At 50.7% G+C, this 283,648-nt stretch overlaps 6 protein-coding genes, 1 long non-coding RNA gene, 1 other non-coding gene and 1 pseudogene across 13 annotated transcripts in view; 2 read left to right on the forward strand and 7 right to left on the reverse strand.

Annotated features, from left to right (window-relative positions):
* The window catches only part of GALNT9 (polypeptide N-acetylgalactosaminyltransferase 9), a 124,440-nt gene extending 73,540 nt beyond the window's left edge, over positions 1-50,900 (forward strand). Inside the window, exons 6-11 of the mRNA XM_040251568.1 lie at positions 1,230-1,347; positions 38,010-38,195; positions 40,079-40,216; positions 41,697-41,792; positions 48,682-48,849; positions 50,001-50,900. Of these exons, the coding sequence (XP_040107502.1) occupies positions 1,230-1,347; positions 38,010-38,195; positions 40,079-40,216; positions 41,697-41,792; positions 48,682-48,849; positions 50,001-50,147 (853 nt within the window). The 3' untranslated portion in view covers positions 50,148-50,900. The remainder of the gene's footprint in view (positions 1-1,229; positions 1,348-38,009; positions 38,196-40,078; positions 40,217-41,696; positions 41,793-48,681; positions 48,850-50,000) is intronic.
* A 41,504-nt stretch (positions 50,901-92,404) lies between these two features.
* Positions 92,405-95,701, reverse strand: LOC120871542. Its single transcript, XR_005723048.1, has 4 exons — positions 95,511-95,701; positions 95,040-95,181; positions 94,268-94,435; positions 92,405-93,521 (listed from the first exon to the last, which is right to left on the reverse strand). It is a non-coding gene; the product is annotated as an uncharacterized LOC120871542 (long non-coding RNA).
* Positions 95,702-95,860: 159 nt separating this feature from the next.
* On the reverse strand, positions 95,861-101,595 carry NOC4L (nucleolar complex associated 4 homolog). Of its 2 annotated transcripts, none has more exons than XR_005723049.1 (15): positions 101,432-101,595; positions 100,969-101,089; positions 100,364-100,470; positions 99,987-100,094; positions 99,682-99,831; positions 99,499-99,598; positions 99,385-99,419; positions 99,031-99,081; positions 98,829-98,940; positions 98,532-98,592; positions 98,028-98,138; positions 97,715-97,875; positions 97,546-97,628; positions 97,139-97,409; positions 95,861-97,039 (listed from the first exon to the last, which is right to left on the reverse strand). XR_005723049.1 is itself a non-coding variant. In XM_040251569.1 (15 exons), exons 1-15 carry the CDS (start codon positions 101,546-101,548, stop codon positions 96,920-96,922), a joined length of 1,551 nt encoding a protein of 516 aa, XP_040107503.1. In that variant the 5' UTR covers positions 101,549-101,587; the 3' UTR covers positions 95,861-96,919. The 2 variants fall into 2 exon arrangements, 1 of the variants encoding a protein (XP_040107503.1); XM_040251569.1 differs by having other exon boundaries at positions 97,139-97,252; positions 101,432-101,587.
* A 61-nt stretch (positions 101,596-101,656) lies between these two features.
* Positions 101,657-108,228, forward strand: DDX51 (DEAD-box helicase 51). Of its 3 annotated transcripts, none has more exons than XM_040251570.1 (15): positions 101,657-101,974; positions 102,060-102,211; positions 104,069-104,219; positions 104,529-104,674; positions 104,760-104,831; positions 104,925-105,031; positions 105,198-105,306; positions 105,377-105,522; positions 105,658-105,856; positions 105,934-106,049; positions 106,139-106,255; positions 106,453-106,554; positions 106,670-106,733; positions 106,837-106,971; positions 107,158-108,228. In XM_040251570.1, the coding sequence occupies exons 1-15, from the start codon at positions 101,671-101,673 to the stop codon at positions 107,182-107,184; spliced, it is 1,947 nt and encodes a 648-aa protein (XP_040107504.1). In that variant the 5' UTR covers positions 101,657-101,670; the 3' UTR covers positions 107,185-108,228. The 3 variants fall into 3 exon arrangements, 2 of the variants coding, with proteins under 2 accessions (XP_040107504.1, XP_040107505.1); XR_005723050.1 differs by having other exon boundaries at positions 101,660-101,974; positions 105,658-105,824; XM_040251571.1 differs by lacking the exons at positions 106,453-106,554; positions 106,670-106,733; positions 106,837-106,971; positions 107,158-108,228 and adding an exon at positions 106,346-106,437 and having other exon boundaries at positions 101,660-101,974; positions 105,658-105,824.
* A 1,431-nt stretch (positions 108,229-109,659) lies between these two features.
* LOC120871545 lies at positions 109,660-123,000 on the reverse strand (annotated as a pseudogene).
* Positions 123,001-124,538: 1,538 nt separating this feature from the next.
* On the reverse strand, positions 124,539-235,815 carry EP400 (E1A binding protein p400). Its single transcript, XM_040251573.1, has 54 exons — positions 235,725-235,815; positions 209,770-211,127; positions 208,173-208,283; positions 196,918-197,008; positions 195,451-195,558; positions 194,558-194,943; positions 192,292-192,588; positions 191,625-191,810; positions 190,367-190,507; positions 189,252-189,330; positions 188,524-188,573; positions 188,047-188,104; positions 187,140-187,229; positions 182,514-182,621; positions 181,383-181,573; positions 180,958-181,135; positions 177,920-178,056; positions 176,731-176,900; positions 176,248-176,422; positions 176,029-176,165; positions 175,297-175,483; positions 172,575-172,741; positions 170,916-171,085; positions 169,840-170,082; positions 167,859-168,023; positions 166,434-166,589; positions 165,099-165,193; positions 164,243-164,514; positions 160,890-161,092; positions 160,631-160,800; positions 157,763-157,959; positions 155,710-155,821; positions 155,423-155,566; positions 151,428-151,571; positions 151,135-151,218; positions 150,697-150,831; positions 150,392-150,436; positions 150,136-150,289; positions 149,774-150,015; positions 149,466-149,639; positions 147,544-147,680; positions 147,366-147,422; positions 145,731-145,809; positions 145,386-145,637; positions 144,389-144,434; positions 144,197-144,306; positions 141,760-141,967; positions 141,444-141,646; positions 139,595-139,813; positions 137,608-137,803; positions 137,118-137,242; positions 135,472-135,618; positions 129,880-129,957; positions 124,539-127,528 (listed from the first exon to the last, which is right to left on the reverse strand). The coding sequence occupies exons 2-54, from the start codon at positions 211,090-211,092 to the stop codon at positions 127,256-127,258; spliced, it is 9,405 nt and encodes a 3,134-aa protein (XP_040107507.1). The 5' UTR covers positions 211,093-211,127; positions 235,725-235,815; the 3' UTR covers positions 124,539-127,255.
* On the reverse strand, positions 158,204-158,333 carry LOC120871691. The gene has a single exon (XR_005723111.1). It is a non-coding gene; the product is annotated as a small nucleolar RNA SNORA49 (small nucleolar RNA).
* A 9,143-nt stretch (positions 235,816-244,958) lies between the features above and the next one.
* On the reverse strand, positions 244,959-255,152 carry PUS1 (pseudouridine synthase 1). 2 transcript variants are annotated; one of them, XM_040251575.1, is made up of 6 exons: positions 255,064-255,152; positions 254,042-254,273; positions 251,109-251,246; positions 250,144-250,246; positions 246,828-247,519; positions 244,959-245,273 (listed from the first exon to the last, which is right to left on the reverse strand). In XM_040251575.1, exons 2-6 carry the CDS (start codon positions 254,261-254,263, stop codon positions 245,226-245,228), a joined length of 1,203 nt encoding a protein of 400 aa, XP_040107509.1. In that variant the 5' UTR covers positions 254,264-254,273; positions 255,064-255,152; the 3' UTR covers positions 244,959-245,225. The 2 variants fall into 2 exon arrangements, with proteins under 2 accessions (XP_040107509.1, XP_040107508.1); XM_040251574.1 differs by having other exon boundaries at positions 254,580-255,069.
* Positions 255,153-258,780: 3,628 nt separating this feature from the next.
* On the reverse strand, positions 258,781-281,633 carry ULK1 (unc-51 like autophagy activating kinase 1). 2 transcript variants are annotated; one of them, XM_040251576.1, is made up of 28 exons: positions 281,296-281,633; positions 280,864-280,956; positions 280,740-280,781; positions 272,957-272,989; positions 272,616-272,652; positions 271,745-271,918; positions 271,595-271,668; positions 271,189-271,290; positions 270,088-270,146; positions 269,916-269,998; positions 269,415-269,465; positions 269,026-269,114; positions 268,032-268,185; positions 267,283-267,343; positions 266,987-267,076; positions 266,350-266,475; positions 265,811-265,959; positions 265,596-265,682; positions 264,538-264,806; positions 263,677-263,870; positions 263,284-263,393; positions 263,052-263,195; positions 262,503-262,696; positions 262,233-262,405; positions 262,034-262,152; positions 261,534-261,691; positions 260,564-260,699; positions 258,781-260,478 (listed from the first exon to the last, which is right to left on the reverse strand). In XM_040251576.1, exons 1-28 carry the CDS (start codon positions 281,404-281,406, stop codon positions 260,423-260,425), a joined length of 3,168 nt encoding a protein of 1,055 aa, XP_040107510.1. In that variant the 5' UTR covers positions 281,407-281,633; the 3' UTR covers positions 258,781-260,422. The 2 variants fall into 2 exon arrangements, 1 of the variants encoding a protein (XP_040107510.1); XR_005723051.1 differs by having other exon boundaries at positions 259,914-260,478; positions 260,564-261,691.
* Between the last annotated feature and the right edge of the window lie 2,015 nt (positions 281,634-283,648).

Here is a 283,648-nt window from a genome sequence, read left to right on the forward strand (position 1 = left end):
CCCACTCTCTGCAACTAGAGAGTGGCCCCCACTCTCTGCAACTAGAGAAAAAGCCTGTGCAGCAATGAAGACCCAGCACAGACAAAAATAAAAGTAAATACATTTTTTAAAAAAGCTAGGAAGGGCCTGCTTTCTTACAAAACAGAGATTGTGCCTATTGCTAGAAAGATATTTTTCCTTTATGTGTTTTTTTCTCCTCCAACTAATAGGTTCTCAGTATACCCTGAGTTTATGATGTGAGTGTATCAGGAATGAATGAATGAGTCAGCGAGTGTGCAGGTCCACTCACAGTGAGACTGCCCATTTTTCTCTGCCACGCTGTCCGTTCACGACCTGCTTTGATCACCACTGCTCCATGAATCCAGTGGAGGTCTCAACATTGATAAATTGCTAATACATCTTAGAAGAAAATATAACTAGCAATTGACACGTGATTTTACAGATACAATTGTTTGGGGCAAGGCAAGATTTACTGACATTTTTAAAGTGTGTAGATGTAAATAGAAGTATTGAGCTTCCCTGCTGGCTCAGATGGTAAAGCATCTGCCTACAATGCTGGAGACCCAGGTTCAATCCCTGGGTCAGGAAGATCTCCTGGAGAAGGAAATGGCACCCCACTCCAGTATTCTTGCATAGAAAATCCAATGGACGGAGGAACCTGATAGGCTACAGTCCATGGGGTCACAAAGAGTCGGACACGACTGAACGACTTCACTCACTTCACTAAATAAAATTATTACAGGAATATAGTACAGCTGGCAGCCTGTTGCATACAGCTGCAGAGGTTGTACACTGTACAATTTCAAGGAGTGTCATTCAGAGAGAGCCTGATATTGAGGGGGTTCCATAGAGTTGAGCAGTGTGCAAGCTGTGTGACTGCCAGTTGCAGCCCTGATTCCTGATACACAGATAAAATAATGGAGGAGGTAGGTAAGTGACTGAGGCTTAGGAGATTATGATCAGGGCAACTAAATAACTCACTGGGTAATCAGATTTTCAAATTTTTAAAATCTACACTAAGTTGCCTGAATTGAATGCTGGTTTTTTTGTCATCTCTGATGGGTGCAAAGACAAGCCTGAGGCAAGCCCTGGGCACAGTGACCAGGTGAAGACAAGGAGCTCAGGGATGATGTGTGAGGACATGGAGAGAGGGTGGTGGGGCCCCCCAGGCTGCCAGGGTCCGCGCCACACACTGATGACCTGCTCAGCCCCTGTCTGCTTCTCCCCAGGACCCCGGCCATGATTGGCTGCTCCTTCATTGTGGACCGGGAGTACTTCGGGGACATTGGTCTGCTGGACCCAGGCATGGAAGTGTACGGTGGGGAGAACATAGAGCTGGGCATGAGGGTAAGTGTCGCTCAGCCGCTGGGGCCACTTCACAGGGATGGTGTGCCCAGCAGACCTGTCGAAAGTTGTGCCTGGCTGGTCTGTGAGCTGCTTGTTATGGGTCAGGAGGAGGTAAAAGCCCCCAAACTTAGGTCAATCTAAGAAACCTCAGTGGCAAGGGGACTGGGAAGCATTATGAATGTGGTAATAAGAGACTGTATTTCAGATCTTACTTTATTTCTCAAGCCACTCATTCTGTTGCTTGACATTGAAGTCAGGGCTGGTGGAGAGCTTGGAAACTAAGAGCTGGTAGAGCTGGTCCTGTGCACTGCGAGTTTGTGCATCAGTGGTGAGGAGACCCAAGAAGATTGTGGGCTTGTCTTGGTGGAGGTGAAAGGCAGAGTGCACATGGGCACTGTGGGCATCGGAAACCCCCATGGCTTCTCCAGGGGGCCAGTGTGTAGGGAAGACTCCAGGCAGGATGTTTTCTTCTAGTTATTTTCTTTTTGAGTTCACTTTATTTTTGTTTTTTAGTTGGAGGATAATTGCTTTAGAATGTTGTGTTGGTTTCTGCCATACAACAGTGCGAATCAGCCACATATCTCCACCTCCTTGGACCTCCCTCCCTGCCCATTCACCCCCGAGGTCGTCACAGAGCACTGAGCTGAACTCCCTGTGCTATACAGTAACTTCTCACTGGCTCTCTATTTCACACACGGTAGTATGTATCAAGGCTACTCTCTCCATTCGTCCCACCCCCTCCTTCCCCTGCTGTGGCCACAAGACAGTCCTCTACATCTGTGTCTTCTAGGAATGTAACGGTTCCCGGTCTTATGCTCAAATCTTTAGTTCATTTTGAGTTAACTTTTGTGCATGACAGTGTAAGATAGTGGTCCAGCTTGCTGTTTTGTATATAGCTGTTCAGTTTTCCCTGGACTGTCCGGCACAGTTTATTGAGGAGACTATCTTTACCCTGTTATATATTCTTGGCTCCTTGGTCATAACTTCACTGGCAATGTGTGCCTGGGTTTATTTCAGGGCTCTCTATTCTGTCCCATTGATCCATGTGTCTGTTTGTATGCCTATGCCATATGTTTTGATTATCGTAGCCTTGTAATATAGTTTGAAATCAAGGCATGTGATGCCTCCAGCTTTGTTCTTCTTTCTCAAGATTGCTTTGGAGTCTTTTGTGATTCCACAGAAATTATAGGAATTATTTGTTTTATTTCTGAGGGAAAATATCATTGGCATTTTGATAGGGATGCACTGAATCTATGGATAGCTGTGGGTAGTACAGTCATTTTAGCAACATTTTTCCAATCCATGAGCAAGGATACTTTTCCATTTATTAGTGTCTTCTTCAGTTTCTTTCATTGCTGTCTTGTAGTTTTCAGTGTGTTGGTCTTTCACCTCTTTGGTTCAGTGTACTCCTAGGATAAAATGGGATTGGGTTCTGAGCCAATGTCCTGTTGAAGGCTGGTACTCTGGGCTCCATTCTCAGCTCAATGGGACGGTCACAGCATGATTGACACGACGTGACACAACCTATCCAGAGAGGGCTGGGCAGGGCTTTCAAGGGCTGTGGACCTGGGGTGCCATAAGACCCTGCTTCCAGGAGAGTGTGGGTTTGAACCCTCAGCCCCTGATCGTGGGTCACCAAGTCCTTGCCTCACTCCTGCATTAGCGGGACAATGGCACCCCACTCCAGTACTCTTGCCTGGAAAATCCTACGGACAGAGGAGCCTGGTAGGCTGCAGTCCATGAGGTCGCAAAGAGTCGGACATGACTGAGAGGCTTCACTTTCACTTTTCACTTTCATGCATTGGAGAAGGAAATGGCAGCCCACTCCAGTGTTCTTGCCTGGATGGGGTCACACAGAGTCGGGCACGACTGAAGCGACTTAGCAGCAATACTCCTTCCTTTCCTGTTGCAACTGCAGTCCAGTGACCCTGCTCTACCCAGAGTGCACAGAGGCCCGGGATGGGGAAGCAGCTTAGCCAGGTGTACCCAGAGCTGGAAAGCAGACTCACAGTAGCTCAAGGCTAACTAACCAGTGGTTAGCTGTCTCTACCCAGTGGCAACACTGGAGCTCCCAAATCAAAACATTTTTGACACGGGATCTATTAGCCTTGACAGAGCACCATCATTGGGAGGCTTAAACCCAGAGACCAATCTGAAGACCCAGCATGGCTGGGGGTTGCTGGGGAGGATCCCTCCTGCCTCTCCCAGCTCCTGGTATCTGCTGTCAACCCTGATCTGATGCAGTGACTGGTCAATGAGGACAGAACAGCAGGCAAGATGCCAACAACTTCTTTTTACATTTTTAAATTTATTTTTGGCTGTGCTGGGTCTTTGTGGCTGTGAGCGGGCTACCTCTAGCTGCAGTGAGTAGGGGCTGCTCTCTGGTTGCAGGATGCAGGCTTCTCATTGTAGTGGCTTCTCTTGGTGCAGAGCACTGGCTCTAGGGCTCATGGGTTTCAGTAGTTGTGGCACGTGGGCTCAGGCGTTAGCGGCATACGGGCTCTCTAGTTGTGGTACACGGGCTTAGCTGCCCCAAGGTGTGTGGGATCTTAGTTCCCTGATCAGGGATCAAACCCATGCCCCTCCAGTGGAAGCATGGAGTCTTATTAACCACTGGACCACCAGGGAAGTCCCCTCTGGCCACACTTGCCCAAGAATCCTCCAGCTATTCTTAATTATCAGGGTTGCCCCATCCAAGGACAGAGTAACTTGGAGAGCTATGGATGATCCCGGTTGGTGACGCCCTCTCTTAGGGGAAGCTGAATGAGCTTGGTCATGGATCCAAACTGTGGACCCATGGATCCAAACAGGCAGCTCCCACGGCCTGTAAGTGACAGTTGGCCCACAGGCTCTGGCTGTGTGGGAGCAAGGCTGCCAGGGGCAGGATAGCCAGAGCCTGACAGGCATGTGAACCCACATTGCCACCTCTGACCTCACTCCCGTGCCCTCCTTCCTGCCCCTCTTCAAAGAGGCCAAGACTCAGGGTTTGGGGACAGCCAGTGAACTGACCAAGTCCCGCAGCAGTGGATGGGCCGGCCATGAGTCTCTCACCCACCAGCAACCGAGCCTGAGGTTCAGAGCTGTTTTTTATTTAAATAAGAGGAAGCCAGCATGGGCACTGACTTCCAATTTTTAGGACATTATTTGGGATGAGATTCATCATTAGCTGTGATGCTGCGTCCTGGTGATCCAACCAGGGTTCTCTGCCTCCCTAATCAATAGAAATTAATCAGAGGACAAACAAAAAATTTAGGCAAAGCTTTATTGGGGATTCTGTGGCTACAGAAGGCAGTGAAAACAAGCGACAGTCTCCCTAGCCTGCTCCCAGAGGTGGAGCTCCCGGAGGCGAGGTGAGCTGGTTCCCTATATGCGTGAGGGTAGGGGTGTGTCCAGGGTTCAGGCTGGAGAAGTGGCTTAGGTGGTCTGTCCACCCCGTAGATGGTGCTGTGTGCAGGGGGGCATGCACAGTACCCTGCTTTTGCTCCTGGCTCTTCAGAAGTGACAATTGCGTTTTAGTCTTTTTGTATCTTTTGTCCAGAATTTGCCCCAACTGCACATGCTCACAGTTATTTTTAGTCCCTTAGAGTTTCTTTGTGTTTTGTTGCCCAAGGAGACCTTTGTCCAAGTACAAGCACTGCAGCAAAGGGTCCCAGGTTCCAGCTGGTCTCACCGAGGCCCCAGGATGCTGTGGCAGCTGCTCCACCACTCAGAGTGCTGAGCAGAGCAGGTTCGCAGGCAGATTGGGAGGGACTGGGAGACCCACCACGAGGATGCGGCAGGTCCCTCAGCCTGGTTCTGACTCCAGCAGCATCAGAATCACCTAGAGGCACCTTACAAATAGATCACTGCGCTCCACCCCAGAGATGTGGATTCAGTATGGCAGGGTGGAGCCCAGGAATCTTCATTTCCAACAAATTCCCAGGGGCCACTGACTCCACTGGAACCCATTTTGAGAACCAGCTGCCCACCCCACCCCGCCGACTGCCACTCTGGGGGCCGTGAGCCAGCCAGGCTCGCATGCTGCTTGCTCTGCACAGGGCCTGGCACGTTACTGAGCTCACTCCATAAACACGGACAGAGGGGAAGGGGCCAGAGGCCAGGCCTCAGGGTCTCCTGCGGCCAGGCTGTGCTGAGGTGGGGCTGAGCTCTGATTGATTTGGGGTCCTTGGGCTTTTATGTTTTGTTTCTGGGGTTTCACTTGGGTTTTTATTTGTCTGCGGAGACTTTATTCACAGGAAAGTTTATTTAAGATTTATTTTTTAAATTTTATATATAGTTTATTGAAGTTACACTTTTCCAAACTTGTTTTAAGGTTTTAAAGTGAAACCTAGAGATCATATTTTTATGGCTATAAATATAATAAAAGAACACTCAACTTCCCCTTTTCTTTGATTAATGTTTGATTAACTCAGATTGAATATATTAAACACTATTAAACAATAATCAGTTCCATTTCTGCCTAGTTAAATTCCCTTGAACCTTTTAAAATGACACTTATAAATGTGGCATATTTTCTTTTCTCTTTAAGAACTTCGAAGGCCTGATATCCCTGCAGAAGCTCCCCTAAGTACTTACAAAATTCTCCTGTGTCTAGTATATCAAACTTATACCACATCTCAAATTCTCTGAAGCATTTCAGGATTGTTTGCAAATGTTTTAATTCTCTGACAAGGTCCAATTTTAAACCACGAATTTAGAATCAACCCTCAACTATACATGTTAAAACGGAATCAGAGGATTAATCTGGTAGTCTTCAATATGCTGACTTTTCCCAACTGGTTTCATCATTAAAGACCAAACCTTTGCAAATGATTCTTGAACCTGGCAGGAAGTGCCAGTTCTCCGTATTTGGTCTATTCGTCCTTCTCTGCATTGGATTCCAGTCCTTCCCGGAGTTAGATGATGTCAGCTCAGGGAGCAGAGTCAGAGTCCCGAGGAAGCTGCAGTGGTCCTGGAGGATGGGGGAGCCCAGCTGCTGCCCCCTGGTGCTCGAACTGGGTGGGGGAAACACGATGCTCAGCAGACAGGCACCTGGGCAGAGGGACCCCACCCTGGGAAGGATGAGCCACCGTTAGAGACGCAAGGCATGCATGCAGGGGTGGGCAGAGGAGAAGCACCGCCACGACCTTTCACTTCCTGTCTCCTTCCAAACCAAACTCAGCTGGCAGCTAAGGGCAGCTGGGGTCGACTTGCCAACCAAGTCAGGTGGGACCAACCAGGGGTTGTGGGCCATGAGAGACAGGAGGAGGAATTTGAGGGCAGGGACTCCGGGGGCACTTTGCAGTGGCTCAAGTCAGGGGCAGGCAGTGCAGGGACAGGCAGAAGTCAGCCTAGGGGAGCCGACAAGGGAGGGAGACACGGGGGACCTGGTCCAGGCGAGCAGGCACCAGGTGTCTGGGAGCCGGATGAGGGCGACAACTGTATCCTGCAACCCCAGGGGAGAGAGAAGTCAGGCTGGATGCCACCGCCTGAATCTAGGAAGCAGGCCATGTAGGGAGTAAGGTAGGGTCGGGGTCTGTCTAAGGCCCCTGAACTGTCCAAATGAGAACTGGATATGGGGGGTGGGGGAGGTGCTGCCCTGGGTGTTGCCATGTGGGCACCTGGGAGAGGGCGATGGAGAGATGGGCACGTCTCCATGTCCGGTGGTGCCTGGAGCACCAGGAAGACTGGTGGGAATATCCTCCTAGAGAATGGGAAAGGAGGTGAGCCTCCACGAGAGGGGGGTGGGGGCATCTCCTGAGGAGAGGCAGGAGCTGGAGGCTGGGGTACCTAACTATGGGCACCAGACACCCTGCTGGGAAGAGAGGGCACCCTGCACAGGGCTGGGGAGACAGAGGGGTCAGGCAGGGAATGACCCGTACATAACACGAGCAGTGCCCAGGCATACCACATGCAGTGTGTCTCCCACAGTAAGGGGGCTCCCAGAGGTGGGGTAGCTGCCCAGGACTCCTGGGGGACAGCTGAGCCTGTGTGGGGGACCCGGGGTGCTGACAGGCTCAAGGGGAGGGCAGAGCTGGGGAGCCCCCTGGTCCTGGCTGGTGAGGCAGGAGGGGGTCCAGATGTGGACCCTCCCCTGCACCCACCATGCTTCGTGAACACACAGTGTCGCTGCAGGTTTGGCCATTAGACAGCAGGGGGAGGGCCAGGACGATGCTCACAGGGGCAGCTTCTGGCAGGTGGTTACAGGGGCAAGGGAGCGGAGGCCCGGGGTTATGTTTGCAGAAAGGTAGGAACCTTCGGAGATATTGAAGAAGGGGCATCCAGCAAAAGGGGACCAGCACCAGGCTCTGTCTGTCCCTGGTGATTTGACCACAGCCCCAACACCCCTGACCTGGGTCTCCACTGTGTCAATGGGGCTCTGGGCTCTGCACTGGGCAGGTCCTCGCTGTGGAGGAGGGGCTGGGGTTGGTGCTGCCAGTGGGACACCAGGGGCCAGTTCACTAACTTAGGTGAGGCAAGTGTAGGTGTAGGCATGGATTCAGTGTGGAGGTGAGTGTGGACTCGCATGTAAATAAGGATGTAGCTATAGATATGTGCCGGGGTCCAGCCCCCCCAGGATCCAGGGAAACCCGAAGAAGAAACGGCGTCGGCGATTGTGATTAATTTAGAGAGAGAGAGATAGTTAAGAATGTTGTAGATAAGAAGATAGAGGAGAGAAGAAAAGAGGCTGGTGTTCCTTGGTTTATACAGAAAATCAATAAAGTCTCAAGACAAGAGACTTGCACCGTCTATGTGAGGCCATAGGTGCCCTCCCGGTCTCCCGAGGGAGTGAAGGTGCAGGGCGCCTTCCCATTCAGGTCTTAGAAACCCAGGCAAATAAGCAGACACGGCGGATCTCTGTACTCCAGATGGGAACTAGCCTGAAAGAGAGAGTAAGAGGAGGAAAATGATTGACACGAGGAGATCAAGCTGCTTTGATGAGCAAGATCCATAGCTTTATTTTTATACGATACTTATATACTTTTTTGTACATAGAGGGTAATGAAAGATGCACGGTCATACAGAGTCAGCCCAACATTCCAGCAGTATTGCCCTTATCGAAACCATGATTTTTCTGCATACCTTTTCCACAAAAGATGTTGTGTGCAGTATCTTCTGGCCTTGGAGGCCTGTGAACATTTTATGACCCTCTTTTGATAAAGGCTGCTCAACCAGAAAACTTATTTTCCCTCAAAGTGTTTTTTCTTTATATTTCTAATCTATGTTAGTCTCAGAAAATGCCAAACAGAGTCACATTTTTCACAGAGCAAAGGTGCAGCAAGTTACAAGAAAGAACTAATTAGCTCAAAAGTCTGATATGGTTAAATTCAAGGCTACATGTGTTTTTCTTGCATTCTCACTATGTTAACTAATGCATTCCCAGGTGCACAGTGGATAAGAGATATGGGAACTTAGCAACAAGCATTGGCCCAATAATGAAATCCTACACCAGCACTAGCACTACTCTAATAACTTTTAACTCTTTCAAAGGCTCTATGTTTTAGGCTTTCCGTGCTTCTCACAGTTGGAAGGCTGTAAATAATTGTATGCATAGCTGCAAGAGTGGATATACCTGCCAAGCAAGCTAGAATGCTAACAGAGGGGGTTTTATTTGAAATATTCCTCTCATGTCCAGGAGACTTATTAGCTATAGCCCTAAGGTGATTTTCTCCAGAGAAAGGTGGTCAGGGTTAGCCCCCTGTAAATGTCAGAGGAGCTGGGGAAAGTCATGAAACAGTAAAACAGACAGATTCTGGTTTTGGGGTAGATGCTCGAGAAAGCCTAGGGAGCCCCTTGAGTTCTGAAGCCTTGCTTAACGGTTTTCTTCCACATGACCTTGTCATGGGTGGGATCTCCTGTGGCGGCTCCCGGCAGATATGGGTGTAGGTATTCCATCCCATTCAGATATAGATCTGAATATAGATAGACCAGCATGCAGATACAAACATAGATGACAGAGCTAGACATACATATACAATATTTGTCTTTGTTGTTGTTTAGTTGCTAAGTTGTGACCAACTCTTTTGCGACCCCATGGGCTGTAGCCCTCCAGGCTCCTCTGTCCATGGGATTTCCCAGGCAAGAATACTGGAGTGGATTGCCATTTCCTTCTCCAGGGGATCTTCCCCACCCAGGGATCGAAACTGCATCTCCTGCATTAGCAGACAGATTCTTTTACCACTGGCGGGTGGATTTTTTACCATTTATGTAAAGTAATATGGTATGCTGTGCTTAATCACTCAGTCATGTCCAACTCTTTGCGACCCCATGGACTGTAGCCCACCAGGCTCCTCTGTCCATGGGGATTCTCCAGGCAAGAATACTGTAATGGGTTGCCAAGCCTTCCTCCAGGGGATTTTCCCAACCCAGGGATCGAACCCAGGTCTCCTGCGTTGCAGGTTGATTTCTTTCCCATCTGAGCCACCAGGAAAGCCCACAAGAAATTTAAAACCCTCTGATTAAAATCTGTCTGTACCCTCCCTCTGGGCTTCCTTGGTGACTCATGAGTGCATCCTAAGTTGTTTCAGTCGTGTCTGACTCTTCACAACCCCATGGACTGTAGCCTGCCAAGCTCCTCTGTCCATAGGATTCTCAGGCAAGAATATTGGAGTGGGTTGCCATTCTTTTCTCCAGGGGATCTTCCCTGGGATCAAACCCAGGTCTCCTGCATTGCAGGCAGATTCTTTATCGTCTGAGACACTAGGGAAACCCATGAATACTGGAATGGGTAGCCTATCCCTTCTTCAGGGAATCTTCCTGACCCAGGAATCAAACCAGGGTCTCCTGCATTGCAGGTAGATTCTTTCCCAGCTGAGCTATCATACAATATTACTTTACATAAATCACACACACTTGTGTATATTGTGTCCAGATGTGTGCATGTATGCATATATATATATTTAACATTTTGAGTTACAGGTATATATATTCTTTTTTATATTTTTTCCATTATGCTTTATCCCAGGACATTAAATATAGTTCCTTGTGCTCTATAGTAGGTCATTGTTATTTATCCAGTCTTTATTTAATAGTTTCCCTCTGTTAATCCCAAACTCCCAACCCATCCTTCTCCTCTCCCCGCCCCTGGCAACCACAAGTCTTTTCTCTATGTCTATGAGTCTGTTTCTGCTTTGTCGATGTGTTTATTTGTATTGTATTGTATTTTTTATTTAAATTTATTTATTTTAATTGGAGGCTAATTACTTTACAATATTGTATTGGTTTTGCCACACATCAACATGAATCCTCCACAGATGTACATGTGTTCCTCATCCTGACCCCTCCTCCCTCCTCCCTCCCCATACCATCCCTCTGGGTCATCCCAGTGGACCAGCCCCAAGCATCCTGTATCCTGCATCGAACCTGGACTGGCGATTCATTTCATATATGATATTATACATGGTTCAATGCCATTCTCCCCAATCATCCCACCCTCTCCCTCTCCCACAGAGTCCAAAAGACTGTTCTATACATCTGTGTCTCTTTTGCTGTCTTGCATACAGAGTTATCGTTACCATCTTTCTAAATTCCGTATATATGCATTAGTATACTGTATTGGTGTTTTTCTCTCTGGCTTACTTCACTCTGTATAATAGGCTCCAGTTTCATCCACCTCAGTAGAACTGATTCAAATGTATTCTTTTTAATGGCTGAGTAATACTCCATTGTGTATATGTACCACAGCTTTCTTATCCATTCGTCTGCTGATGGACATCTAGGTTGCTTCAGTGTCCTGGCTATTATAAACAGTGCTGCGATGAACATTGGGGTACACGTGTCTCTTTAAATTCTAGTTTCCTTGGTGTGTATGCCCAGCAGTGGGATTGCTGGGTCATAAGGCAGTTCTATTTCCAGTTTTTAAAGGAATCGCCACACTGTTCTCCATAGTGGCTGTACTAGTTTGCATTCCCACCAAAAGTGTAAGAGGGTTCCCTTTTCTCCACACCCTCTCCGGCATTTATTGCTTGTAGACTTTTGGATGACAGCCACTCTGACTGATGTGAAATGGTACCTCATTGTGGTTTTGATTTGCATTTCTCTGATAATGAGTGATGTTGAGCATCTCTTCATGTGTTTGTTAGCCATCTGTATGTCTTCTTTGGAGAAATGTCTATTTAGTTCTTTGGCCCATTTTTTGTTTGGGTCGTTTATTTTTCTGGAATTGAGCTGCAAGAGTTGCTTGTATATTTTTGAGATTAGTTGTTTATCAGTTGCTTCATTTGCTATTATTTTCTCCCATTCTGAAGGCTGTCTTTTCACCTTACTTATAGTTTCCTTTGTTGTGCAGAAGCTTTTAATTTTAATTAGGTCCCATTTGTTTATTTTTGCTTTTATTTCCAGTATTCTGGGAGGTGGGTCATAGAGGATCCTGCTGTGATTTATGTCAGAGAGTGTTTTGCCTATGTTCTCCTCTAGGAGTTTTATAGTTTCTGGTCTTACGTTTAGATCTTTAGTCCATTTTGAGTTTATTTTTGTGTATGGTGTTAGAAAGTGTTCTAGTTTCATTCTTTTACAAGTGGTTGACCAGTTTTCCCAGCACCACTTGTTAAAGAGATTGTCTTTTCTCTATTGTATATTCTTGCCTCCTTTGTTGAAGATAAGGTGTCCATAGGTGTGTGGATTTATCTCTGGGCTTTCTATTTTGTTCCATTGATCTATAAGTCTGTCTTTGTGCCAGTACCATACTGTCTTGATGACTGTGGCTTTGTAGTAGAGCCTGAAGTCAGGCAGGTTGATTGTATTTTAGATTCCACATATGTGTTTGTGCTCAGTCGTGTCTGACTCTTTGCAACCCCATGGACTGTAGCCCACCACGCTTCTCTGTACATGGGATTCTCCAGGCAAGAATACAGGAGTGGGTTTCCATTTCCTTCTCCAGGGGATCTTCCTGACCTAGGGATTGAACCGGAGTCTCTTGACTCTCCTGCCTCAGCAGGCAAATTCTTTACCACTAAGCCACCTGGGAAGCCAGATTCCACATATAAGTGATATTATATGGTATTTGTCTTTTTCTGATTTACTTCACTTAGTGTAATAATCTCCAGTTCCATCCGTGTTGTTGCAAATGGCATTACTTCATTCTGTTTATGACTGAGTAATATTCCACTGTATATATATGCCACATCTTCTTTCTCCATTCATCTATCAATGGATATTTAAGTTGTTTCCATGTCTTGGCTATTATGAATGGTGCTGCTATGAACACAGGGGTGCATGTATCTTTTTGAATTATAGTTTTGTCCGGCTATATGCCCAGGAGTGGGATTGCTGGATCATATGGTAGTTCTATTTTTATAAAGTTTTATTATTGACCAGATTTAAGGTAGCTTGCCAGGAAACAGAAAAATCCCAGCAAGATAAAGTGAATTATAAATAGCAAGAAGAAGAAAGAAAAAAATCAGGCGGAGACATGAAAGAGAGGCTGGACCTCCAGGGGCGAGCCTGGCGGCCGGGATCAAGGACCCCAGGACAGTGACTCACCCCAGTCCAGGAGGAGCAGGCTGTCCTCACAGCGGATGGAGCCTGGGGGTGGGGAGGGCCAGCAAGAGGCCTGAGGGACGCCTGCCCTGCGGTTTGCAGGCTGCCCTGTGCTGTTAACAGCCAGCGGCAGGATACCCGTGGGCCCGAGGGCAGCAGCTCCACTGTCTGTCTCCCACCCTGTCCGGAGTGTCTGTCCTGTCCGGACTGTCACCAGGACTGTCCAGCCCAGTCCTGAGTTTAGGGCAGGGTCTCTCTACAAGCCCAGCAGCCCATGGACCATGGCAGGCTGCAGAGGAGTGAAGGGCAAGCCCAGGCCTTGGGGGCATCAGAATGAACAGGCGTGCCTCCCCGACCTCCTGTTTAGGGCAGAGATCAGACTCATTTCAAGTGGCCTTCCCTGAGTGCCATTCTCTGGAGCCACTGTGGCCCATGAGACCATCACACAGCAATGTGGCCCCATGGCCATCGCTGGCCGGAAGCACTGGAGCAGTTCCACACACCGCCACTAGGGGGCGGGGTGGGCCCCCTCGGTCCTCAGTCCCCAGTCTGGGGGCGGTGCCCGCCGGGTCCCCTGCAGGCTGCTCGCCCAGCTCCTGGAGAGGCTCTGGCAAGGCCGGGCTGCACATGCCTCCCCCTTCCCTGGGGCTTCAGTTCCTGCCCTCACAGACCTTCCGTGCTTCCAGAGGCTTCTGGGGAGAGGCCTGTGCCCTGTGCACCCCATCCCCCACACAGCTCGGTTCTTTTACTGGTGGCTGGCCGCCTCCTGAGCATTGTCCTCCTCGCAGCCCAGCCCACTGGTGACCCTTCGGGTGTCACACCCCTGTTTGAAATGACTAGAGCAGTTTCTGTTCTGGTGGGAGCGCCTCACAGCCCTGGGCATCAACCTCCCAGAAAAGCTGTGTCCCTGGAAGACGGGGGCCTGGGTAGAAGGCTCCCACCTCACAAGACACGAAGAGGTGCAGGAAGCGAACGGAACACTGCCCAAAGCTCAGGAAGGAGGCTGGACTGAGAATCCACCCTGAGGGACGCCAGCATGGGAGTCAGGTCAGGGAAAGCGGCTGGTTCCTGTGTTTTCTCTTCCCTCTGCCGCCCCTGCCAGCTCAAGTCTGCAGCTCAGAGGCTTTGTCAAAAGTAAGCCCTGGTGCACCCTCTCCCACATAGATACATAAATTATCTGCCACCCCAAAGTGCCCCCTCTCTCTCTTAACTTGATTATTTCAAGTGGAAAATCTCAGATTGAATTCTAGGCTCCATCTCCCTTATAAGTAGATCCAGGGCCCCTCCCTGGAGAAAGAAATGGCAACCCATTCCAGTACTCTTGCCTGGAAAATCCCATGGACAGAGGAGCCTGGTAGGCTGCAGTCCATGGGGTCGTGAAGAGTCAGACACGACTGAGCGACTTAGCAGCAGCAGCAGCAGCAGCAGGGGCCCTCCCACTGGACACCAGCCCCTCACCTCCCCCAGGGCCCACCTTGATGCCTCCACCTTGGTCTTGGCTAACTCATCTGAAATCCTGCTGAGTCAGGAAAGCTGAGGTCAATACAACAGAGCCCAGGGAGGCTGACCTTGACCTCCAAATGAGAGGACCCAATTGGCCCTGATATATAATATGCATAGAAAGCCCCATATAATATACATTGAGCCAATATTTAGAGACTGTGGGTCAAAGAGGCATTTGCTTGCAGTCTCCTGGGCTGTGAAGTGTCCCATCCAGCACCGTGAGTGCTCAGCTGTGTGGTAAGGCCCTGGGGTGAAGGGTATGGGCAGTTGGATGAGTTCAGGGCTCCCCCAGGAGAACACAAAGATGGGTGGGTACACGCTAATGAAGCTCTTTCTATGCCTGTCAACCTGGGAAACGAACACAGGACACACAGACATGGGTCCCTGCTGGGGTCCAGCCCCCGCAGGATCCAGGGGAACCTGAAGGAAAAACGGCGTCGGCGGATGATTTAGAGAGAGATAAGGAAAGAATATTGTAGATAAGAAAATAGAGGAGAGAAAGAGGCTGATATTCCTTGGTTTACATAGAAAGCCAAATAAAACTTCGAGACAAGAAGTTTACCCTGTTCACGGAGGCCACAGGTGCCTTCCCGGTCTCCCGAGGGAGTGAAGACGCAGAACGTCTTCCCGTTTAGGTCTTAGAAACCTGGGCAGATAAGTGAACGCAGGGAGCCTCTATGCTCCAAGGGATCAGCCTGAAAAAGAAAGTAAGAGAAAAAAAGAGAAAAAAGAAAAACACGGGGTGACCAAGCTTCTTCAAGCGAGGCCCATTGTTTTTATTTTTAGAAGGGTCTTTTATACCTTTACTTGTACATAGAGGGAAATGAAAGATGCAAAGTCATACAGAGTCAGCCCAAACATTACATCTGTTTTGTCTTTATCGAAACCAGGATTTTTCTGCAAACCTTTCCCATAAACAATATTGTGTACATTATCTTCTGTCCTTGGAGGCCTGTGAACATTTTATGACCCTCTTTTGATAAAGGCTTCTCAACCAGAAAACTTATTTTCCCTTGAAATGTTTTTTCTTATATTTCTAATCTATGTCAGCCTCAAAAAGTATTAAGTTACATTTCTCATGGAGTAAAGGTGCAGTGAGTTACAAGAAAGAACCAAGTAGCTCAAAAGTCTGATGTGGTTAATTTCAAGGCTACACTTGTTTTTCTTCCTTTCTAACTATGTTAACTAATGCACTCCCAGGTGCCCAGTGGATAAGAGATATGGGAACTTAGCAACAAGCATTTGGCCAAATAATGGAATCCTACATTAACACTACTCTAATAACTTTTAACTCTTTGAAAGGCTCTATGTTTTAGGCTTTCCATGCCTCTCACAGTTGGGAGGATGTAAATAATCATATGCGTAGCTGCAAGGGTCTGAATATACCTGCCAAGCAAGCTAGAATGCTAACAGAGGGGGTTTGATTGGAAATATTCCCCTCATGTCCAGGAGACTTATTAGCTATAGCCCTAAGTTAATTTTCTCCAGAGAAAGATGATCAGGTTTAGCCCCCTGTTAATGTCAGAGGAGCTGGTGAAAGTCATGAAGTAGTAAAACAGACAGATTCTGGTTTGGGGGGTAGATGCTCGAGAAAGCCTAGGGAGCCCGTTGAGTTCTGAAGCCTTGCTTAACAGTTCTCTTCCACATGACCTTGTCATGGGTGGTATCTCCCGTGGTGGCCGCTGGCAGGTCCCCAGCTACAGCTAGTCTGTGTACCAGTTACTCTTGCCGTGTAACAAATATTCCTCAATCTAGACGTTTAAAATTACCCTCTTATTTTGCTCACAAGTTGGTGGGTCAGGAGTTTGGGAAGGGCTCAGCTTATGGTTTTTCACCTGGATGCTGTCAGAAGGTGGCTGGGTTGCACTCATCCAAAAGCCCAGCAGGACATGACATCCGAGGTAGACACTGTCTGTCTTAGAGTTCAGCTGGGGCCATAAGTGACAGTGCCTCCCTGTGGCCTTGCCGTGGCTGAGCCTCCTCACACGTGGTGGCCCCAGGCCCCAGCATCCATGTACCAGCAGACAAGGCAGACACTGTGATTCTCTTTCACATCCCAGTCTCGGAAGTGGTGGAAGCACACACAAGCCAGAGCAGATCCAAGGCTCAGGAGAGGGACTCAGGTCAGCGGGACAGTCCAAGGATTTTGCACTCTTCTTTAACTTTCAGTGTCATGGTCTCCTATTTGCTTGTTCAATACAGCGTGGCTCTTCACACACACACACCCCACCACCACCTCTACTAGCTGTGACCTTGGGCACTTTTCTCCTCTGCTTCAATTCACTCATCCAAAAGTGTGGCTTTGAGACAGGATGGGGCCTGGGACGCTGCACCTGGACAATAGAATACAAAGAAACTATAAGGAACTAAAAATAACTGCACCCATGTTCACTTGGGTCAAATTGTGAAGATACAAAAAGGCCACAAACCAAATGCCATTTATGAGGCTGGGGCAGCAAAAGCAGGGTCCTGCCCATGATACCTGCACATAGCATCACCAAGGGGGTGGGCAGACCACCTAAGCCATCCCTCCAGCCCCACCCACCAATCAATCCACCCCCACCGTCACCCTATCTAGGGGAACAGCAAGGGCCTGTCACTGGTTTTCACTCCCTGGTGCCACAGCACGAGTCCTAACAAAGCCTTGCCTGAATTTCTCATCTGGCCTCTTATCAATGTCTGATGATTTAAAGAGTTGGAGGATCCAGGTCGGTATCAAGTCCACCTGGAGTTGGGCTCCTCCGCAGCCCCTACCCTTCTTGTTCACGCTACGCAGAACCCAAGAGAGGGGGCTCTTTCATCATCGCCCTGAGAATCCCAAACTTCCTCTACGGTGTGTGACGCTCCCCATCCCATTCCCTGTGTGTCCCAGTGCCCACCCTCTTACCACCCGCACCACCCTCGTGCCTCCACCCTCCCTGGTTCAGGCCCGAGCCTTCTCTTACTCCCCGCAGAGAGCCCCACCCCGCTTCGTTGCCCCGCCCCGCCTTGCCCCGCTTTGCCCCGCCCCACCCCGCTTCGCCCCGCCCACCAAAGCTAATCCTTGTCTTCTCACTCCTTGGCTCTATGTGGCTCTATCCATCACTGTCTCGTCTAGTTTATTAGCTTACGTTTTACTGCAGGTCTCCTCCCCTCCCTCACAGGTTGGGATGTAAGTCATGTGCTCTGGGCTGGGTCCCATTCACTGCTGAATGCGACCGGCCTTCAGTTTTTGGTTTCAGTTCAGTTCAGTCGCTCAGTCCTGTCCGATTCTTTGCGACCCTACGAATGGCAGCACGCCAGGCCCCCCTGTCCATCACCATCTCCTGGAGTTCACTCAGACTCATGTCCATCGAGTCAGTGATGCCATCCAGTCATCTCATCCTCTGTTGTCCCCTTCTCTTCCTGCCCCCAATCCCTCCCAGCATCAGAGTCTTTTCCAATGAGTCAACTCTTCACATGAGGTGGCCAAAGTACTGGAGTTTCAGCTTTAGCGTCATTCCTTCCAAAGAAATCCCAGGGCTGATCTCCTTCAGAATGGACTGGTTGGATCTCCTTGCAGTGTTTGGTTTACTTATAGAATAAAAATGAATCATCTGTTCTAAGTGCTGGGTTCTGGGGCATCAAAGGGAAGCGAGGTGTTCATTGGCTGAACAATCGCCTGTTGAGGAATAGAGAGAGTGTCGCCGCCGTCCTAGGCACTGGGGATTCAGCAGGGCACACGCGTCCATTCCCTTCGTTCCCAGTGCAGTGATATCTGGGATCATGGAGGCTGTCATTTTAAATGGGATGATCGGGGAAGGGGGTACTGAGATGCTGATATCTTAGCAGATGTGAAGGAGGAGGGGAAGAAGTTATGCAATGCTAGGGAAGTGTTCCCGGAGGAGGAGGAAACCGCAAGTGCAAAGGCCCTGCAGCAGGAGTGTGGCACCCCCTCCCCCGCCGGCTGACACTCTGAGTGGCCCCAGGCTGTGTACTCCTCCCGCCTTCTCAGGACCCCTGCTCCCACTCAGACAGGCCTGGCAGCCACCACACTTTCTGATCCGCCTTTAACACAAGTGGCCACACAGCCCTTATGATCGATTCAGTCCAATTAGAGGAGTAATTCTGTGGTCTCGGGGCCAATTTACATTTCTGTGATTGTAAAACTGCCAACTGCTCAGCCCCTAATGAGGAAAGTCCTAGAGCCAATTAGGTGGAAATGAATCCATTGCGTCCATTAGGTTTAATAAAGGTCAGGACAGAATCAAACGGAGAGCGCCTGCTCAGGAAAGCTCTGCTGCGCAGAAATTGGAAATCATTTGTTCCCAGTCACTGCCTCCCCCACAGTGTTACAGGCAAACCTCGAGGCACTGAAGGTAACTGCTGCGCCTTCAGCTCCAACCCTTTGAGGGGCTGCATTAGCGCTACACCATCTGGGGCCGGGTGGTGGTTTACCTGTTCTCCAGGAGTGGACCCAGAGCAGGGAAGTAGCCTGGTTACTGGTGGAGGGAGACTCCAAGGCGGGGGAGGTGGGGGGCATGGGCAGCCCTCAGGCTGGTCCCTGATCTTTTTCAGTGAGGACGGTGAACAGACTGTGAAGGCCCATTGCAGTTCTGCTTCAGGAAAGGCTTGTTCTAGTCATGAGTAGGTCTGTCTGCCTGCTAGATGAGGATGAATGCATGCAGGGGAGGGAAAGTCTCCACCCACTGAATGTCCTGGGAGAAAACCCTGGACGACATGGGGTCTTCAAAAGGGCCCTTGAGACTTGCATTTGGAGGCTATCTCTGCCTGTTAGGCACCTGGGCCACCTCTGAACCTCGGTTCCCACTTTCATCCCTCAGGGGCACACAAGACGTGACTCCTGGGGCCGTCTGGGGATTAAATGAAATGTAACCAGCATGGGATAGTAGTGCTCATTGTTTGCGCAAGGATTTCTGCAGTACTATTTTCTCCCCTTCATAAGAGCGACTTTCATTAGAAAATACAAGGTCAGCTAATGGGAACAAAATTAAGTCACCCAGGATTCTGTCTCTGCCTTTGCTGGAGTGGACATCTCCCCAGAGGTCCCTTGTGTGTATCTAAACAGTCTCCCCATGTGCACAGGTATACACGCACATGGTGTGCACTGAAAGCTTGCGTATGTTTTCTATGTGTACATTTCTTGACAGCCCAACGCCATGTGTGTCCTTTGTTCACCTGCTGCAGCAGTTACTTGATATTGGGGCTCTGTGATGGGGCAGCCCCTACACCGCATGCAGCCCTGAAATCGTGTTCTCTTGTCTGGATCTTTCTTCAGGTTTCAGTATCTCCTCGGGATAAAATTTCTAGAAGTAGAATTGCTAGGTCACCTGAAACACGTGTTTTTATGGTCTTTGATACAATTTGCCAAATCCCCCTCTTTGCATGTGTGTATACATGTCTGTGTGTGGTGTATGGGGGTCTATGTCTGTGTATGTGGTGTGTGTGTGACGTGTGGTATGTGTGCGGTGTGTGGCATGTGTCTGTATATCTACGTGTCTGTGACGTGTAGGTCTGAGTGGTGTGTGTCTATGTATGTGGGTTGTATGTGTGGTGTGTATGTGTGTGATTTGTGGTGTGTACGTGGTGTGAGCAGGTGTGTGAGCACTCAGTCCCGTCTGACTTTTTGCCACCCCATGGACTGCAGCACACCAGGCTCCTCTGTCCATGGAATTTTCCAGGCAAGAACACTGGAGTGGGCTACCATCTCCTCCTCCAGAGGTGGTGTGTGTGTGTTCTCAAATGGTACATGATGAGATAGTTTTCTGGGCATATAACACACACGTGTGTGTGTGCTAAGTCGCTCCAGTTGTCGCTGACTCTTTGTGACTCTAGGGACCATAGAGTCCATAAGTTCCTGAGGCTCCTCTGTCCGCCTGATTCTCCAGGCAAGGATACTGGAGCCTTGATTAAATATTTGTTGTTGTTCACTTGTTAAGTCATGTCTGACTCTGTGACCCAATAGACTGTAGCATGCCAGGCTTCCCTGTCCTTCACTATCTCCCGGAGTTTGCTCAAATTCATGTCCACTGAGGTGGTGATACTGTCTAACTGTCTCATCCTCTGCTGCCCTCTTCTCTGATTAAATATAATCATCCTTTTTTCACATATGGAAGACACACAGGGAATGTTTTGTTGGTTAACTTGCATTTCTTCAATTACTAATGAGCTTGAACATTTTGGGACATTTGTTAACCGTATGCTTTTCTTTCTTTGCTAATATTTTCTTGTGGCATCTCGTGGTAGATTTTAAGAGCACTTTATACAGTAGGGATATTGATGCTTTATTGTGTGAGACAAATGCTTTCCTTGTTCTTAATTTTATGATGTTGACTTTTCATATAGATAATTTTTAATGTAAATACGTACTTTTTTAAATGACATGCATTTGCTCTGCTTCTTGGAAAGGTCTATTTGAAAGACTATTTGACCACATCTCCTTCTGACACTTTATAGTTCCTTTTTTACATTAAAAGCTTTAATCCATTTGGAATATGTTCATTATATAAGTAAGATTGTGATCTGCCTTTATATTGTTTTTAAATGGAAGACAACTCTTTTCGTATTATCCATTAAATAGTCCACCCCTTCCCACTGATGGGAAAGGTGCTCTTTATCGTATTCTAAGTGCTTCTAGAAGTGTTTGTGTCTATTTTAAACTTTTTACTCTTTAGCCTGCTGCTTTATAAAATATGCTAATGTCTACTAATTGAATGCATCCTCATTGTTATTTATTTTATTATTATTTTTGGCTGTGCTGGGTCTTCGTAGCTGCGCGTGGGCTTTCTCTGGTTGCAGAGAGCAGGGGCTACTCTCTTGTTGCGGAGCACAGGCTTTAGCGCGTGTGGGCCTCAGTAGTTGCAGTACGTGGGCTCAACAGTTGTGGCTCGCAAGCTGTAGAGCACAGGCACAGTAGTTGTGGCACTTGAGCTAAGTTGTTCTGAGGCATGTGGGATCTTTCCAGACCAGGGATCAAACCCATGTTCCCTGCACTGTCAGGCGGATTCTTATCCACTGTGTGTGCGTTCAGTTGCCAAGTCATGTCTGACTCTGAGACCACCATGGACTGCAGCACACCAGGCCTCCCTATCCTTCACCATCTCCCAGAGTTTGTCCAAGTTCATGTCCATTGAATCCATTGATACCATCCAGCCATCTCATCCTCTGTCACCCTCTTCTGCCTTCTATCTTTCCCAACATCAGGGTCTTTTCCAGTGGGTCAGCTTATCCACTGTACCACCAGGGGAGTCCATGTATCTTCATTTTTATTTTAGAATCTTTCTGGCTGCTCTCTTGTTTTTCCTCTTTTGTATGAACTTTAGAAACATTTGATCAAACTCTGGTCCTCCTGTACATCAGTTGAGTTTAGTATCACACAGAAATGGATGGGAAGATAGTCCTGGGCCCTGAATCCCTTGTGTACTGTGACCCTTTGCCTTGTATTCTTCTTGAGTCCTGGTTTAGGTCATCAACCTGAGGCTTAGCTTACAGATCTAGAAAGTGCTCGGGTTCTTGTATGTGGCCTCAACTCATCTGGAAATCCTGTTGGATACCTGGGGGGACTACTCATCAACCCTCCAGATCTCCCCAGATCTCAACCATTTTACTATATCTTCCTCATCCTGCCTTGTGTTCTGGGTAATTTCCTCAGCTCCATATTCCAATGAATAAATTCTACCTTTAGCCATGTCCAGGTGACTATTTAAGCCACCTCTTTAGCTTTGGATTTTTATTTCAATTAACATACTTTATGACATCTTTCATTAGTGCTTTTCATATCTGGTTGTTCTTTTTTATAACTGCCTGTTTTGATTCCTAACCTCTTGTTCTTTATTGATGAATGCTTTCCCCTCACTCCTTCATCTCTGAAAATCTTAATAGTCTACTTAAGACCTTTTTAGTCACTCTTTCTCTCTCTTTCCTTCAGTTTAAATTTACCCATCTTTGGATTTGTTGGTAACTCTCCTAGAGTTGGATTTCCTCGTGTGCCTTGCAAGTTTTTGACAGCTCATCTTTCATGGCAGTTGTATTTTCACACCACACTCACTCGTTCTTGGAAGTTTCAGGTTATCTTGTCCGAGCACTCCCCAGATCAGAATTTAGTGGCTTAGGTTTTCTTTTTTCTTTTTATTGAACTCTAATGTTCACCCTGAGATCTCCTGTTTCATTTCTTATTCAGAGAACCAACCTGATTCCAAGGTGTTGTGTACACCTCTGCTTCCTCTCTCAGTTGATTGTTTATGGCTGAAAACCAGGGAGCAGTCAGAGCTGATTTGAGCTTCTACTCATAATCAGGGAGCCTAGTCTCAGCCCTGGTTTCCTGCAAGGATCCTGTCTCCTCATTCAGCCCCTGTCTCCTCATAAAGCTTAGATGACTGTGCCTTAGAGCTTCAGCCTCACTACACCATCATGTTTTTGCTTTTTCTGAGCTAATGGGAATTCCATCTTGTTTTCTAATATGTACTTTTAACTTTTAAAATCATTTTGTCTGTCATTCCTATATGTTTGTGGGGGCAGGTGGGAAAGATTTCCATATCCATGATACTAACTTGCTGTTGTTTAGTCACTAAGTCATGTTTGATTCTTTTGCAACCCCATGGACTAGGACCCCGGCCAGGCTCCTCTGTCCATGGGATTTCCCAGGGAAGAAGACTGGAGTGGGTTGCCATTTCTTTCTCCACGGGATCTTTCCAACCCAGGTATCAAACCTGTGTCTCCTGCATTTTAGGCAGATTCTTTACTACTGAGCCACCTGGGAAGCCCCATATTAACTAAATATCTCCTTTGTCATTCTTCCAACTACAGTGGGCTTGGGAATCATGACCTAAAAAGTACAGCCTCACTTATGTTTGAGGAGAGAAAACTCAAGAAGATGTGGTCTCACCTTCAATTAGTGTTCAAGAGACAGAGCTACTGAAATAGACGATTATGCCAAGTGCTCGAAGCACTAATGAGAGTGGGTAGGGGAGGGGTGAGAAGACTCAGCATTTAGCACATCTGTTCTCAAACCAGCAAACCTCTGAACTCCCCAAAGGGCTTGTTAAAACACTTGCAGAGTTTCTTCTTTTTTTAAATAATTTTATTTATTTATCGACTGTGTTGATCTGCGTTGCTGCCCTGGCTTTTCTCTAGTTTCGGCACATGGGGACTACGCTCTAGTTGTGGCGTGCAGGTTTCTCATGGTGGTGGCTTCTCTTGTTGCAGAGCACAGGCTTTAGGGCTTGTGGGTTTTCAGCACATGGGCTCAGTAGTTGCAGCTCCCAGGCTCCAGAGCACAGGCTCAATAGTTATAGTGCATGGGCTTAGTTGCTTGAAGGCTTATGGGATCTTCCCAGATCAGGGATCAAACCCGTGTCCCTGCATTGGTAGGTGGATTCTTTACCATTATGCCACCAGGGAAGCCCCACTTACAGAGCTTCTGATTCAGCCGGTCTGAAGGCCAACCTGAGAATCTGCGTTTCTAAGGAGTGCTGGGTGATGCTGATACTTGTGGTTCAAGGACCACACTTTTTTTTTTTTTTTTTGGCTGCCTTATCCAACTAGGGATTGAACCTGGGCCCTGACAGTGAGAATGCTAAGTCCTAACCACTGGACCACCAGGAAATTCCTCCAGGATCACACTTTGAAAACCACTTGTTTAGAAGGAAGGAAACTAGTTTTTTCTTTTCTTTTGTTTGAGATATTCAAAGTGTTCAGTGAAACAAGTGGGAGGAATTTGAAATGAAAACTCAGCTCGAAAGTTTCTGTGTGTCTGGCATAAGAATAGAACACAGAAGCAGCTGTTTTCTATAGCATATTTGTGTGTATATATATATGGCTTGAGATAGTCCAGGAAGAGATGTTTTCTTGTCAAAAATTTATGAATTGAGCCCAACTGAGTCCAGGGAGCTGCGACTTGCTTTTCCAAAGCTAAATTCAGTCAAATTCTGCCCCTGGAGATGAATCAGTCCTGCAGAGTGAGGAGTTTGTGTGACAAGAGGGAGGCATTGCCTTGGCTGCGCTCTAGGAATTATTTCCTGAAATAACTGGGCCCCGGGCAAAGAGTGTGTTGGGGTGGGGCGGCGGGCAGTTGAACAGATTGTAAATAATTTCAAAAAATTAGGTTCAGATGTGAAATCTCTAAAAAAATCATGCCCATGGTTTTCTCCAGAGTGGATATGAAGCCCAGTTTTTTTGTTAAAGGGAGGAATTCTGTACTGCCAAAAGGAAGATGATGGCTGGTACCTTTTGGGTGTGTGCCAGGTGAGACAGTGTGAGGCAGGATATCTAGGTTCTTTTCAGCTTCAGCCTATGTTATAGCCAACCTTTTCCCTAGAGGTTTGGGCTAGAAACACTGAGCTTGCTTCACCTCTCAATTTGTTCTTAATACAGCTTTGCACAGTGCCTAGAGTCATGTTGATTGAAGGACTAATATAGATGAATGGGTGGGTGGGTGGGTGTGTGGGTGGGTGGATTAATGTATGAATGAATATATGAATGGATGGATGAGTGGGTGAGTGGATGGGTAGACAGATGGATGGATGGTTGGATGGATGGCTAGGTGGATGCATAGATGAGTGGGTGGTGGATAGGTGTTTAATAAGTGGTGGATGGGTGTGAAAGGTTGTTGTTGAATTACGACGCCAGGATTCTTGGCCCCCGGAGGAGAAGAATTCAATCCGGGGCCAGAGACAGGCTTGATTGCTCAGAGCTTTTGTGTAACAAAGTTTTATTACAGTATAAAGGAGATAGAGAAAGCTTCTGACATAGGCATCTGAAGGGGGCAGAAACAGTACCCCCTTGCTAGTGTTAACAATGGAGTTATATACTCTCCAGTAAATCCAAAGAATGTCTGGAGGTTGTAAAGACCTCATCAGACCTACTCCCATATTTTAAGATAACAGAATTAGCCAGAAGGCTTAATCCAGAGACTGTCCTCAGGCAGAATACATTGTTGTTATATAATCCTAAGGAATGTAGAGAAGGAAAAAAATTTGTCCTTTCTTCCTCCTTGAGAATTCCAGACCCCTCTCTCCTTGGGGACCCCTAGACTTCTTATCAACCTGCCTAGGAAATGACTCTCTCAGGTGGATGAATGGGTTTATTAATGAGTAAGTAGGTGGATGGATGGACAGTTTGACTGGTTTTGGATCCATGGATTATTACAAAGGCAAAAAGAAAGAGAGAGAGAGAGAAAGAGAAAGAAGCCAATGTGAGTAGATGTTGGCCATAGCTTGACAGGCAAAGTCCCATCCTCAGTATTTTCAAGGTGAAACTCAACTCATCATGCTTAATGGATTCCAACACCCAGAAGGAAACATACACAGTTCATCACAGGTAAACCTAGGAGTCAAGAAAAAACTAAATTAGGCCCAAGTTTTCCTCACCATGTATAAGCGCAGGCTACTCTGAGGAAGACAAGCTGAGAAACTCAGGAATATGCTCCTTATAGCTGGCCTGGACAAAGCCGGCTTTAACCTCAGAATAACACTCAGTAACACTCGGCCCCTAGGGCTCTCTCTGGCCCTGCAGTGAGTTCCCTGCTCTTAGGTCCAAAGAGAAAGCATTTTCCCCTCACAGAGTGGAGCCGCTTCCCAGAGTGGTGATGAGGGCTCACGGATCGCACGCAGGAGGAAGATGGCCAGTGAAGGCCTGGGACACATCGGAGGGAAGCCAGGGGACCCACCGACATCTGCCAGGAGCCTCCCTCTGCCAGAGAAAATGCCATTCATGGCCGAAAGATGGGACAGTGACAAGACGCCAAGCCGGGCTCCCACACCCCACCTCTGGCTGCTCCACCCTGCCTGTTACCCTGCTGCAGTGCCTCTTGTGTGGATCCAAGTAATAAACAAGCCCACTCGGACAAGCCCTCCCCGGAGAAGCCTGGGAATGCTGGCCCCTCGCCCCGCTCCGGCACAGCTGCCACCTTCAAAGAGACGTGGGCCGCCAGGGGCTTCTCATTTGCTCCTCCAGCCTTCATTCAGCGGCTGCCTCTTCTTTTCCACCTGGCAGAGCCCGCGCACTCAGGCCGGATGGTCCCGATCCCTTTTGTTTCTCTCCCGTCTCTTTCCTCCTCGCCCCCTAACCTCCCCTCCCCTCCCCTCTCCTCCCCGCCCCTCCCCCTTCCCTCCCCCTCTTCTCTCCCCCCTCTTCTCCTCTCCTCCCTCCCACTCTGCTCCAGCAGGGCCACCTAGCCCTGCCTCCCTTCCCCGAAGCCTGACACTGCCCAGCCTTGTTGAGGGTGATCTCCCCCACCACCATCAGTTAACTCCCCGATGGGGCAATGCTGAGAGGCGGCAGCGTGTCTGAGCCGTGAGTTCTCCAACGCCACCCTCCACACCTGCGCTCCTTCTCCATCCACATCCACTGGGAGGGCGCGGAGCCGCAGGGAGGTGCTGGTGCGCCCTACCCCGGCCCCCTAAACCCCCAACTTTCTGTGTACACAGACAGCAGCCAGACGTGCACTCTTGCCCCATCCAGTGAAATCCGGTTGCTGATTAAAGTGATCCGTCAGTCCTGATACCGAAAAGGGTCGTTCTCGTCATCCTTAGGTCTCGGACCTCAAAGACTTAAATGGCCAGCTGGGGCCGTCGGGGTGGACTGGGCCGCGCCACCCTCTGCGTGGCCCCTCCGAGAACCCAGAGGACCTGAGCTCCCTGGGAAACGAGGGAGGATGGCTCTGGTGGATGAACTTGTGAAACAGCATCACCAGAAGCGAGGGCCTCACGCAGAAAACCCTTCCCACCTGGACTCACAGCAGAGTCCTGGGGATGGGTGGGGGCTCAGATGCCAGCCAGGAGTCATCTCCAGGCACATAATTTCATAATTGATGCAGCCTGCAGGAGGATGATACAGCTGCAGCCCCGTCACTGAAAGCGTCCCAGTGTCACTTGCAGATCATTTGAGAAAGACGAGGGTCCTGAGCAGGTCACCGGTGAAACTGATGACTTCTGTCAAAGTGGCTGGGGAGGCGCCACTGTGTCTGGGGTCTGCACCTCCAAGAGCCAGCGTTTCTGTATGCTTCCCTCCCAAGTGGGCTTCAAACAGGCTGGACCAGAGCAAGGTCATGAGGACGCTGGGACCAGCAGAAAGCTCTCCGAGGCCCTCATGTGAAAGTTAGCAGCTGCTGAACTCAAAGCAGGACACTCCGAGTTTGCCCAGCAGCTAAAATCCTCCTCCAATGCGGTCATAGGATAATAATAGGAACGGGGCCTGCATGGAGTGAGGTGTACCCTGCTCTGCAAGATGAAATCTGAGAGGGAATTGGGGTCTAAGACCCCTTGTCACCTGCTGTCCCAGCCCCCAGGTGGCTGCCAGCCCTGGCCAGCTGTTTCATTATTCACTTATGGGGAAGCCAGCTGGTCTGGAGATGATGGCCACTGACAGGAGGGGGTTACTGCCAGTTTCCAGGAGGAGGGACCACAGGGAGGTCAAGAGGCAGAGGATGGGGTACACCAGGGTCAGAGCCTTTACTGAGGTTCCCAGGGAAGGATGGGGGAGGCATGGGAGCCTAGCAGTGGCTGGTTGAGTAACTCCAAGGCTCTGGGACATGGGACTGGCCCTGCCCTCAGTGTGAGAGCTCCTAGAGAGGCTTGGGGTGGGGCTCAGGCTGGTTGGTTTGCAGGTAAAGGGGCCTCAGGTGAGCGGTTTACAGCCTCCAGGAATTAGGAACCTGGGAGAGGCAGTCCCTCTGGGTCAGTGAGGCCCCAGATGTCAAAGCAGCAGAGTAAAGACAAAAGACAAAGAATCAATATGCATATATGTATAAATGGATCACTGTACTGTACACTGGAAACTAACACAGCACTGTAGATAAACTTTACTCCAATAAAAATAAAAATTTAAAGTAAAAAGACAGTTAATACACAGGCCAGCCCTCCTCTCCCCTCTTCAGCCCTGACCTTCTGCAGAGCTCCCCTCTGGCCTCTCTTGAGTCCAGGCAGCTATGCCAGCCATCTCCTAGTGAGCCAGCTGTTACAGGTCATGGACGTGCATTGGGGCACAGGAGTCAATGGCTTCTTTTCCAGTGCTCTTTGGGGTAATCTTTTTGAATAATCCTGAAGGAGGTGATGTCCCCCGCCGGGGTCCAGCCCCCACAGGATCCAGGGAAACCCGAAGGAGAAAAGGCATCGGCGATTGATTTAGAGAGAGATAAGGAAAGAATGTTGTAGATAAGAAAATAGAGGAGAGAAAGAGGCTGATATTCCTTGGTTTACATAGAGAACCAATAAAACTCCGAGACAAGAAGTTTGCCCTGTTCACAGAGGCCACAGGTGCCCTCCCAGTCTCCCGAGGGAGTGAAGACGCAGAACGTCTTCCCGTTTAGGTCTTAGAAACCCGGGCAGATAAGTGAATGCAGGGAGCCTCTATGCTCCAAGGGATCAGCCTGAAAAAGAGAGGGAGAGGGAGAGAGAGAGAGAAAGATAGACAGAAGAAAAAACACGGGATGACCAAGCTGTTTCGATGAGCAAGGCCCAAAAGCTTTATTTTTCAAAAGGTAGTTTTATACCTTGCCTTATACATAGAGGGAAATGAAAGATGCAAGGTCATACAGAGTCAGCCCAAACATTCCAGCAGTTTTGCCCTTATTGAAACCAGGATTTTTCTGCATACCTTTCCCACAAATGATGTTGTGTACAGTATCTTCTGGCCTTGGAGGCCTGTGAACATTTTATGACCCTCTTTTGATAAAGGCTGCTCAACCAGAAAACTTATTTTCCCTCAAAGTTTTTTTTTTTTTCTTTATATTTCTAATCTATGTCAGCCTCAGAAAATGCCAAACAGAGTTACATTTCACAGAGTAAAGGTGCAGTGAGTTACAAGAAAGAGCCAATTAGCTCAAAGATCTAATGTGGTTAAATTCAAGGCTACACTTGTTTTTCTTACATTCTCACTATGTTAACTAATGCATTCCCAGGTGCACAGTGGATAAGAGATATGGGAACTTAGTAACAAGCATTGACCCAATAATGAAATCCTACGCCAGCACTAGCACTACTCTAATAACTTTTAACTCTTTCAAAGGCTCTATGTTTTAGGGTTTTCCGTGCCTCTCACAGTTGGAAGGCTGTAAATAATCACATGCGTAGCTGTAAGAGTCTGGATATACCTGCCGAGCAAGCTAGAATGCTAACAGAGGGGGTTTTATTTGAAATATTCCTCTCATGTCCAGGAGACTTATTAGCTATAGCTCTAAGTTGATTTTCTCCAGAGAAAGGTGGTCATGGTTCAGTTCAGTTCAGTTGCTCAGTCGTGTCCAACTCTTTGCGACCCCATGAATCACAGCACGCCAGGCCTCCCTGTTCATCACCGCCTCCCAGAGTTCACTCAGACTCACGTCCATCGAGTCCGTGATGCCATCCAGCCATCTCATCCTCGGTCGTCCCCTTCTCCTCCTGCCCCCGATCCCTCCCAGCATCAAAGATTTTCCCAGTGAGTCAACTCTTCACATGAGGTGGCCAAAGTACTGGAGTTTCAGCTTTAGCATCATTCCTTCCAAAGAAATCCCAGGGCTGATCTCCTCTAGAATGGACTGGTTGGATCTCCTTGCAGTCCAAGGGACTCTCAAGAGTCTTCTCCAACACCACAGTTCAAAAGCATCAATTCTTCAGCGCTCAGCCTTCTTCACAGTCCGACTCTCACATCCATACATGACCACTGGAAAAACCATAGCCTTGACTAGACGGACCTTAGTCAGCAAAGTAATGTCTCTGCTTTTGAATATACTATCTAGGTTGGTCATAACTTTTCTTCCAAGGAGTAAGCGTCTTTTAATTTCATGGCTGCAATCACCATCTGCAGTGATTTTGGAGCCCAAAAAAATAAAGTCTGACACTGTTTCCACTGTTTCCCCATCTATTTCCCATGAAGTGATGGGATCAGATGCCATGATCTTCGTTTTCTGACTGTTGAGCTTTAAGCCAACTTTTTCGCTCTCCTCTTTCACTTTCATCAAGAGGCTTTTTAGTTCCTCTTCACTTTCTGCCATAAGGGTGGTGTCATCTGCATATCTGATGTGACTGATATTTCTCCTGGCAATCTTGATTCCAGCTTGTGTTTCTTCCAGTCTGGCGTTTCTCATGATGTACTCTGCATATAAGTTAAATAAGCAGGGTGACAATATACAGCCTTGACGTACACCTTTTCCTATTTGGAACCAGTCTGTTATTCCATGTCCAGTTCTAACTGTTGCTTCCTGACCTGCATACAGATTTCTCAAGAGGCAGGTCAGGTGGTCTGGTATTCCCACCTCTTTCAGAATTTTCCACACTTTATTGTGATCCATACAGTCAAAGGCTTTGGCATAGTCAATAAAGCAGAAATAGATGTTTTTCTGGAACTCTCTTGCTTTTTTCATGATCCAGAGGATGTTGGCAATTTGATCTCTGGTTCCTCTGCCTTTTCTAAAACCAGTTTGACCGTCAGGGAGTTCATGGTTCACGTATTGCTGAAGCCTGGTTTGGAGAATTTTGAGCATTACTTTACTAGCATGTGAGATGAGTGCAATTGTGCAGTCGTTTGAGCATTCTTTGGCATTGCCTTTCTTTGGGATTGGAATGAAAACTGACCTTTTCCAGTCCTGTGGCCACTGCTGAGTTTTCCAAATTTGTTGGCATATTGAGTGCAGCACTTTCACAGCATCATCTTTCAGGATTTGAAACAGCTCAACTGGAATTCCATCACCTCCACTAGCTTTGTTCGTAGTGATGCTTTCTAAGGCCCACTTGACTTCACTTTCCAAGATGTCTGGCTCTAGATTAGTGATAACATCATTATGATTATCTGGGTCATGAAGATCTTTTTTGTACAGTTCTTCCATATATTCTTGCCACCTCTTCTTAATATCTTCTGCTTCTGTTAGGGCCATACCATTTCTGTCCTTTTTCAAGCCCATCTTTGCATGAAGTGTTCCCTTGGTATCTCTAATTTTCTTGAAGAGATCTCTAGTCTTTCCCATTAGCCCCCTGTTACTGTTAGAGGAGTTGGTGAAAGTCATGAAATAGTAAAACAGACAGATTCTGGTTTGGGGGTAGATACTCGAGAAAGCCTAGGGAGCCCCTTGAGTTCTGAAGCCTTGCTTAACAGTTTTCTTCCACATGACCTTGTCATGGGTGGGATTTCCCGTGGTGGCTCCCGGCAGTCCCCAGGTCCTCTGAAAGTGCAAGGAGGATGGACAGGCATTTGGGGAGGCTCTCATGGCTCAGACTGTGCCTGTTTCCAGGCTGGTGTTTTACGGCCAGCATCTGTTTGGACAGTCATTAACTGCCTGTGGGGAGATCGGATGCATAAAAAGGAGCTCAGCCATTGCAGTGGCACCTCCCTCCAGGTCTCCCAAAGACACTTCAGTTCTGATCAAGGAGGGCCAGCTGGGCCTGACTGTCCACACTGCTGACCGGCTCCCAGACCACTCCTAGGAGAAAGGAGTTGCAGTACCCTCGGCCTCTCCCCAGCCTTCACCCTGGGACCCCTGAGGCCTTCGGGATCAACCCTGAGTCAGGGGGGAGGAGGCGTCTGAACCTTGCTTCCTCTGCCATCCTGGGTGGCGACTGGGGCTGTGTCTGTGAAAATCACCAAGCCTGTGGGCTGGGCCGTCAGCTCTGAAGGACCTGAGACTCGCTGGGTCTCCGCTCTGGGCCTGATGTATCAGCACAGGCCTGCCTTCTGTCCCGGTGGCCGGGACGCCGGACCCTCGGACTCCACTGCTGCCGGGAGAGAGCAGAGGCCCTGGTGGGCTCCCAGGCAACCCTCCTGAGTGTCCCTGCCGTGGGGCGGGGGTAGCTCCATAGGACACTGCATATCCACAGGGCGAGCTGTCCCAGCGGTAACTGTGAGTTGGGCGCATGAGCAGGTCTCGCTGCAGGGCTGAACCTGCAGGCCTCGTCACTTCATTGCCTCTCTGGAGGGTCCCAGTTGGAAACCCTGGATGCAACAGCAGGGACCCCTGAGTTCAGCTTTATCCAAACAGAACTGCAGAGCTCGCTCCCTCCCCCTCCCAGGAGGCCTCAGGGACAGCACAGCCTTCTGCCTGAGTGCAGACTCCAGTCCCCAGGGAGCCCACCATCTGATCATCACCTCTGACGGGGGTGAGGCCCAGACCATAGGATTTTTAGCCGAACCAGGAGATCCTACTATGGAGCAGATTGGGGCACCCCTGTTTTGGCAGTGCTTGCAGGCCCCTCACTCCATCTGTGTTCCCCAGCCCAGGCTCAGCGCCCTGAAGACAGACTGGCTCACAGAGAAGCGGGGCCAGCAAGGGGCCGCATGCCACGCTCTTGGCTGTGGGGAGGCTGTGCGGTTAAAGAAATGAACTCAGAGTCCAAAGAAGCGTCTCCATAAAAATGATGTATAGACCCATCACCTCCCACCGCTACATGGATGAACGCCAAGGCCAAGCGGCCGGCACTGTTTTCCTTTTCTGCTCAGGCCACAGGAAGCACTGGCTTTTTGATAGCAGGGCTCTCCAGGAATGTTATTTTGATCATTGTGGTGCAAGAAGAAGATGGAGAAGAAACCACAAGAAATGGCAACTTGATTCATGATGAGCATCCTTAGAGGGAAGGCACCAAGCGCTGTCGCCCGCCCTGCCTTCCTCAGGCCACACTCAGCCCAGTCACCGTCCCAGGTCACCATCCCAGCCCCTTGGCTTCTACTGGGGCACAGATCAGGCTCGCGCTGGGGCAGGAGGATGAATAAGCTTTCTTTGGCATCCCTGCTGGCAGACCATTATTTCCAGACTTTTTAAGGAGAAGGGCTTATGTGTGAAAGCTGCAGCTCTGGAATTCCAGCCCTGAGGCTCCAGGAGCTGAGACCTGCTGGCTGAGGGACAGGGGTCCCTGCAGGCAGGGGGGTCCCTCAGATGAGGTGAGCAGATGCCCTGAGCCTCCTTCCAAGCAGCTTTCTGCAGGCCTGGCCCTTGGCCTTCTGCCTCATGTCTGCTATTCTGTTTGGGTGGCAGTTAACCACCTTGGTTGAGATATTAATAATTAGCGGTTGTGACACAGAGTGGGTGTGACCAGAACACTTATATCGTGTGGATCAGCCTTGTGACAGCTTTCACAGTCCTGGGTGAAGAGCAACTTCAGGGGATTCGTGCAACAGATCTGAGTCCCTGCCCCACCACGAACTAGCTGTGTGACGCTGGATGTGCTTCTTAACATCTCTGAGCCTCAGTTCTCATTTTCATCTGCACTGAAAACAGGTTAATCCCCCACCCATCCCACGTGGCATTGTTGAGGTTTATCTTCACCTCACTGCTATTTCCTGGTCCAGCTTTATCAGTTGGGAACATAGCAATGGAAAACCCCACTGACAAGGCTTACATTTTAGTGGGACAGACAGACAAAATTAAATGAGTAGTCCAATGGTGTCCCATGTGAGAAGGAGACAGAAGTTGCAGAGGTAAATAAAGCTGGTCAGGGGAATGAGGCAGGAGAGGCTGCAGTTTTAAATGGGGTGCTTGGGAGGGAATCACAGAGGAGGTGACATTTGAGGAGTTGAAGCTGGACAGGCAGCCAGACCGGAGGGCATTCCTGATGGAGACAGCAGCCAGTGCAGAGGCTGTGGCAGATTGTGGGGCAGGGTCTGAGACCAGCAGAGAGAGAGCAAGGGTGAGAGGTGGTGAGTCCTGGGAGGATCGGAGGACTGGACTGCTGGACATGGGTTTTGAAGAACCTCTAGCCTGAGGTGGGGACTGGGCAGGGGTGATGGACAGCAGGGAGGCCCCTCGGAAACGTCTGGTGACAATGGCCTCAGAAGATGGACAGATGCTTGCCCTGTAGGTCTACAGAGCTTCTTTTGTTTGTTTCCATGTTTGGCCTCCTGGAAGGTTCCTGGATCACCAAGTGTCCACCTGCGTTCCCAGGCTCGTGGGCACCTGGGCCTTGTGCTGGAATTAGATAGAAATGTGTGAGCCAAAGTCACGGCCAGGCTTCCTGGGTAGCTCAGCTGGTAAAGAATCCAGCTGCAATGCCGGAGATCCCGGTTCAATTCCTAGGTCCCGAAGTTTTCCTGAAGAAGGGATAGGCTACCCACTCCAATATTCTTGGGCTTCCCTGATGGCTCAGACAATAAAGAATCTGCCTGCAATGCAGGAGACCTGGGTTCAGTCCTTGGGTTGGGAAGATCCCCTGGAGGAGGGCATGGCAACCCACTCCAGTATTCTTGCCTGGAGAATCCCCATGGACAGAGGAGCCTGGCAGGCTACAGTCCATAGGTTCACAAGAGTCGGACATGACTGATTGACTAAGCATAGCACAGTGAGCCAAAGGGGTGGGCGTCACATGTGGGCCTGGCCTTTCAAAGCTTCCACAGTGACCTCCACCCTCCCCCTGCAACTCTCCAGGGTCAGGCCAGGATGGGCAGCAGTCCCTGCTCCAGTGATGTGGAAGCGAGACAATGCAGGCGTAAACCTCAGCTGGCATCTCAGACAGAGCAGGCAGGGTCCTCACCATCCAGCGAGGGAGGCAGATGCTGCCCTCTGCCCTCTGCAGGCTGCAGAGCAGTGGTCCCAAGTGGCCGTGAGCTGGGCCAGGGGACCTGGTGCTGGGTGCACGCTCAGTGAGCCATGAGGAGCAGGCAGCCTCCCCGACCCACGATGTCTGACTTGCTCAGATATGATTTGTTATCCTGGCTATGGGTGATGTGAGGAAGGGCCATTAACTGTTCACTGAGAGATTTTCCTGCCTTCTTCCTCTGTCTGGAGGCAGAGTGGGGACACAGGAGGAATAGGGCTAGGCTGTCCTCTTTCCTGAAATGAGAGCTTGGTGGCTATGGTGGGTGAGTGGCAACCCCAGAGATACATCCTCCTGGAATCTGTGAAGGGTCTAAAGATGGGATCCTCCTGGATTTAGGGTGTAGAGGGCTTCCTGGAGCCTGCTGGGCTACAGTCCATAAGATCGCAGAGCTGGACATGACTGAAGCGACTTAGCACAGCACAGCACAACAGGGCTTCCCTGGTGGCTCAGATGGTAAAGAATCTGTCTGCAACGCAGGCGACCCAGGTTTGATCCCTGGGGTCGGGAAGATCCCCTGGAAAAGGAGACGACAACCCACTCCAGTATTCTTGCCTGGGAAATCCCATGGACAGAGCAGCCTGGTGAGCTACAGTCCATGGGGTCGCAAGAGTTGGACACGACTTAGTGACTAAACCAAACTGCTGTAAATTTGACAGCTGATGTCCTTACCAGAAAGAGAAAGGAAGGCAAGACACAGACCCGGAGAGAAGGAGGCCATGCGGTGGGAGGGACGCGGCCACCGGAAGCTGGGAGAGGCAGGTGGGGTCCTCCGCTGTGGCCCCCGAGGGAGCAGGGCCTCTGGAGCTGTGGGAGCATAAGTGTCTGTTGTTTGAACCTGATCTGTGGTCCTTATTTATGGTGGTCCCAGGAAATGTGGGCAGCCTCAGACTGGTGTCAGGCTCAGCTTTGCACACCACTGCACAGGGGCCCCTGAGGTGGGCTCTGGATGCTCAAGCTGGAGCCTGGAGGCATCACAGCCACTCCTCACAGTCACTGTGAGTGAGAAATGGGCTTTGAGGAAGCTGGTGCCACTTAAACTGGGCATCAGGGAGAACTTCTAGGCTGAAGAAGGCCAAACAAGAGGCCAGAGGGACCCGCAGAATGAAACCCATGCTCAAGGCTGAGAGACACCCTATTGTACTTGTCATCAAGACTTTAGCTTAAAGCACCCATGCCTGCCAAGTTACAGTGAAGGTGTGTCCCAAGAAAGCATTTTTAATGTAGATTGCAGCATTGTTTTGAATAGTGAAGGAACTATTGAAGGAGGAAGATTTAAATGTCTAATAACTGGGCAACAGGAAATGAATTAAAACTCATCCTCACTGAGATGAGAAACTACAGCTCTTAGGTGTTTGGCTGAGTGGACAAATGTTTGTGAACTGATCTGTATCAGTTTCAACTATAAAAGATGACAGTTTCCAGGAGACAGTGTCTGTGTGTGGGAGGCGTGGGCAGCACAGCATTGACATTAAGAGGCTGTGGATCAATCAGGCCTGGTCATATCCCATGATCTCATGTGACTGGCTTAACCTCTCTGACCCTCAGTATCTTCTGTACAGTGGGGAGAATGTTGCCTGTGGTACCTGTCCTTCCTGGGTAATGGTCGGGGTGAGTGAGATGAAGTGAGTAAGGTGCTGAGCATGTGCCTGGCACCTCCAAAATGTCTAAATTAGAAGAGGCTTAGGGGTAACAATCTGATTGAAGAGAGCTTGGGCCAAGTTGATCAGACTGATTTGTTCATGGTGACATCAACTGGGTGGATGGTACTAGCATTTTTCAGTGGGATGGGGTGGGATGTGATATGGTAGGATATTAGTCTGGGTTCTTCAGAGATGATGAGGACTTGGCCCACACAGTGATGGAGGCTGAGAAGCACAGGACCCCCAGCGGGCAAGCTGGAGGCCCAGGAGAGCAGAGGGTATGTTTCCAACCCAAGACTGAAGGCAGGAGAAGACCAGCATCCCAGCTCGATGACCGTCAGGCAGAGAAAAAGAATTGTGCCTCTCTCAGCCTTTTTGTACACTCAGGCCTTCAATTGATTGGCTGGGACCCACCCACACTGAGGAGGGCAATCTGCTTTACTCAGCCCACTTACCTAAGTGTTCATCTCACCTGGAGACATGCTCCTGGACACACTCAGAGTAATGTTGAACCAAATATCCGGGCACCACCCAGCGCATAAAGTTAACCATTACATGGGAGCGGGGTTTGGGGGAGAATGGATCCATTTCTGTATTGGAAATGGATCCCTGGGCTGGGGTCGAACCCATGTCCCTTACCTCTCCTACGTTGGCAGGCGGGTTCTTTACCATTAGGGCCACCTGGGAAGCCCCAATACTGTATGAGTATGGCTGAGTCCCTTTGCTGTTCACCTGAAACTATCACAACATTGTTAATCAGCTGTACTTCAATACAAAATAAAAAACTCCCTCCAGAAAAATTTAACCAGCACAGGTAGGATGGGATAGAATAGAATAGACTAACACAGCCCATGTCTAGTAAGGCTGAGTTTTGTTGAGATGGAGCAGTACAAGAAGTAAGCAGGCATGAAAGGAGGTCATGATGCAGGTTGCATCAGTGAGGGACTTTGGGCAGCCCTATTTGCAGAGGAAGCAGTTGTTTCTTTAGAGTTTTCTTTAGACTGAGATTGTGTCTGGGGTGCTCGAAGCCATTGTTTGCATAGCAAGTGCACCCTTGGATTGAAGTTATCTGGAGTGGTTTGCGTGGCGTTTGCACAGGAAGCTGCTCTTTTAAAATTAGACTGTAGGTTGGTTTTTCCAGCTCAGAGGTGGTGGAGGCAGCTGCTGGTGCTAAGTAAGCCCTCTTGGGCCAGGCTCCGGGCCCGGAGCAAATGCTGAGTGGGGGCGAGGGCCACAGGAAAGGGATAATAATGAAAGGGTGTCAGGAAAAATCCCTCCATCGTTTAGATCATGGAATGTGCAAAAGAAATGAGATTTGGTAGGAAATCCAGAAGGGGAGGCAAACCTGTGCCCAGGCTTTGGTGAACCTAGCCCAAGGCCTTAGCTTCTCATTGGCCTCTTCCCCTGGAACAGCCCAGGCAGCCAGGCCTCCTTGTACTCTAGGGAGGGAAGACCTGTCGGAGGGACCGAGGGACCGTGGGCGGGGGATGCAGGGAGGGAGGGATGGTGCCCTTGGCCCCTGGCCCTGCTCCTTCCCGGTGGCTGTCGGAAGGAGCGGGTCCACTACCCAGGGCGCTCGGGTGCCCCACAGGTGTGGCAGTGTGGTGGCAGCATGGAGGTGCTGCCCTGCTCCCGCGTGGCCCACATCGAGCGCACCAAGAAGCCCTACAACAACGACATCGACTACTACGCCAAGCGCAACGCCCTGCGAGCGGCCGAGGTGTGGATGGATGGCTTCAAGTCCCACGTGTACATGGCCTGGAACATCCCCATGACCGTAAGCTGGCCAAGCTGGGCGGGGAGGGGCCGGGGGCAGGGGCAACACCTGGGGACGGCCTCAGGGTCATCCAAGGGCACAGCTGGACAGCTCCATCTCAGAAACATCAATCCTTTCACCGAGGAGAGCCTGTTTCCAACAGCTGTGACGCTCGTTGGCAGCCCCCTCCACTACCACAAGAGCTCCTTCACTAGATATTACGAGCCCCTGAGAGGGTGCAGCGGTGGCACTGAGGAGAGAGCTCCCCCAGGGCGACCACAGCCCCTCCTGGGACGCACAAGCATCCTCCTTGCCCTGCGGAAGCCTCTCGTGTCAGTTCTGCAGGAGTCCACAGTGATACGATGACCCCATGCCTTGCACACACGAGTGTGCACAGCTGATGAGTGGCAGAGTAGGCATGTAACTCGGTCCTCCACAGGACCCTGTCATGAGGGTCTCAGGGCCTGGGGATGGCAGCTTCTCTCATGTGTGCTGTCTGCAGCCAGATCTACCCATCCTGCGGGGAGTGGAGGCAGGGGGCCCACGCCAGGGGTCTGCCTGCTGCTGCTGGCCGGAAGCAGCAGCTGGGTGTGAGCCAGAGGGTCCTAGCCAGTGGCTGGGGGGCAGGGCAGCCTGAGAAGGGGGCTTGGGCATACGTGTGTGTGTACATGTGCATGCATGTACATACATGGGCATGCATGTACATACATGGGCATGTATGTATGTGCTGAGGACAGGCTCTCCTTGACCCCAACCCTGACCAGCTGCAGAACGAGGCTTCACACACAGGCTGCTTCCTTGGACACAGGAGAATTTGAGTCTCTGGGGGTAGACTTGTCCTGGGAACAGGTTTTTTTTTTTACATCCACCCACAGAAAGAGCTGGATCTTCTACTAGGATCCACACACACATATAGGCTCACATGTATGTGTGGATTTTTAGCTTAAAGATAGAGCTTCATGTGTATAACAAAAAGGTTAAGAAGCAACAATTATCTTCATTATGTGCAAAATGTCCTAGTATTTTAAACAACTTCACTGGAACCGTCTGAATTGAGTCAGATCACAGCCCAGCATCTGGTGACATCTCCCAGGGCCTCTCGCGCCCGAGTCCAGCCAGAGTCTGCCCTTCTCTCCAGGCCCGCAGGCAGTCCTTAGCTGGCATCAACGCCTTGGGGACCTGGGCTTAAGGAGTGGTCTTCCTCCAACCCACCCACATCCCCCACCTGTCACTGAGTGCCAGGGCCTCCAGGACCACCCTGAGCTTCAGTGTTTGGCTACAAGGACTCGGAACTCAGGAGAGCTGTCACATGGGGGTTGGGGTTTGTTATGATGAAAGAACAGACAGCGCTGAATTCTCCCAGCAGCAGCACATGTAGGGTGTCACCAACCAGGGAAGGTCACTGGTCAGTGTCTGGAGTTTATGGGGTTCATGTGCACGTGGCTGATCTCTGTGTGCCGACTTGGTCTCAGGTCCCTGCAGAGGTCAAGCTAATGCCCACAGCAACCCCCACAAATCATCCTGTAGTACAGACCCTCTGGCCCAGCCCAGGTAAACGGCAATACTCAGGATGTTCTAAGTTACATCCCAGGTGAGTATGCAGGGCATGACAAGCAAGCCAGACCCACACATGCCGCCAGTGGCTGACTGAAGGCCAGGCCGGCCTCCAGCGGGACCTGCTGCAAACAGGCCAGAGACGCCAGGCCTTTGCCATCAGCCCTGCTGCCCTGGACCTTGCAGGGTCCTGGGAGGGCAGGAGGCTCCCAGACAAGGAAGCCTGAGGGCGGGGACGCTCCTGGAGGGGTGCCTGTGGGTCCCACAGCTCCCCCACCCTGGGTCGTGGCCTGGGTTGTCAGGGCTTTGCACACCCCAGTGCCTGCCCTGCCTCACTTCCGGCCTCGCAGAACCCAGGCGTGGACTTCGGGGACGTGTCTGAGCGGCTGGCCCTGCGCCAGAGGCTGAAGTGCCGCAGCTTCAAGTGGTACCTGGACAACGTGTACCCGGAGATGAGGACGTACAACGACACCCTCACGTACGGAGAGGTACCGCCTCCGCGGATGGCTGGCACCCCGCACCCCACCTCCCAGATCCCTGGCCTGTCCCTGTGCGAACGTCCATGGACAGCAGCCGGCAGAGCACACAGGCACACTCACACACCAGTATAAGAGCTGCATGGACGCACACGCATGCCTGCCACCATGGGTCACAAAGTAGATTCAGAGACACGTGTGTGTGTTTGTGTACATGTGCCGCATACATGTGCTTATACGTGCCCACATGCACATGTGTGGATCCATGCAATTGCATATACATGTGTATGTCTGCAGGCTTCCCTGGTAGCTTAGCTGGTAAAGAATTCACCTGCAAGGCAGGAGACCCCAGTTTGATTCCTGGGTTGGGAAGATTCCCTGGGGAAAAGATAGGCTACCCATACCAATATTCTTGGGCTTCCCTGGTGACTCAGACGGTAAAGAATCTGCCTGCAATGTGGAAGATCTGGCTTCGATCCCTGGGTTGGGAAGATCCCCTGGAGGAGGACATGGCAACCCACTCCAGTATTCTTGCCTGGAGAATCCCCATGGACAGAGGAGCCTGGTGGGCTACATCCGTGTGGTTGCAAAGAGCCGAACATGACTGAGCGACTAAGCAAGCATGCACGTCTAAGTGTACACAGACACAAAAGTACACATTTGCACACAGTTTTGTTCACATACATACATACAGAAAGCTACCCCATACATCTTCCCCTATGTACACAGACCCCATCCATCAAGCCTGCTCTGCACGTTACAAATACTTGTTGCCAAGACAAAATAACATGTGAACATGAGCAGACACGTGCAAAGGCCTGCATATGGAGGTGGTCACATGCACCGCCTTGTTTGTGTGCCGCCAATGCCTGCATGTTGAGAGCACAACGGAAGGACCCAGAGACTCACCAGGAGAGGCACCAGCTGTGGGAAGACCCTCCTGTCTACCCCAGCCCCCACATGCATGGCCATACCCGCCTCTCCTTAAAGCCGGGAAGAGCGATGTGTTTCTGCCTTGGTCTGTGCTGGGGGACAGACCTCCTTTCCCCTGTCTGTTACCCCCAGCAGGGCAGCCCGGCTTGCTCTCAGGGTGGAGTCAGGGTTGGGCAGAGCTGGAGCTGCATGAGTCCCGAGGCTCAGAGCTTCACATAGGCATCTCTTGCATCTATCAGCCACGCAAGCCTCTAGGCAGGCCCAGACGGGGACTGTGGGAATAGAAACACCCACCCCTCACCAACCCTACCACTGTTAAGGGGAAGAGCTGCAGTCATACAGTCAAAGGCCTGAACTCGGGGAGGCCATTCACAGGAGCCAGACAGTCCTCAGCCAGCCCACTGGCCAGAGCGCCATGCTCCCCTCCCTCTTCCCCTCATCCTGGGAGGACTACTCCTTCCTGAGACCGCTGGCCCTGGGCAGGGGACGGGTGAGTAAAGCCCTTCTAGCCTCCTTTAGCCCCTTGTGATGGGGCTTCTCCTTTGGCTTCTGGTCGTAGGTGAGAAACAGCAAAGCCAGCGGCTACTGCTTAGACCAAGGAGCAGAGGACGATGACCGCGCCATCCTGTACCCCTGCCACGGGATGTCCTCCCAGGTAGGGAGGATGGTGATGTCTCTCAGGGACCACAGCCCAGACCACAGCCAGAAGTAGCACCCAGGGAACAGGGTCAGGCTGGCTGTGGTGTTCTGATGCCACAGTGGCTGAGTTCAGGCCCCAGATAAATTAAGAGCAAGAGCTTTGGTGCCAAACAGGCCTTGAGCAAATCACCTAACATCCATGCCTCAGTTTCCCCATCCATTGGATGGGATGATCATGGTACCTACTTCTCAGGCTGCTGTGTGGACTGAAGTGGAAAATGAGGGTAAAATAAACAGTGGCCACAGGGTAGACAAAACCCAGGAAGTATCACATTAACCACCAGTTCTTAGAGCTGAACACTTGCCAAACCATGCTGCAGCTCAGAGTCACCTGGAGGGCTTTAAAAACATCCATGCCAGTGTCCAGAACCCAGGCCAGTGGAGTTGGCGGGTACAGGTGTGCAGACTCCAGGCTGGTGGAATCAGTGGGTTCAGGGGTATGGGACAGCTTGTAGGAGAAATGCTTTTTCTCAGTGGGTGTTGAGTGTTCTTTAAAATTAACCCCCGAAATGACACTTGGCCCCCTCGAAGCTCTCTGAATCTGTGCTCTAGGACATCCATGGATGCTGATGTGTCCACGCAGCTGCCCAGGGGTGCTTTGCGGATGGGAGGGACCCCTGAGCCTATAATGACAACAGAGCACACCTCTCTTCCTCCCACCCTGCCACCTCCTCACAGGACCCCTGATGACCTATGGCCCATCGAGATGCTAATGTGGCCTCCAGAAAGAAATCCACTTTGCTGGGCCCATCAGACACGGGAGGAGAGTCCTCTGGCCGGCATAGACCCTAAGTGAGGGGCCAGGTCTTGTGGGGTGTCTTTGGACAGGCTCTGTTTGTCTGCTCGCTCGAGGGGAAGCAACACAAGGTGACAGGTGGACGTGGTCACTTCCCACTGAGCCCTGCTGTGGAGAGAAGCAGTGCAGGGCCGGCCTTGAGGTGTTTGGGGCAGGGACTCGCATGGCTGGGTGAGGGGTGGGTGTTCCAGCGACCCTGCTCAATTCCCCCGGGGAAGTCCGCTCCACATGGGGACCCTGGGGCAGCCAGCAGAAGGGGCCTCACTGCTGCTGGAAATGGAGTGGAGGTGGAGACAGGTGGATGGGGGAGGCCAGCCCACGTGGCCAAGCCCCACGGAGAGATCTGATGGACCTGTGTCCGCAGCCAAGCCAGACACACCTGCAGTGATTTCTCCTTTGCAAACTTGAGTCTGTCTGGTCTCCATGAAGCCTGTTAAAATATTAAGGGGGACAAGCTATGCCCCCAAACCCAAATCCCCAGCTGTGTTAGTGTCCTGGGGCTGCCGTGGTGAAGTACAGGCAACTGGGCACCGGCTTAAATGACACATGTTCATTATTCTGTCAGCTCTGAAGACCAGAAATCTGAAATTCAGGTATGAGCAGTGTTGTGCTCCCTCCTGAGGCTCTAGGGACATTCCCTCTGCCTCTGGTGGCCCTTGGAGTTCTTTTCTTGTGGCCGCTTCCCTCCAATCTCAGCCTTCATTGACACATGGGTTGTATGGCCTGTATCTTCATCTTCCCCCTCCTTTCTCCCATGTCTATGTCTTCTCTCCTTATCAGGACACCAGTCATGTTGGATTAGGGCCACCCTAACCCAGTATGGGGCTTCCCAGGTGGCTCAGTGGTTAAGAATCCACCTGCCAATGCAGCAGACCCAGGTTCGATCCCTGGGTCAGGAAGATCCCCTGGAGAAGGAAATAGCAACACAGTCCAGTATTCTTGCCTGGGAAATCCCATGGACAGAGGAGCCTGAAGGGCTATAGTACATGGGGTTGAAAAGAGTCAGACACCACCTAGCAACTAACCCACAACAACAAGCCCAGTGTGACCTCATCTTCCCTAGAGCGCTTCGGCAATGACCATGTTTCCAAATGAGGTCATATCCACAGGTACTGGGGGGTTAGGACTTCAACATGACTTTGGGGGGCCACAGTTCAGCCTATAACAATTGTTCAGTCACTCAGTCGTGTCCAACTCTTTTCGACCCCATGGATTGCAGCATGCCAGGCATCCCTGTCCTTCATCATCTCCCACAGCTTGCTCAAACTCATGTCCAGTGAGTTGGTGATACCATCCAACCATCTTGTCCTCTCTCGTCCCCTTCTCCTCCTGCCTTCAATGTGTCCCAGCATCAGGGTCTTTTCTAATGAGTTAGCTCTTTGCATCAGGTGGCCAAAGTATTGGAGCTTCAGCTTCAGTGTCAGTCCTTCTAATGAGTATTCAGGACTGGTCTCTTTTAGGATTGACTGATTTGATCTCCTTGTAGTCCAAGGGACTCTTGAGAGTCTTCTCCAACACCACACTTCAAAAGTATCAATCCTTCAGCACTCAGCCTTCCTTATGGTCCAACTCTCACATCCATACATGACTACTGGCAAAACCATAGCTTCGACTAGATGAACCTGCCGGCAAAGTAGTGTCTCTGCTTTTCTTTTCTTTTTTTAAATATTTATTTATTTGCCTGCATCAGGTCTTAGATGAGACGTGTGGGATCTAGTTCCATGACCAGGAATCGAACCCAGGCCCCCTGCATTGGGAGCTTGGAGTCTTAGCCACTGGACCATCAGGGAAGTCCTTCTCTCTGCTTTTCAATATGCTATCTGGGTTTGTCATAGCTTTTCTTTCACGGAGCAAGTGTCTTTTAATTTCATGGCTGTATTCACCATCTGCAGTGATCTTGTAACCCAAGAAAAATACAGTCTGTCACTGTTTCCATTCTTTCCCCATCTATTTGCCATGAAGTGATGGGACTGAAGCCATGATCTTCGTTTTTTGAATGTTGAGTTTAAGCCAGCTTTTTCATTCTCCTCTTTCACTTTCATCAAGAGGCTCTTTAGTTCCTCTTTGCTTTCTGCCATAAAGGTGGTGTCATCTGCATATCTGAGGTTATTGTATTTCTCCTGGAAACCTTGATTCCAGCTTGTGCTTCATCCAGCTTGGCATTTTGCATGATGTACTCAACTGGACATGGAACAACAGACTGGTTCCAAATAGGAAAAGGAGTATGTCAAGGCTGTATATTGTCACCCTGCTTATTTAACTTCTATGCAGAGTACATCATGAGAAACGCTGGACTGGAAGAAACACAAGCTGGAATCAAGATTGCTGGGAGAAATATCAATAACCTCAGATATGCAGATGACACCACCCTTATGGCAGAAAGTGAAGAGGAACTAAAAAGCCTCTTGATGAAAGTGAAAGAGGAGAGTGAAAAAGTTGGCTTAAAGCTCAACATTCAGAAAATGAAGATCATGGCATCTGGTCCCATCACTTCATGGGAAATAAATGGGGAAACAGTGGAAACAGTGTCAGACTTTATTTTTTTGGGTTCCAAAATAACTGCAGATGGTGACTGCAGCCATGAAATTAAAAGACGCTTACTCCTTGGAAGAAAAGTTATGACCAACCTAGATAGTATATTCAAAAGCAGAGACATTACTTTGCCAACAAAGGTCCGTCTAGTCAAGGCTATGGTTTTTCCAGTGGTCATGTATGGATGTGAGAGTTGGACTGTGAAGAAGGCTGAGCGCGGAAGAATTGATGCTTTTGAAGTGTGGTGTTGGAGAAGACTCTTGAGAGTCCCTTGGACTGCAAGGAGATCCAACCAGTCCATTCTGAGGGAGATCAGCCCTGGGATTTCTTTGGAAGGAATGATGCTGAAGCTGAAGCTCCAGTACTTTGGCCACCTCATGCAAAGAGTTGACTCATTGGAAAAGACTCTGATGCTGGGAGGGATTGGGGGCAGGAGGAGAAGGGGACGACCGAGGATGAGATGGCTGGATGGCATCATGGACTCAATGGACGTGAGTCTGAGTGAACTCCGGGAGTTGGTGATGGACAGGGAGGCCTGGCGTGCTGCGATTCATGGGGTCGCAAAGAGTCGGACACGACTGACTGAACTGAACTGAACTCTGCATATAAGTTAAATAAGCAGGATGACATGACCGTAAAGAAATCCAGTCTTGGACCAAAATCTTCACACCTGCAGATGGTTAGTCAACAGTCTTCAGCTAGTGGACACAGACGAATGCATGGACCCTTCATGGTAGGGCCCAGCCCTCTGTCCTCTGTCCACCGTACTGGTTTGACCAGTGTCCCTGAGAAGGACATAGGGCAGGTGTGTCCACCTCCATGTAGGCACGGGACCCCTCCCGGGCTGGACTCGATAGCCTGGGGGTCATTTAAAGGCCCTTCCTTTAACTCATAAGGTTTTATTCTGATAATTTTCAAACATCCAGAAAAGTAGAAAAGTCTTAAGATGACCAACCACACACTCATGGGATCAGCAAACAGCAGCCTGCCAGTCAAAGAATGGTTTTTAGCTTTTTAAAGGTTTATGGAGGGAAAAGAAGAAAAAGAACATGTGACAGTGTCCACAGAGCACGCTTGCTTGCTCCCTGCCCTTCACAGACACGGTTTTCCACCCCTGATCCAGATGCGATGGTGTTCAGACTGGGCTGTTTGTATCATCTACTTTTTCGGAGTCACTTTAAAGCACATTGCAGACGTTGAGGCCTTTCACCTCTGCATACATCAGGTGTGTGCTCAGTCACTCAGGTGTGTCCGATTCTTTGCAGTCCTGTGGACTGTCACCCACCAGGCTCCTCTGTCCGTACGATTTTCCAGGTGAGAATCCTGGAGTGGGTTGCTATTTCCTCCTCCAGGGGAATCTTCCTGACCCAGGGATCGAATCCATGTCTCCTGCATCTCATACACTGAGCCACCTGGGAAGCCCCTCTTCTCTTCTGAATCTACCCGTTTAGCAGCTAATTATCCTGCCCATTTTCATACAGTTTGTTTACTACTCTCCTTCCTGGAATAACATATCTTTCTGCTCCCTATTTTCCCTTTGACTTTATTTCTTCAGTGCTTTGTTTTATTATAGTGCAGGGTTTGTTTTTTGTTGTTGTTTGTTTTTGTAAGTTGCCTTCATCCCTCTGTGGACCAAGACAAGTGCCTGTGAACCTTTTGTTGTCCTGGGCTGGACTCTGAGCTTTTGGACTCCTGTCTGGCAACTTCAGTCACATTAGACCCAGCACCGTATTGAGCACACAGTAGGTGCCTAATTCTTGCCTGACTGGAAGTTTGATAAACATCACTTAACCCACTCCCAGCCAGTACTCAATGACTGGCCCATTCACACACAAGTCTGGATTATTGAAATCCTCTCCCTCATCCCTTCTACCAGGGCATTGTGACGACCAGCTCTCAGGAGAGTCCAAGTAGTCTGAGGGTGAGATCCCAGAGTTGATGCTTCCTAAGGATGCATCTCTAAAAAGTATGTGGCTTCCCCACAAGCCAGCAGCGATGCCCTACAGTCACCCATGCCCTTCTCAGCCCGGTTTGCTTCCCCAGCTGGGTGTCTGAGGCAGGGCCAGGGGAGCCGCTGGCCAGAGGCACAGGAGTGGGGACTCCTCCTTAGTGCAGAGCAGCCTCCTGACCAGACCCTCCGGCTGTCAAGTCCTCCATGGGCACAGGGATGGGCCATCAGCTTCACCCACTCTGCTGGCCCTCCTGAGCACTGACCATGCTGGGCTCTGCTGAGTCCTTACCTGCAAGGCTGAAGCTACAGGCAGCCCACCTGGAGCTCGTGCTGGACGTTTCATGGGCTGCAGGTCCTAGATTCAAACCTCTTCAGGGTCAGAAAGTTAACAGACAAGGGGCATGAGCGTATCTGTGATCACCTGTCCCCAGACAAAATGACCCGAAAGGACCACTTTGGTCATAAATCTGCAGTAGGGCCGGTCATCTGCACAGCATCGCCCAAGGAACCTGGCAGGCTGGCGGGGCCCCCTCTGAGCTGCGGTCGGCTGGCTGCTCTGGGGTCTCGGGCCCTCCCCACGTAGACTCCACCCCCACCCTGCCGGGCTGCCCCAGCCTTCTCACTGCAGAGCAGCCATCCCATCAGCAGGGTACATGGAGATGCGGGAGGTGTCCTGAGTGTTGACACCTTGCCCCAGAGTTAGTGGCACCATTTCTGCGATGTTCACACACACCCCGCCCCCGACCCCTCGCAGGAGGACTTGGGAGAAAACGTGGGCTTCACGCTTGACGGGGGTGTCAGAGTCGCCGGCCATGTGAAGGTGCCGGGGAGATGGTGTTCTATCAGATTGTACTGGAAAATACAGCAGTGTGTTTGTGTGTGTATGTGTGCGCCCACACGCTCTTGTGAAAGCAATCAAGAGAAAGGCGAGGAGAGAAGCACAGTGACTTCTGTGTGCTCGGCGCGCTCTGTGTGCGGTGCCCTAGGGCCCTCACGGTAGCCCTGCCAGGTAGGCACTGTCATTATCTGCTCACAAATGAGGAAACCGAGGCACAGAGAGGTGACGTGACTTGCCCAAAGCCACACAGCCCAGGCGCGGAGGAATCTGGAGCACTGGTTTCCTCATTAGCACACAGATGTTGCTTACCTGGTGTTTGGCAAATAACGTGACCTGGGATCGTAAACTTGGGGCTGCTTGTGGTTCAAGGGGAGACGGGTGGCCTGCGCAACCGTGGAACCCTCTTCCTCCGAGGCTGAAGGGCAGGCCCCACAGAGGGCGGGGTCTGCACGGAGCTCAGGGGAAGAGGTCCGAGGCGGTCCTCCTGGGGGGATTTGCAGAAGGAATGGGGCTGGGGGCGTGGGGCTGTCTCCCCCGCATCCCGGGGCTCAGGGCTCTCCTTGGAGGGCCAGCCCTTCCCCAGGAAGGTTGGCCCTGGTGACTGGGCTGACCCCGCCCACCACGCCCCGCCCACGATGCCCCGCCCACCCCCTTCCGGGCCTGGGGCCCACAGCCCTGCGCAGGGCCACCTTGTGCCCATGCACCCCGCTCTCATGGCCTCTCCCCAGCTGGTTCGGTACAGCGCCGAGGGCCTGCTGCAGCTCGGCCCCCTGGGCTCCACCGCTTTCCTGCCTGACTCCAAGTGCCTGGTGGATGATGGCAGGGGCCGCACACCCGCCCTGAAGAAGTGCGAAGATGTGGCCCGGCCCGCGCAGCGGCTGTGGGACTTCACCCAGGTCAGCGGGCCGCTGGGACCCCTGGGTCTCTGGGCCAGCCCGTGGGGGGAGCTGAGGGCAGTGGGGGCCGAACTTAAAGGCCCAGGGGGGCTGGATCAGCTGTTCCCACATGAACCCCCTCCACAGACGTTAGGGAATCTGCTGGCAGTTGTGGTCAGGGAAGGGCTGGGCTGGTCCCAGCGCCCTGGCTGCCTCCTCAGGGCCTCGCTGCCCCACACTGCCTACTCCTCCGGCTTCCTTGGGGGGTGAGGGGGAAGGGTTTCGGCAGAAGGGGTGGGTTCTGAGTGCCCCCGCTGCTGATTGAGTGGGACCAAACTGGACTTGCCCAGAGATTTGTTGAAGGCAAGCGTGCTAAGTTGCTTTAGTCCTATCGACTCTTTGCGACCCCATGGATTGTAGCCTGCCAGACTCCCCTATCCATGGGATTCTCCAGGCAAGAATACCAGAGTGAGTTGCTTTGCCCTCCTCCAGGGGATCTTCCCAACCCAGAGATCGAACCTGCTCCTGCTTCTCTTAAATCTCCTGCATTGGCAGGCGGGTTCGTTACCACTACTGCTGCCTGGGAAGCCCCAGAGATTTGTTGAGATTGACCCAACTCCTCCCAAGCAGGAGACCCTGGGACAGACATGTGCACTGTGCTCTCTGGGGGCTCCCCTTACAGCAGGAATGAGCTGTCACTGTGTCACGTAGAGTCAATGAAATCAGGGTCCCCAGGAGGCTGGGTTTGGGGCCAGGACACTGAGGTCCACAGTGCATGGAAAGGACCTCTCTGGAGAACAGAGAACGGAATACAAGCCTGGGATCCTCAGGTTTAGGCCAGAGCCCTTGATGTTGGAAGGACCAGAGGGCCTGCAGAGGTGGCCAATGGGCAAATCGGACCTGCCAGGGGTCAGGGGGGCATATTGGGGGGAACACCCATCCCAAGGGCCCTGGAGTCCATTGTTTTGATCATTCCTGGGATCCCAGGAGAAGAGAGGTGGCTACTGGCAGGCAGTGTTGGAGGGCAGATGGTCAGTGGGGACAGAGGGATGGGAGACAAGAGGGCTGGGAAGAGGCAGGGCCTGACCCTCAGGTGGCCTTGGCATCACCCCCACTTCCAGGAAGCTCTCGGGATGGGACCCGTGGGCTCACTGGGTCTCCCTCCCTCTCAGGGCGGCCCCATTGTGAGCAGAGACACGGGCCGGTGCCTGGAGGTGGAGATGTCCAAGGATGCCAACTTTGGGCTCCGCCTGGTGGTGCAGAGGTGCTCAGGACAGAAATGGACCATCAGAAACTGGATCAAGCCAGGGCGGCACTGACCCCCAGCCTCACCCTGCGCCCCCACCCCAATGAAGAGTCCGAGGATCTGGGGCAGGTGTGGAGCCCTCCCACTCAACCCACCACTCGAACCCAGAGGGCTTTGGTCCTGCCTGCACCACCTTGGGTACTGACTTCTCTGTGGCTGCTGGCAGGCCCTGTCACCTGAGACCTAGGGACCTCCCTGTGCTCTGGAGGCCGATGCCGGGACCAGCCCCCCTCCAGGAGCACGGACCCCCCTCAGCTGGCGGCTCTGCCTGAGTGCGTCAGCTGACAGCCAACTCCAGCTCCAAATCACGTGCCTTTTCTACGGTATTCCTGTCCAGCCGCCCACGGCCACTTCCTCTGCATGTGCTGAGCCCCTGTCCATCCCCCAGGCAGAAATAGCCCCCTGTGAACTCTGAGCTCCCGATGTCTCCAGCCCTGGGTGGGGCTGCCCCTGTGACTATCTCCACCTAAACCCTGGCTGGTGAGGGGAGCGGGGCAGCAGTAGCTGCGGTGACATCAAAGACAACCCCAAGGGCAGCGCTGGGTGAGGAGGCGGCTGTGACTGCTTTGGTCCAGGAAAGAGCAATTAAACATACACACCTGATGTCTCGTCCACAGGAGCTAGTCAGCAGTCCAGGGAGGGATCCCTGTTCTAGCGGCTAACCCAGGGTCAGGCGCCTTCTCGTGTTACTCTAAGGCAAGGGTCAGCAAATGATAACCCATGGCCCCTTGCCTATTTTTATAAATAAAGTTTCATTGGCACACGGCCACACCCCTCTGTTCATGTATTGTCCACGGTGGCTTTCATGCTCTAGGACCAGAGCTGAGAAGCAGCACACCTCCCACCAGGGCTGTCCTAAGACCTCCAAGACGCCCACTTGGGCAAGAGGATGCTTCATGATTGCACTTAGAATTGCAGGACCCTGGGAGGGAGACTGGAGAAAAAGTTCTGGCTGTCTCTTTCCCCATTCAGGCCCAGTGCCAAGCAACAGTCCAATCCTAGCTGCTAACCTCCTTCCCGATGATGGGAGTCTTCAGCTATGGCATCAGTGAAGGGCCCCAGGGCAGGCTGGGCTCACCCAGCCATGGAAATGAACAGCAGATGAGATGTCAAGCTGCTGAAAGCCAACCAACTGTCTCCTCCCACACAGAGGGTCTCCTGGGGATGGAAGTTGGGGGCACCATCAGTGACTTCCTAGTTTCTCCTCATTTTTTTCTTTTGTTTTTATTTATTCGTTTATTTTTGGCCATGCTGGGTCTTCACTGCTACATGAGCTTTTCTCTAGTTGCAGCGAGCAGGGGTTACTCTCTAGCTGTGGTGTGCCGGCTTCTTATTGCGGTGGCTTCTCTTGTTGCAGAGCATGGGCTCTAGAGGGCTTAGTTGCTCTGTGATGCATGGGGCTTAGTTGCTCCATGGCGTGTGGGATCTTCCTGGACCAGGGATCGAACCCGTGTCTCCTACATTAGCCTGCAAATTCTTTACCATTGAGCCACCATGGAAGCCCTCCTCCCCATTCTTAGAGAGTAACCTGGAAGACAGGGTGGCAGGGGTTCCAAACAACAGGGCTTTAAGCTGGGGGGAACTTGAAGATCTCTGTTCTCACCTTGCTGTAGCCAGGTAGTCTGTCCTCCCAGAAGTGGGAGAGTGGCCCTTCCCCCTTGCCTCCTGGGTTCCCCCGTCTTGCTCCCTGCCTCCCAGCACTGCCTCTTCCTAGGAGAGGAAAAGTCACTTCCGCTAGTGCCAGGGATCTCATATCCTGTGGGTGATGGGGGCAGTTCTTCCCAAAAATGAGCTTCCGAAAGAGATGTAAGCAGAAGTGTCACTGAAGCAAACTTGGGTCCACTCATCCACACACACAGTGAAGCCAATGTACTAACCGGGGTTTGTGGCGAAGGAAAGTGCAGGCGCCAAGCAAGGGGTCTGGGAAGTTCGTGCTCAAAAGACGCAAACTCCCAATGGCTTTCAGGGCAAGATTCTTAAAGATGGGGTGAGGGAGGGGGGTTGTGGGGTACGTGATGAGCTGGTGGACATTCTTCTGGTTGGTTGGTGGTGAGGTAATACAGTTAACTTCTCCCACCTAGTGGGGGTTTCAGTATCTGCAAAATAGCTCAAAGGAAACTTCCCTGGTAGTCTAGTGATTGAATTCACTGTCAAATGCAGAGAAAGAGGGTCTGATGCCTGTCTGGGGAACTAAGCCTGTGGACCACAGCTACTGAGCCCGTGTGTCACAACTAGAGAAAAGATCCCACATGGTTGAGAAAACAAAACATTAAAAAAAAAAAAAACAGAAACAATACTGTAACAAACTGAATAAAGACTTCAAAACAAAACAGTCACTGGCCAAGGACTGGTCTTCAATAATTCAGAAGATTCTGGCAAGTGAAGTTACAACAGTGTAACAGTGTAGCAGCCATTAGCATGCCAAATGTATTGCCTATGCTTTAAAATAGAAAACATCACAGGCTCGAACTTATAAACCTTGCTCATATTACAATTCATTAGGCAAATTGACAGTCCCGTCAAAGCTGGGTGGTTTGCAGCCCACACAGGATCCCACAGAAGCCTGACACCTGGAAAATTGCCTCTCAGCATCTTGACAAACCTCTCATCCTCTTGGGAGGTGCGGAGTTCCCGTGTTTTGAAAGCCTGCTCTCTCTGTCAGGGTCCTACCTGCCACCAGGACACATGAGGACAAAGGCATTGACTGGGCGGGAAGTAGCTGGGTCCACGGGCAACGGGACTAAATCAGGTCAGCCCACAACTGCCCAGTGCCATCGATGCTCTCATGCCAAGAGGCTGCTGTCTGTCAGAACCAAGATGGAATCTAGCATCCTTCTTCCTAACACACGGCCAGGCAGCACTCTTGTTTCTGTTGCCTCCAGGCCTTACCTGCCTCCTGAGCACATGAATCCCTCATGAGGTTGGCCCTTTTCCAGAAAAACTGCCATAGAATCCAGGGGGTAACTCCATGCTAAGAGCCCCTGCCCAAAGTCAGTTGGGAAGAGAGTTGAAGATGGACCATGATTCCCATGCTGCCATGTGGGGCCAGCCACGTGGTGGAGCCGCTGGGAACGGTCCCTGCAGTTTTGTGGTCGACACTTGGTCACGGCTGGTGGGACGTCCCTGCCAGTCGAGACTCTGCCTGCACTCCAGGCATACACTCGTCTGGGGCCAAGTTCACAGAGCTTTCTAATTCATGGTGACATGCACTTTCATCATCCCCCTCTGTAATCCTGGGTTCAGAATAGCCACTAATGTCATCCATGGACTGTACTGAAGCCAACCCAGCCCCCCTAAACCCTCTACCCCTTTTAACCACTGGTCCATAGTTGAGATCACCTCAGTGGTTACCAGCATGGATTGCGTCTGTCAAACAAAGGGAATTCAACACAAGGAGTTGATCACACAAGTTACAAAAGGGCTGAGGCATCTCAGGGACTCATCTTCCATGGGCTGAAGGGACCCAAGAGAGGGCAGTGTTACTGGAGCCAGGAGTCAGGGCCCCTTGTGAGGACTGGGACTCCAGAAAGAGGGATGGGAGAGACACGGCACTTCCAGAAACGCTCCTGAAACCAGAGTTGGGGACGGAAGCACCCTGGTTTCTCTCTACCCTCCAATTCTCTGTTTCCTTTTGGCTGAAACTATCTGGAGCTTAAGGACAAGAAATCACGGGATACAGAACTCTCCGTGCAGCAGAGTGGGGATGTAGGGGCGGGGGGCAGGGGGTCCGAGCACAGACTCGAAGGTGGTGGCCACAGGTCATCTCAACGGGACAGGATTCCTGACTCTGACAAGTGCAAGCTGGGCCAGAGGGTCGCCCTTCTTTCCAGAGGGCCCAGGACACCTCCCTCCCTATCACAGGACCAGGACTGGGCACCAGAGGCTCACAGAACAGCACCCTTGATGACATCAGGCGTGCTTTATCCCCTCCAGCTTCACCTGAAACTAGACCGCTGTAGCTGGCAAGAATCAATTCTGAAATTCTCAGAAATTTTGTGCACCAACTGGTAAATGTTGTTCAGTCGCTAAGTCATGTCCGACTCTGCGAGACCATGGACTGCAGCACATCAAGTTTCTGCGTCCTTCACTATCTCCCAGAGTTTGCTCACATTCACGTCCATTAAGTCGGTGATGCTATCTAACCATCTCATTCTCTGCCAACCCCTTCTCCTCCTGCCTGCAATCTTCCCAACATCAGGGTCTTTTCCAATGAGAGGACTCTTTGCATCAGGTAGCCAAAGTATTGGAACTTCAGCATCAGTCCTTCCAATGAATATTCAGGGCTGATTTCCTTTAGGATTCACTGGTTGGATCTCCTTGGAGTCCAAACATGGCTGTTACTAAAAATAAACTATTTACAACTCAATCAATTATAATAAAAGCAAAGGCAATAAATACTCAAAACTCAGCACTTCCTAGTGATTTACTCTATTTCATTATACTCTGTGCTTCTCAGATTATTGTGTCTATAAATCTGTGTGGTGGGGACGGTGGGGAGCTACCTCTTTTCAACTCCACGCTCCCAGAGGGCAGGTTGGTACCTGGAAATAGGCCCTGGTGGGGGATATTTGTAAATGGAAATTGGCCAGGCTGCAAACTAGGTCAGGTGTCCCAGGGCCTGCAGGTAGGCTTTGCCCAGCACACCCTTGCTGTGTTCTCCACGGGCCCCTGATGAGTCTTCTCGGTCTCATGACCAGGACTAGGACAGACAAGTGGAACAAAGAGGGCCTACTGCTGTGTGATCTCCCACCCTGTCTGCTTGGGGAAAGTGCTGGTGCCTATTCTCAGAAGATGGAAGAGGGGGAGGGAGGAGCAAGGGAGGGAGCAAGGGAGGGAGAAATATGTCTAAAATGCCCAATTTTAATCACACTTAGTTCTTTTCTTTTTAACAACCAATGTGTTGTTTGTTTGTTCATTTGAGGTTGCAGTGGGTCTTTGTTGCGGCACCAGGGCTCTTTGTTGGTGTGAGTGGGCTTTCTCTAGTTGTGGCCAGAGGGGGCTTCTCTTCACCGTGGTGCTCAGGCTTCTCACTGTGGTGGCCCACTTGTAGCAGAGTACCAGCTCTAGGCACATGAGCTTCAGTAGAGGCATGAGGGCTTAGTTGCCCTGTGGCCTGTGGAATCTTCCCGGACAATGGATTTAACCTGTGTTACCCGCACTGGCAGGCAGATTCTTAACCACTGGACCTCCAGGGAAGTCTCAACCCACTTAATTCTTGAAACAACCCCAAGTAGCCCTGAGAACATCTGTGCCCATTTCTCAGACGGGACAACAGAGGCCCAAGGAGTGAAGTGGCCTGGCACAAGTACACACTTTGCTGAAGCAGGTGGGGGGTCACACTGAGACCTGCTGACTCCAAGCCTCTGCTTCTTCCACTCTGCCCAGCTGCCTAGTGGATTTTTTTTCTTTTTAAACAACAGTCTTGTTTTAAATGGCAAAGATGCAACAAGCAGCATTTAATAAAACCTAATAGCAGGCCCACTTCTTTCATTAATTCAATTATTAATTGGCTCTGCAGCAAATTCAGAAAAATCCACATCATCTGTTTAAAACAGTTCATTTGTAACCCAACCTAATAAATGGGTTTCTGGGAAAGACCATTAATAAGCAGATGCTTCTGGTGGAAAACAGTGAACGTGCAGGGTTTTTTTTTTTTTTTTTTTTTCCCCTTTCCTCTGCTCTTGATAGAGATGATGTGTACCAGAATTTAATTTTGTCTAATAAAAATATTCATCACTCCTATGAATCTTCATTTGTGGCTCAGACTGAGTGAGTGACCCTGAGGGAGAGGACTGCAGTGGGATTGGGCCCAGGGGGTGGGGTGCCCAGAAGAGAGGCAGGGGAGCAGGCAGCCCGCAACGCCTGGGAGTAGGTGGGAACAGCAGCCCCCGGGGGGCAGGGATGCAGGCCTGGCAAGGGCTGGCCAGGGATCCAGCAGACACAAGGGATGGAGAGTCATCTGAGAACCCAAGAGAAGCATCTTGTCCTTGTTCATGAGCAAAATCTAGCTAAGAGGGAAGCAACATTGACAAGTAAACACAGGGGTGGTTCTGGGGTCTGTGGGACCTTTGGGAATCAGCCCTGTGTCCTAGGGGGGGAATGCCAGGAGCAGACACACCTGGATTCTATTTGCTGTGTGGTTTTGGTCAATTTCTTTCCCTGTCTGAACCTGAAAAGGAAAAGTAATACCTGCCCCAAACTTTGCCCTGAGGATTAGGAAAAAAACAAATAACTCTTATCCATGGTGGTTTTGATTTTTTATTTGCTTCTTATTCTTGTCTGTATGTATTTGTTTTTCTGCCAAGAAATGTGTCTGCTGTGAACGATAATCTACTCTTTCATTCATTAAGGTATTCAACACCTTCTGCACTCTGGGCACTGTCCCTGGTGCTGAGGACTCTGCAGGGAATGGAACAGAACAAAATCCTGCCCTGCCATGGAGCTGGGCCTCACCTTCACAGAGCCAGTAAAATGATGATAAGCAGTAGACAAAGTGCCTGTTGGAAGCTGGTAGGTGCTGAGAAAAAAATAAAGCACAACAGAAGAGGGAGAGGCTGGGGTGACATCGTTAAGGAGTCACTGGGGGAAACCTCATGGAGAAAAGAACAGATGGGACAGTCTGTGCAAAGGTCCCGGGGCAGGAGCAGCCAGAAGGAGAGTGCCATGGGGTGGGGCAGGTATGGGGAGAGGAGTGGAAACAGTCAGAGAGGGCAGCCCTGTAGATCCTTGGGGACTGCCTCCAGGTGGGACATGGGGTCATCTGAGGTCAGGCAGAGCAGCATCACTGTCTGTAGTGGCAGGGACCACCAGGATTGGACATGGGGGTGAAAGAAAGGAAGAGAACTCTTTCGAATCAGGTATCAGGGCTTAGAAGGGATGGTGGTGGTGGTGGTTTAGTCGCTAAGTTGTGTCCAACTCTTTGTGATCCCATGGACTGCAGCCCACCAGGCTCCTCTGTTCCTGAGATTTTCCAGGCAGGAATACTGGAGTGGGTTGCCATTTCCTCCTCCAGGGGATCTTCCCGACCCAAGTATCAAGCCAAGGTCTCCTGCATTACAGGCGGATTCTTTGCCATCTGAGCCACCAGAGACACCTTAGAAGGGATGGAGTTGCTGTCAACCAAGATGGGGGTCTGGGGACGGTGAAGGTAGGGGAAGGTTCACTGAGGATACCAATGGAGTCTGGGGTTGGGGGAGAGGTCTGGGCTGGGATCAGGGATGTATCAAGATGTCAGACAGGGTGAGAGCACTGAGGAGTGAGTGTCACCAGAAAGAGAAACCAGGAAGGGTTCATGGGTAAAGGTCTTAGAGACAAGGAGGCCCTGGAGAAGGAGAACAAGTGTGCTGGGGCTGCCAGATGAAATGCCATAGAGGGGGTGCCTTCAGCAACAGATAGATATGTCTCCCAGCTCTGCAGCCAGAATTCCAAGATAGAGGTGCCGGCAAGGCTGGCTCCTCCTGAGGCCGCGCAAGAGGGTCTATCCTTGCCCCTACCCCAGGTCCTGGTGGTCCACGGGCAGCACCCCTCTGTCTGTAGAAGCATCAGCCCGTCTCTGCCTCTGCTGCACGTGGCCTTCTCCCTGTGTGAGCGTCTGGGTCCAAATCTCCCCTTTTATAAGGACATCAGTCCTGTTGGATCAGGGCCCACATTAATGATCTCCCTTTAACCTAATCCCCTTTGTAAAGACCTCATCTCCAAGTAAGTTCACGGCCTGAGGTCCTCGGGGTTAGGGCTTCAGTGGGTGTTTTTCAAGGAGGGTGCAGTTCCACCCATAGCAGGACAGCACCAGGTACCAGTGAAGAAATCACTTCATGGGCCTCCCTGGTGGTCCAGTGGTTAAGAATCTGCTTGCCAATGCAGGGGACACAGGATCGATTCTAAGCCCGTGTACCACAACTTACTGAGGCCCTTGCGCCTAAATCAACAAAAGAAGCCGCCGCGATGAGAAGCGCATGCACCCCAACTAGAGAATAGCCCCTACTCATCACTACTAGAGAAAGCCCTCGAGCAGCAATGAAGATCCAGTACAGCCAAAAATAAATAAATAAGTAAATGTAAAAAAGAAAGTATATTATGGGGGAGAAACTGTGTGCCTGAGGATGGACTAAGAGGAAAGCTGAAATGACCATCAGATAGACAGTAAGAGTTGTATAAAGCACTGCCCGCCAATGTGTGGAGATAAGCACAGCACAGCCATTAATAGTCCTTATGATGCCCCGAGGGAGGGACTGGCCTGAAAGGGGAAACGGCATGAGGGAGCCTCCAGCACCCACCCTTTCCTTGGATCCCTGGGGTCCTCAGCCCAACTGTAGACATGGAGAGGGGCCAGTACTATGGTCTCACCCTCCAGGGCGTTCTCTCAAAGGTAGACCTTGCCCCCAAGTACACTCACTCAGAGTCAGCAGGGTGCCACCTGACGTCCCCACGGGGCCTCCCTTCCTGCTCACAGGGGCCTCGGCTTTATTTAATACTTATCCAAGTTCCTTAAACAGATTGAATAGGGAGTCTGGCAATTCGTGTGGTTGGTCCCCGACACGTCCACCGCACCCCAAAGCCTCTGCCAAGATGCCCTTTCAATGGTGACTAGAGGGAAATTCCACCTGCCTGAGCCATTTATTCATTTATTCACTTGCTCAGTTATTCAGTGAATGGGTTCTGAGCACCCTGGCTGAGAGTGGGTAGTCAGGGAGCAAACGCCACGGACTCAAAGGTACCAGGAACCCCCCAGCACATGACTGGGCCCCCCCACAGTTGGGGAGCAGGATGCAGGACTTCCCTGACAAGGTGAATTATGAGCGCTTTCTCAACCAAAGTCTACAAAGAACTTTATTCAGGACGAGGAGTCTGGAGCTCGCATGAGGTATGGGCCAAGCTTTTATTAACCCACAGCACATCTGGTGGCAGGAGGGGGGTCGGGTGGCCAGCTGGCAGGCACTGAATTAGCACATTCTGTGCACTGGCCTTTGGGGGATGCACAGCTAGTCTGTGGATCCTTGCATTCTAAGACCCAAGGTCTGCTATTTTCCAGAGTCATCAAAGTTCTCCAAAAGGAAACAAGAGATCCCCATTGGAGTGGCTTTACTGGGTGGCTCTCAGCCACCAGGTGACCAGGACACTGCCTCCATCACCCCCATCACGGCATCTGGAGGCCTTGCTGCCTACCTGGGAAGGGACCTTGAAGCACCCCTGAGGCTTGGAAAAGGAAACATCCTTCCCTTCCTAGATCCAGACCATCACAGACCCTTTTGCTTCAAAATAGTGCTGCTTTGAGCTGTAGTGCATGGATCTCTCACCTGCATTGCTTCAAGGGAGATGAATGACTGAGCAGAAAGAGCAAGAGAAAAATCGATCACTTGTCTTTGAAAAATGTCTCTTGTGTTTGGCAGCAGAGGACTAAAGATGAGGACATAAACTGTCCCAGGCTTGTGGGACTTCTGGCACAGGGTCCCAAACCCGCCCCTCCCGGGGCTCTGAGTAGACAAGGAAAGAAGACCCCCAGAGGCAGAGACAGCTCCTTCCACAGCTTTGAGAGAGCACAGGGACCTCCCACAGGGAGAGGTTACTCAGGGCCATGCGGCGGGTGCAAGGACCCCGGTTGCAGGGACAGGTCTCCTGGACAGTTTAGAATCCTGCTTCCTTGGCCCCTGGGAAGTGGACCCCAAGAGACGCCTTCCAGCCCCAAGGCCCAGAGGGGAGCGTAAAATGGGACCACACTGCTGGCTACCAATGCCCATCACCCCAAGGGGTGCCCAGGGCCCTCAGGAGGCACATCCCAGGTGCTCCTGGGGACCCTGCCTGCCTGACTGCCCCTCCCTTCAAGCCAGTGTCCCACTCTTGTGTCTGCCCCTCCCCCTCCTCCTGAGGACACACAGCCATGGATGAGACCCCCACCCCTACCTGCCCATTTTCCCCGGATGGCGTCTGCAAAGGCCCTATTTCCACATGAGGAAGCTGCCAGTGCAGATGCCAGGGACTGAATCTTGGGAGTGGGGGTCATAGTTCACATCACACACTGAGCTTTAACTTTCTTTTTTTTTGCTTTAACTTTCTTCTGGCAGCCAGGCACCCGCATGGGGGAGCGCAAAGTTCGGGGTGTTTGTGCTCAGAGATAAACTGTCCCGCAGAACTCAGATGGCAGACAAGGCCCCGAACCCCAAACCCCTCGGGTTCGCCCACCCTGATGCAGTCCTCCCCCGTGTGAGACACAGCTTTGACACTGCCCTGCTGTGGCCTCTTGCAGACGGACTGTCCTGGCAGAACTGGGAAGAAGGCTGGGATGCTGGCTGTTGATACTCACAGCACCATCAGCCCCAGGAGGCAAGACCCCAGGGAGAACAAGGAACAGAGGGGCCAGGGTGGGATCCACATCCCAGCACAGTGATGAGAAGCCAAGTTGGGTGGACAGATGCTGCAAGCCCGGCTCCCTGGGTGGGAGGGCAGAGCTCTGGGGGATTGCAGCAAGTGGTGGTGGGGAATGTGTAAAGTAGGACGTTGAGCTCTCAGACACCCCCGTGGACACCCATCCTGGAGCCTGGTTTCCCTCCCTTCTGCAAACTTCTCGCAAGCTGCAGGAAGTCATAGCCTGGCCAAAGGCAGAAACCATTCTTAGGGATGAGGACTTACTTCAACTTTCAGGCTTGGTCTTCCTTTGCCCAAGGTGTCCCAAGCCCATGATAGGTCCAGTCTCCAGCAGCAACCCACGTCCCCACCCCCCAGAGCAGTGGGTGGAGAGTGGAAGCCATCACAGTAGGGACAACATGGGGACAAAAGTGGGGACATGAGCCAATCCCCTGAGTTGAATTTGGCTCAGAAAACACAAGCTGCAGAAACATCAAAGGGGCATGGAGTAGGCAGGGAGGTGGCCTGAGCCAGCAGGAGCCCATAGGTGCAGCGGGAAGCACCACACAGCCAACTCGTTCTGGGCAATTTAGGTGGAAACGATGCCTATCTATGGGCTTTCTTGGTGGCTCAGTGGTAAAGAATCTGCCTGCAAGGCAGGAGCTACAGGAGACATGGGTTCTATCCCTGGGTCTGGAAGATCCCCTGGAGGAGGGCATGGCAACCCACGCCAGTGTTCTTGCCTAGAGAATCACATAGACAGAGGAGCCTGGGTGGGCTGCAGTCCATAGGGTTGCAAAGAGTTGGATACAACTGAAGCGACTTAGCAGGCAGGCAGGATGCCTTCCTATGACACAGTTGGGCCAGGGAGACAGTCACTTCCTGTGCTGGGATCAGCAGTGCTCCCAAGATGGGGTCCTCATGGAACCTCAAAAGGTGACCTTCTTTGGGACTAGGGTCTTTGCAGTGTAATTAGTTAAGATACAGTCAGCCAGGAGTCGATGGGCTCTGATCCCCTCGCAGCATCATTATAAGATTTGATGACACACAGACACACACAGAGAACACAGCCTCGCAGAGATGGAGGCAGAGCTGGAGCGCTATAGCCACACGCCCAGGGCATGGAGAGTGCTGGTGGCTCCAGGAGTGGGCGAGGGGCCTGGACCAGTTTCTTCCTCTGCCCCCAGGAGCAGCCAGCCCTGCCAACACTTGGGTCTCAGACTTCTGACCCCGGACTGTGATAAGAGAAACTCCTGCTGTTTTAAGCCAGCACGTTTGTGGTCACTTGGTAGAGCTGCCCCAGGACACTGATACACTCCATTAGAGGTAACCACATCTCAGAGATGCTTGAGGTGACATGCTCCCCTCCCACAGCACCCGAAGGACAGAGACAGTGCCCACAGCAACCCCGGAGCTCAGCTGACGTTTCTTGTATCACGGATGCCCCCACCCCTACCCCCAGCTCCTCCCCACTCCCTGCCAGCATCACAGTATCACATCACAACCCCAGCTCCTCCCCACTCCCTGCCTACTTCCTGGACCAGCACACAAGCACTGCCTCCAGGGGGTGCAGGGCAGAAGTCAGATCTCCCAGGCCTGGTGGCTGAGGGTGTCCACATGGTGACTGGATAAGAATGAGGTCCACCTGGGACATCGTCTCCACCTGGGAAGAGAGGAACCTCGGGGGAGATGCACAGCTACTTTGTACCAAAATCAAATAAAATACATAGCATTATAAAGGAAACCGATTCTACTGGAATCCAGCAAGTTATCAAAATATTAAAAACAAACACAGTGTGAGAGGTTAGACTATGCTGCTATATTCATGCTTCAGACATCAAGATGCAGCCACACATGTGAGAGCGGTGACCAGTGGCTGCCAAGATGCGATTCTTCAGCGGCGGCGATGATGCAGATTGAAACTCTGTGATTCCACTGACAACATCGCTGTCAATGTGCAGCTAGTAAAAGCGAGGTTTGCCACCATGCAGCCACCCACATCATGCACAGATTCTGTATTTGTGAATGCACCTGCTTGTTAAATCTATCTCTAACCCCAGCATCAGCAGGTGGGTGCCTCCATGGTCACCCAGAATGTGGCAGGGCAGGAGAGACGTGACTGGCCCCACACGTGTGCTCCTGGCGGGCGTGGAACCAGCTGACACAGCTGAGGGCAAGCACTGTGCCCTTTGTGTCTGTGTAGGGCTTTTTTTTTTTTTTGCGTATTTCTGTTTTATTGTTTTGCTGTTTAAAATGGCCCTAAGCTCAGAGCTCAAGCGCCATCCAGTGTCCTAAGGACAAGAAGGCTGTGACGTGCCACCGAGAAGACGCGTGTTAGACGGGCTTCGTCTCGGCATGATCACAGCGCTGTGGGCACTGTGAGTCAACAATGTAGATTAAATGAGGTATCTTTAAACAGAAACACATCAAATAAAGTTGTCTGTTGGTTGGCGGACAAAAATATGGTGTCCAGGGGCTCAGGCTTTCCCTGGAGCAGGTTTGGTGCCACTCATTTCAAGATCACATGACCTCATAGCGCGGGACCCCCAAAGAGGATGAGAACTAAGTGTGTTTGTAATTGAAGGAAACGCTGCTTTCCATTCAGAAGTAAGTGAAGAGGGAGATATGGTTTCTCCCTCGCACACTCACCGGCCCTGGGGACTGCTGCGAGGGCTCACTCTCATCTAGTTCCTGTCACACCCTTGCAGCCACAAGGGGCTTAGCCCAGGGGAGAGGTGTAGGGAGCCCCCTGCACTGGCTGAGATGCGCTTTTCTTGGGCTCCCCGTAGAACCATCCTCACGTGCACTGGGCTCCCGGAAGTAGGAGGGAGGGACCAGCCCCGGGGGCTCCGGGTGTGAGGCGGGAAGAAGAGCCCAGAAGAGCCCAGAAGAGCCAGACCCGCGCAAAGAGGCAGGACCCGGAGGGCTGGCTCGGCCATGCTGCCCCCTCCTCTTGAGGAGAACTGCCTCCCAGGCCAAAGCTAATTAAACCAACAGCCTTGGTAAGTCGTACAAGTAACTGCTCAGTGATAAATAAGATGAGAAGCCTGTTTATTTCTTCTTGCCCTTTTAGACACCCAATAGACATTTTAAAATTAAATGGCTTATCTGTGCTAACACAGATGGACGGGGTGATCTTCCTTCTGTAACAAGTGACGGCTGACAGAGTCCTCACCCTGCGGACATCCTCCTCTCAGCACAGCACAGCCTGGCCCGAGCTTCCTGAAAAGTGCTGACTTTCAAAACCAGCTTTGTATCCCTCCTGAAGGTCACAGTTGTGTGGCTTCCAAGGTTTGTCCTTTCTAGCCTCAGAACCCTTCTTCCTGTGTCCCGTGGGGCGTCTGGAAGCCACAGCAGTGGGATCGCTCCCAGTGTTCCCACAGAATCAGGAACATCCTCGTGATGTTCTCTGCAGGCTTGTGAAGCTGCTTCAGGAAAGACTGGGCGCTCACCATCAGGACCCTGCTGGGGCCCAGCTGCCTCACCACCTCCCCTCCTCCTGTGCCCGGCCTCATACAGCAACCCGTCCACGTGCTTCCACAAAAAAAGAAGGAAAAGGAGAAGGGAAGGAGAAGAAGAAGAAACGAGGGTATAGAGGATGAGAAAAGGGAGGGAAAGGCAGGCAGAAGACAGACAAATAGCATTCTAGAAAAAAACACCCCAAAATAGAAGAAAACTTTCTATAAGTACTTCTCACTTGAGAAGAAGTTGAGAAGCTAACTTTTCTTTTAAACTTAGAAAAAAATTGAATGATAGTTGATTTATAACTTTGTATTAATTTCTTCTGTGCAGTAAAGAAACTCAGTTATATGTATGTTTACATTCTTTTCCATTATGGTTTATCATAGGATATTGAATATAGTTTCCTGTGCTATATACTAGGTCCTTGTTGTCTGTTCATCCTGTATATAATAGTTTGCATTTCATAACGCCAAAACTCATACTCCTCCCTCCCTGTCCCGCCTGCACCCTGGCAAGTTTGTTCTCTATGTCCGTGGGTCTGTTCCTGTTTCGTAGATACGTTCATTTGTGTCCTATTTTAAATTCCACATATAGTGATATCATACAGTGTTTGTCTAAGAAGCTAAGATTTCAAAAGAAGAGCTTACAGATTAGACCACAAAACTAAGGAATGAGATGAAAACCACTGGTTTCAGAGTTAAAGAAACAAAATAAGGCTCAGAACAGCATAAGACAAAACTAAAGAGCAAATCAGACTATGGTTTTTCCAGTAGTCATGTATGGATGTGAGAGTTGGACTGTGAAGTAGGCTGAGCACCGAAGAATTGATGCATTTGAAATGTGGTGTTGGAGAAGACTCTTGAGAGTCTCTTGGACTGCAAGGAGATCCAACCAGCCCATTCTGAAGGAGATCAGCCCTGGGATTTCTTTGGAAGGAATGATGCTAAAGCTGAAACTCCAGTACTTTGGCCACCTCGTGAGAGGAGTTGACTCATTGGAAAAGACTCTGATGTTGGGAGGGTTTGAGGGCAGGAGGAGAAGGGGACGACAGAGGATGAGATGGCTGGATGGCATCACTGACTCGATGGATGCGAATCTGAGTGAACTCCGGGAGTTGGTGATGGACAGGGAGGCCTGGCGTGCTGCGATTCATGGGGTCGCAAAGAGTCGGACACGACTGAGAGACTGAATGGAACTGAAAGAGTAAATCAAACAAAGAAAACAGAAGCGTGACCTAGGATGAGACTGCTGATGCAGCAGAAAAACTCAAGGCACTCACACCGGTTAGAGACTAAAACAAACAAACAAAACAAACAAAAAGCCTTTGAGAAAAGCACTAGAGAAAAGATGATAAACACTGGGAATCCACACAAAGATGCATCAGCCCAAGGATGCCCGGTGTCCAGAGGAAGAAACTTCAACAGAAAAACCAGGAAAACTGGTCAAAGATGTAATGAAAGCAAAGTTGCCTGAGATGAAGGCGGATGAATGAGTTAAATGAATTGAGTTCATGTTGAACAAGTCCACAGTGCTTTGAGGACACGTGATACAGACTTTTTACTGACTGGCAACCCAGGCCGACACCTACAGGGCAGGGGCTGACCTCAGACACAGCAGCGCCAGCACTCAAGGTCAAAGAAGAGCCCAGTCACACTCGCCTCCAGCAAAACAAGCAGATACACTGTCTTCTATTCCTCTCACAGGTTCAGCCTAAAACTCAAGACATTCCAGAGAGAGTAAGGAGAGAGACTCTGGAAGGAGGAGAGAAGGGCAGGCTGGCTGATGGCCTCGGGCCTGAGGGGTAATGGGTGGGGCGTGTTGTCCAGACTCAGCGTCTGTTCACTGATGCTGAATAGAAATGCAGAGATGGTGTTTTGGGTGAAGTAGAAAAGAATCGCTTTATTGCTTTGCGAGGCAAAGGGGGCCATGGCAGACTAATGCCTGTAAGACTGTGTCCAGCACTGGAGAGGGTAGTGAGGAGTCTCATAGAGATGGTTCACAGAGGAGGGCGTGAGTAGCTCATGGACATCCTTCTGATGGGCTGGTGGTGAGGTAAGTGGGAGTCAGCATCATCAAGCTTCTGGTTAAAAGGCAAGCAGAGAACATGGGGGAAGTAGGGTTTCTCTATTCTGAGAAGGCCTCGTAGGGTCTTGCTTTGTTACAGGAGTGAATTTCTTCTTGCCTTGTCATCCTACACAGACTCGGAGCCAAAGAATCCAGCAACCCAGAAACCATGATAGGCCCAGCGGACAAAGCCTGCTGTCAGCCAAAGGACCAAAAACGCACAGATGCTAACTGTACTCCTCTACCCAAATGCTGAGGAAAGTCTGGACCCCTACACCCATGCATGCTGCCCCACCAGGAAGCACTGAAGCCCAGCCATGGAGTCAGTGGAAACCACCCAGGGAGCTAAGACCTCCACCCCCATCTGCAACACCAAGCCCTGCTTCTCCTGCCAGAGTCCTCTTCACAGAGACCGTCAGGGACTAGCAGCTCCCCACCCCAGATGGAAGTGGAAAACAATATCTCAGATGTGGGGGCATTTGGGATGTGCAGCCCCCAACCCTCATAGAAAAGAGGAATTTTTCAGATCCATCATCTAAGCGTCCAGGCCAAGAAACTGGGAAAGAGCAAAATGAACCCAGATCAAGTAGCAGAAAATAAAGGACAGAAATCAGAGACCCTGAAAACAGGAAAACAGTACAGATCATCAAAGTCCTGGTTCTGTGAAGAGATCAATAAAGTGGACAAATTTCTAATGAGAATGACAGAAAGAAAAGATGCAAGACAAATCACCAGGATCAAGAATGGAACCGAGACACCACTACCAACCCTACAGATGCCAAAAGAATGGGGGATGCTGTGGACAGTTTAAGGATACAGGCTCCCCTGGGGACCTGGCCCCATGACGTCCTGCTATGTCTGCATTCCACTGGCCAGGCTCCCAGTCAGTGCTGTAGGAGGATAGTCTTTGCATGAGGGGCCAGGAATTTCACCTGCCACCTGGAGTTCTCCATTCCTGACACCCTCAGCTGAAGGTCCACCCTCAGACAAGGACCCACTCTTGAGCAAGCACCAGATCCCTGGAGGCTCATGAGAACAGACACTGGACCATCCCCAGAGCTCCTGACTCAGCAGATCTGGGTGACCTGAGAATCTCTACTGCTGACATGCTCCTGGTAGATGCTGATGCTGTGGGTCCAGGGTCCCCACCTGCTCAACCTCTGCCTAGATGAAAGCTGGAAATAAATAGGGTGTAAGTTCAAGGAAGATGGAGTCACGTCTCCTAGATGCCTCTGTGGAAGACAGAAAGTTGCACACATGTGGGGAAGGGCAGCAAATAGCAGTGTGGCAATGGTCACAACTGTGGGCTCTTGCAGGGCACAGCACTCACTGCTCTCAGCACTCTCGTACTTCACTTCTCGAATCTTCACAAGGAGCCTGGGAGGAAAACGCCAGGACTGACCCTCATTTTGCAGAAGGGGAAACTGCAGCACAGAGAGGCTTGGTAACTTTCTTGAAGTCACACAGCCAGCAAGAAGTTGTATTTATTAGTCAGAGCTCCCCAAAGAAGTTGAACCAATATGGATGGTACATGGATGGAAGGATGGATGATAGATAGGTAGATGATAAATGGATCAATAGATAGAAGAGACTTGTGAAGGATTGGCTCATGTGGTTATGGAAGCTGAGAAATCGCACAGTCTGAAAGATCTGCAAGCTGGAGACTCAGGAAAACAGGTGTTGCTTAGTCCAAATTCAAAGGCTGAACTAACATCAGAGGTTGCTCACACCAATAAAGCCAATTTGCCTTTCTTCTCATTGTGCACTGTATCCAGGCCTCCAACAGATTGGATGATGCCACCCACATTGGAGAGGACGGTTCTTTTTATCTACTGATTCAAGGGAACGCCCTCACAGACCCACCCAGAAATAAAGTTTTACCAGCTCCCTGGGCATCCCTGTGGCCCAGCTGAATGGACTCGTAAAACTAGCCATCACAGTGGTCAAGGTGGGTTTCCTCAGAGGCCATACTTCCAGGGCCACGACAGACACATGCTGATCAGCGTTTGGACACCGATTCCCTGTTGAAGGTGGGCATGGAGGGCAGACGGAGGGAACCCCAGCCATGTGGTGGTATCTTCCTCAGAGCGCCGCAGCCCCCAGCCTCAGAGACGAGAGGGCTGCTCGAAGCACTGACAGCCCGGGGTGTCACTGAGCAGGTGGGTCCCAGAAGGAGCTGAGGGGTCTTGGCTGACACACACCTGCCCCAGAGCAGCCCCACCGTCTGGCTGATGAGGAGAGAGGAAGCTCATGGGGATGGAGAAATTAATTTTATGGAGAAACAAATGAGACACGCTGAGGGGATAAATCTCACAGCCCAGGGACATCTGCTGGGGACAGGTGTCTGTCCTCAGCTTCTGTGAGACTCCCAGGTCATCCGGCAAAGCCAGGCCCCCCAGACCCACAGAGTGCTCCTGAAGGTGAGGGCTGGGGGCCCTCTGCAAGCCCTCTGGATCTGCTGGGCTACCAAGAAGTGGCTCCCCAGCTCGAGTGGCACAGATTCTGCCTGGATGTAGCCCACCCCCTGCCTCCATTCCACAGTCAGGCCCCCCTGGATGGGAGGACCAGAGCTTGCATCAGGCTGCGGAGGAGTCCAGTGTAGAAGCCAGGCAGGAGTGGGCCTCCAGCTGCCTGTCCCAGGGGTCTGGCCCTGTGACCTAGGGTGAAGTGGACTCTAGGGAGCAGAGCCTGTCAGGACGGCTTACAGTACCTCCTAGATTGAATGTCAGCAGTTTGCCCAGCCCTGCACTGGGCCCTTTCTGCTGGAGCACTCCTCATTCTCCCCCCACACCCTTCCTCTGCCCTGGAGGCTGCTGCTGATGCTGCATTTGGGCTCCATGGGCTCCATGGCCTCAAAAGCAGGGGACCAAGGACTCCTCCCTGGAAACCAGGTCCCTTCTTTACTGCAGCACCCACTGGGTAGCCCCCACTCCAGGCTCTGGCCCTCTCCAAGGCCTGGAGACACAGCTGCCCCTCAAACATGGGTCCCAATGCCCCTACTCTTCCCAGTCTCCATGAGCCTCACCATCCCTTCACTAAGGACTTGTCACTGGTGAACCCTGGGTGACCTGGGAGGATCTGAGTCCATGCTGGCTGTGTGGATGGTTACTCCAAGGCGGCCCAGCCGCTTGGCAGCAGGGCCTGGCTGCAGACCATCTTAGTGGGCTTGGGCTGTGCCCACAAATATCATAGACATGAATTCCTCACAGTTCGGGAGGCAGGGGTCCCAGGGTTCCAGCGTGGTTGGGTTCTCGTGGGGACCCTCTTCCTGGCTGCGGATGGCGCCTTCTGGCTGTGAACTCATGTGGCAGAGGGGGAGGCAAGTGCCCTGGGGGTCTGTGCTCTGAGAACTCTATTCCCGCCCTCCTTGAGGACTAAAGCCAGGTCCTGGGGTGCTCTGGGAGATACAGGGTCTGTGTGATGTGCATGTCCAGGCAGCTCTCCAAACTGCACATTTAAAATGGTACATTTCTGAGGAGGCAGGCATTGTTCCTGGGGTTTTCTTGCCAGAAGTGGACAAGCTGGATTTAATCCCGGGAACTTTACACTCAGTGGAGGGAAAACTGGTCACTACAGCTCAGCTGGTAAAGAATCTACTTGCAAAACAGGAGACCCTGGTTCGATTCCTGGGTCAGGAAGACCCCCTGAGGAAGGGATCAGCTACCCACTCCAGTATTCTTGGGCTTTGCTGGTGGCTCAGAGGGTAAAGAATCTGCCTGCAATGCAGGAAACCCAGGGTTGAGAAGATCCCCTGAAGGAGGGCATGGCAACCCACTCCAGTATTCTGGACTGGAGAATCCCCACAGACAGAGGTGCCTGTTGGGCTACAGTTCATGGGGTTGCAAAGAGTCAGGCATGACTGAGTGACTAAACACAGCACTCTCCAGAAGGATAGGGATGCAGGGAAGCGGAGGACCAAGGGGCCAGCTGAGTTAAGGAGAGTGAGCCGCCCCAAGGATGCCCTGAGGATACTGGACGGTCCTGTTGCAGAACAAGGACACAGGGATGGGTCACTGCATTGCACCCCAGGGCCCCCAGCTTCTGACAGCAGGCTGATGTCAGGTGGGGAGCCGGAGGAAGGGCATTCGGGAATTCTTTGTTCTGTTTCTACCAGTCAAATCATTTCAAAGTGAAAAAGGAAAAACTAAGAAAAGACTTTTTAAAATGTACATTTTATTATATGCAAATTATACTTCAACAAAGAAAATTTTTGTTTAACAAGTGCATAAAATGGGCTTACCTGGTGGCTGAGTGGTAAAGAATCCACCTGCCAATGCAGGAGACATGGGTTTGATCTCTGGCTTGGGAAGATCCCTCAGGCTTCGGAGGATCAAAGCCTGTGTGCCACAATTACTGAGACTGGGCTCTAGAGCCTGAGAGCCACAGCTACTGAGCCCATGTGTCCCAGCTACTGAAGCCTCCACACCTAGAACCTGTTTTCCCCAACAAGAGAAGTCGTTGCAATGAGACGCCCATGCCACAACTAGAAAAAAGCCTATGCAGCAAGGAAGAGCTAACACAGCTGAAAATAAATAAAGAATTTTAAGTGCATAAATTATAATTCTGCTTAGCACATAACACGTTTAGGTAAGCATATGAAAATGTTTGGAAGCAAATATACCCTCAGCATCTGTGGTACCACTTATCCACAGGGGCTACCCCATGGACTTTAGGTTCCTTTGTTAGTAAAATTTTCAAAGCAAGAATACTGGAATGGGTTGCCATTTCCTGCTCCTGGGGATTGTAGTTATAATTAATATATAGAGAATTATATTAATAATTTTATTTAATTGTTAATACAAACAATAGAAATTATTTAAATAAATTAATGGCATAATTACATAGTTATTACTAAAACTATATGTGTGTGTTAAGTCACTTCAGTTGTGTCCAACTCTTTGTGACCCCACGGACTGTAGCCCACCAGGCTCCTCGGTCCTTGGCATTTCCCCTGCAAGAATGCTGGAGTGGGTTGCCCTTTCCTTCTCCAGGGGATCTTCCCAAGCCAAGGAGAGAACCCGTGTCTCTTGTGTCTCCTGCATTGGCAGGTGGATTTTTTACCACTGAGCCACCTGAGAAGACAAATCAACTATACTTCAATAAAATAAATTTTTAAAAAAGGAAGTGACTATTTCTTAAATCGGGGATGAGTCAAGTGAGGGCCCACAGGTCTCTGCTGGGCTGAAGGGACTGAAAAGGCCTCTTTGGGCCCTTTGGCAGCTGAGGGACGTGGCGGGGGGGGGGGGGGGCAGCTATGCATCACTGAGACCACCTGCTGGCCGGGGTCTGGGTAACGTAGCCTGACTGGTGACACCTGACTGATGCCCACCTGCGATTCCAAGCAGGGCGCATTTTGTCTTAGGAAAGCTCAGGCCTGTGAGGTTGAGTGGCAGCACCCTCTGGGAGTGAGGGGGGCCACCACCTCTGCAAGGGGAAGTGGGCAGCAGGAACCCCCAGACCTGAGACCCCACCTTGCTCCTCGAAGGCAGACCTAGGGTGCAGCTAGCAGATCCCTGGCCCTGTGCTCACAGCACGGCCACCTCCCTTCATCTCCAGCCAGATGTTTTCAATCATCCCCCTCCCCAGCCCCCTCGGGACACTCTCTTAATTCCAAGTCCGTTCCAGAAAATGAAGTGTAATGGCTTTAGGAAATGCTGTCCTACTTACAGTAAGACCAAGTCTACGTCTGCCCCATCCCAGCCATTAGGCAAAGTGGTGCCTCTTAATAAATTCTCCACTTCAGCTTCAGGGTCCATCCCAGACAGGCTCCATCAGCAGAGGCCCTCTGCCAGCATCACCCAATAGGCCCTCTGCCAGCCCAGGGCGGGAGGGCATTGAGTGTGTGGTGCCTTTAAACCAGTGCCGCTGGGCCTGGGGGCTTGTGTGAGCATGGGGGCCACCCCAGCTGTAGAGTTTTCGAGCCACATTGGGCCAGAATTTGCAGTTCTTGTCTTTGTTTTTAGGGCAAAAAGATATTTTAACACATATAACAAAGAACCACATCAAGTACACACATAAAGGACATCTACTGATCAAGAGAAAAGTCAAATAGAAAAATGGGCAGGATGCCTGACTGGACTTCTCAGCGCTAAAGACTTGCTGAGGTTTCTGTGTATCCAACACAGAAACACACAGAAGGCGTAGATCTCACAATGAGTTCTTACTACAATTTTTTAAAAAGTACTTCTAAAATAATATCAATAATTGCATTTTCTAACAAGCTCCCAGGTGCTGCTGCTGCTGCTCCAGGGACCCCACTTTGAGAACCAGGGGTGGGAAGCTGCCCCCTGCTCCCTGAGAAGCTCAGGAAGTCACTTCTCTTGTCACTGGGACCTCATGACCAGGAACGCAGAGGTGGCTTCTTCAGGTGTTCACTCTGAGGTGCGTCATCACCGTCTGCACCCCCCTTCCCATTTCCTTCCCCGCAGGTGCCTCTCCAGTGTGCCTGATACCTATCTTTAAAAAGGCCCAGAACTTCCTTGGTGGTCCAGTGGTTAGGACTCTCTGCCTTGCATTGCAGGGGGCACAGGTTTGATCCCTGGTTGGGGAACTAAGATCCCACTGGCCTCACAGTGTGGCCCAAAAGAAAAAGCACATATCCTTGCAAAATGTGTAGAATTGTTTTGTGTTTTCCAGTCACATCTCGATCTATTACCTCTGCTTTTCCCCCCATCAAACCCTACCTTTGACCATTTTTCCACATTTACTGTCTGTGTATCTGGTCCCTTGCGGCTGTGCCCCGCCGTCTGCACCTGCCACACTTTGCTCATCCATCTGTCGTTTTGAACACTCAGTTGGACCCCAGCTTTCTGTCCCTCAAACAACAACCAACAGACAACCTCATCTCTTTTTGAGCCTGTGAGAATTTACCCAGTGCCACAAAGCCCTGATGTCCGAAATTGTGTCCACGTGGCCCAAACTCCTCCCCTGCCTCCACATCCTTGGAGCAGCGCATCTGCCCTCGTGCTGGCCCAGAATGAAGAGACCCGGCTGCCAGCCCAGGACACCATGGGTGCCGGCAGCCCCAGAAGCTGGAGAGGCAGGGAGGCTTCCCCTCTTAGAGCCTCGGGGGAGCACGGCCCTGAGACACCTTTTGCTCAGATTCCTGGCCTCCTGCGCTGTGAGAGGACAAAGGTCTGCTGTTTTAATATGTCAAGTTCATGGTCACTTGTTACAGCAGCCCCCGGGGCTCTGATGCATGCAGTCCTGCCATTTGTGGGGTGGTGGGTCTCAAGGATCACCCTGCAGATGCCCTGCACTGGGCTCTGACCCCCACAGTCCCCTCCCTGTTCCGCTGAGCAGCTTCACTGCCATCCTGTATTTGTAAGCATCAGGGAGCCCCTGCTCCACAAACAAGCTGATGCTTTTCCTCTAAAGAAGTATAATAGTCTCCCTGGGGTGAATTCTGAACATAGCTCTTTTCCTAACATTTACATCAAACAACAGCAGGGTCTCCACTGACATCTTGCTTTCTTTTTTTTTTAATGCGCTCCTTTCACAGGGCATTTAATCCACCATCCTGTTTGAAGACACTAAAAAGGAAGCACACATCTACCAACTGAGCTGGGAGTCCTAATTAAACTCAGAGGAGAAGCAACTGCAAGACAGCAGATCAAGTTCCTTCAGCTTCTGCCTTCCTGGGTCAGACTTCCTTTTCCTAACAAATCCTTTTCATACAAAATTATACTTATCCTCTAGTTATTTGTTTATGATTCAGAAATCTGGTTCTATTTGTGGGAGCATGGAAGTGTCCTTGCCAAAGAAAGCAGAGACCCCTTTGTGAGTGGGGATAGATAAGGACCACATTCAGCTGCAAGAAATGGTAAACTTGAAAAAAACAGTACCTTAAACAGATTAGGAGCTTTATTTTTCTCATATATGTACTCTCCGGGGAAGCATTTCAAGAAAATCAGAACCAAATGCCTCTGATTCCCTTATCTTTTCCTAGTGATCTCAAGAGGGCTGCTGCAACTCCAGTCATTGCATATACATTCTAGGCAATAAGAAAGAGTAAAGGGGAGGAGGATAAAGCAGAAGTCTATATCAGAAAGACAAAGGCTTTTCCAGAAGTCCTCGGGAAACTACTTGTTGTCTCATGGGTAAATCTTCACACAGCTAACCCAGCTGCAAGAGAGTCTGATGATAAGTTTGTTGGTTTAATATTAACAGTTGAAGAAAGCCAGACAAAAGAGGGCTGGGTAAGTCTATCTACAGCATGGTCTCATACCAGTGGTTCCAAGGGGTCTGGGAGTAAACCCACGTGTTACAGCCCCTGCCTACTACCCTGGTGGTTTGTGGATTGTTGAAAGTGTACCCCAGGGAAGACAGGCCCCATTCCAAGAGTAGAGGGTGTGGGGGAGGACCCATGGACCCTCAACATAAGCAGAGGACATGGCCCCAGGCCCCCAAGGCAGCAGAAGACTCCTGTGCTGACATGTGTCCTGAGCAGGATTGGCCAGCTCTGCTGCAGCGCCCAGGAGACAAACGAATTTTTCCCTGGACATCCAAAGGGAGTCACAGCTGCTGGTACAAAAAGTGACGAGGGGCAACTGTCGTGCATGGCTGCTATTTCTCAATGGAACAGAGAGCTTTAAAAACTTCCAGAGGAGCTGGTCAGGCTGAGGTCCTCGTGAGTTTGCAGCCTCGCCCAGTGGCGGCCTGGCCAGGTCCAACATGCTCTCCACAGCAGCCTGTGTCCCTGGGGGTCTCTGCCTCACCCCTTGCACGCATCCCTTCCCACTGCCTGCCCACTTCCTCTCGCATCAGCACTCGCCCCCCCCCCCCCATGCAGGTTGCCCTGCCCCTTGCAAACACACAATGGCCCCAGAGGGCCGCAGGCAGGGCAGCTGCCTCTACCGCCTCATTCCCACCACAGCAGAGGTGGATGGTTCTGCTTCCTGCAGGCAGTGTCAGCTTACCTGCCTTCTTTCTGCAGTGGCACCTCCCCCAAAGGCAGAGGTTCTCCCCACAGCCACACTCTGACCAGAGCCAGGAGGGTGCTCAGGTTTACAGGTCCCTGTGGGAGCCTTACGTGGGGCCCTCCGATCACCCAGCATACCCTCCCCACCTCAAGGTCCTTCGCTTGATCCCATCGGCTGAGCCCTATGAGGTGACACATTCACAGGATCTGGGGTTTGGGACGTGGGCATCTTCGTGGGCTGTTGTCCCAGGATCCCCCACAAAAGAGGGTGTGCACACAAGCTCTGGTCTCATACGCATAGTAGGCTTCCCAAGTGGCGCTAGTGGTAAAGAACTTGCCTGCCAATGCAGGAGACTTAAGAGACTTGAGTTCGATCCCTGGACAGGGAAGATTCCCTTGGAGGAAGCCCCGGCAACCCACTCCAGAATTGCTGCCTGGAGAATCCCATGGACAGAGAAGCCTGGCAGGCTATGGTCCATAGGACCGCAAAGAGTCGGACACAACTGCTGCTTTTTGGAGAATCCAGACAGACGTTCCCCCTAAGCCCATCTACCTCTGGACTCATCAGTTGTATGAGGCCAAAAGTTCCCTTAAAGATTTAGGCCAGTCTGGGTTGAGGGGTGACTTGTAACCCAAAGTCACTCCCACATCAGTGCTCTTCTCCCAGTTGGTAGAGGGGGAGCTCTAGCTGTGGGGAGGACCTGGGAAGAGAGGCTGCTGAGGACCCCCAAGCGGGCATTTCGTACGGGGGTGTTTGTGGGAAAGCGGCAGGTGTGGTCGCTTTGCAGAGGCATCTGGCATCCAGTTCTTTGGGGCCACCGTCACTCAGTCACACTCAGGCGGCCTCCTCTGATGAGAATCTGGCCCAGGTATTGATGGTGATGAAAGAAACAAAATGTAACTCAAAATCAATTCCAGGGGGTGGGGGGCGGGGGATGGGCTTGCTGATGGAATCCATCCAGCTGTCTACTCAGTGACCGCCAAGCCTGTATGTAAGTTCTCCATCCAGGCCAGGGTGGATGCCAGATTGTCCTCTGCCCCCACCCCCCAGGGACTGACAGCCACCCCCCACTGGGCCTGGGGAAGGGTTCAAGCCTCAGAGACTCAGAGGCCCCTCTGCCTTTGCAATGATGCAGCTACAAGCCCAGGAAGGCCAGGCGCTCCTGGCCACACCGGAAGCTGGCAGGAGCCTTCTCAAATCTCAGGAGACTTGGTTTCTGACCTCTGACCTCCAGAGCCGCAAAAGATTACATTGCTTTTGTTCTGTTGTTTAGTCATCTGGCTTGCGGTAACTTGTTATGAAGCCCTAGGAAACTAACACTGGTTCCAAAGATGAGCAGAGAGGGGAGGCGGGCTGGGCAGGAGACAGAACAAAGCACAGAGAGAGAGAGGCTGTGACCTACCTGGGAGGCCTGCTGCACCCACTGCTGGGGCCCCGGGCCTGGGAGCAGAGCCCTACCATGAGGAGGAGCATCAGTCCCAGGGGGGAGACAGATGGTGGAGAGCCACCCCCAGCCCGGCCTGGAGTGACCACAGAGCATCCGCTTTCTCTGCGGCTTAAATCTGGCTGCAGTGTGTGGGGTCCTTGTATCAGCAGTGCCTGCACTCCTGTCCTGGAAGGCCAGGCTCTTTGCCTAGACATTCAGCCTGGGGGTTGCAGTGGGGACATCAGGGCAAGCTGACCAAGAGCAGAATCTGTCAGACCCAAGTGAGGAAGGACAGTCCAGGGAGGGACCCCTGACATCTCCTGGGGTTTTGCTCTAGGCAGGGCACCAGGATCTTTCCTGGTGTTGAACCGCATCCTCTGAACTTTCTTTGGAACTTTGAAGTTTATGCCTAGCAGAAAAGTTAGCAGCTTCCTACATTAAGTGAAATAAACTGGCCACAGAAGGACAAATCCTGTATGATTCCATCTAAATGAGGCCCTTAGAGCTGTCAGAGTCACAGAGACAGAAAGTGGAAGGATGGGCACCAGGGGCTGGGGAGTTAGTTTTAATGGGTACCAGGGGTTACTGTGCTGTGCTAAGTCACTTCAGTTGTGTCTGACTCTGAGACCCTATGGACTGTAACCCACCATGCTCCTCTGTTCATAGGATTCTCTAGGCAAGAATACTGGAGTGGGTTGCCATGCCCTCCTCCAGGGAATTTTCCTGACCCAGGGATTGAAACCCATGTCTCTTAAGTCTCCTGCATTGGCAGTCAGGCTCTTTATGACTGGTGCTACCTGGGAAGCCCTACTGAGGGTTAGGACTCAACATAAACTCCAGGGATGTCCTTCAACCCACCACAGGGCACTATGGGAGTGGGCAGTGCAGGTGCAAAGGCCCTGGGGTAGGGACCACCTGCATGTGTCTGAAGGACACAGAGACCAACGGGTCTGAGAAGCAGTGCAGCGGGAGGGGGTCGTGAGAGCAAGGTGTGAGGGTCATGCAGGGTCTGGGACTCAGAGTGAGGAGCTGGAATTTTGCTCAAGGGTGATAGGAGGCTGCTGGTGGGATTTGAGCAGCATGTGATATTAACGGCCTTTTGCAAAGGTGGCCCTGCTGCTCAGGGACCACTACTAGGGGCTGGAGGTCCCAAAGAGGAAGTAGGAGATCGAGGTGGCCTTTTATGCTCCATTAGGCCAGAGGGGGTGGGGGCTTGGAGGTGGGAAAAGGAGGATGGATTTGGGGTTTGCCTTCTCGGTCACTCAGTCATGTCCAACTCTCTGCAGTTCCATGAACTGTAGCCTGTTAGGTTCCTCTGTCCATGGAATTCTCCAGGCAAGAATACTGGAGTGGGTTGCCATTCCCTTCTCCAGGGGATCTTCCTGACCCAGGGATCGAACCTGAGTCTCCTGCATTGCAGGAACATTCTTTGCCATCTGAGCCACCAGGGAAGCCCGGATTTGGGGATTCAGTTCAATTCAATTCAGTCACTCAGTTGTGTCCAACTCTTTGTGACCCCATGGACTGCAGCACGCCAGGCCTCCCTGTCCATGGCCAGATCATGTTGGACATGAGTTCATGTCCATTGAGTCAGTGATGCTATCCAACCTTCTCATCCTCTGTCATCCCCTTCTCTTCCTGCCTTCAATCTTTCCCAGCATCAGGGTCTTTTCAAATGAGTCAGTTCTTCACATCAGGTGGCCAAAGTATTGGAGTTTCAGCTTCAGCATCAGTCCTTCTAATGAATATTCAGGACTGGTCTCCTTTAGGATTCACTGGTTGGATCTCCTCACAGTCCAAGGGACTCTCAAGAGTCTTCTCCAGCACCACAGCTCAAAAGCATCAATTCTTCTGCGCTCAGCTTTCTTTATGGTCCAACTCTCACATCCATACATGACCCCTGGAAAACCATAGCCTTGACTAGACGGACCTTTGTTAATAAAGTAACGTCTCTGCTTTTTAATATGCTGTCTAGATTGGTCGTAACTTTTTTTCCCAGGAGCAAGCGTCTTTTAATTTCATGGCTGCAGTCACCATCTGCAGTGATTTTGGAGCCCAAGAAAAATAAAGTCTGTCACTGTTTCCACTGTTTCCCCATCTATTTGCCATAAAGTGATGGGACCAGATGCCGTGATCTTAGTTTTCTTAATGTTGAGGATTGGGGAGGAGTAAACATCTGCCCACGGTTGGGATGTTGATGGTGGGAAAAGAAAGGAACTGGGAGAGACTTTTTGAACTCCCAGAAGAAGTGGGCACACTCTCCAAATATATTGCCAGAGTGGGTGTTACCTGGGTACAGTCAGTCATCAGAACTCTGAACTGAACATTTCTCTGTGTGTTTCCTAATAAGTAAATTATATCTCATTTTTAGAAAGGACTCAGGACCTTTTAAGGCAGAGAACTCTTCCATGTGGGACAGCGGCGGGTAGGTGGCATTGTGCGTTCAGAGAACCTGTGGATGTGTAGCACTGAGAGGTGAGAGGGTGCTGATGTGAATTCTGCTGATGTGAACAGCAGAATCCAGTTATTAACATGAGTCAGTGTTGCCTGCTCAGTTGTAACAGATTGTAACAGATATACCAATGACTGCAAGGGGTTAGCAATGGGAATTCATAGAAACTCTTTGTGCTTCCTTCTCAGTTTTTTCTATAAACCTTAAATCGCTCTTTAAAATAATCTATTAATTGAAAAGGAACAGTGAGGGCTTGTATTGGGGTTGGAGCCCCAGAGGGCAGAGGTGAGGGTCTGGTATCAGTCCATCTCAATGCTGTGTAACAAGTGTGCCCTTCTTTGGGGCCAGCCCAGCATCTAGCAAGCCCATCACATGATAATAAGTTAGTTTATGTTCAAAACACTTCAAGCTAGGCTTCAGCAATATGTGAACTGAGAACTTCCAGATGTAGAAGCTGGGTTAAAAAAAGGCAGAGGAACCAGAGAAACTGCCAATATTCGTTGGATCATAGAAAAAGCAAGGGAACCCCAGAAAAACATCTACTTCTGTTTCATTGATTATACTAAAGCCTGTCAGTGTCCATTAATAACCCAGACTTCTGGACAAGGAGAAAGTTTGGGAATGAAAGCTCATTAATCACCAGTGTGCCCGGGGGACCCGCCCCCCCAGGCTGCTTGATGGGAGAGGGATGGACACTCCTCCTGGCACTCACACCCTCTCCCCAGCTTCAGAGATGCCAGCCTGGATCCAGGCCCAAAGCTGGGATCCAGAGCCAGGTTCCCCCCCATCTGCTGTTGGTGCCATCTCCCACCGGGCACTGCAGGGTCTCTGAGAGTGCCCTGTGGCCCCTGTGACAAAGCACCCCAGGCTGGGGGCTCTAACCCTGAGCTGGGACTGTGAGGGGCACCCTGTCTCCTCCATCCAGGCTGTGTGGACAGGGCAGGCAATGACTCCAGGGCTGCAGGGAGTGAGGCAGGGCAGAGCGGGATGGGGGGTGGGGGTCCCTGTCTCTGTCAGGGCCTCAAAGCCCTGCCAGGGGACACCAATTTCTCCTGGGACTGGGGCCCCTCACCTTCCTCTGTTGAGGGACAGCCTGAGGCCTCTCTGCGGTGGAGGTTGCTGGGAGAGCCACCCCCTCACACACACTCCATCCCCACTGAGCCCTGGGTATAACCCCTGAGGGGGCAGGATGGGAACGGATTTGGAGGGGCAAACAGAGGCTCTGAAGCCTGTGAGATGGAGAAGGCAGGCTCCCCACCCCGAAGAGTGTTCTGGCAGCTCAGCTCAGAGGGTGGAGGAGCTGAGGGCCTGGAGGGCCCAGGGCGGGAAGGCAGGGCCACCTGCAGGGCAGCAACCAGCACCCAGAGCCTTTGGAACAGAAAGAACACCCAGCGCATCAGTGCTAAGCAAGTTCCCCAAATCCAGACCCACCTCTGCTGCTACAAAAGTGCATCGGGAGACATTCCACCCTCGTTCTCTCCTGCCGTGTCCCTTGACCTCTGCCATCACACAGGGTGACTGCAAGGCCTTGTCCCACTTCTGGTCCAGCCATGGGCTTTGCACAGGAGGCTGCTGGGTCCAGAGACAGTGAGAAGAACCTGAGATGAGAGCTTCCACCTAACCCCACCCCACACTGATGCAGGTGTAGAGTCCTACCCCAAGGCCACTGGTGCAAAGCCTTGTACCAAGGTCACAGAAGCGGGGCCCAGAACCAAGGTCATACCCAAAGCTGACTGAGCCCCATTGTGTGTGTATGCTAAGTCGCTTCAGTCATGTCCGAGTCTTTGCAAACCCACGGACTGTAGCCCACCAGGCTCCTCTGTCCATGGGATTCTCCAGGCAAGAATACTGGAGTGGGTTGCTGTGCCCTCCTCCAGGGGATCTTCCTGACCCAGGGATCAAACCCGTGTCTCTTATGTCTCCTGCATTGGCAGGTGGGGTCTTTACTGCTGAGCCACCAGGGAAGCTTCTGAGCCCCATTGTTACCATTACCTTATTGGCTAGCTCCCTGACCCCATGTCAGGCAAAAATACCCACCCCAGTATTCAACCTACAGTGCCCAAACCAATCACCTGATGTCACCCTTTCAGCAGGAGCTTTCTTTGTCCTGAGGTTATAAACAGTGTCTACTAACCCACAAAAGGGGACTTCCCAGGTGGCTCTGGTGGTAAAGAACCCGCCTGCCAGTGCAGGAGACCCAGAAGACACAGCTTTGATCCCTAGGTTGGAAAGATCCCCTGGAGAAGGAAATGGCCTCTTGCTCCAGTATTCTTGCCAGGGAAATCCCAAGGACAGAGGAGCCTGGCAGGCTACAGTCCACGGGGTCGCAGAGTCAGACACGACTGAGTGACTCAGCCCACACACAACCCACAAAAGGGGTTGGCTCTCCCTTGAGCTGGCCCACTATTCTAATAGTCGGCTCTGCTTGGCCTGTCAGGAGGTCAGCATTCTGTGCTCATAGTGACCACATTATCTCTGCTCTTTGTTCTTAATAAACTCACTCCCTTATGCAATACTCTGTGTCTGGAAATTCCATTTCAGCCTGTGCCCAGACAGCCATGATACCGCAGACCAGGGCTCAGCCTGAGAACAGAGGCCCCCACCTCTGCCTGTGCTGAGTTACCCCCCGGGGTGAAGCCCGGTTCTGTAGCTGAGAGCTGAGAACGCACAGGGACAGAGTCACTGACTTGGCTACTTGCTGGGGGAAAGCTGATCCCAGTGCACTGGCTTGAGAACTGCCCGAACCTCCCCAAGACCCTCCCCTCCTTTTCCCCCGAAACGGAGATCCCCCTGTGCTCCCAGTGGTCTCCCCACCTCATGTTCAGAGCTCCAACCCGCACCCCTACTTCCAGTCACTCCAGCCTCCAAGAGGTCCCTGCAATGGGAGTCCTCCCTGCTCCCTCACCCTGCCCCCCAGGCTCCAGGGCTCCGTCTTCACCTCCTGTCTCTGCCCCAGTGCTCTCTCCCTTCACTGCCTTCTGGAACACTGAACATTTAAAAAATTTTGTCTCATTTGCCATCTGTCCACCTTGATTAGAATACAAGCTCCAGGAGGGCAGGGACTTTGGGATGCAGCCTCATCTCTGCAATGCCTCAGACTCACGGTTGTGCCAGTAAGTCTTGAATGAAAGAATAATTGAATGTATGAATGAATGACGATAAAGGGAGAGACCCTAAGTGCAGGCCCAGAGGGCGTTCATCCCAGTTCCCACCAGTCTGCCCGCACCTCCATCCCCAGTCTCCATCCAGCCCCATGGCCATCCGTGGTCTTTGGGTTCCCAAATGCAAGTCCAGGCCCACACCACCAGGAGCCAGTTCTGACCATGCGGGGCCATCTTCCTTGAAGATTCACGCCTACCTCATCTGCACCCTGTGTCTGGACCCCCAGAAGGTGACCCCCTCTCTATCCAGCTGAACAAGCCTTTATCCGGGTCAGAGCCTCCTAACCGGCTCCTCTGACAGCCCTGCCTGCCAAGGGCGCCAGGTGTGTTTTATGAGAAAGTATTAAATTTTATTTTTCAACTCAGCAGCTGAATCAGTGGGAACATAATTTCCCCACCAGGGAAGAGTCTGAAGGTTGATCAGACAGGTCAGGCTGAAGCGCCAGCTGGACATACTTCAGCTGACAAGCTTACGAGCCTCCTGGGGGCCAGACCGTGGCCGAAGTCAAGGAGCGGGCATTGTCCTCCGCATGGAGAGAGGGCACTCTCCAAGTCTGGCTGGAAGGAGGAGGAGGAACCTCTGGGTGGGGACAGCCGAGGCCCAAGTTCCCATCCCATCTGTGGCGAGATCAGGTCTGTGACCACAGTCACCAGCCACCAGCTCCTGGGCTCAGGTGACAGGCAAGCTTTGCTGGCGGTTCCATGAGGTCAGACTAGGGTCTCTCCCAGCCCTGCACCCCTTGCCCTCAGCTGGTGAATCCTGCTCCCTGACTCCCGCTCCCAGAACACCCATGGCTTGAGGGCTGCCACCGAGCCTGTGGGCAGGGGCTGTTTCGGCTCTGGTTACTTGGCCTAGCCATCACACGATGAGTGGGAAGCCGAGGTTCCAGACCCACACCCCCACCTCATCATACCACCCCACCGCCTGCAGTCCAGGGAGAGCACAAAACCTCACAAAGACGCCTGAGCCTGCGGCAAGACTCCGAGGCATGGGACAGACAGGGGGGCAGTGGTTCAGTACTCACCAGCCCCACCATGGCCAGCCCAGCCCTGAGGATGGGTCAGCCCCTACATCCTGCCCACAATGACCATCCCTTCCCCAGAGCCCAGCCGACCCCAGCTTCTCAACAATGGCTCATGGGGCTGGGTGTGGTTGAGCCTCCACTGCCTGTGGGGTTCCTGACTGTGGGACCCCCAACATGGGACCCTTGCTAATCATGCAGTCTGGGTGGGAAGTATGACGGAGAACTTGTAGGCAGGTTTAGACCACACTTCCTCAGAAACTGCATAACTTTTGGCTCTAGGGACAAATTAATCAAGATAGAAAAGCTCTTCGCACCGATTCAAATGATAAAGGGAAAATTTGGCTCAGAAGTGAGGAAAAAAATATATGGTCCTGGCTTCAGGCATGGCTCGATCTAGGGGTTGGATAGATCCAGTGATGTGCCCAAGATTGTTGAGGGTGCGTGGCTGTGCACCTTTGCTCCAGTGTCTCAAGAAGATCCTGTGTAGTAAAAGACTAATTGTGCTCAAAGTGAGAGCTGGCCCTAGACCAGCTCCTAGGAAGTGACCTCAGGCCCTAGGTACTGTCCAATCAGTGTCTTTGTTTATTTGGGGGTCTAGGGCTGTGTGGTATCAGCTTGACCCCTGGGGGCAAAACACGTCAGCCCTGTGTGTAGTCATCTTAAGTGGCCAAGCTCCAGTAAAAATCCTGAACCCCAGGCTGGGGTGAGCCCCCTGGTTGGCCACACTTCACATGCTGTCACATGTCACTGTTAGGAGAGCTCAGCACTATCCACATGACCCCTGAGAGGGGATGGCGGGAGCTGGTGGCTGGTCTCTCCTGAGCTGGCCCCATGCACTTCTCTTCCTGTTGCCATTTGTAGTCTGGGCTTTTCATTGAAGTAAATCATGAGTCCTCTGGCTTCACTGAGCCATGCTGAGCCCTTCTCATGAATTGTTAAACCTGAGTGTAGTCTTGGGGTCCCCTAAGCTGCAGAACCAAAGCATTTTCACACGATTTCTTGGAGGGAGGTGTGAGTTCAGCTTCAGGTACAGTTGGATCCAGAAGCAAAAATGAAGGATCAGGTTTCCCCCCCAGCCCATGCACTGCCTCTGCTCGGCCCTGTCTCCCACCTGAGCCCTGTACACTGAAAAGGCTCCCTTTGCTTACAGTAGGTAGTACAGAGCCTTAGGGGTGGGGACAGGGACACCCCAGTCCTCACACATCTCCAACCCAGACTCTCTGCTAGGCCCTGTGGGGCAGAGATGGGCTTTGTGGTCCCCAGGAGGGTACAGTCCTGGGCTTAACATGCTGAGCAATGATCGAGGATGTCCTGGAGGCAGGGATCAGTCTCTGCAAGTCTCGGGGACCCCTCAAAGTGTTTGCCCTTGATGGGGTAGGTGCAGCCAGCCCCTGGCCATTTATCCATCAGAGATGGGACATAATCAAACTCCAGAGGTCTTGCTGCTTCTCGGCAACAAGTCTGCCAAGCAGACTCGGCAACAATTTTTGGCTCTGTGAGCAGTACTGCGACACCCTGAACCTTCAGCGTAGTATCTGCTGGGAGTGGCTGCCTGCTGTTCCTACCTGGCCAGGCACTGGCCGAGCTCAGAGACCAGCCTCTGTGGGTCAGTTCTGCACAGCACCCGTTTCTGTGAGTTAATTGCTGGCATTTAGACTCAGGGGACATCTCAAACGTGTGGAGGGAGATGAGATATGACAGTGGTGACTGCTCTAGAGCTCTGAGGTCTTCCTTCAGCACCCACCCACCTCCACCCAACTAGCAGAAAGCCCCCTTCCACCTGCCCAGAGCACCCTGCCATCATCGCCAGAGGGACCTGAGCCCATCAATGCCCCCATGTGAGTCAAGTGTGTCTTCAGGAAAAGGAAATTAAAAGGCATCAAAGTGCCTCCCACTTGCCAAGAGGTGAATTTGCAATCACACCATCCCTTAGAAGGCCCCTAGCTGGGTGGATGCAGCCAAGTGGGGTGTCAGAGGGAGGAGGGAGCAAGGAAGGGGGCACATAGCCGGGAGAACTTGTGGAGGGAAACAGATACAGAGAGAGACAGCAAGATTCTGGGAGCAGGAGAGAAAAGCACAGACAGAGCAGACGGAGCCAGAACCCTGCCCAGACGCCCCCTGGAGCCCTTGCGTTTGCAGCCAGAGCAAATGAATGAGGTCAGCTCTGTGGTCCAAACGAAATAAACTGCAAACTCAGATAGGATTCCCAGTCTTCTCTGAAATATTAATAAGCAATCCCATTGCCGGACAGTGAAGGAATCGGAGTACAGAGTTTCCCAGGAGCCACTCTGGAGACCATGACCCTCTAGCAGCCCACTGGGACCCTCACAGTTCTCATTCAGGAACAGGAGAAGTGGGGCAGTGGCCAGGGAGGGCGTGATAGAGCCCTGCCGGTCTCCTAACTCTGCATTTCCAGCCACCAAAGGCGATTACCACCACTGCCCGGGAAGACGGCCATGCCATTATTTAATTTTAAATGAAGCCAAAATTGACTGCAGAGGCAAGGGGAAATATTTCATAGCACAGTAATTTTTCCTCAGAGTGCTGTTGCTACAACCAATAAAAATGACCAGCTCTGGAATCAGGCAGTAGTGCAGAGCCAACCCAGAGGGCCCTGCTCCTAGTCCTGACCCAAGGTGCTGGCCAAGCCCGTCTATCTGCCCCATAGACCACCCCCCAACCAGACACCTCCTGGATCCTGTGTGTACCTGGCCACCTGGCCTCCGACCTTTTTCTTCCAGGACATCTCACGTGGCTCTCCTCTAGGCTGCCGAGCTTCCTTGCAGCCTGGCAGCTGGTGACCCAGGAGTGAGTGATGGAGAGAGGACCCTGAAGACTGAAGCTGTGGTCTTTCATGCTGAATCTTGGAAGTGACATGCCATCTCCTCTGAGGTGCTATTGGTGATGGTAGTACAGCTGTAACCTGCTCCTAGGCTGCACCGGCGTGAATGCAGGGCTCCTAGGAGCCACCGGGGAGGCTGGCCCCTCACCGGGAATCTGCCTTCCAATACAGGGGACTCAGGTTTGATCTCTGGTTGGGGAACTAAGATCCCACATGCAGCTGAGCCCACGTGCCACAACTAAGACCCGACATAGCCAAAATAAATAAATAAATATTTTAAATCACTTTACAGACAAGATTAAATTAAGGGTTTTGCAATATGGAGCTTGTCCTGGGTGATTGATGGGCCCAAGGTCAGTGCAAGAAAGCAGACCTGAGGATGAAAGCAGAGGTTGGAGTCATGAGCTCTGAGTTGGAGGAAGGAGCCGGGAGCCCGGGGACACAGGTGCCTCTAAAAGCCTGAGAACGCAGGGAGCGATTCTCCCCGGAGCCCCAGAGAGACCAACTGACCCACACCTTGATCTCATCCAGCAAGACTCTGTGGACTTCGGTCCTGCGGACTATAGGATAATATATCTGTGTCATCTCAAGCCTTTTATTTCCTATAGCAGCCACAGGAAACTCCAACATTGTCTTCCCAGTGATGTGGCCTCGGGCTCCTGTGGATACAAACTGGCCCAGGGTGCCCCTCACTTGCTTCCAGAGGGTCCCGCCTGGTTCAGAAAGTGGTCCCGCAGGCAGTGCTGAGTGGTCAGCCTGAGGCTCTCTGAGTCCAGGAAGGAGGTTGGCAGTAGGGTCCTACTGTCCCTTGCTGAAAAGCCACATGTCTAGGGACAAAGGAGCCAAGTTGTCACTATGCTAAGTCGCTTCAGTTCAGTTCAGTTCAGTTCAGTTCAGTCGCTCAGTCGCTTCAGTCATGTCCAACTCTTTATAACCCCATGGACTGTAGCCCACCAGGCTCCTCTGTCCATGGGATTCTCCAGGCAAGAATACTAGAGTGGGTTGCCGTGGCTTCCTCCAGGGGATCTTCGCTGGAGGAGTTGTCTCTAGCCCCGCTTCCAAACTGGAACTCAGAACACAAGCCTCTGAGGCCAGAAGCCCAGGGCACATGGAGACAGACATCGAAGGGCTGGACTGTGCAGCCATTTCCTGAGGTTTCCTTGATGGGGCCATGGAGACAGACAGACCAGGGACATGCTGGTCTGTCTGGAGGTGGGAGGGGCATGGAGGACAGAGGCCCTTCATGCCCGGGGACCCCGGTCCAAGGCTGCTGCCATCAGAGAATTGCTTACTGCAAAAGCAGCTTCTCCGAGGACTTCCCTGGTGGTCCAGTGGCTAAGACTCGAGCTCCCAATGCAGGAGACCCGGGTTCGATCCCTGGTCAGGGAACTAGATTCCCACATGTGTGGCAACTAAGAGATCTAGCATGCCACAGTGAAGATGGGAGATCCTGTGGGTTGCAGCCAGGACCCAGCACAGCCAAATAAATAAATAAATGCTTACAAAGCAGCTTCTGTGTCCCTCAAGCAAAAGCAGGAAAGTGGGGGTCACAGTGAAGAGTGAGGTTGGGTTGTGGGGAGGCTGGGGGCTGCCCTCACCCCTCCCAATGGCAGGTGCCACAGCCTATGCATGAGAAGGCCTGTGCTCATTGTCTCACACCAGAATCCCCACAGACCCCAGATGACGTGGAAGCTGGGCCCCTCTGCTCCCTGCCTTTTCCAGAAGGTGTGCATTGCCCTGGGCCGGCCGCCCCTTCCTCCACACTCAAAAGCACCTCCCTCCATCCTCTGCTAACCTCTCTTTTCCTCAGCATTCTAACTCCAGCCCTCCTCCTCTCAGAAGGACCCTTGTGATCCATGGGGCCCCTGGGCCATCCAGAGCAGACCCCTACCTCAACATCCTTAACTGAACCCCACTTGCCCCATGAGGTTCCAGGCTTAGGACATGGACACACCTGATGTGAAGAGCGGACTCACTGGAAAAGACCTTGACACTGGGAAAGATTGAGGGCAGGAGGAGAAGGGGGCAACAGAGGATGAGATGGTTGGATGGCATCACTGACTCGAAGGGTATGAGTTTGAGCAAGCTCTGGGAGATGGTGAAGGACAGGGAAGTCTGGAGTGCTGTAGTCCAAGGGGTCACAAAGACTCAGACACGACTGAGTGACTCAACAACATGAGCAGCAGCAGCTCTCTGGGGACACAGCTCTACCCACTGCAGGACGTGATAAATGGATCGAGCCCCTGTTAATGGTGGATGAGGGAGCCTTGTATCTTCCCTTCAAGGAAAATTTGCATCTGAGTAGCCAATCCTGTACCTTGCTGATGCCAACCACAGGCCAGGAGGACAACTTGGAAGACAGGTGATAGCAGTGTTTTAGTGCCCATCAAGGCACACCTTTGGGGGTGCCTGGCCTGGTCGCCCCCTTGGCCCATGCCAACCAGGCCTCTGGTGGCTACCTCCCTCAGTTATCCTAAACTGAGGCCAACTTTACCTCTGACCTGAAGTTAAAGCCCTGCTTGGTTCTGCTCTTGACTTATGGGCCCAAAGCAGAAGAGCTGTACTTGGCCTCCTGCCCCATCAGGTCCTCCTGCTGAAGTCAGGCCACCTTCCAGCAAGGCCCTGAGCTCCCTGCCACTGGAGCTGTCATCCCCTGGGGAAATCAAAACCCAGCCCCATGCCTCCCTCATCTATGGGGCCCCGGGCTCTCTTGCCACCTCTGCAGAGGGGCCCAAGCACCAGCTGAAATTTTAATCAACCTGCAGCCTGAGAACGCTGCGGTCCCTGGACAACACATGTCAGTTGGACACGACTTAGCAACTGAACAACAACAACATCATTTCTTGGGTATTTTTAAAGTGATATTTTAGGCATATGCGTGTATATGTTTTTTTAAAAGTAGATATGAGCATATGCAAGATCTCTTTTTAAAAATAACATTTATTTATAACTACACTGGGTCTTCAATGGTGGGCTTTCTCTAGCGGTGGTGCTCCGGCTTCTCATTGCAGTGGCTTCTTGCTTCTGAGCACAGGCTCTAGCACACAGGCTCAGTAGTTGCCCTGCAGTGTGTGGGATCTCCCCGGACCAGGGATCAAACCTGTGTCCCCTGCATTGGCAAGCGGGTTCTTATCCATCAGACCACCAGGAAAGTCCCCAACCAAATTTCTTAAGGGGCTAAAGTTGACCAGTCCCGGGATAGGAGAGGCCAGGCCCCAGCATCTGTTTACCCAGTATGACCATCTCTGGCCACCTCCACACAGTACTGATCCCTTGAGGTGGACACTGGTTACCATCGGGTGAGCACTGGCTGGGTCAGGGTCTCCTCAACACATTTTCACTGTAATGGGTTAAACAGAATCTCCCCACAATTCACATCCACTGAAACATCAGAAGGTGACCTTGTTTGGCAATAAGGCCTTTGCAGGTGTAGTTAAGATGAGGTGATATTGGAGTAGAGAGAGACCTGGATTCCATATAGGGAGTCCTTATAAGGTTAGGCACAGACACACAAGGAGAAGTCATGTGAAGACAGCACCCCTCCACCGAGACTGGGCAGGCAGGCAGGCTGCCACAGTCAAGGACTGTCGGCCAACCTAGAAGAGGCAGGAAGGGCCCTCCCCTAGAACCTCAGAGGGGTCATGGCCCCATGGCCTCTGGATCTTAGACCTTTGGCCCCTAGAACCACGAGAGAACAAATTCCTGTGGTTTTAAGCCTCAAAGTTTATGATGCTTGTTATGCGGCCCTTGGACATGAATTCCCCCACATTTCTTCATTTACCTCTCATGAGGGGCTTTCCTGATAGCTCAGTTGGTAAAGAATCTGCCTGCAATGCAGGAGACCTTGGTTTGATTCCTGAGTTGGGAAGATCCACTGGAGAAGGGATAGGATACCCACTCCAGTATTCTTGGGCTTCCCTTGTGGCTCAGCTGGTAAAGAATCCGCCCGCAATGCGGGAGACCTGGGTTCTATCCCTGGGTTGGGAAAATCCCTTGGAGAAGGGAAAGGCTACACACTCCAGTATTCTGGCCTGGAGAATTCCATGGACTCTACAGTCCATGGAGTTACAAAGAGTCGGACACAACTGAGTGACTTTCGCTTTCATCTCTCATGAGATCAGTGCTGTTCTTGTCCCCACTTTACAGATGGGGACACTGAGGCCCATCCAGGCAAGGTCACTTGCCCATGGCTCCCCCCATGCACAGCCCTCCTCCCTGTACTTGTAAGAGGAAGGACCTTCCCCTCCCCCAGCCCAAGGTCAGCAGAGGCTCCATGGTTTGACACCCTTCCAGTTCAGAGGTGAGGTTTGTGTCCTTCCCCCCTTGAGTCTGGGAGCATAGCCGGTGGCCCCAGAAGATTTCTGGAGGTGAGTTTTAAAAAGCCAAGCAGCATCCACATGTTCTCAGAGCCCCACCTGCCACGTGGAATTCATACTCCTGAGGCACCTGGAGCTGAGGAACCAGCCCTGGGAGTCTGGCTGCCTCCAAAAGACCAGGCCCCGCCATAGACTCCACCGTCTGCTGGGGCCCCAGATACCGTGGAGCTAAGTGGGCTGTCCAGGGGCCCCCGTCTAAATTCCTGAGCCAGAGGACTTGGGTGTGTGGGCTGTTTCATGCCACTGAGTTTGGGGGCAGTTTGTTGCACACTGACAGCAACCAGAGAGGTAGAAGCCCTGTGGGGAAGCACACACACCCTCCCAGGGGCTGCTGGGCTGCACCCTGCTAGAGGAGGCTCACGCAGCATAGCGTGGGACGGGCTTCAATACCCCAGCCAGGATTGCTGGGGAAGGGGCGCAGCACTGAATGGCTCTGCAGACAGCGAAAGGTCCCACGCGGTGGGGAGGGGGTACAAAGGAGACCCTTCTGCTAAGAAATTCGGATTTCCAGGGTGAAAACTCACCTCTCTGAACTCCACTTCCTGGGGGGTGAGGGCATCAAGGCAGAGGCCCCGCTACTCGGGACCATCCCTCCCCTCTGCCCCCTGCCCTGTGACGGTGTCATGGGCAGCTCCTTCCCAGGGCACGTGGGAGTTACTCTGGGTGTGGCAAGGATGCAGAGTGAGGGACACAGAAAGTGTCACAGAGCAGATAATGCCACCTCCTCCTGGCAGAACACCTGGTCACGAGTCTAATATTCAATCCACTTCCCAAGAATCTGTTGTGTCCAGGAATACTAGAAATTTGTCACAGCCTCTTGGAAATGCGAACAAATACTTTTCACAGGTCAAAAAAAGAACGGCGGTGGTGGCGGGGTGGGGGGGAGTCGGGGTAGAGGGACATCTCTGGCAGCCCAGTGGTTAAGATTCCACTGCAAGGGGCACAGTTTCGATCTCTGGTCAGGGAACTAAGATCCCACATGCTGCAGAGCACAGCCTAAAGAAGAAAAACAGAAGGAGAATCAATACTGCAATGACAGACATCCAATGAAAAGTCAATATATCACAACTCAGGGGACACTGGGGGCAGCCAGTCAGAGAGAGTGCTGTGTGCACGCGCTGTGCCTGTACATGGCCCAGGCAGAGGGGAGGCGAGGGCTCACGGGACTTACAATGTGACGCTGCCATTTTTAGTTAAAGGATCCTGAGGAGGAGACAGATGTGTATCGAGCTGGTAACCATGGTCAAGTCTGGGACTGACATCCCCGGGGACCGTTAATGGACAACTCCTATAAAAAGGGGAAAATATAACTCCCCTGCAGATACAAATGAGCCTCTGTCAGAGTCTATTTAACCAGTAATTAAGGAAGGGGCTGGAAAGACTTCAAACAGTTCCCAGGGAACCCAAGTGAAGGCCGATCGGGAGAACTGAAGCGAATCCCCCAAAATGATACCAAGCTGGCCCCTTCCACCTGCAGAAGACATATGACCGTCCCTCCTACAGACAAAGTTCATTCCGTGGACGAGAACTATGTCCCTGGTCATGTCCACTAATGAAGACCTGGACACAGATATAACCTAGGAAGGTTTCTAGATCAGGGGTGGACAAGCTGCAGCCTGCAGGCTGGATCTGACCCCCTGCTTTTGTAGAGAGTTTTCTATGTTGTTGTTCAGTTGCTCAGTCATATCCTATTCTTTGCAGCCTCATGGACTGCAGCACGCCAGGCTTCCCTGTCCTTCACCATCTCCCAGAGCTTGCTCAAACTCATGTCCATTAAGTCAGTGATGCCATCCAACCATCTCATCCTCTGTCGTCACCTTCTCCTCCTGCCTTCAATCCTTCCTAGCGTCAGGATCTTTTCCAGTGAGTTGGCTCTCTGCATCAGATGGCCAAAGTATTGGAGCTTCACCTTGAGCATCAGCCCTTCCAATGAATGTTCAGGACTGATTTCCTTTAGGATTGACTGGTTGGGTCTCCTTGCAGTCCAAGGGACTCTCAAGGGTTTTCTCAAACACCACAGTTCAAAAGCATCAATTCTTTGGTGCTCAGCCTTCTTTATGGTCCAACTCTCACATCCATACATGACTACTGGAAAAACCATAGCTTTGTCGGCAAAGAAATATCTCTGCTTTTTAATACAGTGTCTAGGTTTGTCATGGTTTTTCTTCCAAGGGGCAAGAGTCTTTTAATTTCGTGGCTGCAGTCACCATCTGCAGTGATTTTGGAGCCCAAGAAAACAGTTAGATTGGAATGAAAACTGGCTTTTCCCCCTGCTTTTGTAGAGAGTTTTCTGGCACACAGCATTCATGCCCACTGTGTCCTGGTGGCTTTCTACAGCAGAGGTGAGCTACTGCCACCAGCCAACCTCCAGGCCTTTGCAGAAGCTTTGCGGATGGTCCTACTGCGCAGTCCCCAGCCTCACAAAGACGTCTCCTGGGAAACTTCTTGATCATTCCAGAGTCTCACATGTTCTCTGTATGCGACTTTTCCCTTCCCAGCTATGTCTGCTTCTGTAATAACTGAAGTTCAGTGATGGGCATGGATGAATTGTGCAGTGAGAAACATTCTGCCCTATTGCAGCACATCTGCCTGGACACACCTCTAAGCCTGCGACAATGTCAGTGGTCCAGGCCTTGTATGACCTCTGATGGCCCTACACACGAGCTCAGTCACTCCAACTCTCACCCTAGAACACCCAAGGCCTCAGGAGAGCTCAACTTGAGGTTCCAGCCACCCCAACTCCTGCCAAGCCGAGCGGAGGCCAGCTGTCCCCCTGAAGCCCTGCCTAGGCTGCAGACTCAGGAGCGAAATCGATGTTGTACCACTGAGTTTTAGGGTGATTTCCTGAGCAGCTGAGGCTCCTGGAACCGCCCGCTTTGTGGATGCGACAACTGAGACCTGGATGGTGAGACCTGAGCGACTTTTCTGCACACAGAGCAGAGCCCGAGCTGGTGGGGGCCAGGTCATGACCTCACCCTCAGCTGCTAAGATGGGATTGAGGCCCCAGGGCAGGAGTGGTTTCTATTAACCGAGGATCCCCGTTGGAGAAGGGTGACTCAGTGCTGAGGGGACCCCCTACCTTGGCCCCTGGTCTAACGGGAAACCCTTGACTGGGGGGCAGCTGCATTCCCCCAGCTTGAAGCCCTGACTGATGTCTCAGGAGACACGCCTCTGACATCCAATTTTCTGCAGCTAATTTGCTAAATGCCAGTGAAATGCTTGAACGTTCCTTATCGCTAGAGAGCGTTCTCCATGTCTCGTCGGACTTCCTCATTACCTGCGTGACTATGACTTAATTGCCAGCCAGCCTCATTCATCTCCTAGAGGGAGACAGGGAGACAGACAGGGAGAGAGAGAGGGAGAGACTGAGAATCAGAAGGAGGGCAGCTCCGGAGACAGGACTGCCCTGCATGCTCAGGATGTACCAGCATACGGACTGTGTGCTGGGCACACAGTGGGCAGCATCCACCCCCTTCCCCGGCCCCAGTGACTGAGCACACTGCCCTCCCTCCAAGCTTTTCTGAAACTCTGGGCAGACTCTGGACCGAAGGCCCTGGAGCCCGACTCTGTGCAGAGGGGCAGTCAGTGGGGCGCCGCTCATGGATCCAGGAAGGGGACCCTGTGTCCCTGGCTTACTGGGTCTCAGTAAGTTAAGAGGCAGGACCATGGGACCTGCAAGAGACACTGCGTCCCTGTGTTTCTGCAGCGGGATGCAAATTCTATTTCAAGCTCCAACTCTGAGTGAGGCAGAAATGGGGTCTCTGTTGGCCAGGGTGCCCCCTTTCCCCGGTGGTGTCAGGATGGAGGTGTGTGTGCCAGGGTGAGGGCCGGTAGAGAGAAGCAGTGCCTGATCTGGGAGCAGCTCCAGTGACCAGAGCTGAAGAGCCAGCAGGGAGGGAGGTGGCCCTGAGATTGGAGCCACAGGAAGCTGTCACCCTGAGCAGGTGGCAGGGCGGGGGACCAAGATGGGTATGGGAGCCCCACCTCCCATGGGGCTGCCTATGAGGAGCCTGGACTCAGGTCACAGGGGAAGGACTTGGTGGTCCCTTGACACATGGGGTACTACCTGTCCTGGCTGGCACCCCAAGAGGCATGTCCTCCCCACCATCCTGTCCGGAGGCCACTGGTCCTCTCTTCCCCACCGTGAGGCTCCTGTCTGCCTTGCTGTCCCCGGCGATCCTGGATGCTCCATCCAAGGTTCTCCAACCTTCCTTCTCTGGAGGTGTCTCCTGCCCTGCTTGGATCACCCGGGGATCCTTATCAAGGTGGGGTCGGTTGGGGGGGGTGTCTCATCCCTCCTGGTGCTTGGTGGGGTAGCAGATGCAGGGATCCTCTTTCTCATGGGCCCTCCAATGTCATGCACACTCCCTTCCCCAAGAACATCCCCATCCTGACCCTGACTGCCAAGTCGGGGTCCTTGAAACTCCCTCATGATGGACAACCCCCTGGGAGGACTCCCCCAGGCACCCAAGGGCTCTGTTCTCACGATCCCAATTTACTGCTGGGAAATGTACAGCCCCTCTGGAGGGGGAGTGGACACCACTCAGTCCAAAGCCCCACTGGGGACACCGATGGACCCCAGCCCTATGGACAGCGATCCCAGGAGACAGGATGCCCAGGGCCTGGGTCCCTCCGGGAGCCAGACAAAGGCCAGCCCTCAATCTGGACCAAGTTAAATCATCCACCAGTCGCCAGACTCCCCGGGGTGGGCATGGCACCTCCTTCCTCCAGACCCCAGCGCAGGTGCCTCTGCCTGAGGGTGCGGGCCCCGCGTGTCCGCTCAGGATTGTTTTCTGCCTGAGGCCTGGGGCTGACCCAGCTCGTGGCGGCCACCCGACCTCAGAGGGAGAGGATGGCAGAGCCTCTGCCTTGTGGGTTTCTAGGTGGGGGCTTCTGGTTCTCAGATGCCTTCCAATGGGCTTCATCATGAAGCAGGAGGGGTCAAGATACACACCCGTGGGACGATGCAAAGTTCTAGAACTAGATACAGGCAGTGGTCACACACCCATGAATGCACAAATGCCACAGAGCCATGCATTTTAAAGTGCTTAATTTTATGCTTTGTGGACTTCAACTTTCAAAATTTAGTATACCTCAAATATCAGGTGGGCATACTTATACCAAAAATGTATTCATTGTGTATCTTATACCAAAAGCATATTCATTGTATATCTTACACCAAAAACGTATTCATTGTATATCTGAAATTTTTAAAAGCCGATTGTAAAAACTTTACCCAAGCTAGGAAATAACAACGTCCCCAGTGCCACAAATAACATGTATACATGGAGTGGGGGTGGGGGGCGTACCTGACCTCTCCTGGAGGGTGGGCAGCACACAGGATGTAGTCATTCTAGGAGTACAGTAACGGGGAAAGAAAAAAAGACCCCAGCAGGATACCCCACCGTCCCCTCTTCAACCCTGCTCAGTTCTCACCACCCACTCACTGCTCACCTACAGCCACTTAGCCAATGGCATGGCCCCTAGGAAGGGCACTCTCAGCCCCTTTCTCCAACAGGAAACGGGAACCTGCCCAAGGTCAACCATCGCAAAGTGAAGCTGCCTAGGGGTCAGAGTGGCTGTGGGCAGGCGACCCCGAGCTGCCAGAGTGAGGAACTGCGGGGAGCACAAGAGGCTGAACCCACGTAAGACCAAGAAAACGCGTTCACATTTCATAATTTATTTAAAATTTTTACATACTGCTATTTTTCAAGAAAAGCGAGAGGACTCAGGCCCGTCCAGCACTGCCCCCTGGTGTCCCTGATGAGGCCATGGCAGCCTCTCCCTCACTGAGCACTCCTGCTGCCAGGCTGTCTGGGACCCTGGAAACCACTCAGCACGAACGTGCACGAGGGGCCCCCGAGGCAGGCCCTGCGCCCCAGGGACAAGGCGATCTCCAGGTCGAGGAGGAGCATCCCTGGTTCTCTCAGGACAGTGGGGCCATGTCGTGTGCTGCTCCCAACGGGGTGCTGAGCACACACTAGGACCCTGGACCAGCAGTGAGGGTCCCTGGAGACCAAACTGGCTGAACTATTCCCTGCTGTGACTCCCAGGGTGTCTGCTGTGAGCTTCCGCCCTGCTCCTCTGAACAGGAGTGCAGGCGGAGGTGGGGAGGAGTATGCCCAGAACACGGTGGGGACAGGTGGCTGCTGGGGGCAGCGAGCATCTCTCCCTGCTGGGCCCCCTGCCCTGCCATGGCTCGCTCAGTCTCTGCCAAAAGTAAGCTAGCACCAGTTGTGTGCTTGAATAAACCAATTTCTTAAAGAAATGGGGTCACTGCTGTAGGTGGAGAACCAAGCACCCACGGTAAAACAGGAGACTTAAAAAAAAAAAAAAAAAAAACCATCCTGGAAACACAAGCAGCTGCTGGCCTGTGGCCAAGGTGCCTGCTCTGCTCAGGGAATGGAGGGGCTGGAAGGATGAACTAGCATGCTTGTAACTGCAGCCCTGGGGGCAGGGACTGCTCCTGTACCCCTCCACCCATAAACCCCCACCTGTGTCCCCACCAGGCTGAAGAGAATGGAGGGTCCCTGGGTAGCATGTTCCAGCGAGGCCAGCAACACACTGCAGTCGTGAGGGCACACTGCCAGCACTGATCCCAGCCCCACAAGCTAAGGAAGAGGGGGTGGGCTTCCCTAGACCCCCACCCACCAGTCCACCCGAACATCTCTCCTATGAAACCACTTATGGGGGGTGGTGGGGAGCCGGATGCACAGGGTCAGCTCAGCGTGAAGTGCTGAGCACAGAGGTCCTCCCGCCGGCCCAGCAGGCCCCGTGCTGGGATGAACTCCAGTGGCACCGACCCAGGCCCCTTCTTTTTCAGGTCCCGCTCAAAGATCTGCAAGGAAAGGATGGACAGTCAGTCTGCACTGTGCAGCCACCCCATCCCCCTGCCCCCTTCCACCCTCTCCACTGCAGCCCTGCCCCATGCCCTTACCTCGAAGGCGGTGACCTCCAGCAGCGGGGCGATGCTGACCTCGGGCACAGACAGCGCCTGGTTGATGGCGCTGGCGGCCTTGGACACCTCGGGGTGGTAATGCTGCTGGAGGGCCTGGAGGGATACGTGGGATTTCACCAGCCCTCCTCGGGCAGCACTGAGCAGTGGACATCCCAGCGCTTCAGCAGCCCGGGGAGGGGGACAGAGTGGAAACTCCAGACAGAGACAGAGACTCCCGTGGGAAGCCGAAGTGATGGGGCAAGATGGGATCCTGGAGGACAAAGGCCAGAGGAAGGAGCTGGGCAGAGACACACAGGCGGAGCTGGGCGGGTGGCCATGGGGAGCGCCCTGGGGAGGGTGGCTCCAGAAAGCTCAGGGTGTGATCTGGGCAGTCAGGGTGCCCTTACCTGCAGCTCCCACAGAGAGCTCTCCAGGGCTCGGCTCTGGGCTGGGTCCTCCTCTGCAGGGTCATAGGGGTCAGCGTCCAGCTCTAGGAACAAGATCCAGGGCTGATCTCCAGTCACCCCCACGTACTGGCCTCGCGGCCCGGCCTCCTCCACCTCCAGCCGCACTCACCAGGGCCCCGGGGCCGATGCATGAGGACCCGGCAGGCCGGGTGTCTGCGCAGCAGGTTGCAGATAAAGGGCAGGACCATGAGCAGGGCCTCGGGGGGTGCTGTCAGGGCCAGGCGGGCCAGGCGCTTGGCGAAGGCAGCCACCAGGTAGGCAGGCAGGTGCCTGGGCAGGGAAGTGGGTGTGAGACCTGCTGCCCCCTGCACTGGCCCCCAGCTCCCCTTCCTACCCTGCAGGACTCGGTGGGGCCCAGGTGGCCCCTGTCGCACTGAGCTAGGCCAGGTGTCCCCTAGTCCCATCCCCACCCCTGTACTCACGAGGATGACAGGAAGAGGTCGGCCAAGTGGAAGAAGCGGGCCCGGTACTTCACGTGGAAGATGGACGGATCGAGAAGGCCATACAGCTTCCGGTAGAAGTCAGGGTACTCCCTAGGGGGTGAGGTAAGTGAGGGGGGCACGTGTGGGGAAAAGCCACAGAGAAAATAGATCAGAACCCCGACCTGGGGGCCTCCCTGGTGGCTCAGTGGTTAAAAAAAATCCACTTGCCAATGCAGGAGACTAGGGTTCGATCCCTGGTTCAGGAAGATCTTGCATGCTATGAGGCAACTAAGCCCGTGTACCACGACTGTTGAGCCCGTGCTCTACAACAAGAGAAGTCACCGCAACTAGAGAGCACTCGCCTCAACGAGAGAAAAGTCCATGTGGCAACGGAGAGCCAGCACAGCCAGAAAAAGACAAATTAAGTTTTTAAAAAATGCCAGCTCAGGTCAAGGACCTTTTAGCAGAGCTAAAAGGCCCACAAACCCTCAGGCAGACACTCACAGGTTGTGTTTATGAATCAAGATGAAAAGTCCATTCAAGGCCAGCAGGCTGATGGCTCCACCTGCAGACAGACACAGCTGTGAAGCCCCAACCTAATAGCACCCCAACTCAGGGAACGAGATTCCAGCAAAGCCAGAGGCCATCCGCCAGATGGGAGGTAGGAAAAAACCTCCAGCACAAATACTGCTGACCAGCTGGGCCCCTGCTCTCAACCCTGCTGGATGCCAGCATCCAGGAATGCAAAGCACCACCCCATGCCCAGTCCCGCTCTGGGCCCGCCGGGCATCTCCTGCTCACCGATGTCATAGGCGCGGGTGAGGAAATCAATCATGAGGCTGGGCTGTGCCAGGTGGGGCAGGATGGAGTCGTGCATGATCACCAGCACCTTCTTGCAGACGCGGAGAGGCAGCTGTGGGAAGCAGCAGGTCAGGGTGCCGGCTTCCCCATCCTGAGAGCCCCACACTGGAGCCCTGCCCTGGGTCCCTCCCCTTCTTCCTACCTGGTGCTTGAGGAAGCGGAGCCACATCTGCTGGAAGGCCTTCCTGTGCTCCTGCAGGGAAGCGGCAGGGGTCGAGGTCCCCCATGTTCTCAATCCCACCCCACCCTCCTCCTGCCTCTGATAACAGGACAAGACCTAAAGAGTCGTGGCGAGAGAAAACCTCCTTTGGGACCACAGGGTCGGGGTTCATAGCCCACCATGGCAATAACATGACCTCCGGGGACCATGCCTGTGGGCATCCTCTCTCCCTCAGGTCCTCCTGTGACCCCACTGTCAAGGCTAGGAAGAAAGTGCTGGCCCAGGATCGGGTGGTTCCCAGGAAGGCCAACCACCCACCTGTCCCGGGAGTCTCACCTTCAGATGAACGACCTTCCACTTGTCTGACAGCTCTGCAAGGAACCCAAGGGGTCACCAGACATGCGACCCGGCCAGGCCCCTCCTGCCCGCTGTCCCACCCCCAACACTCACCTGTGTGCTTCACATAGAAGCTGGAGAGGGTGCCCTCTTGGCGGGGCAGGCTCACAGAGGACAGCAGCATGAAGGCATTGTTCCAGAAAGTGAGGGGCACCTGCCAGAGCCCAGGCTGAGCGCCTGGATGCTGCATGCCCACTGCCTCCTCCCTCCCTTCTCCCAGGGACCCAGGTGGCTCACCTCAGGGCGCCCATCAGTGGCCCTGGCCACGGTGTCGGAGGCGGCCTGCATCGTATGGTAGCGGATGTCGTCGTGTTCCAGATACTCCCGGAACTGGGAGAGGAGCAGGGAGTGGTCCTCCTCTGGAGACAGCAGGCCTCCCACCACCAACTGCATGTGGGGAGTGGGGCAGGGCACTGAGCATCTCTCCCACCCCCGGGACAGGCAGCCCAGGCGTGGAGCTCACAGAGCAGAGTCTAGGGGAGCTGCGAGAGTCCCCTCAACCCCACAACCCACAGATGGCCGGGGGAGACCCTGAGACTTACCATGAAGAGCTGGTGGGGGAACAGATAGTTGCCTTCCCACTTGGGCTTCTCCAGCGGGTGCTCACCCTCCAGCTGCACAAACTTCATAAGTGTGCTGAGGGCCAGCTCCTAGGAGGAGGGGTGGCAAAGAGACCACGCTGCATATCCACAACAGGTTACCCCCTGCAGACTGGTGCTTAGACCTGCATGCCGGCAAAACCACACTCCGGGCAGAGTCAGGAGACAGAATGAACCCACACCCTCAAAACCAGCCAAAGAAAGAGAGAACATCCTTACCTAGAGAGGGGTCTGCAGTCACAGCCCCAGACCCCTGCTGTGCAGAGAAGGTGGGGCAGGGGCCGTGCAGGTAAGAGGCAAAGCCAATCGCCCCAGCTCACCTTGACCTGAAAGGAAGGGTGAGCCAACAGCTCCCCCAGGCGGTTGCAGCAGCTGTGGTACCGGTGCCGCATCCACATCTTGTATTTGCGATTGGCCCCCCGGGACCCTGTAGGCGGGACCGGGTGGTCAGCCCACACTCTGACTGGTACCAACCCCAACCTCCCCCTGCCTTCTACTCTGGGCAACCAGGGAATGAGTGGAAACGAGTCACTGTGACTCCAGACCTGGGGTGGGACCAGCACGTTCCCACAGGCAGGCAGGGCAGGTCCTACTTGGGCTAGACCTTCTCTCATCACCCCAAGACCCAGACAACCCAAGGACCAGCCACATAAACCTAAATCTTCGTGGTACCAACAGCCAGCGCTCCAGAAGGTCAAATCACACAAGAGGAACGAGACACAGTCACGCCCCATCCATCCTTTACTTAAACTCGGCTTCAAAGTCTGTATTACTTTGAACCCCACCCCTTTCCCCAAATATAATCCCCTGATCCCACCCACCTGCATGGCCTGTGATGGAGTTTAGGGTGGGGTTGGGGGGCTCATTCCATGTCAGCGAAGTCCCTCTCCAACCCTGTCAAGACTAGGCCCTCCTGGACACTCACCTGTCAGGACCATCTCCTCAGAGGGCAGCTGGCCCACAAACAGTTCTCCTCGGGCCAGCAGGGCCCCGAAAAGTCGGCTGCATGCATGCACGGCTTCCTGGATCTCCTCCTGGTCCTCAGACTGTGGGGAGATGCCGGTGTTCGCAGGGTACCCCGTCAGGAACTGTGGCCCCTGATCCCTTTCTCGCCCAGGACCTCAACCCCATCCCCCTCCACCCCTGATCCCGGCATGACTCTCCCATCGCACCTCTGCCAAAGCTCCCCCCGCCCCGCCCCGGGGCCCTCCAATCTAGAGCCCTGCGAGGCTGGAGAAAACTTCCAGTATAGACCTGGACTCCACCTCACAATTATCTGCCCCCATCTGAGACCAAGTCCCACTTCGTCCGAGCCCGAGGAGACCCCCATTCTGGTCTCCAACCCGCGGACCCGGCCGCGACCCCCGCCACACCACACGTGCCCCCACCTGCAGAACGGCCAGGATGTCGAACACGGCGTTGGCCTCGCCGCGGCTGGCTAGCACCGCCTCCACTAGGTGGCCCAGGGCCCGCCGCGCGTCCCCGGGGCCGGCGTCCCCCTCCATGCCGCCACCCCACGCGGGACAGGCCAGACACGCCGCTCCGCCGCCTGGCGCGCCACTGACGTCACGCCCCGCCCCTGCCGTCATCGCTGCGCGCCGAGCAGGAGAGGCGCGGGCTGGCCGGCATGGCGCTCTTCCATGTCGCGCGGTATGCTGGCCCCGAGGCGGCCGGGTCGGAGGCCGAGGCAGACGGCCGGGCTCGCGCGCTGCTGGAGCGGCTGCAGTGCCGGGCCCGAGAGCGGCAGCTGCAGAAGCAGCCGCCGCAGCAAGCGCCCGAGGAGGCCGCGCAGAGCGCGCCGGCGGCGGGGAAACGGCGGCGGCGACCTCGCAGAACTCGGAGGCGCGAGGGCGGCAGGGAACCGGGGAGTACCCCCGCGCCCCCCAACAAGCGGCAGAAGACCGACGACAAGGACGAGGACGAGGGCGCAGGTGGGGCCTCGCGGGGCGGGGCGGGGTCCTGAACTCGGGGCCGCGTGGTGCTGACAGCAGCCCCGGCCCCGCTTCTGCCGCGCAGAGAGCAGTGAGGAGACGCCGGCGGAGAGCAGCGTGGGCGCCGAAGCGGCGGGATCGCCGGAGGGCCGGCGCGGACCGCCCCCCGAAGAGGCCTCTGGACCCCTAACCCACTCTCTGGTGCTCGGGGGCTTCGGGAGAAGCAAGGTGCCAAAGGTGAGAGGCCCGGGGGAGGCTGCAGAGCTGGGGTGACTGTCGTTAACGCGGCTCTTGTTCGTGGAACAGCTTGGAGGAAGGTGCCTGCACCTGGTGGGTGTCAGGTTTGTGTTCAGTGAATGAATTATTGAGTAGGCTGACTACTACGCCTCAGCTGTTTTGTCTGCGGTGGCTACTAATCGTTTGAGTTCTGTGCAAGCTCAGCGTTTCTACCTTCAATTGTAAAACTTGTCTTTTTTCATAATCTATGAGATCGACTTGGTTTCTGTGCTGCTGTCACAGAGATCTCTAAACAGCTTCACTTCCTTGGTGCACATTTAAGGAGGTTCTACTGTGCTCACTTGCTTACCAAACAAACAGGAGATTCTGCCTGGGAGTTGCAGGTTTATCTTAGCACAAGAGATTTCAGTGAACAAATACTGGAGCTAAAGCGTGTTTGGATGGTGACAGTCACTAGGAAAAATAAGAGAGGCTTGGCAGAGTCCGTGTGAAGAGATCCACTTTTTTTTTTCTTTTAGTTTTATCAGAGTATTGTTGATTTACAGCGTTTTGTTAATTTCTGCTATATAGCAAAGTGAGTCAGTTATATATTTGTTGTTCAGTTGCTCAGTTGTGTCTGACCCTTTGCCACCCCATGGACTGCAACACGCCAGGCTTCCCTGTCCTTCACCATCTCCCAGCGCTTGCTCAAACTCATGTCCATTAAGTCGGTGATGCCATCCAACCATCTTGTCCTGCCTTCAATCCTGCCTTCAATCTTTCCCAGCATCAGGGTCTTTTTTAATGAGTCAGCGCTTTGCATCAGGTGGCCAGAGTATTGGAGTTTCAGCTTTAGCATCAGTCCTTCCAATGAATATTCAGGACTGATTTCCTTTAGGATGGACTGGTTGGATCTCCTTGCAGTCCAAGGGACTCTCAGAAATCTTCTCCAACACCACAGTTCAAAAGCATCAGTTTTTTGGCGCTCAGCCTTCTTTATGGTCCAACTCTCACATCCATACATGACTACTGGAAAAACAATACCCTTGACTATATGGACCTTTGTTGGCAAAGTAATGTTTCTGCTTTTTAATACGCTGTCTAGATTTGTCATAGCTTGTCTTCCAAGGAGCAAGCATTTTATATCCATTCTCTTTTAGATTCTATTCCCATATAGCTTATTACAGAGTATGGAATAGAGTTTCCTGTGTTGTAGAGTAGGTTCTTATTGGGAGATCCACATTGAGTTGGGATCTGTCTTTCTCAAAGACAGAAATCAGCCTAGTTAAGATGGGGGAAGAGGGGCAGGGAAGTGTGTACCAGGCAGAAGGCCGGATTGGAGCAAAGGCCCTGAGGTAGTAATGAGCTTAGTGTATAAAAAGCATGGAGGGGTTTGTATACTTGGGGGGCAAGAAACTGCCAGGTCATGGGGCCCTGGAGCTGTGGCTCAGAGCACAGATATTTTTAGAGCATGGATGTTATCGTAGGTGTGAAGGTAAGTCCCTGGGTGGTTTGTTTGGCTCAGGGAGTGGCACATTTTGGATTGTATTTCTCAGTTCCTTTAAATGTCACCTGGAGAGTGAGTTGTAGGGGTCAAGGAAAAGCTGGGAAAAGCTGGGCCACTCCCTGATGGTCCAGTGATTAGGATTCCACACTTTCTCTGCCAAGGACCTGGGTTCGATCCCTGAGGGTTCAATCCCTGAACAACAACTCAGATCCCATAAGCCATGCAGGAAAAAAAGAGGTAGGAGAAGTTTGAAGCCTTGCCTGTTTCTACAGCCTCTTTAGCCTGAGTGTTTTGAGTTCTTGGCTTCCCAGGCCTTGCCCAGCTGGTTCTGGAGAATTCACCCGGTCTTTCTCTTCTGTCCTTTGTGATAGGTCCAGCCTTTCCTGCCAGTGTGGTTGGCTCAGCCAAGCTGTGTTGGAAAGAATGTAACTGAAGGCTTGGTGCCTATCGAAGACATCCCTGAAGTTCACCCAGACCTGCAGAAGAAGCTGCGGGCACAGGGCATCTCATCCTACTTTCCAGGTGCCCCAGCCCTGGGCAGGTGGACTGGGGATGGGGGTGGGTTTCCTTCTAGAGCATGTTCAGAGCCATGCAGGGCCTCACTAAGCAGCTGCCAACACAGGCAGCCCCTGTACACGTCCAGTGCCTGGTGTGGAGTTGGTCTCAGCACCTTTAGCCTCTTTGACACTCCTGGAGGCCCTGGTGCTGACCCTGAGGGAGCCCAGCCTAGAGGTCACAGATGGGGAAGACACTGTTTCTGGCCTCAGATCCTGTGCTAATCCTGGGTGTCCCTGCACAGACATGACCTGCCTCTTGCCCTTCTCTGTCCAGTGCAGGCTGCAGTGATTCCTGCTCTCCTAGAGAGCACAGCCAATGGGTTTCTGGTCAGCAGAGGCGGCTACCGGCCTAGCGACCTCTGTGTTTCTGCCCCAACGGGCAGTGGGAAGACCCTGGCCTTCGTCATCCCTGTGGTGCAGGTGAGCACAAGGACCCCTCACCCTCCGGTTGGGCGTGCAAGCAGGGAGCGACCCTGCTGACACGGGCGGTCGTCCTCCTCTGCAGGCCCTGCTACATCGAGCCGTGTGCCAGGTTCGTGCCCTGGTTGTGCTGCCAACCAAGGAGCTGGCCCAGCAGGTACGTGGACCCCATGGCTGGAGGTCAGATCCAGGATCTTTGTTGCTGCAGGGGGGCCTCAGATCACACTGGTGATGGCCACTCCTCTTCCAGGTGAGCAAAGTGTTCAATGTCTACACGGATGCCACTCCTCTTCGAGTGGCCCTGATAACCGGGCAGAAGTCTCTGGCTAAGGAGCAGGAGAGCCTCGTGCAGAAGATGTAGGTCCCGCTGGGCTGTGGACACCTCGGGGAGGCAGGCTCACTTTGTGCAGCTGAGCTGGAGCCTTCTGGCCCCAGGGGAATGGGAGCGACTGCCGTCCACAGGGTCCCCACATAGGAGGGGTCAGTGCCAGGGGACCTTGCTGAGCCACCCTCTGCTCCACAGAGCAGACGGCTTCCGCTGCCTGGCCGACATCATGGTGGCCACCCCTGGCCGCCTGGTGGACCACATCGACCAGACCCCAGGATTCAGCCTCCAGCACCTCCGCTTCCTGGTAGGTCACCTGCCTGGAGGGAGGCCCGGGCCTAGAGCTGCAGCTGCCCTTAGCTTCCTGTCTCCTGCAGATCATTGATGAGGCTGATCGCATGGTTGACAGCATGCACCAGTCCTGGCTGCCGCGGGTGGTGGCTGCTGCCTTTCCCAGTGAGGGCCCCAAGGATCCCTGTGCTCTGCTCCAGAGAACGCAGCCCCGGGTGGTGACTGCTGCCAGGTACCCAGCCCTGAGGTCGCTCTGCTCCCGGCCCCGTGGGGCTGCCCTGAGCTGGTCCCTCGAGCTGTCCGCGCTGGGCTGGAGGGGCTGCTGTTTGGGCTGTGGCTGCTTTTCCAGTACCCCATTCCCTTTCAGCATGTGCTGTCCCCAGATGCCCCTGCAGAAGCTACTCTTCTCAGCCACCCTGACCCAGAACCCTGAAAAGCTGCAGCAGCTCGGCCTTTACCAGCCCCGGCTCTTCTCAACGGGGTCAGCGCACAGGGCCTCCAGCGACCCTGGCATTGACGTGGACGGGGACTCAAGTGGGAAGTACACCTTCCCCGTAGGGCTCACGGTGAGCAGGGTACTGGGGGTGGGGAGGGGGCGCATCTAGGCACCCGGGCCTGGCCAACCCCATGCCGTCCCCCACAGCATCACTACGTGCCCTGCAGTCTCCGCTTCAAGCCATTGGTCGTCCTGCATCTGATTTTGGAAATGAACCTCTCACGGGTCCTCTGTTTCACCAACTCCCGCGAGAACTCACACAGGTGAGGCCTGACTGCCCAGGGCAGGGACAGGAGCAGAGGCAGAGGTGGTTCTGGCCCCAGCCCACTGGGCTCTGGCTTCTCCCTCCCAGGCTGTTCCTGCTGGTCCAGGCTTTCGGGGGTGTGACCGTGGCCGAGTTCTCCTCCCGCTATGGGCCTGGCCAGAGGAAGAGCATCTTGAAGCAGTTTGAGCAGGGAAAGATCCAGCTGTGAGTACCTGGCGAGACAGGCTGGGTCCTGCTCTGGGGAGGGGCGCTCACTTAGGGGTCAGCTGGGTTCCTGAAGGTCTCCTGGTGCAGGAAATGCGCCTCTGGACTTCATGGGAGTGTCCCGTGCAGACTGGGAGGGGAGGTGTGTCACTGCTCCTGGCCTCGGACAGGACCCACAGCCCCTTGTATCCTGGCAGTCTCATTAGCACTGACGCCACGGCCCGTGGCATCGACGTGCAGGGCGTGCAGCTGGTGGTCAACTACGATGCCCCCCAGTATCTGCGGACCTACGTGCACAGGTGCAGGCCTGACCCTGGGTCTGGGGGCAGGGGTGGCCTGGGGAGGAACCACAATTCCCTCAGATCCCTAAGGGGTTGGCGGCCAGCGCTCTGCAGTAGCTGTGCTTGCTTTCAGGGTTGGAAGAACTGCCCGTGCAGGAAAATCCGGACAGGCCTTCACGCTGCTCCTTAAAGTGCAGGTCAGTCTGTGTGGTCTCTGCAGGAGGCCAGGGCCAGGTTCTGCCCGGGGCCACACAGGGTGGGGCAGGGAGGAACCTCATTCCCTCGTGTTCTTCCCTCCAGGAGAGGAGGTTCCTCCGCATGCTCGAGGAAGGTGGGGTGCCCAGGCTGGAGCGGCATGACACCTCCAGCGAGCTCTTGCAGCCACTGGTTCCGCGGTATGAGGAGGCCTTGTCCCTGCTGGAGAAGGCTGTCAAGGTAAGGGGCCGACCGCAGGGGCTCGTCTCTCACGGAAAACTGAGGTGGAGGGTGGAGACGGGGCGGAGAGGCCCACGGCTGGGCTCACTTTCTGAGCAGGCTCGGGGCGTCTCGGGTTTGGAGGGGCAGGGCTGGCACAGGGATGAGGGAAGGTGGTGTGGGCCAACCCTGTCTCCCCTCCTGCAGGAGGAGCGGAAGCAGAAGGCAGCCTAGGCCAGGACTGGGGACACATCAGCGAGGGCGCCCTCCTTTCTGGAAAGATCCTGAGCAGTGGCTGCCAGACGCATGAGCAGGAGACAGGGATTCCTCAGTTGCAAGAGTCTTGGTCCCCAAGTACTCTGCTGCCTCAGACCAGGCCCAGGACACACACGAGGCTTGGCCCAGGCCCAAGACCGGCAAGGGGGCCCAACGTCAGGTCAGCTTCTTGTAGGTGGTCTTCCTGGAAACAAGGCTCCAATGAAGCTGTTCACACTCCCAGAACTGACGGGGTGATGTCTGCCTTCGTTTGGCTGTAAGTTGGGGGTCAGCCTTGAAGTGCCTTCAGGAATTCAGTTCTTCTAAGGACGTGAGCCACCACCCTGAGCGGGAGAGGTGGCCCTGGGTTCCTCACTGTTGGGGCAAAGCACTGGCCACTTGGTAGCCATTCCCTGAGAGGCATTGCAGAGACCAGAGGACACGCTATGTGGTCACCAATGCTTTACTTCATGATTATTCAGAGTGTGTGAGATGAACATCCAGAAAATGGCTTCAGGATGTGAGCAAGCCTCATTTCCAAGACTTATGTGCAGGTTAAATAAAGTGTTAAACCGGGGACGAACTGTGGCTTCTCATCTCTGCCTGGACACGTGTCACTTGTTTTGGCAGTGTAACAACCCAACCCACGAGTCCTGGCGTCCCGAGTGCTTGTTGTCACCGAATCAGGGAGGCAGTGGCGCTACCTGGAGCTGCACTGCTTTCTGCAAAAAGTCCCTGGGAGCACAGGGGCCTGCTGTCCGGCTGTGATCTGTGTGTTGGAGGGACACGATTACAGATGGCTTGGCTCACACCTTCCCGAGGAGCTGGAACCAGTCTGCTCGAGTGGCGGGGGCGAGGCAAGGCATAGGTGTAGCCGGTGGTGAAACAGAAGCCTCTGAGTCACTTGTCAGGAAACCTCATGTTGGATGCATCCAGTTTATTGAAAAACAGTGCACAAAATTACTGGAGTCTTGTTTCTGATAAATAAACAGCCCCTGCTGACTGGGTCTAGCTTTTGCTCAGTGAAGGTAAGGTTGACTGGAATCAGCTTCCAGGAGGTGGAACGAGGAATGCCATAGACCCTCTCCCTAACAAAACTACTGATAAGATCACAAAAACAGCTGCTTAGAGTCTAGAAATTATCCTAAGGGCAGATAGCAAATGGAGAAACATTTCTCTAAGAAAATCCAGACAAGGGCCAGCTGTGTTTGAGCTCCTGTGCCACCCCACCCCCCACCCCTGCCCAGCATGGCGGAGGCTCCCCTCCTGGCGGGTTTGGCCAACAAGCCATCAGAAGGTGCTTGGTGTCACTGATGACCCAGGAGGTGCGTACCAGACACAGGCCACCCCCGCAGCAGTGAGCCAGGAGAGTACAGGTGTGGCACTGACGTGCGGACGGCCCCACACGCTGGCACTGTTGGTGGGTGTGACCCCAGTCCCACACCTGGGCACATGCCTCAAAGAATGAACGTGTGTTCATGTAGGACACACTGTTCCTCCTAACAGCCAGGGCGTAGAAACATCCCAGGTGTTCCTCACCCGATGAATGGATGAGAACACGGTGTGCATGCACTGGAATAAAAGGAATAAAGTGCGGACGTGGGCTGGGGAGGGGTAGGCAAGGGCAGTGGCTGGGGGTGGGTGCGGTGCCCCGTGGTGATAGGATTATTGGAAATCCCAGCTTGCCCCTCAGCTTGCCCTTTTCTTTACATCCAGACATGCTTATATCAGAAGAAGGTGACTAAAGACAACAGCTGAGCCTGAAAGTTTTGTAATAAATGCAAGAGGACAAAAAACTGCAGTATCATGTTTACTGAGTACTGTGGGGTGGCCAGGCTAGCCCCACCCGCCACTGTCCCAGCAGGGCCCAGGGTATGCACAGTGGCCCCAAGCCTGTCCATGAGTTCTGGGAAGGGGTGTAAGTGGTGGGGAGGGTACATCTGCAGGGATACGAGTGGAGGCTCTGGGCCAGGTCAGCAGAGAGGGCGGGAGGCCAGGAGGCTTCAACCGGGGGCCAAGGGTGCCATGTGCCGAGGGCTTCATGTAACTGTGCCCCTGAGCAGTGGGAGAGTGGGGAGGGGGTCTGAGTCCAGACCTGCTGGCATCCTCACTTCCAAGGAAGTAGCCAAGTGACCACAAGGAAACTGGACATGGCTTGCCTTAGACTTTGCTCTGAACCTGAAGATAGAGTCGACCTGCAGCATCCCCTGCACCTGCTGGGCCCCCAGGGCCCTAGGTGTCTGGGAGACGGGAGGGAACAGTGTTTTCAGGAGGCCTGGAGGTACAGGTCACTTTTTGGTGCTGGGTTTCAACAGTGACCTGCTAGACATTTTATCTGGAATAAAAAAAAGACTTCAGGAAAGAGTGAAGTAGGAGGGATTAACCGTGTAGTAAACCAATTAAACAAACTCATAGAGAAAGACAGATCTGTCATTACCAGAAGCAGGGACTGGAGATGGTCAAAAGGTACAGACTTCCATTTATTAGGTAAATAAGTACCAGAATGTAATGTACAACATGACAAGTGTAACTAACACGCTGTGGGCTACATATGATACGTATGAAAGTTGCTGAGAGTGGATCATGGGCTTCCCTGGTGGGCCAGGGGCTAAGACTCCACACACTCAATGCAGGGGACCTGGATTCCATCCCTGGTCGGGGACTAGATCCCACATGCCGTAAGCGGTCCTGCGTGTTCTAACTAAATCCTGCACGCTGCAGTGAAGATCAAAGATCCTTTGTGCTGCAACTAACACCTGGCATGGCCAAATAACATTATTTTTAAAAGAGTAAATCCTAAATTCTCACCATAAGGAAATTTTTTTTTCTATTTAATGTTCTATCTACATGAGATGAACATTCACTAAACTTGGTGTGATAATCATTCCATGGTATGTACCAGATCATTATGCTGTAGTGCTGTAGGTCAACTACATCTCAATAAAACTGGGAAAAAAAGGAAAGAATGGAAGAGGGTGGGAACGTAGCCAACCAGCAGTGGCCTTGGGCCCACTGAGCAGCAGGGTGGGCTGGCGGGCACTGAGCTCACAAAGGATCTAGGGGGACCTGAGACCCTAGAACTGCATCCCCCGAGGTTCAGGAACTGATCATGTTTTAGGTGGCCCCCAGAGCAGGGGACATGGTGGGGACCCCCTAGTCCAGCAGCTGCGCTGGTCACATCCCTGGGCAGGCTGGTCTGCCCTCCTACGTGACCCCTGGGTCAGGCCAGAAGACAGCGTGGCCTCAGTGCAACCGCTCTGCTGCGCTCACCCACCTAGGGGTGCAGGGTAAGGATGGGGAGTGAGGCAGCTCTGCCAGGTTGGGGGAGGTACCATACCCTGGGGCAGCAAAGGCTCCCTCCTGCTAAAGAACAGTCTAGAATGTGCCCACAGGTGCTTCTGGGAGCTTTCTCTGGCAGGTGTGTGAAGAGGGTACCCTGGCCTGCCAGTTTCCTCTCCCCCAGCACATCGCCACCTTCTGATATAAGAGACAGAGGAGGATGGCAAGACTACGGCCACAGCTCTGAACACCTGTGTGTGAACCCGCATCTCCACTCAGAGCATCATGACAGAGTCAGGCATGAAAAGGCAAAAAAGGGGGCTGTCGGGTATCACCCAATACTCCATGACCGGACACTTGTCATCACCCTATAAAACTACGTGTGACCACACAACTCTTAAATAACCAAGGGTCCAGCTCATGCTCCCCTCTGTGAATCCCTATTCCCATCCCATTCCCCCCCAGATCTAATCCTAACATTTTTGGGAATTATTTTATAGACCCCAGATCCTGTGTCTCTGCAACAGAAATGTGCTCAAAAACTGAGCACAAGACTCTTAAGTATTCAAAAATAATCTTCTGGATTGATAAGCTGGTACAATTATTATTGGTATGACAAGTATACTATGATTATAGTAAATAACTACTAAATATAAAAAGTGAAATCTAACAGATGGAGGGGGCTATTCTATTCAATTAGTTCCTATATCCACAGGATTCAATGTCAACTCTATTGTTTTCCAATTTACAGATCAAAACACTGAAAAAAATCCCATTCCCAAAAATAAACTGATGGGATGAGAAAGAGCTTTGTTGTTGAAACGTTCCTCAATCCTTTGCTCCCTTTCCGAGCTCTCGGGTCTGTGGCCAAAAACTGCATCCAGACCAGTGCCCTCCCAGCCGGAAGGACGAGTCCTGCAGGTGGAGACAAAGCAGAAGCCACCACCTGGCTAGAAGCAGCTGCAGCCCAGCACCCAGCCCACTTGAGAGCATCTGTCCTCAGACCTGTGCCCACAGTGGGCAACTGTGGGCACAGCAGGCAGAGGGACAGATGAGGGGTGTGGGGGCTGCAGAGGCCACTCCCCTGAAGCCATCAGGGAGGTACTCCTTGGAGCCTCTGTTTATCCCAACACCAGAAAGAACTTTCTGGTTTCCAGACTTAGCTGAGAAGTTAGCCAGGTTTTCTCCACACTCCTCTCAGTCACTAATTTTCTAACAGACTGTTTACTCTCCCATGAAGGTTTCTAAAATCTGCAGTGGAATCTGCATCCAGTAAAAAATCACTGCCCCCACCTTTCTTTTCTGGGCAGCTTGTGGGATTTTAGTTCTCCAACCAGGCCTTCGGCAGTGAAAGCTTGGAGCCCTAACCACTGGACCTTCAGTGAAAGTGTCAGTCATGTTCGACTCTTTGCAACCCCATTGACTGTAGCTGTCAGACTCCTCTGCCCATGGAATTCTCCAGGCAAGAATCCTGGAGTGTGTTGCCATTTCCTTCTCCAGGAGCTCCTCCTCAACCCAGGGATCGAACCCGAGTCTCCTGCATTGCAGGTAGACCCTTTACCTACTGAGCCACCAGGGATCTGGTACTGGTCCGCCAGGGAAGTCCCACATTTTTTTGATGCATGGTATAGCGAGTGTTGAGAAACGCTATGAACAGGACATTTGCATCACCCCCAAATCTCCAATGGCCCTTCCTTTCCCCCACCGCCATCTCACCCCTAAAACTCCCAAGCTGTAGTCTGACTCGATAGTTTTTCCATCTCCAGGATGTCATATAGATGAAATCATACAGAATGCAGGGGCTTCCCTGGTGGCTCAACTGGTAAAGAACCTGCCTGCTAGGAAATGTAAGAGACATGGGTTTGATCCCTGGGTCGGGAAGATCCCCTAGAGAAGGAAATGGCAGCCCAATCCAGTATTCTTTTTTTTTTCCCCTTCAGTATTCTTGCCTGGAAATCTCACGGACAGAGGAGCCTGGGGGGCTACAGTCCATGGGGTTGCAAGAGTCAGGCATGACTAGCAACTAAACAACGAAGCAACCACCTGTATTCTGGGAGATGGAAACACTACATGACATAATAGCCCCTGGATCCACAGTGGGTTTTGAGCGACTGAGCATGCACACGCTTGCTCTTTGGATGATAGTGAATTGAGCTGTCTGGACCACTCCAGTATTCTTGTCTGGAAAATTCCATGGACAGAGGAGCCTGGCCGGCTACAGTCCATGGGGTCGCAAGAGTCAGACACGACTGAGCGTGCACACACAACTACAGAATGCAGCCTCTGGTGTCTGGCCTCCTCCTTTCTGCACAGTACACTTGAGATCCCCCTGCCGTTCCAGCACCGGCAGCCTGGTCCTGCTTCCCGAGTGCTGTGCCATCGTCTGGAGGGAACGCAGTTTGCTTCTCCGTCTGCCAGGTGAACGACTGGGTTGCTTCCAGTTTGCGGAGATTATAAACAAAGCTGCTCTAAATGTTTGCATACAGGTGATTATGTAAGTGCCTGTTTTCACCCGTCCTGTGGGAACAGTGAGAAGTAAGGCTGCTGGGTCAGAGAGTAAATGATGGTTTAAATAAAACAAGCTGCTTCCAAAGAGGCTTTACACTTTCAAGTGCCCACCAACAGAGCATGGGAACGGGCTGTCCTACATCCTCAGGAGCCAAGGTCTTCACTGTTGAGCCAGTCTAACATGTGTGTCCTTGTATCTCACTGCTGTTTTTTAAATATATGAACTTTTAAAACTCAATACATCTAATTATGACATCTTATTCAAAGTAGTGGCCAACGTGAACAACATTTTAAGATGCCCACAACTGTAACACAACACAAAAAAGTAACTGATCTGTAGTAGTGGGAAAGTTGCAGGCATTGCTTTTACTACCGTGATTTGCTGCCAGCATTCAGATTCCCTAGTAAAGCTAAAATTTCAGCTATATCCGTGAAAATAAAGATGTAATATTCTCTTCCATCAATTTCACAGATACTGCTGACTTCTACCAGGGTTTAGAAGTCCTGCTTTCAGAGTAAATTCTGGACACATTCAGGACACACAGCTGCAAAGATTTAGAGAAGAGGCAGGACCCTATTCAAGAATCCCCTCTGCAGTGCAGATGTACGTTCTGTGATGTTTCTGTCCTTGCTGTGTTTGTGGTGGTTGCTGGAGGTTCCCACTTGGAGCCTGTATGTTCAGGACTCACTGATGATGTATTTGAAAACAAGTTCACCTACTCAAGTTATGGTTTTCCTTGAAGAGCAAATAGCTTCCAAGTCCTTATCAAGCTGTCAGCTTAGTTAATGTGTTAAGGGGAACAACTCATTTCACTGTCTTCCACCTCAGAGGTCAGCAGGGTGTAACCTGTGGGGCAGCCAGGGATGGGGGCAATGTGGCCACTGTGCTGATGGGGTAGTCCTGGGGGCAGATCTTCTTGGTCAGCCGCCCCTTCTTCTTCAACGCTCAGGCCTCCTGGTATGATGGTGAGAGAGTAGGGGCTGAGTGGGTGGAGTCTACTTCTATTCTGAGCCATCTTCTAGGTCCTGTGGGTAACTGCAATCTGAATCATAGGCGCTCTGGACCCCACAGGTCACAAATGGCACAATGATGCGAGTGGGGCCATCTAATTGATTGAAATCTGGATCGTAAGAGTGGTCCAGTAGCGGCTTGGTCAGGTCGGGCAGGAAGCCCTCAGGAGGGTCATAACCCTTACAGACAGCAAAGGCCTCGATGCTGGCGTTCCGGCTGCTCCTGGGCTTGGCACAGATCACGCTGGAGAAGAAGACACGCAGCTGGCTGTAGACCAGTGTCACATCCCGGCCTCGGAAGATCTTGGCCACAAAGCAGCCCCCTGGCTTCAGGACGTGTGTAGCAATGTTCAGAGCAGCTAGGAGGAGCTGGGACTGCATATACTCATCGACGTCGTGGAGGCCGGTCACATCAGGGGCCCCATCGCACACCACTAGGTCCGCGGGGCAGCTCTCAAAGTGCTGGACGATCTCCTTGGCAGTGGACAGCTGGGTGATGTCCCCCTGGATCTGTACCACGCCCGGCAGTGGGGCCATAGCCTGCAGATCCACAGCCACCACATGGCCAGAGCCCTGGCCCCCAATCTTCTGACTCAGCACCTGGGTCCAACCACCTGGGGCTGCGCACAGGTCCACGGCCCGCATCACGCCTTGGAAGAGGTGGAATTCCTCATCCAGCTGCAGCAGCTTGAAGGCGCTGTGGGCACGCCAGCCATTCTCCTTGGCAAGGCGGTGATAGACATCCTGCTTGTCTTCTGACGTCCGGCCCATCTCACAGTTTGTCCAGGCACCTGCCAACAGTAAGCTCAAATTTTCGGTTGGGAGAAAAGGAAAGAAACAGGTCACCAGTCCAGGAGCAGTACAAGCCTCGGCGGGAGCGCAAACCAGTGAGAAGCTACAGGATTTCAGTTTGTGTTCTCAGTTGATCTGAGTATCTGTCGCAGATGCCTAAGGGCAAGTGGAGTGTGGTAAGCTTGTCATCAAGGAAAGCGGTGGTTCGTGCGAAGCTGAGACCAGACTTGAATGTACCACGTGAGTTTCAGTATCTTGTGCCTATGTGGCCAGTCTGGCGAACTCTCTGTTGTTCTGCAGGGGGCACAGGTTCAATCCGTGGTCAGGTCAGGAAACTAGGACCCTGTATACCACGTGGCATGGCCAAAAACGAAAGAAAAGAAAAAATGAATCATTTCTCAGTTTTCACAGTTCTTCACTGGGAAACGATAAGAAATATATAATATACTGGTCTCTGTCCCCAGCTCCTGACACAGAGCTCCTAGAACCCATGAAATCTGAGTGGCAAGGCTGCCAGGAGGGTCTTTTGATCTAACCAGGTGACTCTTGGTGGGCTCCTGGCCAGAGGATGGTCACCAGGAAGACTATATACTATGGTCAGAAGCTTGGAAGCTTCAGCCTTACTCTCCATCCTCTGCAGAGTAAAGGGCTAGACATTGAGTTAATAATCAGGACCAAGTAATGGGACCTCCACTGAATCCCAAAGGACAGGTCTAGGGAAGCTTCCTGGCTGGTGAATGCAGGAAGGTGTGGAGACTGGAGCCCAGCGAGGGCACAGGGGCTCCACACGCCTTCCCCACACTCTGCCCCATGAATCTCTTCCATCTGGCAGTTCCTGAGTTATACCCTTTAATCATAAACCAGTAACCTAGGAAGTAAACTTTTCCTGAGTTCTGTTCTAGCAAATGATTCAACCTGAGGATCGTGGAATCCTCCTGACTTATAGCTGGTGGGTCAAAAGGCCAGGTGACAACCTGCAACGTCTAACTGGCACCTGAACTGGGCCCGTCTGAGAGGCTCTGTGCTATTCTTGGGCTCTCAGTACCCAACTGAGCTCTGCCAGGACAGCTGGCCAATGTCACGGGGACCTGGAGGACTGCTTGGTGTGGGAAACCCCACGCATCTGGTGTTGGAAGTGTTGCGTGTACAGAAAATAGGTGTTTTATTATTATTTATATATTCTATGTACTTCATGTATGGATGTGAGAGTGGGACTGTGAAGAAAGCTGAGTGCCAAAGAATTTATGGTTTTGAACTGTGCTGTTGGAGAAGACTCTTGAGAGTCCCTTGGACTGCAAGGAGATCCAACCAGTCCATTCTAAGGGAGATCAGCCCTGGGTATTCTTTGAAAGGACTAAAGCTGAAACTCCAATACTTTGGCCACCTCACGTGAAGAGTTGACTCACTGGAAAAGACTCTGATGCTGGGAGGGATTGGGGGCAGAAGGGGACGACAGACAATGAGATGGCTGGATGGCATCACCCACTTGATGAACGTGAGTCTGAGTGAACTCCGGGAGTTGGTGATGGACAGGGAGGCCTGGTGTGCTGTGATTCATGGCGTCCCAGAGTCGGACACGACTGAGCCACTGAACTGAACTGATGTACTTCATACGTTGTGTCTTTTGCAAATGTTTTCTCCTAGTAACTCTTTTCATTCTCTCAACGTTTTTCATATAGCAAACGTTTTTAATTTAACTTCTACTTTTCTTTTATAGATTGTGCTTTTGGTGTTGTAGCCAAGAAATCTTATTAAAAACTTTTATTTTTGGCTGCACCAGGTCTTCATTGCTGCACATGGGCTTTCTCTAGTTGGGGCAGGTAGGGGCTACTGTATGTTGGGGTGCCCAAGCTTCTCATTGCAGTGGCTTCTCCTGTTGTGGAGCACAGGCTTTGGGCACCTGGGTTCAGTAGTTGTGGCACAAAGTCTTAGCTGCTCCCAAGATCAAGGATCGAACCCATGTCCCTTGCACTGGCAGGCAGATTCTTATCTACTGTACCACCAGGGAAGTCCCAAGAAATTTTATCCAAGGCGACAAAGATTTTTTTTCCCTGTATTTCAGAATTGAGTTTTACATTTCCAATTCATTTTGTGTCCATCCCCTATGTATGGTATGAGGTAGGGACTGATAAAGTTTTAAATTTCAGTTGTTTTAATTTCTAGATCTGGTTCATGTTTTCATCTGCTTGGTCTCTGATGACCCTGTCTCTTCTCCATGCTTATTTCCTCCTTTTGCTTCTTTCACCATATTAAATACATTTTCCACATCTTATTCTAGATCCAGCAATTCTAGCATCTAACTTATCTTCAGCTGTGAGTCTCTCACTCCTGAGGCCTCTGTGCTACGTATACTGTGGTTTTCTATTATGAACGTACATTCTGGGGGCGTCCGCTGGCCTGAGGCTTGGAGGTGAGGGTTCCTCCAGTGAGGCTAACATTTTCTGAAGTCAGTCCTCTGGGCTTAGACATGGTGCTAATGGCTTCCCAGCCCTCATGTAGTGATTACTCACGAGAACACCACCAGACCAAGCCCAGCATCATCCCATGTGACACAGAGGGAACTCAGGCTGAGAGGGGAGCCTCCCACATAGGACAAAATGCAGTTGGTATCTTCAGCCCCTCCACTCCTTCACAACTTGGGACTAAAGCCCAGGACACAGGTGATTCCCTATTTCCAAATGTGCTTGAATAAAGTACACGTATTGAAGACAAATACATTTTATAAGATATTGAGATCTCATTTCTTTCATCACATTACAAAATATAAATTCAGGGGAAACATTTGTAAGTTTTTCAGATCACATTATCTGATACAGAATTCCTTTTAAATATTTTTATGTGAACCATTAAAAAAGTCACAAAATTGCTTGTTTTGTTTTCGCTTTTTGGATGCATGGCATGTGGAATCTCAGCGCCCTGACCAGGGATCAAACCCACACCCCCTGCATTAGAAGAAGTCTTTTTTGTTTTTTAAATATTTATTTTTATTTATCCATTTATTTGGCTGTACCAAGTCTTAGTTACGACATGCAAACTCTTGCTTGTGGCATGTGGGATCTAGTTCCCCCAACAGACACTGAACCCAGCAGCCCTGCATTGGGAGTGCAGAATCTTAGCTACTGGACCACCAGGGAATTCCCTAGTAGGCGAAGTCTTAACCACTATCCAGGGAAATCCCTGATATAGAACTTCTATGCAGAAAAATTCTCAAACTCAATTTGAAGAAAAAAAATTTTAATTTTTCTGCATCTGGTCTTACTTGCAGCATTAAGTGATCTTCATTGCTGCCAGTGGGATCTTTAGTTGCGGCAAGTGGGAGCATGGCGTCTTAACTATTGGACCACCAGCTGCTGCTAAGTCGCTTCAATCGTGTCCGACCTTATGCAACCCCGTAGACGGCAGCCCACCAGGCTCCCCGTCCCTGGGATTCTCCAAGCAAGAACACTGGAGTGGGTTGCCATTTCCTTCTCCAATGCATGAAAGTGAAAAGGTAAAGTGAAGTCGCTCAGTGGTGTCGGACTATTCGAGACCCCATGGACTGCAGCCCACCAGGCTCCTCCGTCCATGGGACCACCAGGGAACTCCCCAAAACTTTTTCCTGTTGTTTTTCTTTAAATTTTATCAGTGTACAGTTGAAATGAAGTTTCTTAATTATATACAAAAAGAAACAGAGATGCCATAAAGGAAAAAACAACTATGTAAAAATGTTCTGTGGGTGTGTGTTGTTAGTCACTCAGTCGTGTCCAACTCTTTGCGACCCCACGAACTGTATAGCACACCAGGCTTCTCTGTCCATGGAACTCTCCAGGCAAGAATACCAGAGTGGACTGCCATTCCCTTCTCCAGAGGAACTTCCTGACCCAGGGATCCAACCCTGGTCTAGTGCATCACAGGCAGATTCTTTACCGTTTGAGCTACAGGCAAGTCCTATGTTCTAAACAAAGTAAAAATGTTCTAAACAAAGTAAAAAGATAAAAATAATCAAGGGGGAAATATATGCAATATTTTATTTATAGCTGCAAAGGGAAAATATCCCTAACATAAAAAGAGCCCCTATAAATTAGTAAGAAAACAACTTACTGGGGAAATGGGGAAGAGTATGAAGGGCATTTACAGACGAGATCATGACAGCGGGCAACAGCAGCTGAGAAAAAGTAAACATAGCTCAACAGCAGGATGCCCTTTCACTTCCTCAATTGGCAAACCTTCATGATGTAAAGGGTCCTCCCCTACATGGCATATAGGAATATAAGTTGCTATATTTGGGGAGAAATTCTGTCAATACCTGTTATAAGATTTTTATAATTTATTCATTTTTAAAACCAATCATTTATTAAACTTTTTATTTTATACTGGAGTATGGTTGATCACAATAAACTGTGGAAAATTCTGAAAGAGATGGAATACCAGACCACCTGACCTGCCTCTTGAGAAACCTATATGCAGGTCAGGAAGCAAGTTAGAACTGGTCATGGAACAACAGACTGGTTCCAAATTGGAAAGGAGTATGTCAAGTATATTGTCACCCTGCTTATTTAGCTTATATGCAGAGTACATCATGAGAAACGCTGGGCTGGAAGAAGCACAAGCTGGAATCAAGACTGCCGAGAGAAATATCAATAACTTCAGATATGCAGATGACGCTACCCTTATGGCAAAAAGTGAGGAGGAACTAAAAGGCTTCTTGATGAAAGTGAAAGAAGAGAGTGAAAAAGTTGGCTTAAAGCTCAACAGTCAGAAAATGAAGATCATGACATCTGGTCCCATCACTTCATGGGAAATAGATGGGGAAACAGTGGAAACAGTGTCAGACTTTATTTTTTTGGGCTCCAGAATCACTGCAGATGGTGACTGCAGCCATGAAATTAAAAGACACTTACTCCTTGGAAGAAAAGTTATGACCAATCTAGATAGCATATTCAAAAGCAGAGACATTACTTTGCCATCTAAGGTCCATCTAGTCAAGGCTATGGTTTTTCCAGTGGTCACGCATGGATGTGAGTTGGACTGTGAAGAAAGCTGAGTGCCGAAGAATTGATGCTTTTGAACTGTGGTGTTGGAGAAGACTCTTGAGAGTCCCTTGGACTGCAAGGAGATCCAACCAGTCCCTTCTAAAGGAGATCAGTCCTGGGTGTTCATTGGAAGGACTGATGCTGAAGCTGAAACTCAATACTTTGGCCACCTCATGTGAAGAGTTGACTCTCATTGGAAAAGACCCTGACGCTGGGAGGGATTGGGGGCAGGAGGAGAAGGGGACGACAGAGGATGAGACGGCTGGATGGGATCACCAACTCTAAGGACACGATTTTGAGTGAACTCTGGGAGCTGGTGATGGACAGGGAGGTTTGGCGTGCTGTGATTCATGGGGTCGCAAAGTCAGACACGACTGAGTGACTGAACTAAACTGATGGTTGATTAACAATGCTGTGATAGTTTCAGGTGGACAGCAAAGGGACTCAGTCATACATATACATGTATACATTCTCCCCCTAACTCCCCTCCCACCCAGGCTGCCACATAACACTGAACAGAGTTCTGTGCTATACAGTAGGATCCTTATTTTATGTATGTATATCTTTGACCTATTATCCTAATTTAGTTCCTACTAATGGGTATCTATAGAAACAAAGCAGAACGACCTACATTTTAAAATACTTACCTCAGCTTTCAATGACTAAAATCAAAGATCGCTCTTGGTATATGTCCCATTGCACTTGAAAATACGTGGGTTATTTTAAAATATCTTTTGACATTGATTTCTAACATAATTCCACAGTGATAAAAAGACTGTATGATTTAATACCTTTATACCATGAAATATGGGAACTTGAATAAAATTTTTATTCTGCTGTTAGGTGAAAACTATAAATCTTAATTATGTTGAATTGGTTCATAGCCTTTTTCAGGTCTACTATATCCTACATTTCTGTCTATTCAATTATTATTATTATTTTAATTATTTTTTATTTTTTTACTTTATAATACTGTATTGGTTTTTTATTTTTTTTCATTCTATTATTTTTGAGAGCTTGATACTGAAACCAAATCCAACTAAAAATCTTTATTTATCTATTTAAAAATAATTGTGATAGTGGATCTATATGTAACTTTGTTCTGTATTTTCCAAGTCTCCTGTAAATGTGTTATCATACTTTCATAATATAAAAAATTAAAAAAAAAAATTTTTTTTAAATACTTACCTTAGTACGACTCTGGAGTGGTAAAAGCTGGACTCCAAGTGAAAAACCCATCAATGGGGAATAGTGAAATAAATATAGTATATGCTCACTGTGGATTATTATCAGTCATAAAAAGAATTAAGTTGTTTATCTCTTGACTTGAATAGATGTTGGAGATCTAGTATGTGAGGAAAAAAAGTGGGGTAGGGTGGGGTAAATAGATCTAAGAAGGACAGAGAACAGAAAGGAATTCTTATTTTTCTATGTTGTTTGAATTTTTATGAGACTATGTTTTATAATATTTAAAAACTAACTGTAGGACTGTCCTCATGGCCCACTGGTTAAGATTCCATACTTCCAATGCAGGAAGGGCAGGTTCAATCCCTGGTCAGGGAAGTATGATTCCATATGCTGTGGTGTGGTCAAAAATAAATAAATCAAAATACAAAAATAAGCCAGGTGACTTTCCTGGTGGTCCAGTGGTTAAGAATCCACGTTCCAATGTAGGGGGCATGGGTTGGATTCCTGATCAGGGAACTAAGATTCCACATGCTGTGGGACAACTAAGCCTGCAATACCACAACTAAGACCTGATGCATCCAAATACAGAAGTAAATAAATAAGTAAGTACTTTAAAAAAGTCAGTCAGACACAAATATATAATCTCTGTGGCAGTTGGAATGAAACAAACACAGCAGAACAGCAAAGCGGGGTTTTCCTTCTTCTTAAGAGTACCTCAGCACCACAACTCCGCATCGAGCACAATCTTTCGCTACTCTCCTCCACATGGTCAGTGTCACCAAAACTGAGGGACCAAGAATCATTTTAGATCATTTTGTTCTAGTCAAAACGTGTAGTGCCCCATAGTTCTCAGGGTCATTCCTGAAAACCATATTCTTTTACCACCCAACAACTGACGATCCTCCCCAAACTTCCCCAAGGACCCCAACATTCCATTATCATCAACTTTCAAATATTAAAACTGCACTGCTTTTGGGCATCCATAAAGGAAATTAACTGTTATGATGATCATTGATATTTAATTATTAATATTATGAACCATCAGTACCAACAGGCCCAGGAGTACACAGAGTCACACTCAGAAGTACTCTGTATCACACTGTTCTCGTTAAACCTATTTTTCTTTGCAATCTCATCTGCTACATATTGTTAAAGGAAAAAGTTCTATTTATCTATTACCTCGACGTCAACATTAAGTAGACACTTTTATAAATAAACTAACAACATGCCCATTTGCTTGACTAAAGGTTAGAGAAATGTGTGTGCAATACCTGAGCAATCTGTAGGCGGTGGCCATCTCTACACAATACACAAAGCCCCTAGGAAGATTTTAAGATTCGACATCGCATCTGGAAAATAAACCTGGTTTTGAGAGACCCTCCACGCCCTCAGTCCTGCAGACGCTGAGACAGCACGCCTCATTCTCAGACCCCGGCCCCGTGAGGCAGGGGAACCGATAACCCAATCTGGCAGCCTGGGAGCCTAGAGCTTTTTCGCACGTGAACTGCGAGCTACGCGAAGCTAAACCAGGTTTCCGTGAGGAAGGAATCCTTATCAGCTTCGGGGACAGACTTCTGTCCCTGAAACTGCGCAAAGGTGTCCACAGTTCTCGCTGGGTCCTGGGGAAGGCCTCCGGAGAGAGGGGGTGGGGAAGCGCCTCTTTCGACTGACGCGCCCGGCGGAGCACCCGGGGGCGTCAACACCGAAGACAGCGCCCTCCAGGGGCCAGCTGGGGGCACCCGGGAGGAGAGTCACCAGGGCAAAGGTCACCGGGGGGGGGGGTGCGGAGGACTGAGGGTGAGGGTGAGGTGGGCCGGGGGAACCGCGGGGCCACGGGCGGGCGCGGGGGCTGAAAGCTGCGCCGCCATGAGCCGCCCTCCGCCCCCCGCCCGGGTGCGGACAAGCTTCTGCACTCACCGTGGCTGCCCGGCGACGCGACGGCGAGCGCCAGCGGGGCAAGAGCTGCGTCAGCCGAAAGGGTGACTGGACCCTTTCAGCTTACCAGCCGGCTGGCCTAGCCCAGTGCGCAGGCGCAGCGTCGGCTAAGCGGGGCGGGGCGGTGTAGGAACCGGAAGGAGAGGCGGGAAGCGGGGGGGGATCTGCGCGCCGGTGCTCGGTCAGCGCCTGCGCACTCCCCCGGCCTTGTTCTCCCGCGGTCACCAGGACTCAAGCCCTCGTTCTATCATTCCGTTTTGCATCCAACTCGTCCGTCCGCTCCTCCCCCGTCCGGCCCACCCCCTCACCACATACTTAATTACCTGTTAACGTTGACGAAGCACATCTCGTCCTTGCCCTGATAGAACCTGCAATCTAGGGAGGAGGGGACACACATCAACAAGTAAATAACCAATTAGAAAATAAGGCTAGGCCAGGCAGGCCGAACAGCTTGAGAAAGGGAGGTGGTGGTTGAGTGCCTATTTTCAGTTGGGGGAAGGGAGTCAGAAAATGCCTAATAGGCTAAGCTGGGATTTAAAGGTCCACAGGGATAATTTGTTTTCTCTTGTGACCAGGGAGATGGTCCAGTGTGTCTATCCCTGGTTTCACTCTTGCTGCCACTAAACACCATCTGCACTGCAGACAGGGTGAGCTTTCAAAATTGAAAATCAAGTCGCCTTCCAGGTTTCAACCTTCCCCATTTGCTTAGAATGAAATCCAGATTGCTTGTCATGACCTTGTCCCTGTTTCTGCATGGTACTTACACTTCTGAATTCTTCTATTATCTGTCTGGAGTAGGAGAATGTAACCTCCTTTTCTACTTTGCTCATAGATTTAGCTCCAGAGCCTTGAAAACAAATTGCCACATGGTATGCTCAATAAAGGGATTCCCTGGTGGTTCAGACAGTAAAGCCTCTCTCTACCTGCAATGTGGGAGACCTGGGTTCGATCCCTAGGTTGGGAAGATCCCCTGGAGAAAGAAATGGCAAACCACTCCAGTACTCTTGCCTAGAAAATTCCATGGATGGAGGAGCCTGGTGGGCTACAGTCCATGGGGTCACAAAGACACAACTGAGCGACTTCACTTCACATGCTCAATAAACATCAGCTGAATAAACCAATAATTTTCCATCTCTCTCATTAGCTTTGATTTTCTTAAAGAAATGAACCAAGTGTTGCTTTTTCAAAAACAATTTCCATCACCAGTGATAAAGCTGGCGTGTGATATGCTTCAATAAATATTTGCTAAAGAGGATAAAATAGGACCACAGCACAGCTGGGAAAACACTGCTACCTTGTACAAGGTAGTACTGGAGAACAAGAATATTATGAATAATAAAATACACCCAGATCTTTCTTCCCTGTGTGGCTTTGGAACACAGTGGCCAGGAACACATGGTCTCTGAGGAGAGAATTGGTGATTTCACTGAAAGACTCCATTCCTTCTAGTTCCTTCTACCCTGTGGGGGAGAGGCAAGGAGAAAAAAACTTCAGCTTCCAACACTACTTGGTTTCTCTGTATTTTGTTTCCACATGAATGAAATAAATACAACTAATATCTTATTTTAACTTGAACAGTAGTTTTCTATGAAAGACAAAACAAGCAAGCATATAAAAAGGTCAATTTATTATACCTTTTGTTTGGTGGGATATCAGTGCCCTTTAAAACCCTACTATTCAAGTACAAATGATTATGTTTACAAAGTATTTACAATTTCAGTCTTCTTTCTTTATATTTTAAAACACAACAGCTATCTGGACACAACAGTTAACAAAAAATCCTGAAGGTGGCAAAAAGGAAAGCCTCTGCCTGAAGAGGCTCACTTCAGTCTCCTGCTTCCCCCAGCCCTCTGACCACCGCCCAGCCCCTACTAGAGCAAATGCCTCTGAATCAACGAAAAACTGCGTGACTGATTTCCATGATGGCCAATTCCAGTTTGACAGTGTTTGGCTGCTGTCTTTATGTTTTATGTTCTGAAGATTTCTTTCAATCATTACCACCGCACTGTGGGGCGGGGGTGGGGACCCTGTTCTGCAAGGTAATATGGGATTCTGCCAACAGTATCAATCTGAGGAAACCTGGAAAACACCACCCTAAACTCACACTTAAATATGGAAAGTTTAACCTTTAAAACAGAAGGTCAAGAAAACAATACACTGGAACTTTTACCTACAAATGACACTACTGAAGACTATGAGGTCAGTGGCGACATCTAGATGTTACTAAATTGAGTGAGACCAATAAAACTATTTTCTCTCCCATATCTTGAGACAGGGAATTGTGAAAGAAACAACTTCTTTCACTCACATGGTAAGACAGGGCAGGAGTTCCACACTGCAAATATTCAGACTCCAGTTCTGTTCTCTTAGAAGGCTTTTGAGAGACTTTTCTATATTTCTCTTCTAGTGTTCTAGATTAATAGAGGACTTCTATTCAGGCAGCTATTTCTAGGATATTCTAAACACTCAACATTTCACCACCATCTACAAAGAGACCGTCAACACTCCATGAAAGATAAAAACAAAACCATCGGCTGCACAAATTAAAATAAGCTGAAAAGGAGAATTCCTTTTTAGTTCTGCACATTTGAGGATTTAAAAAAGTGCAGAAACTCTTCTCAGCACCCAGCTATGAATTATTTCTTGCACGCAGTACTCTCTCATCACAGCAGGTACCAAAGCACAATGAACAAGTCAGAAGTGTTCTGTTTGGTGTGTTTTGGTATTACAGTGTTCTGTTTTGGTTGTTCAATTTATTGAAATGTTAAATCCCTCCCACTTTCAACACCTGATTTTAACTTTTTTCCAAATTTCATGCCAAGAAGGCAAAAATGAGCTGCTTAATTGGCTTCACTAAGGTATCAATTGCCATATTACTGTCCACATAAATTGATGGGAAATAAGGAAAATTCAGGACAGAACACTTTACTTTTTGTCATAAAAAGTGATATAAAGGGGGAGGAAACAGATTGATTAAAATGAAAAATCTCTTGGTATGCTAGAACTGTTCCTTAGTACACAGAGACCTCACACAACCTGATCTCCAGGACCAAAACTGTAAAATATGCACAGAGACAGAGCAGAGAGGGTGTCATCAGACATGTGCCTTTTCCTTGGGTGGACACTTCCAGGTAAGCAGACATCATCACCCATCTCCACTGCAGTTGCCATAGTGGAAAAAAAAAAAACCTAAAAGCAGCAAACACAGGGCCACCTCTCTGCCCCTCAACCATGGGGCTGCCACCCCAAAGAGCTTGGACAGCTCCCTGCTTTAGGCAGAAACCCAAGCAGCCAATCTACTCACAGATGAGACATGACAAGTCTAGTATGAAGATGCCACCACATCCATTTCTGTAGATTATACTTGTAGGTGCATAAACACACCACCTGTACATAGAGACTTCTCACCTCCGCAGGTCATGCCTGGGCTGGGCATGAGAGCAAGGGGCGATGCAGGCTACCTGCCCTCAGTGGGCGTCTTGCCCCACCCTGCACTCAGCAGTGCACTCTGCAATGTGACAACCCTTGCACAGCACTCTGGGCCCTGAACCACTCCCAGATGGGAGCCTCACAAAATCTTCAGGAGCTGCCTCAATACTCTAAGTCCAATTACAAGTTTATCCAAAACCTGGGAAAATACTGTGGATGTACTAGGATGGGAACAGTCCCAAAGGTTCCGTTTACATAGAAACTGGTCACTCTAGGGGAAGCCACACCTGTGCTCTTTGGAATGAAAATTCAACCTCAGGTCACTTCCCTTCAACATGAGCTGGAGACACGTTATGAATGTGCTTCAATGTGTATCAGTACTAAGCCTCTCCTTTAAGGGTCCAAACAAGTCACATTTTAGGAGGGAGGGAAAAAAACCACACTGGTTTTCTCTGAGATGACCTACCTTAGATATTAGACAGTTTTTCTCCTCCCATACTGTGTTTTCAAATATGAATAAAGAACCAAACAGAGGCAGATGCTGTCAGACCACGTTTTAGCTTCATATGCTCTACTTTATGACTCACTGCACCTTCCAAATGGCTGCTTGCAATGTGCAAAACACTGTACACTAACAGAGAAATTCTAGCTGGCTTTCAAGACCCAGCACTATTGCTCTGGAGGAGAAACTAAAGGTCAAACATCCAGGAAAAACTGCCACTGTCACTTTTTCAACCAGTTACGTTAACACAGAAAGGGTGTTCGCTGAGGACTGCTGCTCCAGGTGCCGAACATCCCACAGGACCCAGTCCCAGGGTTCAGTAAATAGTCTATCCCATCTTGGTGGGACGGTGCGACACACAGGTAGCCCGCCTGGGGCTGCCCCTCTGTCCCAACTAGGGGCACGGAGGCTTGGTGGGCGTCTTTAACCTGACGGCAGGGACCCTCATCTGGAGCTTGGGCTGCTGGCTTGGGCTGTCGGAGGTGGCTGGCACCTGGGCAGGGGTGGGGACGCCAGGGGTCTGCAGCTGGGCGGCCGCTGTGGTCACCACCTGCTGCTGCATGAGCTTCTGCTGCACCACCTGTGCTGTCGCTGTCACCGCAGGGATCATCTGGACCTGCTGCCCAGCAGCTGTCGCCTGGGTGAGAGTCACAGTCTGTGGGGAAGCCTGAGCCAAAACAGAAACACACAGTGGAGAAAATGCACATCAGGTGACACACAATATTAAACATTCTTGGGTATGGGAAGGAGGGGTGTTTAGAAACTTAGCTAGCACAAATGCATCTGTGGAATGTAAAAACTACCCAACATATCAAAATAGGACCTCCAGTTTCTAACCAAACAAAAGTCCGAACACTGAACTATTGGTGCTTTCAGGCTAAAAGCGGATGCCTCTGGGGAAATGCACAAGTCAACGACTGGGGACTGACAGTGCTGGTGTTCAGATTCTAATACCATTTGGTTTCTTGAAATCCACATGCCAGTTTGATTTTGAACAAAATAAAATTATTTTAAAGCACTGCTTTTATACTTTTATATTTCTCAGCAGTAAATAAAATGGTAAGAACCCAAAAGCTAGGCTCTGTTAGGAAAGTGTTAGGTTGGTGCAAGAGTAATTGCAGTTTCGGATTGTGAATTTTAAATCATTGTACTAGGCTCAAACACATTTTTATTAGTCAAAACAGGAACCATTAAAATCAACACATTTTTGCCAATGGGAAGTAAGTTTGCTGATTCTTGTACCATAAAAATCTGTGCTTCTGGACTCAATGAATTCTTGAAAAGCATTTTCTGCATCCTGCTTGTGGTGAATGTGTTTTCCCTGCAAAAAGCTACTAAGAGGTCAGATGAATATGGTGGATAAGGCAAAACTTCGCAGCCCAATTTGTTCAATTTCTGAAGCACTGGTGGTGCGATGTGCAGTCAGGCGTTGTTGTGAAGAATTGGGCCCTTTCTATTGACCAATGCCAGCTGCAGGTACTGCAGTTTTCAGTGCACCTCATTGATGTGCTGAGCGTACTTCTCAGATGTAATGATTTTGCCAGGATTCAGAAAGAATTCAGAAAATCAGACTGCGAAGTTTTGCCTTTACCACCAAACAGTGACCATGCCTGTTTTTGGTGCAAGTTTGGCTTTGGCAAGTGCTTTGAAGCTTCTTCTTGGTCCAGCCACTGAGCTAGTTGTCGCTGCTTGTTGTAAAAATAATCCACCTTTCATAGCATGTCACAACCTGATCGAGAAATGGTTCATTGCTGTGTACAGTAAGAGAAGACAGCACTTCAAAACAACGATTTTTTTTTCATTTGCAGTCAGCTCATGAGGCATCACTTATTGAGCTTTTTCACCTTTCCAATTTGTTTCAAATGCCCAGGGACTGCAGAATGGTTGATGTTGAGTTCTTCAGCAATTTCTCAGGTAGTTCTAAGAGGATCAGCTTCTATGATAGCTCTCAATTGGTCATTGTCAACTTCCGATGGCTGGACACTATGCTCCTCATCTTCAAGGCTCTCGCCTCCTTTGCAAAACTTCTTGAACCACCAGTGCACTGTATGTTTGTTAGCAGTTTCTAGCCAAATGCAGAGAAGGCAATGGCACCCCACTCCAGTACTCTTGCCTGGAAAATCCCATGGACGGAGGAGCCTGGTAGGCTGTAGTCCATGGGGTCGCTAAGATTCGGGCACGACTGAGCAATTTCACTTTGACTTTTCACTTTCATGCACTGGAGAAGGGAATGGCAACCCACTCCAGTATTCTTGCCTGGAGAATCTCAGGGACGGGGGAGCCTAGTGGGCTGCTGTCTATGGGGTCACACAGAGTCGGACACAACTGAAGCGACTTAGCAACAGCAGCAGCAGCAGGCCAAATGCGTCATTGATATTGTGAGTTTTCTTCCCTACTTTACGACCCATTTTGAATTTGAATAAAAAAAAAAATCACTCAGATTTGCTTTTTGTCTAACATTTCCATAGTCTAAAATAAATCTAAAATAAACAGGAAGTAATAAGTCATTAGCAAAAAACATAAAGCGAGAACTGCACGTTAAAATGATGTATAACACAACCACATTTATTAAGAATGTATTCTGGTATTAAACAGCAAATTTCAATAATGCAGAAACTGCAATTACGTTTGCACCAACCTAATAAGTCCTGGTTGCTGCCTGTATTATTTCTACTTTTGAATGCAAGGTCAATACGAGCAGATTCTCTTTTCTTTGTTTCCCTAAAACTCATGTGTGGTGGCTTCAGCTGTCAGGATACACCTAAGATTACTGGCTGAAGGAAGAAGCCCAGAAATGAGCCCCTTCTCTGTACATGTGACACTGAGTCCAAACACATCTGTTCAGGCTTTTTCCTGCCAGATTAATGATATCAAATGTTTATCCCAAAGTTAATTGCTTTTTCTGTACTATGAAAATGACAAGCAGTGCTCTAGGAATTAAAATTCTGTTTCCTCAGGATGAAACCAAGATCTCTCTCTGTGAGTACCTCCTAGGTGGCTCTGGTCTCCGGACCCTACCTGTTGGGAAGCAGAGGCGACCTGCTGGATGCTGGCCACGGGTGTCTGCTGTTGGACGACTTGAGGGAGTTTTGCAACCTTGGACAAAAGGAAAAAAGCCAAACACAGAGGCCGAATCAATGTGTGCACAAAAAGAGATTTCTTACCCTTTCTCTCCTTCTCAGGTCTTAATGCAAAACAAAAACAAAAACAAAACAGCAGTCAGATGCCACAAAATAGCAACTCTCAAAGTGTGCTCACCTGGAACCCAGAAAATTGGTTATTGCACTTTTGCACTGAATAACAATTGTCTTCCTAATCTGTAATCATCTGTAATCTGAGGCTTTATCGGTCTCATATTTCAGACAGTCACATTTTTCTTTTACTAAAACTTCTGGAAGTTTATATGAGAGAATTAAATGGAAGATGGAACATTTGGGTGCCATCCCAGGAGTGTTTCCACTGTGAAGTGCCCTGGACCAACACCACGGTTCAGCCCTAGTCCAGAGATGTGCCAAAAAGTGGTTACTTCTTCATTTTTCTTCATCACAACTGAGATATTCCTCTTTATAAAACAAAATTTTCCACCTGATGGTCACTTTTTGTAAACCTGCATATCATGCTGTCTTGACACGATAAGACAATTCAGGCCATCTGTCTACTCAGGGCTTCAGGGGCACCGCCGGCTCACAGAAGCAGAAGGGGCTCCCGAGTGGGCAGCTGCTGGGAGCCATGGAAACCCTGCTCAGGCCTCTAACTGGTAGAACAGGGATAAAAGTAAGTCTTGCCCAAGATAATTCTAGAGAAAATGTGAAATTATATGATGTACTTGCAAATAACAAGCTCTGAGTAAATATGAATTCTCATTAAGAAATCAAAATTAGTCAAAAGACATTTACTAGTTTACTATAACTTAAATCAAAAACTCTGAATAGAATTCACTGAGATCAAAGCAACTCCTGACTAAACCCTGTGTGCTTCCTCTGACAGGAAAGATGGGCTGTCAGCTGCTATGGCACATGGGCCACAGCTCAGATGGGCAGACACTGAATATGCTGAAATGCTGTGGATAAAACTAAGGTGACTCCTGTTTTTTTTTATTTTACCCTAGCCCCTCTTTATTTTTTTAATTGGAGGATGACTGCTTTACAATGCTGTGTTGGTTTCTGCCATACAATAATACGAATCAGCCATAACCATGTAAATACCCCTGCCTCTTGAGCTCCCTCCCACCCCTCCCCTAAGGTGACATCTCAAATGCACCAATAAATCTGCAGATAGTCCAGAGCTCCCCGTTCCAGAGTCTAAGCAAAGAGGGGAGACCCCAAGCCATGACAAGGCCCCCAAGACCCTGTGCTGCAGGTGAAGCCTTAGACTGGGTGTTCACCATCCCCCGGGTGCGGCAGACAGGAGACACGTCCAAGCCCACTCTCAGAGGAGCTAATAGGACGGCCTCATGCTGCCCCCTACAGCTGCAATCCTGTCACTCAAAGGGTCTGTGAGGAAGTCACCTGTCTGAGGCCTCAGTGCTGGGCAGGGGAAGAGGAGACACAGGCTGAGAGGCCAAACCCTCAAGCCACAGGCTCATGTGGTCCTGACTGCACCCACAGAAGCCTAGCAGAAGGAAGAACCTACCTTCCACCCACAAAGCCTTCCCACAAACAAGCTTCAAGGGAAACTGGATCACAACAAGACAATTTCTATAAAGACAAAAACCCCACAGTTCCTGAAGCAAGAACAGTGGAAAAGAAATAAGTAAAATCAGATGAACTTTGACTTCAAATAGAGGAATTACCAGACATGGACAAAATAGTACGCTGCTCTGTGCAGCCTGTAAACACATATGTGAACAAGAAACTGCACAGACCACGCAGATCTGAGATAAAAACAAACAAAACTTCAAAGAATAAGAATAAAGTAAGTATCACCAAAATTAAAATTCAATGGGCAAACTTTTAACAGCAAATTAGACCTAACAAAAGGGAAAAGCATTGACGTGGGAGGCAGGTTAGAGGATGTTACTCAGAATATAGCACAAACAGACAATGAGAGGAAAACACAGAAGACTGAAGGTGCATGGAGGGTGGGAGATGGAGCAGCGGTGGCATCTACCGCAATAACGGCTGGCCAATGCCCAGGTTCCAGGGGATCAGACACCTAGCCAGGGCGTCATGGCATCAAACCCAAGACAAAGACAGGCACTTTCCAGGCAGTGCTAGTGGTAAAGAATCTGCCTGCAATGCAGGAGACAGAACAGACGTGGGTTTAATCCCTGGGTTGGGAAGATCCCCTGGAGAAGGAAGTGGCAACCCACTCCAGTACTTTTGATCGGGAAATCTCACGGACAGAGGAGCCTGGGAGGCTACAGTCCATGGGGTGACAAAGAGTCAGACATGACTGAGCAGGCACACACAGAGTTTCTTTATAGTTTGATGCTATAGGAAGTGTTTGTCCAGGTGCAAGTATTGCAGCAAAAGGCCCCAAGTCCCAGCCTGTCTCAAGACCACCAATATTTCTCAAGCAACAGTTATACACAAGACACTGGGCTAAATGCTGAGATTACAAAGATGGACAAAGAAAAGATCTCAAAAGAAAACAAGAAAAGACAAGTTACACAGAAGCAGTGACCTGCTAGACAGACATCTGACTTCTCATCAACAATAAGAGACCAGGAACAGGGATAGCTGTTAATGTGCTGAGAAAACAAACGTTCATCTAGAATTCCACACCAGGCAGAAGTACCTTTCAGGAACAAGAATGAAATACATGCATTTTCAAACACTACAGGAAACTCCAAAGAAGGGACTTCAAGCAGAAGACAAGTAGTTTTACACACAAGTGACACTGACACGGAGAGAACGGTGATCGCAGCACACGTGGGCACAGAGGCGAAAGTGACCGTGCGACAGGCCAGCGCCCAGAGCAGAGCTGGGATGGGCTTGCGCTGCTCTGTGAAGAGGCGACCTGCACGTGGACAACTGAGGATAACTGCTTCAGAGAACCCAGAGACAACAGGCGATTTTCAAACAAGTAGAGGAGAAAAAACAGAAAGACAAAAATAGATAGACAAATGGAAGAAGAGAAGACAAGTAAGGCAGAAATGAGAAAACAGAACAGCTGAAAACCCAAACAAAATGGAAGCTAAAGGCCACCCTTCCGAGTCTCGCCACAAAGGCGAGCAAATCTGTCACAGGTAGAGGACCAAAGCTGAGAGGCAGGACGAAGGCAGTGCAGCAGCACCCACCCGACCATTTCCATGACATGTGTGTAAAATGGAGAAAGGGCAAGAGGGAAACATGCACCAGAAACTTCTGACACAAAATGGGTGGAGTTCTCAGTTTGAGGCAGAGCAGGCTGCCAGACCAAAACAGGACTTCAAAGAAATAAAAAGTTTAATTTATGTGTAGCTAATAATAAAGAGCTTTCCAGGTGGTGCTAGTGGTAAAGAACTGGTCAGCCAATGCAGGAGACCAGGGTCCAATCCCTGGATCAGGAAGATCCCCTGGAAAAGAAAATTGCAATCCATTCCAGTATTCTTGACTGGAAAATTCCATGGACAGAAGAGACTGGCAGGCTACAGTTTATGGAGTCACAAAGAGTTGGACATGACTGAAGTGACTTAGCATATACACAATAATAAAAAACCTAATATAAAAAGCAAAAATAGAAAGGAATATAAGGAAAAATGGATAAATCCAAAATCAGAATCGGAGATTTTTTTTCTTCCAATTTTTGGACAGGCCATGCAGCATGTGGGATCTTAGTTCTCTGACCAAGGATTGAACTCATGCCCCCTGCATTGGAAGCATAGAGTCCCAACTACCGAAGCTCCAGGTAAGTCCCAGAATGGGAGCTTTTAATATACCTGCCTCATAATTGACAGAATAAACCTGACCTGGAGGTGACAAAGGGAGCCCACAGCCACACCCCGCACTACCACAAACCACGCCTCAGCATGCTTCCCTGCAAGATCAGCGCCGGGCCAGGGCTGGAGTGTGAAGAGCAGCAGAGGGTTTGGCCCAGGTAAGGCTGAAGGTCAGGACAGAACTGCTGTCCCGGGGCTGGAAGAGGAGTTGCAGTGCACAGGAGGGTCTCAGGTATTGGAGTGCACACCTCCAGGGAGCCATCCTCAGGCAGCTGGAATGAAAACTGTGCCCGGGGGTTGGGGGGACACGACTTCCCTGGTTGTCCAGTGGTTAAGAATCCACCTCCCGATGCAGGGGATGCAGGTTTGATCCCTGGTTGGGGACTAAGGTCCCACATGCCCCAGAGCAACTAAGCCCAAGCGTTAAAATGCAAGATTCCGAGTGCCAAAACGAAGACCTGCCGCAGTCAAGAAACATAATAAAAACAAATAACCCTGTGAGGAATGGCAACTGGCTACAGATATGAATCTGGACTCATCAGTAGAGATGGGCTCACAGCCTCAAGACTAGAGCGACCACAAGAAGAGCGGTGCAGACAGAGGGTTTTTTAAAAGACAAAACACCAAACAACCAAAGGAACAAAAACTTGTAGCCAACTAGATCAAGAAGGGAATTTTCTTATGTGCTAAAGGATGAGTTTAAAAACCCAACCCTGCAGAACGACCGTAAGGACAGTGATGTGGCCGAGCTTCCTGTCTGCGCCTGCCCTACAAGCCCTCGTGAGCAGGAAGAACAGCAAGGAGGAAGGGGAAGGAGTCGCAACCAGGACTCACAGGTGACAGTGTTAACACAAATGATAGAAGAACAGACTGAGGCTGCAGGATTCAAAAGTCAACACACACAGTGCCTTAGAGACACATAAAAGAGAGGGAACTTACAGTAGAGCAGCAGAAAATGCTATTATCAGGAATAAACCCAGGATGAGCAATAAGATCCTTATGGGAAAAAAAAACAAGAAACTTACTTGAAGGGCCTTAAAGAAGATTTAAACAGTAAAGCGTGTCTCACATTGGTGAATCTGAAGTCAAGGCTGTAGAGATGTCTACTCTCCCCCAAACTGATCTACAGGGTCAACGTAATTCTAACAAAAACCCCATCAGTTTGATTGTGATGTAAACACTTAATATGCTGACTCAAAATTCAGAACTTCTGTTCATAAAGTGAGTGAGAAGATAAGCTACAAGCTGGGAAAAGTGTGACATAGACCCGAAAGTGAACACCAGGATGTACAACTGCACCAGGAAGCCCCGAACAGGCTCGTCCCTTGAAAGGGGCCCCAACAATCAGCAGATTCACCAAGGACAGAATCACACGGCTGCTAAAGGACAGCAGGCCAGGCCGCCGTGGGTGGAGGCCAGGGGACCACACAGCGCCTCAGCGGGGTGTGTGCCCAAGTGCCACACTCCGTCCCAGACATCACATGTGGCGCTTACATGCAGGACCCACAGGATGTGTGACACTGGGCTGGGCAGCACTGGGAACAGCAGAGGGACAGAGCTCTCGAGTTCCTGAAGCACAGGGACGACCACGAGCCCTGGAGGAGCCTCACCAGCACAAAGGCCGCCACGGCGGCGGGCCCTCAGCACGGTCCCCAGGCCACACTGCGGGCCCCACAGTGCGCTTCATGGGGGTGCTGATCTGTGGTCCCCCAAGTCTGCTGTCGGTCCACAGGCTCCCTCCCGCTCACCTGGATCTGCGTCTGCACCTGCTGGGTCCCGGCCAGTTTCTGGGCCTGGGAGATGGGTGTGGTGAGAAACTGGGTTTTAAGGGCTGGCTGGGTGGCGTAGGTGACCTTCTGTGGTTGGCCCTGAGCAGCAATCTGCTGTGCTGTGATCTGAGGAAAGAGACCGCCCAGGGTTAGAGCTGCGTCCCCGTCTCAGAGCCACCAGGCCTCCTCCTGGGCCCTGCCTGCCCCCAGGTGCCCACAGCATTGACCACCCCAGCTCCCAGCCCTGCCTGCCCATTGCCCCCACCCCCGGCGCCCAGTCCTGGGTCATCGCTTCCTCTCCTGGGAGGTCCCCTCACAACCCAGGCTGGGCTTCAACTCTACATCCTCTTCAGAACCTGGGTCCACGTCAGCTCATCAGGTGAGTGAGTGAGTGAACTTGACAAGACAGGAGACAGACGAGCACAATTTCTCGAATCTAATTTTAAGAATTTGACATATACTCAAACACATTTAGGACAAATAGAAACAAACTATATGCACAATTTTTGCACCTTTAGTCTGATTTTAGCTTTCCCTGCCAGGAGAATTTAAATACTATTCAGAAAGCCATGCGTAATATACAGACCATATATTTGGTTACAAAGTCACCTCCACAAACAAACATTTTTAAGGTCTCAAAAGTTTTCTTTCAAGTCATATGAACATACAGACCAGTACATTCCTAAAGCCCTTCTTCTCTCTTTTAGATGTTGGCTAAGCCTCCATGCTGACCCAGCCCTGCCTGTCCAGCCACAGTACCTCCCTGTCCAGCACTCTCCACTCACAAGTCACTTCATTTCTTTACATGTCAGTTTCTGAGAATGGGTGCCAGTGCCCACAGAGCCCTCAGCACACAGAGGGAATGTTCCAGCTCTGGTTCAGAAAACACAGATGCAGCATGGAGTTCAGTATCAGCAGTCAGAAATCAGCACGATGATACATCATCATCTGTAGGCCAGGCTTCATGCCACCAGAAGCAGATGGGAAACAGAATGCCTCGCACTCTGCTCCTGCTCGTCAACACGGGGCCTGCAAGTACAACCCAGAACCCCCACCTCCAAGGAGGACTTGCTTTTGGGAGCTGAGTCAGCCCAGAGCTTCCTCCCAGCCTTCTCAGTCAGGATATCACCAACAAATTGACAATACTCCTCTTGCAGTACCTTTGTCCGCTGTCTCTTCCCTCCCTCCATTCATGCTCTGAACATGAGTGCCAGTGTACACACATTCTCTCACGTGAACACAGTCCTTGCCTGGCCTCCTCTTGACAGCTTGACAGCTGTGGCCTGGCTCCATCTGTCCGGTACACCCAGGTGGGTCACACACCATGAGCTACACCCGTGTCCTGGAATCCTGGCCCCTCCTCAGTCATGCAATTCCATAGACTAAGTCCATCATGGTTGCACCCACAAGCCCTCAGTGCATGGGGGTCCCTCTCCCTCCAGGGCAAACCCTAAGACCATCCTCTGTGCTGCCCAAGCCCACAACCATAGGGTCTCCTTTGTGAAGAGGCCAGGCAGCCAGGCAGGGCCCATTCAGGACCCTCTCCACTTCTGTGCACCCAATGCTTGGCAGCAGGGCCCACCTCAAATGCAGAGGGGATGACTAGGGACCCCAGTACCCAGTACCTTCTGCTGGACAGCGGCAGGGCCTGGGGCAGCCTGTGGCTGGATGGCCTTCTGCTGCTGGACGGCTTGCTGCTTGAGCTTCAGCAGCTGCTGGACGTGCACGGGCTGGGCCACGACAGTCTGTCCTGCGAACACCAAGCAGATCATTTAATCACAAGCACCAGGGACAAACAAGGTCTCAGGACTCACACTGAGTTCAGCTTCAGTGATTTCTTTATAGAAAACAACAGCCTGAAACGGTGCTGAGACAAATAAAGCCATCCCTTACGACAACTTTAAATGTTTCTGGGTTCATAATAATATTCAGACAAAGGTCTGGGAAGTTGAGAATGTTAACGGTTAAATCAATGGACACCTCCGCTAACACACACTTGGACACTCACAAGAGGGCTGAGGGCCATGGCTACTAGAAAAGGCTCATGAGTCCCACTGAAGGCTGTAAGCATGGGGTAACGTGCGGGGGGAGCAAGGGGCGGCGTGAGACAGGCACCTGTGGCTTTCTGCGGCTGCCCGATGGCCACACTGATCCCAGCAACGTTCATGGGCAGGGTCGTGACGCCCGGCGAGGAGACCACAGCTGCCGGCACTGATACCACCGGGGGCTTCGCCAGTGCCACCTGGGCCGGCTGGGGCGCTGGGGCCTGCATCTGCCCTTGCGCCTGCAGCTGAGAAGTGGGGACCCGGGTCTAGACAATGAAAACAATGGGAGAGTCCAGAGATATTCAGGATTCTAGGCATCTGCAAACATTTCCCACCAGAGGTCAAGTGGTGAGAAACTGAAAAAGTCATGAGGGTGCAATGTGGTGCTCAGCTAACAGAAAACATCTTGCTGTGGGCTGCCTACGCCACCTGACCATCACCAAGAGACGCAGAGAGCAGGGCTCAGACAGGCCCACGTGTGCCCGGGCACACTGCCGCTCAGCCACGGCTCCTGTCCTGTCCCACAGTGCACCTGCGCCTCTGCCTCACCCTCCACCTCAGAACCTCACATCAGCCCCAGAATGCCATGTCTCCTAGTCTCATCTCTAGTCCTTCAGTGACAACCCTACCCTGAAACTACTGCCACAGCCTCCCAAGGGCCACCCTCGGGCCCCATCCCAAGACTTCGTTAGCACACTGCTTCCAAACACTTCTTTCCTTAAGTTGTATCTTTAAAAATGAAAATGGAAATAGACCCGTTTTTACATGTACAAAAACTCAGAAAAGAAAATATGTCTTATCTGTATGGCTCACTGGGAAAGTGTGTAAAATGAGGTGAACTTTAGGTACTTTGTAATCTGAGTCTCCTCCTTTTGTAACAATCCTTTTTCAAAGCTGCGTACTATTCCACCGTGTGCATGCTATACAGTCTATTTAGTCAACTCCTTAGTGATGGCGATTTAACTCTCTCCTAACATTCCCAATACAAGTTTGTATATTTATCACTTTGTACTTGTTCTATTATTTCTTTAGAATGTAACAGAAATAGAATCACTGGGTAAGATAACGTGCACATTTCTTAGCTTAACTGACTAGAACTCTCTCCAAAGGGAGCCAGTTCCTGCCAGTAAGTCCCATTCAAGGAATGGGCTCCCCAACCTGGCCTTCAAGTATGATTACTACTCTGCTCACTTGAATTGGCATTTTTCGTGAACACAGGCAACAACAAGCTTGCTCTCACAATTTTTATCCACTTCTGTCCCTTCTCTTACAGACTCAGAGTGAAGCACACGAGAAGCAGAGCCTGGACCCCGAAATTACATCTGTGTTGTGGGTGACAAGTTGTAGGATCTGGGTGTTACTAAAGGTGTGTGACTTGGTTTCTGCACCTGCAAAATGGAGTTAGCATCACAGCACCCACTCCCACCTCAGCAACAATCAGGTGACAGGCAGAGAGGCTCAGGCAGCACCCAGCCCAGAGCAGGGTTCCTAGTGCTAGATGTCACCAAGTGTGACAGAGTCTGGCCCACCGGACACTCCCTCAACTCCTGCTTATTGTGACTGACCGTCCCAGACACCTCTCTCCCCCTAGCATCATCCCCTCCTTTGGAAATCTCCGACATCTCTCCGTGCTCACGGAGCGCTGCGGTCCCGTAGCCCAGCTCTGGGGCCTCGCTTGCCCCCTGCCTCCCACAGCCTCCCCTCCGCCTGGCAGCACTGGCATACTTTCCACATGCCAGGTCTCATGGTCCCCTCATCCCCAACGTAAACCCTGCTCTCCCTCCATGGTCTGGCTTGCTCCCCTCCTCCCTGACCTCTCAGGCCACCATAAGCTTTGTGACATTGATGTTCTGGAAAGCACGACTGTGTAAATGTTTCCCATACGTGTGCTGTGCTTCGCCCTCTCCAAGGAGAACTTAAAGTTCCTGGGGAAAGACCATGTCTTTACTTGTCACTCCACCATCACACCTGCAAGGGCCTGAGCAAGCAATAACAGTTCAGTTAAAACGTTAAGAAGACGCTGCTCTGGAAAAACAAGCGTATCAACGGGAACTTACGAGCCGGGCCACCTGGAGGTTGGCCACGGTGGTGCCCGTGAGCAGGGCGCCGGGCCTCGGGGCCGTGACCGTGGTGAGCTGGGGGCTCTGCTGCTGCGTGGGCTGCGGGGGCTGCACCTGCACTTGAGCCGTTGGCTGCGGGGGCCCCGCTGGGGCCTGTGCTGGGGGCGCCTGCTGGGGCAGCTGCAGTTTCTGCTTCTGCATTTTGATCAGGTGTTCCTAAAACCCAGATAAAGTAATCTTTTCATCAACATTAACTGTATTCCACTTTGTATATATCTTGGTTTTAAGTTACTGTTCTACTACCCATTAAATATTGAAGAAAACAGTTGCTACTAGGCAGTCTGCAAACAATCCTCCAGGCCTTTGCCAAACATTTTTTAAGTGTTCCTTTATCACTGATGAAAACTAGCAACTGTGATTTGACAGATCAGCCAATCTGTAACAAAATTTCTAGGTTCTGATCACTCATAAACAAGTTAATTTAAATCTGCAGTATCATCAAAAAAATCCTAAAAGTCTTAAAATCATAGTCCTTCTTGAAACTTTAAGATGTATTATAAGCAGTAGCTCTAAATTTTGTATTCCAACTGTCTCCAAATAAAAGTTTAATTGATAAATAAACCCAAGTCTTTAAAAGAAGTCGAAATAACAAGATAAAAATATTCTAGGGAATAAAAAATTATTGAGGAAAACTGATATTGAGTTATTCATTCATGACTATCAGATCTCTTTCAAGATGCTGAAAAAGAAAAGGACCTTGCAACTGGTTTAGGAGGGGGCAGGGAAGAGAGGAAAGGAATCAGGTGCATGAGTGGGTCAGTGGGGCTCTGAGCAGCTGGAAGCAGGAAGCAGGTCACTGAAGGCCCTGCCATCACAGAGTGGAAGAAGCAGGGAGGTAGGGGGTGGGGAGCGGCACAGACCCGCTCTGACAACTTGCCCCTGCTGGGCTGAACAACCCTAATTCAGTGCTGCCCGTCAGCATTCCGTAGCAATGGACAAACTCTGGAGCTGGGCTGTCCAATGAGATGGTCACAGCCACATGTGGCCTTGCACCCTTGAGCTGTGGCTGGTGTGACGGAAGATGGAAAGTTGAGCTTGGTCACGTTTTGTTTCTGTGGTGTGCACTCGAGTGCCCCTCCAGGATGAAGTCCTGGCTGGTGCTCGCAGGTTCTCAGGCCCTCCAGCACCCTGGGCCCCTCTGTCACCCGCAAGGGGCAGGCCTGAGGGCAGGTACTTACTGTGGCAGCTCCGACGGCCAGCTGCAATTCTAAAATACCATCTTGTTTCTATTACATACGTTTTTCTGGCTCCTTTCTATGTTGAATATTAATGCTTTTCCACTTGTGGCAGTATTTTCCTTTTAAAATGAATGTATTTGGTTGTATAACAGCGCAGGTGATAGAGCGATTGGCAAAATTCAGGAACATCAGTACGCAAATGACTGACACTGAGAAATGATAATGCAAATGAACTACTCCTAGAGAAACCAAGCCTTCACCACCTTGGCTCTTAAACTGTAGAGGAATGCTTTTCACCAGCATTTTCTCAGGCTGGGAAAAGGGTCCAGTGGCCTTCAAGTTCTCCCTGGAGCCTGAGCTGCTGCACACAGCACAAGCAAGCAGGAGGGAAGATCCATCTGGAAATGGGGATTAAGGCCTCACAGAGCTGAGAACAAGCTGGTCACGTGATCATGGAAGTGGCCCTGTAGGCAAGGTTGTTTCTAAACACAACATACACACACTTCCCACATAAAGACGATGGCAGGTTGTGCAGACCACACTCTGAATGACACGATACAACAAGGCGTCATCACACGGGGGTGTCAGGGTTTCTAGAAGATGCTCACCGGTGTCAACTTGCCCACAGCCTTGATCTGTGCTGGCGACTGGGCCTGGCCTTGGATCTGAGGGACCTGCACCTGAGAGGCCTGCTGCTGCTGCTGCTGCTGCTGCTGCTGCTGCTGCTGTTGCTGCTGCTGCTGCTGCTGCTGCCGAAGGAGCTGGAAGTGTGCGGGCGTGATGGTTTTCCCCGGGAGCTGGACCCCTGTGGCTGAAGAGGTTGTCTGGTGAGACCGCAGCCCTCCCGACACACACAGACACACCTGAGCCCTCAGGAGCTGTAAGAGCAGGGCAGGTCACGTAGGGAACCAACCCTGCCTTTACCTTGGGACACCTGAGTCACCAAAGACCGGGTCGGGGTCTGCACGGGGGTCAGGCTGGTAGTGACCACAGCCGAGGCCGTCACTGAGGTGACCGCTCGAACACCCTGAGTCGGTGCCAGGGACACCAGGTCGGATGTGGCCGTGGCTGGGGAACCAACTGCTCGAGGCTGGGTGTGGACCACCTGGGCAGGAGCAGAGCCTCCCGAGGTCTGGAAAAGGGGGAGGGAAGAGAACTGTCAGGCTGTTTCGCGATACTTAAGACTCTACAGTCATCGGGTGAAGAAAAAAGGCCACAGAATTCTAAAACCTAGAAAACGAAGCCTTCTGACAGAGTGCTGAGAGACCTGTGAGCGCAAAACCTGTGCCCTGGGCTAGAGCAGGTGGCAGCACGCAGAAAAGGAAGGTCCCCTCCCCTGTCTACCACACTTGCCCTGTGCCTGTCCAGGTGTCCTCACTCGAAAGACCTTTGGTTTATCCCCGCAAAACACACAGGACCCTACTCCCCATGGTCATCCCCAGCCGGGCGTGGAAGCTGCAGCCCTGAACCCACTTCCACCCACTCCAGGCCTCGTGGCATCCCAACTGAAGTAACTGCTCAAATCGTTTGTCCATTAAAAAAAATTATTTTGTCCACTATTAAAGTTGTTTATTTTCTTCCTATTGACGTAAGAATCTTTATATATTTATATATACACATAATTTATTTTGGGCTAGTGTTGGGTTCTCATTGCTGCATGGGCTTTTCTCTAGTTTCAGTGAGCGGGCTTCTCATTGAGGTGGCTTACTCTTTTTTTTTTTCCCCAACATTGAGGTGGCTTACTCTTGTGGAGAACCTGCTCTAGGGTGCACAAGCTTCAGTAGTTATGGCACATGGGCTCAGTAGTTGCAGCTCCTGGGCCCCAGAGCACAGGCTCGAAACTGCGACACAAGGGCTTGACTGCTCCACATCATGTGGGATCTTCCCAGACCAGGGATCAAACCTGTGTCTTCTGCACTGGCAGGAGGATTCCTTACCACCGACCCACCAGGGAAGCCTGGAAGAATCTTTATATAATCTAAATACTAGTTCTTTCTCAGGTATATTTTCCATGCCTTTAATTTTATTAATAATGTTTTCCAAAGAGCAGAAATTCTTGATTTGACGATGCCTCATTTATTAATTTTTTCATAATGCACAGGTTTTTGGTATCTTAGGAAATCCTCGCCTAAACCAAGGTAGCAAAGATGTTCTATTTTTTTCCTAGAAATTTTATAGTTTAGGGCCTATCACCCACTTGGAGTGACTTTCTATATATAGTACTAGTGAAACAGGTCAAAGTCCATCGTTTTGCACGTGGCTCTGCAATTTCTCCAGTACCATTTGTTGAAAAGACTGTCCTTTCTCTACTGAATGAACTCCTCCAGCACTTTTAGCGAAAAGTAATCAACTATGTACATGTGGGTCTATTTCTGGGCTCTCTATCCTACTCCATGGATCTGTGTGTCCATCCTTTTGCCAACACCACACATCCAGACCACTACCAGCAACACCTGCACAGCAAAAACATTTTTCAAAACTCAAGAGGGGCCTTCCCTGGTGGTGGTAAAGGATCCACCTACCAATGCAGGGGACATGGGCTCAATTCCCTGTTCCAGGAAGATCCCATAGGTCAGCTAAGCCCATGCTCCACAACCAGAGAAACCACTGCTATGAAAAGCCCATGCACCACAACTGGAGAAAGCCCTCACACAGCAGCGAAGACTCAGCACAGCCAAATAAGTACATTTAAGAAAATGCCCAAGAAGGACATCCCTCTATCTGCCAAATGCACTGCTGACTCTGAAGCAGCTTCTTCTCATTCGGGGCATGTGTTATCTTTAGGTCAGTGACTAAGCTGGAACTCAGGAGTAAATGTAAACTCACCAGTTTCATCTGCTCACTTCTGCCTTTCATGGTGAAACACCACAGCCCAGCAGGTGTGTCTTCTGGTGAGTGCCCTGTCTTCTGGTTTTGTGCTCAGGGGTTTTGCCACCCTGCGTCATTCCCTCTGCCCAGGTCTGGCCCCTTCTTGCTTCCTACTCTTGGGCCTAGATATCCCAGAAACCCATCACCCCGCCTTGTGCCCCGTCTAGCACTGTCCCCTCCTGTACTTGTGCAATGGCCACCGTAGACTCACAGGCTAACCTGTCAGTACGGCACGTGGGGTACCCCATCCGTGAGGTCAGAGACACGCCCTCACTCCCTTCCTCCTCCTGGAGTCACGGTGGGGGATTTCAATACCCTCTCCCTCAGAAAGAACAATGTGGAAACCATCCTCTGCACACCTGAATATTCTTCGTATTTTATGAAATTCAGACTACATCAGTAATTTCTACACCAGTGAAATTCTTTTTACAACTTCGGCAGCATCCTAGGTCATGCACACCACCCAAAACACCCAGGAGCAGGGACAACTCACGGTTAAGGCTCCAGGAGCCACGGGCGAAGCCAGACGCTTGTTAATGGACTGGAAGGTGGCGGCGGGGACACCAGCAATGGTGTTCACGATCACATTTCCACTCACAGTGCCTGCAGCGAGAGAGGGTGTGAGGCAGGAGGACAGGAGAGAACTCATCTCCAGCTGTGGCATCTCACCCGTGAGGCTTCTTACCCGCGGGCATGCTCGTCCCTGTGACAGACGTTTTGATGGCTCCTGCCTGCTGAAGGAAGGAAACCATTTTAATTTCAGGTCAAGTTCTCCCCTGCACAGATGCTCCAAAGCCTTCCATTTTATCAGGATAAAATTCAAAGTCTTAATCGTGGTTACTCAGACCACATGGCCAACTTTAGCCCCATCTCTCCCTACGTCCTCCCCACATACCTACCCATTCTCCCACCTCCTCCCACACTGCTGGGTCTGTGCCTCAGTCACCAAGCTCCAGCCACGCTGATCCTTTTAACCCCCTATTTGTCAAACTCAGGGCCTCTGTGCTTGCTGTTTTCCATTCTTCTCTGACTAGTGTCACTTGGCTATAGGCTAGGGGCCAGCCCTGCAGAAAGTCTTCCTGACCACCTACCACTGGGCAGATGCTTAGTTTTCTGAACAAGGAAGAACAGAGCTGCTCAAGTGCCCATAAAAACACTACTGTGGCAAACGCAGTAAAGAACACAGGGAGGCAAAGACTCTGTATAACAAAGCCATCCCATGCCGGGCGGCAATATCTTCCCATGGAGGATTCTTATGTGTCACCATGCACATACAGAGGGCACATGACAGGGCACCCTGCGTGAGACCGTCAGACTACCATTCTTTTTTAAACACCTTTTACTGCCTCCCTCTCACGGGTGCACAGCTTCGGGGTAGGGTGGGGCAGGGTCAGGAGAGGGAGGTCTGCACTAACTGCTTTCCAAGTCCGCAGAGGTCGACCTCTTCACGGTTACACTTCACAAAGCCCTAATCCCAAACTTCCAAACACCAAGAAGAGCGGCCACGCCTCCCACATCTCTACTGAGCTAAGCCAGCCTGGAGAGCAGAGCTGGGCCTGCGTGGGGTGACGCAGGTTAAACAGCCGCTTCCTTGAGGCGGGAGACTGGGCCTCTGAAGGGCTTTGGGCTGGAAACTGCGGGACCCCTGAAGGGTGTGCTGGACCCGACCTCCCTGTTCTCACCAGCACTGCAGCACTGCCCACCGTCGTGATCGCAGGGGGCGCCTTTGGTGGGGGTGGCGCGGGCTGTGCAGGGGGCTGTGCCTGAGCCTGGGGCTGGACGGCAGGCGGCCCCGTGGGCTGCTGGCTGCCTGCTGCTGAGGGCTGGGGCAGAGGTGGAGGCGGCTGCTGGGGTGGCGGAGGCTGCGGCTGAGGTGGGGGTGGTGGGGGCTGTGTCACAGGCGGCTGCTGTGCCTTCTGCTGGTCGGCCAGCGCCTACAGGGGCAGGAAGGAACAGCATCATGGGCAGGAGTTGGCCCAGCAGAGCACCCCAGCCCCTCTGGGCCCTGCCCGCCCACCGCACCACACCTTTTTCTCCTTGGCAATGCGCTCTGCCCGGAGGGACGCGACCTGAATAGGAGGCAGGGGTTTGTCGTAGTTGATGCCACTAAAGAAGACAAAAAAGAAATGTGTTGCAAGTTCTAAAGCAGACAAACATTCCAGGAACCCAAATTCCCCATTTCCCATCCTGCCAGGTGCTGGGACACAACTCCTCAAAGCCCCACGGGCCAGGGCGCCTGGCGGGTCGGCCCTAGGAAAGGGAAAGGATGCCCTTCCAACAGGAACTTCTGGAAGGTAGGCCTGGGCCTCACTCCCCTCTGCAGCGGTACTCGGCCAGGTGCCCAGGATATCAGGAGGCTCCGAGCATGTAGGGACAAGGTCATTCAGCACTGTGCTCCTCAGAGCAGAATGCCTGCCCCTCCACCCAGCACAGCAAACTGATCACCCCACCTGCCCTGAGCATCAGCCCTCCTCCAAGGGAGAGGTCAGCCGGTCACCTGCCTAGTACCGTGAGCACCTGACGGTCCTCTCCAGCCTCTCACAGCACCCTTGCTTCCAAGGTTCCTGTGCCCCCTGTGCCCCCTGGCCCCCGTGACAGTCACAGGAAGGCTGGCTCTGCCCTGTGCACTCCCTCCATGTCTCAGAGCGGCTCACCAGCACGGCCCAGATGCTGTGGTGCACCTGTCTGGTATCTCTGGATGCCAGCCCTCCCAAGTCACGTTTCCCTAGCCCACCCAGCACTTTGTCTCCCATGCTCTGACTACCCATGTCAGTCCACTCAGCTTCCCGAGGCTGCCCTGCAACCCATCCAGCTGCCCCCATATTCAAGTAAAGATGCAAAGACAATTTGTACCATGAAGAGATCACAGAGAAGGGCTGGGGTGTGAGCTTCCACAAGAAAAAGGTGACACGTGAGAGTGAGGCAAGGGGAGAGAGAGGCCAACATGCCGGGGAGACGATCCCAGATGGAGCGACCCACAAGGCAGAGCCGTGAGGCAGGGACTGCCGGCCCACTCGAGGAGCAGCCCCAAAAGCCTGGGCCCTTGGTGCGGCTGGGAGGGCCAGGACTCTTAGCAGGGACAGGCCCGTGTCCGGCAGTATCTGCAAAACCTGCTTGGTTATGAGGAAAGCTTGAGCCCGAGTGGCAACTAGGTTCCATCTGATACACGTTCTTTCCTCCCCAAATTTTAAGAAGGCAAATACACAGAAAGTGGCAGGGATTTTACAGCCAATACCTAGATGCCAAGCAACTCAGATTGCACAGTTCTCTGTCACTGCTCTCTCGCACAGACCAGTCTCACGACCCATCTACCTAGTCATTTTTTTTTTCCTTTGCAAAATTTCAAAGCAAGAACACCCACCCCCAACAGCATATATTTTCCGGGCAAAGCCAACAAGACATCTGCCAGGGCAGAGACGCTGAAGGAGGAGAAGCTGCTCTCCCTCCTGCAAGCCCATCAGGCCTGTCAGACTGCAGGCAGGACACCCCCCCATCAGGTGAATGGGGAAACCAGCCAGCTGGGCACTCCCCACCTCACCACCCCCAGCTGATGCCCAAACACACTCTCTGCACAATAACTCACTGAACTTGTAGAGTTTAAGAAAGCCCTAAAATGAGGTCATTTTCAAATAGTTAAAACTGTTATCACAAACACAGAATACCTTTCCGCCAATACAGAAGCATGCTTGGGGTTTTTCTGAAAGGGATTCATTCCAAGCCTGCAACACAGAAAGAGAAAAAATTACTGAACAAAGGAAAACGCAAAGGAAGGGAAGGCCGAGTGAGAACAAGCCCCCACTGACTCCGCACGGCCAGCACTGGGGGACCCGGGAAGCGTACAGGGGCTTGATGGGGGGACTCCTTTTCCCGGCGGTCATCTTCATCAGGTCAAAGTGGCTCGTGTACAGCTGGGTGTGCGTGGCATTCTCGTCTTGGGCGTACATCTGGCCTGTGCGCAGAGGACGGTTGTTCTTACTCTGAAACAGAATGGGGCAGCACAGAAGTCAGACACTTACCTGTGAACGGGGTCCCCAGCTAGGAGCCTCATGTGAAACCTTTGGGTTAAAAACCGAGCCCCTTCTTCCTGACCTTCTCTCTGAGACTCAACACAGAACAGCAATGACACAGAGGCCGTCATCCAACGACCACACTCCCCAGCCTGTGCGAGGACTCCTTGCCCATCCCTGGAGGAAGAAGGGGACGCCTCCAGCTGGGGAGACAGCGGTGAGGCCAAGCGGCTGGGTCACATGGCAGGCCACTGACAGGCAGGACACCTTGACTGTGATCCGCCCCTGGGCACCAGCTTGCCCTCCCAGGGGCCTCTGGCCCCCAGTGGACATGAAGGCCCAGACTCTAGCATTAATTGTGCCTGGGACTCTCTCCTCCATGGGCCCTATGGTGAAACCAGGCACCTCCTTGCTCCTGTAGAACTTCAGGGCGGTCCCTCTCGGCCTGCAGGCCGCCCCACAGAGGCTGCGTGAGTCCCTCCTGTAGATGTAACACATCTGAGCACCCCTGCTTCAAGGGGTGCAAGCAAGTCCTCAATGTAGGATGCCCCTATAGAGCAGCCCTCTAAAGCAAAGTAGCAAATCCCAACATGCAGGAGTGAAACACCCTGGACACTGAGTGCCTGCCAGTCACTGGAATACGGTTCATTTCTAACCCCACTCTATGCTCTGCTGCACAGGCACTTAACAAGCTTTCCAGTTTATTCAGAATACCACCTTCAAACCCTATAAACGACCTTTGCCGTTTTCTTTAGCTTCACACATGAGCTGTAACAGAGCATCAAGTTTCAGCTTGATGATTTACCGTATCCAAGTTATGACAACTGTTAGAAATGTTTCCCAAACCTAATGGGCCTGATACTGGAAGCCCTGTTGATGAAAGCATCACAAAATGGTGTTCTGAGGAAAGACTGCTTTTCTGGTGATTGTTTTCCAATGAGGAAACAAACATGTCTTATCCAGAGACAACTGTTTTTAGAAAATTGAAAACTTGAGATTTGTTGAAGGGTGCTTATAGAAAAAATAAGTTAATGGTCATGAACTAGAAACACAGAAGCAAACTTCATCAAAGCTCAGGATGTCTACTGCTGCTACATCTGCCCCGGCCGGTCCCAGGCAGAGAGGAGGTCATCGCTCCTGTTCTGTGACTGGACGTGAGGACCATCACCCCAAAGGCCACCAGCCACAGGCCCAACACTGCTCACAGAGGCTTTCTACATGGAGGCTGTGAACCCACTCCCAAAGGCAGGAGGGTGAGGACAGAGGAGATGGAGAAAGAGCAAGAGACAAACGCAGTTCCAGGGGGATGAGAAAAGGTGCCACAGTGGAAACATCCTCAGCAGCCACGCTAACCGTGGGGCTGCGCCTCATGACAACATACCACGTCTGCAGTCAGTGTCCACGACACCTGCAGCTAGGACCAACGTGTCCAACACCCATCAATCCCCTGCAACAAGGCACTGAGGCGGCCACACGGACAGACCCTTCTTCATGTCAGCTGACAGCACAGAGCATGGGCCCTTCCACTCACCAACCCAGGAAGGAGGAAGCCCTTGGATGGTGCTGAGGCCACCAGATAGCACACAGAACTTTCCAGAAGACACAACAGTGCGGCCACCCCCTATGAGGTGGGATCTCAGCATCCAGACCGCTGCTGGCAGTAACTGCGACCACGCCGCCCCCTCTCAGGGCCTTGTCCAGCACTGCACACCCTCAGCCGCCTCTGCCTAGCCCCCCAGCCCCCATGAGCCTCACCTTGCCCTCCTCCCTGGGGATGAGCACATTCTCGTAGCGGTTCCGGCACTGCTTGGAGGAGCGGTAGATGCGGCTGCAGGAGTTGACGACGTCGCTGACCAGGTCCCAGTTGGGCGTGTGGGCCGGGGACACAATCGTGAGGTTCAAAGGCAGCTCAAGCAGCTGCTTCACGGCCTGAAGGATTGAGTTCAGGACCCACAGGTCAAGGCCCTGCCCGCTGGACACTTCCCCCAACCCCCAACCCCCTCCACCCCTCATCCCAAGGGTCCCAACGATGGGGCCGGCCAAGGTCGGGGCCTCGGACTCACCTGCAGCAGCGCCCAGTCCTCGCTGATGAGCCACTCAGGGTTGTCAGGGCCAGACTCAGTGGTCGGTTTGGCAAAAGTCGGCAGAGGCTTGGCGAACTGCGTCTGCTGCTTCAGCAGAATGTTCTTCTTCTGCTCCTTGCCCTCCCGGCGGATCTTCAACATGCCGGGGGTCGTGCGGTCAAACAGTGACCGCGGAGGCACCACGGCCTCCCCGTGCCGCTGCTTCTTCTTCCTGCCTGCGGCTGCACGAAAAGCAGCTTCAGCCAGCGGGTCAGCAGGCCAAGGTGGGGAGTGGAAAAGCCACGGGGAAGGTCACCGAGGCCACCGGCAGCCACAAGCCCGCCCCCTGCGCACAAGCCCACCTGAGGGGTCCGTCTTGTGCCGGCGGCGCTCCTTTCTCACATACACGGGCGGCAGCTTAGACTCAGGGATTGGCGTGGTTTCATACATAAGACACATGACCGAGTCGATGTAGATGTCGTTGTCGTCCTGGGGGGGTGTGGGTGGCGTCCAGAGCTGCGTGCAGGAGGGACAAGCCTGAGCTGGGTGGCCACACGGGCAGCCTGCCCAGCACTGCGGGAGGCAGGGGTCTGGGGGCATGGGGACACGGGCACTCACCGGCATGACCTCCGTCTGCCCGTCGGCGCCCTCACACACAAACTCCTGCAGGAAAATGGGAGGCTTTTCAGGTCCGTGCAGCCCTCGCTTTGAGCTGCGAGAGGTCAACTATCTACCAACTATCTACCTATGTCAGTTAATAAGCCTTCGAAACAAGCAGGCAGCACCGCTATTGCCAAGACCTAAACTGCGCTTCCATCACAGCCGGCATGACGGTGGGGAAAGCCAGCAGCAGGGAACAGAAACCCTCTAACCCGGCGCCGGACCAAGACAGGCCCAGCCCGCTGGCCCCGGGGTGCCCATACCGCACTGTAGGCGTCCTCCCGGGTGTAGGTGAGGAGTTGCTCCTGCTCCTGCTCCAGCCGCGCCCTGGCCTCCTGCTCCCTCAGGCTCCGCGCATTCCGGGCCTCCCACTCACGCACAGCGGTCATCACGGCACCCTGCGGGGAGACCGGCCATTCTCATCGCTGCCCTGCACTCCCCCCCAACCCCCCAGTCCTTGGGCCCCTTTTCCTCTTCCCAATACATGACCCTCTAACCAAACACTGAGCTGCTTCAAAACCAAGGAAAACCGCCTGGAGCAGAGTTTCTGAGGCTTTACCCATCTGATCAGTTTACATACAGGTGGGGTTTTGTTTTAACGCCTTGAATTCTGGGCAAGTCATGCTTACTTCCAACCCAGTTTAACACTGAAGAATTTGAGATTCTCACACGTGAAGATGGTCAAAAGTGCAATCTCTTACCTCACTATTTCTCTCCTTTTCTTGATCAATGGAAGTATGGAATAATTCCAGGTAATTCAAAGCATATTTTTCAATTGGTGTGAGCTGTTTCAAAATGCATTTTTGAACAGAATTAATAGCATGTTCATAAGGATTTAGTTCCTCATATAACCCCCCACCAGCACCTGAATCAAAATAGCAACTGATCTTGGTCAAGAATGAACAAGAAATGCCTCACAGAAAGATCACGTGCTTAAAATATTTAGGTATAAAGAAAAACTGAAATAGAAACCCAGAAGAGAAAATGCCCAAACCTGCCCCATGAAGTCCGCTAACTCCTCCAGCTGCGAGGGCTCCTCGTCCCACCTGGAACCGCTGGAGTCAGGCGACCCGGGCGCGGCCTCCTCGGCTGGTTTCTGGGCATCCTCCTCCTCCAGGTACTCGATGCTCTTGAGGGCCTGCAGGACGTGCACGCTGCATGGGGTGACTTTAATATGCTTTGAACACTTTAAATAAGGGGTCTTGGAAAAAAGCCATGTACAGACCTGACTACACACCCACACTGCACAATGAACCCCCTGCCACAGCAATGAGTGTGCTCCTTGGACCCTCACACACCCTGGGGAAGAGCCTCAGGACACAGGCCGACACACACATCAAGGCCCCCAGACTCAGAAAACCGAGCAGAATGCAGTGTCTCGTTCCATCTCACACCCGACACCCACCTTCCTGCCCTAGTCCCACCACAAGAGCACTTCATGTGACACAGCCCCTAGTCCATGGCATAGACAGAAACCAAACCCCCAGGAAGGCGGTACTTGGCACCACTATTCAAGAAACGCAACTTAGACGAGCAGATAACGCGTGCTCCTCTCTTGATAGCCGGAAGGTATACCTGTCAGGGCCTGGCAAACTCAAGACACACATGCTCACGTTGGGGGCAGTTGTGGGGGGCATCACGCAGCTTAGAGGATTCATTTAAGAACTAGCACCTCTTTTCAGGGCAACTGGGCAAATTTTCAAAGTTTAAAAGGTAACCCAACCTCACACGATACCCAGAAATTATTTCCAAACAGACTGTCCATCTAAGCATGAGGGATAAAACACTGAAACATCTAGAAGAAAGTAAAGGAGAACCTCTCAGAACGCAAAAGCATCAATCATCTGACAGACAGTGGCATTAGGACCAAGAATTTCTGCTCACAGAGACAGAGTATTAAAAAGGGCAAACCACCGATTGGGAGAATATATTTTACATGTATCCCACAAAGGCCTTGCACTCAGAATGTAGAAAAAATGCCAACAAGCCATTAAGAAAAAGAGACAACCCAGTCTACCAAAAAAAAAAAAAAAACCACACAGAAAAAGATGCGAACGAGCATCTCACAGAAAAGTACCCACACTACCAATGAACACAAAGCTCACCAGCCAAGAGAAAGCTGCAGTTCAACCAGAGACGCGCCCACATGGCCCCCACACCTGCACCTCTGAAATGGTCCCCAGCCCAGTGTCCACACAGAGCCAGATGATGGTCCTAAGCCACACGTCCTTGGGCAGCCTGTCTCCATCGCCGCTGACCCCCGGCCACACCTGACTCCTGCTGTCCCTCTACCCATAACACTCCTAGACACTGCTCGTCACACTATCTCCATGAGGTGATGGTCTGGCATCTCTCCTGTCACTAGAACAGAAGCTCCAGGGAGGATTAGAGGTCTTTTTCTCAACGCTATAGGCCTACTGCTTAGAATAGTGTTTGACACACAGTGTAAGACAACCCACCAGAATATTTCAAAGAATCTGTATGTTCAAAGAATATGCCAAGCCAATGTCTCTAAGTCACACTAAGAAACAACAGCAAGGGTGTGTGACACACATTCCTCAAACATTCCTGCTTTTAGACCTCACATTTTTCTTCCACAATATCCGTGTAAGATTTTTACCAATGGTTAAGGATTACCTCAATAATATCACAGTAAACTGTGGAAAATTCTTCAAGAGATGGGAATACCAGACCACTTGACCTGCCTCTTGAGAAACTTATATGCAGGTCAGGAAGCAACGGTTAGAACTGGACATGAACAACAGACTGGTTCCAAATAGGAAAAGGAGTACGTCAAGGCTGTATATTGTCACCCTGCTTATTTAACTTCTATGCAGAGTACATCATGAGAAACGCTGGGCTGGAAGAAACACAAGCTGGAATCAAGATTGCTGGGAGAAATATCAGTAACCTCAGATATGCAGATGACACCACCCTTATGGCAGAAAGCGAAGAGGAACTAAAAAGCCTCTTGAGGAAAGTGAAAGTGGAGAGTGAAAAAGTTGGCTTAAAGCTCAACATTCAGAAAACTAAGATCAAGACATCTGGTCCCATCATTTCATAGGAAATAGATGGGGAAACAGTGGAAATAGTGTCAGACTTTTTATTTTTTTGGGCTCCAAAATCACGGCAAATGGTGATTGCAGCCATGAAATTAAAAGATGCTTACTCCTTAGAAGGAAAGTTATGACCAACCTAGATAGCATATTGAAAAGGAGAGACATTACTTTGCCAACAAAGGTCCGTCTACTCAAGGCTATGGTTTTTCCAGTGGTCATGTATGGATGTGAGAGTTGGACTGTGAAGAAGGCTGAGCGCCGAAGAATTGATGCTTTTGAACTGTGGTGTTGGAGAAGACTCTTGAGAGTCCCTTGGACTGCAAGGAGATCCAACCAGTCCATTCTGAAGGAGATCAGTCCTGGGTGTTCTTTGAAAGGAATGATGCTAAAGCTGAAACTCCAGGATTTTGACCACCTCATGCGAAGAGTTGACTCATTGGAAAAGACTCTGATGCTGGGAGGGATTGGGGGCAGGAGGAGAAGGGGATGACAGAGGATGAGATGGCTGGATGGCATCACCGACTCGATGGACATGAGTTTGAGTGAACTCTGGGAGTTGGTAATGGACAGGGAGGCCAGGCGTGCTGCAATTCATGGGGTCACAAAGAGTTGGACACGACTGAGCGACTGAACTGAACTGAACTGAATGATTACCTCCAGGAGAAGTAAGCTACTGTTTGCCCACTATCGTTTCTGTTACGAGGTTTATGTTAATGATGTTTTGGGTTTGCGGGGGGTGGGGGGAGAAGCGGGTTCTAGAGTTGAGAATTATGTTTTGTCTTTTATTTATTGTTTAAACTTTGGGTGCACCAGGTCTTTTGTGTGGAACTTGGGCTCCAGAGTGTGCAGGCTTGGTGGTTGTGCCACAGGGGCTTAGTTGTCTCGAGGCTTACAAGATTTCAGTTCCCCGATCAGGGACTGAACCCACGTGCCCTGAACTGGAAAGTGAATTCCTAACCACTGGACGACCAGGGAAGTCTTCGTCATGCTATTTGAGATTTTCTTAAAAGCCTAAGGCACCTATCACTTATTTTAAAAACAACAGGGTAGATCGACCTGTTCCTCCTGATACAGAAACAGCTGTTAAGTATTTCTATGCACCTGACATTACCCACAGACAACTCGTAGAAGAAAATGTGAGAAACAGTGGACAGTGGTCGTCTCTGAGAGGAAAGTGAGGGCCTGATGCAAAAGACTTACTTTTCATCATAAATTTTTGAAGATTTTACCACATGCATTTATTACTACTCAATAATCAAACAGTTAAGTTTCAAAAATAAAAGAGGAGGCATCCTGTAGCCAAAAGCCCCTCCAAGAGGCATAATGGGAGCAGAGCCTCAGGGAGGAGAGCGAGGTGGCCCTGACAGGTGGGTGTGCAGGTGTGTGTGTTGCATGTCTGCACAACAGCTTGTGAGACAAGTGTGCAACCTGCAAGCGTCTAGGCCAAAAACCCAGAAGGCAGGATTTCAATCACTCTCATAAACCTGAAGCATATCATCTCAGCACGTAACCCACAAAGACGGCCGAGTGAAACAGTTGCTGTTCTCTGCAGTCCTGTTCTCACAGTGGGATGTGGGGCTCACACGAGGGCTGCCTTCAGCCCAACAGCACTGTGACAGGGGAGCACTGAGACGGTAGCCGGCAAGGGCCGAGGGGTTGGAGCAGAAGGTCACACACGACAGTGCGGGGTGGCCCGAGAAGCGTGGGTGGGAATAGTGACAGCAGGCGGCAGTGGCGGTGGTGGTGCGGCACACCACTCTCTCCCGCGCCCTTCGCCTCTTTTTACAGCTAAAAGCCCCAACCATGAAAGCACGGATGGAGAAAGCTGACAGATCAGGCCCAAGGCCTGGGGAGAGGGAACGGCAGTGCTGCAGCGGCAGACCCAAAGCTCCAGATACAATGATGCCAAGCGGGCCCCAGCTATCCTTACCTCTATGAAAGGTCTTGCAATTTTGGGTGCAATGGTTTCTGTGACAGAAGGTTCCTGAGAAAGGACGACAAACTCCTCGGCCTTCACTGGGAAGCCAGTATCATCCATGGGTGGATAAACCTCAAACAGCTCCTGGATTGTCCGCTGAAACAAAAATGTGTATCACTGAGCCTGTGACCTCTGCACCCAGAAAACCACCAGCCACCAACCCATCAACAGCATTAAACCCATGCATTCTGGTCACTGTGTGGCACCCCCGCCCCAGGCCTCCTCGCAGATGACAGTACCTGCGTGAGGAATGCCATGGAGTAGTCGTTTCCCTGAGCAGCCACTTCTCGGATCAGATCTTTGGTGCCATTTTTCAACAACTTCTCTTCAATGGAATTGCCACTCACGAGCCTACAACCAAACATGTACACACACACGACAGCTAAGTCCCTGGTAGCCCGAGGGCAGCCTGAGTGCCATGGCGCCCGGACCACCCAGCAGAACAGCACCCACGTGGAGCGGCATGTTGGCAGCACTCGGAGCTGCTTCCTTCGTGTGGTGGCCAGAGGGGACTGGAGGCCTGTAGGGTCGACTGGCCGCTACCCACATGGGGTTAGCCACACCACCATCTCCCATGCAGCAGGAGGGCTGGCCCCAGAGGCCCACGCCAGCCGTGCCGGCCTGTCACGTCCCCTCGCTGGCCTCTACCTGGAAAAAGCCCCCAGGACGCCAGACCCCTTGAGGCCTGTCTCCCTCAGCACTGACGACGGTGGGCAGGTGCCCCCAAGTCACTGTGCGCCTTCCAAAGGAACCTGGGTCTAGCGGCTGCAGCCCAAGGACCAGCGTCCCCTGGCTGTTGCTTCATGCCACCTGAAAAGCTGCAGTAACCACTCCCTACTTCCATGATCAGGACTTTCATTAAGATGATGTTATACTTCACTATCACTTTCGGGAAACTTTACAGTTTTGTGAACCAGTTCATGACATCACTCAGGTCATATCCTTTCACAACTTTACCCTCCACTCCTGCACTTCCTGCACCTTTACTGCCAAGGTTGTTCCTGAGTGTCTACAAACTGTGGCTACGGAGAATAAAATGTTTTCCCCATTACTAGCTAGTAACTGCTAAAGGGCCAATGGTAAGCAATTACACAATGAAACATTATTCAATTACATAAACAATATACCAAATGTATATATATTTGCATGGAAACAGGCTCTAAATATATTGTTAAAACAAAACAGCATTACATGGTAAGACTGCTGGCATGACCCATTTAAAAAAATCAGGGAAGGCTTCCCTGGTGGCTCCGTGGTAAAGTTATCTCCCTGCCAATGCAGAAGACATGAGTTCGATCCCTGATCCAGGGAGATCCCCCATGCTACAGAGCAACTAAGCCTGTGCACCACCATTACTGAGCCTGTGCTCTAGAGCTCTGCAACTACTGCAGCCTGAGTACCTTAGAGCCCGTGCTCTGCAACAAGAGAAGCCACCGCAATGAAAAGTCTGTGCACTTCAACTAGAGAGTAGCCGCCGCCCCCTCAACTAGAGAAAAGCCTGCGCAGCAACAAAGACCCAGTACAGGCAAAAATAAGTAACATTATTAAAAATAAATTTATATTAAAAAATTGGGGATATGTCTGGAAAGACACTGAAATGCTACTGATAGCCTACTGGGCAGGCTATTTGCCTTTTCCATGTGCTATCGTTTTTAAAAATTTCTTTTCAATGAACAAGTAACACATTTACAATGAAAAAAAATTAAGCTATTTAAACACAGTGTCTGGATGACTACATCTTGAAAACGGTAAAGGTTATGCATGTGGGGCTGGGGTTCTGGGCTGGGGTTCCAGCCATGGGCCAGCCGCCAGGGACCACACACTCTGCAATGACCCCTCCCAGAGGCAGGAGGAGCACAGAGGAAGGGGTGTGTCACATGCCTGCACACTTGGGCACCAGATGGGCAGACAGAGGGCCAACACACAGGCAGAGCCTCCTCTAGTTTTCTCAGCTGTGTGTGGATGACGACTTATGAGATTTAAATTCTTTCAGTAGCCTGTTTACAAGTTGCCACAGTTAAGTTATAACAAATCATTTACATTTGACAACACCTGAAACAACCTAAAACCTGAGACACCCTCTTAAGGGTCAGAGACTCTAGAAGAAATATAATAGGTACATGTCAGAAGGACAGCACTTGGGTCTCAGCAGCAAACCCAGTCACCACTGCCAACAACTCAACTACGTCCCAAGCCAGGCTGAGTGTACAGAAAGAACAGATGGGATAGCAGGAAGGTGAGCCCACCTGAAGGGAAGGAAACACACAAAGCAGACGGCTGCAGCCACCCCACCTGTATATGTGCACGTCCTTGCGCCGCCCTATCCGGTCGCACCACTCCTGGGCCTTGGCGTCCATCACAGGGTTGAGGTCGTGGTCGTAGAAGACCACCGCATCCGCCTCCACCAGGCTCACACCCGTGGCACGGCTGTGTGTGGAGAGGAGGGCGCAGAAGATGCGCCGGTCTCGGTTGAAACTCCTCATCAGTTCCTGGGGTGAGATAAGCTCCCAAGTTAGCGCTCCTGATCAGCGACAGGAAACCTCCAACATGTTCGGATGCTGATCAGTTAGAAACTGTTCGCTGTGTGTTTCCTTTGATGCATGGTTCGTGTTCCAATTACATCGGAGTTTAGTATTTTACCCTGATTCTTTTAGGCATGTGCACTATTCTTTGATTATTGATAGTTAACATCTCTACCCTGTTTGAAGGTTGCCAACCAGCCCCCTGCCCTGAACTGTCAGCTCCACGTGTAGGCCCCAGAGATCAGCAGAGTCTCCCTGGGGAGGGATGCGTGCTTGTTCATGTACCCTCTGGCAATGCCAGGAGCCTTACAGCAAAAGCCCCTGGAGTAAGGCCGAGGGAGCTGCAGCCAGCCAGGGGCAGGGCCCTCCACTCCCCTCAGGGCCACCAGCTGAAATGGCTTCCTTCCCACAACGTCTCTCCTGCAGTGATTTCAGCGCCCAAGCAGACCTTAGCAGACCAGCCCTCAGCAGACCAGTCCTCTTCCTTCAAGAAATTCTCTATCTACAGTAAGTCGCCTACACATGAACCTTCAAGTTGCTAGCTTTCAAAGATGCAAAGGTGAGTTCACATGTTCAGCCACATGTTAGTTCATGTGTCTGGTGTGCACTGTCACGCGCGTGCATCCTCTGCACTGGTTGGATTCTGTGCACTTCACTGTACAGCACGGTACAGAGCGTAGTGGTGCATCATCTTTATTTCAAGCCCAGAATGTCCAAACCAGTGTAAAAGCAGCAGCGATATAGCCGATTGTGTTAGTTGGGGACCTAGGCTAACTTTGGTGGACTTACAAACAAACTGGACTTATGAATACGCTCTGAGAACAGAACTCATTTATATGTAGGGGACTTACTGTGTTACATTACTCTCGAGGGAATTTACTACTTAAGACTGTGGTGTATTTCCTCCCAGCCCTTCTCAGCGTAGGGAGGCCTGGGTGTACTGGATGATGTGAAGTGGGTAATGCGATGCAGAGCCCAGCAGCTTGTCTGCACTCGGGAACACTTCACCATGATACCAAGACCTGTTATGAAACACTGCTGAGTACGACTTCCTAGTTCACCCTGTGGGACACTTAGGACAGCGCCAAGCCCTGCGGCTCACAGGCCACTGTGGCCCATTCTTCTACTCCTGGACGTGGACTTTGCTCCCAGCTGGGGGTTATTACAAACACTTTCTCAGACAATTGAATAGATAGATCTTTAAGGTGTGGTGCTGCTAAAGGAGTTCTAGATACAGAATAAGGGCTTCCCTGACAGTTCAGTTGGTAAAGAATCTGCCTGCAATGCAGGAGACCCTGGTTTGATTCCCGAGTAGGGAAGATCCACTGGAGAAGGGATAGGCTACCCACTCCAGTATGCTTGGGCTTCCCTTGTGGCTCAGCTGGTAAAGAACCTGCCCGCAATGCAGGAGACCTGGGTTCAATCCCTGGGTTGGGAAGATCTCTTGGAGAAAGTAAGGGCTATCCACTCCAATATTCTGGTCTGGAGAATTCCACAGACTACGTCCATGGGGTTGCAAAGAGTTGGACACGACTGAGTGACTTTCACTTCACTTCAGATACAGAATCACCAGGCCAAGCATATATTCATTTTTAAGGTTTACAACCCATCCTGTCAATTTGCTTTCTAGAAAGGTGTCCTAATTTGCACCCCCACCAGAAGCCTGATGGAATCAAGTTCAATTCAGCTCAGTTCAGTCACTCAGTCGTGTCCGACTCTTTGTGACCCCATGAATCGCAGCACGCCAGGCCTCCCTGTCCATCAGCAACTCCTGGAGTTCACTCAGACTCATGTCCATCGAGTCAGTGATGCCATCCAGCCATCTCATCCTCGGTCGTCCCCTTCTCCTCCTGCCCCCAATCCCTCCCAGCATCAAAGTCTTTTCCAATGAGTCAACTCTTCGCATGAGGTGGCCAAAGTACTGGAGTTTCAGCTTTAGCATCATTCCTTCCAAAGAAATCCCAGGGCTGATCTCCTTCAGAATGGACTGTCTGGATCTCCTTGCAGTCCAAGGGACTCTCAAGAGTCTTCTCCAACACCACAGTTCAAAAGCATGAATTCTTCGGTGCTTGGCCTTCTTCACAGTCCAACTCACATCCATACATGACCACAGGAAAAACTATAGCCTTGACTAGACGGACCTTTGTTGACAATGTAATGTCTCTGCTTTGGAACATGCTATCTAGGCTGGTCATAACTTTTCTTCCAAGGAATAAGCGTCTTTTAATTTCATGGCTGCAGGGATTTCGGAACCCAAAAAAATCAGCTAACCTAGCCAAGTAAAAACTGGGCATGTTATTTGAACCTACATTTTTAAAGTGTAAGTCAGTCAGGAGGGCTTTTCTGATTTCATGTGGCTACTTTCTGAAGGACAACCATCTCGTTCTTATAAGGACCACAAGTCACCAATTTTGATTCTTAGACGTCTACCCAACTGGATTTCCCAAGTTACAGGACTTATGAAAAAACATCAAAGGGTGCAGCTAAAGTCCAGAGACATTAAGAAGTTCTTCCCTTTGTTTAGATAGCATGACAACACTGAGACTGCATGGCTCCGAGAAACCAGCTTAGAAACTGGCAATCAAAGTTAATCCAACCAAATCATAAACGGGAACAAAAGAAACGATTTCCTTCCTACCTGCCGTTGTTCACTGTTGGCGTTTTCATCAATTCTTATGTAGGTGAGATAATGGAAGTTCAAGAACATTTCTAAGATGTCCAACATGAGAACCATCTGTGATAAGATCAGCACTCGGCGTCCTTCAGACTTCAGCTTCTGAAGTAAGATGGCTAAGGCCTCCAGCTTTCCTGTCAAACGAGTGATACCGAGAGCATCTCATTATCCAAGCCGAGTTAGCTTGACACAGGGAGCAGAGTGGATGGGATGCCTCTGGTACCTGAGTCGAACTGGACCAGCCTCAGCTCGGGGAACCGCAGCGAGTGCAGAGCTGTCATCCGCTGCAGCTGCTGTGCGTAGGGCGCCGTGTGCTCCCGCAGGCAGTGCCGGAAGAGCCGCATCCTGTGGCTGTAGACGGAGGGCGGCCTCGCCACCCACAAGTGTGGGGGCGCGGCCACCACCGGCGGGATCACGCACACCACTCTGAGAAGCGGAAAGCACGCGTGTCACAGGTGACTCCCGCGGCTCCTCCAGCAGGCAGTCCCTCTGGCTCAGGCAGCAAAGGCCCGAGAAGGCAGAGGGCAGAACCATCTGGCAATGGGGAGTCACGAGAGGAGTCAGGGTGCCTAACTCCAGTCCCCCTGGGAGGGACGTGGCTGCTGGAACAACCATCACAGCAGCAACAGGAGTGGGTGCCGGCCAGTGAGGACTGCCCAGATCAAAAGAAGCAGTGCAGAGCACTGCCCTCTACCCCCTGAGAGCACGGGGACGTGTGCGGAGGCGGGACACAAGCACTCTGTCTCCTGGATGGTCTGGGGAGGGTATGAGCCCTGAAGCTGCTACAGCCACAGCGTCCCCAGCCAGGGGTGGGAGCCAGGCTTGGGAGGAGGAGGCCCTGCCAAGGGCAGCAAGACGACGACTCAGAGGACCCGGACAGTCAACTGGACACCCACCTCCCCAACCTGCAGACAACACCTGCTCCAGGAAAGCCCTCTCCCTTGCTGCATGCAAACTGAAAACCATTTCTGATCAAAATTCTAATCAATGAAACCAAAGAAGCACTAAATAAATGGAGATATTCCATAACTATGGATAGGAAGATCCAATATAGTCAAGACATCATCAGTTCTTCCCACTTGATCAAGACATTCAATTCAATCCCAGTCAGCTATTCTGTAGATAGCGATAAATTCAATCTAAAGTTTACATGGAGAAGCAACAGACCAGAACAGGCAACACAACACTGAACAAGAAAAAGTCAAATGACTGGCACTACCTGACTTCAAGATTTACTACAGTAATCAACAGCATGATACTGTCAAAGAACAAAGAGATCAATGGAACAGGAATGATCACCAGATTTTCTCCACAAATAAACTGCAAGGAAAAAAAGAGGGGGAAACAGAACCTATAGATTAAAAGATACATAAAAGATATAAGTTGATTGTTATGTATGTACCTCATTGTGACTCTGGCTTGAAATGTTAAAAATACCATGAAATAATCAGAAATGTGAATACAGAACAGACATTTGATGATATTATATCTGCTCTGTGAAGGACAAAGTCAGGAGAATGAAAAGACAAACAACAGACTTGAAGAAGATATTTGCAAAAGATACATCTGCTAAAGAACTGTTATCCAAAATATACAAAGAACTCTTAAAATGCAACAATAAGAAAAATGGGGGAAGTGATAGCTATGGATTGGGATTGACATATACACATTGAGGTATTTAAAATGGATAGTCAACACAGTCCTACTGTAATAATAAAAATTAAAAAGATTTTCTTAATGGATGAAAACCTAAAGAGACACGTTATCAAAAACATATAAATGTTAAATAAGCATATGAAAAGATGCTCAACATAATATGTCATGATGGAAATGCAAATTAAAACAAGATACCACTACACATCTATTAAAATGGCCGAAGTCCAGATCACTGACACCACCAATTGCTGGCAAGGCTGTGGAACAACAGGAACTCTCATTCGTTGCTGGTGGGAATGCAAAATAGTACAGCCACTTTGGAAGACAGTTTGGCAATTTCTAACAAACTAAACAGTCTCTTACTGTAAGATCTAGTAATCACATCCCTTGGTATTTACCCAAAGGAATTAAAAACTATGTCTACACAAAAACATAGATGTTTGCAGCAACTTTATTCATAATTGCCAAAACTCCACAGCAACCATGTTGTCTTTCAGAAGGCAAATGTTTTTGATTTTTTTCAGTTGCACCAGGTGGCTTGCAGGATCTTTCTTCCCTAACCAGGGACTGAACCTGTGCCCCCAGCATTGGAAGTGCAGGCCACCAAGAAGTCCCAATATGTGAATGTTTTTAAACAAACTGTGGTGATTCCAAGTCTTCTCAGGTGGCATGAGTGGTAAAGAACCCGCTTGCCAATGCAGAAGACGTAAGAGATGCGGGTTTGATCCCTGGATTAGGAAGATCTACTGGAGGAGGGCATGGCAACCCACTCCAGTATTCTTGCCTGGAGAATCCCATGGACAGAGGAGCCTGGAGGGCTACAGTCCACAGGGTCACAGAGAATCAGACATAACTGAAGTGATTTAGCACACACGCAGTGGGTGCTTCCAGACAATGGAACACTATTCAGTGTTAAATAGAAATGAGTTATCAAGCCCTGATGAGACATGGAAGAACCTTCAGTGCACATTCCTAAATGAGAGAAGCCATCTGAAAAGGTTGCCTACTGTATGACTCCAACTATAAGACATTCCAGAAAAGCAAAACTATGGAGACAGTAAAAAGATCAGTGATTGCCAGGTTTTGGTGGTGAGAGAGGGATAAACAGGAAGGAATCAACCCAAAGGGCAGGGCACAGGTTTCCTGGAGGGTGGAGAGACTATCTGATGCCAAAGCTGAAGACCCCAAAATCGATTCTGAACAGACTCCAAAGGACAACCTGGGGAGAGAAGTAAGATGAATGTCCACAAAACAACCACAAAAGTTGGTGCGGTGCAACACAGTGTTTACTTTTTTGGACTCCAAAATCACTGTGGACAGTGACTGTAGCCATGAAATTAAAAGACGCTTACTCCTTGGAAGAAAAGCTATGACCAACCTAGACAGCATATTAAAAAGCAGAGACATCACTTTGCCAAAAAAGGTCTGTCTAGTCAAAGCTATCGTCTTTCCAGTAGTCATGTATGGATGTAAGAGTTGGACCATAAAGAAGGCTGGGTGCCAAAGAATTGATGTTTTTGAACTGTGGTGTTGGAAAAGACTCTTGAGAGTCCCTTGGATGGCAAGGAGGTCAAACCAGTCAGTCCTAAAGGAAATCAACTCTGAATGTTCACTGGAAAGACTGATGCTGAAGCTCCAATACTTTGGCCACCTGACGCAAAAAGCCAACTCAATGGAAAAGACCATGATGCTGGGAAAGACTGAGGTCAGGAGGAGAAGGGGGCGACAGAGGATGAGAAGGTTGGATGACATCACTGACTCAATGGAAATGAGTTTGAGCAAACTCTGGGAGATAGTGAAGGACAGAGGAGCCTGGCGTGCTGCAAACCATGGGGTTCCAAACAGCTGGACACGACTTAGTAAGTGAACACCACCACCAACAGTGAGTGAGTAAAGAATGCTTACAATACTCTACCTTACCTGTCGATGACATCCTGGAGGGATTCTTGACGTTGAGTCAGCGTCAAAATCAGGTCCCTGTGACTTTTCGAGGGCGATGTGTACCTGCTTGCAGGCCCAGCCCCCTTCCCGTGACCACGGTCAGAAGCCCTAAACCAAGGCACCTGCTCTCTGCCAGGCAGGGAACAAACCCCCAACAAGTCTCTGCCATAGATGGGGGAGCGGGAGCAGCGCCGTTCATTGATGAAATAAATCTGGTCCAGCCGCTCTTTCAGAAGTCTGCTCTTCTCCTCCTTCAACAAAAACAGGGATGAAAATGGCTACTGAGAAATAGCATGGCCGGCCTTACTGAGCCCTATGAGTCCCCTGTGTATGGCAACTGGCCATAGAGCACGCATAAGACTCACGGGGCCAGGCTACACGGAAAACAGTGACAGAAAAGCAAGCAGAGAAAACAGCGCCATTTTCATTGCCAACGTGAGTAGTATTTCTTCAGACACAGTGAGCATTTCTAAGGTTTGAAAGACTAGTAGAAGCATACAAAAAAATGGGAAAGGTAATTTTTACAATCCTAAAGCCTATTGGATTAGAAAAAGTGTTTTTATTTCTCTAATTCAATGGGACACTGTGTTTTTGATGGCATGCCTGGAGAATCCCAGGGACAGGGGAGCCTGGTGGGCTGCCGTCTATGGGGTCTCACAGAGTCGGACACGACTGAAGTGACTTAGCGGCAACAGAAGCAGCAAACAGATAAACGCCTCACAGAGGCAGTGATATATTAATATCACAACCCTCTCCCATGACGAGCAGCTTCTGAGAAGGACTTTCGTGTGTGCAGGGGTGCCACGATGCTGCACTGGGGTCTGTTGCACCATACCTGGGTGGGGCCAGCGACAGGAGAAGCTGGTTTGGAGGCCGCTCCGGGTTCTCCTGCGGCCAGGGGACTGACTGCCACTCGACCAGGCACACCCACTACAAATGGAAAAACAAAGGGCTGGCACACAAAACTACTGGCATGCCCTCTAGAGGCCCTCCTTCACTGACATGGTTCTTGGAGCATCCTGGCTTTCACAACCACATTTCTAGAATATGTCAACTCAAGTCTAAATCATTCAGAACCAACAGTGAGGCACTGCTGCTCTCTGGCCATGATCTGAAGTGAATGTCAGGGTCTGACTCCTTGCCAAGAGCCCTGTGTGCACCTCAAACCTCCCCACCATCCCGCTGAGCAGCAGCCACATGGGCCCTACACTCTGCTGTCCTTGACATCTCGGCAGCATCAACCCTGCGTGCCCTGGACAGAGGGATGCCAGGGCCCAGGACAGTCTGCTCCCATCAGCCAAGCCATGTTGCCTGTCTTGACAGAGACTTCTCCACAAGGACTGTGAAGGGGGTGGCTGAGGTCAGTCGTCAGTTCTCAGTGAAGGATCTGCTTGCAGGGAGCAAGAGGAAGGGTTGAGATGACTAGAACCCAGTGGCTGGACTGGTGTCAGGTTGGGAGTCTCGGGCCTCACAGAACAGGACTGAGCACCCTCTGGGGAGAGAAAACCTGAAGTATGAAGCCAACCAAATACAAGCAGAACTGCAAGTGGCCCAGCTGGACACAGAGCAGTGAGCAGGACCCTCCAGCACCCACCCCAGCAGCAGAGCCCTGACAGAGATGGCTGTAGTGACCAAGGGTTCTAGCTGTGAGAGGTCCTTGCCACCTCCTCACATCAACCTGAAAAGTGCCCAGGTGCAATGGGTGGGCTCCCCAGCAAGCACTGCAGGCGGGTGGGTATGTCTGAAGCAAGGGACCCTGGCAGGAAGCAGGCTGTGGGGGTGCTGGAAGGAGCACTGGCCAGCTGGCAGGAACAACCCTGTTCTGTTACCTGACCGAGGGAAATTCTAGCACGTTCCCTAAATGTATTTGTAACACGAACAAGCAAAATTTCTCATGATTCCAAGTCTCTTGTTAGAGCAAAATCAAAACAAAAAGTCTTAAGGTGAGTGACGGCTGGTTGTATTCAACCAGGACCTTTGGGAACAAAAGAAAAAAAAAACGTAGCAGACATGTGCTGTCTGTGGAAATCAGAGGCAGCCACAAACAGGACTGTCGGGTTCTGGGGCCTTACAGAACCCATCAACATCCTCCATCTGCCTCAGAAGCAAAAAGAATTGGTAAGTGCTTTCAAAGCCAAGTATCCCCCCAGCTCACAGCACTCCACTCTACCTGGCGGGGTCACAGGCGTGGGGCTTGGGCCACTGGCTGGAGGCTTGCTTCCCAGGGCATTCAGGGCCCCCGCCTGAGACACGGTTTGCATCACCACGGGGCCAGGAGGGCGCAGGTAGGACTGCCCAGGTGCCGACACAATCTGGAGCACACTGCCTGCAAGCAAAGGGCACGGGTCAGTCACGAGGTGCCTGTGCGTTCCATCCCCCAGCCACACCCACTTCCAAAGGTATAGAATGAGGTGAGAAACCAAAAATCCAGAATCAAATTTACTCCAATGAGGCAACACAAAGTTCAGTTTGCTAGAGAAAGATGGAACTACTTCATTCACAATGAATGAAAACTCTGAGGATCAAAGACACTTGGCTTAATGTCAAGAAAAACTTCTGCAACTCCTTACAACGCCAGATTTCAGGCAGCGAGGCAGGTTCCCACTCACTGTCTGCTCCAAGCCTGAGCCATCATACAGGTGGCGGGGGGAGGGGGGCGGGGCGGGGGGGGGGCCGGTTCCTGCCCCTAGATCACACATGGGTGCGTGCCAGCTAGACAAGCTGGATGAAGAAATATCAAAAATCTCTGTGGCTCTATAACCACTGTTTAAGAAACCTGCCATTTTCAGCCTCTGTGTGATTTAGTCCTGAAGTGCTCTACTCTGGAATTATACTCTACAAATACTAGAGTGCCAGAGTGCCCCAGAAATTCTTAAGAGATGGCCTCACCCTTCTGGTCAAAAAACTGGAGAAATACGGAGTAACCCAAATGACATCTTTTTTTTTTTTTGCTGCAGGCTTCCTGGGGGCCTCCACTCTGCTAACATGTGACCCTGGTGTCCACATGAACACCCCAGACTGGGCTGACAACTGAACTGTCCACCCCGACAGGAGTCATGAACACCATGTCTGGGGAGGCTGCTTGGGGAGGTGGCCAGATCCCACCTCTGGGAGCTCTGGCCAAGTCACTGAGGATGAATTTTAACATCCCACTCAAACTGCATCCCCTCGTTTCCTCCAAGAAGCAGTTATTGCAGGAACATACTGCTCTCAACCAGAGGCAGTCTGGAAGTTTTAAAGTCTGTACATAAAAAAAAAAAAAAAAATTTCTCCTATGTAAATTGCTAGTCTGTTAGAGTTTTGAGGGCAATTTACCTCACACTAAAGTCTGAAAGGAGCAATTATTTCTGTTTTGATTTTTAGAATAGGAAACTGTATTCAAAAATTTTTTTAATTACTATCCTCTATGTAATATGGACCAAGGGCCAGGCCACTGGGTGATTTACCAAGTCACCTCCCTCATCTTTAGAACACCTACAAGCTGAGACTCATTTAGGCCAAGTGAAGTACCTGCGCTAAAGGGGCCAGAATCACAGTTGCAGGGGGGCGCCCCAGTCAAGCCCCTATTGGGCCACCACCCATCAGAGAGCCTTACCTTGGAGCTGTAGGGGCTGGCCGGCCGTGAGCTGCCGGAGCTGGCTGTGCGACAAGGTGAACTTGTTGCCTTGGAACTGCAGTGTCACGGGGGTCTCTGGTTGGGCGACTCGGCTCGGCGGGCCTGCGAGGGAAGCCAGTTGGGCTATTTTGACCACCTCCCCACCTGCAGAGATGCAGACGAAACGGGAATGAACATTCTGCTATGCTGACAATCACTTGTCACAGAGAATGACCGTCTGTAGCAAACTAAAGTGTCACAGGAACGTTCATTAAGTATTGCTTTCTAACACTTTCAGAAGATATTTTAATAGAAAAGAAAAAACAATTAGAATTAACACCAGGTTTTAATGGTCAACTTACTTAATCCTAACAGGTAGAAATTTTAGAGTATCAGATATTAATAATTAACCAAACCATTCAGGAATGTTTTACTTTTCTTTCCAAACAAGAAAAAGTAGCAAACATCAAAAGTAGCAGAAATATACTGGCCATACACTTTGAAACTCTAATATCAACCTCTTCCTTTCAGAATACTTTTAAAATGTGAGAAAGTACATATCCAATTTAGCTCACAGAGACAAATGAGATTTTATCACTACAGATATAAAATACAGAACTAGCTTTAATTATACCCATAATCTTTTCAAAATTTGGCAATGTATTTAAGTACATAAATACATCACACTTTATGATACAATATTCACACTAATTTGAACTAGATAGTAGAATTCGGTCTATAATTCTAACTGAAAAAACGCAAAATTTAACACTGCTTAAATTCTTTCAAACAGAACTCAGATGAGATCATATATACCTAACTCAAAATGATACTACCTTCAAGCTGGAATTGAGCAACAGCTTCAAAGGTTTCTTTAAACCCAATGGTTGATATTCGAGTCTAAATGCTCCTCCCATGAAAATTCATGCCAGAATTATTAGTGATACTATAAAAAGAATCGTTAGCCAAAGACTAGAAAAACACCCAAGGATATGTTGCCCACAGAAACCGTAAACAAGGGAGGGGAAATGGAAAAGGAGACGCAGAGATCTGTGCATAGAAACATGACTCTTCCATGAGCTCCCCTCAGTCCAGAAGTGGAGGCGCCAGAGTGAAAGGTGGCCTGGCCCCTCACACTCCCCTAAGCACGGCTCCTACAATACACCCCTCGGGACTACTACCTCAGGCCAAAAACACCCACAAAACACATGTAAGGGGCTCTCCTGCCCTGGGCAATGAACCAGGATTAGTGCTCTTCATCTGCTGGCATGAAAGAGAGGCGTGACACAAGAGAAAACTAACTTAACTCAGGGTCTCCTCGTGACCCTACTTCCCTGTCTTTCCAGAGAAGCCTCAACATAGCTTGTTGTGCCAACAAATAAGGCGCTCCAGGTGGTATCTGAGAAATGGTGTAGCCCAGATAGTTCTGTCAGTATATTTCCAACTGCAGCATGGACAGAGGTAGTAGGCTAATCACACTGGTCACAATAAAAAGCTCTATTTAAAAATGTCAGTGATCTACTGCAAAACATCTCACTTAAGTAATAACTCACTACAGCTTCAAATCTGGGGGTAAGCCAAGAGACTAGCAGGAAGTGGGAGTGCAGTTCACAGGCTTTCCTTCCCCTGCAATTTGCTCTCTGAGGGGCCCCTGGAGGCTGGCAGGACGAGCCCAAGACTTACTAAGGAGAAGTGCTAGCCTCAGCCACCAAGGCGGAGCACAAGCCTAGGAGGGAAGCAGAGCTGATGGACGGGGCCAGGAGAAAGGACAGAGAGAGGACAAGACCCTGGACCTTGGCCCCGAGTGGGGCCTCCCTCTGTAAGCCAAGGGCTAGAAAGGACAGTGTGGCGAAAGGCAGCACTGGACACAGGGTCAGGGAGACGAAGGGAGCGGACAGCAAGGCTCTTCACACGCCGCTCATCTGAATACAACGTCCTTGTGCAAAGAGGTGGCAGACCAGGGAGAGGCAAGGCCACTTACTCGGCAGGCGCGCCTGGGCCTGCGAGGTGAGCACCAGCCCCTGAGGCAGCGCACTCTGCCCGGCCGGGTGCGAGGGGGCCTGGGGCTGGGGCTGGGGTGGGCCCGGGGCGGAGGCCGGGACAGTGGTCTGAGCCCGCAGTTTCGCAGGATGGGCTGGGCTAGGTGCTGTGCTGAAGGTCGAGGTAGGCTGGTGTCTCGGAGCACCGGTGGAGGCCTGAGAGGTCTGAAACGGGGCTGCTGCCGCTGCAATTGATAAGGTTGGTTTGTGCAAAGCTGTTAGAGGTTCTTCATACAATGCAGTATTAAATCCGAATTTTACAGAAATAAAACAAACAGTATTTCTTTCACACCATCTCTCAAATGAGAAGCCCTCCCTAAAAGGGGGGCGGGATGGCCTATGGGATGAGAAAAATCTAATATTTTATATGTTGTTAACTATTTTCACTTCACGTTCACCACCCTGCTACATGGTATGTTTCTGGAGTAAACGGAGTGTCAAAAGTCGGCCCTTCAGATGTATCAGTGAGAGCCATGTTCTCACCACACGAGAAGGTAGGCAGCACTGGCCGCCCTGCTTCCCAAAGAGCTCTTACAACAAGCTGCTCTGGCATTTACAAAGATCTCAGAAAACCACTGGTCGTGACCCCATGGATAACGGTTACAAGACTACCTATTACCTTTCCTGCCGTTTAACCCTATCCTTCTTCACAGTAACAAGCAGGTTATGTTGAAGTGGTGGCACTGAACACAAGAGCAGACTTCCTGAGAAGTTTCTTAAATGACTTTGACGTGTATTTCCCGACATAAAAGAGAACGTTTCTGCTGAGGTACATCTTCACCATCACATCAACAGTGACTCAACTAAGAATGTAAAGTCTTATACAATTCAAAGACATGAAAAAAACTAAAACTCATGTAAGAACTACATGTGGTCTCCTGGGAAAGCCAGAGTGGACAGTTCCACTCCTGCTCAGAGGAGTGGTCACACATCCCCAATGGGGCCAGGGAAAGTGTGAGAGGAATTTCTTCCACAAAAACCCTTTGTGACCCAGAGCACAGCCCCCCGAGAGGCATACCTTTTGCATCCGGATTTGCAGAGAATGTGGCAATGGGTGGCCGTCCTCGAACATGGCCCTGTGGTGTGGCCGTGGCTGTGGCAGGGGTGGCCGTCCGGGGTGGGTGTGTGTTGGGGAAAGCCACGGTGCGGCCCTCAGGCTTCTGGCCGTACTGCACAGGCTGGAACAACCTGGACGCCCATGTGCACGGGCAGGGAGACGTGGACACTGCTGAGATGCGAAGGCAGGGGCCCCTAGACAGGTGCTGGGGACCCAGGGCCACCTGAGGGCAGAGGGCTTCCCACCCCAGGGGCAGTTTAAATAGGGAGATTTCTAAATACAGTATTAAGCAGCAGTCACTCACCAAGGACAGGCAAAAGGGTGCTTAGTACACAAAAGTGGTACCTCTACCCCTGCAATACTTAGGCAACATTCAGGAGTGAGTGTGATGGCAATTTTTAGGTTTCCATGAATGTGAACTAGAAAAATTATATCTAACACAAAGTCCATTAGACTACTCTTTTGATTAAGAGTCAAGCAGAGTGAAAAGTCAACGTGCACAATTAGGTAACAAGAAACAGCAGAAATGATAAAGGCACCTCATAGGTGCCAGTGGGGAAAGCTGTAAAGGGAGAGCCACAACACAGCTTCCCTGTCTGACTTCATCACAAAGCAACGTGCTCTTCATGTTTCTTTCACCTAGAAACCATAATGGCAGGAATTTTGTATTTCCAAAACCCCTGTGTAATGCAACAGGTGGAGACAGCCAGCAGAAGCAACTAAATGAGGCTGCAACAGCCCAGAGAGGACTTTGGCTTCACTGCCCCGGCTTTGTATTTGACTGAGGGCTGCAGGGCTCCTGTGAGTGCAGGCAAGGAAGCTGAGGGGAGGGCGGTCTGATGCAGGTCATCAAGTAAGTCACATTAAAAAAAGGCAGTAAGAACAGGCTGCCAACTGCAGAGCTGGCCCGTTTCTCCCTAAATCACCAACCTGCTTTTTCCTGTTTCTGACTGGTGCCCAGAATTTTGCATACATCCAACTCATGGATTTCGCCTACCTCAAGTCATTTGTGTTTTGAGTTCACCATCTAGGGTGCCTGCTCATCTAGTCTCAGGGCACCTGCAAGATGTCCCTTTTTACCCCTGATGCTGTAGCTGGATGGAGCCTCTGCCAGACCTCAGGGCCCCACCCCCACCGCACTCAGGGACCCCAATCCCACCCCCACAGTGCCCCCTCTGCCCTCCTACTCTGATGGCCCCCACTAGAGCCTGCACCAGGTTACAGGCGGTCTGACTGCCCCGTCTCTGACCGCCTCACCACGGAGAGCCCTCCCAAAGCCCAGTGCTTCTCCAAAATGATGAAAGGGCTACTCTTCAGGCAGCCGAGTGGCCACACTGGCCTATCCACACTTGCTGTTTATCCCAGAAACCAAGCACACCTGGGCATTTCAAGGAGAAGCAGGTAACCAGATTAGATGATTAGCCTTTCTCTTCACAAGCTATAGCCCAAGTTCTCGTGTGGAACTCAAACTCAGTCATCTCAGTTCTCCCTGAGAGGCCAGGGTCTGTTTCAGCAGGAGGAAGAGGGGATGTCACCCGGACCCCACGACCCACAGCCAGCCAAGACCCAGTCAGAGGCAGCTGGTGAGCAGGAAGCGCCACTCCACACCACGCCACACACCTGCTGGGCTTCAGTCTGACGGCCGCAGGCCTGCTTGACGGCAGCGGCGCAGTGAACAGCTCCTCAAAGAGTTTCCGCGTCACCTTCTTCTTACCCAGCAGTTCTGCCTCATGGCGAGTCATTTTATTTTCTAAGCCAAGAAGATCAAATATAGAAAGGTCTGTTTCCTAGGGAAAAAATAAAACAATTTTGCTGCATGAGGCAGGAAAAAAAATAACTGACTAGGAATCAAAGTGGATTCCAAACTGGGAAGGACAGGCCCTTACTGGCCATCTTCCCAAGAGACGCCCTGCGGGACTCGGTATGCTCGGTTCCCTTTTTTTTTTTTTTATGTGGACCATTTTTAGTCTTTAATGAATTTGTTACAATATTGCTTCTGTTTTATGTTCTGGATTTTTGGCCATGAAGCACGTGAGATCTTAGCTCCTGATCAAGGACTGAACTCACAGTCCCTACTTTAGAAGGTAAAATCTTGACCACTGGACCACAGTCAAGTCCCAAGTTCCCCATCATTAACATGGGAGTGATGGCATGTGGTCATCCCGAGAGGCAGTGGGAAAGAAGAGAGCGGCACTTAGAGACAGAATAGACTCAGCAGAGGAGAGGAACAAGCCTGGGAAAAGCTGGTCTAAGCAGACGGAGATGCTCGGTCTTGTCAAGGCGGGGCTGGAAAGAGGCCCCAGTGTCCTGGTGCGGGTGCTGTGGGCATGTGGCATGTCGTTGTGTCCAGAACCCTGGGGCAGCTTGCTCCACCTGCTCTTCTCTTGGGACTTTCTCACTCCCACCAGGATGGCGGGAATCAAAGGTGGGAGACAGCAGGTGTGGGCAAGGAAGTGGAGACATGAAAGCCCTCATCCCCTCACACATGGATGGGGATGGGAAACTGAGCAACTACTGTGGGAAATAGTCTGGCAACTCATCTAAAGGTTAAACATGGACTCAACACATGACCCCATAATTTTTCACCTGTCACCCATGTGCCCACGAGAAGAGAGCCCCACACCCACACAAAACTTGTACATGAATGTGCACTCACTGCCTAAAAGAGTGTAAACCACCCAAGTGTCCATCAGCTCGTGGACAGATGGACATAATGTGGTCCATCCAGACAACAGAGGAGAGAGATTATGACGCATAATGCAACATGGACGAACTCTGAAAACACTACACTCAGTGAAGTAAGCCCCTGACGCGAAATGTTTGGACCAGATGAATCCACAGGTCCAGACACAGGTGGGTAGCGGGCAGGGGGCGGAGAATGGGAGTAACAGTGTGTGTGGATTTTCTTTGAGGCAATGAAATGTTCTAGCATTAGTTGCGATGCTTGCACAATTCTATGAATAGACTAAAACCAACAAACTGTACATTTCAGACCAGTGAGCTTTATGGCAGTGTGTTATCTCAACTAAGCTGTTTTGAAAATGAAAACACAACATAAAGACTTCCATTCATGAAACATTTCCCCACCCAAGCAGTATCTTCAGATAACCTGCTTCTGATTCATCTTTATTCCTCATGGCTCAGGTTTTCTCTAACTCAACAAAGGACACATTCCTACATTAAGAGTAGTGATCAGTGGCAGCACGACATCCCTCACACTAACTCACCATCAACTGCTCACCAACTGGCCCCTTCTTCAGACCGTCGTGTACATTAACTGACTCCTCACAAGTGCCTGGTGTGGTGAGGAGATCGAGGCCAACTGAGGACCCAAGACCGCACCCCTGACGAGGCAGAGCCGGGACCTCCATCCGTAACGACCTGGCCCCAGGGTCACATGCTAAACCTGCACAAGTCTATCCAGGCCACAGGGCTGTTCCCATTCCTTAGTGTCTGTGAGACCTGATCCCTGGTCCTCTGGGGTAGAGGCAGCAAAGGGGAACTCAGACACCAGCCTGCCAGTGGCCTGGCTGGTCAGGGCAAGCTCTCAGTCTCCTGTGTGGAAGCCAGAGTAGGAATGCCGACCCCGAGGGCACAGCCCCACCCCACTGAGACCCGTAAGCTCAGCACACTTGTGCTAGGAATCACCTGACCTAACCCAATCTGTTCTGTTTTAAAACTTGGGGTTTTCAAAAACTTTCATTACCCCCAAATTCAAACACAGAAAGGTATACAGCTATAATTTTTTTGGTTAAAAACAACCAAATTTCCCCACCTAGGGATAGTTGTGTGTGCATGGTTAGTTGCTAGCGGTATCCAACTCCTTCCGAACCCCAGGGGCTGTAGTCTGCTGGGCTCCTCTGTCCATGGGATTCTCCAAGCAAGAACATCGGAGTGGATTGTCATGTGCTCCTCCACAGGCTCTTCCCAACCCAGGGATCAAACCCACGCTGGACTGTTTACCACTGTGCCACCTGGGAAGCCCTAGGTATAGCTACTAATATTTTCATAAAAAGACCTGGGTCCCCACCCCCAAATACACCTATGAAAACACCCCAAGGGTCCTGCAGTTCTAAGTCCCGCTCTCCTTCACATACTCTGCTGTGCTCACGAGCCAAGAGCCAGGGAGGAAAACCCTCAAAGCATCCTTCACATCGTGGGCTCGCCCCTTGGGTCCATTCCAAAGCAGGTTCTCGGTCCAGGGCAAGGCCCATCACAAACGCCCCTTGATGTTGCCCAGCATCCGGCAATGCAGAGCACAGGACACAAGTTAGTGGACACTGATGTCCAGAAGCTCCTGGAACAGAGCTCAGTGGAGACCCCTCTGGCGCCCTCTCTGTACCTTCCAGAAGTCTCTGTCAAGCGCCTTCAGGACGAGCGAGGCAGAGCGGTACTGCAGCGGCCCTGCCGTGTAGGAGGACTCCGGGAGCCGGGGTGCCACCAGCCCAGGGTGGTTGCAGATCCGCTGCAGCCTCAGGAGGATGCTCAGCACATCCACAAAGTGCCCACTCTTCAGCGCTTCCTGGGTCCTGCGCACATGCGGGAAGAGATAGGAGCGTTGCCAGGGCGCGAGCACATGCCAGCCGGGCTTCTCCCCATCTGCTGTCCCCACTCTTATGAATGCACAGCTGGTGCATCCCCTTGACCTGGTGAGTAAATCTGCCACATGCCAACCCACCTCCACAAGGTTGTGGTTCTGAGACTGGCTCATTGCCCCATGAGAGAGGACGGGAGGCCAGAGAGCCAGGGCATGGGTTAGACGTGGGGGCACTCTCCATGGCATGCCCCCAAAGAGCAACAGGGCAGGCGTCCCAAAGAGCTCAGGGGTCTGTCTGGGTCGGGGAAGGAATGCCCTGACTCCACACGAGTCCTCTCACACTGGTGCAATGCTGCGCTCCTCCTGGGCCAGCTATGAGCAGAGCCTCTGACAGGACCAGGGAGGAGACAGGACTGTTGAGTCTGAGAGGAGCGGGGCCTCCAGCTCCAGGCACCCACCTCCTGAAAAGGAGCCTTCTGAGAGACCAGAGGGGGCCCTGCTCCATGCGGCAGAGAGGGTGGTGGGGCGTGCACTCACCCTGGCTGCAGGATGACATCCTCGTACAAGGCCTTCTGTCGATTGGAGAGGCGGCACTTGAGGACATGCTCATATTTCTTCGTCAGCTGCTTCTCTACGTCTCTCTTAGTTCTCCGCAAAATGAAGGGCTGTGTCACCTGAAAAGAAAGAGCTCTCCATTGTTTCCTTTCCAAAAATGGTGTCACAGGCACGCGATGTCGGGGGCTCACGGGCGCGTACCCGGTGCAGCCGGATGACCACTTTGTGGTAGTAGTCCTGGTTCTCCTCGTTGGGGGCCTTCAGGGGGAAGTGCAGGTAGGGCCTGGAGATGCCGGGGATGAGGAAGTGCACCATGGTCCACAGCTCCAGGAAGGTGTTGTGCAGGGGTGCGTCGATGAGGAGCAGGCGCTGCTGGCTGCGTACAGGCGGAGAGACGACTCAGGCTGGGCACAGAATTGCTCTCTCTGACAATGCTCAAGGAGAGGGACAGTGATCCTCTAGAGCCCGCACACACATGTGCGCGTGTGCACACACAAATTAAGTCAATGAACTGAATTAGGCAAGAGCCTTGGGTCTCCTCAGCCCTCAAGGGCTGGGACAGAGGTGAGGGGGAGTCTTTGCAGCTGAAAGGCCATTTGGGGGTCTGCAATGCCCTATGGTTCCTCCAAAGAACCTTTACATCAGCAACACAGAGCACAGGGCACGTGGCAGGGGCAGTCAGACCTCTGCAGGGTGAACACGGCCTCCCAGTGCCTCTCGGTCATGCCCTTCACGCGCTGCATCTCATCGATGACCAGGCACTTCCAGCGCACCCGCGTGAAGGACGCGAAGCCCTTGAAGAACTGCTTGTAGGATGTGATGCAGATGTTGAAGCTGTTGGGCTCCGTCCACCCCTGTAGCACACAAGCCAGGCCTCACCACCTCCTCAGCGCAAGCCGCCTGGAGGACTCACCACCCACTTACCCTGTCCCCATCACCGTCACTCCACCCTTTTTTCTTAATAATTTGCTGCCACCACATAGAAAATGGCTGTTTATATTTTTAGGATCTTTTTTCTCTAGGAGGCTGAAGCCCTCATGTGGACAAATTATGAAACTACTTTGGGCGCATTAACAATTGCTTTTGGAAAATATATTAGCATGCAGTGTCCTGAAGTGGGGCTTGTTTTCATGGTATATAATCTTAATAAGGGAAACATATATTCAGAAGCTGACAGGAAACATGAATAGCTATGTTGCAACTGATTACATTTAAGGTTTTAAAGAGCAATAACCAGAGATCGTAAAAATAAAAAAGAAAAAGCCAAGAAGAGACACCTCAGAGAAAACACACGTTTTTAGTAACTACTACTCAACACAGTAGAGTTTAACTATAAGCCAAATTTTTCTTTTCAATGAATAACTGTGATCTGGAACATTTACTTAGAATCTAGTACTAGAACATACTGGGCAGAAAATAGATACAAGTCCAAATCTATTTCAGAAGCTCTTCTGTTTGTCACAAATACTCCTTATAAACACGTCCATGGGAATTATTTATGGATTTATAATTCAGAACCCAGGATGCATCACAATTTCTCATTTCTGCCTGTGATAACCAACAGATCTATGGTTTAAAAGGATGGCAGCCCCTCCAGAGACCACCTGGGCTCTGCGGGGGGCCGGGGGGGAGCCTCTTCACTTCTGGGAGGTAAGCATGAACCCTGTAGGGAACCCCTGCAGGCCAGTTTACTGAGTATGGTCTGTTGCTTCCAGGGGCTCCAAGTCCAGACAACTACAAGGTCTGGGGTCTCGCAAATGAGTGATTTACAATAATTACACTAACAAGCATATGCTAATACTTTGAAGTTTGCTTTCTGTAGAAGTTAAGATACTTTTCTGTTTCATTCTTTTTCACGTTTAAAATAACATACCTGTCTCTTTGCCTTGAGTTCTCTATGGCTGCCAACATACAAGAGCGTTTTGAGCCCCGGACACCAACGCTTCAACTCGAGCTCCCACTTGAGTATGTTGCAGCTCCTCACCACGACAAGGTGAGGGCCCCAGTTGCCTACAAAGGAGACAGAAGTTTCCTCTGTAACAAAAGCCGTGTGTCCAGTCCAGGCGTCCAGCATTGTGCCTGGCGAGCAGGTGTGCAGGGGAGTCCAGGCACGACTAGAGCAGGCATCACTGGGGCCGGAGGGCTGTCCTCCGTCCTCCCTACAGAGCAGGACAACATGCTGCGTCTCCACTCCCAGCACCGCCACAGGGCACACTTCACAGAGGTGCTGAACAAGTAAGTGCCCGGTAAAATGAGAATTTATTCAAAACCATGGACCACTAATGTAAGGAGCGGGAAGAACCCGCATCTACACAAAATGATGCTCAGGAAGGAAGAAACCTCAGGCAGGAGCCCCGAGCCCAGCACTTGCCAAGCCCCCCTACCCAGCATGGCCCGCTGCCACCCCCACACAGTGGGCACTGGTCCAACACTCATGCTCATGACGGTTGCCAACTGCTGATCAGAACACACCCAAACCATCCCAACCCATCCCAAACCACAGTGTCAATCTCATTCTCCAGAAAAGTAAGGTTGTTTAAATTACTACAGTAATACATACATAAATTTCAACTCCTGTGCTTTAAAATAAACCTAAACCAAGTTAAAAATTAGGAACGGCAGACTTGGAAAAAATATCTATAACGCACACCTCTGTAGTCATAACAGCTCATATGCAAAGCGTTATACTGATCCTTAAAAAGAATCATCCAAATGGAAGAAAATATATGCACACAACATGACTGACAAAGGGTTAACATCCAAAACATATGAACAGTTCACAGAACTCAATACCAAGAAAACAAACACCTCAATCAAAAAATGCGCATAAGACCTAAACAGAGATTCCTCTGAAAAAGACACACAAATAGCCAACAGAAACTTGAAAATATGCTCAGCACTGCTCACTAAAGAAGGTGGTGAGTTTATGAGCAATTTTAATTGTGTGAACTTATCAGAACCCCCACGCTCAAACTCTCTTGGAGCTACCCCACTACTCTTGAGGAAGTGGTGAACAGTTTTATGGTTACTCAATGATGAGCCCAAGGACACTGGGTCCCCTGGGGTGAAGGCAGACAGGGGAGCCACATCCAAGGTGAGCCATCCTCGGTCTGTCCCGTCCCGAAGTGGAGCAGGCAGCAGAGGTTCACCCACCCACCCTTCAGAGCCCGCTAAGACCTGCCAAGCACCTGCCTCGCCTCCAACTTGTCAAGCTTCCCAGTAGCTGGACCTTCAGTCTGCTTCCAGAACCAAGGTGCCCGAGTGACTCCTCCAACACTAGCAGTAACACAAACCTCTAAGGAGGAAGACCAAGGCCCCACCCGGCCAGCAGACGGGCCTTCCTGGCTCCGTACGCTCCAGCCACCACACCAGCCTCAATACTGCCCCGTGGACACATCAGCAACTCTTTCAGCCTCTGCACCCACCACCCCACCTCCCCAAGCCCTGCACTCAGGTGGCCACAGCATTCTCAGGCCTTTGCTCAAAGACCTTGCGAGGTACAAAGTACACAAAGCCAATAAGCTGCATCCTTATTCACTGTGCCTGCCGCGGGCCTCCTGAGTGGGGGGCGCTTTGTTTGGTTCATAGCTGCACCCCCTGTGACTACAACAGTACCTGGAATGGGGTAGGTATTAGGTAAGCACCTACAGAATGAATAACTGAGTCACTTGTTTGTTCAATTAATGAAATAAAATCCCCTATTTTAGGAAGTATATGTTGCTTCCAATTTCACGCTATTATAAATAAGAAACATTTTTTTTCAACTAAACAAGACAGGAGACACAGTAGCTTTTCTATCTTGAGATAATTAAAGCCAATTTTAAAGTACTACACTGAACACTTTGTGGTACTGGGTCAAAAACAAACATATTAACACAAGAAGAAAAGGTCACGAAGTTGATTCACTTGTATTAAATGTAAGCTTTCAAAACTAAGGGCAAGGCAGAGTTATTCACTGAAGACGCTAAGGTAACTGTGTCAGAATCCGGACGGGCCACAAACTACTCCTGCGCTGAAGGAACCTCTATCGAGCAACTCAGGATGTCAACTCTTCTAGCTCAATTGTTCCTTCCTGCCTCTAAAGGGCTTGACACAGAGAAGAAGGGTCCCTGGGAGTTGACTAAGTGCTGGAACATCCATGAGCTTCTGTTGCCCTCCATCACTCCACCCTAGGTGCCAGCAGACCCTTCCTTTGGGAGAGGAAGCCCACAAGCCACCGTCCTGGTTAGAGACATGGGCACAGACTCATTTGTAGCCCTGCGGGCACGGAGGGTGGTGAACAGTGTCAAGCTGAACTTCCGGGTGAGTTCAAAGAGCCAAGGGCAGAGGAAGTGGACATTTAGGGTAGAGGGCACAGCCTCCTGTGGGGGCAGCGGACACCCCGACCCTCTGTTGCTGTGCAGATGCCAAACCCTCACAGGGCTCCAGGCTACTCCCATGGAACCCTTCTAGGAAAGAAGCCCTGTGGGTGGCAGGATCCAGCAGAGAGACAGAAGGGCAGTGCTAGTGATCTTACCAGGAGGGCCGCTCCCCAATCAGCCCAGGGGTGGACTGCAGGGAGCGCCCAGCCGAAAGGATTCATGCCAACAAGCAGCAGCATAGAGGCCCTGCTGCCTGTTCTGCCATCCACACTGGTGGGCAGCAGAACCCTGGAAGTCACAAAGCCTCAGTCATAGCAGGCTGGATCTGATATTACATTAGACTTAGAGAACTTGTGAGTTACTTGATGTAGTATCTACTGTGAACGAGAGTTTTGTTGGCTCCAGAGATGAGTGCTTCTAGGCCCTGTCCTGGAGCAGAAACAAAGGAACAGAGAAAAAAGGCCTCCCCACCCCCACCCTCAAGCTAGATGTCCCACTCACGCTTCAGTCTCAGCAAACACAAACTATTTGAACAATGACAGACTCTTACCTTCGTTACAGGCTAGGTGAGCAAAAAAGGCAATGATCTGCACTGTTTTCCCAAGCCCAGCTTCATCTGCCAATATGCCATTGAGGTTCTTGCGGTAGAGCTTGGCCAGCCAGTCCAGGCCGATCTTCTGGTAATCCCTGAGGGCGCCGTACAGCAGGGCCGGGGCATTCAACTTCACCTGCGGGGCAGACAGGCCAACACACACCTCTCAGGAGAACCACTACAATTCTTTCTCCAAAGTGAAGTCAGAGCAGTCACAGGATAAGCCTACTGGAAGGCCACAAAGGTGATTCATAGATAACAGAAAAGGAAAGATCCGTGATTGTTTTTCCCAACAACTTTTGCCGCTGGGATAAAGAGCTGGTTTAGAAGAAGGAACCTTCCCCTCACAGGGATACCATCCCTCACGAAGGGCGTAGCCTCACCGCGGTGCTGATCCGAGCACTGCCCTTGGGCAGGATGGCTTCGGCCACAGCGGTCACTTCTGCGATGTCCCTGGTATGAGGTTTCCCGACAATCACTCTCTCTGCAGCTTTAAACTGGTCCATGATGAAGAGTGAGTCGATGAGAACTACGTCCTTCCGGCTCTCGCGGTCCCCTGGGCAGTCTTCCATGTCTGTGATCAACGGGAAAATGGGATTTGTGGGGTCAGAGATGCTGTGATAGTATTACAAGCCCACTTAGCATGAAAAGGAAAAGAAATAAAAAAGAATGAAAAGAGAGGGAAAAGAAGAAAAAAGAGAAGAGAAAAAGGAGTCGACAGAACCCAAATACTTCAAATACAGAACGAAGCAGCAAGTTTGTTTTTAATTCACTTTTATACAGCTAACACTGCTCTCCAGACAAACAGGTACAAATTCTTACAGAGTCTGGAGGAGCACTCTGGAAGGCCTCTGGGTGCAGCTGGAAAACGTCAGCATAGCGTTAGTGCTAGTGCCACTCACAGACTCACGGCCTCTGAGGGCTCAGTGGCCACCTCTCTGCCCTCAGGAAAAGAAGGCTCAGAAGCAGCTGAGTCTGGGCAAGGGGCCAGCAGCCCCTCCTGAAGTTCGGCTGCAGCAATGGGTCCAGAAGGCCCTTGTATCTCTCAGAATTCTTCTGGGCCCCTCCCTTGCCCACCACCCACCACAGGCAGCCAAGTCTACCAACCAGAACAGAAGGGGTGAAAACAAGAAGTAGACTCTATGGGGCATAGTCTGTGAACCTGCTTGGAACATTCAATAAAAGTCAGGTAAAGCCCTTAAAATGGGTGTGCTAAATTAAACAAGCATAGCACAGCCTGGATAAACATGATAAAATCTAGGTGACATACAATCTGGAGAAGACTGTTTCTACACTGTTCACAACTTGATCAAATGTTCTGATAACCATGCCAAGTTGACCAATTTAATAACACTATTAATGTAAACTTTACATTGAATATATTTCAACTTTTTCTTTCATCAGACTGAAAAAAGTAAAAGTAATTCTTAAACTCTATTTTAGGTGTCCTCCTTCTGTTTGATATTTTGGCTTTTGTTTTCAAAGCTGAATTCTTCAAAGATGTCAAGACAGACCTTCTTCTTCACTTGTCTCCTCACTGTCAGGCTTAGGTTGGGGCCACTGGAAATTTGGCAGAAAGGCACCTTCATACAACTTCATCAAATCGATCAATGGTAATTCAGCTGGAAAGGATTGCAGGAAGAAAGATTATTTTACACAAACAGTGTCAGCTGGGAAGAAAGGCCCTTTGGGAGAAGGGCCCTTTCACACACAGTTGACCTTGAACAACTCAGGGGTTGGGGTGCTGACTCTGCAGAGGAAAATATAACTTCCAGCCCTCCATGTAAGAGGTTTCTTCACACCTGACCAACCACGGATCACAGAGCATTATAGTCTTTACTACTGGAAAAAAAAAATCCACGTGTAAGTGGATCCACGCAATTCACAACTGTGTTGCTCAAGGCTCAACTGTATATTCCTTTTCCTGGCTTTAAAATAATTCCTTGGGAAAAGTATTTTCTAAAAGCACATTTATTTTAAAAAAAAGCTAATAATGACTGCCCATTACTGATACAAAGTATAAGACATTTTCTTTATAAGGTAAGGATCTTTGAAATGAGAAACTCAACTTTTATTCATAAAAGAATACTCCTAAAATAACCCAAATACAACCTAATAAATGTACATGAAACTTACAGATTAATAAATGAAAATATAAAAATACTACTAATGGAAATAATTGTGGAGATGACACATAAAAATACAAAACATCAAATAAAAATCACGAGTAAAGAATGTTCAAAAAGGGTGATTAAAGATTATTGGCCTTTTCATATAAAAAGCTCACCCTAATTGATCAAATAACGCAGCAAACTAAAGCCCCAGCCACAGTGGGCAAGGGATATGGAGCTGTCACACACAAAAAATACTATAAAGGGCTCATGAAGTATCTAATTGAGCCTCTCCAGAAACCAGTGCACAACTGGTCCTCCATCACACCAGCAACCATCTTAAAAACTGTAATTCTGGACTGATATACTGAGTCAAATACTCTCAACACTGCAGGTAGTGGTATAAACAGGCTTATTTTTCTGGTAACCAGTATGAAAGCTGAAGGGCTTTAAATGTCATGCCCTCTAATGTCATTATTTCCCACTTCCATGGATCTGTCTGGGGAAGTAACTGGAAACCAGGACTTCAGGTTCATGTTCAAACACAGTTCCACATGGTGTTATGTATAAAACAAGGCAAAGAACACTGTGAGCTAGGTATCTGTGACACAGAAGCTTTTCTGCATATTTACTGTATGTCAATAAAATTGGTAGTCAAAGTAAGAAATGCCACAGAGAAGTACCCCAAAAGAGCAGTAGGAAAGGCACTATCTGTTTAAGACGTAATATTCTAGTGACAGATTTGCTCACAATTTAAACTATTCATCACATGAGGCTGACAGGTAGATATGTGATAAAGCCAAGAAGAAGAAATTATGGAAGAGAGGTGGTAGGTACATGGGTGTTCATAATAAGGTTCTTTACTTCTTTGGTTTGTCTGAATGTTTTCATAACAAAATACAGGGAAATGTGCATATACATCATATAATGGCTATCAAAGTAGGAACAAAAAAGAGGAGAAACAACTGAAAAACTACTTCACCAATTAGCTAATTTAGTAAGGTGTCTTGGAACAAACTTAATTCATGGAATCAACAGCTTTCACACATTAAAAACTAGCCTGAAGATATAATGGAAGAAAAAAATCCCACTCAGAAAGTATTTCTATACTTCTTTAGATAGAAAGTATTTTAAATACTTAGAATTAAAGTTTTAAAAAATTCACATCTACATAAAGAAAGTGCTGAAAGTTTTGTGAAGGGTGTAAGAGGAGACTCAACCAGGAAGAGGCACCCTGTGGATGGATGAAAACGCGCCCCCAGTGACATCGTTCATGGCACTCACAGGCTGGTCAGCTTCCCCAGTGGTCAGGGCTAACCAGGGCGACCACCAGATGGCTTGAAATGACAGTGAGTACCTTACAAGGCTCCACTGTAGGAGATGCAGATGCTCATGGACCACCTCCTCTGGGGAGACCAGCCTCCATGCCACCCTGTTCTGGGGACGCTCGAACAAATCCCCAGAGAAGTCCCAACGTGAGGGGACTGGGGCTCACCTGCCAATAGCCAGCCAGCTAGTTGTGAGTGGCTGGAGGGGCAGGGCACGGACCAGAAGCTGGGCCTGCTGATGGCTGCATCTCCGCAGGACCCAAGCCAGAAGCACCCAGCTGGGCTGCTCCCAATTCCTGCACTACAGGAAGTGGTGGAAGAGCTAAAGCTCCAAGTTAACACAGACTCTACCAAGTCAGGGATGCACACGAGAATGAGAAAGAATGAGAAAGGCCTACAAGAAAGTAAGACAAGGTGAAGCTCAAAGACTAAGAGGTGAAACAGAACACTGAATTTGAACCAGTCATGACCAACCACCACAAGTTACTGTCTTTCCAGGTGAAAATGCCCCTCTCAAGTCAAGAACAAGTCAAAGGCCAGGGAATTCCCTGGTGGCCCAGTGGTCAGGACTCCATGCTTTCATTGCTGAGGGCCAGGGTTCAACCTCCAGTCAGGAAACCAAGACCCCACAAGTTGTGCAGTACAGCCAAAAACAACAAAAACAAGCCAAAGGTGTCCACCATCAACACTTTTGTTGCTACACTTTATTGCAAGAATGGTAATAAAAGACCAAATTATAAAGAAAGAATATTTGGGGATGAAGAGGTTGAGAATTCAGCAGTGTTGCTGGATTTAAGATCAACAAATAAAAATCAACTTCATTTCTAAACACCAGCAAAAAAATTAAAATGTAACTTAAAAATACACCATTTCTTACAGCTTTAAAAAATATATTGCACCTAGAACTAAATCTAACAAAAATATACAACCAGAAAACGTTAGTGGAAGCTATTTAAAGAGACCTACGTAAATGGAGAGACTATTTTGATCACAGTTTAAAAAAACTCTTCATAGAGACATGGTTCTCACCAAACACCCACTAACTCAACTACATTTACATCAAAATCCTCAATTGGTTCTCTGAAACTTGATAAGTTGATTCTGAATCATACTGAAATAAGCCCCAAATAGTCAAAGCTCTCCTCAAAGAAGAATGAGGCAGAAGGCCTGACCTAGCTAGACCTCAAGAATTATTATAGGGCTTCTCTGGTGGCACAATGAATAAAAATCTGCCTGCCAAGGCAGGGGGCATAGGGCAAGAAGATTCCACATGCTGCAGAGCAACTAAGCCCCTAGGCCACAACTACTGAACCTGAGCACTAGAGCCGCAGCTCTGCAACAAGAGTAGCCATTGCAATGAGAAGCCTGCACACCACAAAGGGCAGCCCCTGCTTGCTGCAACTCGAGAAAGTCTGCGCGGTGATGAAGACATAGTGCAAATAAAAATAATAAAAAAGTAATTTTTAAAAATAGTATTATATTAAAAAAATTACTATAAAGCTAGAACAATCAATAGAGTGTAGTACTGGTATAAACTGACCGATAAAACAATAAAGGTGCCAGAAAGAGCTGTGCGTATCAGAAAACCTAATATTTGAGTTGACACCGGGCATCACTGAGGAAGGATGGCTGTTTCAAGTGGCACTGGGACAATCTGTAATCCGTTTGGCAGGGGTGGGGGTGGGGAGAGAAACTGCACTCATTTCACACTAGAGACAAAATCAATTTGTGGTGAATGAAAAGACATCAGTATGAGAGCAAAAAAATGTTAGACAATATGGAAAGACATCCTTTTGATCTTGAGATTAAAAAAAGTTTTTTTAATCAACACTGACATATTCAACTGCACTAAGATTAAGAACATTCATTTCTCAAAAGGCATCATAAAGAGAATGAAGACCCACCCCAAACCGACTGGAAAAAGGTCACTATGACAAACATCACTGACAAGGTAATGTGCCCAGAATATGTGAAGAACAGCCACTGTCAGTACAGGAAAGAAAATGCAAAACCAAGCGGGTAAAGACAGTGGTAAGAAGACACTGCACTTCATGGGCAATGCTCCCCCACCACAGGCTGACAAGAACAGGTGCTCCTGAGATGTGGGGCCTGAGACAACCGCTCTAACTCTGACGGGGCACCACCTCATGTGTGCATGCCTCACAAGCCGACCGCTCGACTCCAAGCAGACGCTCCCGCACGTGCACACAGGGAACACTAGAGTGATGCACACAGCACCGTCTATCAGGACAAACGCAGGGGAACCACCAACACCCCCACCAACAGTACAACCAACAACCCACGGCACGGGCGAACACACAACACCTCAGCATGGGAATTAATGAATTTATAGCAACACAGGACCACAGGGGACAAAAATCGGGAACAGAACTGAGAAAAGCAAGCAGATGAGCCTCCAGAGTGGTTCTGTTTATACAAAGTTTCAACATACAAGCAAAGCTGTAGTTAGTTTAGGATTTACGTGCCTGGAAGGGGAAAAATGGAGCCAAAAAAATGATAAAGGCAAGTTTCAGGCTGGCAGTCACCCCTGGGAAAAGGTTACCCCATACTCTACTCAACCCTGGCAGTGCAGTTGGCTACAATGAGCGCACTATATTTGGGCTTATACACCTTATCCTTAAACGTTTATAATGTCTTAAATGCTCAATAAAGCACCTTCAGTAAGCTGCTCAGAGCCTACCTTCTTTGGCTAGATTAGACAGCTCTGTTTGGTGATCCACGACCCCTTCATTCGCTTCTTCCTCCTCAATCGTCTCCTCTTCATCTTCCACTGAAATGTCATCACCAAATGTCAGAGAGAGAGACTCCACATCAGCTTCTCTTCAGCTATTCATGAAACACTACAAGGCTCCAGAACTGTTTCACATAGCTATTACAGAAGTTAAAACTAAGTCCTAATTTCTCAGGCTGAATCTGGAAATGACAGTATATATTAAGTAAGCAAAAAACCAGGGACCATGCTTTATATTTTCTCTCCCATTTCAGGGTGTGAAATAGAGCCTGGTTTTTCATCACATGACAGACCTATTCAGGCCAAAACAGGAAGCGACAAGGAACTTCTTGTCCACCTGCAGAGCCCACTACAGAAAAATCCACAAGTGCTTTACATGGTGTCACTGCAAATTCACCATCGCCATCTTGGAGGCTCCAGCTGAAAATTCCTGGAGCTCAGCTCCTGTCCTGCACCCCTGCCCCTGAATCCTGGTGGAGAAAAGGCCACCAGCACCCACAGCGGAACTCTACCCACCCTCAGGTCACTGCTCCATCTGAACTGAGCCTTCCTTCCCGCTAACTCCTCAACACTAACCACCTCTCCTCCCTACAAACAAAAAGCATGCATGTGTGCGCATGCGCACACACACACACACCATCTGACACACTCCCTCCTTCACAATCCAGCACTTCACTTCTTCACTGCAAAATCCCCACCATCCACCCAGGCACCTGGCCCCCAACAGCACAAGCCACTGAACCACTGACTCTTCCAGGCAGGGCCATACTTGACACCCTCGGGGCACTGAGCAAGCTCTCTAGCTGCACTGTCAGAGAGCCTGCCGACACCCAAGTGCACCAGGAAGGGGACAGACCTTCGTCATCGGTTAAAGACATGCTCGCTTTTCTTTTTCTTCCAGATATTCCCGAATCCTGAAACGCAGAACAAAAATTGTTAAGCGTGCGATCTGAACACACAGAATGAGAAACCAAAGCAGAAATGTCTATTCAACATGCACTTAGAAGAGGTGGAGAGGCCATGACAGGTGTGTCAACACCAGACACAGGAAAGGTGCGGAGGAGGCAGAGGAGGAGGGAGACTAAGGGGGAGGTGTGTCCACACCTGCTGTGTTCAGCTGTGTCTCCCCAAACCACCAAAGGAACACCCAGATGAGCCTAAAGCTATGAAGAACTCGCTTTAGGCCCAGGGGAGGCTGATTTCATAATGAAAGAGAACACTACTCATGTCTATGAGTTTCTCCAGACCCAAGGAAGTCCACTTTGTCAGGCACTGCATTTCACTCACACCACTTCTGTCCTCTCACACAGTGACACGACAGTCCCGTACTTACCAGAAAGTTTTCCGGTAGTACATCAAGTCCCTTAGGTCTCCACTCTTTTCCTAAAGAGACAGGTAACATGACTCGTTTTCACTAGGGCTGTGAAGGAGGTGACGTTCCTCACACAACCAAGGGCAACGCTGCTGCGTCCCCTCCACAGGAGGAGAGGGTAGCAAGGGCGAGGCCCACCTCCCCTCCAGGAACACAGGGCGGCACAGCACCAGCCCCACCTCCATACACACTCTCGGCTTTCAGCACCGATGCTTCTGCAGAAACCCAGTCTCCCATCTGGCAAAGTTTCTATTTCATGATTTATATGATCTTAGAGATCCATGCCTTTCAGCAGGGACCACCTCTTCACCTCAGTTTCTTCATCAATAAAAGAGAGAATCTATCCCCTCCCCCAGTGAAGGCTACCTCCTGGGTGGCCAGTGACCAGGCAGCTACTGTGAAGCAACATGGGAGCAGTGAGACAGCTAGAGATGGGGGCCCCAGGGGTCGAAGCCAGGGGAGTTCATCTCACTGTCCCCAGTTCTGAGAGCCTGCCAAAGCTGACCTCCCTGTGGGCACGGACTCACACTAGCAAATCTCAAAAGAACTGAAATGCCAGGACCAGGCTGCTGAAAGAAGGTCTCCCTGGGCAGGCTCCACAGAGGGCCACAATGTCACAGGGAGACAATGAGCAGAGTTCAAGCAGACACAACCTGCAAAAGGGAAGACTTTTTAAAAAGTAATCATACCTTTCCGGGAAACTTTCTGTAAATTTAAAGCCTTTTTCCTTTTTTCTTCTAATTCTACTTGTAGTTTTATTTCCACAACCTAAATGCAAACAGTTAAATAAATAAGCATGCTATTAAGGATGTATATTATAAAAGTTCCATATATGAAAACATTAAAATTTGTAGACCAAAAGCCCAGCTGTCCAACCTCACTTCAGATCACAGCTGATGTTTAAACAACATGGGTTTGAACTGTACAGGTCACTGGTGCACACTGATGTTTTTCTCCCGGGGTAAAGCCTACACAAGTACACGCTTGACGGCTGGCTGAACGTGACAACCGCACACCCGGCGGCTGGCTGAACAAGCAGCCGTGGACCCGTGGACACAGAGGGCAGATGATGAGTTGTATGCACATTTTCAACTGCACCCGGAGTTGGTGGTCTCACCCCCATGCTGTTCAAAGAGAAATGTTCAATTTGGTACTCTTTAATTACAGTGTATCAGCTGCATCCTGCCCAAATTCTGTCAGAGGGTAAGATGAGAACTGTTACAGAAAGAAAGACAGAAGAGCCATTCTCGAAGTATGAGTCAGTCTTTAGTGACCTGCATGTGTGTGCTCAGCTGGTCAGTCATGTCTGACTCTTTGCAACCCCTGGACTGTAGCCCGCCAGGCTCCTCTGGCCATTGAAATTCCAGGTAAGAATACTGGAGTGGGTTGCCATTTCCTACTCCAGATCTTCCCGACCACAGGTCGAACCCATGTCTCTGGCATCTCCTGCATTGGCAGTCGGAATCTTTACCATTATGCCACCTGGGAAGCCCTTTAGTGACCTGCAACAGAGGTCTGTCTGAAGAGCCCCTCACGGAGGCTCACAGACATCACAGAGCGTGCAGATCGTGGCCAATGGGGATTTTGATGAACAAAGAGAAACAGAGAGGTAGAACCAGGTATCTTAATAAGCCAACAGTCCAGGGGTGCCACAGCAGTGCATGGACCTCGCCTTTCTAAATGAGACTTGGGGCTCTACCTGTGGGATTTCTCCAGCACAGAGTCACGCATGGTTCAGAAGCCTCCCTTGTCAACTCTGATACAGTCTATGATTCCAGGACCCGATCAAAATTTCAGAATTTACCTGTTCAATATTTGACCAAAAGTACTCTATTTCTCTAGCAGTTGATGCAGCTATTCGCCTCAATCGGTTCTGTTCTTCTTTCTTCCCCCTTTCCTCCCGAAGCTTCTTCTCTTCATGATGACGAGCTACAGTTCTGACAAGCTAGTAAACAGAAGTTCAAGAATTATATGTTGTGCCCTGTTTCATGCCATCAGAAAAAAAGATATGTTACATTTTCTTAAAATCTTCTCAGCACATAACTGCATGTAATTCACAGAGAGGCACACCCTCACCTGCACACACAGCAGAGGAGAAACACTGACTCCAGCAAAAACTACTGCCAATGTGCTGCTTGACTTTCCTAAAGGATTATTATACCAAGTACACATATTTTTCTCTAGAATGGAGTGTGATACTATTATTTTCTGAAATACCAAAGAACCTGATTTAAGACCCTTTAGATTCACACCCTGCTGTTATCCTCATGGACTCAGCTTCTCTCTACCAAAACTATGCAGGGAAAGCAAGCGTAAGAATTCAGAGGAGGGACGTGGACAGTCTGGCACATAAGACCAATCGCAGTCCTGAAAGTATACGAAATATGAATCTAATCCAGAGGAAGAGACACACAGCAGTGGAGGGAGAAGCACCTGGCCTGGAGCTACACACAGGCACACAAGGACAGCTGCTCTGTGCTCTGGGACCTAAGAGCCCTAGAAATCTGCCACCTTCCACACTGCGAGCATCAGCAGTAACCCCTCCCAGAGGTTCTCCCCCAGGCTGGGTGCCTGCTTTCGGAACAGAGAGAGGGAAATGAAGTCTGAGGCAGAAATGGAGAGAAGCTGGACAGGAAGACTAGGCAGCACGGAGCAGGCAGCCTGCCAGCAGCCCTAAGGCCAGGCACGAGTGCCTGAGCTGCCCTCCAGCCAGCTGGCCTCTTCCCCCTCCTACTCTCTAGCCTGGATCTGGGGAGCTGAAGGCACCTTCATGCCAACTGTCAGGTGAAACTGGCCAGAAAAGAAACTAAATGCCAGGACAGAACTGCAGCAAAGGAGCTGGGTCTGTTCCCAGCAGCCCATGCTGGAGCCCTGAGGACAACCCTCAGAAAGGAATGACAGAGCAGGTTCTCTCTAAACCACAGGATATTCTTTACCCACATCATGAGTCAAGAAACCCTTTAGAGACTGGGGCTGGGAGACCTGCCATGTACAGCACGTTCTGTCCGTAACACCTCCCAAGGCTGCCCTGAGAACTGTGATTGCCTGTGTCCCAAACCTACCTTCTTAGCAGCGGCCACCTTCCACCTCCTCTCCTGGGCAAAGTCCGTGGCCATCCACTGCATCTCCTCCAGCAGGTAGTCCCAGTGGGATTTGGGCCGCGGGGCCTCCTGAAGTTTGGGCAGCCGTCGGAGGGACCACAGGCCTTCCTTCCTTAAATCTGCTATGCGCTGATGGATCTGGTTTTCCTGCAAGGAGCATCCAGCACACAGTTTAGGTGCGTGCCACTAATTCACACTGAATCTACAATCCTGCCCCATCCCACACACATGGGACAACGCACCCAGACCAACAGTCACGGCAGAGCACTTACACATAACTGCTTAGTCACCCAACAAACAGTAAGCACCAACTAAGTGCAGGCCGCAACCTGCACTGGCCTGGGCAGCCTCCAGCTGGCTCTGAGCTCTCAGTCAGCACCCCACGTCTTGCCCAATCCCCACACCCAAACTGTTGACACCAGCACAGAAAAGACCTTCTCCACACCAGTCTACCTGCAGTAGGACAGGGCCCACTATGCAGTTGTTATCTTGGTCTCTCCTGATCACATACCTCAGTCAGTCATCCTGACCATCAGGGGCTTCGTTTTAAACTACTGCGCCCTTAGAAAGTAAAATCAAATGCATTCTACCAGCTGGGCTCCACACTACAATCTTTCCAGGCACTTACCAAGGCTATTTGTTCTGCCAGCTTATCCTGAGAACTGTCCTGGGGTGGGGCGGCATTCTGAGCTGGGCTCTGTGGTTTCGGGGGCGCTGACACGGCTGCCCCCGGAGCGCGGGAGGTGACCGGAGACAGTGACTTGTTGGTTGCCAAGGAGGGTCTATTCACTGGGGAGGCGCGTGCAGGTGAAGGTCCCAGGCCTGAGCCACTGGCGGGGGCAACAGTCGAGGTAGTGGAGGTGGAGGGTGGGGGCCGCAGGCAGGACTGGGTGGGGTCCACGGGTGGTCTGGTCGGTGCCACCGTCTAGCAGGGGAAACAGGGCTCAGTACTGCACCCAGAACCCACAGGCCAGCAGAGAGGTACACACCAACGCCCCCTCTCCCCGGCCACACAAACCAATCATGAAGCTCATCCGCAGACCACAGTAACAGGCAAACTAAACCATGTCCACAGAAAAGAAGTCCTGTTTGTCCACAAAACCACATTAAGGGCTCACTGTAAACTGTGCTTTCACATAATGTCTTATGTAAGCTGTTTTTGTTTTTTTGCTTTCTCCAGCTTTTACTGCTTTTTTCATAATTGTATATAGTTCTCCTTAATTGAAAAATACCAAATTCTGAAGGGCAAATACAAATTCTGTGTGACCCTCTTGTGGTAGGCAAGCCGTAAGGTTAGGGGCCCTCCACAATCCTGGCCTGAGAGCCAAGCTTGTAAAGCTGAGAACTCACCTCCCTCCCTGGACTGAAGGAGAAGTTAATTTCACACAGGAACTCTGTTGGGAGGAAGCGGGGGTGCAGAGAGCAGGGAAGGCAAGTTACTGCCCCCACTAAGAGGGCTGGGAACAGAGAGGTGCAAACACAGCACGTTTATAACCTGCAGTGTGAAGAAAACACCACAGCCAAGGACTGGCCTCTCACAACCTGCAGCTTCTCTCTGCACATCTACAGAAATGTCCTCCACCTCAGTGGTTGGTATGGCCAGCCACAGACTTTTGGAAAGTTCTACTGGCTGCGGCCACACATCTGTGGGCCCTGGGGATGCTCTCACCTTCCAGGGCAGAGCTGAGTGGCCCAAGAGAAACCACACAGCCCACAAAGCCTGGAATACCGTTACGCTTTCTCTCTGTGGCCCTTCACAGAAGAAGTCTGTGGGTCCCTCCCAACCTGGAAGGAACAGAACTCCGTGGCTTCTGTAAGGAACTACTCTAAAATCACATCCCACAGCACATGTGGTCAACCAGGGCAGGAAAAAAACCCAAGAAAGACATCAGTGCTGCGTGAAGTTGGTACGGGGCTCAACAACTGTGTCCAAAACAGAAAGACTCATCTCCATGAAAACCTCCAGCCTGCCCAGGAAAGAGGCTCAGCCACCCTGGTGGGAGAAGCGGGGCTCCTTCTCAAGGCACACAGAAGGCTCCGTAGTCAATGCCGGGAGCCAGTCACAGCCGCTGCAGCGCTGGCTGGCCACCCTGGCCACGTTATCCAGCCTCTCTGGCCTCAATCTTCTCATGGCTAATGAGGGCAATAATAAAGACTCCACCACAGCAGCTGTCCAGTGGAGGGAAGCAGGTGACACCATTCCGTGCCCTGCACCTGCAGGCAATGAGAGGCACCACCACCACGTGGGAGAGCAAGCTTCTCCAATCTCCAGGACTCGAGCTCCAAATCCAGCGAGGGAGTCTCCTCATTAACCAGTTAGGGGCGGGGTGGTTTTCCTATGCAGCTGACCACACGCAGCTAAGATAAGCCTCTGAAAACACTCCCTCCTGCCCCTTCTGGGGCCCCCGGCCCACGCTTTTTGGCCTCACTGCTCGTCAGGGACTCCACAAGGTTCACTGTACATATTTCACAAAGGCGTCTGGGTAAAGTAAATTAGTGGAGGAAACGTCTATCGAGCCTGCAAATCTATGCCGTGCCCACCACTTGTGGAACCAGCGTCCATGGGGAGGCACCTGGGGACAGAGTCTGGTGGATGGTCAGGAGCTGCAGCGACATATTGTGACCCGGCATATCAGGTCACAGAGCTGACCTGTACTCACCTCTTGGTACTGACAGCAGCAGTAAGAATTGTGTCATTTTCTGACATTTTAATAACAGTAACTAGGACTGCAGAACCAAACAAAATTATGTTGCAACTAGTGAATTAACTGCTCCACAGTGGAGAGTGAGCTGCTAGGAGAGAGTGAGTTATCCGGCCATGCACCATGCCATCCAACAAACCACCTGTCTTTTCTTCCCCCTCTAACCTGAGGAACAGCAAGGGCCCGCAGTACCTGTGGCTGGGCCAGGAGTGGAGGGGCCTGCATCTGCGCCTTCCCGGGCATCGGGATGTGGAGGGTGGGTGGCGTGGGCTGCGGGGGAGCTGTGGAGAGTTGACCGGGCGGGGGTGCGGGGACCGGAGCGTTGGGCGGCTGCGTCTTCACAGGGATTGGGAGCTGGGTCTGGGGCTCCGCCATCTGCGGCTGCGGGGGGAACTGCAGCGCGGGGGGCAGTGGTGTGGCGGGGAGGCCGGCCGGGGGCAGCCTGGTGGGCAGCTGCGGCGGAGGCGTGTGCAGGCTGGCGGCATTCTGCACCGGGGGCCCAGTAGAGGGGTCGTACTGCTGCTGGCTCTGCTTCTGGCCGGCGAGCTGAGCGGCCTGCGGGGCAGGAGGCATTCCTCCTGCAAGAAAGGGCAGACCCAGCAGCCCTGACTCCGGGGCTCGATTCCACCTCCCAGCGTTGTCACAGACCCTGAGCTGACAGCACCACACACTCAAAGGGGAAATTTAACTGGCGGGAAACCTGTGTGTATTAGGTCTAACGTGATAAACGAGCACACAAACAAGGAAAGAAAGGCTCTCGGCCTTTGCGAGTTAGCACCAAGCAGAGCAGGCACAGACTAACCGCAGGGTGCCTACCACAGCAGCAAGTCAGAAAATACACAGGAGGGAAAACTGGAGAGAAGCTGAGGACAGTGGGGCGTGCGGCTCCGCTAAGGTGACAAGAGCTGGTCTCCAGTGGTTTCTTCATGCTGTGTTAAGTGGGACTCAGAGGAACATCCCAGCGGCAGAAACCAACTGGATATGCTACCTGGACTGCACACGTTCAGCCTGGTGCTACTTCCCTAAGCCGTCTCTGCACTCCCTTTTTCTGAACTAAGAGAGCTAGTTCTGGTGCTGGGTCTTACCTTGAACTGTCGGCATTAACTGCTGGAGAGGAACTCCTGTATTCACCCCTGGGTGCTGGAAAACTACCCCTTGGTGACCCACTTCAAGTCGAGGTCTCTTAGACTGCTCTAGAATAATTTTCAGAAAAGGTGCAGTTTGATGTAAAAAATAAAACCACAAAAGTAGTAGAAAAAACATGTGTAAGTGTTTTTATCATCTTTGAACAGAGAGGCCTTTCTATGCATGAACCAAAATGCAGAAGCCATAAAAGGTTGATAAGTACACTTTCTTTCTGTTAAAAACTTGTAAATATAAAGAATAGCATCATAAAAAGGCAAAGGATAAGCGTCAACCTAAGAGACAATATCTGCAACATACATGATGGGCAACATTCAGAAAGCTCTTACAAATTAACCAGACAGACGAAATGGGCAAAGAACACAAACAGCTAGCGGAGGGACACATTCACAAATGGTTAAAAATGTGAAGAGATACTACCACCATAACGAAATGAAAGAAATCCATTTCAAAACAAACATTTCATTTTTCACCCGTAAGACTGACAAAGATTAAAAGATTGGTCATACTTAATAACACAGTCAAAATTTGAGAGAACCAGAAACTGCTAATGGGGCAAAAACCGGCCCTATCCTTTTGGAGGGCAACTTAGCATCACTAACCCTTCACTATGCACACACTCTGATCAGCAGTCTCATTCTTGGAGTGCTGCTTTTACAAACATGCACAGACATATAGGAAAAAATGTGAAACTAAAGGTTTAATCCTATTTTTATTATAACAGAAAAAAGGTAACACTAACAAATGAATGCTAACATTATTCTTTAATGAATAAAGGAAACATCCATGCACGAGGTACAATACTTTGCAGCCATCAAAAAGAATGAGGTCCATGACTGGGAAACATAACCTAGTCATTTAATATTAAAGGCGTAACAGTGCATATAGAATTGCATTTTAATTTTTTCAGAATGACACACCTGAAGCAATGCTTGTCTGGGAAAATGAACAAATGCAGCCAGCTCTGTGGCTAGGGAATGGAGAAGGAATACCAAACCAGAGGTGAGCTCAAATTACACCCTGCTGAATTGTTTGAATCTTTTACACAAAATGTGTATTAAGTTTCTAAGTTGGAGAAAAAATCCAGTTTGAAAAAATGAATGACAATTTGAAAAGGCAGATGGCTTTACACTTGAGGACATGAACCTATAAATGCACACAGAAAATGAAACTGGAATATACCTATTCAACTAACAAACTTCTAACTTCAGTACACATAAACACGCACAGGAATATTTTGTTGAGTTGATTACTACCCAAAGAAAAATTAACTTTCGAAGTAGAAACGAACCAGAAAACTAAATTCTTTAAGGGCCACGCTTCAGAAACAGGTGGCCACTACACTGGAACTCCCAAACTAAGAAGCCAACTGGCTCTGTAGACCCCTGAGCCTGTGCTCCATGACATACCTGCCGGGGGTCCCGCCTGCTGTCTCTTAAAGGGATCCGTTTCGATCGCACTTCCAGCTCCTGCCACCAGGGTCCCTGAAAGGGCTTGCTGCTGGGGGGAAAAAAAAGAAAAACTGAGATTTTCATAATTTAAGTGCATCACAAGAATGAATGTAAACTAAAACTGTCATAATTACCCCAAACACTGACTTCAATCATTTTTGAGAAATGTTATCTACCCAATATATTGTAAAAAAAATAATTTAAGTTCTAACTTACCTCTGGAGAATAAAAAAGGACTTGCATTCTGGTTTTAAATGGAATTTCCGATCAATGAGAATCTAGAGTCTTTCAGAAACAAACTGGCTTTGCACACAGAATGACAGCAGAATCTAATGTAGGAAATCTTAGTTTTGTCTAGGACTACAGCTTAGCCTCCCTAATTATTACATTACCTGTCATCACACAGCCCGCCAAAATCACAAAGCTGAATGATAAGAAGAAAGGTTGAAACTGTCTTCCTACTGGGAAGTGGCACTAAAACTCCAATTAGTAACAACCTAACTTCAAAATGGTACTGCAATTAGCTGTGTGAAATATATACAGGTTATTAAAAATGTTCTAATGAAAAGCTACCATCAAAGACAGAAACTGGGCGCCCTACACCTCTGACATCTCTGCACCACCTTGCAGAGATACTGAATGCTAAAAATGAGGTTAACAGTTGCTAATTATTTTTAAATAATTCAACTATATCCACTCTACTTATCAAGACATTTTAAATGCAAGTTCTAGATGTCTGAACAAAGTAACTGCCTGTGAGAGCAGTTGTTGATCCTTGCCATCTAGGAATGGATACTACACCAGGACCAGCCATGCAGCAGGTTTTGCCTCACATGGTACAGGGACTCAGTAATGAAAAGGGGAAGTAAGCACTCCACCCCATCCCCGTTTACATGTAACAAAGATGGGGGGAGGAAGGGAGGGAGAAGGAGAGAAAAGAATGATATAAAAAAACAGACAATATGTGAACAGTGGTTATCTTTGGGGACAAGATTACAATCAATTTATAATTTGTGTGTGTGCACTTTTTCTAAATTTTCCAAATGTTTTATGATGAAAATGTATTACTTCTATAATCAAATAGAGGGTGTTTTGGTGTGGTTTTTTTTCAATAAAAGAAATTGGTACAGGGTTCTGTGTTCAGTAGTGGCCAAGAGCTTCCCATTGGGCCAAACACATTCCAGATAAACATAAACTCTAAAAGAAATATAAAAAATGTGAAAAGGTGGCCAGATACAGGATGGAACTCGATACTTGCATGGAGAAACTGGAACTATCAATAGCAGAGGTTTCTGGGCTTATGGCATTTGGCACAAGGCAGGCCTCAGACCAAGAGACAGAGGGCCTCACTGGCTTGAAGACCACTAGGATGGAGCACAGGAGACCACAGCAGAAGTGAGTGAGGGGAATCACCACAAGGGGCAGCTGGAGCCTGATCTCTGGCTGCCTCCTAAGCTACACACGTGCCAAGGCTCCCAGCACAGGCCAGCGGAACGACACTGAGAGCTCAGGAGACAGGGTTCACCGCCTCAGTTCAATCACGTTAACTAAATGTGAAAGCAAAACCAATACTCTTCAGAAGAATATTACATTAACAGAACTCAGGGTCTCTGTAACCTATTATTCACAACACCCACGGTCCAATTCAAAATTACTTCAAAACACAAAGAGACAAGAAAACATGAGTCATACTCAGAAAACAAATCGATGGACACCAACCCCTAGACAATTCACATGCTGGAATTAGCAGCAGGGATTTCATAGCAGCTTTTAATAAGTATGTCCAAGAACATAAAAGTAGGTTTTTATGAAGGATGAGAGGACATCTTCACAGAAAAAAAAAATTATTAAAAAACAGAACCAATCTGAAAAAGAATATATATATATATATCACTTTACACCAGAAACACTGTAAATAAATTAATTTCAACAAAAAATATAAAAAGATAACCAAACAGAGATTTTAGAACTGAAAAAGTGTCTGAAATTAAAAAAATTCATTCGATAGGCTGAACAGTAGAGTGGGGATGCAGAGGTCAGTGAACTGAAAACAGATTCTTGAGAGAAGAACTAGAAAAGGACTAGACTTCAGGACTCACCACAGGGTGTGGACACCAGGGCAGCATAATGCTGCTTAAGGATGGATGACAGATGAAAATTCTGAGCAGAGAGCCCAGAGGGAGACTCAGACGCACACAACCCTGTCAGTTCCTAAAGACTCCAAAGCAACATAATGGAATGAGAAGTCTTTACAACCAAATGAGCTAGAAGATTGGACATTCATATGAAGAAACTGACCAGTTACTCTTCATTAAACATAAAAGACTACATCATCAAAGACACTTGTCTTTGCCTAATTCCTGATAGCCACTGTTTCTTGGTTTTCAGAATGATTTTTAGTTTCATCTTATACGTCTTCATGACTATTTTAATGGGAAAGACACTGCTGTCTTTAAAATACCAATTTGATTTTAAATAACAATCATATATTAGAACTCTTAAAAAAGAAAACTTATGGGGAGAATAAAAAAGAATAGTTGAAGGAACTGGGGATGTAGCTGACAGAAAAGAAAAGCAGACTTATGTTACTCTGGAGGAAGAAATTAAGACCAACCAGCTGTACTAACAACCAATTTACCAATGGGTAAATTTCTATCCAATTTAAACAACACACTTAAGCTGAGTGGCACCATGGGGTCCGTAGGGCTGGGTGAAAGAAAAGGACATGGTCAATGAGATGATGACCTTCCTAAGTGCCTGCAAAAGAAAAGAACTACTTTTAAGTAGAGAGGACTTTGTCTCTCAATTCAAGATTCTAAAAAGAAGTCTCCCCAAGGTTATTCTTCAGTAAGGATAAAGGAGAGGAAAGCACAAACAAATCACTCACGCCTTCTTTCTGCAAGTATGTCTATTAAATCAAGTTAAGCTACCACTTTATAAATATAAACTTTTAACTATACACATAAAAACATGAACACACATATAAGAATTAAAAAATCAATCGTTGGGGGATAATTAGAAATTTAGGATTAAAATATACACACTGCTGCTGCTGCTGCTAAGTCGCTTCAGTCGTGTCAGACTCTGTGCGACCCCATAGACAGCAGCCCACCAGGCTCCCCCATCCCTGGGATTCTCCAGGCAAGAACACTGGAGTGGGTTGCCATTTCCTTCTCCAATGCATGAAAGTGAAAAGTGAAAGTGAAGTCGCTCAGTCAAGTCCGACTCTTAGCGACCCCATGGACTGCAGCCTTCCAGGCTCCCCCGTCCCTGGGATTCTCCAGGCAAGAGGACTGGAGTAGGGTGCCATCGCCTTCTCCGAATTCTCTGGCAGTACAGTGGTTATGACTCGTCGCTTTCACTATCATGGGGCCAGGTTTTCACTGGTCAGGGAACTAAGATCTTGCAAGCTGCATGGTGCAGCCAAAAAGAAAAAATACTACCTCAAAATCTTTGAGAAGCAAACAGAAATTAATATATAACACAAATAGTTCTGAACTGGGACTTCCCCAAAAGTTACCACAGAATTTAAATAGTGGGATATGAATGTTCACTGAACACTGTTTTTCTCTATTTGAAATTTTTCATAATAAAATGCTAAGAAGTTAAAAGACTTATAAGTTTACAAATAACACCCATGTACTGATCCTGAGGCTTAATGCCCTGGAGCCCTGATGCACTATGAAGGCATCCCCTGTCCCACCAGGTACTGGCCGCCTGATCCATGGGTGACCGTTTCGCCCTGGTGCCAAAACCCACAGGCCACGCTCCACTCTATGCGGTGTTTGGTTTTGCTTCCTTGTTGTTTAGTTGCTAACTCGTGTCTGACTCTTTGCGACCCCATGGACAGCAGCAGGCCAGGCTTTCCTGTCCTTCACTATCTCTGAGAGTTTGCTCAAACTCATGTGCACTGAGTCGGTGGAACTCTAACCATCTTATCACCTGCCGTCCCCTTCTCCTTCTGCCTTCAATCTTTCCCAGCATCAGGGTCTCTTCCAATGAGTCAGCTCTTGCATCAAGTGGTCAAAGTATTGGTGCTTCAGCTTCAGCATTAGGCTTGACAATGAATATTCAGAGTTGATATCCTTTAGGATTGACTGCATTGATCTCCTTGCAATCCAAAGGACTCTCAAGAATTTTCTCCAGAATCACAACTCAAAAGCATCAATTGTTCAGTGCTCAACCTTCTTTACAGTACAACTCTCACATCCATACCTGACTACTGGAAAAACCACAGCTCTGACTATATAGACTTTTGTTGGCAAAGTGATGTCTCTGCTTTTTAATACACTGTCTAGGTTTTTCATAGCTTTCCTTCCAAGAAGCAAGTGTCTAATTTCATGGCTGCAGTCACCATCCACAGTGATTCTGGAACCCAAGAAAATAAAATCTGTCACTGTTTCCACTTCTTCCCCTTCTATTTGCCATGAAGTGATGGGACCAGATGCCATGATCTTAAGTTTTTGAATGTTGAGTTTTAAGCAAGCTTTTTCACTCTTTCACCCTCATCAAGAGGCTCTTTAGTTGCTCTTCACTTTCTGCCATTAGAGTGGAATCATCTGCATATCTGAGGTTGTTGATATTTCTCCCAGCAATCTTGACTCCAACTTGTGATTCATTCAGACTGGCCAGCATTTCGCATGATGTACATGATGTACTGTGTATTAAAGTTAAATAAGCAAGGGGACAATATACAGCCTTGACATACTCCTTTCTCAATTGTTTCACGTCCAGTTCTAATGGTTGCTTCTTGACCTGCATACAGGTCAAGAAGGTTCCTGGTGGCTCAGATGGTAAAGAATCCACCTGCAATGCAGGACACCTGGGTTTGATCCCTGGGTTGGGAAACTACCTGAAGAAAGGAATGGCTACCCACTCCAGTATTCTCAGTTTGAGAATTCCACAGACACAGGAGCCTGGCGGGCTACACAGTCCTTGGGGTGACAAAAGAGTGGGACACGACTGAGGGACTAACACTTTGCTTCCTAGTGAACTTTAACTGAAGAATGCTGCCCTTGGGCTCTCCTGCAGCCCCTTCTGCTCCACATGGTGCTGCTGAGGCCCACGCATACCCACTCACTCATTTTTACCACTGACTACGCATACAGAGCATTCCTCTGTATGACTGTGCACGACCAACTGAACTATTCTGCTGTGGTAGACATTTTGCTTCTTTCCAGTTTGGGGTTATCATAAACAATGCTGCTGGGAACATTATTAGATATGTTTTCCAGCTCACAAACACAAGAGTATCATTGGAGTATGCTGTTTGGGTCAAAGGGCCTGCCCACGTTCACCTTCTCCAGATCATGTGAAATGTTTCCACATTACACTCCCATCAAAACTGAGTAAGAAGGAACTTCTCTGGTAGTCCAGTGGTTAAGACTCCGTGCTCCCAATGCAGGGGGCCTGGGTTCAATCCCTGGTCAAGGAACTAGATCCCACATGGTGCAACTAAGACCAGCTGTAGCCAAATAAATATTTAAAAAAAAAAAAAAAAAAAAGGTGGATGAGAGGACTTCCCTGGTGGTCCAGTGGTTAAGAATCCACCTGCCAACAGAGGGGACACAAGTTCAATCTCTGACCCAGGAAGATTCTACATGCCGTGTACCACAACAACCGAGGCCACACTCTAGAGCCCATCAACGGCAACTACTGGAGCCCCTGCACCTAGAGCCTTGCCCTGCAACAACAAGAGCCAAGGCAATGAGAAGCCCTCACCACACAACTAGAAAGTAGCCCCAACCCTCACTCACCACAACTAGAGAAAGCCTGTGCAGCAACAGAGGCCCAATGCAGCTAAAAATAAATAAATAAATACAAATAAACAAATAATTTTTTTTTTAAGTGGAAGAGACTTCCACAGACCTAAACCAACAGATTCTGTCCAATTTTAATCTGGCAACCTGGTTAGTATGATAGTAAATCGGAGGGTTTAATTTATGTCATTGTGGAGATCATGCACCTAGGTTTAAGGGCACTCTCTGCCTTTCACTGTCCCACTGTTCTTACAAAAATATTTATCAATGTGGTTTATAAATGCATTGATATATTACATTCTTCTAAGCACTAATAGGAAAGATGTTTCACTGATTAAATTTTCTGACAATTTCCAATTTAGAAAATGTATCACATTCATTACCACAAGCACTTAAATACTGGGTTCAAATGATTATTCCCCCCTAAATGGAACCAGGTTCCTTACAGAAATGACTGATTCCTGGACTGAATCAAGGCATATGGAAGAAAAACTTTCAATATTTTGTGCCAGAAGGTAAGGAAGTACTCAGAAAGTGACAGAGATGTGTCAAAAGTATATAGAGCCTGTCTGAAAAGGCTCTCGTTGGTCAAATTACAGATAAACTGAACATCAAAATAAACAGTAAGAGGGACTACTGATTCTTAACCACTGGTCCAGTGGTTAAGAATCCGCCTTGCAATACCAGGGGCATGTGTGCATGCTAAGTTGCTTTAGTCATGTCCAGCTCTGTGCAGCCTTCGAGACTGTAGCCCGCTTGGCTCAGTTGTTGTGGCAAGCAGGGGTTGGGGCCACTCTCTAGTTGTGCTGCGAGGGCTCCTCATTGCATTGGCTTGTCTTACTGCAGGGCACACGCTCCAGGTGCAGGGGGTCCAGTAGTTGCCACTGATGGGCTCTAGAGCGTGGCCTCACTTGTTGTGGTACAGGCAAGAATACTGGAGTGGACTGCCATGCCCTCCCTCAGGTGATCTTCCCGACCCAGAGATCGAATCCAAGTCTCTCATGTCTAATCTGCATTGGTAGGTGGGTTCTTTACCATTAGCACCACCAGGGTCACAGGTTCAATCCCTGGTCAGGGAACTAAGATCCCACACGCCTCAGAGCAATTAAGCCTGTGTGCTCCAACTAGAGTGCATGCACAGCAACAAAAGATCCTGTGTGGATGCAACAAAGACCCCTCATGCTGCAACTAACACCCAGTGCAGTCAAAATATACCTTAAAGATAAGTGAACAGTACTAGTAGAATAAACAGGAATAAAATGGGCTGGGAGCTGGGCAGCAGATGGCTGGCAGGGACATGAGAAGACTTGATGGAAGTGAACATCTCAATACATGCATGGGTTACATGGGCACTTGTCAAACTCAACAAACTGTAACACTTGAGATCTGTGTATTCCCTGCTTACAAATTATATCTTAATGTGATATAATTCATCATTTCTACACCAAAAGAGAAACATCACATGATTAGGTAACTAGATGCAGAAAGAGTATTTGACAAAATTCAACATCCATTCATGACAAACACTAGGAAAAAAGAATTTCCTTAACCTGATAATGGATAGCTACAAAATCTATGGCTAACATCATACTCAATGGTGAAAGACCAAATGCTTTCCTCCTAAGATCAACATGGTAAGAATATCTGTTCTTACCACTCCTATTCAGCCTCACAGTGGAAGACCATACTAGTGCAACATGGCAAGAAAAAGAAAAAAAAAAAAAAGCATATAAATAGGAAAATATAAATCTTAGCTTTCTTTGCAAACATGATTTCTCTAGGTAGAAAATTCCATCTACAAAAAAGCTCCTAAAATAAACGAGTTTTTTGCAAGGTTGTACAACTCATTGTATTCCCATATACTTGCAGTAAACAACCAGAAAATAATTTTTCAAGTTAAGTACCATCTACAGAATCACAGAAAAACTAGACTTTATGGGTAGAAATCTAACAAAATGTGCCTAGAATGTGCATGCTGAAAACTATAAAATATTGATGAAAGAAATCAAAGAGGACAAAAATAAATGGAGAAATATATCATATTCCTGGTCTGGAAGACTGAATGTTGTCAACATATTACTTTACCCCAAAAGATCAACCGAGTCAAAGCAATCCCAACAGGATGTTCTATAGATACCGACAAACTGATTCTAAAATGTATATGAAGAGTGAAAGGAACCAGAATGACCAAAACAATTTTGAAAAAGAACAAAGCTGAAGAGAACAATACTGATTTCAGGACTTACTACAAAGCTGCAGTAGTAAAGACAGTATGGCATTACCAACAAAATAAGACATATAGATCAATCAAAGAGAAGAAAGCCTAGAAACAGACCTAGATGGGATTTTTAGCAAAGATGTAAAGTCAACTCAGCAGATACAAGATAGCATTTTTAAGAAATAGTGCTTAACTATCAATATGCAAAGAAAAAAACCTCTAGCTATGCTTGCATGTTACACAAAATTTTACTCAAGGACTTCCCTGGTGGTCCAGGGGCTAAGAGTCTGCCTCCCAGTGCAGGGGACATGGGTTAATCCCTCATCTGGGAAGATCCCACATGCTGCAGGGCAACTAGGCCCACGTGCCAAAACTACTGAGCCCATGGAAGCTGGATCCTGCGCCCTGCAACAAGAAAAGCCACTGTGGAGAGAGGCTTCCGCACGGCAACTAGAGTAGCTGCAACTAGAGAAAGTTTGTGAGCAGCAACAAAGACTCAATACAACCAAAAAAAAAAAAAAACAACACACCACGTTACTCAAAATGGATCACAGACCTAAATGTAAAACATAAAACTATACAACTTCTAGAGGACAAAACTAGAGGAAATTTTTGTGACCCTGGGTTGAGCAAAGAGTTCTTAGATAAATGTCAAAAGCATAATACATAAAAGAAAGAAATGGTAAAAGAGATTGCATCAAAACTCAAAATTTTTGCTCTATAAAAAAACAATATAAAAGAAGCTAAGGCAGAGAATGAAGAGAAAAATATTTCCAAATTTGTATCTATCAAAAAGCTTACATCCAAATTATATAAAGAATTCTCAAATGCAACAATAAAGCAAATGACTCAATAGGGGAAAAACTGGTGAAAGAAATGAACAGATACTTCACCAAAGAAGATATACAAATGCCAAATGAACACAAGAAAAGTTGTTTTCAATATCATTAGTCTTTAGATATAAAAATTAAAACCACTACTTACGTATTAGAATAACAACAAAAGAAAACTGACAAGAACAAACAGAGGGGAGGATGCAGAACAACAGGAACTCTCATTCATGGCTAGTGGGAATGCGAAATGGAATAGCCACTGTGGAAGTTTGTCAGTTTCATATAAAACTGAATGTACACTTATTAACAACCCAGCAATCTGTCTCCTAGATATGCCAACAACTAGAAACAACCCAAAGTCCTTCAAAGGGTGAACGGATAAACAAAGTAGGGAACATCCACACAACAGAATACTGCTCAGCAAAAAAAGAAACAATTGGTAAATTCAATAATAAGAATTGAATTTCAAATGTATCATGCTACATGAAAGAAGCCAGACTGAAAATGCAGCATAAACTATATGATTCTATTTACATTTTATTCCAGAAAAGAAAAAATCATAGAGACAGAATAAAGGTTAAGGGAGGGCGAGAATCTGATGACAAAGATGTAGCATGAGGAACACCTGGGGGATGAGAGAACTCTGTTTCTTGTGTGGTGGTGGTTATACAACTTGAGGCACTTGACAAAACTCACCAAACTATGCACCCCCAAAAATGAATTTTACTGAATTAAGCAAGTTTAAATAAGGGACTTCCAAGGTGGTCCAGGGGTTAAGAGTACACCTGCCAATGCAAGGGACATGGGTTTGATCCCTGGTCTGGGAAGATCCCACATGCCTCAGAGCAACTGAGCCTGTGCACAGCTGAGCCATGCACTGCAACTGCTGAAGCCCGTGCATCTACAGCCCATGCCCCACAACACAAGAGGCCACCACAACACAAGAAGTCTATGCAGTGCAATGAAGAGTGGCCTCCACTCACTGCAACTAGAGAAAGCCCATACACAGCAATGAAGACCCAGCACAGCCAAATACATAAATCTAAAAAATAAAAATAAGAATCCACATATGAATATAAAAATGGAAGAAAAAAGGAAGCTCATCATTGCAGCAGAATGCCAACTAGTGAATGCAGAAGGAATAATGGAGGTAGAAAATCCACTTTGCCATCTTTATCATGGCAACTAATGCTGGCAAGGCTCATCAAGAGGTGGTAGATTAGTGGCCCATGTCAAAGGACATTCTACAAAATAACTGACCAGTACTCCTCACAAGAGTGAGGAGTCAGCCTACATTGAAGACAGCCTAGATTAAAGAAGACCTAGATTAAAGAGAGGCATGACAACGAAACACAATTGGTGATCCCAGACTGGGGAGAAACAACTATACAAAGGAAGTCACTGGAACAAGAGATAAAATTTGCACATGAGCTGTGGCTTAGTCATAGTAAAAGTTACTGTAAAATTTTCGGAACTGACTATCATACCATGGTTAGACCAGATGACACTGGTGCCTGATACTACATGCTCGAGTACTCAGGGATACAAGTGCACGAATACGATGTCCACAACTTACTCTCAAACAGTTTGGGGGGAAATGTGTCTGTGTGTACATATGAGAGAGAGAAAATGAAAATAATGCAAATGGGGTAAAAAGTTCACAACCGGTGAATCTGGGTACAAGATACAAGGGGATTTCTTTGTACTGTTATTGTAACTTTTATATGGATTTGAAATTAAATCAAAATTAAAAATTAAGGAGTATTTTAAGACATACCACCACAAGATTAAACTGCACTCAGAACCTAGCATAATCTATTCCAAAATGACTAGACTCTGACCTGTACTTTTAGGTTCTTGGCATTTATTAATATAAAACTGAATGACTTAATTTTCAAAAATTAATCAGTCTGCCTTCAATTAACATCCATGTAGAAGCCTAAGGTCCTGATAGTTCAAAACTATGTTTTACTTTAGGGTTTCTTCCAGCTACAGAAAACAGCAAGTTATCTATATAATCTTTCTTTCTGCCGTGTTTGCACTGTTCTCAAAAATACAGATAAAAGACACAAGAAAGAACCAACATTGAAAACACAGCACACAGGAATCCTGAGCACACATTCAACAGGACTATAGGTATTAGATGACATGCATGCTGAAGCTACTACTGAGTTACAGGTCAATACACACAAAAAAATAATGCATTAAGGTCTGTGTTGTCATTTACTCATGCAATTTAGTTGTATAATTTTATATGCAGGAAGACTTTTTTACTTTTTTAAAATAAGGAATGGGCTCTGGAAAAAAAAAAATGCTGAAGAGCAAATAGTAAATTGAAGGTTAAAATATCTGGATGAGGAAAAGTTTCGGATGAGACTACATTTTAGAACCATCGAAAAGTACCTGAAATGGTTGCTGCTGGGATGAAAAAGCAGCAGAAACATTTGGAGGAAGCTGGGTTGCAATAGCAACAGGAGTACCAGTCTGCCCATCCTTTCCTGTCACAACCTTTACCTGAGAGGAAATATTTTGAGAAAAAAAGGCAACATAATTTTTAAGACTGCTCAAAATTTTGTTAGAATTTTACTGCTGATAGCTCACCAATGTCTGGTGTTTAAAAATGGAATGTTTTTGCATCAAATCCTGTAAAAGGACACTGAACTAATTTATGACAGATTTATAACATAACACCCTAACTCAACTGCAAATCTTGCAGAAACTCCAATTTAAGACACAAGTACAATATCCTTAGATTCTTTAACTTCAAACTTTAAAAATGGGAATGGCAGACAGTCTTCAAATAGCAAAGCCCTGACAACTTCAGAGGCAGTTTGCACCCTGGCCTACTGCGTGCAGGTCAGAATGGTAATGACAGATAAAGGGGACTGAGCCTACAGACAACATTGGTGTACAAACATAAACAGAACTGAACTTCACTATTTCATGGCAACAGAGGGGAAACCCTCAAAAAAATCATATAAACCTTTTAGAAAATAAAAAATGGTTCATCTTGGAAAGGGTGTTAAAGAAAACACCAAATGGCAAAGCCACACATAATAAATACCAATGAGGAGATGAGCAAAGAGGCCAGCTTTTGTGCATCAAAAGCTGATTTCTTTGCAGAAGAGCTGACAGAAATTTACATTTTGGCTATATCAAAAAAACAAAGTAAGTCCCACCAACATAGTGTACAGTACACAACACAAAGGCACAGAAACAGTGCATCACAATGCACCTCCCTGTCCCCTATCTGGTCAGCTTCATTCTCGGGGAGTGTAAGTAAAAGCATCTGAAGAGTCACTGAGGGGTCGGAAAATCCCAACGGGGAGGACCTATTAAGCACCCATTCCAGGCACCCAAAATTTCACCACCTAAAATGGAGTCTTATCTTAAATATCATTCTGTAGGTATCTGCAAAAGTGTGAGTTAAATACATGATCTTAAATCTAAGACATCTACAAATTGAAAAAATTCTGTTTTGCTGTAATAACCATATTTTATAAAGATACCTTAAAAATATATCCAGTTATTTAAATTTCATCTGATATACTGTAACAAGCTGGTGATTCAAACTCTTTCTTTAAAAATGATATCCATGCTGTTTTTAGTGGGTGGACCTACAGAAGTAAAATGTGAAATCTGGGGAATCGGCAGGAAGGTGGCCATGCCCCTGGCTTCTGCAGGCTTTCAGGGCCAAGCAATGGCCAGACACCCGGCAGAGCACAGGGTAAAGCTGGGTCACGCCAGGTTAGTTCTCCAAACCAGGGAGGTGTCGCTGTTCTAAAGGAGCCAGCATTACTCACAGCATCACTCTGCACCATCTTCCCAACTAGCCCAGCCCTTTCCTTCCATGAAGGAAAAAGCAAACCCATTCTTCAGTTTTACTCCTGGATGAAATCCTCATGAGACTGCATCTTATACACACCCCAGGCTCACAGACTACTTTTGATTTGAAGTTGCGTAGACTCAACTCCACATAGCACGACCCGCTGCTTCTCACCTCATCATTGATAACCTCAGACTTCTCTTCTTCCTCCTCTTCCTCCTCATCCTCTTCTTCAAGGTCCAAATCATTCTGCCTAAGATAAGCTTGTAAAGGGGCATAATGTTTCTTCTTAAACGCTAAGAAATCCATCATGTTCCCTTGAAGGTGTTGCAGGAAGAACAGTTCGATCAAGTACTCCTTGAAGGCCTCCTTCAGCGCCTCCATCTCCCTGTAGTGATAGTCCAGGCACTGCTTCCTCATCTGAGCCAGCTCCTGGGAGGCCGGGGGGATCTCCTCCAACTTTCTGGGAGCCTTCCTCATGCCTGTGCTCCCCGCAGATGAGAGGGGGAGGCTGGAGAGGCCCGGGGGCACTGCGGTCCTGGAAGGGCTGGTGGGGGGCGGTGGGGACGTCATCCCAAACGCCGAAGTCCCCCCAACCCCAACCCCAACCCCGGGGAGCAGAGGTCTGGTCAGTGGTGGCCCCTGCAGCACCTGCTGCTGCTGGATCAGCTGCCCTTGGATGATGCTGCTGATCTGGGGCGGCAAGCTCGTCGTGGTGATGTGGCCGGGGCTGGACAGAGGCTGCAGGCCCGCCCCGCCCGCGGCCGCGGGGCTCTGAGGCCCCAGGTGGTGGACGGTACCCCCAGACTGCGCGTGGGGCTGCGAGAGTCTCCGTTCTCTGCTGACTGTGATGGGCGCCCCCGCATGCTGCAGCTGAACCTGGGTGCCCGGGGCCATCTGCGCCAGGCCCGAGCCCTCCTGGAACACGAAGTGGCCGCCGCTGGACGGGCTCAGGCTGATCTGCCTCACCAGCACGCTGGCATCCACGAAGCCCCCGGTGGGACTGCTGCTGCAGAGGCCCAGGCCGGGGCCGGGGGCACCTGCCCGCACGCTCTGCAGGCCCGACCCTGGCCCGGGGCTGGGCTGGGTGGGGCTCTGAGTCTGCACCTGCTGCGACAGCGGCGAGGTGACCTGGATGTATGACGGAGACCCGTGCTCAAACCGCCTCTGCTGCGCGCTGAACTGGAATCCTGGAGAAGTGGGGCTGGGCAGCGGCAGGGGAGCCAGCGTGATCTGGGGGTTTCCGCCCACCACCGGCCCCACATTCTGAAGGGCGATATTCACGTTCTGCCCAGCCACAGGACTCCGATTCATCAGCTGTGAAACTTGGTAACCGGGGGACTGGGGTGCAGATGGGCTCACCGCCGGGGCGAAGGGTGTGGCAGGGGACTGGGGGGGGTTGGGGTGGGCCTGCTGCTCTTCTCCTTCGCTGCCGGCGAAGGCCCTTGACCTCTGCAGCTGGTGCTGGACATTCTGAGGGCCGCTGCCATGGTGCATGATCGCCCTCCTCTTTTATCCAACTTAATGTTCTCCTGAAAAATCAAAGTTAAAATCTAGTTACTTAAGGGCAAATAAAACCATCTGATCACTACTTGTTTCCAGTACCACTCAACAGCCCAGGACAAGGGTTCTGAAAGGATATTCCCACCAGCAACTGACACAAACCACTGTCTTCATGAGGAGATGGCGCTGGAGACCACCTCCTTTGGCAGAGGAGGGACAGGGCCTTCTTGGTCTCTCTGTGCCCGGGGCCAGGACAGCCTGGCAGGAGCAGGTGGGTCCCAACCAGCTCCTGAGGAAGGTAACTAGCCATTACTTGCTCAAGGCCAGCAGGATCTGAACTCGGAGCTGGCGCTCATGGCTGGCACACTTCTTCCAGGGAGGCGAGTAGCCCTGCTCCATGCCAGGCTGGGGTGATCTGCCTGTCTCTCCCACAAGAGGGATGGCACCCAGGAGGCGGTCAGTGACTCCCACCACATGCCACCACTGCGTGTCACCAGAACAGAGCCCCTACCCCTTCACTCGCTGGCAGTTTTCATAAACGTCTGTGCTATGGCCCTGGAAGATATCCCTGGGTTCAGTTCAGTTGCTCAGTCGTGTCCGACTCTTTGCGACCCCATGAATCATAGCACGCCAGGCCTCCCTGTCCATCACCAACTCTCGGAGTTCACTCAGACTCGCGTCCATCGAGTCGGTGATGCCATCCAGCCATCTCATCCTCTGTCGTCCCCTTCTCCTCCTGCCCCCAATCCCTCCCAGCATCAGGGTCTTTTCCAATGAGTCAACTCTTCACATCAGGTGACCAGAGTACCGGAATTTCAGCTTTAGCATCAGTCCTTCCAAAGAACACCCAGGACTGATCTCCTTCAGAATGGACTGGTTGGATCTCCTTGCAGAGCAAGGGACTCTCAAGCGTCTTCCCCAACACCACCGTTTAGAAGCATCAATTCTTCACTGTGACCTAAGTGCAAACATGCACAGCCCCCATCCCAGGTCAGACACTGTGTTCCTGGGGAGAGGGCCCTGGCCTGAGTGTCAGACTTGCACCTCAGCCTTCTTTACAAGCTCATCCAGAGGGGGGATTTCAGGAAGAAAACCTCAGGAGAGAGGAGAGCAGCCAGGACTCGGATCCCCATTCCAAGAAGAGTCCCCATTCCAGGAGAGTCCTGGTCAGGGGTTCACCTACTCTCTGGGAGCTGGGACATGGCTTTAAAGGGGCTTACGGCCCCAAACTGCTGAGTGCAGTGGACTAGAGGGGGAGGTGGGAGAGGGAATGACAGGAGAAAGGACAAGAAAAAGCAGAGGATGGAGAGAGAGGAGGCCAATTCTGAGAAGGAGCAGGGAGACTGCTCACAAGTCACACCCGGCCAGAGCCCTGAGGCCTGCAAGGGGACAAACCCCACTGGGAAGAGAATGACAGCCTTAGCCTGTCTGCTCCCCACTGTGGCTGGGTCACAGACACAGAAATACCCTTCCACCATTTAAAATTCTGTCTTCACTGACACGCCTAGCTCCCCATCTCTGGTGTTCCTTCCACCACTCTCCCATCCCCCCGGGAAAAGTAGGAAAGTGATGCCTTTCATCTTGAGGGCATCACTATTATCTCACTGAGAAGACAGATAAGGGGTGAAAAACATTATATACCAAAAGTTACAAAACTTACAAAGTGGAAATACACATTTGTATAAAAGCTCCCAGACCTGGGCGCCTGGCTACAATACACATATACATGAAATCAAAAGCTACAGAACTCATGGGATACACAAGTACATGCTGAGAAAACATAAAAACCAGTGCCTATTCAAACTAGAAGGCACTTTCTGCTCTGATGACTATCTCTGAAGATCACTATCTCTGATCTAAAGATTACAGGCAAGCTCAGAAAGCACAGCTGAATGGGAAATCAGGACCACAGCAAAGAACAGCCTCAATTATCAAACCAGGAGCCAACTCCCCCACTTAGCCCTTGCAGAGAGAACCCAGTGAAGTAGGTGGGAACTGTGAGTTGGGGGACACAGCTTGGGAGGGGGACCTCTCCCATGCTGACTGCTTTCAAAATGAGCTTTTGTTCCTGATCTTTTTAAACAAGCCTTATGAGGAAGATTCATGTAGAACAGACACAAAAATAGGATAAGGAGAATACATTGTGATCACTAACAGGCTGAAAAAATGTGGAGGGGTAATGGAAAAGAATATTTAAAAAAAGAATGTCTATATGTGTATAACTGAGTCACTTTGCTACACAGCAGAGTCTGACACAACATTGTCAATCAACACTTTGTTGCTATTGTTGTTGTTATTATTGTTTAGTCGCTGAGTCGCTCAGTCATGTCCGACTCTTTGCAACCCCATGGACTGTAGCCGGCCAGGCTCCTCTGTCCATGGTATTTTCCAGGCAAAAGTACTGGAGTGGGTAGCCATTTCTTTCTCCAAGAGATCTTCCCAACCCAGAGAATAAACTCATGTTTCCTGCACTGGCATGCAGATTCTTTACCAATGAGCCACCAGGGAAGCCCAAATCAATCCTACTTCAGTTAAAAAAAAAAAAAAAATGTGGAGGGAGACAGAGCAGATGTCAGAGGGCTCAGAGCTCAGAGTATGCTTAGCAGGGTGAGACAACGGTGGGAAAGCAGACCTCATTACCTCTGACCCTGTAATGTGACCTCTGTAAATCTCTAAGGAAATTCACCTACCAATTTTTAAAAATTATGCTTAAAAATATTTATGACAGAACAATGCAGTGAAAGTAGAAAGAGCAACCAGAAATGTCCAATACTCAAGTTCTAGATAGAGAACGTGAAAGTGCCTAAGTGTTAGTCACTCAGTCGTGTCCAACTCTTCGTCACCCCATGGACTGTAGCCTGCCAGGCTCCTCTGTCCATGGAATTCTCCAGGCAAGACTACTAGGGTGAGTTGCCCTTCTCAGTTTTTCACATATATTATTGAGTGAAAAAGGCAGAATATCAATTGCACAACTTAACCCTCCACTGTTAAAAAATACAAATTTTAAAATGTCTACTAAGATATATGGAAACATAAATACTGACCTTCACCTGCCAAAGAGGTAAGACACCTGAAGAGCCACACAATGGAGCCGCCTCAGCCTCATAAAGGCTGAGCTACAGACACACCCACACCACGAGGACGCCAAGGAGCACGGCCAGACAGAAGGACCACTGACTGCCGGCCACTGAACTGACAAGGCATTCTGGAACAGGCAAAACCACAGGGACAAATTAGACAGAATTTCAGAGGTGGAGAAGGAGCTGCAAAAGCAGGCGGGAACTTGGCAGCATGGACTTACTTGTACATTCGATTTGCGATGATGGTTACAAGAATGAGTGTGTCTGTCCAAATTCATAGAACTGTAAACTACACCTCAAATTTTTAAAAAGGTTCCTGACTTCAGTGAGCTTACAAGTCAAGTTAGAGGAACAAACCCAATCAACTATAATGTAAAGAAACCACTTATCTAAAACAGCATCCCCCCAAAATATAGTAGAGATACCCTGGCGGAAAGCAAAGCCACCACCAGGCAAGACAACTTTGAACTGGTGCTGGCGATGTTCCTAATTGTAAGGTCTGTCAGAAGCAGCTGGAGTGAGCTGTTTGGCTCACAGTTCGGAGCACACTGCCTGGTGCAGGCCAAGGTTGGCAAGCTGGGTCAGGGCACCGTCGCAGCCTGTGAGGAGCAGGCACAAGCCCTCCGACCGCCGTGAGCAGTGCCCACCAGTGTCACACGGTGGGGACAGGGGCAGGCATCTGTGTGGCTGCTGCTCTCGCAGGACAATGCTGGCATCACAAAGAGGCGCATCTGGTGCTGGGAAACACCATCCTAAGAAATACCTACCTGGGCCCTGTCCTTAGTGCAGGTCAGGGGTCCCAGGTGAGAAATGGAAAGAGTGAGGGGAAAAGGGCTTAGAAGACGGGGTCCTGATAGCAGCTGCTCCCACCCCACCCCCACCAGGCTAAGGCCCAGCCCCCCAGCCCCAGTTGCTCTTCTGGGCATTGCCAGAGTCCAGGCAGCCAGGCATTGGGAATCCTTCCTTCAACAGGCAGGGAGCTCAGGTCATGAGCCATCTCCCACTCGGCCCCCACATCTCCCAAGACAGATCCGGCCCTCCCGCCAGTCGGTCTTCTGCTGTGGGTGGTTCTGCTCTGTAGTAAACAGCCCCCCGGATGGGAGGAGAGCAAGGAGAAGGCAACAGGGAGGAGGGTGGAACAGGCCTTGGACACACAGTTCTAGATAGAGAAAGTGTTAGTTGCAGGCCTTGGAGCATGAATTCAGGGCAGAAGAGACAGACAAAACATGCTGTGAGTGAAGAGAGGACAGAAGCCACAAAGAGTGTCCGGAAATACTTTCAAGTGGAAACTCCAGAAAGCAATTTGGCAGCAGGTCTAAGAGTCTTGCAGCACATTCACATCTTCTGACGCAGTCACCTGGCTTTTAGACCAGCCTTGGAAAAACATCAGAGTTGTGTTCACTATGGGCCTCCCTGGTGGCTCAGACGGTAAAGAATCCACCTGCAATGCAGGAGACACAGGTTCGATCCCTGGGTTGAGAAGATTCCCCTGGCAAAGGGAATGGCTACCCATTCCAGTATAGACATTCACTATATTATTTATAGCAGAAAGCTGGCATGCCCAACGATCAGTATCACTAAACTTCGATTCATCTATGCAAAACAGTATCAATACTGAATATGTGACAGTGCACACATGCCTTTTTTCCTGCTACCTTTGGCTGCTTTCCAAGCTTGTCCCTAACTGTACATGCCATGGTCATTAGCGCTTTCACCAAATACTCTGATCCTCCTGGAGTATTTGGTGAGCATCTCCCAGCCCTGAATCAAGTGGTCACGTGACATGCTGTGGCAAAAACGGGGGCATGCTGTCTGCCATGCTGACTTTCTCCTGCTTGGTGGTTCACAGGAGCACAGAGATGAAGCCTCAGGGGGCATGACAAGCGAGCTAACTTCAGGGAAAGTGTGGGGGGCACTCCACCCGCCTGGGAGTCACAGGCACCTGGGGAGCACCTGTTAACTGCGAGAACTGGGTATATCTTGGCTGAGCCAGCACATAAAACAATAAATGCAAAGAGACTGATAGATACGGAGACCAAACAGTGGTTGTCAGAAGGGAAGAGATGGGAGGGGGCAAACAGGTGGTTCTGCCCATTTGCAAAGGGAAGGGAATTAAGTGGCAGAAACCTCCAGATGTACAGTAAGTCACAGGGCACCAGGTGAAGTGTGCGGAACACTGGCAGTGATACTGTAACACCTCTATATGGGGACAGATGGCTACTAGACTCATCACAATGACCATTTCATAACGTGTGCACACGTCAAACCATCATACACCTGAAACTAACATAATATTGTACCCCAACGATCTTTCAACTAAGACTAAAAACAAGAAAACCCTTCTTCATAGAAGTGACTCCTGACCCTCCACTGCAGCCCATCACACAAACCCCAGCAGTTCTCGGCCGTAAGACACAAGGCCCCATTGACTTATCTCTCCCTGCCTCTGCGACTTCTGGCTGTGGTTCACCCAGGGAGCCTCTCAGGCTTCCATAGGATCCACAAATGGGTGCCTCCCAAGAGCTGCAGATCAAAGAGAAAAATGCCTCCTACAGACAGATGCCATTTTTAAGACTCTCTGACTGCTGCTGAGATTTTTAAAATAAAATTTTTTTAAGCATTACTAAATTCATAACAGCTTTCTGTGAGGCTAGAGAACGAAAATCCAGAGTTTCTTAGATCAATCCATTTCAAACAATAAAAGGCAGGGACTTCCCTGGCAGCTCAGCAGTTAAGACTCTGCACTTCCACTGGAGGAGGCCCAGGCTCAATCTCTGGTCAGGGAACTAAGATGCCACACGCACACAGTGTGGCCAAACAGTACAAGGAAAAAAGGAGAAGAAAAGCCAGATCGGCCCCTGAGGCCCACCTACCCCCACATCTCACATCCTTCACAAAGAATTACTCAAAGCAGGGAAATCAAACCATCAGTCCATAACAATATTTTAAAACAGATGAGAATATCTTTATAATCCTGCACTGAAGAAGAGTTTCCTAAACATGATGTGAAACCTAGAAACAATATTTATTTTTAAAAAGCATTAACAACTGACAACTCTACTAAAGAAAACATTACAATACAAAAGAAAGATGGATTAAAAAAATATTTGAAGCTTATATGACAAAAGGCTATCCATCCTTAAGAATTCCCACAGAAAAAGCCAACAAACCCAAGAAATATAAACCAAAAATTCTACAAGAAATTCAAATGACAGAAAAACACCAAAAATGCTTAACCTCATTAATAACGAAATACGAAATAAAGTGAGACACCTATTTGTTGTTTAACACGTGAGTGAAAATCAAAACACTGATAATATTCAGGTTCAGTAAGGCTGCTGGGAAATGGGGAACCCTCCACACACACGAGGGAAGCAAAGCAGAGAGCTGGCTTGCTGGAGGGTAACATGGCGTCATCTGACACAGTGCTAACATACACTGATCAGGGAACTCAACTTCCAAGGATCTAGTCACAGGAATATACAACTGTCCAACGACGTTCACTGTAATATTTATAAGGTTAAAACTGCAAACAGTGTAAATGCTCACCTATAGGGAAATTTAACAAAATTTAGTATAACTACGCCTTAGAAGCAGCCACTAAAAGAATAAGAAAATACTTGTATGTCCAGAAATTATTGTTGTTGTTCAGTCACTAAGTCGTGTCCGACTCTGCGACCCCACAGACTGTAGCAAACCAGGCTTCCCTGTCCTTCACTATCTCGCTGAGTTTGCTCAAACTCATGTCCATTGAGTCAGTGATGCTATCCAACCATCTCATCCTCCGTCACCCCCTTCTCCTGCCCTCAATCTTTCCCAGCATCAGGGTCTTTTCCCATGAGTCAGCTCTTCACATCAGGTGGCCAAAGTATTGCAGCTTCAGCATCAGTCCTTCCAATGAATACTCAGGGTCAAGGTGAGTAAAGCTGAACATCTGTGTAGCATATGTTAATATATGTATATGTATACGCATGTTTTTAAAACTCCAGTGTGACAATATATATATGGGTGTATACATATTTCTACCTGTCTCTATACACATTAAAAGAAACATCTCTGGCCAACCACAGTTGCATGTAGAGTAAAGGAGAGCTGTTGGAATGGGCTCACTGATGAACCACCAGCATTGAGAACAGTACCTGTGCATCACAGATAGCCAATAATTGCCTGGAGTAAGCAGAAGAAAAGCAGAGACGGGCAAATTGCTGGAACATTAGCGTGCTGAAGACCAAGACCAAGGAGACACACAGAGCCAGGGCTCAACGTGTTGTTCCATCACCTGGGGAGCTCTCACATCGCTCAGGAGATGCTGGCAATCATGGGCACCCTGGCCATCTCAGGCTTCTGTCTGCACGTCTTCACAGCCCGTGAGGGGCTCTTTGAACCAGATGCTGTGCACTGGACATGCGGGCTTCCTCCCTTTCAGAAATGGCCCTCTTGATAGCACAGTACAGAAATATTTTTCCGAAATATCTTCTAAAAGTACTTTTGTTTAGTCTGTATGATGTTATCTGCTGTTTGGATTTATTTCAAATATTTTTAAATCAGGAGATTTCCCATAAAAATGCAAGTTGTCAGCTTCGTTCATTAGAAAAATCCAAATACTTGCCACACTGGGCCACATCCCCCCAGCAGAAGAAGTAGGAGTGAGCAGAAGCTCCAGGCCACCGGGCTCACTGTGGCCACCATGACAGCAGTGTGCCTCCCACACCCATGCCCAGGGCCAGGCACTGCTTGTTGCCCACGGAGCACAGCTATCAGCCTGGAGAAATATTTCTACTACACTATCAAGAGGGCCATTTCTGAAAGGGAGGAAGCCCCCATGTCCAATACACAGCATCTGGTTCAAAGAGGCCCTCACGGGCCATGAAGACGTGCAGACAGAAGCCCGAGATGGTCTGGCCTGCCACAAAAAAGGCCAGGTCCACTTCCTAACACAGTGGCCAGGATTGACCAGAACCCAGATCTGGGCTTCTTAACCAACACCAAAACACTGTTTCAGTATGCCTCTACAAGGCTGCTCACAAGCAACGAACCAAACGCTTGATTCAATTCAATCAACCAAATGCTTGATTACCTCCTCGCCTATATTTATAAAACGGGATTTTCCATTGCAAACTTCAGTAAAACAAAGTGAAATTCCAAGGTAAGACTTGAAGTTGAATTTCTCAAGCACATTCACTTGTAAGCCCATCACTGATAATAAAAGAAAAGTGAATTAAAACTAAGCTGAAACATCATTCCTCATCTATCAGCCTAACAAAATTCAAAGGCCAGACAACATGTGGTCTGGGGAATCAGACCCTCGCAGCTCTGTCCAACCCAACACAGGGGTCTGGCACCACTGAACAAAACTGCACATGCTCTTACCCTTGGGCCCAGCAGTCCCACTACAAATTCACCAGGAATATCCACCTCCAAAATGAAAACACATGAGCACAAAGTTTATTCACTATGACATATTTCTAAATACAAAATACCAGAAATAAACTACACATCCATAATATTTCAGAGACTGGTTGACTATATTATGGCACATTGACTTTAAAAACTTTGTATAAGAAAGGGAAAAAGAAAGACAGATCAAGTAATGGAAGGATAGAAATATACCTTTCCTGTATTCTTTTTTTACAAATTGTAACAGACATTCAAAGATTTACTGCCTATCCTTCTCAAACTCTTCCACAAAAAAAAATGAAGAGAAGGGACTTCCCTGATGGTCCAGTGGTTAAGACTCCACGTTGGCAATCCAGAGAGCATGGGTTTGATCCCTGCTAGGGGAACTAAGATCCCATACATAGTGCAGCATCTCCACTCAAAAAAAAAAAAAAAATGAAGAGGCAGCACTCCCAAAATCATTTTACAAAGCCAGCATTACTGATAATGTAAGCTAGACAACACCACCAGAAAGAAAATTACAGGTTAGCATCCTCAATGAACAGAGGTAAAAATCCTCAACAAAATATTAGCAAACTGAATTCAACGATACATTAAAAGGATAATACACTATGATCATCTTCCCTGGTGGCTCAGAGGTTAAAGCGTCTGCCTATAATGCAGGAGACCCGGGTTCGATCCCTAGGTTGGGAAGATCCCCTGGAGAAGGAAATGGTAACCCACTCCAGTATTCTTGCCTGGAGAATCCCATGGACGGAGAAGCCTGGTAGGCTACAGTCCATGGGGTCGCAAACAGTCAGACACGACTGAGCGACTTCACATACTTACTTACACTATGATCAACAAGGACTTATTCCAGGGATACAAGGATGGTTCAACATCAGCAAATCAATGTGATACACCACATTAACAAAATGAAGGATAAAAATCATATGATCACCTCAATAAATGCAGAAAAAGCATCTGACAAAAATTCAACATCCATTTAGAATACAAACTCTTTCCACAAAGTGGGTATAGAGGGGAACATATGTCAACATAATAAAGGCTTCATATGACAAGCTCACAGCTATACCATCTTCAACAGTGAAAAGGTGAAAGCATTTCCTCTCATATAAGGAACAAGACAAGGATGCACACTTTTGCCACCTGGATTCAACATACTTTTGGAAGCCCCAGCCAGAGCAATCAGACAGGGAAAGGGAATAAGAGGCATCCAAATCAAAAAGGAAGCAGGGACTTCCCTGGTGGCACAGTGGATAAGAATCTGCCTGCCAAGGTAGGGACACAGGTTCAATCCTTGGTCCAGGAAGATTCCACATGCCGCAGAGCAACTAAGCCGTGTGCCGCAGCTTCTGAGCCTGCGCTTTAGGGCTGGTAAGCCACAACTGCTGAAGCCTGGGCACCCAGAGCCTGTGTTCCGCAACAAGAAAATCACTGCAGTGAGAAGCCCATGCAATGAAGAGTAGCCCCCGCTCACTGCAACCAGAGAAAGCCCGAGCAAGGCAACAAAGACTCAGCACAGCCAAAATTAAATAAAATTTATTCTTTAAAAAAGGGAAGCAGTAAAACTGTCACTATCTTCAGATGACACCATATGATATATAGAAAATCCTCAAGGCTCCACCAAAAAAACTGTTAGAATTACATGAATTCAGTAAAGTTGCAAGATACAAAATCAATATGCAAAAATCTTAGATTTTTTTCATACACTAAGAATTATCAGAGATATTAAGGGGAAAAATCTCATTTACAATTGCATCAAAAAGAATAAAGATATTTAGGAATTTTCCGACCAAGCAGGTCAAAGTCTTGTACACTAAGGACTATACGACACCAATGAAAGAAACTGAAGATGACACAAATAAATGGAAAGCTAATCTGTGCTCACAGATTAGAAGGATTAATATTGTTAAAATGTCCATACTACCTAAAGCAACCTACAGATTAACTATCAATCCCTAACAAAATCCCAAAGGCATTTTTGGGATAAAAATAAAAATTCCATAAAAATTGGTATGGAACCATACAAACGGTGGATAGCCAAAGTATCCATCACAAATAGCCAAAGTAATCTTGAAAAAGAAGAACAATGGTAGAGGCATCAAGCTCCCTCATTCCAAACTATATTACAAAGTTTTAGTAATCACAATACGATATTGGCATAAAAACCAACCCACAGATCAATGGAACACAAGAAACAGTCTAGAAATAAACCCACATTTATATGATCAATTAATTTATGACAAAGGAGGCAAGAATAAACAATGGGAAAAAGTCTTGAAAATAAATGGTGTTGGGAAAAAGGGAGAGCCCATATGCAACAGAATAAAATGGACCACTATCTTGCACCACATGCAAAGATTAACTCAACTTAATGGCTTGAAAGTTTGAACAAAGATCATAAAATTCCTAGAAGAAAATACCGGTAGTTAAGCTCAACATTCAGAAAACGAAGATCATGGCATCCGGTCCCATCACTTCATGGGAAATAGATGGGGAAACAGTGGAAACAGTGTCAGACTTTATTCTGGGGGGCTCCAAAATCACTGCAGATGGTGATTGCAGCCATGAAATTAAAAGACACTTACTCCTTGGAAGGAAAGTTACGACCAACCTAGATAGTATATTCAAAAGCAGAGACATTACTTTGCCAGCAAAGGTCCGTCTAGTCAAGGCTATAGTTTTTCCAGTGGTCACGTATGGATGTGAGAGTTGGACTGTGAAGAAGGCTGAGCGCCGAAGAATTGATGCTTTTGAACTGTGGTGTTGGAGAAGACTCTTGAGAGTCCCTTGGACTGCAAGGAGATCCAGACAGTCCATTCTGAAGGAGATCAGCCCTGGGTGTTCTTTAGAAGGAATGATGCTAAAGCTGAAACTCCAGTACTTTGGCCACCTCATGCAAAGAGTTGCCTCATTGGAAAAGACTCTGATGCTGGGAGGGATTGGGGGCAGGAGGAGAAGGGGACAACAGAGGATGAGATGGCTGGATGGCATCACAGACTCAATGGACGTGAGTCTGAGTGAACTCCGAGAGTTGGTGATGGACAGGGAGGCCTGGCGTGCTGCAATTCATGGCGTCGCAAAGAGTCGGACACGACTGAGCAACTCAACTGAACTGAACTGAACTGAACTGAAGTTTCTTGATTCTCTCTTGGAGACTTTTGTTTTTGGATCTGACTCCAAAGGCAATGGCAACAAAAGCAAAAATAAACAAATGGGAGATATCAACTTAAAAGTTCTGCACAGCAAAGAAAACCATCAAAAAAAAAAATAAAAAGCAATCTACTAAATGGGAGAAGATACTTACAAATCAAATATTTAATAAGGGGTTAACACCCAAAATATATGAAGAACTCCTACAGCTCAATAGCAAAAAAAGTGAAAATGGACAGAGGATCTAAAGAGACATTTTTCCAAAGAACTAGATGGCCAACAGATACATGAACAGATGCTCAACATCGCTAATCATTAGGGAAATACAAATCAAAACCACAAGGTATCACCTCACACCTGTTGGAATGGCTATTATCAAAAAAGACAAATGACAAGTTTTGCTAAAGATCTGGAGAAAAGGGAACCCTCATGCACTGCCGGAGGAATGAAGTAGTGCAGCCACTATGGAAAAGAATATGGAGGTTCCTCAAAAACTAAAAAACAGAACTACCACATGACATGGAGAAGGCAATGGCAACCCACTCCAGTAGTCTTGCCTGGAGAATCCCATGGAAAGGCCATGGGGTCGCAAGAGTCAGATACGACTTAACAACTACATCATCAGTGTATGACAATTCCACTACCAGTGATTCCACTTTATCTGAAGGAAAAAAAAACATTAATGTGAAAAGATATGAAAAGATTTGAATTTGAAAAGATATGAACACTCCTATGTTCATAGTGAAAGTGAAGTCACTCAGCCGTGCCTGACTCTTTACGACCCCATGGACAGTAGCCTGCACCAAGCTGCTCCATCCATGAGGTTTTCAAGGCAAGGGTACTGGAGTGGGTTGCCATTTCCTTCTCCAGGGAATCTTCCAACCCAGGGATCAAACCCAGGTCTCTGGCATTGTAGACAGACGCTTTACCATCTGAGCCACCAGGGAGTGTTCATATGCAGCGTTACTTACCACAGCCAAGATAGGGAAGCAACTTAAGTGTCCATCAGCAGATCAATGGATGAAGAAATGTGAGGTGGAAAGAGATGGGTGTGATAGAATATTACTCAGCCATAAAAAAGAATAAAATCCTGCCTTTTCCAATGACTTGAGGATGGAACTTGAGGGTACTATGCTAAGTGAAATAAGTCAGACAAAGAAAGATGAATACTGTATGATTTCACTTGCATGGAAAAGCTAAGCAAAACTTATAGGTACAGAGAACAGACTGGTGGCTGCAGTGAAGGTGGGCTGGCAGGTGAAACAGGTTGAGGGGATCAAAAGGCGCAAGTTCCCAGTATAAATAAGCCACGGGATAACAGAGTGTGGTAACTACAGTCAACAATATTGCACTGCATACTTGAAAGTTGCTAAGACAGTAAATCTTGAAAGTTCTCATTATAAGAAAAAAATTTGTAACTTTATATGGTGACAGACGGTAAATAGACTTACTGTAGTGATCACTGTGTAATGTATACAAATGTCAAACCATTATGTTGGACACCCGAAACTAATATACTGTTGTATGTCAATTACACTCCAATAAAAATAAGCTGATACACACATATTTCCAGGTGGTGCTAGGGGTAAAGAACCCTCCTGACAATGCAGGAGACTTAAGAGATGTGGGTTCAGGACTTCTTGGGCAGTCCAGGGGCTAAGACTTCACCTTAATGCAGGGTCACAGGCTTGATTCTGGTCAGGGAGCTAAGATCCCATATGTATCGTCAAAAAAACCAAAAAACATTAAAAAAAACAAAAACAAAAACAGAAGCAATATTGTAACAAAATCTATAATAAAGACTAGAAAAACTTTTTTTTTTTTTTAAGAGAAAGAGATGTGGGTTTGATCCCTGGGTCGGGAAGATCCTCTGGAGGAGGGCATGGCAACCCACTCCAGTATTCTTGCCTGGAGAATCCCATGGACAGAGAGCCTGGTAAGCTTCAGTCCACAGAGTCGCAAAGAGTCAGAAAAGACTAAAGCAACTTAAGAAGCACGTTCAGTTCAGTCGCTCAGTCGTTTCCGACTCTTTGCGACCCCATGAACCGTGGCACGCCAGGCCTCCCTGTTCGTCACCAACTCCCAGAGTTCACTCAAACTCATGTCCATCAAGTCGGTGATGCCAACCAGCCATCTCATCCTCTGTTGTCCCCTTCTCCTCCTGCCCCCAATCCCTCCCAGCATCAGAGTCTTTTCCAATGAGTCAACTCTTTGCATGAGGTGACTGAAATATTGGAGTTTCAGCTTCAGCATCAGTCCTTCTAATGAACACCCAGGACTGATCTCCTTTAGAATGGATTGGATGGATCTCCTTGCAGTCCAAGGGACTCTCAAGAGTCTTCTCCAACACCACAGTTCAAAAGCATCAATTCTTTGGTGCTCAGCTTTCTTCACAGTCCAACTCTCACATCCATACATGACCTCTGGAAAAACCATAGCCTTGACTAGATGGACCTTTGCTGGCAAAGAAATGTCTCTGCTTTTCAATATGCTATCTAGGTTGGTCATAACTTTCCTTCCAAGGAGTAAGCGTCTTTTAATTTCATGGCTGCAATCACTATCTGCAGTGATTTTGGAGCCCCAAAAAATAAAGTCTGACACTGTTTCCACTGTTTCCCCATCTACTTCCCATGAAGTGATGGGACCGGATGCCATGATCTTAGTTTTCTGAATGTTGAGCTTTAAGCCAAACTTTTCACTCTCCTCTTGCACTTTCATCAAGAGGCTCTTTACTTTCTGCCATAAGTACGTATGTATACATATTTTTTCCTTAAAAAATATATTTCCTAGTTATGTCCACTAACAGTCTCAAAAGCAACGTTGCCCTGTAAACATCTGCCTACTTTTGCAAAACAAAAAAAAAAAAAGGAAGAAATTTAGGAAGAATAGCCAGAAATGAAGGGGGGTGAGTGCAAGCCGACTCACAGAACAGTGAAGGGAGGGGCGCTTCTGAGTACATCATCTGTATCATTTTGACTTTTACAATCAGGTTTAAAGTGCTACATTTTCAGAAAGTAAAATTAAATTAGTAAGAATGAAGAACTCCCTAAAACTGAATATAAACAGAAACTCTGAGAAGGACAACATAATCACCAACAGAGGCTCCCTTGATAGTTCAGTGGTAAAGAATCCTCCTGTCAAAGCAAGAGACTCAGGTTTGATGCGTTGGAGAGATCCCCCTGGAGTAGGAAATGGCAACCCACTCCAGTACTCTTGCCTGGGAAATCCCATGGACAGAGAAGCCTGGCAGGCTACAGTCTACTGGGTTGCAAAAGAGCTGGACACGACTCAGCACAGCACAGCAATCACCAAGGGAACCAGGAAGGAACACTAATCAACTCCACGACACTGGATAAGAATTAGGAGTCAGCATCAACTCATGGGTCTTTCCTTAGAATACATTTCCTAATTCCGTCTCCTGAAATGGCCTAAAAGCAATAACATCCTGGAAGAATGGAGGGAAAGTGGAAGCCGAGAGCTCTGCGGGACAAGCAGCAGCGTGCACAGCTTCTCCTGGGGTGGTGATGGAAGATGGAGAGAAAGGTTAGGAAATTTTAGGACAGTGGTTCTCATCTTTGAAAAAATAGTCATGTGCTCATTTAACACTATTTGTATTTCAAAGTCATGTCAGTGATGGGACTACAAACAAATCCAAGAAGACTAAGTAAAGCTTCTCTTTTCTACCTGGGGCTCTCCTCAAACAGAGCTACTGATGCACACACACTCACAGTCCTGAAAACCAAGAAGAATTCAGATTGGCAGGTGTGGTAATGGGCATAGGTGGGTTAAGAAAGGCCAAGGTGAAGTTCACAGCTCAGCACCGTGGGAGCCATGTCCCCACACAGAACAGGTCTCTGCACGGCAGAAATGTGCACAGCATCAGCCGGGGGGCCTGAGGCCCGAGCAACCACCACGACATCTCACTCCTGTGAGAAAGCAGTCCAAGGGGCACCCAGGCAGGGACAGAGACTGACCCCAATCAGCAGAACTGTGGCAGCTACACAAGAACCTTCCTCCCATGTCTAGCCACATGAAATCTCCCTCTTTTCCTGGGATAGCACTGCCATTCTCCAGAACTTCCCTCCAAAGAGAATGTTCTCTGCCCTCTACTCCCTAGTAACCAGTACTCAAGGGCTTCTTATAAGCTGTCTTGGTGCTGGCCTAAGTGACTTGATAGACACCCCCAAAATGGACCAATTACATCTGCCAGATGGAGTAAAAAGGGCTTAAACATGTTAAAAACAATGCTTTCACTCACCTTGAATTGCTCCCCCAAATTTTTAAAAGATGATGGGTGGATGGATGTGTGATAAACCAGGTGAGTAAAATGTTAATAATAGAAAATCGAGTGGTGGGTATACAGGCATTTACTATAAAATTCTTTCAATCCTGGTATATCTTTGAAATTTTTCATAGTAGAATGTTAGCATCTATTAAGATGGCAATGTCACATGTCACTTAATAAATAAAGGGCTGTAACAAAAGTCCTATTTGCTAACAAAACTTCATTCTTCCACCTTAGAGCAGGTTATGAAGGTTCCATATTAGACCTTAAAATATGCAAGTTCCAAAAGATAAAATGGACTAAACTAATTTTTAACAACACAAAAGAAGACTCTACACATGGACATCACCAGATGGTCAACACCGAAATCAGACTGATTATATTCTTTGCAGCCAAAGATGGAGAAGCTCTATACAATCAGCAAAAACAAGACCGGGAGCTGACTGTAGCTCAGATCATGAGCACCTTATTGCCAATTTCAGACTTAAATTGAAGGAAGTAGGGAAAACCACTAGACCATTCAGGTATGACCTAAATCAAATTCCTTATGATTATACAGTGGAAGTGAGAAATAGATTTAAGGGACTAGATCTGATAGAGTGCTTGATGAACTATGGACAGAGGTCTGTGACATTGCACAGGAGACAGAGATCAAGACCATCCCCATGGAAAAGAAATGTAAAAAAGTAAAATGGGGGTCTGAGGAGTCCTTACAAATAACTGTGAAAAGAAGAGAAGCGAAAAGCAAAGGAGAAAAGGAAAGATATATGCATCTGAATGCAGAGTTCCACAGAACAGCAAGAAGAGATAAGAAAGCCTTCCTCAGCGATCACTGCGAAGAAATAGAGGAAAGGAACAGAATGGGAAAGGCCAGAGATCTCTTCAAGAAAATTAGAGATACCAAGGAAACATTTCATGCAAAGATGGGCTCGATAAAGGACAGAAATGGTATGGACCTAACAGAAGCAGAAGATATTTAGAAGAGGTGGCAAGAATACACGGAAGAACTATACAAAAAGATCTTCAGGACCAAGATAATCACGATGGTATGATCACTCACCTACAGCCATACATCATGGAATATGAAGTCAAGTGGGCCTTAGAAAGCATCACTACGAACAAAGCTAGTGGAGGTGATGGAATTCCAGTTAAGCTACTTCAAATCCTGAAAAATGATGCTGTGAAAGTGCTGCACTCAATATGCCAGCACATTTGGAAAACTCAGCAGTGGCCACAGGACTCGAAAAGGTCAGTTTTCATTCCAATTCCAAACAAAGGCAATGCCAAAGAATGCTCAAACTACCACACAATTGCACTCATCTCACACACGAGTAAAGTAATGCTCAAAATTCTCCAAGCCAGGCTTCAGCAATACGTGAACCGTGAACTTCCAGATGTTTAAGCTGGTTTTAGAAAAGGCAGAGGAACCAGAGATCAAATTGCCAACATCTGCTGGATAGTGGAAAAAGCAAGAGAGTTCCAGAAAAACATCTATTTCTGCTTTATTGACTATGCCAAAGCCTTTGACTGTGTGGATCACAATAAACTGTGAAAAATTCTGAAAGAGATGGGAATACCAGACCACCTGACCAGCCTCTTGAGAAACCTATATGCAGGTCAGGAAGCAACAGTTAGAACTGGACATGGAACAACAGACTGGTTCCAAATAGGAAAAGGAGTACGTCAAGGCTGTATATTGTCACCCTGCTTATTTAACTTATATGCAGAGTACATCATGAGAAATGCTGGGCTGGAAGAAGCACAAGCTGGAGTCAAGATTGCCAGGAGAAATATCAATAACCTCAGATATGCAGATGACACCACCCTTATGGCAGAAAGTAAAGAGGAACTAAAAAGCCTCTTGAAGAAAGTGAAAGAAGAGAGTGAAAAGGTTGGCTTAAAGCTCAACATTCAGAAAACTAAGATCATGGCATCTGGTCCCATCACTTCATGGGAAATAGATGGGGAAACAGTGGAAACAGTGTCAGATTTTATTTTGGGGGGCTCCAAAATCACTGCAGATAGTGATTGCAGCCATGAAATTAAAAGACGCTTACTCCTTGGAAGGAAAGTTATGACCAACCTAGATAGCATATTGAAAAGCAGAGACATTTCTTTGCCAGCAAAGGTCCATCTAGTCAAGGCTATGGTTTTTCCTGTGGTCATGTATGGATATGAGAGTTGGACTGTGAAAAAAGCTGAGCGCCAAAGAATTGATGCTTTTGAATTGTGGTGTTGGAGAAGACTCTTGAGAGTCCCTTGGACTGCAAGGAGATCCAGACAGTCCATCCTAAAGGAGATCAGCCCTGGGATTTCTTTGGAAGGAATGATGCTGAAGCTGAAACTCCAGTACTTTGGCCACCTCATGCAAAGAGTTGACTCATTGGAAAAGACTCTGATGCTGGGAGGGATTGGGGGCAGGAGGAGAAGGGGACAACAGAGGATGAGATGGCTGGATGGCATCACTGACTCGATGGACGTGAGTCTGAGTGAACTCCGAGAGTTGGTGATGGACAGGGAGGCCTGGCGTGCTGCGATTCATGGGGTCACAAAGATCTGGACATGACTTAGCGACTGAACTGAATTTTTAAAACTGTCTAGGATGACTAAATCCTGAGATGTGGACGCATATCGAAGTAAAAGCAATTCGTTGTATTCTAAAAAAAAATAAAACTAAACTGTCTAGGATGCATTACATGTGCTAATACAGAGAACTGACCTCTTGAGGGGCTGCAGTGGAAACAGGGAATGCCACTGATGTCCCTTCTGATCAAAATCATGGCAGTGGGGGCAGGTCCTTAATCTGATGGGCCAGAGCCCCTGGACTACAGTAAGTAGGCTCTATCTCAGTTTGAGAGGAACATTCAAGACAAACTGAAGAAGTGCTTCCTCAAACTCTAGGCAATAAAGCCACAAAAGCCCAATTTATTATTCTGCTGCTATTTCTCAGTCTTTTTTCCCCCTATTGTCCCCCTAAGAAGTCTATTTAGGCCTCTCTCCGAATCACCGCCCATGAAGTTTTAAACCACAGCCATACTGTACCTCTGTGAAGAACTATGACCCTTCAGGAGGCCACAAAACACTGTCACATCTAATTTTTTTTCACCCTCCTCCCAAGAGCCATTCTGACCCCCTTGGGGAATATCACCTTCACAGAGAACATAGGTTCTAGTGCATAGAAAGAAACATATTTTTGCGACCTTTCTGTACATCTAAAGTTACTCCAAAGTGTTTAAAAATTAAATAGACCAAATATCCAATTAAAATCCTACAGTCTCAACCTGGATTAAGAAAATAAGATTCGACTATATGCTGCTTGAGCTTCCCAGGTGGCTCAGTGGGTAAAGAATCTGCCTGCAATGCAGGAGAGGCAGGAGACTTGGCTGGGTTCGATCCCCAGGTTGGGAAGATCTCCTGGAGGAAGGGTATGACAATTCACTCCAGTATTCTTGCCTGGAGAATCCCATGGACAGAGAAGCCTCAAGGGCTACAGTCCATGGGGTCTCAAAGAGTTAGACATAACTGAAGCAACAGCATATACAAACACATGGTATTCCTACCATGAGTGACATGCCTCAATTTATTTTTAAAAAGGGCTTCCCTGAAAGCTCAGCTAGTCAAGAATTTGCCTGGAATGCAGGAGACCCAGGTTCAATTACTGGGTCAGGAAGATCCTCTGGAGAAAGGATAGGCCACCCACTCCAGGATTCTTGGGCTTTCCTGGTGGCTCAGATGGTAAAGAATCTGCCTGCAATATGAGTGAGGTGGGTTCAATCCCTGGGTTAAGAAGATCCCCTGGAGAAGGGAACAGCTACCCACTCCAGTTTTCTTTCCTGGAGAATTCCATTGACAGAGGAGTATGGCGGGCTATAGTCCATGGGGTGTCAAAGAGTCGGACACAGCTGAGCGACTTTTCACTTTTCCTATGCTGTTTACAATAATACACTTTTAAAAGAAATGGAGGGGCTTCTCTGGTTCAGTGGCTATGAATCCACTTGCCAGTGCAGGGGACACAGGTTCCATCCCTGGTCTGGGAAGATCCCACATGCCGGGCAACTAAGCCCAAGCACCACAACAAGAGAAGCCACTACAGTGAGAAGCCTGCCCACAGCAACTAGAGAGCAGCCTCCGTCTGTCACAACTAGCAAAAGCCAGCAGCAGTGAAGACCCAGTACGGTCAAAAATAAATAAACCTTTAAAAAATAAAATAAATGGATAGTGAGGAATTCCCTGGTGACCCACTGGTTAGGATTAGGTGCTTTCACTGCAGAAGGCCAAGGTTCAACTCCTGGTCAGGGAACTAAGATCCTGCAAGCTGCCAATGTTTTAAAAAATTTTTTTTAATTTAAAAATAAACCCAAACTGGGCTTCCCTGCTGGCTCAGTGGTAAATAATCTGCCTGCCAATGCAGGAGACACAGGTTCAATCCCCGATCCGGCAAGATCCCACATGCGAGGAAGCATGAAGATGGTGCACCACAACCATTTAGCCTGGGCTCTAGAGCCTGGGAGCCACGACTACTGAAGCCCACACACCCTAGAGCGCGAGCTCCACAACAGTGTGGACGCTCCACAATGAGAAGCCTGAGTGCCGCAACTAGAGAGTGGCCCCCCGCTCACCACAGCTGCAGAACAGCCTGCACAGCAACGAAGACCCAGCACAGCCAAAAATAAGTAAATTTTTTAAAAAATTAAAAAACAAAAGAAGTCGATACCAAATCAGTTTGGGAAAGTCAAGAATGAGAAGAAAGAGCAAAGAGGAACTTCAGCATGCTTCGGGTACTTCTGTACTGTCTGACTATAACACAGTGTGACTTGTTCATCCATTACTTGTATTAAAAGTCTGGCAACAACCCAAAGCCCTTCAACGAGTGAATGGATAAACTGTAGTCCATCCACACTGCAGACCACACCTCCACAAAAAGAGACACATTCTTGGTATATGCAGCAACCTGGATGAATCGCAAATGCATTATGCTCAGTGGAAGAAGCCAGACTCAAAAGGCCCCACATTGTGTAAGCTCCTTTAACTGACATCCTGGAAAAAACACAAACACACACTTAGGGGTCAGAGGCTACTGAGCACTTAGGGAGGAGCTGACTACAGAGTAGCAGCACAAGGGAATTTCTGGGAGGGAAGGAACTTCTTTGTACTCTAACTATTGCGGAAATTAGACATCTGTCAAAATTCTCTGAATTCTATACCAGAAAAGTGAATACTATTACATATACATTTAAAAAAAAAAAAGGCAGCTAAGTAAAATAACAAAGTGAGGACGTCCAAAGACCTTCCCTTTCATTCAGAACATAAATGACTTTAAAAATTTATTTCTATAATATGATAATGCACCAAAACAAGATAAAAATTTCTGTTGATTAGAAATAAAGCAGAAATCACAGCGCGGGTGGGACTGAGATGACAAGCCCAAAGGATGCTCCACCCAGAAGAAAACTCTTAAGGGTCAGGGTCTTGACTTCTAAAGGCAACAGGTACTTGGTCCCTCTACAGGGGGCTGAGGAGCAGAGCCAGGCTCCAGAGGAAGATGTGCAGGTCACAGCCACCATCAGCTGCTCGCCCTCCCGGAGGAAGGGGGCAGACGTACCAGGCACTCACTGCCACCACAATGGGAACATGGGACCTGAGGTGGGGGAGAGGGGTATGTGCAGATCTGTTGGAGGGGGTGGGGCCTGCTGTGCAGAGAGAATGCCAACAAGAGAACTCAAAACAGAAGCTGGATGAAGATCTTGTCCCTCTGAAGAGCACCACACTGCCAGTGTGGGACATCCAGCTTCACACAAGGCCCCTGAATGCGAAATCCGGCAGCTGAATCCTTCCTTCAAGGGCCTCAAGAGCTCTCATCTTCCACTGGAGGAGTCATATGCAATTCTTTTCATTTCTACCTACGAAACCCAACATCTACATCAAACCTCACCTCCTGCATAAGCTTCTCTCTACTAGAAAAGCCAACCTCTCTCCTCTAACTTACAGCAGGTGAAGTCTATTCCTCAGCACCCCCTATAACTTTTAATACCCTGTAGGCCTAGGTCCCTACCAAAGTAATCTGCTTTAGGAAAGAATTTGTTCATTAATTTACTTACGCAACATTTATTAAGCATATACTCCATCAGACAGGATCTGAAGCACTGTGTGTAGGAGAGTGAACAAAGCGCAGTTCCTGCCCCGAGGCTAGGGGTGAGGGGAGGGGGCAGTGAGGCAATGAACAAACCCGTAGGTGCCAGACCATCCGTGCAATGGCAAAGTCAGGGTAAGGGATAGGAGCATGTGGGCGAGAGGACAAGGCATGGGCTACCCAGCAGCCTCTCTGAGGAGGGAACTTCTGAAAAGAGAACTGAGTAAGAAGCAGACCTGTGGCACGCAGGAACCTGATGTTTCAGGCAGAGCCGATGTGGGCCCAGGCATGGAGCTGGGTGTAGCTGAAGCCAGGTGACAACCAGTGGAGTGTGAGGACATGAAGTCACAGGGGCAGCAGGAACCTAGCCACAAGGGGCTTCATAAACTGCCTTAGGGACTCTGGCTTTTTTTTCTGAGGGAGATGACAAACCACAGAGGGCTCTGAGCTAAGCGGTGCATCACCCAGATCTGTATTAAGAGTCAACTGCAGAGCAGCTCAGCTCAGGTGAGTAGAGAGCAGGGAGGTCACTGGAATAACCCAGGCAAGATGGCGTAGGGGGCTTAAATGACAGCTGCACCCAAGAAGGCAGTGAGAAGCGTCAGGTTTGAGTGCCGACCAATCAAATTTGGTACCTGGAAGAAATGCACACGCCACACAAGGAGCTCTGTCCTGAGCAACAGAAGAAGGGAGTTACCTCTGACTGAGATGCAACAAGGTATCAGTAGATTACACACGAGTAAAAGGGGCTGTTTGGAACGGGAAGATCCAGCTAGGAGCTACACATTCTGGGAGTATTGACAAGTGGCCTAGCCATGACCCGGGATGAGATCACCCCAGGGTACAGACCAGAGAGGAGGAGGGAGGACCACTCCCAGGCAGTACAATTTGTAGCAGTTAAGGAGATGAGAAGGAACCAGCAAGGAGGCTAGGGACAGCAGCCTTCAAGATAAAAGGACAACCAATGAGTTGTGTCCCAGGGCCACCAAGGGAGAGTGATTCAAGAAAGCCATGGGAGGCCTAACCAAAGGCTACCAACAGGGGGACTTGGCAATATAGTGGTCCCCAACCCCAGGAGGAGCTGTTTCAGAGGAGAGGTGGGACCAAAAGCTTAGCCTGAACCATGTTCAAAAGAAATGAGAGACGAGGAGACAGGAGTTCACGATTCTTCCTAATTCTGGTATAAAAGGAAGCGAAGACCAAGAAAGGGTTTCCCTGGTAGCTCAGTGGTAAAGAATACGCCTGCCAATACAAGAGATGAGGGTTCAATTCCTGTGTTGAGAAGATCCCCTAGAGAAGGAAATGACAACCCAGTCCATTATTCTTGCCTGGGAAATCCCACAGAGGAGCCTGGTGGGCTACAGTCCAGGGGATTGCAAAAGAGTCAGACAAGACTTAGCAACTAAACAAGAAGATCTGAAGATCTAGAAAAGGTAATGGTAGCTGGAGAGTTTGCATATTGATGGAAATACTCTGGAGAGAAGATAAACTGAAGGCAAAACAAGAATATTAGAGCCACGGGCTGGAAAAGGCAAGAAGGGGTGGAGCCAATACGAGAGATTAAATGGCCAATGGCTTACAGATATTGCCCTACTAACAGCAACTGTTGTAGATTTAATGCCACCTGATCATGCTAACTACATGTTTTTAAAAGCACATGAAATTACATTGTACAATTAAAAAAAATTAATGAAAAGGACAAGAGGCCACAAAGAAACTGTTAATTATGTTTATCTTGGGTGGCTGAATGATTTAGTTTTAAGATGTATTTTTACTTTTTTTCCAATCATTCAGAAAGCATATTTCTATTTCATTGGTTCCACTAAAAAAGTCACAGAAACTACTTCATGGTATATCTCACGTAAAAAATAAAAATCCAATCCATCAGAAAACACAAATAAACGAAGAGAAAAAAAAAGTATAACGCCCGGGTTAAACACTACTAGCATCCCGCTCTATTATTTTTCTCTAACTGATAAGCTGACGTCTGAGCAGAGAGGCGGGTTGCAGACCTCTGCAGGAAGGTAAGTTCCGGGCAGGGCGGGCGCGCAACGCAAAGGCCCGGGGGCAAAAAGGCTCCGCCACTTAAGGGATGCTAGTGGGCGGCGGAGAGAAGCTGGAGGGAGCGGCGCAGGGGTTCCCGGAGGACGGGCCTGACAAGTCACTTTCCCTATGCACCTTTGCTTATCCCTGCGCGGAGCACCTCGCGCGAAGAAGCAAAGTGGTGCGATCCCCATCCTGTGGAAGGAAGGAGTCGAGCATCGAACCCGGAACACCAGGTGAAAAGAATGCACCGGACCTAACTTTAACCCCGCGCAGAAAAAACAACGCAAAGCGCCCCGCTCACAGGGAGGAACCCCGTGAGGCAGGCAGGGAACCCGCAGCGCCCCCGGCCGCCGGCGGCCCCCGTCACGACCCGCGGTCCCCGCACAGATTCAGTGCCGTCCCACAGCCAGCGCCACTCCGGGCCTCCCTCCTCGGCGCCCCGGGCCTCCGCCGGGGGCTCCAGAGCGAACCGAGGCCGGGGCGCGGGCCATCTAACCCGCAAGTCAGTCGTCCGCGCCACGCCCACACCTACCCCGAGTGTGGGCCGCGTTCCTCAGCTCTGGGGCTGGGTCTGGGGTCCGGGCCCAGACAGCGCCGTTCCGCTCGACACATCCGGGGCCCGGCCGGAAAAAGCGGCGGCGCGGCTGCTACGGCGAGCCGGAAGGGACGCGCGCTGCGCTCTTGCAGCTGCGCGTTGGTGTGACGTCGGCGGAGCGGGAGGCGCCGAGACGGCTGGGAGAGCTAGACCTGCAAGGCGAGGGCAAGGGCCGATGGGCTGGCGGCGGAGCGGTTCCGGGTTTATGAAGAGTGGAGGTTGCCATGAGGGTGCTGCGTAGACGACGGTGCGGGCTTGCGTTCACTCCGGCCGGCCGGATCGCCCGTTAAGCGCTGGCTCTAGGTTTGGGGAGGAGACCTCGAAAGCCTGTGGAGCCGCCTCTCCGAGAAGTGGGGTTGGCTGGGGCTGCTGCGGGTGGGGCGAGGGGCTGACAGCTGGGCGGACCAAGCAGGTGAAAAGGCCAGTCCAGGGCTGAGTGAGGAGGAGGTGCAGAAACGGGGCGGGGCAGAGGAAGTCACGCCTCAGAAGCAAACAAAAGGACACGGAGAGACCGGGTGTCTACCTGTAAGTGTTACTCAACTCAGCTTATTGATTGCTCAAAGCCAATAAAGAGAGGCAAGAGTCAGGAGAAAGGGAAGGTGCTTTAATCAGAAAAACTGGCAATCGGAACTGCCAGTGGTTAAGAATCCCCCTTGCAGTGCAGAGAACACAGGTTTGATTCCTCCTCAGGCAACTAAGTCCGTGTACCGCAACTAGAGAGTCTGTGCAGGGCAACAAGAGAGGACAGAGATGCGGTGTGCTATAACTAAGACCTGACACAACCAAAATAATTAATTAATTTTTGAAAAGAAAAGGAAATCTGGTGTTCTAGGCAGGAGGTGTTCTTATGTCCTGAGGCCAACTCTGAAGATTCTGCTCAGCCTTGACAGTTTTTAAAGGGAAAAAGCGGAGAGAACCTCGGAATCGTCAATCTGGAGGGTGGGTTCTGCATCCTTTTCCTCCGTGTGCCGACTGGTTGACTCTTCAGTTATTGCACAAGTGATCTACCCTCTGGATTGCTGAGGGAGCCGCTGGGGAGAGAACTAGTCATTCTTTAACTTCTTCATTCTGACTTCTTTCAACGTAGGAAAAGAATCAACACGTTAGGCACAGGCATAGTGGGCAATAAGGAGAGCACAAGTCAGGAGTTCGGTTAAATTACCCTGTGATCTCATTCCTGTAATTAGGTTCTTAGATGGGGAAACAGGGGAAACAGTGTCAGACTTTATTTTTGAGTGCTCCAGAATCACTGCAGATGGTGATTGCAGCCATGAAATTAAAAGATGCTTACTCCTTGGAAGGAAAGTTATGACCAACCTAGATAGCATATTCAAAAGCAGAAACATTACTTTGTCAACAAAGGTCCGTCTAGTCAAGGCTATGGTTTTTCCAGTAGTCGTGTATGGATGTGAGAGTTGGACTGTGAAGAAAGCTGAGCACCGACGAATTCATGCTTTTGAACTGTGGTGTTGGAGAAGACTCCTGAGAGTCCCTTGGACTGCAAGGAGATCCAACCAGTCCATTCTGAAGGAGATCAGCCCTGGGTGTTCTTTGGAAGGAATGATGCTAAAGCTGAAACTCCAGTACTTTGGTCACCTCATGCGAAGAGTTGACTCATTGGAAAAGACTCTGATGCTGGAAGGGATTGGGGACAGGAGGAGAAGGGACGACAGAGGATGAGATGGCTGGATGGCATCACCGACTTGATGGACATGAGTTTGAGTGAACTCTGGGAGTTGGTGATGGACAGGGAGGCCTCGGTCGGACACGACTGAGCAACTGAACTGAACTGAAGGTCACAGGGGGACAGAAATGGGCCAACAGGAAAGGGACAAAAGAGCTGCTTTCATAAAGAATGGAGTTGGATCCCATCCTTATGCTTTATGCAAAACTGAAATCAAAATGGATCAAAGACCTAAATGTAAGTGCTAAAATTACAAAAGTCTCAAAAAGTAACATAGATACAAATCTTCAGTATCATAGATCAGGCAGTGATTTTTTATGACACCAAAAACAGAAGTAACAACAACTACCAAAAAAATAGGTTGGACATCATCAAAATAAAAAAACTTGTGCTTCAGATGACACCACTAAGAAAAGACAACCCACAGAATGAGAGAAAATATTTGCAAATCATATACCAAATAAGGGACAGAATACAGAACTTGCAACTAAATAATTAAAAGACAATTAATTCTAAAATGGGCAAAGGAATGGATAACAAGATCCTGCTGTATACCACAGGGAATTATGTTCAATATCCTGTGACAAACCATCATGGAAAAGAATATGAAAAAGATTATATATATATCTACAGATACACACACATATGTGTGTGTATGTGTATGCTCGGTCGTGTCCAACTCTTTGGGACCCCATGGACTATAGCCTGCCAGCTCCTCTGTCCAGAAAAATTTTCCAGGTAAGAATACTGCAGTGGATTGCCATTTTCTACTCCAGGGTGTCTTCCCGATCTAGGGTTCGTACCCGGTTCTCCTGCGTCTCTTGCATTGGTGACAGGTGGATTCTTTACCACTGTGCCACCTGGGAAGCCCATACTTGGAATAACTTGAAATAGTATAGATTTTGTAATACTTAATTTAAGCAGATGACTTGCAACAGTATAGATCTTGTACACTTACTTGAGCAACTTTTTTTTATTACATTATAAAAAGTGCATGTTACCTTAGAAAAGTTAATCTATTTGCTGTTTTATTCTTCTGCAAAAACATTTGCTCTAATGAAGAAATTTGTTTTTTCCAAAATGTACAAAATGCATTTTATAATATTTACTGCTTTATTCCTAATTCTGCTTTAAAGTATTGAACTGGGCATAAAACATTAAAATATTAATCCAGAACCTGTATAAACTGGAAGTTGCTTAAAATCTGTATTACTACCATGCTGGAAATCCAGACTGCTTTTGTGATGTTTCAAATTAAAAAATAATAATCCTCCTCCTTACCTATCTATCTATCTATAAAGCTGAGTCACTTTGCTGTACAAAAGAAGTTAACACAACATTGTAAATCAACTATACTTCAATTAAAAAACATTTTTAATGGGCAAAGGACTTGAATACATGCCTCAAAAGAAGATGTACAAATAAGCACATGAAAAGATGTTCAGCAACATTAGGGATCCGGGAAATATAAACCAAAACCACTAGGATGGCTTAAACCAAAGAGTCAGGTAACAAGTGCTTACAAGCCCATTGGAAAAATCAGAAATCTCGTCTGCTGCTAGTCAGAATTTAAAATGATGCCGTCAGGGATTTGCCCAGTGGTCCAGTGATTAAGCCACAATCTGAATGCAGGGGGCTTGGGTTCAATCCCTGGTCAGGGAACTAGATCCCACATGCCACAACCAAGAGTTTGCATGCCACAACAAAAATCCCTCTTGCCACAACTGAGAACTGACACGGCCTAAATAAATACTTTTTAAAATAAAAAATAAATGATTCAGCCACTTGAAAAAATGGTTTGGCTGTTCCACAAAAGAGTTGTTAGGACTTAACATATGACCTAGGAATACCACTACTAAGTATATATCCAAGAGAATTAAAAACACATCCACATGAAAGCACATATGGAAATATTCTTAGCAGCATTACTCATAATCCCCAAGAAATGGAAACAACCAAAATATCCATCAACTGATGAATAAATAAACTACGTCACTGGGTGTGGGCACTTGAACTCCCTGTTGCCAAGGGCAGCTGAGACCAGTCCAGGAAGCCTCCAGGCTGGAGCCAGTCAGCCAGGAACAGAGCCCGCACGCCTGCCTCCCACCAGCTGGGCCCTCTTCACAGGGCAGGGAGGGAGGGAGGACCCCTGGGCACTCTCTCAGGGCCTGATTTAGTACTGTAGTTTGTACTGGACCATCCATGCACCTCACTGGTCCCAAAGCCTCCATCTGCCAAAAGCTGGCTGCTGTGGCCACTGGAGCTAATGAATCTGTTTAACTCGAGAATATATGTATATAATGGAATATTATATATTACATAAAATTATATTAAATACATACAATGGAATATTATTCAGCAAAAAAAAAAAAAGGATGGAATTTGACATAGATGAACCTTGAAAATACTATAGTAAGTTAAGGAAGTCAGATACAAAAGGCCACGTATCATGATTCCATTTATGTCAAATGTACAGGGACTTCCCTGGTGGTCCAGTGGTTAAGAATCTGCCTTCCAATGCAGGGGATGCAGGTTCGATCCCTGGTCCGTGAACATGCCGCAGGGCATGTCACAGGGCAACTAAGCCTGTGCAACACGACTAAAGAGCCTGTGCTTGGAAATCAGTGAACCCACATACTCTGGAGCCCATGTTCTGCAGCAAGAGAAGCCCACTCACCACAACTAGAGAAAGCCCGTGTGCCCCAGCAAAAACCCAACACAGCCAATGTTTATGTATATATATATGAATTTAGGTAGTGCTGACAATTGCACCACTTTGTGTATCTACTAAATACCACTGAATTGTGCACTTTGAAAGGATGAGCTTTGTGGTGCATGAATTATACCTCAATTACAATTCCATTTTTTAAAAAGATGCAGGCTAAAGTGATATGAGAAATAGATGGAGAAACAGTGGAAACAGTGTCAGATTTTATTTTGGGGGGCTCCAAGATCACTGCACATGGTGATTGCAGCCATGAAATTAAAAGATGCTTACTCCTTGGAAGGAAAGTTATGACCAACCTAGATAGCATATTCAACAGCAGAGACATTACTTTGCCGACTAAGGTCCGTCTAGTCAAGGCTATGGTTTTTCCTGTGGTCATGTATGCATGTGAGAGTTGAACTGTGAAGAAGGCTGAGCGCCAAAGAACTGATGTTTTTGAACTGTGGTGTTGGAGAAGACTCTTGAGAGTCCCTTGGACTGCAAGGAGATCCAACCAGTCCATTCTGAAAGAGATCAGCCCTGGGATTTCTTTGGAAGGAATGATGCTAAAGCTGAAATTCCAGTACTTTGGTCACCTCATGCGAAGAGTTGCCTCATTGGAAAAGACTCTGATGCTGGGAGGGATTGGGGGCAGGAGGAGAAGGGGACAACAGAGGATGAGATGGCTGGATGGCATCACGGACTCGATGGACGTGAGTCTGAGTGAACCCCGGGAGTTGGTGTTGGACAGGGAGGCCTGGCGTGCTGCGATTCATGGCGTCACACAGAGTCAGACACGACTGAGCGACTGAACTGAACTGAAAGTGATCCAACTCCTCAGCAAAATGCAGATGCAAATACCACCTCTGATATTAAACACACAGAAAAAGAAAAAAAAAAGAACAAACTTGACTATAAAAGGGAGACCATAAAGGAGCATAAAGGGGTATAATTAGTTGGATAAAAGAACAGAGTGGAGTGATTGCATGTTTCTTTTACTTTTTAAAACATTTTTGTTATTTTATTTTTGGCTGTGCTGGGTCTTCATTGCTGTGCACTCGGGCTTTAAAAGTGAAAGTTGCTCAGTCCTGTCCAACTCTTTGAAATTCCATGGACAGTCCATGGAATTCTCCAGGCCAGAATACTGGAGTGGGTAGCCTTTCCCTTCTCCAGGGGATCTTCCCAACCCAGAGATCGAACCCAGGTCTCCTGCATTTCGGGCAGATTCTTTACCAACTGAGCCACAAGGAGTGTGAAATTCTCTGTAATTGTGGAAATGGAGGGGGGTGGGCACTGATCTCTTGCTGCAGAGCTCAAGCTTCAGGCTTCCATAGTTGCAGTGCTTGGCTTAGTTGCTCCTTGGCATGCGGGATCTTTCCAGACCGGGAAGATTCCCAGACACAGGGATCGAACCTGTGTCCCCTGCATTGGCAGGCAGATTCTTAACCACTGAACCACCAGGAAAGTTCAGTTTCGTGTTTCTGAGCACTGATAGGAGGCCCTTTCAATCTTCACTCCACCTCCCACTCAGTGAATTTGGAAAGTTAAAAAACTACACCCTTCAGACTCCCTGGAGGTCAGAGTCCCAGCCCCTCCCACTGGCTGCATCTCTGCAGGAGAGGAGGTACCGGGAGGCGGCTTCCTTGCTGCTCCTGGCTGCACTTGCTGCAGGAGTTGACAAATTTGAGTCTCTCCTATAAGGGAGGTCCAGTTGTGAGTGACTTCTTGACCTGAACCCCCGGCCCTGGACTCAGCTCTGGGGCAGGGATCACACATCTCCAGATATGGGGCCATTGGTGCAAACAAATGGGAACAGGGGAGCAAAGGGAAAACAGGCAGAAATGGCCAACCAAGAGACTAAAGACTTACCTGCAGGGGAAGGGATAGTTAGGGACTTTGGATGATCAAACCTATACCTCCTGCAGTGGAAGCAGAGTCCTAGCCCCTGGAATGCCAGGGAAGTCCCTCCAAACACATATTATTTTAAAATATCACATACCTATGGATCCTCCAAGATGACTGAAATGATTACTCACTAATTGCCTGGAGTCACACTTGGGAATTGTCTACAATTTGACCCTGAAGCCAAGACCATGTAACTTTTCATGGGGAGAACCCCATGACTGCAGCAGTTTTGAGGTTACTTTCTGCCCTGGTGACTTAAAAAGTGACTTACAAAGCCCTATCACAGGTAAAATCAACAGGCTTAAAGACAACCCCCAATATTTCTCCTTCAAGCCCATCCCGTTCTCAATCACCCCACCTGTTAATGGCCCAGCTCATCAATTCATCAAACACAAAGCCCAAGTCAGCATTAAACCCTCCCTCCTGTCCCAGTAGTCCAGAGACCACCTGCAGTGACCCAAAGGCACACCTCTCCCGGCCTTTCCCCAACCACAGTGCCTCCCCCATGTCACTGCCAGTCTTCCTGATTCTATTGCCCAACTCCATCTATTCTCCCAAATGGAACAGCCTCTCAAAGAGATCCGCCCCATTGTACACATGGGTGTGCAACACACGTATCACACGCACACACAGGTATCTGTGCACACACATCACCTACACACGCACACACAGGTATCTGTGCACACACATCACCTACACTTATATATGACATAAATGCACATGTATAGACCACTTGCACACCACACATGCATACACATGGGTAAACACATACCACACAACACATGAATGTTTGCATCCCAGGTGACACATGCACCCACACAAGCCCAACACACACACATACCACTTCTCCACTTGAAAGCTCCTGGGTCTCCACTGGCAAAGTAATCCTCAAAATTCTCCAAGCCAGGCTTCAATAGTACGTGAACTGTGAACTTCCAGATATTCAAGTTGGATTTAGAAAAGGCAGAGGAATCAGAGATCAAATTGCCAACATTCATTGGATCATCGAAAAAGCAAGAGAGTTCTGGAAAAACATCTGCTTTATTGACTGTGCCAAGCCTTTGACTATGTGGATCACAACAAACTGTGGAAAATTCTTAAAGAGATGGGAATACCAAACCACCTGACCTGCCTCCTGAGAAATCTGTATGCAGGTCAAGAAGCAACAGTTAGAATTGGACATGGAACAACAGACTGGTTCCAGATTGGGGAAGAAGTATGTCAAAGCTGTATATTGTCACCCTGCTTATTTAACTTACATGCAGAGTACATCATGAGAAATGCCGGTGTGGATGAAGCACAAGCTGGAATCAAGATTGCCGGGAGAAATATCAATAACCTCATATATGCAGATGACACCACCCTTATGTCAGAAAACAAAGAAGAACTAAAGAGCCTCTCGATGAAAGTACAAGAGAAGAGTGAAAAAGTTGGCTTAAAACTCAACATTCAGAAAACTAAGATCATGGCGTCTAGTCCCATCACTTCATGGCAAATAGATTGGGAAACAATGGAAACAGTAACAGACTTTATTTTTGGAGGCACTCAAATCACTGCAGGTAGTGACTACAGCCATGAGATTAAAAGAGGCTTACTCCTTGGTAGAAAAGTATGATCAACCTAGACAGCATATTAAAAAGCAGAGACACTACTTTGCCAACAAAGGTCCATCTAGTCAAAGCTGTGGTTTTTCCAGTAGTCATGTATGGATGTGAGAGTTGGACTATAAAGAAAGCTGAGCACCGAAGAACTGATGCTTTTGAACGGTGGTGTTGGAGAAGATTCTTGAGAGTCCCTTGGACTGCAAGGAGATCCAACCAGTCCATTCTAAAGGAAATCAGTCCTGAATATTCATTGGAAGGACTGATGCTGAAGCTGAAACTCCAATACTTTGGCCACCTGATGTGAAAAACTGACTCATTGGAAAAGACCTTATTTCTGGGAAAGATTGAAGGCAGGAGGACAAGGGGACGACAGAGGATGAGATGGTTGGATGGCATCACCAACTCAATGGACATGAGTCTGCGTAAGCTCCAGGAGTTGGACAGGGACAACTGTGATGGACAGGGAAGCCTGGTGTGCTGCAGTCCATGGGGTCACAAAGAGTCAGACACAACTGAGCGACTGAACTGAAATGAACTGCTGCTGCTACTCAGCGACTGCCACCTCCTGACTGCCTCTTCCTTGCTGACAGAACATCACTGTTCTTCTGCAGGGCATCACTTAAAAAGCATTCCCTGCCTCCCTTGCAGCTACAGAAAACCACATGACACACTTCTAGCCAATGAGGGGATGAAGTTGCTGGCAGGAGAGCTCGCTAAGGGAGAGGTTCAACAATGTGCCCCTTCCTTCTGCCCTCAGTGTTCCCACCGGGGTCTCATGCTTCTTCCCTGAGTGTGGAACATGCCAAGGATGGATGGATCCAGATGAAAGCTATGTGCTGCAAGGGGCCAGGTGGACACACAGAAGGAACCCATGTTCTCTGGCGCTGGGGACCGCTCTGCATGGCCCAACAGTTGCCCTGTTCTCTTCTCTGTGCGGCTCTCCTGGCCACTGAGCCCCATCCTGCCAGGAGCATCCCACCCACTCCAGCCTCCACTGGAGGCCTGCGCATGCGCACTGACCAACCCATGCTTCTCACAGCTTGGGGTGGAGGCAGAGCCAGGCCTGTTGCTAACACAGTGCATACTGTCTCTCTCCACGAAAGACCCACAGAAAAGACCGAGAAAAAAAGTCAAAGAAGTATCTTAAGTGGGAATTCCCTGGTGTTCAGTGCTTAGGCCTCTGGAGGGAGCCTGGGTTCAATCCCTCATTGGGGAACTAAGAATCCCACATGCCCAGCGCCGCAGCTCAAAAATGAATAGAAGTGACTAAGCCAAGTTCATACTTATTTAATAAGAAAATCACTTCTTTAAAAAAATAAGTCTTTACATGCTCAGGTGTGTGTAGTCAACATGTTGAGCTGAAAATAGATTTGCAGCAGGTTCTCCCTGTGAGGAAAACTCAGAATGATGCAGGTCTCAAGACCCTGAGGTGAAGAGGGCACGCGGGGGCTCTCCCGTCTGGCGAAGGCACACAGCCAGCAGCAGGCTGGCAGGTCCCGGCACGTGTTGTGGGCCACTTCCAAGACGCTCCCAGGGCCTCAGTCACTGTCCCCGACCCCGTCACTGCCTTCCAGGGAGCTGGGGGCCTGCAGAGCAACAGCACACAGGAGACAGCCGTGAAGAACCATGTTGTCCAGGGGCAGGCACTTCCTCCCAGGGTGGAGGTCGGGCTGCCCTGACCTGACTGAGGCAGGGCTCACCCTGACTCTGTGTCTCTCTTAACTGGTTCAAGAACCTGTCTTAAGACTGGGAAAGCCAGGGGCTGAGAACAAGGGAGGTCTTCACTGGGCTCCTTCAAACACCCAGAGGCCACTACTGTGGAACCCTGGGAACATAAAACTGGGCCACTGCAAAGCTGGACAAGTACAAGCCCCTCAGCAGTAAGTACAGATGGCAAACGGCCGGAGGCCTCTATTTACAGAATCAAGCAGAGGGCAAGCCTGGCCCTAGGTCATATGTGTACATGTGCTTGACTTGGCCTCATGGTGCTTGGGAAAACTGATAACCATCAACCATCAAAGGGTAGAAGCACAACCCAAAGTGTATAAATAAAAGGTAGAATATTTCACATAAAATCCCGGAATGCGTTTTTCTGGAAAAAAAAAAACCTAAGCTCTCCAACACTTGGCTCCACCTCCACTGGCTGAACTGACCACACCTGCCCCTTCAGGTGGAGCAAGAGCTCTCCTATTGGCCAGTCTCCACCAAGCCCTACTGCCTCCTGACACTCCATGCTACTTACCATCCGACCTGCATGCCTGCTTTCTTTATACCTGGCCCACCTTGCTTACTTCCCTTCCCTGGATGCACCTGAGTTTACAAGCCTTGCTGTGGAGAAAGGACAGTGTCTTTCTGGATATCTAGAACATGGGAAGAAATCTCCCAGAGCTCCCAGGTGGGAATCTCACCCTCTGACTGCCTGCTGGGCCACCATAAGAGAACATGGGCTTTGGGGACCTCCCTCACTGCAGGGTAAAGAATTAAGAACTAAAGTTAAAATGTTAACTTTGAGCTCCAGCACCTTGAATCATGGATATTCTCCTTCTACATAAGGTTGGTAGTTATGTAACAGATGAGTCACACTTTGAGCCAGGGCCCTGGGAGATACTTGACAGCAAGCCTGGCTCCCTTGCTTGCTGAGCAGAGCAGCCTGATTGGGAGCTGGGCCACAATGCAGGGTCTGCATCAGCCTGCATTCCCCCGCAGATGGAAGGCAGCACCATGGGCCTGGACAGGAACACCGCCTGGGCGAGAACACCACTGGGCTGCTCAGTGTCCTGGGCCCAAACGATCCCACATTCTGGAGTCAGACACATGCATACCGACCAAGTACATGAGCCAGAGAAGGATGTCCTAGTATCACCTCCATCTCACACTTGGGAAGACGGGCCACTGAGTGTGCCCCTCACCCGGGGTCACCAAGCGCAGAGCAATTGAGCCAGCCACCAGAACCTCTGCCCTGGCCTTTGCTCCTGCTGCTGCTGTGACCCTGGAGGAGTGACACAGCTCTTGGCACCTACGCTTGCTCATCTATAGAATGGGCGCAATCAATGACAGGTGTAGACAAGCGCCTGGCTGAGCTCCTGGGAAGGCCAGCACCAGGCCCCATGGTCCCCATGGTCCCCCGCCCCCAGCCCCACCTTGGTGCCTAGGCCAGCAGCAGCGTGGGCAGTGGCGCTGAAGTCGTGCATAGGCAGGGTGCTCAGCCACTGGGCCATGGACCTCTCCTGGCGCTCAGTGCTAATGATCGTGGGGTAGATGTGCTGCTCCTTGAAGGCTGTGACCTCTGCCTCCTCCCGTGCCCAGTCCAGTGGTTCGTGCAGCCCGTCATGGCCGAAGCGCTGGTTGTACTTCTCAAAGTGCACCCGCTCCAGGACCAGGCCCAGCCCCGGCGCTTTGGGCACGTCCACCTTGGCCTCCCCCCAGCAGCGCTCCAGCACACTCTCAGGCGCATAGCCCTTGATGATGGCCACCACAAGCCCCACCATCTTCCTGATCTGGTGCGTCATGAAGCTCTGGCCCTTGACCTTGATCACAGCGAACTCCATGCCCTCACGCACGAAGGGCTCCTCACAGAACATGTCGAGGATATAGCGCCGGGCACTGGGCTCATGGGGGCCCTTCTGGGAGGTGAAGTTGTGGAAGTTGTGAGTGCCTTTGTAGCAGGCCAGGAGCCGGTTCACACGCCCCAGCGTCTCTGTGCTCAGTCGGTACGTCTCGTCCTGCGAGTCGTGGTCCTTGTGGGCAAAGGCAAATGTGGGCAGCATGTAGAAGTAGGTCCTGGCGTCGCACTTGTTCTTGGAGTTGAAGCCGCCCGTGACCCTCTTCAGTCCTGGGGGCAGAGGAAGTGACGAGGACAGACTGATGACACCATGACCAGCTCTGAGCGCTGGCACCTCGCCTCCCAAACCCAGATGAGCCCGAGTGGGACCTGGCTCCATGTGCTAAACCCTCAGTCCACCAGACACTCCGTCTCAGAACCAAACCAACCAGTACAGCCAACTCTCAGGGATCTGTCAGAACCCAGGGTCAGCCAAGGTGCTGGGCATCCTGCTCTTGCCTCTAGGATCCAAGGGGGACCCGGAACAGTTGCCACCAAAGCGCCAGCTGGTGACCCTGACTTGGAACCCATGGGTCAGAAGCCATTCTGCAGGTGAGGCCGGGGGCAGCAGTGTGATCAACAGCAAAAGAAGCTTAAAAAGCCCAGCAATAGGAAAGCCATCAGTGGCTCCTGGACATCTGCAGGATGAAATGAGGCAGGCCCACAGAGCAGGTGGCATGTCACCCGGACCGGGGCCCTCATGGCTGAGGGCTCATTGTATTGGCAGGAGCTCCAAAAATATTTAACCATTAAGGGGAAAAAAAAAAAGCAAAACGGGGCTTCCCTAGTGGTACAGTGGATAAAAATCCGCCTGCCAATGCAGGGGATGTGGGTTTGATCCCTGGTCTGGAAAGATCCCACGTTTCGGGACAACTAAGCTCGTGCACCACAACTACTGAGTCTGCGTACCTAGAGCCTGTACTCTCAACGAAAGAATCCACCGCGATGAGAAGCCTGTGCACTGCAATTAAGAGTATAGTCCCCACCTGCCACAACTAGAGAGCACCCTCGCAGCAACGAAGACCCAGAGCGACAACAACAACAAAAAAAGAAATTATAAAGAAAGAAAAGCAAAATGGAGAACTACAGAAAGGGGAATTCTTTTTGTGACAGGAATACATATATAGAGATTATGTCTATATGTGTACAGAAAATTTCTACAAGGATGGCGAGAACTGTTGGTGGGGATGGTTTCTGGGAGCTGGGGACCACGAAGTCCCCCGTGGCCTGGATGCTCCCTGCTGCATGGCTGTCCTCACGCTGGAGGCACAACCAAGTTGCAAGGAGTCAGCCTCACAAGGAGCCTGACTTAAAGGCCAACTTTGGCTTCATATTTCAAGGGGTGATTCGATGCTCCCCACCCCCACCAGCCCTCCACAGCAGCCAGCGCCTCCAGGCTGCCCCTGCTCCTCTGCCCGCCACTGCCAGTTCAAGGCTGCACCTTCCCTGTGCTCACCAGCATCTGTTTCTGCTGTTATGTTTGATTTGGGGTAATCTTATTTTTGTTTTTTGTCTTGCTTTAAGAATTCATCTTGGTCGACACTGAGCATCACAAATATGCTTTAGCACATAATTTCCATTGCGTGGAACATAATCTCCAAGAGGCTGGGGGAGGCTGGCAGTCAACCATACAGCTGGGCTGTTAATGGTCGTGTTGTGTCATGTTATAGAAGCAGTGTAAACAGCTGCAATTGTGCACAGGGTTTGGTATTGTTTTAGCAAAACTGGGAATAACCCATGGCAAACATTAGAGTATTCCCTGGGGAAATGACTGTTAAGAAGCATCAAATGGGACTTTAAGAGGACTGGCTCTAGGAGGAGGTTTTCAAGAGGGATTACCCTACCAGGGAGAGAAAGACCACAGTGTAATAAAAACAAAACTATATTATAATAAAAGTAAATCCAGGCTTCCCTGGAGACTCAATGGTAAAGAATCGGCCTGCCAATCAGGAGACGCAGGTTTGATCCCTGGGTTGGGAAGATCCCCTGGAGAAGGAAATGGTAGCCCACTCCAGTATTCTCACCTAGGAAATATCATGGATAGATGAGCCTGGTGGGCTACAGTCCATGTGGTCGCAAGAGTCAAGACAGGACTTTGCGGCCCTCTCACCCTCTGCAGAAAAAGTTTGCCAACTCTTGCTTTAAATTTAAACCCCAAAGCAATCGCTTGAAAAAAAAAAAAACTATAGTGAGTCATAGCATTAACTAACCAAACCGCTCCTTTCTCCAGAGGATATTCCCAATCCAGGTATCAAACTCAAGTCTCCCACATTGCAGGCAGATTCTTTACCAGCTGAGCCACCAGGGAAGCCCAAAATGATAATTAAAAGCAATTTTAAGAAACATCAATTAATCCAAAAAGAGGGAGAAACAGAGGAGGGGAACAAAGTAACAGATGAAAGGTCTTCACCCAGCCATCCCAGCACACGTTATAATAATTATTAACACCAATGGCACATATACACCACCTAAAAGGCAGAGTCAGACTGGATTAAAAAAAGAAAAGGACCTAGAAATCCCATCATCAGGCCTATTACAAAAGGGAATAATTGCCCCTCTTTTAATTTGATCGAATCCAGGTTTTCATACCCAAGCGTTTGGTTAAAAGAAGGCACATGTGGTGCCAAAGTGCTGCAGCGATGGCGTGTCTGTCTGTCTGGCTGTGTCCCTTCCTGAAGGAGACGCAAGTCCTCACTCCTTTTCTATAACTGACGTATAGCCACTGCAACCAACCGCTAAGGACCTGCTCTGTTGTCTGATCTCCACAATAGAGAAATTCAGCGAGAGAAGGAACTGCGTGTCCCTGTTGGGACCAGCCACCACCTGGTGCGCAGCCCTGGTGACACATGGCTTACCCAGAATCCGAATGTGAGATGGAAGGTGGCTGTTGATCTTTTCTAAAATGTCATCAATCAGCCACACCTTCAGGGACACGACCTGGCCGGCCGCAGACACGCCCTGCAAAGGAAGCAGACGTGGGAGGGCCAGCTGGGCCTTGCACTTGGAGCACGACGCTCGGCACGCTGGTCTCTTCAGCAGAAGGACCACGCACACGCTGCGTCTTTCCACGGAGGAACTCTGCTTCTAGAAATGCATCTGAAGGGAATAATCAGAGACGAGAACAGTGCTCTGTATACCAAGGGAGTGAATGCTGTGCCACTCACAAAACATTACAAGTGTGAACTTCGAAGCTCAACAAAACATAAACTTAGGGAACAAATCTATGACATCCTACAGATAGGAGATAAAGTCCCACCTTGGATGTGATTCTTCAGGACTTAGGAAAAAAAGAGAATGCAAGTTAGATGACAGAACTCCAGGGCAGAGCAAGGAAGAGGTCACTATCTGAGTTGCAACAGCAGGAATCCTTTGGGGATGGGGCGCTGGTTACACAACTGATCGAGCTCTGTGCTCAGGATGAATGCAGTAACCATTTGTATATTACACCTCTGCGGCCACATGGTCCTGCTTGTATCATGAGCCTGAGATGGCTGGCTCTAAGGCAGATGTCGTGGCCACTGTGCCACCCGCAGGAGCAGCCAAAGAGAAAGCTCAGGCAGAGAGGACATCAGGCCCTGTGGCCCCAAGCACCTAGGTCCAGCCACACCTGGGCCGGAAATGCCCCGGCTTCTTGGTCGCACGAGGCAACACATTTCTTTCCACTTAGACTTGCTTGATCTGTGCATCTGTCATTTGTGACCACGAGAATCTTGAGAGAGAGAGACACTAAGAGGGAAAGTGGGACAAGGACAAACACAAACCACAGACAGGCGGCTGCGGTGCTGCCTGCACCTGCCAGGGACGTGGGGACAGTACCTACCTTGTCCGTCCGGGCGCAGCGCTGGAAAGACATCTTCCGCATGTCCTCCCCGTGATTCTCAGGAATACAGCCTGAGCGGACCAGGGCTGACACCAGGTCATCTTCGATGGTCTTGAATTTCGAGGACCCAACATTCCTCTGATGAAAAGAGAAGAAAAATTGTTTTTCACTCAGTCACGATCCACAGAAAGGGGCCCCAGGCCAGGGCTGGTCCAGGGAGGGATGTGCGTGGTGTGCCCGCACCTGGCAAGTGGGGACCACACCTGTGGGCATGAAGAGACCCTGCAGCTCGTCCCCCAACCTATGAGAAGTAGGAAAGCCACCTGTGGGTCCCCACAGTCCTAGAAATTTCCAACCCTGGGCAGCCAACATTGGCCTCACCTGAGACAATATTTCCCCCTACCTAGTCAGATATTAAAAGACGCTTGCTCCTTGGAAGAAAAGCTATGATAAACCTAGACAGCATATTAAAAAGCAGAGGTATCACTTTGCCAACAAAGGTCCGTCTAGTCAAAGCCATGGCTTTTCCAGTAGTCAGGTACCGATATGAGAGTTGGACCATAAAGAAGGCTAAGTTCCGAAGAACTGATGCTTTCGAACTGTGATGCTGGAGAAGACTTTTTTTTAACTTTATAATTTCCTATGGGTTTAGTTTGTGAATAAAAAAAGAATAAAAAAATGAACAAAGTGTTCACAGTAATTATCAAGGCAAAGTCAACTCTAACACAGTTTCTCTGTAACATCATGAGCGTGTCAGCAACACCACCAGGCCAGCGTGCAGTTGACGACATCACCCCTGAAGCTGCTACTGTCGCCAGAAGTCCTCAAGTTGCAGGGTCAGTGCCTGGGGCCCCAGCTCCTAACCAGCCACTGCTATCTCTTCTGGAGCTGAGCAGAGGAAGCAAGCGGTAGGACCCCAGGAGACCTCAGTCTGCATTCCACACACCCGCTGGGTTCGTGGGTCCAGGGCTGCCCTCTGGGGTCAAGGGCGTGTGCAATACTGCTGTGGTGGGGAGGGGGCAACCCTACTAGGGCTGGGTGGAGAAGACTCTTGACAGTCCCTTGGACAGTAAGAAGATCAAACCAGTCAACCTAAAGGAAATCAGTCCTGAATATTCTTCAACACTTTGGCCACCTGACGCAAATAGCCAGCTCATTGGAAAAGACCCTGATGAGGGCAGGAGGAGAAGGGAGTGACAGAGGATGAGATGGTTGGATAGCATCCCCAGCTCAGTGGATGTGAGCAAACTCCGAGAGACAGTGAAGGACAGGGGAGCCTAGCGTGCTGCAGTCCATGGGGTCACAAAGAGTCAGACACGACTGAATAACAAGTCAGAGACCAGCACCCTCCTGCTGAAGACCCATCTGTCTGCAGCACCTGGCCAAAGAGGGACTCCTCTCCCTCATCACCCTAGGGAATCCCCTCTCCCAGCACCCCAGGGTACCCCGCCCCTCACGTCCTGAGCATGCCCTCCTGCATCATTACAGGGAGGCAGGCCCCCCGCTAAAGAAGGAAGCCACCCCAGGGTACTACCAGCATCTAGTGGGTACAGATGGGAATGTACTGTTGGTGAGGGATGCAGTGTAACCCCAGCCCAGTCCTGCAGGATCCCATGACACTGATGAGATCACCATCCCGACATTTTCAAAGAAAACCTTTGACAAGGAAGGGACACAGTCCTACACGTACTTCGCCAAGGCTCATCACAGTGGGAAGGTTCTTCCCAAAGTTCACCTTACAGTCTCCACGGCACCGTAAGCCAATCACTCAGCAAGAAGCTGTAAATGGTCCTCCAGCGATTGGCATGGGTATTAGGAAACAGGGATAACAACCCTTCCACATATCCTGACGTGTCCTGTCTCCATATGAGCTACCATCACTCTCCACCCTTCATTCATTCCCCTAAGGAGGACACTGAGGCAAACTGAACATGATGAGACATGGGCAAAATTCTCAAGTCGGCGATAAGGCAACAACACATGTGATCAAAGTCACCCTCAAAAAAGCATTTAAATAACCACAAAGAGCAGCGGACGTGGTTAGCTTGTTCCACTAAGTGGGAGCGAAGCACTGTTTTCACCCACTGTCACAATCTACCAGTGGTCATCAAACTGGGTTCATAGGTGCAACCTTATACTTTAAAGAAAATAATAAAATAGGAAATGAAGTAGCTCATTACTACTGTTATTCACAGTAAAGGCTACCACAGCCCTTGGTAAGGTTGGGCATCGTTTTCTTAAACTTCTGCTTCAGTTAGATACTCACACAGCAGTGAATTACTCCCTGGGAGTCAAGCTTAAAAAAGTTTACAGAACAAGAAACCAAAGTGTAAGAGCCACAGAGCTGACCACAAGGAATAAGACGAAAACCCACGTGCATCTGTCGGGGCACCCAGACCCTTCTGCCTTTCAGGAAAGGACTGCATGGTGGGGCTGGGCAGGGAATTCTCATGTGCCCATGCACCTGCAAACTGTCACCTTCACGACTCTGACAAAGAGAAACAGCAGCCTCTTCTGAGCATCCCTGGCACTGTCCCAATCCTAGTGAGCAGCATCAGTCAGCCTAATAATGACTCTTCATGCCAGGACTGTGATCTTAAAGAGGAGGAAGCGAGGCACGGAGAGCTCCAGTCACTTGCCCGAGGCCACAATGCTTGGTCATCAGCAGGCCTAGGACCTTAATCACCTTAGGAGGCTCGTGAACACCCCCCACAAGCATCCAAGCAATCTATAGATGACAAAAGTCTCAAAGCTGCTTCCATTTGAATCTTACTTGATGGGAACCACCCGACAGAATAGGTGAAGAATGAGACCTCGCTTTCTGCCATTTCCTGAGATGGCTCACAGGGCAACTGTCACTCTGAGGTCCCTGCCCCAAGCACATGGTGGCCTTGGGAGGTCAGAGCTGCGCAGGCCCCTCGGGGCGCCCTCACCTGCATGCCGTGGTAGCCCTTCCCAGAATAAGCCATGAGCAGCACAATCTTCCGCTTGGGCAGCTTCCTCTGCTGCTCCCCATCCTCGCTGCTCTTGAGCTTCTTGGCCTGCTGCTCTGTTTCCTCCCAGACCCGGGTGGGGCCCTGCCAGCCACTCCGGGCCTTCTTGTCCTGCTCCTGTTTGGCTCCCACGGGCACGGGGGCCTCCCCGTTCCCGGCCATTGGGTGCAAACTGAAAAGACACAGTGGGGGTAGGGTGCGGGGCGGTGAGCAACACCGAATGAAACACAGTGAAAGAGTGACGGTGGCGGCATGGGCCGGTAAACACCCTGGGCTGACCACCGCGGCGTCCAAACCCCAGCTGGGCGCTAACTGTAGATCTTGCCCAACCACTAACTTGGCCTCGTTTCACTGTCCGAGAAACGGAGCAGTGACAGCACTTAACGCGATCAGGGCTTGGCGCTCGCCGGGCATGCAGTCGGGCTCAGTGGGGGTCAGCGTGCTACCCCAGGGTCACAGACAAGTGCACCGTCATTACCAGAGGAGGCGCGGTCCCAGGTGCGGGGTCCACGGTCCGCAGGCTCTCCTCAGGGCCCAGGTCGCCGCCCGCAGGCCGGGGAGCCCCATGCAGTGCCGAGAGTGGCGGGGGTGAGGGGGCACGCGCCCGACCCCTGACCTCCCCCGGGACGCACCCTCCCAGGCCCTTTATATCCCTGACCTCCCCGGGGCCCCTACACACCAGCCCGCCCCTCCCGAACTCCCCGCGCCCCCCCGCCCCCCCCGCCACGCTCCAGCCCCGCCCCTTCTGAAATCTAACCTTCCTGGGACCCTCTCCCGCTCCAGCCCCGCCCGCGGATAACCTCAGACGTCCCTGACCCCCAGGCTGACCTCTGACCTCCCTAGTCCCTCCTGCTCCCCCTTCGTCCTCTCGCCCCACCCAGCCGGCTCTCCCTCGGGATTCGGGGAGACCCCGGCCACCCACGCCGGGACCAGTGGGGCGCGCCTGACCCGGCCCCACTCACGGAGCCGCGGACTGAGCGCGAACCTGACCACGTGGGCAAAGGCGGAAGTAGAGAGCACTGCCGGACGGCGGCCGGACGTGGACAAAAGTCCTTCTGGGAGAGGCGGGCCGAGGTGGCTTGGGGCGGACCTTGGTGTCGGGGGCGGGACTAGGCGGGGTTTGGGCGGTATTGGGCGTGGTTTAGGGGCGGGGCCTGGTGCCGGGAGCCGGGTTCCCGGCCGCCGCCGCCGACTCCCGGCCGGTTCGTGGCACTGTGAATGCACCATTTTCGGGCGAACGAAATCATCCTCGCAGCTAACGCTCCCAGGCGCTGCTCCGTGTTACATGTGTCAGTTCATTCAGTCCTTTCGCCAACCCTTGGGAGCAAGCACCATAGGATCTCCTCGTTACTGAAGAGGAACCTGAGGGACAAAGAGGCTGAGCCCCTTGCCTGAAGTTTCACAGCAGCAAGCCCTGGTATGTGGAATGAGAGCCTGTCTTTCAACAGCATGCAGACCAGCGCCTTCCCACAAACCTGTCCTAAGAAAGCACTTGCCATGTGCTGTTCTAGTGGCTCGGATGCATGTTAGCTTATTCAATCCTCATGAAACATTGAGGAAGGTTTTCTTGTCCCCATTTTACACCAAGAGGCCCCGAAATGCCAGGGAGAGAGTGAGTCATGCTGAGGCGCCAAGAAGTGATGACCTCCCGTGAACTGGTGGAAGACAGTTGGGAAACTCATCCATGCGTGGGGTTTGGAAGACTATGGGTGGGTGGAATGAGCAACAGAACCCACAGAAGGTGGAAGGAAGTGCTGCTGAAGGCATGGGACTCATATCTCCCTGAGTGGGTCATTTGGTCAGCAGCTATTTACTGAGCACCTGCTAGGTTCCCAGTGTCTCCAGAGGCTGGGAATAGATGAGGAGCAGAACCCCTGTTCACAGGAAGCTTCCATTCCTGGGGGGACAGGTCATAACAAACCAACAGTCAGAGAGTGTGTGATCAGGTAGTAAATGCCGAGTGAAGAATGACTCAGAAGTACTGACGCATGCTACAGTCAGGGGTACCCGAGAATACGGTCAGCGGGAGAAGCCACTCCGGGCCTTCTCCTGCTCCTGCTTGGTCCCCATGGACATGGGGGCCTCCACATGCAAAAGGCCGCATCATGCGTGGCTCCACGTGCGGTTGATCCTTTAACAATGCAGGGTTGAGTATGCAGCTCCACTTACACAGGGTTTGTGTCACTAAATCTGAACTGCAGTACGACTCAGTCTGCCAGTGGTTGAATCCACGGATGTGTAACCATGGATACAGAGAGCCAACTGTCCAGTTATATATGGATTTTCAAACTGCTTGAGGGGTCTGTGACCCTAACCACCACGTTGTTCATGGGTCAACTCTATATGAAATGTCCAGAACAAGCAAATCCACAAAGAAAGAAAGTAGATCGTGACTGCTGCCAGGGATTCTTTTGTGGATCAAACTCTTCTCAGCCTCCTCCTCTGCACACAAGTCAGACCTGGTTGGACAAGAGCTCATGCAGATGGGAGGGGACAGCTGGCCTGTGCTAAACAACCCACCCTCCCCCGACCACACGGCCCCAGGACAGCCCATTCCTCTGGGGGAAGGGAAGAAAGAGCAGCAGGAGGGCTCCAGGCATGAGGAAAGGTCAAGGTCACGTGTGGTCTTAGGAACTCAAGTGGCTGAGTGGCCTTGAGAAGCTGCAGGGCACTTTCACACAGAGCCCCCCTCACCTCTTACCATAGACAGAGACCCATTATCAGGGGCCGGTTCTTTCCCGCTCTCAGCCTCTGCAGCTCCCAAGGCGTGGGCCCCGCTCTGGCACTTGCAGATAGATATGGGGGCCCAGGCTGAGCTGCTCATGTGAGTGCATGACCTGGGCAACTGTGATGGCTGAAATGGCAGAGGAACTAGAGCTGCTGAGGAGAGCTGTTGAAACTCAATGATGGGGACTTTGGGTTGTGTCCTGGCAATCAGTCAGCCTCTCCCTGCCCGAGTGAACCAAGAAGCCCAATGTGCTGGAACGGAAACCCGGGGCGGGGTGAAGGCAGTCTCAGGGGCAGGTCCAAGACCCTGAGTTGTGCCTGGGGGCAGGGGGCCTGAGTCAGCAGACAGGGACCATGGAAGCCTGGGGCCCTGCTCTCGGGTCCTGCATCAGGTGAGACAGAATGAAAGGAAAAGGCCACAGAGGCGGCTTCCTGCAAACTGGCCATGGCAGTGCCAAGCATGCCTGCTCCCTCATTGATGCCAGCAGCTCTGATCTTGCCATCTCAGACCTATGGAGTGCACAATGAAGCCTGTGAGGTTAGGATAGGTGCTCAGGGGGCAGTTTGAAGTGGGACAGGCCCCTAAGTTGGGCCTCCTAACTGAGGGTCCCTGTGAGCATGCCAGGAACGTGCAATGCAAGGTCTACAGAAAGCAAGCCAGTCCCTCCTGTGTGCTTGCTGCAGCCCTAGGCCCAGCCAGTTCTCCTCGGCACTCCTTACTGTCAGGCTCCTGCACAGGGATATTTATAGCAGCTTCACCTATAAATACTGACACAGAAGCCAGAGGGCATCCTTTGGTAGGTGAACAGATAAACTTGGTACCTCCAGACGGGGGTATCATCAGCACTGAAAAGAAATGAGCCATCAAGCCATGAAAAAGCCACTCTGAATAAACTACACATTGTGTGATTCCAGCATTCTGGAAAAGGCAAAATTATGGAGACAGTAAAGGGACAGGGATTGACGTTGGTGGAATGAACACAGGGCACAGAGGATTTTTCAGGGCAGTGAAATGATACTGAAATGGTACATCACTGTACACGTAATCCAAACTCACAGCATGTGCACCAAGAGCAAATCACAACATAAACCGTGGACTCTGGGTGATGACGTGTTGATGTCGGTTCAACAGTGGTAACAGGTGAATCCCACCGATGCAAGTTATTAATGGGGCAGTGAAGGGGGCAGAAGGGGAGAGGGAGTAGTGTGTGCGAGTTCTCTGTTACTTCCTGCACAATGTTTCTGTGAACCTAAAACTGCTGCAAGAAATGAACTCTATTAATGTGACAACAAAATGCCATGGTCATCTTAATCCTCTTTTGGTGTTTCTAACACACAGGGGAGCCCCACAGAACGGAAGGGGCTGCCTCTCTGCCAGCTCGACCCTTCCTGTCTACAAAGAAGGGAGCACGCACTCCAGGAAGCCAGACTGGAGCAGCCCTGCTGGGACCCGGCCTTTTGGGGCCCCACCTTCCACTTCCTCTTAAGGCTACCTTTCCAGGAACTTTCGACTCACATTGTGGTTAGCCTCTTTGGTAACTTAATGAATTATTTTTAACCTACTGAAACAATATGTAGTCTAAAAATGCAAACCTTACCACTCAACAATAGAGAAACCATCCAAATCAAGGATGGGTAAGGAACTTAAAATAGAAAAGATCTAGAAATTGCTGACAACCCTGTGAGAAGACACTTGGGGTCACTAACCATTAAGGTAGTGCAAATCAAAACCACAGCCTCACACCCACACAGACGTGGAGCGGGGGACCCTCCTGGGATGGAAATGCTGTGGCTGCTGTCATGGTCTGGCGGCTGGTGAAGCCCCAGAAGACTGAGCTCCGCAGCCTTGCCCTGAGCCTGATCCCCAATCGCCAGGTGACGCTGCAGGACATGGGGATGGGGGGACCAAGAAAGGAGGCGACAGAGCAAAAGAGTGACGACCCATCAGTAACAGCAGCTCAACAAATCCAGACGTTTATTTCCTTAAATTGGTATTACACAATTAACATAAAGGTGTGTGTGTGGGGGGTCACACAAAACGTCTTTTAAGGTAGATCAAGGGAAGAGCTGTGTCATGGAGAAAAGGACAGGCTGGCAGCACGCACCCTGTGCCCTGGGAGGCTGGCAGCAAACAGAGCTGCAAGTGGCTACTCCCATGGCGCTGGCCTCCCAGTGGGCCCTGATTCCAGCTGATCATAAAGCAATAAATACGAACACATTCTGCATTGGAGGAGAAACTCAAGTCACTGGTGATGAGACACAAAGGGGTCCCAGGGCTGCTTGCTGCTTTTAGGTCCAAGCACAGAGGCAAGATTTCAAGTATCACCAAGAGAGAAAATGAGGGTCTTCACCTGGGCCTGGGGTGAGACCTCAAAGCTGTGGGTGATGGACTGGGGCCCCCTCTGCATCCTTGTGAACAGGTTTGAGAGGAGTTGGGCAGGGCTGGGCGGATCAGGAAAGGGCACCCTAGGGCCTAGACGAGGGCTTTTCCGCCAACCCCCCAAATGTGGCCAGGACCTGGGTGTGTGGGGGGTGACTTGATGTTAAAACCTACTGTGAAAGCTGGACTGGGAGGCTTTTGCACAAATACGGTCATCACCTGCCCACCATCTTCAGGCAGGAAGTGAGGGTGAGGGTGGGGCAGACAGCTAAGCGCAGACCACACGCGCCCAGCACCATCAGCCCTCCAGGTCTCAACATCGCTGCCAAGGCTGTCCCTGCCCTGCTCCCACCCTTTCAAAACAAAACATCAACTCGTATGAGATTTCTTAAAAAAAAAAAAGTTACGGAAAATAAGACACATTTTAGGAGAAAAATGTGAAAGACTGCAACGTCTGTGCTGGGTTTTGGAAGCTCGGTGCTTCGTACTGTCCGTCCCTAAAAGAACATTTAAATAAGACGGCTGTCTCCCGAAGACGGTCCCGGGCGGCGGGCACAGAACATGTGCTCGTGGGGCTGTTTAGACACATACATGAGAATACGGGTGTGCACACACGCCTCATAGTGCAACAGCCGGGACCAAGTGGCAGCCCCGGGTCCAGTCCGCCTGCATAAAGTGCTGGGTGATTCACAAAGCTGGGTGGTGGTCTTGGGGAAGGGCAGAGGAGGGAGCCAGGAGGATACACCTTTCCCTGGGTGGATCCGCTGGGCAGGCCTGGCGGCTTTGGCTTGAGTGGGCATCATGGTTTCAGGGCCTCTGTCTTCAACATGACAGCCCTGGGGTCTGGGTGGGGTCGGGGGATGCCCACGCATCCCCACCTGCCATCAAGGCAGCCGAGAGAAAACTTCAGATTGCTGGCTGGGCTAGGAGTTCTGCCCGTCAGCCAGGCCAGGGGACTGGCCTGTGCTGAGGTTCTGGGTGGGGCCCTCCACCACCCTGAAGTCCACGGCTGAGGAGCCCAGGAGATGGAGACGTGGCTTGAGGCCTGGCTCTGGTCGCTGGGTGGGGAGCCAAGGTCCTTTCCCCAGCACCAGCGAGCAGTGTCAAGGCCACAGGCTTGTCTCTTTCAGCCCGGCCAGCACACTGCTCCCCACCCCATGGATCTGCAGAGAAGATCCAGTCCTTTCGGCACCACAGGCCGGGCCTCCAAGAGGTCAGGCACAGATGCCGGTCAGCAGGGCCGAGAGTCTCCGCTCAATGCACAGCTTGCCTGCAGCGAGGGAGGGAGAGAGAGTAGCCAGTGAGTGGGTGCCCGGCTGCCCCCTCCCGCTCCCCCTGGGCCCAGTGGCACTGACACTTGGCGATGTTCTCCACGTCCGCCTGGTCCGTGAGAATCTGCTGCAGCCCCTCCATGAGCAGCAGGGCCTTGTGGTAGCGCTGGACACAGTCCTCCCGGCGGTGGAACATCTCGTCCAGGGCGGCCGACTGCACCTGCCGGGCAAGGGTGGAGGCTGGCTCTGGCTGTCCCCCAACAGGGTAGGAGGACCCGGAGCTGACTGCCTGCAGGCTGGAGGGCATGAGTGACGGGGCAGGGTGGTGCAGGCACCGTCCAAGTCACGTGAGGCCTAAACAGATGCTCGCTCACCTCAGGCAGTCGGGATTACAGGTCAGACCCCGAGGGTAGCTAGCTCTGCCCCCAGGTCTGCACCGCCACTGGGGAGAGGGCTCCCTCGGACCTGGTCCCAGTCACTATCAGTGCGGGCCAGCGATGGCACAGCTTAGCAACAGTCACCCCAGGAGTTGGGATGAGAAGGCAGACTTTTCCCAAACGTTTATTCAAATGTTGCTTTTACTACAAGTGACTTTTTTCAAAAAACAGGGATTGCTTTAGAAGCCACTCTTTTTGAAGAGCAACAGAGGCAAAACACTGAGCAGGGCCCCTCCATGCCCCCAGCTGTCTTCACTCTATGTCTTCCAAGCTGGACGCCTGCACAGGTTTCTTCCACTGCAGAAGAAACCAGCTCGCCTGTGAAAAGACTTCAAAACCAGGTCCCCTGTTTCCCTGGTAAGGAAACTGAGTTTAGAGAGGGATGTGACCAGAGATACACTTGGACAATGGAGTCACACTGTGGGGCTTAAGCTCAGGTGAGCTCTGGGCTCCCTGCTGGGGCTGGAGGGGGCCTGGGTATCACTGGTTGGCAGAGCAGACAGCATGGTGGAGCAACACCCGCTGCAGTCTGGCAGAGCTGTGGCCATCAACCAGCCCTGCCCACTCCTTGGCCCACTCTCCCAGCTCCTCCCCACACAGGGTCCCACAGGTCGTACCGTCTGCACTGCGTGGCTAAAGATGAGCTTCTCAGCAGTGACGCTCTGGATGCGGTCCAGGAGCCGCTGCTTATCCAGGAAGAAGCGCTGCAGCCGCAGGCTCAGGCTTTGGCAGGACACCACGCTGGTCTTGTACAGCTCGTTCAGTTTCCGCACCACTGCAGGAGGGGACCTTGCAGCTCAGGCTGACTGCAGGAGTGGGGACCAACAGGCAAAAAGCCCCTCACTCCACCCCCGGGGCAGCTTGCTGACCCCACCTCCTATGCATTCTGCCCCAGCAATGCACACTGTGCCTTCCCACCCCCAGACACACAAGGCCCTGCTTCGGGGCCTTTGCACTTGGCCTTCTACCATCCCTGTGGCTGTTACCCCACCTGGGTGGGGCCTGCACCAGGTAGCCTTAGAAAGGCCTCCCGCATCACCCTACCCTCCCTGTCTTCCCCACGAGCTCAGAGCCTCCTGCCCCGACCCTGCTGGGAGCCCGAGCCATCCGCACTCACCTTGCTTCACGGTGGACGACAAGCAGAGCTTGCCAGCCCGGATCTGGTCGATGGCGGTCTGCAGGCCCGAGGACAGGAGCTCGGCCACCTTCAGGTAGAGCACCAGCTGCTCTGCAAAACTGGAGGGGGGCACGGATTTGTCAGAGGGGGCCCACGCCCCAGGCGGCCTCCCCGCTGGGCACCCGCTGGGCACACCCACCCCCACTCGCGGCTCAGCAGGCTGATCTGGTCGGCCACCACGCTCTCCTGCAGCTGGTCCTCGGGCCCCCCGGCCGCCTCGCTGGCGCTGCCCTTCAGAGCCGCAATCTCTAGGACGTGCTGGACAAAGACGAGCGTGAAGCGCAGGCTGTGCAGGATCTCCGTGTGCTCTTGCTGGGGAGATGGGGCGGCTAAGCAACCGACCGTGACAGCCCCGTGGCCAGCCCTGCCCAGAGATCATGCCCGGCCTCACCCCGGCCCGAGCCCTCACCTCCATCAGGGTCTCCTCGGGGAGGTCGGGGGCCTCGAAGGTCACGGCCCCCTCCAGGTTGGCGGTGACAGGGTCAGCAAAGCTGCAGCAGTGGCCAGGGGCAGGGACCTCGAGGGTGGCCTCACTGTAGGCCCCAGGCGCCAGGTGGCGGGCAGAGGAGGAGCCGGCCGAGCTGAGGGAGCTGGAAGAGCCCACTGTGGGGAGAGGGCTGGTGGGCAGGGGCCCCCATCACGGCTGCCCCTTCCTCCCCAATCTTCTGCCACTCTGAGACACCAAGTCTGGTCCCCACCACCCGGCTCCTCTCCCTCCAGGGTGTAGAGCCCACAGTGGAGGCCTCACCACTCCTGGGCCTCCATCCACTGTAGGTGGGACCCTTGAGTTCAGAGGTTGGGGTTGCAGAGGCCTGTCTGCATGACCTGTGCCCGCCCAGAGGCAGCTCTGAACCCTAGACCCCTGACCCTACGGGGAGGACCCTCCCAGGGCCTCAGCATGGGGGTGGTGCCCCGCCACTGACTCACTGCAGCTCCAAGGCCACCAGACAGTCCTCACCTGAGAACATGGTCGTGCGGGGGCCCTGGGGTGGCGTGGTCCCGCTGGGGGGCGAGCCCACTGTGAACACTACAGGGGAAGGGCTGCTGGCGCCCCCAGCACGAGCTCCTGGGTGCAGGTTCCCTCCGAAGCCAGCAGAGGGCGCTGGGGGAGTGAGAAGAGGCGCTCAGGTTCCTCCCGCCATGGCCCCCCCACTTCCCAGAGAACTCCCCACCGGCCCCCTCTGGCGCACCAATCTCCATGGGCTTCTCCTGCAGGCTGTCTGTGCTGCCTGAGTCGGGAGCCTGCGTCCCAAACGCAGCCTTAAGGAGCAGATCTGTGAGGCGGCCGGTGCTGAGGGACCTGCAGGGCGAAGGGTGGTAGAGGTACCATGAGCTGCCCCGGGGGTACCAGTCTACCCACTGCCCAGGGCTGGCCCCCTACACCCCACAGGCAGGGCCTGGGGAGCCTCACAGCCTGGTCAGCGTACCCAGCCCCACCCATTCCAGGCAGTTGCTGTCACCCATTGAACAGATGTGCAAACTGAGGCTCAGAAGTGGTGGTGGAGGGAGTGAGGTGCAGAAAAACAGCAGGTAGGCTGGGCCTCAACTCCCCAGGCAGTGTTGGGGGAATCCTCAACACTTACCTTCCGAAGGGGCCCTTGGTGTCCTCTGTGGGCCGCAGGGCAGGGCCCAGCTGCTGCCCCTGGAAGGGCCCCGCCTCGGAGAGGTCGGGTAGCGTCCGGTTCCGTGGTGGTGTCATGACCACGCCTTGCCGGGCCAGGAGGGTCAGCAGGTTCTGGGAGCTGGGGGTCTTGGTGAACTCGAACGCGGGCACAGTCTAGGAGGGGCAGGGAAGGTGCTGAGAATGACCTGCACGGTAACGCTAACATCCTGACAGGCTTAGCAGTGCTGGCCTGAATCTGCAAGGCCCCATGCCTCCGCAAAGGCCCAACCCTCACTGACCCAAGTCTTCACAGCAAAGACGTGAGACTTGTGTGTGGCTGACTCCGTCCTGTGCTGGAGCAAAGGCACACATGCAGACATGTACCACACCGGGCACTCATGTGTGCACCTATGCCCTGACACAGACACCGTCAGCTGGCTGAGGTACTAGCCCCGCTTCACAGACAGAAAAACTGAGGCAAGGGCTGAACTAAGTCATCTGCCCACGGCGGCAGCTTAGGTTCTCTGGTGCTCTGGATGCTGAACCAGGGTCAGATACTTCCCATCAAGGGCCAAGAGATGTTTTGCCTTTGGGGCCAGTCTTCACTGCAGCACTCCCCATGTAAATGGAGAGATTTATGGAGTCAGCCACCAGTCAGTGCAAAAGATCTGGGTGCAGAGGGCAGGCCCGGCTGTCCTGGAGCATGCAGGCCCACCTCCAGCTTCTGGGGACCCTCATGTCCTGCGGGAATCCCACCAGGGAGAAAGCCCAGTGGCCCAGGCCCATGGGACAAGTACAGCATCCCTCCCACCCAGCCCCTGGAGGTCTGGGGCCCTGATACCTTGGTGGGGGAGCCCAGGATAGGGGGCAGGGGGTTCCGCTGCAGGAAGTCGGGCAGCTTGGGTGAGCCGCGCAGGGGCCGGCAGGATTGAAGTCCGTGGGAGGGCTGGGGGGGGCTGGCCTGCGGGTGGCCGAATGCCACCCCCAGTGGGTCTGTGGGGGGCTTGGGCAGCTTGGGACGGACGACGTGCAGGTCGGACAGGTTGGGGGCGCTGTGCAGGCGGCAGCCCAGCCCGGTGGTGTGGGGAGAGTGCTCAGGTGCAGAGGAGCCTGGGAGGGGACAGGATGTCCAGTCACAGCCGTCCATGGACGCCTGGACCGGCCCACACCACCAACCAATTGTGTACAGAGGCCCCCAGTCCGCTCAGGATTCCCTTTATCCTCACAGTCACCCAAGCCACACTGCACCCATGCTTTACGCGTACCTGGAAACAGGCACAGAGACACTGAGACACCTGCCCAAGGTCACACAGCATGACAGGAGTATGGGCTGAATCTGAACCCCGTAGTCAGCCTCCATAACCTGAAGGCTGGCGCTTGTTAAACAGTCTTATGGAATTTTCTTTCTCTCTCCAACTCATAAAGAATGATGATTATGGGGGCTTTCCTGGTGGCTCAATGGTAAAGAATCTACCTGCCAAAGCAGGAGACCTGGGTTTGATCCCTGATCCAGGAAGATCCCATGTGCTGCGGAGCAACTAAGCCTGTGCATCACAATTAATCAGCCTGTGCTCTAGAGCCTAGGAATTGCAATTACTGAGCCTGTGTGCTGCAACTACTAAAGAGCCTGTGCTCCGCAACAAAAGCCACCACAATGAGAAGCCTGCACAACTGCTCGCCACAACTAGAGAAAAGCCTGCACAGCACCATAAGACCCCAGCATAGCCAAAAATAAAGAAATAAAATTATCCTTAAATAAACCTTAAAAAAAAAAGATGGTTGTGGACAGGAAGACAACCACTGTTCTCTGACAGGCGAGCCCAGGGAGGTCAGCCCAGCTCCTGTGCCCCTCCCCAGCTCCACCCTCAAGCCCATCAATCAGGCTGGAGCTGCACCCACCTGGACGAGGGGACCTGCCACCCCGCATCTCAGATGCTTGAGGGGAAGGTGTTCCAGTCCACCCTGGCCGCTCAGGGATGGTTCCAACTTGGGGGAAAGAGAAATTGCCAGGGTCAATATGGGATGGAGAGCAAGACCCTCCCCTGCCCCAGGGTGGAGACACCCAGTCCCGGCTCAGGTGCTGGGTCTCCCAGCAGTACAGTATATAGGCTCACCCTGGGGAGACGGTGTGTAGGGCCGGCCCCCACCCAGGGACAGCTTCCTGGCCAGGGCGCCTCCGTGCTCAGCATGGGACGGGGGTGATGGGCTGGCCCGTGCAAAGCCCAAAGGACTGGTGCTGCCTGACCTGCGGATGGCAGAGGACCTGGGGACAAGCAGGCACAAGGTGTGAGGTCCCCAGCCACGCTCAAGGGCCACGAGCATGCCACATTGTCTGTCCCCCTCCATTCAAATAATGGGCCTCACCAGGAGCCAAAACCAGTTGGGGGTCCCCAGTCCCTGCCAGGGTGACTGCCAACTCAGAGGGGCTTCTGGGAATTAATTTAAAAAGTACCCCTTCCCACTCTCTTTTGGAACTTAACACAAATCACCATCAGTTTTATAAACACAAGCTAGAGTGCCAGAACGTCCACGAAGCACTGACAGTTACGCAGTGCGCAGCCTGCACAACCGTGCTTGAGAGATGGCCCTGCACCACCCAAGTGGGGTTCTTACCACAGACGAGCCTGGCCAGTGGGGGGGGCCCTGCACTCACCGCGCCGTCTGATACTGGGTGGGTGACTGCAGGTTCTGCTCAATGCGCTGGTAGTTCTGCACCTGCGTGGGGACTGGGATGGGGACAGAGGCCCCACATCTGCTGCTGGAGAACGTGCCGGTCCGGCTGTGGTGGGCAGAGAGAGGTTGGGGTCACTGCAGGCGGGGCACTGGGCTGAACCCCAGGCCCAATATCCCGGGGCAGAGGCCACTCCAGCCACCTGCTCCCCTGTCTCTGCACACGGCCACTACTGCTCCCAGGGGTACCAGGGGTCTGTGGTCACTTCCTCCCTACTACTCTGCACTCAGGTGGCTTCTGGTTGGGACCAGCCAGTAGGAAGGGGACAGAGGACAGTGAGTGGGCTGCTCCTGTGGGCTCTGGGCATCCCTGCCCCCTTGGCCCTACAAGCTCAGGGAGCGGGGCTGATGACACTGGTCTCTGGCAGTTTCTACAGCCCCCGTGGGCCCCAGCCCCCACCTTGCATCCTTCCCACCACAAACCCTCCCTTCCGCTGGACCACCCATGAGGGGCCTGGCAGCTTGCCCAGCCTCTGGACATGACGGCTTCCTGCATGGCCCAGCTTGGCGCTGGCGTCCTGTGACGCCAAGGGAAGCCTAGGTGGCCCCGCCCCACTTACCCTGAGGGGCTAAGGGAGCTGCCGCAGGGCGGGGAAGGAGACGGGGTCCGGCCACGGCTGTCCAGGCCTGTGGAGGCCGCCAGCGAGCTCCTGCGGACAGGGCAACAGGGAATCCCCACTCAGGACAAATGTGCACACGGACTCTGGCATCACCCTCAAGACTCCATCCTGCACTGGGCACAGCAGACCTGGCCCTGCCCAAACTCTGACCCGGAGGGTCTAAAGATAACCTGAGAGCAGGCACTGCCCTCCCCACAGAACAGGGGGCAAGGGGCACGGGGCTGGGGGATGCTTACCCACTGCACATCAGGCTGTCCGGTGGTGGCTTGGCACCTGCTGCCTCAGCCACCAGGTCACCTGTGGACAGGAAATGAGTCAGCTTGGACCCAGACACCTCCTGGGGTGGTGGGGGCCATGTGGGGCCCCAGCGCTCTCCTGTCCCTATTCTGGCACTCACATTGCCACCTCCCTTTGCCTGTCTGGACTCAGGGCTCTAAAGGAGACCCTGGAACCTCCCCTGCCCACCTTCCTTGAACCAACCTCAGGCCTGGTGTCCACACCTTCCAATCTGGGTCTGCCCCTCCTCCCCGATCTTCAGGTTCCCACCTTCCCTCCTGCTGCCCCCTCCTTGCGATGCCCTTGGCTGGGTACCGGGCCCCTCCTCTCCATCAGAGCCAAGCTGACAGGCTCAGGGTGCCCCACTGGATACCAGGGCTGGCTCCCACCCAGCCCCATCTCAGCAGTCTTGGTGGCCAGAGCCAACGAGAGACGCGCCAGCATCTAGGGTCAGGAGAGGAACTGAGGACCCCAGGACAGGGCTTTGGAAGGGTTGTGGGGCATAGGCTATAACTCAGATACAGATGGGCAGGTGCTCTGGACGCTCTGGACACTCCGGGGCGCAGGGCCTGTGCGTGGCCAAAGGCAGGACTCAGCTCTGACTTGGTGACCAAGCGCATCTGGCGTGGGAGCTTCCAAGTCCCTTCTTAGGGGCATGTCTGGCACATCTGCAGTGAGCCCCCTGCCCACCCTGTGGGGGACCCCTTACCTGGAAACTGGGCCGGGACCATGACAAAGTCGTCGGTGTCGCAGGATGAGTCCTTGCTGCTGCCGCCTGAGTCCCGGGAGCCTTGCAGGAAGCCGGCGGCCTCGGCCGGGGAGGTCAGGGTCTTCTGGAGCTCCTGCTGCATCTCCCCCAGGGACTGGGGGTCAGAGGGGAGCCCACTGAGACTCAGGCCCAGGGCCTGGGGGAAGCGGGGCTGCTGGGGACGAGGCCAGGGCTCTGCATGATCCTCTCCCCACTGCGTCACGCCTCGCCTGTGACTTCCCCACAAGGACAGTCATCTCACAGAGCCACCTGCCCCCCAGGGTGAGGAGGCGCTTCACTCCCACAAGCTCCAGGGAGAGCCCCTTTCAGGCGACCCTCCACTTCTCCCTCCATCCTGTGGAGGGTTGTACAGCCTGGCACACTGGGGACGGGTACAGGGGGCAAGGCTGCCTGTGCGCAAGCCCTGTGCCACGCTCAGCAGACGGGGCATCAGAGAGGTGTTCTCTCCGCCACCAGTCCAGCCCTGGTCCCTGCCTAGCAGGACGGACAGATAGACAGGTGGAGGTTCAAGTCCCAATGCCCCCAACCCCACGCACCACCTCAGCAGACCTCACCCGACCCGTGCTGGGAATGTGGGCTGCAGGGATCAGATCCCAGGACACAGGGACCCCTGCACACAATCCTGCCCGGGGCCCCTGTCTGTGTCCACCCATGCACATGAAGGTTCAGAGCTGACGCAACCCGATGACAGCCATCAGGTCAGCCACCGGGACACGAGCGGAGAAGGGGCCTGAAAGGGGACTTCACCCACTTCTACCGCTCCACGTCCACAAACAGAACGTGTTAAGTCTGGTGTCATCTCACCAGACTACACTGCAGAAATAAATGTGGGGGCCTGGCTAGGACAGAAGCCCCAACAGGGTTCCTGCAGCTGCCTACATGCCCCAAAGCCGAGGGAGAGGAGCCCGTAGCCCCAACCCTGCATGTGACTCACCGGTGGGGAGGCCAGGTGTGAGGTGGAGCTGCTGCTGGAGCTGCTGCCAGACCCCGAGCTCGGGTATGAGGGCACGGGCACAGGAGTGGCTGGGGGAGGGTGTGGGTCAGCACATGTCAGCATGGGATGCTCCCCGGGGCCTGCACACTCCTACCCTGCCCATGACAACCCCACACCCTCCAGGACGCCAGCGAGAAGACCTGTGCGAGGCCCCCCACCTCCCCAATCCCACTGCACCAAGTCAGCTGAGCTCAAGCCCACCCCATGGCCTCGGGGGTCCCTGGGGACTACAGACTGGGGCAGGACCGGGGAGCTGGAAGTGGAGGTGGGGCTGGAAGCCCATGGGGAGAAGGGAGGCACAGGAGTCCTAGAACCCTCAGGGGACTCACACTTCTTCACAGCGGCACTGGCATCCAGAAAGGGGTGATGGAAAAACTCATCTGTAGGAGAAAAGTTGGGCCAGGGCTCAGGAGGGTCCGACACCAGAACTCCCAGGGTGAAGGCTGGGCCCCCACCATCCCTTCCTGTGGGCCTGAGCTCCTGCAAGCTCTAGCCCCTGTCCTGGCTGCCTCACGCCTGGTGCGGGGGAGACAGAGCCCCAGCTGGCAGCTCTTGAACACATCTGGCACCCCTAGTGTGGTCCAGGCCGGCTCCACCCACCCTTCCGACAGTTCCCAGCAATGCTGCCTGTTGCACAAGTGGGGGTTTTTCTATCTGTGCAGCTGGGAAAGGAGCTGTGGGAATGGGGAAACCCACTCACTGTGGCCACAGGGGACCTGGAAGCTGGGGGTGCAGAATGAGGGGTCCAGGGCCAAGAGCTAGAAGGGCTCCTGACCCCCAGGCCTGTCAGAAGGAGTCCCCCCCTCCCCTGCTGGGAGGCCGGCACTCACCGAAGTCCATGCGGTCTTTGTGGTTGCGCTGAAGCAGAGCCAGGAGCAGCTGTCTCAGCGGGGCCGAGGTCTCCCGGGGGATGCTGGGGGCACAGAACACAGCGTTGACAGGGCAGCCAGGTCGGGGCAGAGAGGAACCGGGCGAGGGTCTGCCGCCAGGAGGGGCACTCACGTGGGGACCAGCGTCTTGTTCTTCTCGTAGAAGAGGCGGAGGTCCTGGGGACTGCTAGCCTGGAAGGCGGGGACAGGGGGTGAGGAGTGAGCGCCCGCTCCACTTGGCCACTGCCTACTCTGCGCCTGACCCCGAGAGGTCCGCGGTCCAGCACTGCCAGCCTGTCTGTCTGAACACTGAGAGCCCCCACATGCTTCCAAGGAAGGGGCGCCCCCTCTCCCCACTCAGGCTGTGGAATCGCAGGGACCGCACAAAGGCAGAGGCTGGGGGGGCCCAGAGAAGGTTGCTGGGCCTTCCACCCACCTGCTGTGGATGACTTCTGGGTAACTGCTGTAACTGGTTGTTTGCTTCTTGAAATTGAAAAGCCCATGCACCAGCTCCAGAAGAGGGCCCGAGTAAGTTCGCTCCCCAAGTGGGCCCTGCCTCCCTTGATAACACATGGCTGGCACATGCGTGTTCATTAATCATTCACTGAGCCCTGCTATGCGCCAGGCACTGTTCCAGGCACGAGGGTACAACGTTCCCAAGGCCGACCTGCCAGCCAGGGACAGCCCTGTGCTTGCCCACATGGGGAAAACGGTAGGCAGGAAGGGGTGGAGGGAGCAGGGGATGGAGGCTGGCCTAGGTCACTGGGCAGGCACAGAGGCTCTGGGGCAAGCTGGTAGCAAAGGAGGGCTACCAGGTCAGGCCAAGGGGTCACTGCAAGACGCGTGTTTGTGGGGTGGGCTCAGACGCATGGGCCCTCTAGGGTCCAGCACAGGACAGGCCACTGCCTTCCAAATGTAGGGTATACCCCCGAGTTTGGGGTCCTGGTATCAATGTCTTGGCTCACTCCGGCACTAGAATGGGTGGGAGGGAGGCCGTGACACTTGGTTCAGACATACACATGGACACACACAGAAGTGCTCCAGAGCCAGTGGAGACTCCGGCCTTGGCTCGAAGCAGGATAGGCCCCTGAACTGACTCCACAGTGGGAAGCTGGGTGAGCATGTCATGCAGGTGGAGGGAAGGCTGCAGGACTTTAACGACCCACACCTATGGCAGGCTGCAGAGACAAGCATGCGCACACCTGCAGTGGACCCCTCTGCCCTGGGCCCTCACCTGGAACGGCGCCTTCCCTGTCAGGCACTGGTACACGATGGTGCCGACGCTCCACAGGTCTGCCTTCCCGTCATAGTGCTGGGACATGATGACCTCCGGGGCCTGCGGGACATACAAGTTGGTATGGCGAGCACGGACACTGAACTGTGCCTGACCAAAGCCTGCCTCCAGCCGGGCGTCAGCCAATCAGAACAGACACCAGCCAGGGGCCAGTCACACAGACACTAGCGAAGTGTCAAACGCCGGAGACATGGCGGGGAACAAATGGTATATCCATGTTGGCTGCCACCCAAGGTGAGGCCACGGGATGGGGCTCAGCTCTGGACACGGGAGGGAACCCTGCTCCTGTGTGGACGGAGGACCCCTGAAGAGGAAAAGGCAGCAGGGGCTGGGGACAGCCACCTACCATGTACATGGGGGAGCCACAAAGTGTGGCTGCCATCATGTTGCTCTGCAGGTACCGAGCGAAGCCGAAGTCGGCTGCAGGCAAGGAGAGATGTGTGAGGGGGGCGGCTGAGGCCCCTGGGCCCCCTGGGCCGCAGCCACCCCACCTCACCAATCTTGACCCGGATGTTGTTGGGGTTGGCGCGACGCCCGCCAGGGTTGGACAGCAGGATGTTCTGGGGCTTCAGGTCCCGGTGGATGATGCCCTTGCTGTGCAGGAGCCGCATGGCGCCCGCGATCTGCTGCAGGAAGAGCCGGATGGTGTCCTCGCTTAGTGTGCGCATGGCTGCAGGGAGACAGCGTTCAGGTGGGCACAGCTCGCCCGGGCACCCAGAGTGAGGGGCCTCCTACTGCTCCCTGCGGCCTCTGAACCCATCCTTCGCACCACCTGACCCTGAGCTGCCCCGGTGTCCCCTCCCCACCTGCCAGCTCCATGGTGTTGCCCAGCACACCCTGCCCCTTCTCAGGTTAGGACCACCTCTCAGCAGCTTCCTCCACCTACTGCTCAGGGTAAACACCATGGCCAGTGGCTGCTTGACAAGCCCCAGGTCCAGCTTCAACCAGCGAAGGGCTCATCCAACAGGTGAGAGAGTAATTCCCCACTTTTGCCAGGACCCTGGGGAGGCCCGCCCCCTGTGGATAGCCAGGGATCTCTGGAGTCCAGAGCGCTCAGGACAGGCCCGTCTCCTGCAGAGCCACCAATCAGAGGCCACAGGGACACTCCACAGGGCACCACACCCCAGCAGACTGAATAGAGCCCAGCTCAAGAGTGACCCTTCCAGACCAAGTCTGCCCTGCAAGGCCATCCTTCGTGGTTTTGACATAGCATGTAACCCTAACAGGCCTTCAGTCACCCTTCCATCCTTCTCAGCAGGCGTCACCACCATTAGGCCTAAGAAAGCTCGTTCACACCAGGCCACCTCAAACACTGGGTCAGGGTGAGCCTGAGTGCGTAGCCCATCCAGCCACGGGTGTCCACTCACTGTGCAGGTAGTCGGCCAGATCCCCGCCGTTACAGTACTGCAAAAGACCAGCCACATGTCTTGGTCAGCTGCCAGGGGAGACCCTGCAGCCCAGCCCAGGTCTCCCTATCACCCAACTCCAGGACACCTGCTCCCTTGGCACTTGGGGCAGACGTGCCTTGCAACTCTCAAGCAGGTCAACAGGGACGCTCACCACCCCTTCAGCCCCGGCTGTGGCCACTGGGCTGCTGGCTTGATAAGCCCACAGACATGAGGACAACTTCTAACCCCCAGATGACAAGGGGCCTGAGAAACAGGAGGGCCCAGCCTCCCGGTCCTTACAGCTGGCCGCCAGGACTCACCTCCATGACCAGGTAGACGGAATTGGCCATTTCCTGCAGGACACAGAAGAGGCAGTGAGAGGTGGTGGGGAGCATCCCCTGTCCCCCAGTCTAGCAACCGTCTGGGAAGCCTGACTTAGCCCCTGTGTGACCTGGGTGCCCGGCCTCTGCAGCTGCCCTCAACATACTGCCTGGGCTCAGGCAGCAGCTCCGGGGGTCATATCAGGGCTCAGCCAGTTGGTTAATGACCAGGACATAAGGACATCTGAGGGCCATGTGAGCTTGAGTAACAGGAGGAGGAGCCAATCATATCACTCTGTTTCTCAAGGCTGGGAAAGGAGCTGAGGTCCCAGGAGAGATGTCAGGGCTGGAGTGATGACCCCACCTTCCAGGGAGGGCCCCCAGTAACCCCTGGACTCCAACAGGATCAGGGTCAGCTCCAGCCCTGAGGTCCTGACGGGACTTCCTGTCCTACTGAGTAGCGAGTTGTGGCCAAGTAGACCCACCTAGTGGGGGATCCAGGCCCGCATAAACAACACAATTGGGGTATGAGGGCCTTGTCTCTCAGGCCAAGGCAACCACTCCTGCCTTCAGACTCAAAGATGCCAAGAGGATTACAGGTCAGTGCTGCCAGCCTACTGCTAGCCAGGAGCACCAGGCCAGCTTCCGGCTCAGCCCTTGGCCACCCATGGCTTCGAGGAGACACTGGCATCCTTGGCTGGGTCCACACCTGCAAGTCTGAGGGGCCCGTTGCCTGGGCCGGTATGGAACCCCACCAGTGTCCCTACGAGAGGTGCCCTTGAGATCCCAGGTCACCGATGAGGAAACAGGCTGGAAGGAGCCAAGTCCACCAGGCAGGTGTGGACTGGAACTCTCAGCTCTCCTGCAGACGACTCCCTCCAGTCTTCCCCAGGTGGGGTTTTCCCTAACTGCGGGGGCCTCTGCCAGCCAGGACAAGGTCCCCAAGCCCCTTCAGCACCAGCACATTGCAGGGTCTTGGAAACCAGGAAGAGCCCCTCCCATCAACCCCCCCACACCCCTGCAAAATCAGCAAGTCCTCATTCCTCACCAGCACGCTATTCCCAGGAACTCCAACTTCTAACCCACCCCCGACCCCCATGCAAGAGGGCAAGTGTGTGAGCTGGCCCTGTAGCTCTCAAGGCAAAGGGGGAGCCCCAAGGGGGAGGTGGCTGCAGGAGGGATATGTCTCAGTGGCCTCTGGGGGAGAGCACCCGAGGCCCAGATAGACTTGACCCCTCAGCAGCGGGCCACCGCCTTCCACCCCTACTCAGGTCCCAGACATGTCCCCATTCCCACCCGGCAGGACAGAGGACCCTGACTCAGTCACCCTGCCCCCAGGAAGTTGGTTCCGGGCTCAGACCGACATCAACAGGGACACAAAGCCACTAGTGACACCCTCTGTGTAAATGTCAGTGCCCTGTAACAAGAAGACCCCTCTACCCCGCCTCCAGCGCTCTACCAACAGAGGGCCTGTGGGTCTGGGATGGAGATACCCCAAGGAGCAAGGATGAGGTCAACACGGAAACCTCTTAGAGCTGGCTGGGGCCCGGATCAAGCCCATTTCCACACATCCCCACCCCGCCTCCCCAGGCTGATTACTCTCTGCATCCCAGCAGGCATGCAAGAAGCCTCCAAAGTGCCCACCTGGGGCTCCTCCGGGAGGGGGGCAGGCTCTGTCCACAGAAGTCCACAGGGGCCCTGCCCCTCCCCCCCAGGAGTGACAGCGTGGGAGCTGCCTGCAGGCCCCGCCCTCCCAGGCCAGCTGTGGGCAGAGATAACTCAGGGTAGGGGCGGGAGGGAGTCCCAGGAGGTCACACAGGGACTGGTTGGTGGGGGCCAGGCCAGGGAGGAAGGCGCACAGGGAGACAGGGGGACAGAAAGAGGGAGATCACAACAGAGGAAGACACATGGAGGCTGAGGAGCAGAGTCGGAGGCTCCCAGCAGAGGACCCAGCAGAGGACGGAGGGAGGTGCCAGAGATAAGGACCCAGAAATAACCCCGGAGATCGGAACACCCACTCCTCGTGACATTCAGGCCACCTGCTCCCTCACCTGCTGTCACCCTAACCATGGCCACCTCTGCGGATGTGCTGAGCAGGCTCCCAAACTCACTCACCAGGGAGCACCCTTGTCTCAAGTGGCCCAGAGGCTCGGCCCCTCGCCTGGGCCATGCAGCCAAACGGGCAGCAGAGCAGGGACTCAGGGCCTCTGCTTCCCAGAAAAGCCCCCAACTCACCCACCGAGCCAGGGACCGAGTGACAAGGACAGGAGACAGATGCACCATCCATGCCCACAGGGTGTCTGTCCCCAGAGTCACCCAGGCCTGGCAGGAACGCTGCCACCACCATGCCTGCTTGGGGATGAGGGACCTGCCAGCTGGGAGATGCACCCGTCGTCCCCCAAATCTGGGTGCATCCACCACACGATCACCTCCTCACCAGGATGTCCCTGTGGCCTCAATGACAACATGCTGTCTTTTGCACCCAGGAATCCACGGGACCCCCATACCCACTGTACCTACTCCAGCCAGGGAGCTTCCAGATGCCAGGCCAGACACACTCCCTCCCTTGTGCCAGCCCACAGGGCCCACTGCCCTGGGGCTCCTAGGCCTGGGGTCTGCCCCATACCCCACAGGTCCTACTGGGCATAGAGGGTCAAGGCTGGGGGTCAGGGGGAGTCGCACCCCCCAAACCTCGCCACGTGGGATTCAAGCCTAGCGTCAGAGGGCCCCTTAGGCCAGGACCTGTCTCCCTGCCAGTGGCATCAGCTTGTAAGGCACTAAACCAGCCGGCTGGCACAAGCCTCGGCCATTCCCTGAGGAGGTCAGGAAACATGCCCAAGGCCCCGCCACCCCTCATGCCAACCCGGGCCAGGTCCAACAACAAGAGCCCCAACGACAGGGCCTGCAGGGGCCCCAGTGGAACACTTTTCTAAGGAGGCTGTGTGCCCAGGCCCTCCTGCCACCTGGGGCCTTGCTGGGCATCCCTCACCACCCACCGATCCCTGAAGAAGATGACTCTCTGGGCCTCCTGGGGAAAGAGAGGTCAGTGCGGCCTCGAGGGCACAGCTGGTCAGCCCCTGGCAGCCTGCTGCCCACCCAGAGCCTGAAAAGGTTCTGCCTCGGCCTGCCTCCTCATGAGCTAAACTTGGTCTTCACAAACTCCCCCAGGAAGTGGGGACCAAGTGGGCTCCAGAGGGCAGGCCTCCTCCTTAGGGGTCAGTCCAGACACCTGACTGCTTCCTGGGGCTGCAGTGATCGCTGGAGCGAGAGAAGGTAGGCAGATGAGCACTACCAGCCGTATTCTTGTCCTCAGGGGTCCATTACATCATTAACACAAGAATACACACATGTGTGGCTGAGGCGCTGGCCCCCCAGGCCCCTGGGTTCTGCAGGGAGCACACTGGGGCCACCACCTCCATCACTCTAGTCACCCCCAGCGCAACCTGAGGACTGCGCAGGTCCCAGTGCAATTCTGCTTCTCACACAACTGGCGAGGGAGGGGAAGTGCTGGGTACCGGAGTCCTGACCACCCCAACGTGCAGCCCCTAAGAAGGGGGCGACGAGCCCCAACCTGTGCGCCTGAGGTGAACGGGCAAGACCTTCAAGGCGGGATGACACGAACCCTCTCTGTTTCTCCGTGGTGTTCCCACAGGCCCTGGGGACGGGGTTGGCCTGGGTGTCAGGGCCAGGTGTCCTGAGCAGCCTGGCACGGGCGCCCAGGCACGTAGGAGGCTGCCCCGCCACAGGGTGCTAAGGTGCTTTGCTTAATAGGATCCGAGCTCCCGGGCTGGGCCGAGCCCACTCTGTCTGGTGATCCTGGGCTGGGCCTGGTGGGCAGGTGGGTGGGCGGGCACTGACCTAGTTACCTCCTGGGGAGTGGGCTGTCTTGGCTCCCAACAAGGTGGCAAAAGCCACAGCCAGCGCCAAAGTGCGGCCGCCCACGGGAGCAAGGCTGCTCCCTGCCCCCAGGCTGGGCTCTCCTGGACAGCGCCCAGACAGGAAGGGATGCCTGGCCCCACCCTGAGGAGGAAGGCCCACCCTCCGTCCTCAGGGAGCCTCCTTCAGCTTCTATTGTGTGCCTGAGGCTCCCAGGAGGGGGGAAGGGGATGCTGGCTGCTCTCTCCAGCCCCCTTCTTCCCACAGGCCGGGCCTGCCCCTGGTTCAGGAAAAGCAAGGACACTTCCAGAATGGAAAACACGGAATCGACACGGTCCTCCCTGGGACGGCCAAGTCCACTCACTACTGAGCCGGGGCTCTGAAAAAAGCAAGGCCAAGGGCTGCCACTGTCCTCAAAGTTCCCACAGGGAGGCAGACCAACCCCCCGCCACCCCAGAGGAGGTGTCCACCAGCCCAAAGTCACAAGAGGCTGGCTCTGTCGGCCAGGCTGGCGAGAGTGAGTCATCCAGCTGTGGGAACCAGCCAGACGGCGTGCAGGCCTCACGAAGGCCCTCCTCCCAGGGCACGCTGGGCAGGGCTGGTCCCCAGATTCCTAGGATGGCTGCTCTCCCCAGAAAGAGCACATCTGGACACCACACAGCAGGCTAGCGTAAGACCGAGGGCCTTACCCCTCAAGGAAAGGCCAGGGCTCCAGGTGCCTCCCCACAAGTCTGCAGAGCACCACCCCCATCCCCCACCCCACCCTACCCCCACCCCCGCCGGGTGCCTACCAGCCAGCCACCCACATCAGCCTGGCCTGACAACAGTCACTATTCCATATGACCCCAAAACAAAACCACCTCAACAGACAAGAAGCAACCTGAGGGGGAATATTTGTAAACTATCACGGAAGGGCTTTCCTTAATATATAAACAGTTCCAATATATATAAAGAGTTCCTACAAATCAATGATATTTATATAGCTCTTACTAAGTAGCAAGTACAGGTCTAACCAGGCTTCCCAGGTAGTACTGGTGGTAAAGAACCCGCCTGCCAGTATAGGAGACATAAGAGACTTGGGTTCGAGCCCTGGGTTGGTAAGATCCCAGGGGAGGAGGGCATGACAACCCACTCCAGTATTCTTGCCTGGAGAATTCCATGACAGAGGAGCCTGGCAGTCTACAGTCCATAGGGTTGCAAAGAATTGGACATGACTGGAAGCGACTTAGCAAGCACAGGTCTAAGCACTTGATATATATAGACTCAAGTTGTCATCACAACCACCCTACGACACAGGTGTACTGTTAAAATCTCCAATTTTCTGGGTAACAGAGAGGCACCAGGAGGCTGAGTAGTTTGCCCAAGGTCACACAGGTAAGTACATGGGGGAGCTGGGCCCAGAAAGGCAGTACGGCACAGGGCCCATGCCATTCACCGCCATGCGGTCCAGCCTTGGGAATCACAAAACCTACAGGAATACATCCCTGGGCAGGAGGCATTCCTAGTGTTCCTGGGCACAGGAGAGATGCTGAGCCTCACTCAAAAGTGAAAAACAAAACCATAAGAGATGCCATTTTCCACCACTTAGAGTGGCCAAGATGAAACTCTGATAACAGATCTCCTGGCAACAATGCGGGGAGACAGGCCCTCTCGCAGGCAGCTCTGCTGTGTCCACGGTCCATCCTCAATGGACCACAATCTGGCAACTGTTCCCAACTAAAATACGCATCCTCTTACTTCTAGGAATCCACCCTGCAGACACATACACATGGCAAAGGTGAATCAAGGAGAGTCACCACCACACTGCTGACATTTCAGAATCCCAGAATAACCCCATGTTCCATCAGCGGCGGATTGGTGAGGTCAACTGTGGAATATGGGGCCATGAACGCCCCACAGCTGCAAATAGCACCCACAGCCACAATCATTAACAACACTAAGACACACAGTGCTCAGTGCTTACTGGCACACCAGTTTCAACCAAACAACTCCAGACTCTTGTTTTACAGAGAAAGAGATGGAGGCACAGAGAAATTAAGATACTTGTCCAAGGACACACAGCTAGTTTAAGTGGCAGAACCAGGACTGGAACTAGGTCACCTAGCTTCAGAGCTGGGGCTCTGAATCTTGCAGAAGGAATGGGGGATAATTTTCCTGGGAGGAGAGGGGCTGTCATTTCTCACCTCGGGACCGAGACAGTTAACGTGGAATGACACAGACGTTCTCCAAAACATACACTTAAGCAAAAAATACCATAGGAGAACAGTGAATGGTGTGGCAGCAAGAAGGTGCGTGAGGATGTGTCCTGATCCCAGCGAGACCCTCTGGGGGAGACGGGGCTCACTGGGACAGGGGTGGTAGAGTCACCTTTTTCCACACCCGTTTTGTACTGCTTCTTCATTTTTGTTTTTTAAGTCAAATCATTAATTGTTTTTTAAAGCCATGATTTCCTGGGTCCCATGGGTGTCTCAGTGGAGAAGGTAATGGCAACCCACTCCAGTATTCTTGCCTGGGAAATACCATGGACATAGGAACCTGGCGGGCTACAGTCCGTATGATCACAAGAGTCAGACACGACTTAGCAACTAAACAAAGCGTGTCTCAGACTGGTGTCTAAGGACTTGGGGAGCCACCTTACACTTCGAGGGCTGAAAGCACAGAGCCCCAGGTGAGGAGCCTGGGAAGGAGAGGCTGGCCGGCCCCTAAGCACTTCCTCCGCACAGGGGAAGCCACAGCATTGCCAGCCCTGGAGGAAGTGGCACTGCCCACAACCAGGTGTGTGGCCCAGCCAGGATGGGAAGAAGGGAGAGAAGTGTGTGTCTATGTGTGTGTCTGGAGCGGGGGCAGGTAGGGAAGAGTGGGAGAAGAGGAAGAGGAGGAGACAGGGGCCGCCCTCCTAGCCCCAGGACACAGCTTCCAGGAACTCGCTCTTGCTGTCACATTGGACGTGGGCCCTCCTCAAGTCACCTCATGTCATGCCACAGCACCCAAGGCCACAGCCCAGCTCTGAAGGGGGAGGGAGAGGACAGGGCAGGAGGGAGGAGGCCACCAAAACACAGTCGGGCTGGGAACTTCCCCTCAGCCAGGGGCTGGTCCCGTGGCCTCAGTAAACAGGTTTCAAAACCATTAGTCAGCACTTTGGCCCTCAGATTTGCTGCCTCAGGTTCTTCGGTCCCAAACTGGGTCTCCAGGGTCTCAGACCCCGGCCAAGGCTGGGCCCCACCGCCAGGCCCACAGGCCAGGGGCACTGGGGGAAGCTGGCCTCAGCTTTCTGGGCCAGCTAGGCCTGGGGTGGCCTCATCAGCTGGGGACCCGCCTCCCTCCTGCCTCCTGCCTGGGTGGCTGGCCCCAACTGCCAGCAAGAAGGAATCTCCCTTGGCTCCTCCCCTCCCCCAGTCTGACGCAGGGAGACACTGGCCAATGCCAGGCCACTGGAGTAATGTCAACAAACAATCGGGTGGCCCAGACAGGTGGTCCAGGCCGGCAGGATAAGCCTGGGCCTGGGCTGGGGACAGGACTCACCTTCGGGACCACTGGGTCCAACACCTCTGGAGGGCCACATAGTAGCCAGACCTCCCTCGGTGGAAAAGTGCTGGTGCCCGTGGTGATTAGGGGGCCGGGGAAGGTGGGAGCTCTCCTAACAGGCCCAGAGGAAGCCCAGACACAAGAACTGGACTGAGGGTGGGGTCTCCAAGGTCCCATCAGGCCTCCAACACCCATCCAACACATAGGGGTGCCCAGCTCCTTCCCCCAACACGAGATGCTGACCTAGAACAACCTACTCCTGACAGGGTCTCCAGCAGTTACCTGCCTGGGAACGGGAGTCACCAGGGCCTGAGGCTGCGCTGGGGCCAGCCTGGGGGGAGCACACCCCCCTCCCCACCACAACCACAGCCCCAAGCCTTACCTGAAAGTCGTACAAAGCCACGATGTTTTCATGTTTCAATTCCTAGGACAGAAAGCCAAGTTTCCGGTGAGTGAGGTGGACTCACCCACCACCCTCGCCCCTCTGGCTTCCGGTGTCGGCTCACCTTGAGGATTTTTATTTCTTTCCCTAGGAGAGTCTGAGACTTGGCGAGATTCTTCTTATTAATGCACTTGACGGCGACCTCCAGATCGTGTTTCTGAAAACGAAGCGTGGGTGTCCCTCAAGTGCCGAGAACCTGGCAACCCCTTGAAGGCCTTGCCCAAGCCAGGTAAGCACCTGGCAGGTCCCTGGAGATGACCGGTCAGGAGCGTATGAGAGGGATATGGTCCCGGGGCTGTGGGGTGAAGATGAGGGGACGCCTGGCTATGTACGTGTGGGGCCCCCGGCAGGATGAGGGGGTCTCCGGGATGTGGAGGTGGGGACGGGGGGGTGCCCAGTGGTACGGATAAGGGGGTCCCTGGAGCGGAAGGTGGGGGGCCCCCGGGGCGGGGGGCCGCCCTCACCAGGGCTCTGCCCTGGCTCGCCTGCCCCTCACCTCGCGGTGGCGCCCCTTGAAGACCACGGCGAAAGCGCCGTGCCCAATCAGGTCCTTGCGCGAGAACTCGAACTTGCCCACGGCCTCCAGGCCGCCGCGGCCGGGCTCCATGGCGCGGACGGGGCCAGGCAGGCCGGGGCTCAGACGACGGCACACACCGGGGGCGGTAGGCAGGGGGCGCACCCCATCGGGCAGCCCGGGATGCGGACGCGATTCGACTCCAACCCGGGTCTCGACCCGGGCTCAGACCCTAGCTGCGAATCCGACTCGGGCTCCGGCAGGGAAACAAAAGAGCCGCTGCCGCCGGGGCCCGGAGCCTGAGACGCCCGCGCAAGCGCATTGAGCGCCGGGTGGGGCGGAGCCTGGGGGCGGGTCCGTCCAGGAAGGGGCGGGGACTGGTGCGTGTCTGGCCTAGGAGGGGCGGGGCCTGGCCGGCGGCCGCGCTTAGTAGGTGGTGGCGCCGGTTGTGGGGCGGGGCCATAATGGGCGGGTCCTATTAGGGGCGGGACCTATCGCATGGTTAGGCGGGGACAATAACGGGCCCTCCCCCTTGGGAATGGCATGGGAGCTGCAAGCCTGGGCATAGGCCAGGGTTGGTCCTCCAGCCAGTTCTCATCCAGCAGCCTTGCACTACGTCCTTTGTCTGTGCACCCTGCACATGTGCCATAGTCGCCATTAATACCTGGGACGTGTTCTGCGTACCCCAAGGGCTGGGGATTGGATAGAATAAATTCTTCAAAAAACAACTACTGCACTGCAGGTTAAGCATTTAAAATTGTGCTCAACAGTTACAAACTTTTCCCCAAAACTGCACCAAACCGAAGAAATAGCCCAGAAGTCCTAAAGGTTAGGTCAATTCTGGTGCATCTTTTCTACGGAATAATACACAGCAGATTCTTAAAGGCAGAGGTGGTCAGATAAAAAGTGCTCCAGGACTTCCCTGGTGGTTCAGTGGTTAAGAGTCTACCCTTCCGCTACAGGGCTTTATTCCTGCTTGGGGAAGATTCCACATGCCATGGATCTTGGCAAAAAAAAAAAGGTGCTCCAAAGTATAATTCAATGAAAGCAAGATTTTGAACAATGAATTGGTCACTGTCATTTTAGAAAGTCACTGGAGAAGGAGATGTGTATACAATGCCTGCAAATGTATACATATATTTGTAAACATATATAGAGGGCTCTCTAGGTGGGACAGTGGTAAAGAATCCACCTGCCAATGCAGGAGATGAAAGAGATGCAAGTTCCATCCCTTGATCGGGAGATCCCCTGGAATAGGAAATGGCTACCTGCTCCAATATTCTTGCCTGGAAAACTCCTTGGCCAGAGGAGCCTGACAGGCTATACTCCACGGGGTCACACAGAGTCAGACATGAAAGCGACTGAGCACCTACAGGTATAGGGTACTTAGTACTATATGTATGTATATCCAGCACATTGTATAATTTATAACAGCTAACTGTTGCTTACCATATGCCAGGCTATTGTCTTTTCATATATTAATACATTTATTCTTCACAGCGATTCCATGAGGTGCTTACTATTAAATCCCTGTTTTACAGATGAGAACATTTAAGGCCCAGAGAAGTTAGGTAGTAGGCTCAAAAGTCACACAGCTGACAAAAGAGTCTGGACCTCACAGGAGAAACTGTTAACAGCAGTTTCTTTGGGAAGAGTAAGTCCTTTTCACCTTACTCCTGGAGTACTAGTGTGAATTGCTCTTATCACCTTCAAGTATTGCTTTTGGAAATGCAGAATCTTCAACAATCTCTGCTGCCACTCCCAATCTTCAGTAATAGCCCTGGATGGTTGCATCAGCCTGTGGGAATGCAGTCCTGAGGGGCAGGCTCCCAGGCCACTCAGGGAGAAACCCCACTCCAAGCCTCAGGACATGCGGGCTCTCTACCCTGGACTGGGGCCAGAGGCCATCAGAGCAGGACTAGACAATGGGTTATCTTTGTTCTCCAAGGACCAGGTGTTGCAGTGCCACGGGGTCAGCCATAGCTTGCCCTTACCTCCTCATCCGTCCCCCCACTTCATTCAATGACTATTTAATGCCAGGAGTTGCCACAGGACAAAAAGAGAGAATCCCCTCCTTCAAGACCTTCCTTTTTAAAAATATACAATTTTATTTATTTATTTAATTTTTGGCTGTGCCGGGTCTTCGTTGCTTCATGTGGGCTTTTCTCTAGTCGTGGCTAGCGGGGGCTGTTCTGTAGTTACTGTGGGTGTGAGGGCTTCTCTGCAGTGGCTTCTCCTGTTGCTGAGCATGGGCCCTAGGTGCTCAGGCTTCAGTGGCTGTGGGTTCAGTAGTTGTGGCTCCTGGGCTCTAAAGTACGGGCTCAGTAGTTGTGGC

Source organism: Oryx dammah, unplaced genomic scaffold (assembly GCF_014754425.2).
Source record: "Oryx dammah isolate SB20612 unplaced genomic scaffold, SCBI_Odam_1.1 HiC_scaffold_12, whole genome shotgun sequence".
In the NCBI taxonomy this organism is placed as follows: domain Eukaryota; kingdom Metazoa; phylum Chordata; class Mammalia; order Artiodactyla; family Bovidae; genus Oryx; species Oryx dammah.

What these genes read in the sequence shown, in the direction of transcription:
- NOC4L (XM_040251569.1), bottom strand. Translation starts at nt 101,548, where the DNA reads ATGGAGGGGGACGCCGGCCCCGGGGACGCGCGGCGGGCCCTGGGCCAC. An exon ending in CTTCTATGTGAAGCACACAG is followed by an intron (nt 99,420 to 99,498) that starts GTGAGTGTTGGG and finishes GGTTCCTTGCAG; the next exon opens with AGCTGTCAGACAAGTGGAAG. An exon ending in GCATCGGCCCCGGGGCCCTG is followed by an intron (nt 97,629 to 97,714) that starts GTGAGTGCGGCT and finishes TCTTGTTCCTAG; the next exon opens with AGCTGGACGCTGACCCCTAT.
- DDX51 (XM_040251570.1), top strand. Translation starts at nt 101,671, where the DNA reads ATGGCGCTCTTCCATGTCGCGCGGTATGCTGGCCCCGAGGCGGCCGGG. An exon ending in GAGCAGGGAAAGATCCAGCT is followed by an intron (nt 106,256 to 106,452) that starts GTGAGTACCTGG and finishes GTATCCTGGCAG; the next exon opens with TCTCATTAGCACTGACGCCA. An exon ending in CTGCGGACCTACGTGCACAG is followed by an intron (nt 106,555 to 106,669) that starts GTGCAGGCCTGA and finishes GCTTGCTTTCAG; the next exon opens with GGTTGGAAGAACTGCCCGTG.
- EP400 (XM_040251573.1), bottom strand. Translation starts at nt 211,092, where the DNA reads ATGCACCATGGCAGCGGCCCTCAGAATGTCCAGCACCAGCTGCAGAGG. An exon ending in ACAGAAAGTTTCCCGGAAAG is followed by an intron (nt 188,574 to 189,251) that starts GTATGATTACTT and finishes CTGTCTCTTTAG; the next exon opens with GAAAAGAGTGGAGACCTAAG. An exon ending in CACGCCTGTGACCCCGCCAG is followed by an intron (nt 165,194 to 166,433) that starts GTAGAGTGGAGT and finishes TTCCATTTGTAG; the next exon opens with TGGGTGTGCCTGGTCGAGTG.
- PUS1 (XM_040251574.1), bottom strand. Translation starts at nt 254,668, where the DNA reads ATGGGGCTCCCCGGCCTGCGGGCGGCGACCTGGGCCCTGAGGAGAGCC. An exon ending in AGGGCTACCACGGCATGCAG is followed by an intron (nt 251,247 to 254,041) that starts GTGAGGGCGCCC and finishes TCTTTTCATCAG; the next exon opens with AGGAATGTTGGGTCCTCGAA. An exon ending in CTGCTGGCCTAGGCACCAAG is followed by an intron (nt 245,274 to 246,827) that starts GTGGGGCTGGGG and finishes GTTGCTCTGCAG; the next exon opens with GCCCCCAGCTCCCTGGAAGG.
- ULK1 (XM_040251576.1), bottom strand. Translation starts at nt 281,406, where the DNA reads ATGGAGCCCGGCCGCGGCGGCCTGGAGGCCGTGGGCAAGTTCGAGTTC. An exon ending in CAGTGCCGCTGTGAAGAAGT is followed by an intron (nt 269,115 to 269,414) that starts GTGAGTCCCCTG and finishes ACCCTCCCCCAG; the next exon opens with CCACTCCTGTGCCCGTGCCC. An exon ending in ACCCAGTATCAGACGGCGCG is followed by an intron (nt 265,960 to 266,349) that starts GTGAGTGCAGGG and finishes GCTTGTCCCCAG; the next exon opens with GTCCTCTGCCATCCGCAGGT.